This window comes from Lithobates pipiens, unplaced genomic scaffold (assembly GCF_037356315.1).
Source record: "Lithobates pipiens isolate NorthernLeopardFrog02 unplaced genomic scaffold, aLitPip1_a1.2 Scaffold_18, whole genome shotgun sequence".
NCBI lineage: Eukaryota > Metazoa > Chordata > Amphibia > Anura > Ranidae > Lithobates > Lithobates pipiens.
Window position 1 is genome coordinate 311,148,401 of NW_027507758.1, and position 283,564 is coordinate 311,431,964.

Genomic DNA, 283,564 nt, shown 5'->3' on the forward strand with positions numbered 1-283,564 from the left:
AACCCTTTAGAAGCTGCCTACTTATCATTTGGATGCCCCACAGTGGGACTATCAGTATACTACTGACAATAATGTCAATAAATATTAAATTAATTATGGCCTAGTCTCACCATTACAACAAGGATATAATCTATTCTAACAGCCTTGAACAACTGCAATCATAAACTACATTTGTAATGCCATAATAATTGCATTATGGTAACAAATTAAAGAAATAATGAGAGTGCCATAAAAGCCCTATAAGTAAAAAGCAGAAAAATAAAATATGGACACCAGGCTAAGTGACTCAACCATGAATGAAAACAGGAACTGGGATGCATAAAAATGGCAGTAGGTTCTCTGGACTGATGAGTCAATATTTTAAATATTTGGCTGTAGCAGGAGACAGTTTGTGAAGGGCTGGAGAATGGTGTAATAATGAGGTAATTCCATGTGCCAGCCAGGAAGGCACCGAAGATTTTTAAGTGCACTCCTTTTATTGCAATTTTTATTTTTATTTTTTTATAATAAACCATATTACGCTATGGGTTCCCTTGGTTTTTGCTTACTATGATTGGGTATGATGTTCCCATGATACTCCAGAGTGGGACTGGATAAAAGGAGGCTTTGGAGTATATCTATGTGCAGTTTGACTGTCTTATTGATATATGGGGTAAATAATAGTTGGTGAGTGAAACCCCCAGAGGGGTAGTGGTGGTGGCACTGGGCATCTTTGGCTGGAAGACACGCACAGAAGCACACGCCACTTTATGGACTGTTTCTTTACAATTGTTTGCTATTACTGTGGCACTGGATGCACTTTTTAGTTTTGTTTTTTTGTATTTATACACTTTTTTGCACATATGCACTTTAGGATTTAGATTTATATTCAGGGAAGTTTTGTGTGGTATATATGATATGGTAACCACATATGAGCACTTTATTTATAATTGAAAGTTTAAATGTTAGGTATTTGTAAGTGGTTTGGCATTGAATGAATTGTGTTAGCATATGCAATTTGGAAGTTTAAACACTATTAGCACTTTCATACATGGAAAAAAAAATTTTGGTAAAGGGATAAGTGCAGCTCAAAGTAATAATCTGGATAGTTTCATACAGTGTAAAAATACCTTTTTAGAGCAGAAGCTTTTCTAGTATATAAATTTAATTGGATTGCGTGGGCTACTTAATTTTTTTTTTCTTTTTTATGCCTGTATTATCGCTGGAGATTTTATGTGACAGTTGGAGGTTAAATCTAAACGCTTTTGTATGGTAATCTAAATAGGATTTAGATTGAGTTACCAACTGATTGAAGGGTCTCATAAATTAAAAAAATACAAATTTTTTTTTTTTACTTTCCTTGAGTGAGACATACACTCACTGATAGCACAGCCGTGTTAGCGGTATAGCATCGCGTTACCGCTGTCAAAGTGACCCTTTTCGGCTGCTGGCGGGTCGCTTTTAACCCTGCTACCGCTTGAAGAAAGGGTTAAAACCGCCTGCAAAGTGCCGCAGCTGAAGGGCTTTGCAGCCGCTTCAGCAGCGCTGCCCATTGATTTCAATGGCAGGGGTGGTTTAGAAGCAGAGTATACACCATTCCCACACCGCTGCAAAGATGCTGCTTGCTGGATTTTTTTTTTTTGGTCCTGCAAGCACACCGCTCCAGTGTGAAAGCACTCTGGACAGGTATTTTTGAAACTAGGTGATGCAGCATACATTTTTTAAATGGAAAAGCCATAGTTCTTCTTTAAGAGTTTAAGGAGAAAGGTTTAGTAGATAGATAGATAGATAGATAGATAGATAGATAGATAGATAGATAGATAGAATTTTACCAAAAGTATTGTGACACCTGCTTTTACATGCACATGAACTTTAAAGGCATCCCAGTCTTAGTCCACAGGGTTCAATATTTAGTTGGCCCACCCTTATAGTGTATATATATAGAGAGAGAGTTTTTGAGTTATTGCTCAGTTAACCAACATATTCGGTCACAGCTACATTTGCTGTGGGCATGTAGGTATCAATGACCTCTGGGGCCAATCAATTATTTTTAATTTCAAGTATTTTTGTCATTATAAGTTTTATTTAACATAATACTAGCAACTAATAAAGAACAGCTATATACAGTTTTAAGAATGTTAGAGCTCCAAAAAAGAAAATGATTTTCAAAACTTTATAGAGAAAGTTATTCTGTCTTACCTAGAAAAGAAAATTTACAATCATTTTCTATAATACGAGCTGGCTTATTTAGCACTTTTTTCCAGAAGCAATTCTAAGAAGCACTGCTTGTTTTATAATAGCATATATAATAATAGTGTTTCTATAACAGAAGTGCTATTATTACTGAAATGGCATTATAATAGAAGCATTATTATTATTACAGAATATGTGTAAGCCCATTTGTATTATGTAAAATTATCTTCAATTTCATCTTCTTTAGCTATGAAACATTTCTTACTTTACTCATCCAACACATTTTCAGATTCCACAGAGCAACAAACATCCAGGAAATGTTAACATACCCCTTAGGCAAAATCCTGGTAAAGGAGCTTTGCTACTGTGACCCAAGATAAGGTGTAGTAGCTTTGCTAAAGACATAATGGGACATGAAACATAATGGAATGAGAAACTGAAAAGTTAGAGAGACACATTCATTTTCCCATATCTATTAGGGCTAACTTGAGAGGAAATATAGTATGCTTTTTTCTTCTTTTTACCAAATAATAATTTTACTTTTATTGGCAATCCTTCACTACAGAAATCAGTTAAAGTGATGCTAAAAAGAGGAGTGTTAATTGCCATAATTCATTCACGTAAAGCATCTATATCATGCCCCTTTATTTGTCATTTTTTTTCTTTACTAATTCACTAAATACTTTCTTTCTGCAGCACTGTTGTGTTGTGACATAACCTTTCCCAGTTCCTTGGCATCTGCAGGGAAAGGTCCTTGGGAGTAGCTTCTATTATTACTGATGTATGCTCTCTACAGTTTGAGTCAGTGTCTGGCCAGCTTTGATTGGTGCTGTGCCAGTCACTTCGCTATAAAAAAGTTTCAGAAGAGTAATTCAAATGATTATAAACATCAAATAACTGTTTTACAGCTCCCAATAAATATTTATTGAATATCAAAAATGTATTTTTTGTGCATTAATATGGTGTAGGCTGAGTCAAAGATGATTAACACTAGTTTTCGTTTTGTTCAGAGGGCATCTGCATCCCCTTTTTTTACTTTAAAAGTATTAACAATTATATTTTATATACTTAATACTGATTTACTTTAGTGGTGGAGGGAATCAGAGCTGTTTTTCCACGCCATCAAGCGACGAGAAAAGTCGGCAGCATGTTTTTTTTCCTGCGGATTAGTGGTCATTGTTCATCATGATTGATGTGGACCTACATTGCTGGATGACGTGATTGATTATGGATTTACATCAGGGGACTTTTTTTAAGGACTTGTAACCTTGTTAAAGGAAGCTTCCAGATTCTGATAAATCACCTTCACAACCACTGGGACAGCGTTGTTGGGCAGAGGCCCTTGTCCTCATCAACACATCAACTTGGGGGCAAGTATCCTCTCCACAATTGAGGGCATGTTGCCTGGCATGGTTCAGGAGGGGGATGCACACTTATACTCCATCCCCCCTTTCCTGGCCTGGCCTGGCCAGGCTGCATGCTCAGGTAATGGTCTGGTATGAACCAGACCATTTACAAAAATGTACCTAATAATTGTAAAAAAATATTCTGTTTGGCAGGAGGCAGCATTTCAAAAATGTTTTAAGGTCAAAAATAAAATTGAAAAATTAATTGAAATAACTTACCTGGGGAGTGCCTTTAACCTGCCTATGAAGTGGTTATTTAAATTGCCTGCAAGTGAGTGTTTCAGGCAATTTACTTCTGTTTGGAAACAAACAGCTGAGTGTTTCCTTCTTTGCACAAAGAAAAAATGGTGTGGGGTCCCTCCTAAAATTACATAGTGGACCCTTATCCTTGATAAGCTGCTAGAGAACTGTGAAACCAAGGCACTTTTATTATGGCACCAGCAAATTCTTAATAGTCACACCTTACTTTGAGGGATTACAAGTGAAAATGGAATAAGAAGGATGGATGAGGCCAGAGATAGAAAAAGTTTTACTCCACATTTGATATTTGCATAACGAAGCTATCCAGGATGTCAGGCTACCAGGCAGTTCAAGCTGCTTTCTCAGTATAAGAGCTAAAGTGACATGTGCACTGCCGAGAAATGTGTTAGTTTTCGTTTTATTCCTTTTTTGTTTGTTTTTTGTGTCATTCCTTATGATCGTGTCATGAATCTGCAGTAATCCTTTAATTTCCTGTCTGTCTGCTTACCTCTGTGTCAGCCTTAGGGCCTGCACTCTCACACCTGTCTGCTTTAGTAATCTTTCCTCAAGTATGACTCCACCCCAGCCTCTAACTAGAAACACTATCTTAACCTGTGCACTGCAAGACAGCCTTGCTGATCAATATTGTGCAAAAATCCCTGGAGTTAATACAGACAAGAAGAGGCTGCAAAGAGGCTACAGGTGATCAGCAGCACTGATGCAGGAAAGAGTGAGAATATATATTTTTTTAAAAAGGGACAATTGCATACACTGTGCTTTAGCAAACTAAATGTCAATTTGTTTCCATTCCCTACAGCATCCAAAATGAAAAAATAAGTTTTAGCTTTGAATATACTTTAAGCTTCTGTCAGGTATGTGCCTCGCCACACAGTATTTTATCATGTAAAGAAGTAATAAAGTCTCTTCTCTTATAATGAAGAGTATATTAGTGAGCACTACATATTTAAAGTTACTAATGCAGAGAACTTCATATGAAACAGATGGATAAATCCATTTTAGTTTATAAAACTGCTCTTTATTTTTATGAAGGAATTCTAGTGATCCTCACGTGTAGTACCGCAGACAGTAAAGAGTTTAGGATGCAAAGCTATTGACCTTTTTAGCATTAAAATAAAATCCCACATTCTACTTTCCTACTACAATTAGATTATTCCATCTTCTCAGGATATAGTCTGTAAAACAGTTAAGTAAAGAAATTCAATAAACTCATATCCTCTGTAGGCAGTTTTACATTTTTAGACTGTCATGAAGCTCCAGATATATGTTTGTGCAAAATGAACTCATTTCATTATTGATTTGAAGGAAAGAAAAGGTTGTAGTTGAGATACTATTTTATATTGCTTATGACAAAGCAGGGTATGACTTTCGGCTTTAAAACTATGTGTAAAGTGTTATCCACAGTTTTCAGAATGCATGTGACATGATACTGTTTTTCTAACAATAAATTTTTATTGCCATCTATGAAATCAACTTTTGGTAAACTATGGTGCTGTGGCGTAGCTATGTATGCACAATAGCAATCTGTGGTCAATAGGGATAGGTGAACCAGGCCAGGTTAGGGTCGATTTACTGAGTGAAAAGTCCACAAATGGCAAATTTGATGGCAAACCTCAGATAAAGACCATAGGAACTGAATCTTGCTATTTGTCTGGCCTTTTCAAGGCTAAAAGGCAATCTAAGCTTAAACAGATCATAAGCTGAACACTTTGATGGAGACACGTACCAATACAAAAATGAATAATAATACTACAGTTTAGTGAGTAGATGGTCTATTTATGGGGCTTTAAAGGTCACATGAAAATACACATATAATTTAAAAAAAAACATGCGAAGGGCAAACATTTCAACTAGACCCTTGCCCTAGAAAGGAAGTACAACAAGGTGCCCAGGAAAATAAGAATAGCAAGCGTGCACTCTTTCCCTATTTTTGAACTATACTAGGTCACACGCCTTCAATACTGGGGAACAAAAGAAAAGAAAATTGGTAGTCAGGTAAGAATACTGATCTGATCTGAATGTTTGTAATACAAAAATATTTTATTTCAATGAGTAATGGGATTCAAAATCTTTTTTTAACCACTTAAAGTATCCCCATACCTTATGCTGAAGGACCAACACCAAAGACATAACCACAATGGGGGTTATTTACTAAAGGCAAATCCACTTTGCACTAAAGTGAACTGCAAGTGCACTGAAAGTGCACTCACTATAGATCTGAGGGGAAGATCTGAAATTAGGGGAAGCTCCGCTGACTTTATCATCCAATCATGTGCAAGCTAATATGCTGTTTCTTATTTTCCTTGCATGTCCCCCTAGGATCTACAGCGACTGCACTTCCAAGTGTACTTTCAGTCACTCTATAACCTAGGTAGCCAGTATATAATTTCATTAACAGACATCATACTAATGCAACGTAAAATAAATCTAGTATCATCAACATATAATTTTACTTTATAATGAGGAATATATCAGATAATTTTCCAAGTGAACCTAATTGTCCATTTAACCACTTCAGGATGGGTATGTTACACCGCTTTCCTATCCAGGAAACATCAGTCTTCAGTTTTAAGTGATGTGATAGTATGACTGACAATTACTCGCTCATGTAACACTGTAACCAAATGGACTTTCAATCATTTTTTTAGCCATTTAGAGAATTCTTTTGGTGATATTTAATAGCCACTGGATTTTTTACATTTTTGCTGTCTGATGGTGATTCCCCTCCCTGCCAACATGAAGACCTGAAGGAAAATCCAGATTTTCAGCAGCAGAAGAAAATTAGTGCCAGCAAATGCACTTGTGCATTATGCTGCCCACACTTCAGTGCATAATGCCGGGCGTGCATTAGCAAGTCGGGACACACATGCTAGTGTGCACACAACCAAAAATATTGCATCCTCGAAAATATTAGCATGCACGCATTTCCTTCTGTCCTGACCTGCTGATTCTGCCTCACCATGTAGGACCCAGCTGGCTTTCTAGACACTGCTACTGTTTTCTGCTTTTTATCCCGTCTGTATGGCTGTTACTGACTTTGGCTTGTTTTTTGGATTCTGTCTTTGCCTTCTGATTTGATACCACGCTGCCCAAATGTTACTGACCTCTGCTTGTTTCCTGGACTCTATCTTTGCCCCCTTATCTAGTGCCATGTTACTTCTTTGCCTGGATTCTCCCTGGTGATCTTCAGCTTCCAGTTCTACTCATCTGGCTGCAACACAGATTCAGCTCGGTCTGCAAACTCTTCAGTTAATTGCTGAATCCTCTATTGGGATTTTAAAGGCAACCAATAAAATCAATATACTCCTTTTTATAAAAACATTTTACATCTTAAGTTCTAAAATCTTTAAAAAAAACATGTTAGGAACCAATGGAAAATATTCACAATTACAATTTTGGCAAAGCAAGAATAAGTTCACAATGCGTGTTATATATATGCTGGGTGATATTCCCAAGACCATTGCCTATTAAATGGCTATAAAGTTCTCCATTACATCTTGCTAAATGTAATAGGACATTCCATCCCAGACATCAGGATGTCCCATTCCATTTGCCAAGCTGTATAACACTCATCGTAAACTCATTGTAAAATGTTCCCATAACAGAGTGAGCTACCTTTATTTGATGGTCTGCAAACTCTGGCACTCCTGCTATTCTGTGCCTTCATGCTTTCGGCCACCACCTTCAGGAGTGCTGGACAGGAGGTGCAAGAGGATGCTTCACTGCTGCACTACCCTAAATGATTGAAATCCTGGTGCAGCTGAAATGTAAACAACAGTCCTGGGGTTCCTGGGTGACATCAATGAGCAAATATACAGTTTACGGTTTAGTAGTGGGGATTTAGATATGGCAAGTTTTTCTTCCACCGTTTGCAAACAGGCTGGGTTTGGACCAAATCACATTTGACCTGAACCCAGATCTTACTGTTAACGTTTTAGTGTGTATTTTTGAGAAGTCATTAATATTTGCACTTACAAAGTATTTGTTTGTGCTATTTACCAGATTTAAATATTTAGACATTGTAATGACAACCCTTATTTTTCAATTATAGCAGTTGAACAGTCTGTTTAAATGTCTACATGTGACTGTGCAATTCCACAGTCACCAATGTTTGATCAAATTGTGTAGTGCGCCCTTTTTGAACTAGTCAGACACAATTCGCTTTTTTTCCATAGTACAAGCATGCAAGTACACTTGTGATGAGTTGTGTTGCCCTTACTTGGCTATGCCAGCATAAAAGCATAGACAGAGAGCAGGAAGCACATTTTCCTTAAGATAAAAGGGTAATTTAAGGGGGAAAAAAAACAAAAATGTATAACATATTTTGCTACAGGATAAAAAAAAAGAGAAAAAGGGTAAGAATTTAAATGAGCTTAAATGTTTTTGTCATATAAAAGATGAGCCTGTCTTCTTCCTTGAATGATGCAGGATTATTTGGTGTTGTGAGAAAGTCCAGTCTTTACCGGGTCACCCCTCAAGGAGGCCTGGACTATTGATATACCCAAGGAAGCAAACCTCAGGCTTAGACCACTAGAGAAAGTGTGAACCAAAGGCAATCACCATATTGTTAGGCAGATGAAGAGACGGTAACAGGCCAAAGATCATGGTTGGCAGCAGGCATAATCACAAGCAAGCAGGTCATAACCAGGAAGGCAGTCAGTAGGGTAGCAGGAAGGAAGAAAGAAAAAGAAAGGAGTAAGTGGAGCAAGAATATCAGGAACAGGGCATTAGCTAAAAGATACAAGGTACTATCTGTTCAAACATCTTGTTGGAAATGAACAAATGTTATAAGCTAATTGTTCATAGCTGTTTCTGGGTATTTCCAAACTTGTTGGCTAAACTAATACCACTAGATGGTACAGGCACATGCCTGTAGCATACTCAAGGGCAATAGTAACCAAGACACAAAAAAAATATTTTGTACACTATTATACCCTTTAAACAAGCTCAAAATAAAGAATTATTTTTTGATGTGCTAAAAATATAGTGTACTGCTACTTTCCACTTTGACATACCCTGTTTCCCCGAAAATAAGACCTAGCGTGATTGTTGGTGATGGCTGCAATATAAGCCCTACCCCCCAAATAAGCCCTAGTTAAAGCCCTTGTAGGTCTTATTTTCAGGGTAGGTCTTATTTTTGGGGAAACAGGGTAATAACACAATATATTTTTGGCTTTTAATTCCAAAGCATACTGTATGTTTTTAGCCCTGACCACTTCATGTCTGCTGCGTTTCATGAGATACAGAACTCTCCTTCATAACCCATCCTTGTGTACACCATAATATGGGGAGTCCAAGGTCACCAGCTAGTCCCTTGTAAAAGTATAACAGTCTTTGAAGTTTTTTAAAATCAGGCAAACAACCTGATTTTTTTCAGCAAAACGTAAACATAAACAGTCCAAATTCTAGAATAATGAAAAGCTAATGAAGATGGCTCACCACTGATATACCAGTCCCACACCAGGGTTTAGTATTTGCGGCTGCTTCAGAGGCTGTAAAGGTCACAGGAGCTCAGTAAACACTGTCTCAGCCATCGGACAGCCTGTACTCTAACAGTCGTTTTTCGGGCCTCCTCTCCAGGTTGGTTAACCCTTTTAGGACCAAAGTCCCTGTAGACTTTGAGGATCTTTGCCAGCAAAAGTCTCTATGAGCCTCCAAGTTCCAAGTCCTAAATGATGACTTACTGTGCCTACTTTGAGACAACTGTAAAATACTCTTCCCCTCTCTAATTGGACTACCCTGGAACTCCTCACCCTGCATGGGTGAGAACTCCTGAGTACTCACAAATGTGTTTATATTGACACCTTTAAAGGGACCTCAGCTCAAATAGTGGGGACATGTATCGCCCTTCCAGGACCCAACCCTGGTTTCCTATATTACAGGCAGAGAACACAGGAAGTTATTAACTGACAAGATTTCTGGCAAAATCAACAAGTATTTTTTTGCACTTATTAAACAGATAATACTATATATTCATTGACATATTTAGCAGATCAAAAGGAAGCAAATAATAGAAGTTCATTGTTAGGGTTTACGTGCACTTTTGTTTTTCACTAGACAGAGCGTGTCTGTCAAACAATCAAGATTGTAACATCTGAGCACAGGGAGTTTCAGATGAGGATGCAGGATCTGAGGTAGCGAAAACAATGGCCTTCTGTTTGTAGATCCGTACCAATTCTGAGGATTTACTGTGTTCAAAAAAATCAAATTAAATGTCATCCCACTTGTCAAAGTTCACATGGTGTGCATCACCTGCAAGAAGAAAAAAAATATCCAAAAGGCCATGGTAAGCATGCATAATCCACAGTAAGGACACTTTATAAAATGTAACATCAAGGGACCATAATAAATCATGTTTGAGTCAGAGTTTCATTATAGCTTGTAGAATGTACAGTATTTAAAAACATAGCAAAGGTTTCACAACCCATTGTCAGTCAGGATCTTCTGATTCTGAAAAATGAGAGAAGAAATGTTCATGTGCAATAAGCCCAAAAGAAAATGTTCCACCAAGTGAACCTTGCTGACAAATACTGGATTTGGTCTTTGGCTTCACAGGTTTCCATTCTTTACTCTCACAAAGGAACAGTTTACAACATACTGTATTTTTCGCTCCATAAGACGCACCTGACCATAAGATGCACCTAGGTTTTAGAGAAGGAAAACAAGAAAAAAAAATTCTGGAACAAAATGGTGTACTAAAATATTTAATATTATACTACTACTATAGGTGGGTGGTGGAGACACAGCAATACCACCCCCCATCAAATCAGCTCAGCTACACTATACCTGGGTGGTGGTGGTGAACAAAGCAACCTCCCCCCCTTCCCAGATCAGCTTAGGGTGGCAAGGCAGACACAAACACCCCTTCAGCCTCTTCTATCACAACAGCTCAGGTGACTGGGCAGTGGATACTATGCATCCCACACCTTCCACCCCCTTATCACCAGATCACCTCAGACAGCGGAGAACACTGCTATTACAATGCCCACTGGTTGGCTGGCTCTCAGCCTCAGAGACACCCTGGCAGAAGCTAGGAAGGAGGACTGGGGATAAAGTTTGCAGCAGCAGCTGCCGGTGGAAGGAGCAGGAAGTGAGACTGGACCAGACCACAGCGCTGGGGGTGTTAAGTCTGGGAAAAAAACAGCCAGGGCTCTTGTCACTTTCGGGATGTTGTCAGATCTGGCGGGTGTCTCTGCACCTGGGTGCAGAGAGCACCCCCATAGCAACGCCACTGACACCCCCATGTTTTGGCACCCGGGGCAGACCGCCTCCCCCTGCTCCCCCTTGGTATGCCCCTGCAAGGATCGGCCTCACATCCCGTCCTCTCTCCTCCACAGAGAAGCTAAGCGCTGATATTCTGATGCGACGGCGGCAATGGGGGGTGGTGCCCGGTCAGTATTCGCTCCATAAGATGCAGGGACCTTTTCCCCAAAAATTTTGGGGGGTGCGTATTATGGTGCGAAAAATACGGTACTTGCATAAGTGGCATTATGTCATCATGGGGAATGTGTCAGAGGTTACGCTAATCTGACTAAACAGAAGAAATTTTAAGTGAAGATTTTTATTTATTTATATCATGACAATGGTCCTAACAAGGTAAATTATTATATGAATAATCTAAAGCCAGATGTTTAGCATTGAGTAAAATTGAATTACTGTAATAATACTTATATTGTCAGCTATCTTTTATAGTCTGATGCAACCTGATATGTGTCTTTAGTGGGTGTAAAGGTATTCTAGAATGGCAAACCTGGGTGTACTTTAACCATGTCAATACTTTCCCCCTTTCCCCACTGTACCCAAGCTATTTTTTTTATTTTTTCCCCCCCCCAAATAGAGCTTTCTTTGGCTGGTATTTGATCACCACTGGAGTTTTTATTTTTTGTGCTACAAATAAAAAATGACCAAAAAAAACCTCAGAGTTTCTTTGTTTCTGTTACAAAACTTTGTAAATAAGTAAGTTTTCTCCTTCACTGATGGGCACTGATGTGGCAGGACTGATAGGCACTGATGAGGCCGCACTGATAGGTGGCACTGATGGGCACTGAAGGGTGGCACTGATGGGGCACTCATAGAGGGCACTGATAGGTAGCACTGGTAGGCACTTACAGGTGGCACTGATGGATGGCACTGCTAGATGGCACTGTTAGGCAGCACTGATCAGGAGGCACTGACAAGCATCACTTATTGGCACAGAGTGCCATCCCTAATGGGCACTGATTGGCATACCTGGTGGTCATGGGTGGGCATCCATGTTGGTCATGGGTGGGCATCCTCAATGGGTCTGCACTGATAATCAATGCACTGATTATAAGCGCAGACCCCCCTGTCAGGAGAGCAGCCTATCAGCTCTCCTCTACTCGCACCTTGTCAGTGCGAGTGGAGGAAAAGCTGATAAAAATCTTTTCCTATTTACACTGTGATCAGCTGTGATTAGACACAGCTGATCATGTGGTAAAGAGCCTACATCATAGGCTATTTACCAAGATCGGCGATGTGGTGTGTCAGACTGACACACTGCTGATTGCCACGATGCGTGCACACTAGTGGTTTATCATGTTGGATGTCATATGACTCCCAATCAGGATAACAGAACCAGAACACTTTCCAGCCGTCATTCTGAATATAGCAGGCAGGAAGTGGTTAAACAGACTAATCAATTCCCTCTTAAACTGTATAGCTCTTGTATATGGATATAGGTTCTCTGGACTGATGTCGATTATTATTATTATTATAATACAGGATTTATATAGTGCCAACAGTCTGTGCAGCACTTTACAGCATGAGTGCAGACAGTACAGTTACAATACATTTCAATACAGGAGGAATCAGAGAGCCCTGATGGACATAAAGAGATGATGTCTATTCAGATGAAACACATCAGGACTGTCTCCATTCCTGCCATACACATTTCTTAAGCGCTGTTTTCTCTTCTCAAATGTGAGTTTTTTAACCTCATTGAATTTCACATTCTTATATGGAATTACACTATGTGGCCCTTTTTGTTCTCCTTTCCTTGATATATATATGAACATATGGGAGAAACTATCCATTTTTCTGTCTGGAAATACCTTCTATGGAGATTATTACCCCAATGACTTTGTAAGCACTTGGCTTCCGTGTCAAAGGTCTCCAGATCTGATGTTTCCCATCTTGGCATTTGCCAACACAAGCCTGTTTGACTCAAAGGACGTATGTCCTTTTGAGTTCAAACCATCTGGTAAGCCTTCATCCTATCGGTGGTGGACTACATTCACATATTGTTTTAGTATCTATTCACCATTTTTGGATGTCTTAATGATGTTATGAACTCTTGGCAAATGTCCCTCTAAGGGCCATCCTGATTCACTACGTTATCCACTTCATCTATGGACTCAATGTTTATTTAAGGATTTTTTCATACAAAATCACTGAGTATTCATCTCATTAGAGTTTTACATTATTTGTATTAACTATTTGTGATATTCACTCAATCTTCTTTGTTCACTTAAAGTTTAGTGCTGCATTTTTTACTTTATTACCATTATTGCAATTGTCTGTTTGCTGTGTTAGCAGCTTTATCCTAGGCCACAGCACAGTATTATATCTGCACTTTTCATAAAGAGATATTGCCTGCAGATTTGTTTATTCTCAGCATTGATAAGGGCTGACAAAGCTTAGATAATCCATCTACAAAACAATTGCCTGCACCCAAAACAACCCCCAACATATATAAACCAATGACTGGTTTACTGCTCTTTTTTCTAGATTATGGATTAGCGCACAAAAATATTCACCTTATATCAAGGTCTTGCTTCATCATGGATTTTAAAAACAAACTCCAAAAACATATTCTCAGGTTAAAATGTACAGTATATAAAGTCAACACTTTTTTTTATCATTTTGCATAAAGCAGTTAATGGTTAAAGTTTTGCCATCTGTTTCCCATTGATGAGATTTCCCTTTACTTCCCTGTACTATAGACAGAATCTGAAGTTAGAGGAAATATCTTCAAAATAATGGAAATCCCCTCTTAGACAGTGGTTAACAGAACAGAAAATCACCTCAATTCTTGTTTTAGAGACCACTCAAAATTTTTAATTTTACAGTATTTTGTGCCAGTAACAAATACATTGGATGAATTGTCCTCAAAGAGATGCAGTTCGCAATGAAAACTTGAGTTGTTGTATTCCCTAAAAACTATCCAAGAAAAAGGTTTGACTTTTAATACGCTTTGCATGTCTAATGCCCCATACACATGGTCAGACATTCCGACCACAAAATCTGTCTGATTTTTCTGACGGATTTTGGCTCAAACTTGTGTTGCATACACATGGTTGCACAAAGTTGTTGGAAAATCCAATCGTTCTGAATGAGGTGACGTCAAACACGTATGTTGGGACATTAGCCAATAGCCTTTGTCTCTTAGTCTATTCTGAGCATGCGTGCCACATTGTCCATCGGAATTGTTTGCACACGATTGGATTTTGTTGTTTGAAGATTTTAGATCCTGCTCTCAAATTTTGTGTGGCGGAAAATCCAACGGAAAAAGTACAATGGAGCCCACACACGGTCGGATTTTCAGAGAACATGATCTGATCGCACATTTTCCGTCGGAAAATCCAACCGTGTGTATGGGGCATCAGTGTCAGTATCTGCATGATTATGTTGTGGAGATTATATTGCTTCTGTAAGCTTCAGAAACTGTAAACTTCAAAGACTGCTAAAAAAAAGCTAAATACACTGTAAAGTGCAACATATATGTGCTGTGTATATAATGTACTTAAATAAATGTACATTGGTTCAAAAAACAGTAAGGTGCATTAGAAAAAGAAAAAAAAAGTAAGGGGCTGTGAATTCAAAGAACAATTTAAAATACAAAATAGGGTATGTGTTGCAGGTGAAACATCCAATGATTTCCCAAGCACTGTAAAAATGCTCAATAATGCATGTATAATCTATAACATTATGATGGCATGCTTACACATGCCTTTATTTAACAGCTTTCTAGCATATGAAAGCCAAGAGAGAATTTATTTTAAAACACCTTGAAGAATCACATTTCAATCTCTAGAATGAAATATTTCCAGATTTCAAGTTACAAGTACTTGATGTGGAGGTGCTCGAACATAAAGTTCATAAAGGGAGGATAACCTTGCTTGTGAAAAGGAGCTTCTGCTGAAAGAAGTCGAGGAGATATCATGCAGCAGACAAACAATAAGTAGTAGGTCAAAGAATCCAATTAATAAATCCAAATGAGGTGGCAGATTTCAATATATAACAGTGATAATGTGAAGCAGGAAGGAAGATACCAGAATAACAAAAAAGTCGATAATGGAATTCAGCTAAAAGGAGAAGACTAGCAAAACAATTGTAAAATAGAATAAATAAATCCTAAACCTTTTCACCATCACCTAGAATTATCACCTCTTTAGTTTCTATTTTTTTTTTCATTCTAATCCATAATGAGCTCTGACTTATGTGCAGGCACCCTCTACACAAGGTCTTCTCATTAATTCCCCTTTTGCTCTCAGCGTCTTATCTTTTGTAACACAGCAGGAGTCTTTTTAAACGCTAACGATGAACTCAACACCCTGAAGAGCCTTTTTATGTATTTAAGATATATTAGTTTAGGACTCCTTACTATTCTTGATTCAGACTTTGATCCATGAGTAGATTTAGCCAGGGATTAAGATTTACTAGAGATATTTAAGGTAAAACTTAGTAATGGTACATGTCTTCAGTGGTTGCAATTTTTCTGATTTCTCGATGTACCACCCATCAAACTTGGGACTAAAGTAGAAAATCTTGCTAGTTTAATGTAGATGTCCTTCTATACTTATAAAACGACATAGTTGTATTTATAAGAGCCTGGTAATCAGTGTTCATTAATATACACCCCTAAGTACCAAATCAGTCTCTCATCATATTACTATCAGCTTTGTTGAGCTACTGATTCCTATTCGTATATACTTTACCTACCACTTCAATATGGCCAATTGTAATGTAATCATTCATCAGTATCTAGTGTATGGAGTAAATTACCTCAATAAGTACCTCCTTCCTGGGGAAATGCCAAGCACGTGATTGGAAGATTTTATCTGAATCCCCACTGCTTTTTACTGACGAGAGCACAAATCTGTCGGTACAACAGTTTACAGTGTATGCTGAGCTAATTCAATATGCACTGTGTGGTGTAAAAACCTTTCAGTTAAAGACTGCTGCGAGCCAGGCTGACAAAGAACACATGTCCACCAAGTTTAACCAATTAAAAATTAATTAATGAATGAATTAATTAAAAACCTGAATATGCAGAATTCTGAACTCATAGTTCCAGAGGATGGCAAAAACCCTTATAAATTGGGGTCTAATTTGCTCCAACAAGAAAAAAAAAACCTCCGCAATCCTCTAAGGTGATTGGATCAACAATCTGCGATGTTATGATGTAAATATTCAGAGTCAATTATATATTGTACACTTATAAACACACCCAGCTTTAAAAAAAATCCACTGAGATAGCTAGAACTAGCTCTTGTGAAAGCCTATTCCACAGTTACATAGCCTATAGTAAAGGAGCCTTTCCTTAAAGCGGTAGTAAACCCGCTAATGTTTTTTTTTTTTACCACCTGCAAAGCAAAAGGCATAATGAGCTAGTATGCACCGCATACTAGCTCATTATGAAATACTTACCTTAGAACGACATCTGGCCCGATCCACGCCGAGGGAGCTGACATGCTCCCTCTGCGTTTCTTCCGGGTATCGCGGCTCCGGCGCTGTGAGTGGCCGGAGCCGCGATATCGTCACTCCCGCGCATGCGCGCGGGAGATTTCATTCCGGCCGGTCAGCCACTGCCGGACTTTCAGCCGAGAATCCCCTTGTGCGCATGCGCCGCTGCAGTCAGCGGCACATACCGAGGGGAATATCTCCTAAACCGTACAGGTTTAGGAGATATTTTTTTTTTACCTACAGGTAATCCTTATTATAGGCTTTCCTGTAGGTAAAAGTAAAATAAAAGAGTATACAACCACTTTAAGCAGAGGTTAAAGCTGTTTACCTCTAGATACAGCATGCCCTCTTTTCAATTATTTTGAAGTGAACAACTTTTCATCCAGTTTACTATTTGGACCATTTATATATTTATACAAGGTGATTTGTATAAATGGACTCCGTGTCAGACGTGTAAAACCTCCACCTCAGACATTCTATGGCGCTCGGCTCAACGCCAGGACCCCTGAGTTAACAAAAGGTCAAACAAGCTTTCCCATAAAGGGCAAATATCCAGGAGCAGTGATCTTCCTGGTGTGGATCTCACAGAGATGCCAGCTGAATTCATACACGGGAATCCCATCAGGTTAATTATATTGCAGATGAACACCAGTTTTTAGATGCAGTGGCTAAATTAGTTTATTTTTTCAAACTTTTTCTCCCTTATTCTCACCTAGTGATTCTTCCAGTGACACACCGGTCCTCCTTGCTGCAGGGTTCTGCTAGATCTGGGACTCCATTTCATAAGTGGTGTTTGACTTCTCTGTTCACCTTTAAAGCAAGGAGGACTGGTGTGTCACTGGAAGAATCACTAGGTGAGAATAAGGGAGAAAAAGTTTGAAAAAATAAACTAATTGTAGCCACTGCATCTAAAAACTGGTGTTCATCTGCAATATAATTAACCTGATGGGATTCCCGTGTATCAATTCAGCTGGCATCTCTGTGAGATCCACACCAGGAAGATCACTGCTCCTGGATATTTGTCCTTTATGGGAAAGCCTGTTTGACCCTTTATTAACTCTGGGGTCCTGGCGTTGAGATGAGCGGTATAGAATGTCTAAAGTGGAGGTTTTAGACGTCTGACACGGAGTCCATTGTTTACAAGGCACATCATCACTTTATTTGGAATTCTGTGTGCTTTCCTATATGAATTTTTTCCTCCTGAACTTTAATTAGCACTGCACTATTTTTATGTTATACTGATCTGGGGTGTTGTAAATTTACCTGGAGTGTTCAGCTGCTGTTTATATGTGCTTGTGATTTTTGCGCTGTATATTTTATTACTGTGATACGAGGTGATGTACCCTGAAAATGCCTCTTACATAGTTACATAGTCAGGTTGAAATAGTCCATCTAGTTCAACCATAAAAAAAAAAAAAAAAATATATCATACAATCACATATACACATACAGTTGATCCAGAGGAAGGCAAAAAACTGAAAAGCAGGATACAATTTGCTACAGCAGGGGAAAAAATTCCTTCCTGATCCCAGAGAGGCAATCAGATTTTCCCTGGATCAGCTTTACCTATAAATGTTAGTACCCAGTTATATTATGTACATTTAGGAAAGTATCCAGGCCTTTCTTAAAGCAATCAACTGAGCTGGCCAGAACCACCTCTGCAGGGAGTCTATTCCACATTTTCACAGCTCTTACTATGAAGAAACCTTTCCGTATTTGGAGATGAAATCTCTTTTCCTCGTTACATAAAGAGTGCCCCCTTGTCCTCAGTGTTGACCGTAAAGGGAAAATCTCACAAAAGTGAGTACACCCCTCACATTTTTGTAAATATTTTATGATACCTTTTCATATGACAACACTGAAGAAATGACACTTTGCTACAATGTAAAATAATGAATGTACAGCTTGCATAACAGTATAAATTTGCTTTCTCCTCAAAATAACTCAACACAGCCATTAATGTCTAAATTGCTGACAACAAAAGTGAGTACACCCCTAAGTGAAAATGTCCAGATTGGGCCCAATTAGCCTTTTTTCTCTTCATTGTGTCATGTGACTTGTTAGTGTTACAAGGTCTCAGGTGTGAATGAGGAGCAGGTGTGTTAAATTTGGTGTTATGGCTCTCACTCTCTCATACTGGTCACTGGAAGTTCAACTCATCTATGTGGTCTTTTATTAAACTCTCCAGTATCTTCCCGACTATAGAAGAACTAACAGGTCTATAGTTACTTGGTAAAGACTTTATTCCCTTTTTAAATATAGGCACCACATTAGACCTACGCTAATCTAGTGGTACTATTCCTGTCATTAATGAGTCCCTAAAAATTAGATGCAACAGCTTTGAAATTACAGAGCTCAATTCTTTTAGGATCCATGGGTGGATGCCATCTGGTCCAGGTGCTTTATCCACCTTTATTCTGTCTAAATATTTCTGGACCATATGCCTTTTGAGCCATTGTGGATCATTTGGGGCTGTGTCACTACCACCCCCATTATGGACATGAGCTCCCCCATGCTCCTTTGTATGCATAGAGCTGAAGAAAGTATTTCATAAATTTACCTTCTCATTGTCCCCAGTCACTCACTCAAGATTATTTTGTAAAAGGCCTACATGCTCAGACCTGACCTTTTTACTATTAATATATTTGAAGAATGTTTTGGGGTTTGTCCTACTATCTTTTGCAATCTGCCGTTCCTTTTGAGTTTTTGCGTCCTTGATTTCCTTTTTACATATTCTTTTATATTCTTCGTAACATTCCTTCATTTTTATATTTTTTAAGAGCTCTTTTCTTATTGTTTATAGCTTTTTTTTTTTACTTTGGCCGTGAGCCACATAGGCTTTATTTTTAGCCTTTTAAAATTATTGCTCATGGGAATATACTTTGCAGTGACTTCACAAACAGTCATTTTGAAGAATTCCCATATCTGTTCTGTGCCCATTGAGGCCAATATTCCCTCCCAATCCAAGTCCTGGACAGCCCTCAACTTTGGAAAATTTGCTCGCTTGAAGTAAAGTGTTTTTATTTTTCCCATATGTGTTTTTTGCTTTCAGCTAACATCAAATGAAATCATGTTATGGTCACTGCTGCCAAGATGTTCCTTTATATGAACATTAGTAATAAGCTCTGCATGGTTTGAGATTACCAGGACCAACAGAGGATCATTCCTAGTTGGGGCCTCAATAAACTGGACCATAAAATTATCCTGTATTAGGTTTATAAATTTTTGCCCTTTAACTGTCCCAGCAGTGCCATTACTCCAGTCAATTTCTGGGTAGTTAAAATCCCCCATTGTTATCACTGTCCCAGCCCTTGCACCCCTTTCCATGTGTGCTAGGAGCTGAGTCTCCACCTCCCCGTTAACATTGGGTGGTCTATAACAAACTTCAATATTTAACTTTGAACTACACGCATCTATATGCAGTTCCATCCATAATGCTTCAGCCACATCACACTCTCCATCAACCAGGAACTCTCTCACAGATCACTTCTCACATAGAGAAAGACTCTGCCATCTTTCCTTTTTACCGTGTCTGTCCGAAAGAGTGCATAGCCAGGAATATTAATAGCCCAGTCATGTGAGGAATGAAGCCAAGTTTCAGCAATACCGATTACATCATAGCTCTCTTCAATGCACCAGAGCTTCCAACTCACCTATTTTGCTTGGCAGACTTCTCGTATTGTTGAACAAACACTTTAATGCATTATTACATTTTGCTCTGGTGTTTTTCATATCTTGTTTAGTAGTACAAATGGCACTATAATTTCCAACGGTTGTTTTTCTCTTCTGAAGGGAGGATACATTTATTTAATTTAATCTTTCCTAATTAAATGATTTTGACTGTATTGCTTGATATATCCCATATAATTTCATATGACATGAATACTTTATTGTGTTTTTTAAAACTGGAATTTATGGTGAAAATGTTAGTGACTTTTTAACTTTTAGAGGTAAAATTCCTAGGAGTAGATTGGACAAAATACCTACTATTGCTCTTATTAGTCAGAAAACACAGATCTTTATGATTTTCAAGCTAGTTTTGCTCTGTAACTGGGGCCTGACATCTCTTACTTCTCTTCAAGCCCCACTCTCTGGAACCTTTAAGTCCAATAGAGGGCCTCAGTGGCCAATAGGGAAAATTTCAAAGGGCAGTTGGTTGGACTTAACCTATAAGTCAGGAAGTAACATTCCAGTTAAATAGATAAACTAGTTTAATTGAGGCACATAGAAGAGGGTAGTCTGACTGACAAATTTAAAACCAAGCATATTGTGATACCTGCTTGTGGTGTCTGTTCATTGGCAACACTTTTTAATGTAACCCTTGAAAACCTTACGTGTACAAGTCATGCCCAAAAAATATTATCCAAATGCCATGAGCATGCCTAATGCCTCAATTTTTCAAATTTTTATTTTTCTAATTACTTGGCCTACATAAATAATACTGGCACACTTAATTTGAAAATGTACAGGGATACCATAAGTGTATTTAATATAATAAGGGATTTCACAGGCAAATTAATTGTTCTTTAGAAAGCAAAATCCTTTATAATGGTCTGGGCAATATGCCAGCCCAAACTGCCATGTACAGGATAAGGGGAAAAAACAGGAGGGAAGAGCACTCTTCGTAAAAAGAAAGAGACAATAAAAGGTATAAGGGATGGGTGTCCAAAATATACTTCATTGAAACACATGCTATAGAATTAATTAAATGTAAACCTTTATCTAGAAAAATCCTTACAATTAACATTGCGGTTAATTACTAAAGGCAATTAGACTATGTACTTTGCAAGTGCACTTGCTCCAGAGTTTAGTAAATGAGGGGAAGGTCTGCTGACTTCCATCATCCAATCATGAGAAAGCATATATGATGTTTTTTATTTTTCATGTGATTGGGTATTACATGTAAAGTGAATCTTCAACTTATTTACTAAGCTTTGAAGCAACCCCACAGATTCCTCACTACAGGTATATATTAGTTTCCCTTGGAGATTGAGCAAAAAGAACAGAGCATTGTGCCACAGGATACTTGGATTTTTTTCTCAGCAAAAGATAATCATTTTACAGTCAAAGGGTTTATAATGTCTCTAAAACAGCCAAGGCCAGGTCATCTGGCTCTCAAGGTTAAAAGAAAGTGAGGGATTGAATGAAGACATCTGGAGGCCTTTGCAGAGAGATGAAATCTAGCATTACAGTAAAACCATATACCTTTAGTATGACTCATATCAGTCAATAGCTGGGCATTTTGGACACACCAGGCCAGGCCACAACAATGGGATAGTATGAACAGGGGCTATTCAAAGATGTTCAATCTTTGCCCTTTTATTGCATGGATGTAACGTAGACCAGGAAGCAAGCTGCCTATGGTGGGCAGCTAAAAAATACAGTGTTATGCCCTGTGCACACAGTCAGATTTTCCAACAGAAAATGTGCGATCGGATCTTGTTGTCGGAAAGTCCGATCTTGTGTGGGCTCCATCAGACTTTTTCCGTTGAAATTTCCGACACACAAACTTTGAGAGCAGGCTCTAAAATTTTCCAACAGCAAAATCCGATTGTGTGTAGACAATTCCGACTAAAAAAGTGCCACACATGCTCAGAATAAATTACGAGACGAAAGCTATTGGTTACTGCCCTCTTTATAGTCCCATCGTACATGTTCTATGTCACCGCGTTCTGAACGATCGGATTTTCAAACAACTTTGTGCGACTGTGTATATACAAGACAAGTTTGGGCCAAAACCCATCTGAAAAATCTGACGGATTTTGTTGTCGGTATGTCCGACCATGTGTACAGGGCATAAAATCGGGAAAATTTAGGCTACCCTGAGACTTGCATACCAACAATACCTGTATAGAGACCCTATGTCTACTCTTAGCCCTGGAAAAATCCAGAAATGTTTGTTGCAGTTTTTTCCGCAAGAGGGATTTTAATTGGTAAAGTTTCATAGAGCCATTTAGAGTAATTGGTAAAGGTAGAGTAATTTAGGAAGAAGGGATATTTTAGCAGAAGTGAGTCTACCTATCCAAGAAAGCTGGAGATGTTTCCATCTTGGCATAGTGTCGAGTTCCCTGATAATTGGGCAATAATCAACACTGTAAAGTTGGGTTATCCTAGGTGTTAGATAAATCCCAAAATATTAGTATTCATAATTTATTTTTTACAATTTTATTTTTGTTTTTGCATTGTATCAGCACAGACTTTACAAAATATTTTCTGATTTTAGTAACAAGTGTTTTTTATTTAAATATTGTGTCTTTACAGCTCCCTTTGTCTGGAACATGTTTAATTTTAATACTTGATTAAACACGAATTTACTTTTATCAAAATAGTAAAAAGTGACAAACATCAAAATGTAGTTTGAATTCTACCAGCAAAATTCTCCATCTTTAAAATCACTTGAGCCACAACACAAATTAATTGTTCTGAGGCCTCCAAGACTTCATCAAACAAATGTAAATTATATCATGCATGACCGAGCTTCTTTTTACCTATGGGCTTCCTTCAGTGAAGATGTGTAATGACACAGATATTTCCATGGGACTCTCCCAAATTAGCAAAAAGAAGAATTTATATGGTATAACAATACAGAATAAACCAAACAAGTCAGTAATAGTTTAGGCAGTTTGAAAAATAACAATACAAATAAAAATACAGTAGGTCCTTTTAAAACAGAAGGTATTTTGTTCGTAAGTCGTTATTTCCAACACTAATCCAAAAAGTTGTATTTCTCTTTTTGGGACAGTAATCAGAAAGATGCAAATCATTTGTTTATTCCCCCAAAGCTGACAATACATCCAGGAACTCTGGATTCAACCTAAAGTAAGAGTAATTTCTTCCAACTTGCATACAGCTTTTTCAGGCTTTTTGACCCTCGTTAGTGCAATGTCTGGGCCACTAGAATACATTTGTCTATCACAATGATATACAGTACCATATTATTCAAAATCTCCATATACTGCATTATATCCTATAAATAGACTGCAGCATGCTCCATTGTTAAATGTAGTCCACTTGTGTTCCCTTCAAGCATCAAATCATATGCAGGAAAATTTAAAAAACAGAACAAGCCCACTGTATAACTGAATGTTTTATGTTAAAGCAGGTTTCACTGCATATTATCTTTAGTAAACTATTTGAAATGTATGTATTTTTGTGTTTGCATTTCTAATAAAATAATCTACTATTGCTGTATAAAGTTTGCATTTTAGAGAAACTACCCTCTGACATAGTAGGCAAAGGTAATTTCTTACACTCTAATACTACACAACAACGGCATTCGATTTCCTAAACTATCAAGAGTATAGATTTGCCACCAATCACTCAGCATTTAGAAGTACTCGCCAGGAAAGACTGTATTCTGTAGTGAAGGGCCTAAGGTTTGAATGTTAAGATTAAAAACTCTTTTAGATTTTTTTTTGTGCTGACTAGTTTGATTGAATACTCAATCATTTTTGCATTGTTCAATGCTAGTCATAAATCTGCAAATGTTTACTTTGTAAGGCTCCTTCCACATGGGGCAGACTCTGGTTGCCACTGATCCCCGTTGAGCAGGCAGATGGATGGTCTGTGTCTGCTCTGCTTATGCTGAGTGGACACAGACACAGCCTGCTCTCCTCTACCATCTGTCTGTTTAAACCCAACTGTCATTCAGTCCACTAGGTGTATCCCTATCTGTCTGCTTTTAGCATATTGGATCAGATTGGATGTCACATTTCCATTTACACCAGCTGCTCCATAGTGGAGGGCCCGATCGGGTCTGCCTGAAAAACTGACAAGTAGACCTATATGTAATTTTTAGTTTGTTTTCACATAGATTTTCAGTGTTATTACTGTTAATTCAAATTTGTCATGACCCTGATTGTAAAGCATTTCCATATGCTCCTATCTTAGTTCAGATTCTCCTGTCTTATTACTCTTTGCTAGGTTTGATTAACACAGACATAAGGTAAAAAGCTATTATTTTTTTTGACTAATGCATCACAACAGTCCTATTTGAATTGTTATCTTGTACCACTGGGTTTTAAAGAATATTATGGAAAAATACCAGAATTAATTCTGTTCATATTACAGGAAGTCCGACAGCCCTGTAACAGCCATACTCTTAAAATTGTCTACCTGTAAAATCCATTTCTTGGTGCACATCATGGGACACAGAGACAGCATATTAATCCCTATTTACTGAGTTATGCACCACCTGCAGGTGAATAGACACTGGTAAAAAGGAAGGAATCCCTCCCCTATATAACCCCTCCTATAAAGGAAGTGCTTCATTTTGTAACAAGCCAGACATCTAAGAATGAAAGAAGGAATTTCTGTGTCCTATGATATACTCCAATAAATGGATTTTACAGCTTCGTACAAATATCCAGTTTTCTTTTGTTGTACATCACAGGACACAGAGTCAGCATATTAATCCCTACGTATTGGGATGTCCTAAAGCACTGCTATTGAGGGGAGGGAGGCACAGCCACCATTGACAGGCCCTGAAGAACTGCACAGCAGCCTACAAAAACACTGGGATTTAATGTAGTATCCTCAGTGACTCCTAAATTCACCTGACAAAATATTGTAAAGGTGTGAACAGAAGACCAAGTTGGGGCCCTGCAGACCTGAGCCACTAAAGCCTGATGACAGACAGCCCAGAAGGCACCAACACTCCTGGTAGGATGAGCTGTCAACTGAACTGGTGGAGCCTTTACTTTCAAACCAAAGGCTTGAGAAATAAGCTGATGAATCCCACACAAAGCGGTCAATTTTGGTTGCTACATGAACTTTCCTCAGTGCTTCTGGGAGGATAAAACATGAATCTGATTGCGTGACTGTGGCAATAACTTCTTGACAGCCCAAACCACACCAGAATGATGGCTGAGGTCAAAGCATCACCTTGTTATGGTGGAGTATTAGAAATGTCTCCTTGCAAGAAAGAGCCAACAATGCTGACACCCTTCTTGTTAAAGAAATAGTAACAAAGAACACAATCTTCTGAGTCAAAAGAACTAATGGAAGGTCCCTCATCGGCTCAAAAGGTGATCTCTGTAAAACTGATAGCACCAAAGTGAGATCCCATAGGGACAAATGTAACCAGACCAGAGGAATCATTCCCCTGACACCTGGAACAAGGACATGCACTAAGCAAAGAGAAACCATTGGTGTTTGAAACAGGACCGGCAAGGCTGAAATCTGTCCCTAGATCAGGCTCAAGACCAGTCTGATATCAACTCCGCACTGAGGGAAAACAAAAATCTGGCCCATGGCATATTTGTAAAGGATGAAACTTCCTAGCCTCACGCCATGCCACATAGAATTTCCATGTCCTGTGGGAAATCTTTCTTGAAGTAGCCTTCCTGGCTCTTGAGAGTGTGGGGCTGATTGCATCAGACACCTCCCTATCCTTCAAGATTCTGGCTTCAATAGTCAAGCTGTTAAATCGAGTGGCCATAAAGAAGGATGGAAGATGAGTCCTTGTGCAAGAAGATCCGACCATCAGATCCACATCTGATGTGCCCCATAACCAACAGAATGCTCTGAAAACCTCCAGGTGGAGGGACCATGCCAATGGCTGCTATACATCCATTCCTAGAATGTGAACTGCAGACAGAGTAGGAACATGGAGTAATACCCAGGACAGAATGAGATTTACCTCTTACTTGGCTGCACAGCTCCTGGAGCACCCCTGATCATTTCTATATACCAGGGCAGTGGCATTCTGGACCCATACCGGCAGTCCCTACAACTGATTAGACCAAGGAAAAAGAGGCTGGCAAATCGCTTATAGTTTCAGAGTCCAGCTTAACAGTAAGTAGGGATTTGGTATAGTCCAGAAGGGCGGCAGCCCTGGAATCATAATAGTCCAGAGGGGCGGCAGCCCCGGAATCAGCATAGTCCAGAGGGGCAACGGGCACCAGATCAACAGTCTGGGCAGCGGGCACATCAGACTGGGTAGCAGCTCGGGACCCAGCATAGTCAAGCTGGGCAGTGGCAGCCTGGGAACCAGCATAGACCGGCGGGGCAGAGGCAGCCTGGGAACCCGTCCTGGCAAACTTGGCAACAGATGGCAGCATGGAGAAGGAATGTACACCATCAGCAAGCGGCAGCATGGAAGAGGAATGGACCCCATCGGCAGGTGACATCAGCATGGAGGAGGCATGGACCCTATCAGCAGGCGGCAATATGGAGGAGGCATGGACCCCATAAGCAGACGGCAACGTGAAGGAGGCATGGACATCATCAGCAGGTGGAAACATGGAGGAGGCATGGACATCAGCAGCAGCTGGCAACATGGAGGAGGCATGGACATCAGCAGCAGGCGGCAACATTGAGGGGGCATGGACATCAGCAGCAGGCGGCAACATAGAGGAGGACTGGATTGCATCAGCAGCAGTTGTCTGCATGGAGGAGGACTGGATCACATCAGCAGCAGTCGTCTGCATAGAGGAGGACTGTATCACATCAGCAGCAGTCGTCTGCATGGAGGAGGACTGGATCGCATCAGGCACTGGATTGGTGAGAACAGGATCAGCAGGCAACATGGATAGTGGCACAGGTATAAGAGCAGGAGGCGAGTTTTGTTTCTTTGGCTTAGATATTGGAGTCCTGCGCGTAGTTGCCTTGTGCTGACCAAATTATTGCAATGACCGCCATTTTATTCTCTAGGGTGTTAGAAAAAATATATATAATGTTTGGGGGTTCTAAGTAATTTTCTAGCAAAAAAAACTATTTTAAACATGTAAACACCAAAATCTCAAAACAAGCCTAGACCTTAAGTGGTTAAAACTTTCACGCAGACTAAATAATATACACCGATTTGGGTAATTTTTACCAAAGAAATGTAGCAGAATACATTTTGGCCTAAATTTATGAAGAAAGGTTAGTTATTTGCAAGATTTTGTAACAGAAACTAAGAAAAACGTGTTTTCTTTCCAAAAGGCAGGAAGGGGGTAAAAGTGTCCAGTATTAAAGGGGTTAAAGACCTGCTAAACCTGCCATTTTAATCCAGCCTCCATAAAATGTGTAAAAGGAAAAGACGTGTAAAATTTTGTGGAGCCACCCTGTTCTAATTGCATAATCCCTCGGTATGGGAGTTAGGGTTTGTTTTATAGGCCTTAAAATGAAACTATATACAAAATGTAATAATAATAAAAATGACATATACAGGTGCATCTCATAAAATGTGAATATCATCAAAAAATGTTTATTTAATTCACTAATTCAATTCAAAAAGTGAAACGGACTGTACAAAATGTTGCTTTTTTAAGGTCCCAGGGTCTGGAGAAAGAGTGGAGAGGCACAGAATCCAAGTTGCATGAGGCCCAGTGTGAAGTTTCCACAGTCAGTGATGATTTGGGGATCCATGTTATCAGCTGGTGTTGGTCCACTGTGTTTTATTGAGTCCAAAGTCAGCGCAGCCCTCTACCAGTAAATTCTAGAGCACTTCATGCTCCCCCTGCTGACCAGCTTTATGGAGATGCTGTTTAAATTTTCCAGCAGAACTTGCCAGCTGCCCACACTGCCAAAAGTGCCAATACCTGGTTTAACGATTATGGTATCACTGTGCTTGATCGGCCAGCAAACTCGCTTCACTGAAACCCATAGAGAATCTGTGGGGTATTGACAAGCGCAAGATGAGAGATACCAGACCAAACAATGCAGATGTGCTGAAGACCACAACCTGGGCTTCCATAACACCTCAGCAGTAGTGCCACAGGCTGATCGCTTCTATGCCACGCCGCATTGATGCAGTAATTCATGCAAAAAGAGCCCCAACCAAGTATTGAGTGCATACTATACTGTACATGGACATACTTTTCAGTAAGTCAACATTTCTGTATTAAAAATCTTTTTTTTTATTGGTCTTATGTAATATTCTAATTTTCTGAGATACAGAATTTTGGATTTTCACTAGCTGTAAGCCACAATGATCAAAATTAAAAGAAACAAATGCTTGAAATTTATGTGTAGAACGCATCTATGATTTTAATTACTAAAAAATCAACTTTTTAAAGATATTCTCATTTATGAGCTCCACGCCCACCACGAAGCTGACACTTCGCAGCGCTAATCACAGGTAGTGAAACAAATGTCTCATTGACTGTGATTAGCTCTGCAGAGTGTCAGCTTCCTGGCGGGCGTGGGGACATGGCGTTGTGAACATGCCTGAGCTCATCGTTACAGATCAGTAAACACACGAGTGCACATCCCCATCTATTAATAGGACCATTTCTCCACATTACCCATCTTAGATTGTCACCCTCATGACTCATATTTCAATGAAATAATATAAGCTACCAGCAGGCCCATTAGCACCACTTGGTGTTTAACATCGTCAACTACTCTTTGATTTAGAAATATGCTACAGCAAAAAGTCAGTGCACGACTCCAAATTAGAGGGGCAAAGTCTTATAACCACTTGCCGACTGCCCCATAGCCCATTTACTGTTAGCCCCTGTACATACGGTCGGACATTCTGCCAACCAAATCCATCTGAATTTGTCCGACGGATTGTGTCCGACGGATTGTGTCCGAAACTGTTGCATACACACAGTCGAACCAAGTTGTCGGAAAATCCGATCATTCAGAACGTGATGACGTTATTTAGTTACGATGGGACTGCGTTCAGGCTAGTAGCCAATAGCTTTGGTCTAGGAATTTGATCTGAGCATGCGCGGCACTTGGTCTGGTCTGAATTCTCTACACATTATCGGAGTATGTCCGATCGGCCCAGTTGGTCGGAAAATATTTCCAACATGTTGGAAAATTGGGTCCGACGGAATCAGTCCGATGCATACCACACACAGTCGGATTATCCGACAACACGGTCCGATAGGACACATTCCGACGGATTCTCCGACCGTGTGTACAAGGGCTAAGACCTTGTACACACGGTCGGACATTCCGACAACAAAATCCGTCGGATTTTGTCCAACAGATTTCGTCCGAAACTGGTGTTGCACACACACGGTCAGACAAAGTTGTCGGAAAATCCAATCAATCGTAACGTGATGACGTATGTTTGTTGCGACGGGACTATGTTCAGGCTAGTAGGCAATAGCTTTGGTCTAGGAATTTGATCTGAGCATGCGGGGCACTTTGTGCGATTGGAATTCTCTACTGATCACCGCCATTACTAGTAAAATAAATAAAAATTCCCTAAATATATACCATAGTTTGTAGACACTATAACTTTTGCGCAAACCAATCAAAATACGTTTATTGGGATTTTTTTTACCAAAAATATGTAGCAAAATACATATTGGCCTAAAACAAATTGAATTTCTTACATGTTTTTTTATTAGGTGTGTCTTAGAGCAGAAAGTAAAAAATATATATATATATTTTTTTTTTAATTGACGGTCATTTTTTGTTTATAGCATAAAAAGTTTAAAACGCACAGGTGATCAAACCAAAAGAAAGCTCTATTGGTGGTAAAAAAAAAAAAAGACATACATTTTATTTGGGTACAGCATTGCACAACCGCACAGTTGTTACTTAAAATACACAGTACTGTTTTGCAAAAATAGCCTTATAATAGACTATGTAAATATTTTCTGGAGCTGAAGTGGATAAAGGAAAAAAAATGAATAATAGGTCCTAAATAAAGATATTTTATTACACTGTAATCTTAGGCAACATATTTTATTGATTGATTTGGAGACAAGGTACCTTTCAGTCCTGTTCCATACATGCCAGTGTTTTTATGCCGTGTACACACTGTCGGACATTCCGACAACAAAATCCATCAGATTTTTTCAGATGGATTTTGTGCCAAACTTGTCTTGCAAAATCCGATCGTTCAGAACGAGGTGATGTAAACCACGTATGACGGGTCTATAAGCAGGCCAGTAGCCAATAGCTGTGGTCTCTTAATTTATTCTGAGCATGCGTGGCACTTTGTCTGTAGGAATTGTCTACACGCGATCGGAATTTAAACGATCAAATTTTGTTGTCGAAAAAAATTTAAGATCCTGCTCTCAAACTTTGTGAAATTCCGACAGAAAAAGTCTGATGGAGCCCACACATGATCGGATTTACGACAACATGATCCGATCGCATATTTTTCCGTCGGAAAGTCCAACCGCTTGTACAGGGCATTATACTGTAAGTTCACATCTTCATTCTCCAATTTCCATTCTAGATTTGGCAAAACCCTGTTGTGCTATCTTCTACATCCAGGCAAGGTGAACCCCTGAACCAACCACAATGCATTGCGGTGCTGAACAGTGCATTGTAAGCCCTGATTTCCAGAAGCAGCGAAAGCTTCAGCCAATCAGGGCACAGAGCACTGTCAGAGTCATGATTGGACATTGTCATCAAGACTTTATACAATCATGGCTCATTCCCGTCCCACAGTATAAAAGTATTCTTTCAATGGCAGCCATTTTCAGTGTGATTTTGGTGTGGCGAGAGATAGAACAGGGCTCAGTTCAGTGCTGTTAGTTAGTGTGCTATACTGTGTTATTTTGCTTCAATTGTGAGTGTAGAATATTAGTTCAGTGTCAGTCTAGGGCAGTGATGGCAAACCTTGGCACTCCAGATGTTTTGGAACTACATTTCCCATGATGCTCAGCTACACTGCAGAGGGCATGAGCATCATGGGAAATGTAGTTCCAAAACATCTGGGGTGCCAAGGTTCGCCATCACTGGTCTAGGGATAGTGTGAGTGTAGTGAGGAAGACCATCATTCAGCTTTGCATAGTGTGCAGCTATAGTGAACACATGGCAGTGTTTGGTTAGTGGTGCCTCGTGCTTAGGAGTTGCAGCCTCTGGGGCTTTTTTTTAACCAGCACCAACAGCCTTTGTAATTTGCTGGGTAACTGTCTACAGTGCAATAAACTAAGTTTGAATCCAGTCCATGGTTCATATATATATATATATATATATGATGTGATGTGTAAAAAAAGATGTGTATATTTACCTAATTTTAGTTAATTCTGGTCTGGTGACATAATCCCCTATGTCAGTGAGTGGTGGCTGCAGGGAGCCCTCAACAATGGCCTGGAATTCTGGAAGCTGTGACGTCATCATTGGCTCCCATCCAAGCTGTGGTTTGTGCTCCCTCCTCTCCCCTGCAGCCAATGCTCACTGACATGGGGGAGACAGAGCTGTGAATCATGTGACCAGAGCAGAGCAGGCTGAAAATAGGTAAGTATACACATCGTTTTTGCACAGGTTAGTCAGCACAGATAGTAGGAGTTGGGAGGAAACATTTTTAAGTATAGATAGTGTAAAGGCCCGTACACACGGGACGAATGACAGGCAACATCGGCCGGTTCAATCAAAAATGGCCAACATTCGGCCCATGTGTATACCAGCTGATCTGACAGAAGCCGGCCATTTGGCTGAGAGCCAATCACTGAGAGTGCTGACTTGAGTGTTGTGGTGGGGGGGCCGTCCCCCTGTCAGAACACCACGGCTCAGGGAGGAGATCTCCGTACTAACAACCCGCTGTGTAGAAGGGAAAAAAATGTATAGTGTGTACCAGGCTTTAGACTGGAATTCTAGCTTCAATATAACCATATATGTACCATAATAGCTCTAATTGTACCCATTACCTATAACATTTATATGACTCAATAACCAAATGAAATATGTATCTGCTTTGGAGGTTTTAACAGTGCTAGGAGGGCAATGTATGTAAATGTTGCATAAATTAGGGCATTCAGCAGAAAAACAGCGGCCTATTTTGTTTTTACGCTACTAAAGAACATTCCATAAAGATTGATAGCTATTTCTAATATTTGTAAAATAAGATATCAAGCTCAAACCTGGCATTAGGAATACCAATATTTGCCATTTTTACTGATGTCTTTAAATCTAATGTGGTAAAGAAAATGTTTTATTTCAGTCATAAAGCGAACAAAATCTAGTGTGTACATATAAAGCAGGAGAAGACTGTTAGGTCAAGTACTAAATGGCTAGAGGCAGGTGAGACTAATTCAGCATATTTCTTCTCTAAGGAGACAGGGAATTCAAGCAAAAATGTATGCTTTGCTTCAGCTCCGCTGGTAAAAAATCACTGCATAACGCTATTGAAATTTCACACTGCCTCAGCTTCAAATAAATTGCTGCATACTCCTAAACTCATGCATAGAACTGTAAATGACTTCTCCCAGATATGGTTATATAGATATTTTTCTTCTTGTGAGAAAATCTGGCAGCTCTCATTTGGTCTTTGCGCTGCTTAAGTGCTAGGAAAGCCTGCAATCCATGACAACGTAATACACTGCAGGTATATCCAGGCCTGTAGCTGTTGTGAAGAGCTATTCATTCAGTGAATTATACCTTCTGAGTATAGCAGACATTTCTCGGGTTAGTTGTGCATTGACTAGCAAAGTCCCAGTGCACAAAATGTGCTTGAGTAAGTACTAAAGGACCTAAAATCTGGGAGGTCTAAATTTTTCATTCTGCTATGTCACCGAGTGTTAATTCAGCTCTTTCCTTAGACATTTTATAGGTTTCTTTATATGTTGTTGTTTCCTCAGAGAATTGACATTTACTGTAGCTTAACCGCTTACCGACCAGCCGCCGTCATTATTCTGCGTCAAGGTGGCACAATCCAGCGAATCGCCGTAGCTGTACGTCAGCCCAGGAACTGTGGGTGCTCCCATTAGCCAGCGGGGGGAGCCAATCAGCGGGTCCGGCAGACTTAATGTCTGCCGGCCACCCACAATCATTCCCTGCAGTGACAGAATGAGGATCTTCCTGTGTACACAAGACAGATCTCCGTTCTGACAGAGGCAGTCACAGAAATCCTGTCTTTCTGCTACGCAGGAGGATGGATCTGTGTGTTTCCCCAGTCACACAGTCCCCCATACAGTTAAAAAACACCTGCAGGGAACACATTTAAACCCTTGATCGCCCTTGATGTTAACCCCTTCCCTGCCAGTGTCATTAGTACAATAACAGTGCCTATTTTTAGCCATCCATTGACACAGAAAGCAGAACTCAGCCCCTCTCCAACTCCCATATCACTGGATTTAACTGACAGAAGTGGGAGCCAATGGCTCTTGCTGCTATCAATCTATCCAATGAAGACCCAAGACAGCGGCTGGAGCTGCTGGGCTTGCACTGCTCGTTGCTGTGAGGATTGGGTTCAGGTGAGAAAAAGGGGTGCTCTGGGGGGCAGCTGCAGCACAGAAGGTTTTTCACCTTAATGCATAGAATACCACAAAAATAACCAGAACTACCTTTTTTTACTATAAATCTAACTGCAGTACACTGAACAAACATGTTATACTTACCTGCTCTGTGTAGTGGTTTTGCACAGAGCAGCCCCGATCCTCCTCTTCTCAGGTCCCTCGCCGGCGCTCCTGGCTCCTTCCTCCTGTTGAGTGCACCTGAGCTGAGCCGCTGCTCTGTGTGTCCATTCAGATACAAAGCCGTGGCTCGACCCCGCCCCCTCTCTATCCTCATTGGCTCACTGACTGATTGGAAGCAGCGTGAGCCAATGGCACCCGCTGCTGTTTCAGCCAATAAGGAAGGAGAGTCATGGACATACGAAGCGCTCGTGCAACATTGCTAGATCGAGATGGGGCTCTGGTAAGTATAAGGGGGGCTGATGGGGGCCTGTGCACACAAAAGTTTTTTTTTTTATCTTAAAGTGGAGGGCCACCCTGAAAAACAAAAGTACATTAAAATTTTGCAAAAAATCAGAAAAAAATATGAAAAAAAATGTTTTTTTAACTTACCAGAAATGCCTGTTGCTAGGCATATCATCCTAATCTGCCTCTTCCTACTCCACAGTGATCTTCGGTCTTCTCTCGCTCCGTGCGGCGTTTTCTGGGGAATGGGGCGCAGTGTGTTCTGGGAACTGTGCCCCATTCACAAAGCACTGCATGACTCGCGCATGCGCAGTAGTAAACGGGCAGTGAAGCCACAAGTCTCCACTGTCTGTTTCCTTTAGTTGGAATGGCGGCGCCGGGACCTGAGAGCCAAGGGATGGGTCAGCCTCGGGCGGCCGACATTGCGGGCTCCCTGGACAGGTAAATCTGCTTATTAAAAGTCAGCAGCTACAGTGTTTGCAGCTGCTGACTTTAAAAATTTTTTTTTTTAAGCTGGCCCTCCCCTTTAATGTATAGAATGCATTAAGATAAATAAAAACCTTCTGCCTGTACAACCATTTTAATGTTATAATCTAACTAAAATGATATCTAATTTTTGAAGATCTTTGTTAAGACATATCAGGCTATTGGGTCTCTCTCTCAAGGGTAGCTCTCTCCCAAATGTGCTCCTACATTGTCACCAGGGGAGAGATTTGGCAGTCCTTTTGTGCTCAGTTGGGGATTCAGCTTTCCTTCTCCTCGGCATATCATACGCCTACCCGCGCTTTCCTGTCAAGTTGGGGAGAGGGTCTGGTTGTTATCCCGTAACCTCCGACACCACGTTCCCTCACTGAAACTTGCACCGCGGTATACTGGTCCTTTTTGTATTTTCCATAGAATCAACCCAGTGGCCTATGCATTAGACCTTCCTCCCAACATGCGCATTTCTAATGCGTTCCATGTTTCCTTATTAAAACCTTTGGTGTGCAACCCCTTTACCACCTCAGTACCACATCCTCGCCTGGTTCAAGTTGAGAACCATAAGAAGTATGAGATACAATCTATCATTGACTCTCATAGGTTTCATGGGCACATACAGTACCTTATTCATTGGAGTGCTTGCGGTCCAGAGGAATGCTCTTGAGTCTCATCCTCAGATGTACATGCTCCTTCCCTCCTCCGCGCTTTCCCTTCAAACCTGGTGCTCCACTGAGGGAGAGGGGTCATTGAGGAAGGAGTACTGTCAGGGCTAGTCTTTTAGAAGCTCTCTTCTCAGTGCTCAGGCTGCTCAGTTGTCTGATAATTGTCAGCACTCAATGTTTCCACAGTGGCTCGCCTGGTTATCATTACATGCTTGTCAGTCCCACCTACAGCCAGCCCCTTCTGGCTAGTTAAACTGCCTTGTTCATTCCTTTCTTGCCTTTGCCTGGACAATATATTTGGAGTGTGTCTGCTGTGTTCCTGTGAAAGACTTTGCCCGGCTGATGTCCCTTGTGGTTCCTGATCCTGTTCTTCTGCCTCCGACTATGCTGATTTCTGATTTCCTGATTACTAGCTCCTCTGACTCTTTGTTTTGGCTCCTGATCCCTGGCTTATGTTTTGACTATGTTTACTGATCTGTATAATTTTTACCATTACATTAAAAGGTGTGATTTTTACAGCATTTTCTGTCTAAGTCTGATTCATGGCTCTTGACAGCACCACACCAAAATGTCCTATTAGCTACCCATTAAAATCAACGAGCTGCCCTAAGTGTGTCACTGGAAAAATTAGCCATAAAACATGCGCTCTCACTACTCTAGGTGTGCATGGGGCTTGAAAGTAAAAGTGGTGCATTTACACAAGAACTAATGTGCATCATGCTTGTGTTGTCATTACATGTTAAAGGCATCCCAAGTGTGGCAAATACAACAAAAGCTGCGATAGCACATTATGCTCCACTCCAACTCTGAGGAAGTGAATGGCTGTCCTATACATGACAAGTGAAAATGCTCCAAAACACCCAAAACAAACGTATGTTGGAATGTGAGTTTTTGCTACATGGAGATTTGAACAAGGCCTAACAACTAAATGTCTCCATCCACTCCTTTACTCCTTTCCATTTACTTGTTTACAGATGCCCATGCACTATGCAATATGATTGTACAATCTTTGTACAATTTCCTTTATATTTACAAAAACTATGGAATAGGATAATAGACCTGACCAATCCATTCAATTTGTATCAAATCAGACAGGCCGTTGTACTACATAGCTGATAGCAGATCTAGGAGATTGTACAATCAGATTGTATAGGAAGTGAGTGGAAGGTGGTATGTAATGAGGGAGGTATGGTCCAGAGTGGCGAACACACCCTATCACACCCTTTTCTGTGATGCAACAAGGAAGTGAATGCTTCTGGGAGATGACCTACTACAGGAAGTGAATGCTGAGAGACAATCTACAGGAAGTAATGGAATATGAAAATCATTAAAAAAATTCTAATAACCTGACAAGATTTTAAACCTCCTGTGGATAAGGAACTTGAGCGAAAAGCACATTGAGATGGCTGGGCCAGAAATGGCTTTGGAAAATGTTTCTATTTATTATGAAAAGTGAAATTCTGCCGGAAAAGGTGAACTTATCCTTTAACACTGGGGCATAGAAGTGTGCATTGTGATGAGGGTACTTCCTAGTATTTTCTCACCATGTTGGTTTTTGCTGTTTCACCAAAGATCATTATGTGTGTATTTTTCTTATGATAATATATTTTTATTAAACATAAAGCCATATTAATAGTTATTGCACATATTTATCTAATTTCACATTTCATTTTCCAGTTCTATTATATCAAGTAGTATTTTGGTAGTTGTTCAGTCCAAATATGTTCGGTATGCATTGAGTATTTAGATACAAAAGTGAAACATTACAGTCAAATACGTTTTTCAATTAAGAAGATTAGCATTCTGGGTACTTATATTATTAAGGGGAATGAATTAATTACATTGATTTTAGCATTGCTATACAGTAGGGACTGGATGACCTTTTTATGTTGTGTAAGAAGTGAAAATACCAATGGTTTTTACTCCAAAAAACATTGTACTTGTTCTTTTTAAAGCAATAATGCATAAAGAATAAAATAAAAATAAAAAATCTGATTATGTTGAGTTAGCTTTTTATAATACAATTTTTTAAGCTCACAATAAGATATTAGTATAATTTAGTAAAATAGTTAGGATATTGAAGAATGTGTTTTGTGGATGTTGTGAAAATACTGTTAGGTAGGTTTGCACCGATTACATTTTGTTTTTCATTTTATCAGCGAGCACCACTCTTGTGTGAACCCAGACTGTAGTCTCTATGACAAGCCTGGGTTCACACAGGAGCGGTGGAGGAAACTGGATGTGATTCGAACAGGAATCACACTGCATATCTGTTCAAATCACATGCAATTCTTTGAAGTGCAATTTGAGCCGATTCATTTTGTGTGGGCTCAAATTGCACCGCAATGGTATCAGTTTCATGTATTGGAGCATTTGCACAAGAACAAGTACTCCTGCAAATGCATAGTACCAGGACCGATACCGGTATCAATATCAGTGCAACAACTTTACTAGGCCATTAACCTTGATAAATATCAGCAATCCCACCTGATAAAGGAGGAGTGCCTGAGCCCCTCAAATGTGTTATGCCCTGTAAACACGGTCGGAATTTCCGATGGAAAATGTGCGATCAGATCGTGTTGTCGGAAAATCCAATCATTCGTGGGCTCCATCGGACTTCTACTGTCGGAATTTCCAACACACAAAGTTTGAGAGCAGGATCTAAAATTTTCCGACAACAAAATCCGATCGTTTAAATTCCGATCGTGTGCAGACAATTCCAACGGACTAATGCCCTGTACACATGGTCGGACTTTCTGACAACAAAATCCCCTGGATTTTTTCTGATGGATTTTGGCCCCTAACTTGTCTAGCATACACACGGTCACACAAAGTTGTCGGAAAATCCAATCGCTCTGAGCGCGGTGACATAGAATGCGTACGACGGGACTATAAACGGGCCAGTAGCCAATAGCTTTTGTCTCATAATTTATTCTGAGCATGTGTGGTACTTTGTCCGTTGGAGTTGTCTACACACGATCGGAATTTAATCGGATTTTGTGTGCCGGAAATTCCGATGGAAAAAGTCTGATGGAGCCCTCACACAATCAGATTTTCCATCAACACAATTCGATCGCACATTTTCTGTTGGAAAGTCCGACTGTGTGTACAGGGCATGCCATGAATAAATTAAGAGATCACAGCTATTGGCTACTGGTCCGTTTATAGTCCCGACGTACGTGTTGTACGTCACCTCGTTAAGAATGATCGGATTTTCCGAAAACTTTGTCCGACCGCGTGTATGCAAGACAAGTTTGGCACAAAATCAGTCGGAAAAAATCTGATGGATTTTGTTGTTGGAATGTCCAACCGTGTATACAAGATTAGGATTAGTGTTTCCTCTTCTGTTACCCCAATGGTGTGATTGTTGGTGTGGTGCTGTTATTATATTCTTTATTTTTTATTAAAAGAGGTAGGTATCTGCTTAAAAAAATCTAGAGTTAGCATTACAACTCAAGAGAGAGTGATAAGAGAGCCCTGGTTTTGCATGACATTCCACCTGTTGGCAACAAGCAGTAAATACTTAATTTAAACATAATTAAAAAGGTACTGGAAATGAAAATTAAGTAAAGTAAATAAAGTATATTCTATTTAAAGCAGATTACTTTTAATCAATTAGCCATTGCTTCCTGAAAAAAAAAAACATCTAGAGAACTATTCACACTGGGGCGCATTGCAGGTGCAACAGCGCTAAAAATAGCGCCTACAAAGCGCCCTGAAAGAGCCACTCCTCACACTCCGAGGGCTTTCACAGTGGAGTGGTACGCTGGCAGGATGGTAAAAAAAGTCCTGCTAGCAGCATCTTTGGATCAGTGAAGGAGCAGTGTGTATATCGCTCCTTCGCGGCTCCTGCCCATTCAAATGAATGGGGCAGCGTGGCTATACCACCGGCAAAGCGCCGATGCAGCAGCACTTTGGGGTGGTTTTAACTTTCTTGGCCACTAGCAAGGGGGTACAATCACCCTGCTAGTGGCCAAATACTGCCGCTAAAACTACGTTAAAGTGGTGCTAAAAATAGTGCCGGTTTACCGCCGGCGCCCGCACCACCCCAGTGTGAAAGGGGCCTTATTAAACATGTCATACTTAAATTCTCTGGATCACATGTGCTACTGGCCCTGAGCACTGGCCAAAGTCTTTAGAAACTTGTTTTTAGAAACCTAATACTTATTACCAACTTTCACTAATGAGGAAAGTACAAATCAACTGCCACATTAAGGTGGGCAAACTCACCAGCAACAGATTTGTTAGCAGAAATGATATGTGTGAATCATATTACACCAAAATCTTGACTAAAATAAAAATAGCTACCAGTCTTCTCTAGAAGAGGACCCTATTCTTTAAAAAGCTTGTGACACAATAACACCAGTCTATATGGTGGACCATAAGGTGCTTTAAGGGATAGATACAATAAAATGTGTAGGGGGCTCCACTGAATCACTTTATTCTTTTCTCTAACTCAGCCATGTCAAATTGGCATTTTTGGGCCAGATGTAACCATCTTGCTCCTTTCTTTGTGACCCTCTGTGTTTGTAATTGAAAGAGAGTGGTATCCACTTGCCAAAAGCTACACTTCAATATTTTAGTTTGCTGCTCAATACTTCAAGAAATTATTTATGGTCTCTTAAGTTATAAGTGATACTTTTTTCTGAAACTAAATGGGTGTGGCCTTGAAGATTTACTGTTACATATGACTGTGACATACCTGCTCTACCTTCTCTGGGCCATGAAGTACAGAAAATTAAATGCCCCTTAGCATAAGGCCAGTGCTTAGAAAAAAGTCTATCCTCTTAGTACAGGCTTGGTATGAACTTTGCAGGGAAGGAACCTCAAATTACTTTCCAGTGCGGAGTCCTGGAGCAGACTCTTCTTCTGGGCATGTAAATGTTATATAGTTTAAAGAAGGTAGGGTAGCTGTAGAGATAATTGTGTTTCTGCTATAGGTCTCCTTTGCTGCTTTTAAAATGGACTCACATATTAGTAAACAGAGCATACAGAACATTATTATATCTGTGGATAGTAATATACTTAAAACTGGCACAGCTTTAAAGATAATGTAAACGAATGTAAAGGTAATTTTACTAAAAACGCTGAGAAGAAAATCTGCATAAATATTGTTGTTGGTCTCTGAAGCACAGACACTGTAAAATTCCTCCACCTCTGAATATAATGTACAATTGCACAATTTAATGTACCTGTCAGGAGGTTTGAGCTGAAAGAACTATTACCATGAGAAATAAACAGACATCATTTCTTTAAAACACAGGAAGGTGAAAGTTAAATACTGCTTTAAACCAAATTTGTTCCTGATATTAATGCTGTTGAAATATTTATGTATGCAAATCAAAAAAAAAGAAAAAAAGTTTGATATCTATACTTACAAATAGATCACAAGGTACAGTTTCTTACAGAAGTTCTTCACAGTTTGTCTCCTAGAAGAGAGCTAAAGAAAAAGAATTTATAATTATAGCCATTATTTTTGCGTGTCCAAGTTCTTTTAATGCTTTCAGTATCCTTATCCAATATGAATTATATTATATGAATTATCCGCTTGCTGACCACCTTACTATAAATATACATTATGATTTTGATGCTAAATACTGGAGTTATAGCTGCAGCTAGAAGCCATAACCCCAGTATTTGTTTTGCTCGGGCGGTCGGCTTTCCCATAAAAGTGATCCCAGCGACAGATTTGCTGCAAGATCACTTTTAGAAGCAGCGCGAGAGATCACCCCCCCCCCCCCTCCCACTGCTTTCTGGTGGTTCCCTGGGCCAACGTTACTGATTGGTAGCTCCAGAAAACATCTGGCATCAGCAGGGTTTTTCCATAGAGATAAGCAATGGCTAGATGGCCACCACTCATCTCTATGCCCTTGGGGGACCAGAATGACGTCAACGTCATTTCCGGTTCTCTGGCCATTTAAACATGATTTATTTTTCCTAAAGCAAAAGATAAAAAAAAAAAAAAAATTAACTTTTGCTTTTAAGGCTAGAGAAGAGTTTTAGGGTCTTTTAGACCCCAGATCTCTCCATAAAGAGGACCTATATCCACTTAAAGACCAGCGCACGATGATGTACGTCCTATTTTTGAAGAGGGATATCTCGGTAACGGCAGCAGCTGCTGCCACAACCGAGATATCCATCTCTTCAGGCGCCGGTCGGCTGCACGATAACGGTGGTCTCCATGGCAGATTCGCCGCGAGATCACCGCTATCGGAGGCGGGAGAGGTGCCACCCCCCCTCCCGCCGCCCTCCCGCACCTTCTGCCGCTTACCGGAGCCGTCGGTAGCGGCGGAGGCGATCGAGTCCTTTTGCTAGCTGGGTATGGAGACAAGTGAGGATAAGATGGCCCCCACTCGTCTCTATACCATAGGAGGGCGGAAGCGACGTCAAAACGTCACTTCCGCCCATACCTCTTAAAGGTATATATTTTTTTATAAATGTCATTTTTTCTTTTTTTTTTTTGTTGTTGTTGCATTTTAGTCCAAATATGAGATCTGAGGACTTTTTGACCCCAGATCTCATATTTAAGAGGACCTGTCATGCTTTTTTCTATTACAAGGGATGTTTACATTCCTTGTAATAGGAATAAAAGTGATCCATTTTTTTTTTTTTTAAAACAGTGTAAAAATAAATAAAATCAATTAAAATAAATAAGAAAAAAAAAGAGTTTTTAAAAACACCCCGTCACGACGAGCTTGCGCACAGAAGCGAGCGCATACGTGAGTAGCGTCCGCATATGAAAACGGTGGTCAAACCACACATGTGAGGTATCGCCGCGATCGGTAGAGCGAGAGCAATAATTCTAGCCCTAGACCTCCTCTGTAACGCAAAAAATGCAACCTGTAGAATTTTTTAAATGTCGCTTATGGAGATTTTTGAGGCTAAAAGTTTGACGCCATTCCACGAGCGGGCACAATTTTGAAGCGTGACATGTTGGGTATCAATTTACTCGGCGTACTATTATCTTTCACAATATAAAAAAAATTGGGCTAATTCTACTGTTGTCTTATTTTTTTATTCAAAAAAGTGCATTTTTTCCAAAGACCGCTGCGCAAATACGGTGTGAAAAAAAGTATTTCAATGACCGCCATTTTATTCTCTAGGGTATTAGAAAAAAAACAATATAAAATGTTTGGGGGTTCTAAGTAATTTTCTAGCAAAAAAAACTGTTTTAAACATATAAACACCAAATCTGAAAAAGAAGTGGATATTGTTGTCACCAGGGATGTTTACATTCCTTGCCATAGCAATAAAATGATCCAAAAAAAATGTTTTAAGGGACAGTGAAAAAATGAAAAATATATAATTAAATAAATAATAAAAAAATCAATTTAATGCACCCCCGTCACCATGTGCTCACGTGCAGTAGTGAACGCATACATAGGTCATGCCCACATATGTAAACAGTGTTTGCACAACACATGTGAGGTATTGCCACAAACATCAGAGTAAGAGCAATAATTCTAGCACTAGACCTTCTCTGTAACCCTAAACTGGTAATCTTTACAGATTTTTAAAATGTCGCCTATGGAGATTTATAAGTATCGTAGTTTGGCACCATTCCATGAGCATGTGCAATTTTAATGCATGAAGTGTTAGGTATCCATTTACTAAATCAAAAAAATACAAAAAAAAAATGGGGCATATATTATGTTCTGTGTTTTTTTTTTCTATTCATTGAAGTATATTTTTTACAAAAAAAATGCGTTTGAAAACGCAAACAACGTTGGACATAAAACAAATTCAACCACCAAGTAATTGTCTAGGAAAAATATGTATTTTAACAAATGTCAGAAAAAGGCCCAGTCAGCAAGTGATTATAAAGCTGAGACACACAAGCCATTTTGACATTGCTGGCCCTCCTACTGTACATAGATTAAAAATCCATCAATCCTCAATTGCCCTATTTTAATAAACTCAATGAAAGACCACAAAACATAATAAGAACTAAAAATGTCAAAAAAATAAATAGCAAAAACTAAAAACAAAACCAAAAACTGTCTTCAAAGCCAAGCATATATTTTAATGTAAGAACCTAAACAATTATACACACATTTAAAAAAAAAAAACATGAAATAAAAATGTTCACCAGTATGCTGTACAAATATATTATAAAATGTTCCTCAATGAGTATGTGGACATATGAAATAAACACTAGTGATTCTAAAAATCAATTTCATAAAAAAGATCTGGCATCACACTATAAGCGCATTTCATCAAACACACGCGATCTACTTAGTTTGTCATCATTCATCAAAACTCCTTACTGTGATATCTGACCAAGAAATTAAAAGATCCAACAACTATATACAAAAAATATCCCTTTAAGTATGTCAGTCTGCTTGCTGGGATTGGTGGGCACCTTGGCTCACCACCAAGCAACCAAGACCCTTTTAGGACTATTGCTATTCTATGCAAGGAAAACTCAAATGGAAACAACCCAAAGTTCCCTCTCTAAACCTCTGGAAGGCATTGATACATTTTTCTATACCACTATATAAGCCTATGTACCATTCCAGGGGATGTTCAGCCAAATTTGACAAAATATAGAACATTTGGCTAGAATCACACTCAACTAATGCTACTCAATAATTCCTAGGACCCCAGTTGGCTTTGGCATTAAGCCTTTACATTTTCCAGATTTTGTGTACCCTCTATTTTCCTTCAGGGTGTATAGATTCAGTATAATATATCTTTCTACCTCTGATCTCCAGAATGCTGAGTTTGATACATTGTCTTATCTTCTTATCTATCCTAATACCATGTGAACACGAGCAGTCCGAGACTTTATGTTTTTTTTTAGACTTTGTTGGACTATGTTAGTTTCTCTGTTCGAGCCAAGATATGCCCTGAGGCTCTGTTTTGTGAACCACTCTTTAAATTTAAAACTTAATAAAAAAAAACTATATACAAAGAATATACAGTATATGTAAGAACACAAAAAGACAACGTATAGTGATTGCAAGAAAAGAGAGTCCAAAGATGCACCAATAAGTGTCCATACAGGGTGATCCTATTAATGAACAAGCACGGTGTAAGACATTCTCTTCAACCAACTGATCTCCACCAATCGAGAGTGCTAGCAGCTCATCTCATCTGATGGACCCTTCAGCATGGATAGGGTCAAACAAGCAGTCCCTTAATACAGGGTAAATATGGTATTCCACTTTCACCTCTATAGCGCTAGGAATATATTACTAGGCAGTGTAGCTCACATGTATCCAAAAGTAGGCTCCACCGATTTCCAAACGAGCGGACCTTCTATGTTGCAGCTTATGGTATGATGTAAGACATATACATCCTCATTGCTAGCATGGTGGTAAAAAGGTCCATGGGGCAGATAATTAATGAGCCCCCTTTTTTCTAGCTTTAATCTGATTTCCTCAAGTGCAGTCTGTAGCTGAAGCAAGAACACTGGCTTATGTGTAAGAACACAGCTCTAAAAACAATGAAAAAAATGTTATGAATGAAAGCACCCAACAATCCACATATAGTATTTTTCTGGATTTTTTTTGTAGATAAAATCCCTCAAATAAACTTGACATGAGAGTGTGAGAAGATTGTCTCCAAGTAAAGCCTCATACACATGGGCCAAATATTGGAAAAAAATCTGCCGATATAGTAGAAACTGGCCAACACTCTGCCCCATGTGTACAGTTCCTTGTCTGACAGAAGTCGATCTTACAACCAGCTTCTGTTGAACGAACATACTGAAAAATCAACAGCTAATCAGCATCCAATCAGCGTTCTCAGCCAACGGCTGCTAGCGCTGACCAGTATGTTCTGGTAAGGAGGCAGTCCTCCTTTCAGAACACAATAGTATAGCAGGGAGATTGCTGTACTAACATTGCATAGTTAGTACAGAGTCCCCCTCAGTTAAAAAAAAAAAACTTACTGTATGTACCAGGCATATGATTTACTTGTATGGATCCATTACATGTGACAAAGTCATATATTTTACAGTGAGCCTGTAATGTTGCAAGTCTATGTATATTAAAAAGTATGTTCATAGAGGATTCTGCTAATAAATATAAAAATATTACAGCATCATTCAGGCTTATTTGCAAGTATAGTTTTAATGCACAGATCTCTTGCGAGTAACAGCATCATATAGTTCTCCCTAAGCTTCTCATAGAAGCTGCAAACTTATTTCCAGGTGTTATGCCTAGTACACATGATCAGAAAATTGGACAAAAAATACAGCAACAATTTACACAGCACTTTACATACTACACATTAATACCAGTCGCTGTCTGCAAGGAGCTTACAATGTAAGGTACCTATCTCACATGCATATAAGCATACTAGTGCAAACCCGAAAAGAAGCCAATTAACCAGCCAGCATACCTTTGGAGTGTGGGAGAAATCCAGGGGGTGCCCACACAAGCACAGGGAGAACTTAACTTTATGCAGATCGTTTTATGATACTGATCCTGACACTAACCTAGATAAGACCCTGAGCTAGGTTTTTTTTTAATCTTATTTTTTTTTTTACATTCTTCGTTTCTATATTGTTTCTTTTATTTTTTTAAGAAACTATGTATCTTTTTCTCCAGAGGTAGGTTTTACAGCTAGTGATTACTGTGAATGCCAATTACAGTGATCATGTGATTGGGAGCCATTCCCCCAGGATCTTAATTATTAATATGAGACCCCAGGCTGTCCGTTGGTGACAGTGACTAAATGCGCACCCACCTTGGCAAATTGGCCCTTTAGTGAATGGGAACATTATCTATTTGGACTGGATGCCTTGTCAATGTACCTATCCAGAATTTCAGCCTGGTATAGGTTTATTGATGATGCATAGGTTATGTGGATTGGCACAGTGGATACGATAGCTAAATCTGGGAAATGTTTGGGACAAAATTGTTTTAATTTGACATTTACAAGCTCAAATTGATGTACCTGTCTGGACCGAGTACTTATTTCAAGCTGTATTGCACTTAACTTAGGCTGGCCATACATGAGTCGTTTTCTAAAGAAACCCATGACATAATGCATAAGGCGAACCCTGGGTGAACGTGAACTGGAAATTACATTTTTGCATGTGTGAGCAGTGGTATTTCTTAAGCTTTTAAGATGTGCAAGAATTTGCTAATATATAGGATATAAGCTCTAATGAGCAGAACTCTCTGATTCCTACTATGTTAAAATGTCTTGTATTTGTAATGTCTACCCTCAAGTTGTAAAGTGCTGTGTAAACTCTCAGTGCTATATAAATCCTGAACAATAATAATAATGTGAGTGCAGTTTTGTTGAATAAAGTTTGAGTACCTTTTATACCACACCATTGCAGACAGTTTTTTTGCTCTTTTTGGCATGACACAACTAAGTGACACAGCATGACCACATGGGTATTAGGCAGCTTTAAGGGACCTGCATCCAAGTTTCCTGGAAGATAGCTGAGGAGCACAGACAGGCACCCTGATGGATAGGAGGTCCTGGGGAACTTGCTATATATGCACAGAGGGGCACCCATACATCTAGGAGAACCTAGTGGAAACATTACATGTGTTATATGACTTTGCATTCATTGTTGGTCATATTTGCAAGTTGAAAGCATTGTGAGCACTGAGGTGGTACAAGAAAAATGATCCTGTTATGACATTTTTTTTCATTGGTTTCTGGGCAATTTGCACTGGAAGGTATGTATGCACTGTATATGGACCTGTGGCACCTATAGCAAGAACACAAGCTCACAGACTATACACCTACCTTTACACAGGTTACCCCCCTTCAGTCTATTGTGAATGTTGCTGCTAGACTAATACACCTTACTAACCAATCTGTGACTGCTGCTCCTCTCTGCCAATCCCTTCACTGGCTTCCCTTACCCCACCATATAAAATTCAAAATATTAACCACAACATACAAGGCCATTCACAACATTGCCCCTAGCTACCTCACGAACCTCATCTGCAGATATCGCCCAAATCGCCCTCTACGCTCCTTACCAGACCTCCTGCTCTCTAGCATTGTTACTTCCTCCCATGCTCTCCTCCAGGATCTTTCCAGAACCTCTCCTATCCTCTGGAACTCCCTGGCCCAGGATGTCTGGCCAGCCCCTACCCTCTCCGCTTTTAGGCGATCACCGAAAACTCACTTATTCAGGGAAGTCTACCCCACCCCCACCTAAGAACTGTATCAGAGTCACCTCCATCAGATCATCCCCACAGATATTACCTTTTGTACCACCTCCCCCGCTCTTTAGACTGTAAACTCCATGAGCAGGGCGCTCCTATTCCTACTGCACCCCTCTACAATGTAAAGTGGGTTTTTTGCCATGTTATATCAAGTTTATTATTACTGGAGGATCATTGTAGTGCAAAATTGAGTGAAGTTGTGCCCATAGTGATTATTTTTGCAGTGCATATTTTAACCAGCTGATTTGTTTATCAATATTTATCAATTCATGCACATTTGCAATTGTGCAAATTCAGTGCATAACTGTCCAAGAAGTCTGTGCATGATACGCATTCCTGGAAATATGTATACCCGGAAATAGGAACTCACTGAGAACTATTTGATGTTGTTATTGGCAACAGCTTTGTGCACTACAATTGCAGCTATACCATATGCAGGTGCACACGCATTTGATATTTAGCAAGTTTGGTGAGAACTGTACTGTATTTGTTATTAGCAATAGATGTGTACATGACACCTATACCCAGAAAAAAGTTTCTATTAGCTATAAGAAACTTAATGAGACCTGTTTAACACTATTACTAGCAATACATTTGTACATTACAATTATGCTTGCAAACAAGCCTATATCGCTGGTGGAAAGTTTGGTTGAACATAGGTGTGGACATTGAAATGAAAGTAGAGCTGCACAAATAATTGTTAAAAAATCGTGATCTCGATTCTACTCCCCTTATGATCTCTATGCAGAAATTCCCGATTCATTTATTCAACAAGTGTAGAGAGTTCTCTGCTCACTCAGCTGTCAAAAGAAAAAAACCGGGCAGCCTGCCAAGTTTTTCACAACATTGTCCACCCACTTAAAGACTAAACCTTTTTCTGACACTTGTTTCTTACAAAGTTAAAATTAGTATTTTTTGCTAGAAAAATTATTGGAACCCCCAAACATGATAGATAGATAGATAGATAGATAGATAGATAGATAGATAGATAGATAGATAGATAGATAGATAGATAGATAGATCTATCTATGTATATATATATATATATATATATATATATATATATATATGAATTAAAAAAAAAAAAACAGTAAAGTTAGCTTAATTTTCTTGTATAATGTAAAAGATGATGTTACGCCTTGAGAATCATGATAGAATTGTGATCTTTATTCTAAGCAAAAAAATTTGGATTTACATTTTAGCCAGAATCGTGCAGCTCTATATGAAAGTGCTTGCACTTGCAGTGAAATTGTTACTTGTCATAAACAAAACAGTAAGCACTGTATGACGTTGTCGCTAGCAATGGACTTGTGCATCATACTTGCACCTGGAAATAAGTCTGCATAAGCTATGAGAAGACCAGACGAGAACTGTATTTTATTAGCAACAGATCTGTGTATTATAACTGTACTTACAAATACTGTAAGCCTGCATCAACAGTGGAAAGCTTTTCTACTTATTAAAACATCTTCTGAACATATTTTACTACATAAATAGATTTGCAGCATTGCACGTTTACTGTAAATGATATGATGTTGTCACAGCAATGGATCTATATAATTCATTCATACTCATTGTCAAGTTTATTAGAGAGATTTCTATATTTAGGTAAAATATATCCAGAAAAATACATATATGGATTGGTGGCTGCTTACATTCTCACTATTTTTTGTGTTAACCACTTCCCGCCCAAGGACGTCATACGACATTAGTGGGAATATCTGAATGATGCCTGCAGTTACAGGCATCATTCAAATGTCCTTGTTTTCTGTGCACCATAAGAATGATCATTGTGGCAGTTCCACCTCTTTATCGGACCCGGAGAAAGAATTGGCCGTAGCAAGATGGTCACCAGTCATCTCTATGACCGTCAGAGGCTTGGGCACGATGTTCACAGAAGCTTTACATTTAATCTGACAGAGCTTAAGCTATTTTGGAAGAACAATGGGCAAAAATATCATTCTCTAGATGTGCAAAGCTGGAAGAGATATAACCAAATTGACTTGTAGCTGTAAATGCAGTGAAAGGTGGTTCTACAAAGTATTGACTCAGGAGGGCTGAATACAAATGCATGCCACACTTTTCACATATTTATTTGTAAAAAAATTGGAAAACCATTTATCATTTTCCTTCTACTTCATAATTATGTGCCACGTTGTGTTGGTCTATCACATAAAATCCCAAAAAAATACATTTACTGTAATTTTTGGTTATAACACGACGAATTGTACAGAGATTTGCTAAGCGATGATAAAGTAAGCAGATCACGTGTTTGAATGTGTTGATGCGATGCACGTGTGATGCCAGATATTTTAGATGCATAGTTTTTAGAAATACTGATGTTGATTTCATATGAAATACTGATGTTGATTTAATATGAAATACTGATGTTGATTTCATATGCCCCCATGTCATTGAGAACCATTAGCCAATGTATTTTTGTAGAAGATCTGGGTTTTTTACTTGGATTAGTTTCCATTGGTTTTAAATGTGTACAACTATTTAGGTATATGCATTATTAAGCATACCTAATTGTAAAGGCAGTTTATGGTTTTAGATTTTGCCATTTATTTATTTGATGTCTTTGATGATGATTATTATTATTTTTATGTGGTGATCCATTCAGTCTATTTAAACAGGGCTGTTGGGATTTATGGGTTTTGATATGTTTACCAGAGACTTCAAATCAATCTGAGCAATTAAGAGCTACTGGAGTCACTATCAGTTTTGTATTATGATACTTATATATTTAACATTTCTCCAAAGCATGGCTGGAAGGCTCCCATTTAGTGTTGCCTCATGGACAAAATTTTACTGGTTTAATGGGACAATAAAAAACTTGTTCCAATGACAGAAACATGACAAAGACCTAAAAGTCAAAGCCAGAGATGCTGGCCTCTCCAGTTGTCAGTTGTCTGTCTCTAATAGGTTACTACAGAGAGGTCATCTACATTACTTACAGTATCAATGAAAAGCCTTTGACATGCTATATTTTATTGTTAAATAGAATTTCAATTTGCTCTTTAAAGTTGGCAACGTTCTGCAATTCTAAAAGTGGTGGCTTGTCTGTTGGCAGAGCTTGATTCCTTTTTTCTCAAATGCTTACAAAAATTAATGATATAAACAAAACACCAAAATGTTAAGGTTTACCCTTTTACTGTTTTCAAAGGGCATACAGTAACAAGCAGACAAGAGCATTACCAAAATACACACATCAAAATACATTTTTGTTTTAATTTTCCTTTCTAATAAATGGGAAACGTAAAGTAGAACTAAATGAATTTTTTTTCATTATTTTGTATAGGTTATAATCCCTGTCATGTTTTTTTTTGTCATCTGTGTCTCATTGGGGAGATTTCCCTTTACTTTCTGTCATTGTCCAAACAGGAAGTGAGCAGAAACTCCTGCAAAGTGAGGGAATCACAGAATGTCCCCAGGGTCACCAGAACTAGTGTCCTCATTGCATAATTACCCATCTATTATTGTTCTGGTGTCAACCCAAAAATATATTTTTTCTTTTACTTTCACTTTCAATGATACTGGTTGACAGGACAAATAGAGAAGGGGATACTAAAACCTGAAGAGAAACACAGGATGGTGCACAATAATGAGTGAGCACCCCCAAAGGATATATAAAAGTCCAATAATAGTGTCTCCAAAAGATTAATCCAATATCAGTCAATGGCATGAGTAGTGGCTGCTGACCCCAGAGTAGAAGAGGGCTCTGTTGTGTAAAACAATAAAAAAGAGGCAAAGCGCCTTCTAATGCCGAGTACACACGAGTGGAATGTCCGACAGAAAAAGTCAGACAGAAGCTTTTCATCATATGTTCCGATCGTGTGTATGCCTCATCTGACTTTTTTTTTTTTCAAAAATTTTGATGGACCTAGAAAGAGAACCATGTTCTTGACGATCAGACTTTGGTGTGATTGTGTGTACCCAAGACAGTTTCAGCGAAAAACCCTCAGAGTTTATTCCGACGGGAAAACCGGTCATGTGTACAGGGCATAAGGATAGTAAGCAGACTGGGCAACATCGCCACTGTGTAAACCTTTGGAGATGGCTTACTGTACATGCATACTACACAACTGGGACAATAACGACTTGCCTTTTTATGAAGAGCACATCGTTTTTACTTGTATATGTGGGTTGCCAATTACGTTTTAACTGCTTGCCGACTGGCCCATGCCAATTTACTGTGTGTCGGCAGAAGGGCATCTACAGGCCTATTAACGTACCTGTATGTTGCCCTTTAAGAAGCGGGTTGTGGGAGCGCCCACTGTGAGCTCCGTGAGTGTGATCGCCCGTCCTGTGGACTCGATGTCCGCGGGGATACCTGCAACCATCTCACGGAGAGGAAGAATGGGGAAATGCTGATGTAAACAAGCATTTCCTTGTTCTGCCTAGTGACAGGACACTGATCATGGCTCCCTGTAATCAGGAGCGGTGATCAGTGTTGTGTCACACATAGCCCCTCCCTCTCACAGTTAGAATCACTCCCTGGGATACACTTAACCCCTACAGTGCCACTTAGTCTTTAGCCCCTTCACTGCCAGTCACATTTACACAGTAATCAATGCTAGCTATACATGGTTCGAAATGTGTCCAGTTCAACAGAGACCAGATGAATTTCAATCCATGCATGAGCAGGTGGGTTGTACAGAAGTCAATCTACTGATCAACTTCTGTACAACCACCTTGTCTGGTTTTCCTCAATCGATCAGTGCCACAGGCTATAGCTGGCAGTACTGATCAATCTCCTGCTGTCAAAATGCAATAACTCAGTGGGAGTGATTCCACCATTCACCTTAAACGTACGCAGTAGAGCACTAGAATTCTGGCTGGTTTTGAATGCTGACACTTCCTCTCCTAGTCTTAGTGCAGCTGTGCATGGGGTTACAGAAAGCTAATGTCAAGGTATGTTACACATTTAGGCAGGATGTATGTAAGCCCTTTACTTCTAACCATTTACCGAACCTGCACCTTTTTTTGTTTCCATCTGGTTGCACTAAAACACAGGTCCATCATGGTGCATTAGGAATGTGTACTGGAATGCCATTCAAAAGGAATGCAACAAACTCAACAGAAATCTCTCCAGGTTCTGTAATAAGTTTATACAATTAGGTGAGGTGATGGAGTCTGTAGAACAAAACACCCCAAATTAGAAAAAGTAAATATCCATGTAAGAATGGCAACCGCTATACAAGTATATGCCAATGAAAAATGTTGAATATGACATATCTATAATAATTTGTTCCAAATAGACATGTTTAAAAACACAATTGGTCAAGTAATTAAAATGAAATAAACAAACAAAAAATCCTAAACAATCCTGCTCTAAATATCCATATAAGGATAACAGGCAATCCCCTACTACATCCCAACCTGCTCCTTTGGAATCATGGACTATGATAAGTACTGTATATTCACTTCCAGGAATGGGATTAGCCCTCTGTCAGCTTTACTTTGGCTATAGCATTGCACTAGTTTTAGTATGTGAACTTAGATGTGAAATGTGATGTTATACACTTGTCCCCAAGAATTGGAATTCAGCTGCAAATTTTGCTGTAGTGTACACATCCCAGATAGAGGCTCTCTGTGCGTAAAAAACTATTGATGGCTGTAGGTTTTCTGTATAAGTTCAATCTCCAAGTCCAAAAACCTTACCTTGTGTGGATCACAAGTGCCTGTAAGTTTCCAAATATACTTGTTTTGATCTAAACTAGCCATAAAATATGTGGCCTCTGCCTCCTCCTAAAAATTTGGCTGCAGTTTGCACAGATCTTATTTGGAGAATATTGAACTGTATGCGATGCATACAAGGTGGTATTCACCTAACTTGTCTGGAATGTTTACAATGCTGTTTCCACACATGCATGTACAAGAGAGTGGGCTGAAGCCTGCTCTCTGCTGACATCACAGAGTCGGCCCAGATTCTGCATCATCATGGCCATAGAATCAGGATCTCCCAGATCCCTGAACTGACACCCGGTTCAGGCTCTCAGCAAGCCTCTGAGAGCCTGACATGGCTGCTCCAGCCCCTTCCGAAGCCCACTACTCCAATGGGGAGTGGGCAGAGCAGAAAGCTGTGACTGACAGTCTGCAACTCTCAGCTCGGGGGGGGCTGTCCGAACCGAATGCTCTGCGTTATTTATTAGCTCACTTCTCAGTGTTAGAGGCGTCAGGGGACAGATGCAGCATCAGTATGAATATGAAAAAGAAAAAAACCCCATACTTCTCTTTTAAGGTGAATAACTCAACACCAAGTTCACTATATGGACCCATTATGTGTTTGTACATGTTGATCACATCCCTCTTAAAGCGGAGTTCCCCCAAAAGTGGAACATCTGCTCATTTGTCTCTGCCCACTCCGGTGCCACATCTGGCACCTTTCCGGGGGGAGCGGATAACTGTCGTTGACAGGTACCCTGTCCCCACTTCCAAGAGACTGGGCTCTGGCGAATTACATCATTGCTCAACTCCCTCCTCCTCCCCCCACCGCTGGGCCAGTAGAAGAGAGCAGCAGTGCCTTGCACATGCACAGTAGGGACCCGGCATGAAGCTGTAATGCTTCACTACCAGGTTCCCTTTCCGGCGGCAGCACCCAACAGCTGATGGAAACATCAGCTGCGGTGCCGATATCACTGGACTCCAGGACATCTAAGTGTCCTATTATTAAAAGTCAGCAGCTGCAGTATGTGTAGTTCCTGGCTTTTAATTTTTGCAGGGGTGGGTGGACCTCCGCTTCTCCATAGACAATAAATTTAGTTCCTCTAATCTTTCCATTCCTCTTATCAGTTTGGTTGCCCTTCTTTGCACTTTCTCCAGTTCCCCGATATCCTTTATGAGAACTGGTGCCCAAAATTGAACTGCATATTCCAGATGAGGTCTTACTAATGATTTGTACAGGAGCAAAATGACATCTCTCTCTCTGGAGTCCATTCCTCACCTAATATAAAGTTATATAGTTAAAGTATCAATGACCACATAGTGTATGCTCAGCAAAACGTGTTGAAACTGCCCTGATATGATTTGGTTGTGATAGACACGAGAAAGGCGAATATACCTGTTTTATGAATGACAAAAAATGTTTATAGTTGTTTGGCCGCCACAAATTTGGTACGCAGGATCTTGGAGGCAATATTTGTACTTGGAACATTGATCATTGAATTTTTTAAACTTTTTGAATTTTATCAGGATGCATAATAAACATTACAATTTTTAACTGTATACTGTATATGGGTTTTTACAATTTGAGTACTATAGAAAATCCCTTCATAGCAATATTTCTGGTTATAATTATTCAGACTCTTTTTTTCCAACACTGATGTATAGTGTCGAAATATAAAGGGGATATGCTATAGCACCAGAAGCCAGGTTTTATTCCTCTCAGCTAGGAACTATAAGCTATGAAATCTTGATTTCTGCGGTGACATGCAGGAAGGGTCAGAATGTGGTATATACAAGAGCAATCCTTTTTGATGAGCTTGAATGGGAGTCTCTTAGCAAGAATGTGTGGCCAGGAAATCTGCAAAAATTGTGTGATGTCAAGTCAGCATGTACCGAGATTCTAAAGTAGCTTTAATCATCTTGCTGAATTTATGCAGAAGAGAATTTAGGTTATTCTGGTTATTCTTATGACTGCAATGCATTAGTGGCCACAAAGTGAACATCAATTATTTTACTACACTGAGTTACAAATTGTATATGAATTCATATAATTTTTTTTCTTAGTTGTTGACATTAGTGTTATATATAAAAGAGAGACAAACTAGAATAATATATGTATTTTATGCAGATGTCTGAAGACCACATTGGCAGTCACATATACTTTCCTTAGGATGTTTCCACACCTTATAAATGCAGTCATGACACTGAAATAGATTTAAATATTATCTTGGGTACAAGGAAAGCATAATCAAACTGTAAAAGCGTGTTAAAATTATTAGCAATTATGGTGTTATGACAACACTTAGGAAAAAACGTATCTTAATGATGAAAATGCTTAATAATTGTATGATACCAACACAAAGGTTAAAGTTAGATGTCTTCCTTTTCCTTCTTTCTAGCAATTTTTTGTGTTGGAGTTGGCAGTGCGACTCCTAACAAACCACTGCCACCTAGAGGCCAATGACTGTTATACTGAAAATACATAAGAAGTATGTTTTAACATAAAATAAATAAGTAGTTTGTTTTAATTTCAAAATAATTAATATTTAACAATATTGAATTGTATGTTGTAAGCGCCAGATTGCTTTTATGACCAATTCAAAATACCTGCAACGTCATAGAGGAAGCCTTGAAAACGTGGATATAGAGAGGACCTAATAAAGCGTTCTTTCTATATCCACTTCTTTGCAGATGTATCAAATAGAAAAAAAAAAGGATTCATCCTAAGATTGCAGACCTTGCTTGTGTTTGATAAATGGCACTGTTATACCTCCCCCATCCCCCACCTTAGTCCTTCGATGGTTCATACCTCACTGTTGAATATGGAAGAGAATTTTATTAAAGATTTAGCCACGCTGGTGATAGTGACTGGTTCACAGTAATTTTCTTACAAAATAGTTTAATCTATCACACGACAGACAGCACACCTTCTCACCATGTATCATGTCTGTGTATTGAATAAGCGTTATCCAAATCCAATTCCTGTTATTATTTTTTTTTTTAAATCTCTGATGCATATTTAGGATAATTTTTTTTTTGTTTTTTTGTTTTTTTTATAGGGCTTGGCAGATTTAAATAAATTGCTGCATGGCTTGTATATTAAGTGTAACCATAAAACATGGGACTATTACATCGCGTTCATCTGTACTAATAGCATGACAGTCAGGTATGGAGAGTTCATTATTAACTAGTAGGAGACTGTAAATCATGTATGTTGGCATCCTACTAATGTATGTACAAAAATTATGAATCGCAATACTGCACTGTACAGTTTATGAGTAAAAAAATAATAGGCACATACAAAATATGGCAAGTTGGGATTGGTAGGGTCCAAACACATTAAACCAAAGTTCTAGTTTTCATTGACATCCAAATACATATTATAGTGTAGGGAGTTTTAGCAGAGACAGAATCCTGTGCCTCCCACTAACTGGCCACCTGCCATATGATAGCAGTAAATTTAGCAGTATTATTTAAAATCCTGTTATTTCATTTCAAATTTAGTAGTCCAAAGTCATGTAGTCACTGTGAAAATACACAATATCAGTGGCATGACAACAGAGTACTCACCATCAAGTTTCCAAACACTAGCCTATATCTTATGCACTCCACTAGGGTGGATTTATTAAGATATGCCAAGTCATAAGTCAAAGAGTCATTCATTATTTCTTGTCCCTGTCATCTTATTCAGGGTTATCTCCCACCATTTTAGTGACCTGACATGTGTGATGACCGCCCCTTTCCACCCACCTTAAAGTGTAAGGTAGTTTAACCTTTTTTTGTTGCTTTGGATGGAGCAGAAAGGGATTAGAACCCATGTCTTTATTGCTGTCTGTGTCTCATTGAAGAAGATTCACCCTTTGTCCTGTTTATTGTTATCCCAAAAAAGTGAAAATGAAAGATAATCCTAAATTTTAGGTGGTCACCAGAACAGTAGTAGAGGGGAAATCTTTCAAGGGTGACACTAGTTCTGGTGACCCTGGGAACAACTAGGGATTCCCTCACTTTGGAGGCTCCTCACATTCAGCGTCGGTTATAAGACATTGAGTGCATATAAATCTCTCCAAAAGGAACACAGATGTCAAAAATAAGACTGACCGTGGTTTTAACTCTATCCAAAATTAAAAATAAAGTTTTGCATTTAGTTTAATTTTAGGCTCCTTTCAGACGGAGTGTCCAAGCGGATCCACCTGCTTAGCAGGGGATCTGGCCACTGATCCCCGCTGAGCAGGCAAATGAACGGGCTGTGACCGCTCCGCTGTGCAGAGCAGACACGGACACAGCCCGCTCTTCTCAATGGGGCAGTCAGAGGGAAATAGACTGCATGTTCTCTCCATCCAATTGTCATCCGATCCGCAGGACAGATGACGAACCTATTGTGATTTTTAGCGCCCCAGGTTGGATCGCATGCTGGACAGGTGGACCCAATCGGTCTGCTGGTGTGAAAGGGGCCTTAACCACAGAGTCGCCATGTGAAGTCCCAAGCTATGCAGCTACTACCTGTTGCCAAAGAGGTTTCATGCTTATCTACTGTTGCCATTTTTTTGGTTAAATAAAATACCTGTGTTATTATCTCTTCCTTATCAATTATATAAGCAAATCCTATTTTCCCTTTACATGCTGATAAAATATTGGACAGGTGGTAATCCTTTATGTACCTATGGTACTAGTGAAGCAAAGGGAAGCAATGGTCATTTCCTTGTAGTACATTAGACTCATGTCAACTACCATTAAGAAAAAAAGCTCTAGATAATAATAGACTTTTTTTTACTAGAACAGGGTGAAATGATACTAGTATTTGTTATATTTTTTATTTTAAATAATACTACATACTAATAACAATAATTTTGTATTGTATTTATTATACAGAGAAAGAGTAAAGATGGCACATAGTATGGCCTGTATTTTTGTATATTATTGTATAAATATTTAAATACAATTTAATATCACGTTCCTTAAGCTGATGCTAATTAGGCCATGCACACATTTTTTTCAGCGCGTTAAGTGCATGGCTCCTTTATCACCTTAGGAATTGCTTTCTCAGGTGGACACATGTATCAATTAAAAAATCATTACACTTTATTACACAGAACAGCATATATATTAAAATATCTACTGCACTTAAAAATTGGACTTTATCTTTGTCATATGCTAAATGGCATAAAATAGCCACCTCCCATATTTTAATCCCTATGTTATCAGTTATATCTGTATACTTCATCATAATATGTTTTACCTTCATATACAATATCCAATATATAGTGATATACAAACCATCTAGTACCACATACGTATATTCATAACAATCCTAAACCCACATTCCCTTCGGACTTTACAGGTACCACTAGGTGGATAAGCACATGTATATAAAATAGAGTGGCCTGGCGCTTTGGACAATCAGGAAACAGGTCTGACGCCCTGCCTCCTGATTGGCGGGGAGGAAGGTTAGTGTGAAAATAGCGAAAGTGAATTTGCTATCGTCACATAATTGGGTGGGATCAGGGCGCACTCTCCATGCGTTCGGCATCCTGAAAGGGGCCGGGCACATGGATAGGGGGGTGGTGCTGTGCGCCTACAATGCACGGGCCGCCACTGCTCATCAAACCACAGGACATGGTTCCAGTAATCCATGTCCCCAGTCTGCTAGTATTCAGCAAACTGTTTGCAGGCTTTCTTGTGCATCATCTTTAGAAGAGGCTTCCTTCTGGGATGACAGTCATGCAGACCAATTTGATGCAGCGTGTGGCGTATGGTCTGAGCACTAACAGGCTGACCCCCCCCCCCCCCCACCCCTTCAACCTCTGCAGCAATGCTGGCAGCACTCATATGTCTATTTCCCAAATACAACCTCTGGATATGATGCTGAGTATGTGCAATCAACTTCTTTGGTCAACCATGGAGAGGTCTGTTCTGAGTGGGACCTGTCCTGTTAAACCACTGCATGGTCTTGGCCACCATGCTGCAGCTCAGTTTCAGGGTCTTGTGAGAGTGATAACACCACATTTAACACACCTGCTCCCCATTCACACCTGAGACCTTGTAACACTAATGAGTCACATGACACCGGGGAGGGAAAATGGCTTATTGGGCCCAATTTGGACATTTTCCCTTAGGGTGTACTTACTTTTGTTGCTAGTGGTTTAGACATTAATGGCTGTGTGTTTAGTTATTTTGAGGGGACAGCAAATTTACACTGTTATACAAGCTGTACACTCACTACTACTACTCACTACTACATTGTAACAAAGTGTCATTTCTTCAGTGTTCTCACATGAAAAGATATCATAAAATATTTACAAAAATGTCAGGGGTGTACTCACTTTTGTGAGATACTGTATATATACAGTATATATATATATATATATATATATATATAAATATATATATTGTTCAAAAAGGCTAGCATAGCCAAGCAGCCAATTGCATAGACATCCAAAATGTGAGGGGAGTGCTGTGGGGGCCTACCTTGTAGTTCAATAGTTCAAGATAATAGAGTAAATGTTCAAAAGAAGTACACTTGTCTCATAGGAATGCCCTATATCAAACTCAGCATCCACACAGTATAAAAGCCTAACTAAATTTACCAACAGTGCAAGGATTAAATGCTAATTAGGTCTAGAAAAGCTGGTTCCCCAAGCTGTGGGTGGTCCTTCTGCATCATCACATCACATGGAGGAGGGCTTGCAACTGTAGCCAGGAGCACCATAGAAACGAGAGTCCGTGCAAGCAACCACATGAATGTAGGAAACTTATAGAAACGAGGAGTAAGGTAAGTATTGTGCCTTATTCCTGAACCATTAGACCTAACAAGTAGTTCATTCTTGCAGAGTGGTGGCAACTGTGAAGGCAGATTTTACTTAATTTCTGTAGTTGGTCTTTATGAGTAACTAACCCCCAAATACTATAGCCAACTGGTCCCCAAATTACTATCCCTGTGCACCTGTACAGCCCTACCAAATACAAACGGGTATGTCAGCTGACTGATTGTAAACAAACACAAAATATTGCAAAAAATATAGGTATTAAAATTTAAATACTCTGCAAAATTAAAACCCCATTGCCGGGCAAAAACAATGTATCAATCCCTATTCATTTATCCATATTTAATGATCTAAAAATTCCATATTTGGCTACATTGATGTTGGTGATCTTTTTTACTGATGTTTGTATTGGGTAATTTTGCTGTTAAATAAGATATTCACATAATTTCAGTTTAGCCCTATTACATATTTCTTTGAGAGTATTATGACTGTGACCTTTTTCCAACAGTCCTGTAGTAAATCTGATGCTGCTTCTCAAGTCATACCTGATGGTCAGATCTTCACGTACTGAAGAAGGGGGAGTGCTTTGTCCCACCTAAACGTGTTGACTTTGTTCCATCACCTGTACCCTTATTAAAGCGGTTAATTTCTCAATTATTGCATTTTGGGTGATAGAGATAGATAGGTAGAGATAGATAGATAAATAGAGATAGATAGATAGATAGATAGATAGATAGATAGATAGATAGATAGATAGATAGATAGATAGATAGATAGATAGATAGATAGCATATTCATGCTCTGTTGTATAAGAAATAATTTTGAGGATCATAATCAAGTTACGTAAAAGCTAATATTTATTTTCAGTGAGCATATTTTTTTTATTAATTCAGAAATCTTTACCTGAAAAATCTATTTTAATTAAATTTTCATTTTTCACATTAACAAAACTTGCTGTGCCCTATTTCCATTGCAGCATAACATATAGAGATGTATTCGCCCCTCCCCTTTTGTCTCTGTGTAATTTAGTGCACTCATTCAGCCACATAGTCTAGTGTTTTCAATCAGTTGCAAGAATCCGTAAGGCATGGCCACTTAGCAACACTACTAAATAGGATAAGCAGCCTGTTTATGTAATAAGCAAATGTGGCTTTTTTTTTTGTTCATATAAAAAATAGAGTATACACAAAACATGAGTTTTAAAAAAAATATTGTGCAGGGATAAGATTTTGTTTTTTTACATCAAGCTGATTAATTTTACATTGTATTTAAAACATTTAGAAACAGAGTAATTTACCTTGAAGGGTAAAGGGTCTTGGTATTGAAAAGAAACTGTAAGCTATGAGTAAAATATTGTTAGTTCACATACTCTGTTATAATAAAACCTTAATGCACCAAACAGGCAAATAGAGATATATATGCCCATTAGTATTTGCATTACAATCCTGCAAGCAAGCACAAATTAGGTGTCTAATAGCCAATAATAATAATAAATAGCATGTGAAACATAGGTCTTCATATAGTGGTTTGACAAGGTTTTGATGTTAATTTGTTATGGCAAAAACCCCCCCACTAAAATATTGATGGTAAAACTGCAATAAGATCCATGCCCCTGCAACAGTATTACAAAATCCTGGACCCCCACCAATTTGTCTGGAGACTAGTCCAGCCCATTGAAGAGGAAAAGCAGCAAGCACCATGTTCATATCTTGTTTAAGGTGAAGATTCCCAGCTGTATCTAAAGAGACAGCTTACATTTTTTTTAAATGAACTTCTTTATACCCCGGAGAGAAAATACATCTTACACTCACCCTTTTATTGATTAAATGCCTTGACAGATAGATTCCATCTAGTAAAACTGCTAACACCCTAAATGGCCCAACGGATTGAGAAAAAAATTCTATTTCCTCGTTGCAGGCAGGCTGCTGTTTCTACTGTGACTCAACAAATATATGGCATCTGTGCAAAGGATATTGGGTTAGCTTGGCAAACAATCTTTGATTTACTGTCAACTTTTTGCAGTTACATTTTTAGCAAGCTCTTCAATGGCTTTTTCACAATAATAAACCAATATCGGGAGACAGCGGTTTGCTGCAGAATAAAAGCTCATGTAAGCCTTTTTTTTTTTTTATGCCAGTTGTTTTTTTTTGTTGTTTTGTTTTGTTTTTTTGCAGAACTACCTGTAGTTTAAGGCAATATATTTTAATAGCCACAGAGCAGAATTTACCGGAAAATATAGGAAATTAGCATGTTACAGTATATTTGTGGTAATATATTTTGTTTTTAAAAGCAACTAAATAATTACCACACTATGTTTTAAAATACAGTATATAAAAGAAATTAAGAATATGCAAACAATGAAAATGATTACTTGCACAAGGTAGTTGTTTTTCATTTTAGCGTTACCATTTTTTATCATAAGGTGTAATATTGCTTGTAACCTGCAGGTGCCGCTATTTATATTAGAGGCATTGCTGTTTATGCTATACAGGCATACCCCACTTTTAAGTACACAATGGGGTTTATTTACTAAAGCTGGAAAGTGCAAAATCAGGCTCACTTCTGCATAGAAACCAATGAGCTTCTAACCCCAGCTTGTTCAATTAAGCTTTGGTAATAAAACCTGGAAACTCATTGGTTTCTATGCAGAAGTGAGTCTGATTTTGCACTTTCTAACTTTAGTAAATAAACCCCATTGTGTACTTAAAAGTGGGATATGCCTGTATCCATGAAATAAACATGTTGTTGAATTTAAATCTCAAACTTGTTTTTGCAGTTATTTGCCATATTCTTCAAGCTTTTGAACTGTACATGCTGTCAGTTATATGTCTCCTAAGGCACGTTTGCTGTACTGTCCTGGTGAGTGTTAACAAAGATTAAAAGACTATAGCCATTCACTTCTCCCCTTTGACCTATGCCTCCTGAATCTGTAAGACTGAATAATAGGCAGCACAGGGGGAAACAGCAAATTTTTGCCATTCCTGCAGAGTGCCTCCTCTGATGAGCCGTTAATCCATCTATCAGCAGGAACACTGCTACCAAGCCCTCTATACCAGTGCTTCTAAACCACATTCCTTAACTATACCCAGCAGGGGATGCACTCAGAAATTCCTTTGTATTATACAAATAATTTACAACATAATATATTGACCAGTAACTATCACAACTCTTTCCATTTAGGTAAATTTTTAAAACAAGACTAAGTGGAATTATTTGACCACTGTTTTAGTCCAAGCTATCATGTTCTCGGACCATTACATCAATACATTTAAAGTGTAGCAATAGCCAAAAAATTGTCATGTTTATTATGAGTAAAGCGTATAAATGTCATGTTTAGTATAGTAAAGCGTTAAACCCCGGCCAGGTTACACCTTTGCAATCTGTGTACCATTGGGGAAATATTTCTTCACTTCCTGTCCCATGTACACAAAAAGATTTAAGAAAATACCCAACAGTAAGGGCAATTGCCTTCTTAGACAATTGCACCCCTAGAACACATGTCCCCCATTGGAAAATGTTCTCTTAATTCTTGCTACATAGTTACATAGTCAGTCTGGTTGAAAAAAGACACAAGCCCATCTAGTTCACCCAATAAAAAGGGGGAAAAATAAAATTCACAATCCTATGTACACAATTCCATACCCACAGTTATTCCAGAGAAAGGCAAAAAAAACCTGAAAAACATGATCCAATTTGCTCCAGCAGGGAACAAGAGTCCTTCCAGATCCCACAAAAAGCAATAGGATGCTTCCTGGATCAACTGTACCTATAAATGTTAGTAGTCGTTCTGGAGACAACGTTAACATATCGGGTCCCCCTCACTTTCTTTCCTGGTGACAATGGTCCCCAGTACAAATAAAGGGGGTGAATCACCCCAATGGGGTTATTGTCAGCAATAAAAACCCAACAGGGGGCCTGACCTATCCCACTCTGTCCAACAATAAAAAAAAAAAAACGTTTTGCCTAAAGACGCATGTTGATCATTGTACTAAATCACTTGCTCACAAAGCTCAGTTTTTATTCATGTAGGCACACCCCCAGAACCACATCTCCCAAGAGCCCTTTCCCTACACAAAATCAAGGCAGAAACATTGTTTTGTTGGGAAACCAATCATTGTATGCCTGTAGAATGGGACAGTGAGGGGTCCTGGACTGACAGAGGCCTGTTCTGGATTTTAGTGCAGAAAAGGCTCAAACAAGACACAAGGAGCTCACTAAATTTTAGGTGGATCAGGTATTTTTCTTTACTCGCAGCCTATTTCTGGAAATGGAAATCTGGGAAATTTGCATTTATTGCAGAGATGTACAGATTTTTTTTTGTTCTGGTGTACACTGTAAGTGAGCAGCACTTATATTACCTAAAAATCAAGCCTGACTTACAAACCACATTGTTCCATTTTTAGTGCTAAATACAGTATAGTATGCAAAGTATCAACTGTATAAATAGTTGACAGAGGGAGAACACTGTAACCTTTCAAACACATGTATGTAAGATATTTTAGAAGACCCGAGGATGCTTACAGAAAAATGGTTTTGCTGATATTTAAAAGTGAACATTTAAATAGAGAGATGTGTGTTTATATACCCGTTGATGTTACCGGTTTGAACTTTATCTGTCAGTGTGTATGAACATACATTTCATGACAGCAGATACAAGCACTGGAGCAGCGGGAGATGAGGCACATATGACAACAATAGCAGCTGTGTGGGTAGGTTTATTTCTAATGGATCATGCTGTACTTGGTGAAGAAGCAAATTACAATGTAAAAACAAGAATCGTAAGGTCTATAACTCACAAAATGTATTCGTTATTCAAATAGATTGTTTTATCCCTCTCTGTTAACTCAACCTTTTTAAATAGTTACGCCATCTGATGAGTAGGAATCAGATTAGCAGGTAGTACCTGCACATAGAAAAAAAGTAGGTTTGACTAGTTAAAATAAGGGATAACTAATTTGATAAGTAGTATAGTTTTCTAGGAGACTCGCTTCACCAGATAATGCTTGAATCCAAATCTAAAGATTTTTTCATGGAGACAATTTGTGTAATAACATCTCTGAATGTACAAGGCTTACCAAATCCTCTTTGATACAAGATAAATCATCCAGGCTTTATCATCCCTAGCAGCTGCACAGACCAAGTGCTTACCTAGGGAGTGCAGTCCGTACTGGGTACCACCACATAGAAGGTGCCACTGGGGCAGCCACTAGACACTTTCACTGCCAGGCCTGGATGGATTGGCAATACAGGCTGAACATTGATAGCTTATAAAATTGGTCACTCTGATTGTCAGTGGCTTGTGCTATTCAATACAGACATTGCTAGGTGAAGGCATATCCAACTCAAGTGTTCCAGTTCCAAAAACACAGAGACCAGGAAGCCAGGTGGAAGTGGCATGGGACCTGTGCAGTGCCATTCAGGTAAGGGCAAACACTGACCAAAATAAAGGGGACAAATCACAATAAAGGTGATACACACTGACCAAAATAAAAAGGGAACGCACAGAAAAAATAAAGGGGGCACACACTGACCACGATAAAAGGGGCACATGTTGACCACCATGAAAGGGGCACACACTGATCACAATAAAGGGTGCACACACTGACCACTCTAAATGAGCACACATTAATCATCATGTTGTGGGCACACCCTGACTATCATAAAGGGGCACACACTGGCTGCCATAAAGGGGGCAAACTGACCCCCACGAACAGGGTATACTGACAACCATATAGAGGAAGCACACAGACCACCATAATAAAGGGTATGCACTGACCACAATATGCCAAGAGGCACACTCAAAAAGTCTTGACTACTGCATTCTAGAAAGCCCTGACTACTGCACTATTACTAGAGTTTAGTCCTGTTCATTGTTTTTTTTTGTTTTTTTACTATAACACACAGCTAATATATTCATGTGTTGATGCCACTATTAAGCCCATGTGTTTTTTTTTTTATACTTGATATGCTGATATTATCTACATGTCTTGCTGCGGTATATTAAGTCTAGTTTTTTTGCTCATTTATAAAAAAAAAATGTAATTGCATGATTATTACTTAGCATATGGGTGTGTAGGTATGGGATCTTTGGTATTGATCTGCCCTAGGTATCAAGTAGGCTAAGTACGCCACTGCCATAGACACAAGCGGTACCAAACTGATACAACCAGAAACTCTTCAGCAAAAACCCAAACTGTATTAAACCGACACCATTGTAAACACATGCGCAGAAATACAATCAGTACCACACTGACACAACCAGAAACATGTCCACAGAGACATTATCAGTACACATGGTTTATAAGCTGTCATTTACCCATATTCTTCAATACAGGCAGCACAGTGGATGGATAGATGGGCCGTTCTGACACAGTGTGGTTGATTTATTAAAGGAAAATAGACTGTACCCTTTGCAAGTTTTATTTCCCTTGCATGTGATTGAGTACTCTTTGCAAAGTAAAGCTTCAACTCATTTATTAAGCTCTAGAGCAGATGGCCTTGCAGAGTGCAATTGCACTTGCAAAGCAGGGCTCAAGTCCTGCGGGAACGCGTGGGAACGGAGTTCCTGTACTTTTTCCACAACAGGAACTCAGTTCCCATTAGCAGCCGTATCCTGCAAGACTTTGAAGTATGTGAGCTGTGTGGCAGGTGCTACACCAGCAGCCGCCGACACAGCTCGCAATAGTAAGTGCCGCACACCAGGGGTGGACTGACCATTCAGGCATTGCTAGTAGGGGGCCCCATGACAGCTTCCTCTTCGATCTACCTATCAATCACAGCTAGCTGATGGGTAGATCAGGTCCCTGTTGATAAGAGAACATATTTAGTCAGACCTCTCGTGATGCGCTCCTCCCTGCCGTACCCTCCTTTTCTGTCTCCTCATCTTCCCCCCCAGTCTTCGGCATACTTGCTCTGTGTGTCCCGCTGAATCCCATCCTCCTTTATCTTCAGTGCCATATGATAAGAGAACCTAGAGGAGGAGCACAGCTATTCTGCTCACAGGACATGCAAGGAGAGGGGTGAGCTGAGGGAGGAACATCAGTTTGGAGCGATAAGCTGAGCACAATACCTGGCAAAGTTTAATGCCAGGAGGGAAGTTTATGTGGAAATATGTGAAGGGTTGGAATAGCAGCGAGTTTGTGTTGGAGCCCTGCAGAGTTTGCAGCCTCCCAAGCTAACATACATCTCCTAAAGAGGAACACATCACTATCTCCCCAAGCATTCTGTCCAGATAATGTGCTGTTAATTTATGACCTTTCCGTTTAACCCTCAGAACATGATGTTCATTTGCATGGAAGCACAATTGAATGAATGCTGATTATTCAGAGAATTATCGTATTTATGTTTATTGAGGATTGTTTTTTATGTACTAACAGTTAAGCTTCATACACACAATACGAAAATTGGATGAAAAATACCACTTTTGAAGTGTTCGTGCATATGAGCGTATAATTTTTTATTTTTTTTGGTGGGGGAGTGGATCTTGGGTGGGAGTTCCCACACTTTTTTGCCCAGGACTTGACCCCTGTTGCAAAGTACACAGTCTACTTGCCTTTAGTAAATCAACCCCACTGTGTCTCAATGCCTGGCACTACTTCCTGCCAGGGAAGCATATGCAGCCCCATACCCCAGTGACATTACTTACACTGATGTAAAAACATGTGAGGAGTGGCAGTAGAGGCTAGGAAAAATAGGTGTGGCTGCAGACCAGGAGGGCACATCAGAAGTTGGGAATTTAGCCAGTGTCTTGTGCAACCAGCCAAAAATATTTACCCAGATGGCTTGACAGGTCTAAATTGCCCAACAATTTATAACTAACATTTCTGAGGTGCATTGATAAAAATTAAAACTAACAACTCATTTATGGCTAAAGACCTCTGCTTTTTCTATTTTTTGTCTTTAAAGAATATCATTGTGTTTCCGCTTTGCACTCCACGAGTAAGTTTTTATACATTTGTTTGTGAATGAGCCCCTTTACTCCTTATAGTATATATTTCTGTTAAACAAAGAATCAATAATGTAGGACTTACTGCCTTTTTCACTAAAGTAGTGCAAAAGCAAACTCATTAGCAAAATATAGCTAACTCATGGGTGCTGATTTACTAGAGACAAATAGACTATTCCCTTGCAAGGGAATTTGCACTTTGCAAGTGAATTTCCCCCCAGAGCTTAGCGATTAGGGTGAAGCTCCACTGACTTCCATTATCCAATCATGTGCAAGCAAACATGTGGGGGGGGGTTATAAAATTTGTACACACTCACCAATTTATTCATTGGGTGAGATTCCTTTGCATAGTGTAACCTCCCTTGCAAAGTGAACACATATTTGCCCTAAAGTGGTTGTAGACCCTTACATATACTCAGTGAAGGGACTATCCTCAGGTGATACAAAGGGGGTTATTTACTAAAGGCAAATCCACTTTGCACTACAAGTGCACTTGAAAGTGCAGTTGCTGTAGATCTGAGGGTGACATGCAAGGAAGATAAAAAATAGCATTTTAGCTTGCACATGATTGGATGATAAAAATCAGCAGAGCTTCCACTCATTTCAGATCTTCCCCTCAGATCTACATCGACTGCACTTCCAAGTGCATTTTCACTGCACTTTCAAGTGCACTTGTAAAGTGCACTTGTAGCGCAGAGTGGATTTGCCTTTAATAAATCAACCCTGCTATAACATAAGTTGTTTCTGTCTATCTTGTGGGATTGATTTACTAAAGGCAAATCCACTCTGCACTACAAGGGCACTGCAAGTACATTAGAAAGTGCACTTGGAAGTGCAGTCACTGTAGATCTGAGGGGAAGCGCTGAAATGAAGGGAAGCTCTGCTGATTTTATCATCCAAACATGGGCAAGCAAAAATGCTGTTTTTTATTTTACTTGTATGTCCTCCTCAGATCTACAGTGACTGCACTTCCAAGTGCACTTGTAGTGCAAAGTGGATTTGCCTTTAGTAAATAACGCCCACTGTCTTGTCTTCTCTATGTCTTTTCAAAGTCCAGCATTTACAAGCTTGTCTGATGCCTCATACACACGATTGGAATTTCAGCCAGCAAAAGACCGATGAGAGCTTTTCATCGGAAAATGCGACCGTGTGTATGCTCCATCGAAATTTAGCTGGCCGAATTCCCGCAAGCAAAAATTTGAGAGCATGTTCTCAATTTTCCAGACGGAAAAACTTTCTATCGGAAATTCCGATCGTGTGTATGCAATTCCGACGCACAAAAACTCATGCATGAGTCAGATTCAACTAACGGACGGGAGCTATTGGCTACTGGCTATTGAACTTACTTTTTCTAGTCCCGTCGTATGTGTTGTATGTCACCGTGTTCTAAACAATCGGATTTTCGTGTGACTGTGTGTAGGCAATTTCATCGGGAAAACCATGAGTCCTTTTTCTGACCATAATTCTGATTGTGTGTACGCGGCATGAGAGTTCAGAAAAAGGGGGCGGAGGGCTGAAATGACACTCTGCATAGCTCAGTGAGGGGAGCTCTGACAGCTGTTTGGAGGAAAGGGACACACCCCCTTCAAACAGCACACAGGAACAGAGCTGAGGCTGTCAATCAGCTCGGGCTTCCTCCCCTGTCACTATTTTTTTCTTGGTGTCGGGAAAAATTGTCAGAAGTGATTATTGCTTATAGCAGAGGAATGAAGCATCAGACAGAAATTACACTTAATGATTTTAATTGAGAAAATTATACACTATATAGACAGATATGCATTGTTCATATTTCATGTCTGAGATTTACAACCACTTTAAGTAAATCAACCCCCATGGCCTTCTCATTTTTTTACATCATCATAGACGTGTTACTGAAAAGGTCCATTAGTGTTTAGGTTACAACTGTTACCTTTAGTTGAGTCTATCATATACGGTTATTTACTGCAAATATTTAAATCACTCCCTGGTTTCCTTCATTTACATTCAATACACGGTATGATACATTGCATTTGATCATTTTGCTTATCTGGTATCAGTAATTTTAGCAATACACATTTTCAGAGAGAGGAATATCAGTCGTGTTATTTTGAAAAAAGAAACAGGTTTAGTAAAAAATAAAATACAGATGCAAGTAAATTCAACAGACTGCATACTCCAGTGCAGTCAAATCACCATTTAGCAAGCAGAGCTTTTTTTATAGCAGAATGAACAAAGACACAATAAAGCACTCCACTGAGGGAGAGACAACTAGTACACAGTGATAGAGAAAATTCCATTGACTTGCTGGAAAATGAAGAGCAGCAGAGGCTCAGCAATGGATGGATGCTCAGGATTGAGAAGTTGGAACTTAATAGATAGTAGAAAGATTCCAGTCAAGCATGCCATCTAATTGCTGTGTGCAGCCAAACAGGGAAGAGGTTTAAAAGAAAGAAAAAAAAAGGTTTTATAGCATGTTCTCTTGAAAGCATGTTCTATGCACGAAAATTGTAGTGGAGGAGTCAGCATGGAGAGCAAAGGATTTCCCCCTTTCCACTACACTAATATATTCAGTCTAAAGCCAAGCTCACCTAATTCTACCACAGGGGATTTTGAAGCATAAACAATCACCAGTCTTACTGCTAGCCGAGGTCTTTTTTTTTTTTTTTTTTTTTTTACTGAAAGATTTTTTTTTTCCATTTCATATGCAATTTTATTATCTACGAAGATGGAGCAAACATTCTTCACTGCCACAAGGCATCTCACTCTGCATTAAACAAATAAAAGGAAACGTTTTCTTGGCATCCAAGGGCAACAGATATCACTAAACTTATTGCGGAAATAATTGAGGTAGAATTGAGCTTTACTATAACAAATAACAAGTAAACATATTTCAAAAACAACTTTGTAGTTATTGATGTCACTAACATTGAAGAAACATGATTAGCGTTGGAATGGTTTGGGAGAAGTTTCTAGTCCTCACTGGATTATACTTACATTTAGCCGAGTGAGCTGACAATTTGAAAAATGGAAGCCATGACTTGCATTGTGATTAATATTCACATAAGTCAATGCACTTCGTCTTCACTGCTTCCTTTTAGATGGTCACCAAACCAATCAACAGAAGTCATTAAAGAACGTTGGAGGATCAAGAAATAACAAGAGACAAACCCAGTGCAGTTAAAGTGGTATTAAAGTGACTGTAAAGGTAAATAAAAAAAATAAAATAATAACAAACATATCATACTTACCTCCACCGTGCAGCTCGTTTTGCACAGAGTGGCCCCGAACCTGCTCTTCTGGGGTCCCCCGAAGGCTCTTATGGCTCCTCCCCACATCTGATAACCCCCTCGGAGTAGCGCTTCCCCAAGGGGGTTACCATTCGGTTTCCATAGAGGCCGAATGCAGGACTCGGCCCCCCCCTAGCCCTCGCATCATTGGATTTGATTGACAGCAGCGGGGGCCAATGGCTGCATTTCTATCAATCTATCCAATCAAGAGCCAAGAGCCCCGGGCAGAGAGACAGTGCATCCCCGCTGGGCCAAGTTTGAGGTTTAGGTAAGTAAAATGGGGGGGAGGGGCTGGGGGCCAGTCACTGACAGGTGTTTTTCTACCTTCATGCATTGGATGCATGAAGGTGAAAAAAACATGAAAGTTTAAACCCCCTTTAACCCAAAACTAAAAAAGTAATATATACTCACAGGCCACTTTATTAGGTACACCTTTTAAATTGCTTGGTAACACAAATTGCTAATCAGACAATCATATGTTAGAAACTCAATGCATTTAGGCATCTAGACATGATAAAGACAATTTGCTGAAGTTCAAACCGAGCATCAGAATGGGGAAGAAAGAGGATTTAACTGAATTTGAACGCGGCATGGTTGTTGGTGCTAGATGGGCTGGTCTGAGTATTTTAATAACTGCTGATCTACTGGGATGTTCATGCACAACCATCTCTAGGGTTTACAGAGAATGGTCAGAAAAAGGAAGTGGTGTGGCCTTTGTTGGGGACATCAGAGCAGCGGGCGAATGGCTGGTGTTATCTATTAAATCTTCCAGACACCATGCTTGATATGGTGTCAGGATGATCAAATGACATTTCTATTGTAATATATAAGCCTGCCACCAGATGCAGCATGTCACTTGCCACCGTTGCCTGCCACTAGATGCAGCATGTCACTTGCCACCCATAACCTGCCCCAGATGCAGCGTGTCACTTGCCACCGTCGCCTGTCACTAGATGCAGCATGTCACTTGTCACCCATAGCCTGCCACCTGATGCAGCATGTCACTTGTCACCCATAGCCTGCCACCTGATGCAGCGTGTCCCTTGCCACCTTTGCTTGCCACCAGATACCACATGTTATTTGCAACCCTCACCTGCCGCCAGATGCAGAGTGTCACTTGCCACCTATATCCTGGCTCTCTCTCCCTCCCCTTCAGCTGGGCATGCTGGGGGCTGCAGTTTCCCTCTTAGTATTGCTGGGGCTTGCCAGTCCTCGGGACTACATATCCCATGATCCACTTTTGTGCTGCTTTTTTTCTGCCCAGTAGGAAGGAGAGGGTGCCACTCCCCACACCTGAGTACAGCAGGATGAGGAAGAGAGGGAGGGGGAAAGAAGAGCCCGCAGCTGTTCTCGCCACACAGAGACACAGCCACTCCCCCCAGCTGCTGACTGATGGAAGGATGGAGAATGGATAGAAAACAGAGAGCCCTGTCCTTAGTGTTAACACGAGGAGGGGGAGCACAGTTTCTCCTCCACTCGCCAATGCTTTCATTTGCCGGCAGGGAGAGCATGTGGGACGGGGCCCCCTCTGCCTTAGCTCCTGGTGCATTGGCACGGGGCACCCAGTGCACCTGCCCAGGATTGTCCCTGCTTATCTTGGTGGATGCAGCAGCAGTGTGATGCTGCATCTGTCCCGCTTCTTCACTGAGAAACTGAGCCACCAAACAATGCTAATGGCTCGGTTCTCTCACCTCCCTGAGTGGAGAGCTGCTGCCTGTCAATCAGCAGCTCTCCTGCTCTGCTCATCTACACTCATTTGAGCACTGAGCTGTGGAAGGAGTGGCCATCTCAGTGGCTCGCTGAGGGGCTGAGATGGCTATCAGTCCAGGCAGCTGGTGGATCCAGACTTCCAGAGTTGCTTGGACTGATCTTGGTGACGTCAGCAGAGAGTGGACTTCAGACCGCTCTCTGCTGAAAACAGGTCACAAGAGTGCAAAATGAATAGGAGAAGCTCAGCCATATGAGCTCAGGCTGGAGTTCTCCTTTAAGGCAGTTCCGAAGGCAAAAGGGGGCCAACCCAGTACTAGCAAGATGTAATAAAGTGGCCAGTGAGTGTATATTGCAGCTTTACTATTTATTGCCCTTGGTGATCTGTCTCGTAACACACATCCTATATTAGAGGGCCCCCACTCCTTTGGACAACAGCATTGTCAGTGTGGGGAGGGGAAGTTGTCAGTCTGGGGGGGAGGTGGGTGTTAGATGGGCACTAACAAATTGAAGACAAACATAAGCTACTACTTTATAAAAAGTTACAGCAGTTGTGTTCCTTTTATTTGGATAAAGGTTTTACATAAATAAAAGCTGTTCCTTGTAATGAGTAAATTATTTTTTTTCAACCTTCTAACTGCTACATCTGCAAGAAAGATTGTTCTTTTGAAAAACAGACTTACTACCTAGATCACCAGGTGAAATAAGTGAAAGAAAGCTAAAAAAAGAAAACAAATGCAACCACTAAATCTTTGAATTAATAGGTTGCAATATAATAAAATGTTTGCTTTGGGTTTAATACTGCCTAAATACTTCAGTCTAGAACAAAGCTTAAAGTGCATCTAAAGCCAATTTTGTTGATTTGATTTGGATAGAACAGGGAAGGGTTAGAACAATGTTTTGAGATTGTATTGCTGTCTATTTGCACGCTGGGGCAGATCACCATCTTAATTTGCCATCAGAACTGAACATGAGGAAAAATATGAAATTGTGATTTGTAACTTGGTTGGAAATAGAGGGGACACATGTTGCAGTGACACCAGTCGTAGAGAGGATTCCTTCCTGTTGTACCTCAAAAGAGCAATTTAAAGCGGAACTAGCCCCTCCTATCCTTTACAGCCAATAAAGCTGCCAGACAGAAAAAAAAAAGTTTTTACCATTTCCTAAATAAATATTAATTCGATACTTAGATATTCTGTATGTTGCAAGTGCAATAAAATAGTCAAAAATGAATACAGAAATAAACTAGGACAACCTAAGATAGTAGCTATACAGACTACAAAAACATTTTAGCCTGAAGATTTCCAAAACCCCCAAAATATTATATATTCTCTGAAAGCAGACATCCGAGAGAATAAAATAGTGTTAGTTTTTTTTTTATGTCGAACGATATTGACAAATAGTAGTGACAAATACACTAAAGTTAATTTTAGGGCACACAAATGCAATAAATGGCCCAATTTATCAGTAAAGTATAAAAGATAAGCTTGCACCAACTAAATAGAAACCCAACATGTCAAACCTTAAATATGCATGCACCCGTGAAATGGTGGCAAACTTCAGTACCCTATAGTTTCCATAGGTGACATTTTAAAAGCTCCCTATGGAACATCAGTTTAGTGTTACAGAGGAAGTCTGGTTCTAGAAATCTTGCTATTGCATGTGTCCACTCTGCTCTCTCCCCTCTACCCAGTGGTACCCTCTATGTTGGTCCCGGGTCTGCAGATAGATTGCGGGGGGAGGCACCGTTACTGGGGGTGTGTGGAAGCAAGCGGGTGGCAACACAGCTGCCCGAATGGTTCCATCTGACAAGAGTCTGTTGTCAATTTACACACGGCTTGTAAATTACACGATTTACATTTGCACACGTTCCACTGGGAAAAGCCAAATGTTTCTGCATGTAGATGTGTAATTCATCTCCGGGGTGAGCAGGAAAGGGTGGCTGGCCACATACATAAGGGGAACATACACAAGGGCGGCATGGAGAATGAGCATAGTCTCTGTAGAGCAGGAAGTCAAAGGATAACAAACAAAAAGCTTGCTTCTGATAGATAAAACAAAGGAAAAGAGAGATAGAAAGTTAATTGTACATATATTTTAACATATTGCATTTTTTAGTTTTAAAAAAATGAGTAAGCTGGCTGGTGCCTACCTTTTTTTCAGTGATACCTCTTTTGCATGCAGTGCTTGAAATCAATGCAAAGTTTAGATAAGACCAAGTGCCCAACTATAATCACAAGGTAAGTTACAGAGATGGTCCAATGTATGATTTTAGACTTTAATGTCAATGAAAAATTAAACACATTGACATCAAAGTTAAGAGGACATATTCTTTACCTAGTGGCTCCTATTACAAAAGTAAGGATATAATAATTTCCGCATAAATTGAAAATGTATATTTACACAATACTTCAAGTTTCCCTCCATAAACATATTAATGGCTTTTACTGTTCTTCATTGCAGGGCTAAACAACGCTTGTGCTGTTTGGCTTGATTGCCTCTAGCATTTATATGAGTGATGTAATTATATTTGTGTATACATGCTTGCCATTAACGTTAATGTAATGTTAAACCCTCCATATTTTAAGTACAAAAGTGGTTTGTGGGAATGATAGGCTTCACATGTAGAATAGTAGACTCTTTAGCAATAGACCGGAATTCCGCAAGACTTACTCATAAGACCATGCCTACTTTTCTGTCAAAAGTGTCTGCCATAATCAATTCAAAACCTCCTGTTTACAGATCTACAGATCCAGAGTCCTCATATGCTTAGAACTGTTTCTGTTCCACCTGAAAACTTTATATCAGGAAATTTTAACCACACTCAATGGAAGGGTATACAACACCTGGCCAATTGCTTCTGGAATCAGTGGAAGCAGGAATATCTTACCCTTCTACAAGGACACAGACTATGGCAATGTCTGAACCCAAATTTTTATCTCTTCCTGCTGAAAGACCAATACTCTGAAAGAATTAACTAGCCCAAGGGACTCAACAATAAGTGCATTTCTAGAGACAATGGCAAAGTACATGAGGTAGATGTGAAGGTTGCAATACAAGTTACTGTAAAGACTTTCATCAGATTAATTTGTATTGCTTTTGCCTTTTGCAGACTGAACTTTGCTTTTTTCTGTAGTTGAACAAGACATTTTACTGAAACCCCCAGAGAACCAAGAACATTCAGCTGACCCTATGAGTTGAACTATAAACCACTCCCTTGGCTTAAATTGTGTCCTAAAGTCATTGTTTGTTGCATTACATGCTGATTTTCTTATTTTAACTTTCAGATTTTAAATCCATTCACAGCAAACTGCACTGTTGTTTATCTACTTTACATAACATATATTATGTTATCAATAATATAGTAATAATCGACAATACTAGATGGGAAGTTGTCTTTCTTAAGCTGAATGGACAATGTAATTGCATTTCTGTATACAGGTATGACCAGGTTCCATTCCAACGACCAGGTCATTAAATGAGGAGCCACGAGTAATCAATATTTTAAGCATTCTTAACTACTGTATTGTAAAACAAAGGTCTAAACACAAAACTCCACCTCAAGCTGTTTTAATTTGCATGAGTACAGAATAAAAACAAAAATTCTGTACTGTACTGTACAATACAATGATGTAAAGCACGTCATTCATGTGGGGAGAGCTAGTCGTAAGTCCGAGCAGTCGTTAAACAGGTAAGGCATTAAACGAGGAGTATCTGTACTTCCTATGCCTTTGTTATGCATCACCTTGTGGTTACTGTTTTAACTGCACTCAAATTTTCTGTTTTTGTCTATTTGTATGATGCTTCCTCGTGAGTTTCTGCTATTTTTCCTGCAAGACACGCATGGAGGTTCATGTTTTTTGACCACCACCACATTATATTGTTTGCCTAAACCTTCTGCATATAATAAAGATATTTGTGGATGCAAAGTATTTGGTGAGTTTAGATGAAGACTGTCTGCAGTGATTGCCTCTGCTGCATTTAAAGGTCTAATGCCCCATACACACGATCAGAAATTCTGCCAGCAAAAGTCAGATGTGAGATTTTGGGCAGAAATTCTGACCGTGTGTATGCTCCATCTGACTTTTGCTGGTAGAATTCCAGCCTGCAAAAGATTGAGAGCAAGTTCTCTATTTTTCGGTCGGAATAAGTTCCTATCCGAAAATGCATTAGTCTGTATGCAATTCAGATGCGCAAAAAATCACGCATCCTCGGAAACAATTCGACACATGCTCGGAAACATTGAACTTATATTTCTCGGCTCATCGTAGTGTTGTATGTCACCATGCTCTTGATGGTCGAAAGTTCAGAGAACTTTTGTGTGACCATGTGTATGCAAGCCAAGCTTGAGCGGAATTCCGTCGGAAAAACCATCCAAGATTTTTGTGATGGAAATTCCGCTCGTCTGTACGTGGCATTAGGAAAAGATGATTCACTATTACAATAAATTAAGTCAGATTATGGCTCTTTCTCACAACATAAAATTATAGACTCTATTTAATAAAGCAAATTAACAAGAGGAGGGATAAATTGCTATGGTACACTTGCTTTGAGGGCTGCTTGTGTGCCCCCTGTTTATTTTAACTAGAGACAAAACATAGCTGATATCTATTTGGACCCTGCAGCACATACTCCTTAGCAAACTATATTTGTCACTAAGTTCACTAAAGTCACTATGCTGTAGCCTGTGTGCACCTATAAAAACACTTTGCATAGTTAATATTGATACCACAAGGATGTCATTTGGTTGTCCATACACAATTAATGCAGCCAAGCTATAGTAAATTATAGTGTGCCAGTGGACCTAAAAACATGCACTTTCTATGTACTAGATTTCACACCTCAACAGTTATTAATAGAGACACAGAGTCAATGAAAGCAGCTGTAGGGAAAGAATAGGGAAAGCCAACAAAATGCCAACAAAATGCATAAGAAAAGATACGACTCAGTTAGGAAACTTTAGAGCTGATTGGTAGCTCTTTGGGCAATAAACCCCTTTGCTGTCTTTTTTTGTTCACAGCACACAGCTGCATTGTTTGAAAGCAAAAAAAAAACAGAAGCAAGAACAGTTTTCCCCAAAACACCTTACATTATTTCACTCAAATTCACCACAACCCCCATCCCCATACAATAATAAAAGTTGGGCATACAATGGTTAGGCCTATTATTCCGGATTATCATTTTCCAGTTATTAGACAGTTATACACTGCCGTATCCTCTGAAGTGTCTTATTAAAACTATTAGTAAAACTCATGTTCTTTGTCTCTAATAAATATGGACACAACCTTGCTTTCTAATTAAAATTGTCCTGTTGCTGGCAATTTTTACATTGTTGTGTCATCTATGGTCTCTTGCAGCTTATAGTAAAACATATGCCTGTACCCTTTACTTGTCCCTAGTACATTTATTTTAATTCTCCCTCATTGAAAATGTCCTGCTGCTGTCCAATTTTACATTGCTGTATCATTGGCAGTCTCTTAATCATCAATGTGAGTTTAATAGAAAGTAGCTAATGGCAGAACCGTTTTGTATCAGCAAGAACAGGGGCAGAGTCAGCAAACTAATGGCCAATACCCATGGCTGCTGTTATAAAACAAAACAATATTAGAATAAAAATAATTATTAGCGGACACAAACATAAACATAACTTACAAAATTCCTGCTAAATCTAAAAATTACAACTGCATTGAGTTACTAAATAAAGTCTTATGTGTAAATGAGGTCTTGGGGCCAGTGGCGTAACTAGAACCTTCAGGGCCCCGATGCAAGAAACTATGAAGGGCCCCCCTGAACCCCAGCCAGGGCTCTTCCCTCCGAGTCCGGCGGTGGAACTCCAGGGCGTGGTCACAGGTATGACCTTTGTTAGCCCTGTAGTTCCACCACTGGAATCAGTAGTTTTTTTTATTACATTTTTTTTAATTTTTAGGTGCTCCATTGGGGGATTGTCCCTAGGCAGGATGGGGCCCCCGTCCCCAGAAGAGATGAAGGCCTTTTCTCCAGGGCACATGAAGTAACTGCCCCCAGGTGAGAAGGGGTCCCTGTCCCCAGGGGAGGTGGGGGTCCCTGTCCCCACGTGAGACGGGGTCCCTGTCCCCAGGGGGAGATGGAGGGGTATGTAATGGTGTGTGGGGGATGGGGTCCTCTCACTCACCATGACCAAGCTGCAGGCCACGCACTCATCCATGTTGGCCTGGGCTCCATCCAGTGTGCTGGACGGGCGATCAGCATATCTCCCAGAAAGAACTTTCATCATCTGTGTATGACGGGGAGGACGGGGGCTGGCAGAAAAGCCTGCATTGTGTCCTCCGGGGAGCCGTCTCTCATAGGGCTGCACTGCATCTGTGTGCTTAAAGTTTGTTTACCCGGGAGAAGTATGCAGTGCAGTGTGGGCCGGATTCAGGGGGGCGGGACTCTGGCTGGGGAGAACAGACATCGGACTGAGCGGCAATTCATGGAGCAGGAGAGGGGTACTCTGAGGAGCCGGCCGAGGACACAGGTCATGCAGGGAATGCACAACTAAAGAGCAGCCATTGCGATAGTCGAGCATGGAGCTCTGCTAGTCACCCTCCACCTCCAGCCACCCGTGTGCATGGTGCACTGGTACCCCTAGCTGCCTATGCTGCTGCCGGCCATATGTAGAGGGGGCTGCATGGGCCCCCTGCATCACAGGGCCCAGTTGCAGTCGCGACTGCTGCACCCCCTATAGTTACGCCCCTGCTTGGGGCTCAATCACATGGGTGATGTGGCCTGTAAAGTGTGGTTACGTGTTTTTTCTTTTGTTTTTTATGTGGCTGGAGCTGTGTGCAGGTAGCCTGTGCTATGCTATGGGGACACAGCAGCTATACAAACATACAGACAGGCATGTGAATGCAGGTGAATGGCCAAAAATAGATACTGTGCATTTGAGGCCACTCACCCGCATCTGGCTGTGTTCAGGCATAGTACAGGAGTCCATCAGAGACTGCAGGCATACTACAGGAGATGGTTAGAGACTGCAGATATACTACAGGGGATGGTCAGAGACTGCAGACATGATACAGGAGATGGTTAGAGACTGCAGACAAACTACAGGAGATGGTCAGAGACTGCAGGCATGATACAGGAGATGGTCAGAGACTGCAGACATACTACAGAAGATGGCCAGAGACGGCAGACATGAACAGGAGATGGTCAGTGACTGCAGACATACTACAGGAGATGGTCAGAGACTGCAGACATGATACAGGAGATGGTCAGAGACTGCAGATATGATACAGGAGATGGTCAGAGACTGTAGACATGATACAGGAGATGGTCAGAGACTGCAGACATAGTACAAGCAGTCCTAGCAGTGACCAGTGTTGAAAACATTGATCACTGCACTATGTGTAAACAGGTGTTTACAAGATATAACAAAAAAAACTTTACTAGCAGTCAGTTGCTCAAGCTCAAATGGTCAATAGGTCCACGAAGCCCATAGCCAGCTTAATTGTTCCAAAGATAACATAAGGACTCTGGTACAAATAGCTCTAAAGAAACAGCTGAAGTTTATAACTAACAACATGACACATACTCATATCTAATGCTGGCTGCAGCATCTTCCAGAAGTTTAATCATCATCATTATCAGTGTGCTTACCATAAAAACAAAGATAACAAGTGTGAGAAGAGCAGGGGAAGTCATCCCTCGATCAGTGTGTTGAGTGAATAATCTGCACACAGGACAGTAGAACACACTGATGATGATGACTTCTGCAGCCAGCATTACATGTGACATGTAACGATGATCAGCTGTTTCTATAGCGCTAGTTATGTAGAGTCCAGTGTGGGCACTGAGTGATCTGTTTGATGTTAATGTGATCATACCTTCTTCATACCCGGGTATGTTGGAGCCTCTTCATCCAACCCTGCTTTAGCCACTAGCATCTTCTGATCAAATATGGCAGGTTGGGTAAGGGGAGGGATACAGAAGAAAGCTGATTGGCTAAAGAGGTGGTGGGAGGTAGAGCAATTTATCAGCAGCCACTCCCTCCCACGAAGATGAGCAGTGCTATTGGTTTGTTACACTGGTGTGTGCCTCTCCCTCCACCATCTGAAAGCCAGTGGGAGGGAAAGGGAGAGAGCCGTGCACTGCTCTGCAATTGCTATCACCCGCCCGCTGCCCCCCCCCCCTATTGTCTGGGTCCTCTGTGTCCACGGGCTCCCTACAGGAGGACTGGTGGCCCCCCTATCAGCGGCCCTGCCAATAACTGTTGATTAAGAAGCATGCGTCACTGCTAAAACTACCTGAACAAAAACCTTGACTAAGATTGGAGTGTTGCTACTCCATGTAAGCCAAGCTAACTACAATATATTAGAAATAAAATCAATTCCCCAGCCAAATATGCACCGGCTGCGTACACTGTCACTAAGACTATCTGTGAAAGTCGTATTGTTCTTTAACACAGCTTTAAGGCATCCTCCCAGAGATGTTGCTTAAAGGATTTGTGTATTTTCAATGTTGCCCTCAAAACCTCAAAAAACACTCTACTATGCAGTATTTTTTATATTTTGAAATTGGTACATGTCCTCTATAGCAGTACCCAGAATCCTAAGCCTTTTTCCTATGGTTTGCCTATTAACGCTAATAATGTTCAGAACTTACTAACAAAACATTAGCCTTCCATAGATGTCAAATGGGATTCACAGAAAAGCTTGGGTTTACAAAATTTCAAACAGGATTCATCCAAATGAACCCACACAAATGTGCAGTGCAAAACTGCGCCTGTCGCCCATCCATGCAAATGCAAAAAAAAAAAAAAAAACTGTCACTTAAGCCATAGATGGTTTGTCTCTTGTTCTGTTCAGTAGGGACTGTCCGAGATTGGAACCATCGATGGGAAAGCTGAGAATGTGGTCATGTTGGACTGATACATGTAATCAATAATTGTCAGCGGTTATAGCCACTAGAAATACTGTGTTCTTACGGCAGGGATGGCTCCCCCCCGCCAACAACCCCCCCCCCCCCCCCATGCTGGGAATACACAATGGCTCTGCAGAATGGAAGAATCAAGCAATTTTCGTTTGCATGGAACAAAATTGCTTTATCTATGGCCTATCTTAGTCTGTGCTACATTAGACAATCTGGTTTGCATTTAATTTTGTCACAGATTTGATTGCAAAACGTTTGTTAAGGTTTTGTAAAGTTATTCAGCTTTCTCTCAGGGTTGCCAACCGTAAGTAAATTTACTGACAGATTGTAAAAATCTGTGATTTTTTTTACAACTGTCAGTAAATATCAGGGGCTGATAATTTGTCACGATGTGTTGACTCATTAAGTATACATCAGGCAAAATTACTTGTTATAGGTATTGTCAGTGTTTACATATTGTGTTTATACTGTTTAAATATTGATGGTGTTCGTTTTCAATAGGAGTTCTGTTATTTTTCAGATTATCAGTAAAAAAATGTGCTTCGCCAGTAAAGTTTTCATGTTTTATCAGTAAAAAATGCTGCAGGTGGTTGGCAACCCTGCTTCCTCTGCATTGGTGTTAAATATAAACATTAGATAGATAGATAGATAGATAGATAGATAGATAGATAGATAGATAGATAGATAGATAGATAGATAGATAGATATTACTAAAAGGACACCTGACTTTACACACAAATTAACTTTAACGGTATCCTGGTCTTAGTCCGTAGGGTTCAATATTGAGTTGGCACCTACGGACCATAAAGATAAGGTCCATAAAGACATGGATGAGTGAGTGTGCACAGAGTCCTGATCCCAACCTGATAGAACACCTTTGGGATGAATTAAGCCCCATACACAGATTTTCTGCTGATTTTTGTCTTCAGATTTACCAAAACCATGTAGTACAAGGGCCCGCCAGATTGCATACACATTGAAACTCCAAAGGTTTGTCCTCATTTTATAGGGCTTTGGTAAATCTGAGGGAAAATATTAGCAGAAAACCTGATAGTGTGTATGGGGCTTTAGAGTGGAAACTACGAACCAGGCCTTCTTATCAACATCAGTGCCTGAAGTCACAAATAGTCAAACATTCCCATAGACAAACTCCTGATCCTTGTGGACAGCCTTTCCAGAAGAGTTGAAGCTTTTATAGCTGCAAAGGGTGGGCCGACTCAATATTGAACCCTACAGGGCTAAGACTGGGATGTCATTATATTTCATGTGCGTTTAAAGACAGGCATCCCAATACTTTTGGTAATATAGTGTACGTAGATAGATAGATAGATAGATAGATAGATAGATACTATAGAATTTTTGTTTCCACCTTTTTCTCCTCTCCTTTCAGATATGCATTGTTTAACATGAGTTAAATCCTCAGCACTTCTTTTTCAGACTATTGTGTAAATCTTTCTATTTTATTTATACAAAGCTGTGCAGCGGCATAAATTGCCAAGGGGTATAGCAGAATCCGCCTACTATCGAGGGACAGTACACGTATTTCTTACTGTGTGTTTGAGATTCCCGATAGACGGCGTGTTTCTGACTGTTCAGAACATCAGTACGAAGTTGCACACAAGGGATCTAAAGCTGATGACTCCCAAGAGATAATAAAAAAATAACAAGAAAATACACTTCAGTTTTCATTTGTTTTTTTTCTTATTTTCTTGCTAGTGTTAGGTCTACGGTTTATCAAGAGACGTAATTGATCAGTGTTCTGTATCTTTTTAAAAACACTGTTGTGTATGAAAAACAAAAGCTATAAGAGGAAAAGGGGATGTTACATGCAAAGTAACTCAGAAAACGTGGAGAAATTAGATAGGGCTGCATAATATAACCATGTAGTACCTCAGGCATATATTATATCGTTCTATCAGAATTTTGCAATGGAGAACTCAGGATTTTGGTCAGTCACATGTAGCGAAGGAACATAGCTGGCATTTTTATTTTTATTTAATTTTTTATGTACACACATATTTAAAAAAAATAGCATTATAAATGACTTAGAAGCTTACATTCTCAGTGGATTTGATTCTGATTTTGACATTCATGTCTTGCTCCCTGCTACCTGACTACCTAAATCCCTGTAGCTGCCTGCATTCCTGTGTCCTGTAGGACCTTAATGATGGCTGGGTATTTGCACATATTTTATTTGCCATATATCAGTCTGTACATCTGTCTGATCTATGGATAATCATACAATTTATGACTCCAGACAGCTGTGATTCATGAATTCTATGATCATCTGTACATTGGACAAATCTGAATTTGTGTGTTAACCACTTGACCTACCTCCCTTCATGATCAGGCTATTTTTTGCGATACGGCACTGCGTTACTTTAACTGACAATTGCACGGTCATGCAATGCCATACCCAAATAAAATTTGATATCATGTTTTTTTTGCTTTCTTTTGATGGTATTTGATCACTGCATTTTAATAATTTTTTTTGCACTATTAAAAAAAAACAAAAAAATCAATTTTTTTATTTTCTGCTCTAAACATATCCAATAAAAAAAAGTCTTCATACATTTAGGCCAATCTGTATTCTGCTACATGTTTTTGGTAAAAAAAAATCCCAATAAGTATACATTGATTGGTTTACGCAAACGTTATAGCGTCTACAAACTATGCAATATATTTATGGGATTTTTATATTTTGTATACTAGCAGCGATCAGTGACTTATAGTAGGGCTGCGATTTTGTGGTGGACAATTGGACACTAATTGACACTTTTGACCTTTCTTCAGGAACCAGTGACAATGATACAGTGATCATTGCTAAAAATATGCACGGTCACTGTACTAATGACACTGGCTGGGAAGGGGTTAAACATCTAGGGTGATTAAAGCAGGGGTTGACAAATTTGCTTGGAATCTAGGAGCCAGCTAAAAAAGTTAGGAGCCAGGTCCGTGACGGCGATCTGGACCTGTCCCTGGCCTGACATGGAGACGAGTGAGGGGAAGATAGCCCCCAGCCCCCCACATATGAGATCACCTCTCATTGGACACACCGCTTGAGTGCTAAATGGCCGCTGTGATTGGTCATTTAGCATGATCTGTGATTGGCTGTATCCAAGGGACACGGCCAACACAGAACTTCCCCAATGCTCGCCCATGGCGGCGTGCAGAGGGGAAGTAAACAGGAGGATGTCTAGGGATGCCCTCCCGGCAATTGGTGTCCGCGCTGTAGAAATCTTTCGTCTATAGCGCGGGCACGAAGTGGTTAACAAAAGAATGTGACTATTATTTCCGACATATTCCCGCTCATTTACTGCCATTTCCCTGCTAAGGGTTCGAGCAGGTCCGCCTGAAAAACTGACAGGTGAACCTGATCAGACAGCCCTTGTGAAAGGGGTCAAGCAGGGAGGATTACAAATAATATTTTTTTTTTCCTTAATTAAAAAAAAAAAAAAAATTACAAAAAAAAAATAAAAAAAATATATGTATATATATATATATATATATATATATATATATATATATATATATATATATATATATATATATATATATATATATATATATATATATATATATATATATATATATAATTAAATTAATAAATAAATTAATAAATTTAATAATATATATATAATATAATGAGAAGCCATTTACCAGCCACCACACTCACCGTTGGGCAAAAAACAGGCAGGGGAGCTTCACTCCATTAGGAATTAGCATTATTGGAATAGGGTGTAATTTCTACATCCACCACAAGATGGCGCCAGGCTACCGAAAGATTTTAGAAGGCCGCAAAGCCGCGGCCTCAATTACTGGCCGGCGCGGCCCGATGGAATTGCGCGGCGGAGTTGGGGTCCAAATGGAGACAGGATACCCCAGCAGCGTTGCCCCAGTCGCCAGGACACGAAATCTAGGCGCAAATGCGACCTGGCGACCGGGGTTTGTCGAGCCCTGGATTAAAGGGTTAACTGTGTGTCTAGCCAATGTTTTTGTGTACTGTGTTAGATGCTTTCACTAATTTTGCTTTTCAGGAACACAAAATCCATCCCCCCCCCCCTGTCAGAACTGAGATCTGCCTTGTTTAGATAGGTGTGCGCAGCCTATTGCATTAGGGTGTGCACCCCAAAGCTCAAACACAAATACCTTTCTCTGCTGCCTCAGCTGCATTGGACAGTAAATGAATGGGAAGAACTCCTTGCCAAATGGCTTCCTGTTCACTTACAAATTGAAGCACAGTGAACACTGTTTACTATGGTTCAGTTATGGATGAACACAGTGAGCAAGTGTGTTCACTGTGTTCATTTAGAAAAGAAAGAGGCTGGTGAATAATATATTGACTAGCCCCGTGCACCACTCTTCATCCTAAAAGATCCCCCACAGCAGCATCCGGGGGGAGAGGAGAGGAGGGAATCCAGCAGCACTGCATGGGGCGGGGGCACAACATGGGGGAAGCCCAGGCAGTAGGGGGAATTGGGACCACATTTATCAATTAGGGTATGCCCAGTCACACCCCATGTGCACGCCTGTGTTTGTTTACATAGGCAGATCTCAGTTCTGTGTGCATTATTGACGATCGGCAGGTGCCAGCGGACATCCAGTGCCTGGCACCCGCAGATCAGCTTCTGCGCTGAATTATACTGTAAATTCCCCCTGCAGGCAGAAGTGCAGAATCATGTGATTCTGCACAGAAGAGCCACCCTTGCGGCTTCACTGCCGATTTCCCTTACAGGCAAAGCGGCATAAGCACTCGAGAGCTAACAGAAACATCAGCCGGGGTGCTGACATCGCTAAATTCTAGGACAGCTAGGTGTTCTAATATTAAAAGTCAGCAGCTGCAGTATGTGTAGCTGCTGACTTTTAGTTTTTTGCTGGGGGGAGGCAGAACATCGCTTTAAATTAACCTAAAAAGCAAAGGGGTTTTGGGACTTTAACCACTAGCCGACCAGCCGCCGCAGTTATACTGCGGCAAGTTGGCACTGCTGTGCCAATCACCATAGCTATACGTTGGCTCTTTTAGATGCTATAGCAGGCACACAGAGCCAATGTGCGTACCCAGTGGGTGTGATGCCAGCCGGGCACCCACGATTGCTCCTGACAGAGCGGGGATCACACACAAATCCCGGTTCTGTCAGGGGTGTAGAGACAGATCGCGTGTTCCTTCTAAGTTAGAACAATGATATGTCTCCTCTCTTAGTCAGTCCCACCCCCCACAGTTAGAAACACACCTAGGGAACACAGTTAACCCCTTGATCCCCTCCTAGTGTTAACCCCTTCCCTTCCAGTGAAATGTATACAGTAATCAATGGCTATTTTTAGCTCTGATCTCTGTATAAATGTCAATGATCCCAAAAAAGTGTCAAAAGTGTCCAATCTGTCCGCCGCAATGTCATGGTCCTGATAAAAATCGCAGGTTGCCACCATTAATAGTAAAAAATTATAAATAAATAATAAAAATGACAAATCTATTTTGTAGATGCTATAACTTTTGCGCAAACCGATCAATATACGCTTACAGGAAGGGGGCAAATCCTTTCCAGGGCTGAAGTGGCTAAATGAAGTGCATAATAACATGGACCTCCATCCCTAAATCAGAAATAAGAAAAGGGTTTTTGGGGCTTTGAGTCAGGCACAAGACACGTGGTAGGAGAAATTGAAAAATTGTTTAATTTGCATATAAACAAAGCATACCTCCATAAACATGTGATACATGGTTGAACATGAGTATTTTTCTATATACAAGGCGATGGCATACAAAAAAGAGGAATTCATATATAAACATGCACGCATCTGGAATCGCATAGTATCCCATGGAAGTAACTAGTATAAAAAGCCAAATGCTTATTGAGTAATAGATACAAATGGGTTATAGGATACAAATGAATCACAGTTGAGGTCAAGCTATGTGTTGGGAACATGATGACATTAATAGGCTCGACGTGTTTCGTGGCCAGTTGCCACTCATCAGGAGAAAATGCATAGCATATATATATAAATTGTTCTAAATAAGCAGTGTTGCAAGTCAGGGTCTGTGAGGCAAGTCTATCCCGAGAGCTGAGGGAATGAACCCAAGGAAGAAATGAGCGCACGACACACCCCAGGAGCACCCTCCAAACGTAATAGGCAAGGGTGAGAAAATTCTGTAGAGTAAATGATATTGGACTAATATATGTGAATAGTACCAGTATATACATGGAGTATTCATGAACTATAAACCAACACCCATTATTGCCTAAAAAGGTGAAAAGTGTAGTAGATACGAAGTGAAGGGAATCATACATCACATAAAGAGCAGTGTCTTGTGCCTCACTGAAAGTCCCAAAAAACCCTTTCTTATTTTTTAACTTAACCTAAACTTAAAAAATAAAAAATGACTCACTAAACAATAAAGTACGTGTGTTCCAAGGTAGATGGCATAATCAAAACACTATTCTGTCATTGGAAAAATGCATATTGCATTATGTACATCAGCTAGTGCTTGGTAGACACAAGTGCAGTTTAATTACCATATGCATATGGTTCACTGAGGCTTTTTTCTTTTTTTTTAACAAACAAAGGTGCACTTGTATTTTAACAGCAATTAGGTAGACATAAAAGCATTAGAGAAATTAACATTTTTTATATTAGGCACACCACAGCTTAGTTGGCATCAGTTCAGGCACTGAAACATACATTGCATAGTAAATCAAACTAATCAGTAAATTCTACAAATACAAAGTGTAGCTTGTGCGCAGATTCGCATGCACTGTGAACACATAGCAAATACATGACATAGTAAATATACAGTTTACTTGTTCATGAACAAAAGTAGAAGTTACTATAAGATGAACCCTGACTAAATAGGTGTAGACCAGAGGTTTTGCATGAAACTGCAAAATGCTGTGGTAGGCCTTTTGTTCGGGGTGGCAGTTGCTCTGTGCAAGTCACTTGACTCTTGATTCAGCAAAAGAGCCCATGACCATTTACTCCTCATCTCCTCCAGGTGTGACAGCTGGTAGCACACACTAAGTACCGATCCATTTGCCTACTCAATTTCTTAAAAAACCATAGCTGATAAAACAAAGATTTCTAATTTTGATTCATTGGCCCATAAAGCCTGCTTTTAGTCTTCAGTAGTCCACTTTGGATAGCTCTGGACCAGACAAGCCTATATTTCCTATGTTTGCCATTTTAGCCATGGTTTTCTTGCAGCTTTGAAGTATTCTCTTTACAGTTAAAAGTAAGCATGTGATCTGATTTTACTGAGGCTTCGGGGTTGATTTAATAAGAGAAAATAGGATGTTCATTTTGGAGAGGTTGTCCCAGAGCTTAGTGAATGTTGTGAAGTTTCATTTTACAAAGAATATACAATCTTATGTAAGGCAATTAAAAAAACAGCATTTTTGCTTGCACCTGATTCAATGATTGATGTCAGCAGAGCTTTGTTTCATTCACTAAGCTCTGGGCTAATTCCCTTGCATAGTGCAACTTCCTTAGCAAACTGAACAGGCTATTTGCCTTTAGCATGTCAACCCCATTTGGTCTGCCAGACCTGTTCCTGTGTCCAAGTACCTTTTTATGGTGTGGAAAACTGTGCTTACTGACACTTTTTGCAAAGGAAGAAAAGACTTACAATTTTAGGAGTTTTAAATATATGTTATTTTACAGTTCTTGTTAGCTATTTCTTGTGTGTCAGTTTATTGCTTACATTTGTATATTTTCAGGTTATTCACTGAACTAGGCTGCTTATACTTTCATCAATATTTTAAACACATTTTGTATTTTAAAACATTTGAGTAGGAGAACAGTAGAAATTCACTAATTGAAAACTGTATACATTTTTTTCTTACAGGGTGCAGCAACATCACAGGAAACCTTGTTAAAGTTTTACCTTATAAAACCAGGGACAGATTTTGAAAGACAAAATTATTATCTATTGACACGAAGAAAGTACTTGGGAAGTACTTGGGAATTCCAACACTAAAGACCAAGCAGAAAGGCTCAGAAATCAATTCAGGAAAAAAAATATTTTCAGGGGAAGGGTCAACACTAGAAAAAAACAGCTACCTTTTTGGGTAATTCCACTAAATATTAGGTCTTACAAGTTCTAACATTGTCAAACAAGCATGAAACGTCTTAGGCAACATTTCTGCAGACTGTGGTTTTGTTTATGCTAATTCCTTACTTTATCTTTCTTCTTTTGTAATAAAAGCTAAGTTCACTTTGTTGATATCTTTTTTTTTATAAAGTACAACTTACCTATTGCTCCAATATATTCATAAAGTACCTACCTTGCAGAAATAAAAAAATGTTTCCTATGTTCTAGGGCAGGTGCCAGCTCAGCCTCCTTCATGACTTTCTGGTATACATCCTGCAGGACTTCAAAACCGCAGGTAGAGTGAGGAAGTTCTCTGCGTCCTCAGTTCCTGTGTTCAAACACACACTCCCTCCCGCTGACTTCTCTCCTGCTCCAAAAAAAAAACACCCACATCTCCAGATGATAGCTCTTGCCCACCTCTACAGTATCCACCCAGTGCGTAATTGGTGAAGAATTTTACTCTATGCTCCCGACTGAATGAAAACAAGCCTAACACTTTCAGTGTGTATAGAATTCCAGTAATGCTGAAGGATATGTGTCCCTCCCACTGCTCCATAACATGGCTCTTTCCTGATGCTTTTCAGTCAGTATCTGTTCCCATCCAACAATCCTGCGAGCAGTGGAGGAAATTCTGCCAGAGCTGTCAAGTTGTTCTAACCCCAATCTCTGCTGTATACTCACAAGCTATGTTCTGATCGTACAATCATTAGATCTACCAACAACTATGTAATGCAATGTACTGCCTGGTTGGATAGAAATTGATTGGTTAGACTAAGTGGGTCTTCATATTACATAGTTTTAGTAAATTTAAACTTGATTGTACAGAGACTATAACATGTATAGTAAGCCTAAGGCCATCCAGTAAAATAGGGGAGTGGACCTAGACTAGGGGCAACTACACATGTTCTTTTCTAAAATGTATACATACATTAGGAAGTAGAACAGTGCGCCAAAATAAAAAAAAGGCAGTTCAGAAATGAGGGGGTGTGGTCCAGAGAGGTAAAACACACCCTATTCTATGATGCAGTAGGGCAGTGCATGATGGGAAGTGAAGTTTCCTGGATGGTCACATGATGTTACAGCAAATGATGGACCAAGAAGCATCTTTTGAAATTTTGAGAGGGGCAGAGTAAAGGCTGCCATGGACTTGGTAAATGTGAGATGAGCACAGCAGAGTGGCTTGGGCAGAATGGACATTAGAAAATGCTTCTTTTGAAAAGTGATATTCTGACTGAAAAGGTGAATTTAGCCTTTAAATCCCAAATCATGTACAGATTGTTACCACCTTTCATCAGGTCAATCTTCAGTTCTCATCACTAATGAAATATAGTTTGAGCTTTAGAGTCTTTGCAGCTTTGTACTCTACTGAATGTGGCACTGGTAACACAAACCAGTTCATCCTATGCAAGTTAAAGGATACAGTGCAATGCCTGTGGTAGTTTTCACCAATGACAAATGTGGTCTGAGGTTGAGAGATTTTTAAGCTGGTTACTAGGTTGTATTCAGCAAATGCATTCTTATCCTACATATCCCATATTAAAAAGCTGCAGCAGTTTTCCCTAATTGTGCATATAGGCTAAATTTAGGAGTATTTGCAGTTTGTTACCCTTCATTAGGCAAGAAAACCTCTTCCGTTTCATTTATCATACGTTGGGGTCAAAGGCTCCCTGATTTGCCTGGGTAGTCCACGTTCACGGCCATACTTTGCTGTTACAGGAGGTCAAGTATAAAGGGTGGAATTCAATTGCATGCAAACAGAGTAATTTGTGAATGCAAAGGTCTTTCTGTCTTTGCTAAGAAAATTTAGCTTTTTTTTTAATGAAATATCTAAGCACAGATTAATTTTAATAACAGTAGCCACTGCCATCTAAGGGTGAGCTTATCAGTCTGTAGATGCATCTTGTTTTTTTTTTTTTAGAAACCAGTAGAACTCTAGTAGAACCCAATGGCATCCTTCCCTGACACTTTTGTTTTTATTACAAGGCAAGAAATGTTTTAGCATCTACCTGTACCTGCTGTTTTTTTCTGGAGAATGTGAAATTATTTATTTTCAGCAAAACTGTAATTTTTGTTTAATACATTTGCAAGTGAAGAAATTTGGTTATTTTTGTAAACAATATATATATATATATATATATATATATATATATATATATATATATATATATATATATATATATATATATATATATATATATATATTTTTTTTTTTTTATTAAAGCAGATTTATACTTTTGGGTTGTATCTTATGTGTATATTCTTCCCACATTGAGAGAATGTATGGCGATGGAGTTGAAGTGATAGATAATACAGAATGTATTGGCTATTCCTATCCATATGTTTTTTGTTATTTTTCCTATAAAACATCTGTAGATAATGGTAAAAATGCACATCTGCCTATTATGATTTGAGGTCCATCCCAACTGTTGCGTGAGCCTTTCTGAAGGTGGTGGTGGATGATACAGTTGGAGTACACTGAATGTGGATTTCAGAACATATACAAAACTGTGAATAATTTACCTGGTTAATAGTGGTGGATCTATTTGCAAGAACATTTTTGTATGGTGAATAAAACACACTTATACAGAAATATTACTTATTATTATATTATTATCCTTTTTTTTTAATCTCATTGAGAGAAGGTATGGAGAATATTCTCTCTCTCTCTCTCTCTCTCTCTCTCTCTCATAAATCAAACACTTCTAAAGCAACCGATATAAAAATCAGTAATATATCACTCACAAGTCTATATCCAAGGTATAAGTTAAATATCAAGTTCTCAATATCTTGCCTTCGCCTTAGCATATCACTCCCCCCCCCCTCCCTCTTTACCTATTTAATTTCTTTACACATGATCAGAAGAGCATTCCAATATGTATACTGTACTTAAACGTCACTGGACAAACTGTTAAATTGTTAACCAATGTTAATTTCAAATATTGCTTCATAATCAGATAATGTCAATGTAAACCATTTTATTTTCTTTAATAAAATCCTTGATTGAGGAAAAAAAAAAAAAAAAAAACAATAAAAAAAAAAAAAAAAAAAAAAAAAATATATATATATATATATATATATATATATATATATATATATATATATATATATATATAAAATTGTTGTTACATTACATAAGTGCACTGAACCTTATAATAAACTGCATGAAAGTTTGAAAAGACTGTCATAGGGTCCTAGCACACACAAAAGCAAGTACCATGAATCTGTGCAATGACTTCAGCTACGTAAACCAAATCGGATAAGTAATTCACAAATTAAATGGTTTTATTATCTATAACTCAAAAATGTCCAACATAAGACAAACTATTTTTTTGAAACAATTTATATGCAGTACATCTCTGCAAAAAAACATATATGCATATTTCCCCCCTTGAAAGTGTTACTAAACCCTGCATTCACTATAACTGTTACTCCACAGTACAAAGAACATGGATATACAATTATTTTAGTAAATATAAACTACTAAATACCTTGTCTCATCTGCAGTATATGGCAGTCTTATGACTTAAATCAGTGTATGGTTAAAGCTTGTAGAAGGAGTTTTCATTCTCCTCTGACTGTCCTATGAGGCTGCAGGTCCCCTGACCCTCTGTCTGTACAGTACTGATTGGCCCTGTGCTGATCACATGCACCCTCCCTAGAAAAAAAACAAAAAACTCTAGCAATATACACCAAACTGAGCATGTGCAGCGTTACTGCAAAGGCTCTGTACTATCGGGAGATAGATGGGGGACAGTGGAAGAAGGGAAGGATCAGAGAAGACAGGATCCAACGTCTTTACAGAATGTGTAGGATTAACCCCTTAGGTTCCACAGAGAGTATAACAAGTATGCTTTACTGCATATACAAACTGATTTTATGGTTTGTCGATTTAGTAACACTTTAAATACCCAAATACAGATAAATTCCCGTTGACCTGCCAGAAATATATTCACCTCCTAATTTCCTATTCTGGGCTGAGAACACGCATAATGTAGACTGAGTGGTGCCAGCTCTGTCCAGCTTTCTTTTGTTAAATTACTCAATCACTGACAGAATTATCCTTAAAGCTTAGTAAATGTGGTGTAGGTCTGCTGACACCCATCATCCAATCATGTGTAAACACATTTTGTAAAATCTTTCCTTGCACATGAATGGGTTTTCTTTGCAAAGTGAAGTTGTAGCACATTCACTGAGCTCTAGGAAACATTCTCTTCAACAGTGTAACTTCTCTTGCAAAGTGAACAGCCTATTTACCCAGGAAACGAACACAGGACACAGAACAGCTTTGCATTTCTAACAAGGTCAACAGATTTTCTACTTTTAAAAAATAGCTTTCAGTGGTATATTTAACAGACCAAAAAGGTAGCAAATAAGAGTAACCGGTTGCCCTCCAAAGTTTAAAACATTTTGATAGTAAAGGGCAGTGGCAGCCCATCCATCAGGGGAGCCTGGGCACCGCCCCCTCTCTCCACTCCAACCCCCTATATGCAATGGATAGATTTATGCATAGCATGAATCCATCCATGGCCCTGCGGCCACCCCCTATTCATGCGTCGGACCAGGTGCATGAATTAAAGCGGCGGGGTATTTTTTTAAGCACCTGATTATAGCTCTAATAGGCTTCAAAATCAGGTGGGATCGGGTCACGGAGGATGCACCCTGATCCCACCCAGGTGTGTTACAACAGCAAATGAATATTCGCTGTTGAATCACCTGTTTTCTGTTTGGCTGAAAAGAGAAGACTCCCTATTGGCCGCCGTGGAGGAGAGAGGGAATGGAAGCTGCCGCCACCGTGATGTCCCGGAGAATGGGTGGCTGCAGGAGAAAAGAAGAAGGAAACTGGGAGGCCGCCGAGCAGGGGAAGCCACTGCCAAGCATGGGAAGCCACTGTCGAGCAGCGGAAGCTGCCGATGGGGTAAGTGCTACCGACCGACTCAGGGGGGTGGCATACTGTTAGCCGCCCCCCCAAAAAAGTCCTATTGAGAAATGTTAAAAGACTCATAAAGACGCAGCATTGAATGAAGTACACATTTCCAACAGAACAAAATAACCAGTTCTAGAATTTCCACAGTCTATAAACATCCTGAAGAATGTTACCTTAGTCCCAGAGACGCTTATATCACTTGATTCATTTTTTCTCTTGAAATTAACATATAACTGTTGGAAGGCTTATTCTTTCATAAATATTTTATGTCACAAATTGTTATTTCATAACCACCTCAGACAGCTCCCTTTTCTGCTTCCCTCAGCAGACACCCATTGAAACTCACATATTTCATCAACCTGAAACTAGAGTTATTTTAAGGAGTGATAACTTGTAAGCTCATTTTTATGTATTGACTTTTAAATTGATTTTTATCATAACAACTCCTAAAATAACACAGTGTCAGTGTCAGTGTTATAACAGCATCAGTAGTGGTAAAAGATCACTACCTACAGAACAAGCTCAATAAAATGTGCAATCACCTTTGCAAGCTTAGCCTTTAAAGATATTGTATATTTTTACGGTAAGGCACGGTATCAGAAAAATAACGACCAAGCAAGAGAAACATAGCTTTGTGAACTGATCCTGTTCTGAAACCAATAACCCCCTGCACAACCTGCTTCCTGCAGCCCCTTCAATATGAAGACGTAAGGTTTTTCATCCACCAAAGTTATAGCAAAAAACACTTCTTATCTAACCTATTCTTTTTTTTTTTTTTTTTTCAGAACCAAAATTGGCTGCTCTGAAAAAGAAAACCTTAGTAACACACTTCAAAACACCTGGAAGAAAAAATGCAGGCACTTCTTTCTTTCTTCCTATTGGCATAAAATCCAGATAAACACCTTTTTTGGTTTTATTTAAACCACAAAAAAATACATATGTTCTCTTAAAAAAAAAAAAAAAAAAACACTAGGTTATTTAATCGGTTAAAATGTTGTAATAGCAATAAAAACTGACTGCAATTTATTTTAGTCTACACTGACCTCTTCTGGAAAAAGATCAGAAATATTTCAACAATATACTGAAACAAGAACAATACAAGGTTCATTTAATAAGTCAAACGGCATTGTGAATGTCACACTACCATATAGTGAATAATTTGCAAACATCTTCCATTGTTCTAACTGCTCTTCCATTATATTTGTTTCAATGAAAAAATAAATATATACTTTCAAAGCTATACTAGTGTGTCAGATATGTGTAATTGGCTGGGTGATGTATTGTTTATAAATGAAATATGTAACAGTACTTAGTTATATCATTTTAAGTCAAATTATAGATGTGCCCATAATTTGTAAATGTATACACTTTAATAACCCAACATATAAAAAAATTTTTTGCTTTGTGAATAAATGTTACAAATGTATAATGCATACAGTGTTTTCATTTATCATGGTAAATACACTTCTTGCAGTTAGACCATTTATATATAAATTGATGTTCAATTAGATTCCTTTTAAAGTGATGTTTGGAAAGAAAAAAACTGATTTAATTGAAAGACAATTATCTTCAAGTTTAACATATGAAGAATTTTGCTCATGAATAATAAACTAATATAAATGATATACAGTATATTGTCCATATAAACACAGAGCACTACTTTAAGCCCCAATATATCAGCCGGGTGACTCCAAACACTACCAAGTGCCAATTTTCAGCAAGCCCATCCAGCCGATTCAAGAAATCTGTAAAAAAAGAAACATGGAAGAGCACACTGGAAGACCGCCAGTCTACCGCTACATGGCACAATTATAAGGAGCAATCTTCTGCATTGGTCTCAGTGCCAAATTAAAACTATCATTTGCTCTTATTTGGTTCTCAAGTCATGTGCCCCTAGTCTGGTGGTTGTCTGTATCAGATCACCAAGTATAGTCCTTATTCATGTACAAAGTATTCTCAGTAAAATATAATAATATATAACACCAACATCTTTACAAACTTGCCTTAATATGCTTCAATTCCTTCACCATAAACTGGTATAGAATGTAAAAGGGAGACACAACTGTAACTAAAATTACTAAATTATAAACCATTACTGAGGTGGTTTACCAGAGGTGCTTCTGATAGTGTATTGTGTTTATGGTGGTATTAAAGAATAAACGTATCCTCTTTTTTTGGCATATATAACCAATGTTAACATTTTTTGTGCACACTATGTAGGAATAGAACAGTATCGTGCGTGCATACATACAATAAGTGGGGACTGCAAAAAATATAATTTATACAAAGCCTTAGTGGGCTGTCCATGGAATTGTATTGTACTGTACACATGCATATGTTGGGTGCAGGCCTTCAAGCACTTGCATACATACAGTATATATTCTATACCTACACATATGCTGCCATTACATTTAACTTGGTACATGTGCTTTTTATTGCTTAGCTATCTGATTCTATTTTAGTTTTATTTAAATTTTTAGTATTGTCATTTTTTGGAGAAAAGAGTTGATGTGTGCTTTCCCTAGTGTGTATCGTATAGGGAAAGAGGACACAAAAGCACATGATGTGTTTGTTCAATGAACATGACAAACTAATGCCTCGTACACACGATCAAACAATCCGGTGGAAAAGTCCGCCGGACAATCCCCCCATGTGCAGCCTCCGGCGGACTTTTTTTACCCAAAAGTACGGCGGACTTAGAAAGTAGTTTTGCACACCAATCTTTCCACGGACTCGCATTTCGGCGGACAATCCGGCCGTTGGTTTTGAAATGAACGGACTTTTCCCGCTCATTTTTCTTCTTCGCCGCTGCCCTCTTCTTCCAACTTTGGGGGTCTTGTCCCCCTCTTCGGTTCTTCTTGCCGGGCCACCACGCCTTCCTCTAGCTCTTTTACAGGAGGTGGCCCGGTCTTCTGTCGCCACTATCGCTGCTGTCGCCGTCTTCTGTTCTTCTCTTCTTCTCTTCAGATGTTGCCTTGTCACTCTCTCTGCTCACAATGACGGGGACACGGCACGCAGCGACTTATATAAGGACATCAGCGGATGATGTCCCCGCCCAGTATGATGTCACAGTCCCAGAGGATGCTGAGACTGTGACATCATACTGGGCGGGGACATCATTCGGTGATGTCCCTATATAAGTCGGTGCGCGCCGTGTCCCCGTCATTGTGAGCAGAGAGAGCGACGAGGCAACATCTGAAGAGAAGAACAGAAGACGGCGACAGCAGCGACAGCAGTGACAGCGGCGACAGAAGACCGGGCCACCTCCTGTAAAAGAGCTAGAGGAAGGCGCGGTGGCCCGGCAAGAAGAACCGAAGAGGGGGACAAGACCCCCGAAGTCGGAAGAAGAGGGCGGTGGCGAAGAAGAAAGCCAGGCTCCCCCGCTAGCAAAAGAGCTAGCAGAAGATAGCGGAGGAGTCCGGCGAGAAGACCCCCGAAGACGGAAGACCCCCGGAGCTGTGTAATAAACAATTTTAACCCTTGTGTGTTGTGTTTTTTTTTACTTTTTTTTTTACAGGTGAATGGGTAGGGGTACATTGTACCCCATACTCATTCACATAGGGTGGGGGGCCGGTATCCGGGGGCCCCCTTATTAAAGGGGGCTCCCGGATTCCAATAAGCCCCCCGCCCACAGACCCCAGCAACCAACGGCCAGGGATGTCGAGAAGAGGCCCTTGTCCTCATCAACATGGGGACAAGGTGCTTTGGGGTGGGGGGCTGCGCGGTCCCCCCTTCCCCAAGGCACCCCCCATGTTGAGGGCACACGGCCTGTTACGGCTCAGGAGGGGGGGGGGCGCTCGCTCGTCCCTCCCTTTCCTGGCTGGCCGGGTAGCTTGCTCGGACAAGGGTCTGATGTGGACCTGGGGGGGACCCCCACGCCAATTTTTTCGCCGTTGGGGTTCCCCTTTAAGTCCATACCAGGTGACGGGGCCAGCGACGCCTCCTTCGCTGGCCCCGTCTACCTGGAGACACGCTCAAAATGAGCGGACTTTCCTCCGCGTGTGTGGACGAGTCTGTTCATTTCAAAAGTACGGCGGATAGTCCGGCGGACTTAGTACGCCGTATTAGTCCACTGAAAAAGTGCCGTATGTGGGCAAGTAGCCCATTCGGAAAGTCCGGCGGGAAGTCCGCCGGACTAAGTCCGCCGGATAGTCCGCTACGTGTGTACGCGGCATTAGGTCTGAGATTTACCCATCCTCCTGAGAAGCCTATTTTTGACATTTGGTGTTTACAAGTTAAAATCCGTATTTTTTGCTAGAAAATTACTTAGAACCCCCAATATTTTTTAGCAGAGAATCTAGAGAATAAAATGGTGATTGTTGCAATATTTTATGTCACACTGTACTTGTGCAGCAGTGTTTTAAACACAACTTTTTGGGAAAAGGGACACTTTCATTAATTTAAAAAAAATTAAACAGTAAAGTTAGCCCAATTTTTTTTTTGTATAATGTGAAAGATGATGTTACGCCAAGTAAATAGATACCAAACATGTCACGCTTTATAATTGCACGCACTGGAATGACGACAATCTACGGTACCTAAAAATCTCCATAGGCGTCGCTTTAAAAATGTTTTACGGTTACCGGGTTAGAGTTACAGAGAAGGTCTAGTGCTAGAATTATTGCTCTCGCTCTGAAAATCATGGTGATCACTTTTATTGCTGTCACAAGGAATGTAAACACCTCTTGTGACAGTAATAGGTGGTGACAGGTACTCATTATGGAGGGATCAGAGGTCTAAAAGACCTCCAATCCCTCCTTTGCAATTCAAAGTATTCAGATCGCTATTTTCGGCGATTCCGAATACCGTATGTTTTTTTTAAACTGGCGCCATTGGCAGCCGAGTAAACGGGAAGTGACGTCATGACGTCACTTCCGTGTTTACAATCAGGAGACTGGAATGAAGCCACTTACTGCTTCATTCCAGTCTGTCCCTAGCTGCCGGAGGCATCGGATTGTTGATTGGGGCTTCCAGTGGAACGGGAGGCCCGGTAAAAGCGGTGGGAGGCAGCGGGAGGGGAGTCCCCTCCCGCTCCTCTGGTATAACAGCTGAATGGCTTTTAGCCGCATCGGTTGTTATCGCTGGAAAGCCGATCGTCGGCTCTAAAAAACAGTACCGGGATGACGCCTGCAGCTGCGGGCATCATCCCAGTATAACCCCCCAAAAGCCGAGTACGCACATCTGCGTACGCTCGGCGGCAAGGCGTTAAACCAGTTGGTGGGGTATGGCATATATGCATAAGTCCATAAAGTGTGGGTTAGCCCCAGATGGGCAGAGTAGGGTGGGCTCTTGACTTCAGGTTGGAAAGGTGATAGGTCTAGTGTCAACTGTTGATCTTAGATCCAGAGGTCATATTCAGAAGTTAATAGGCTGCACCTGTGTTATTTTTTATTTTTTCAATAAACTCCTTTTATGTTACAGATATCATGAAGCAATCTTTAAAGTTCTCAGGGGTCTTTTTTGTACCAACCTAAATAGCACAATTTTACTGGAAAAAGTCCACAGTATTATTAACCAGCAAAGTGGAACAACTCCCCATCGCAGGAACAAAGCTGTGAATAAATTAACTAGAAAAAATAGAAATGTATCATGAATGAATGGAGGACGGCCCAGGAGTAGACATTAGATGAACCTTCTCTGTGTACTGGAAGAGTATAACTGGGCATTGACACATAGAGAGGATCCATAGGTTTCCCCTAATTGAGGACATGCAGTTACAGGAGTGGCTCAATCCCAGAGAAAGATCAAAGCTATAACCAGAACACATTGATATTCTGCACGTCTTCATATGGACTTTACATTTTGCATGTTTTATCATGGACTTTATCACTGTTATTAGTCATATTTTTATGTGTCTACATTGACTGTTTTTGCTTTGTTTCCCCCTTCATTGGGATAAACATGCATACAGTCCCCAATTAATTGGTAACATATAGGTTACCATATATATTATCATTTTCTTTTTCTTATTAATTGTTTGAATATACTATTATCTGTCCCCATCTCTTTTTGGGGTCACTTCACACACATTTTTTTCACACAGGTGTACACACACGTTTATGATACTTTCAAAGAGTCACATATATATGAGTTGGGCACTTACACTTTATTTTTTGACATAACCAGAACACATGAAAGTGCTAATTATGAGCGATGGTATACTGTACTTCAGAATAATGATCTCTCATTATTCCTCAATAACCTGTCAGGTCTTTGTCAAAGATCTGGGCCCTGGCTGTGTCATGCAGAGTCCACATGAATGTGGAACACTAGGATATCCACAAAACATTCACCTGGAAACAGGACATGTGTGGGGGTCTATACCAGGTGTTTGAGCAAGTTTGCTGACACTGCATAGTTTGTTTAGTGTAGAAGGGGGCTGTGGCCCAGATTCCACCTATGATTTGGCATATCTACCCAATGAAAAGTACTGATCATTGAATGTCTTACACTTAAAGTGGTTGTAAACCTAGTTTAGCCAGTTGTACCTACAGGCAAGCCTATAATAAGGCTTAACTGTAGGTACTGTAAATATTCCCCAAACCTGCACAATTTATGAGATATTTACCATATACGCTTGCGCCGACATCATCAGCGCATGCACTGTAAAGAAACAGCCCTCTGTGCCGTTTCTTCACTAGCAAGTGCCATGACTGATGGCTCCCACGCGCATGTGCGGGAGTGATGTCATGTGACTCCGGCCAGTCATAGAGCTGGAGTCCACAATCCCGGAAGTAAGAGGGGTGAAGATGGATGCGGCCACCAGCAGGGACAGCGCAGGCTTTGATTGCAGGTAAGTGGCACATAATGGACTAGTATGTGATGCATACTAGCCCATTATGCTTTTACTTTGCAAGGAAAAGCAGGGGGAAAAGAGGAAGTAAAACCAATCAGAGTTTACTTCCACTTTAACATGTCAGAAGACAGATAATATCCAGTTCTAGTTATAGGGCGCCACTTTAACAAGTTTGCAGTGACAGTACCGATCAGGGACCAGAAGTCCAAAGCCTCCACTAAGTTGGCGTGGAAGCACTTTTGCTTTCCTTATGGCTGTCTGCAGAAGATACATTCAGACCAAAAGCCTAGTTTTGAAAGTGAATTTTTCCAAGAATGGTCCCATAAACTAGACATTAAGAAATTACACACTACCACCCACAAATCAAGGGCACATTAGGGAGGTTCAATTGCACCATGATATGACTCCTGAGATGCTTAGCTCATGAGAAATTAAGGAATTATCGCTACTTGGCAAAGGCAGTCTGCAATTACAACCATAAAATACATTTCATGACAGGCCAGTTACTCTTTTAGACCATTATCCCCACAGACAAACTACATATGACCAGTTTGGCCACAGGAAAAGACTGCACATCTTGTCTCCCACAACCATCTCCCTGTGGATTAGGATGGAGCAGCCACTGGACTGCACCTTGTGCCCACAGCACAGATGAGCCTGATTTTGTTCACCTTCCTGTAAGTGCATTTATTGCTGTGTCATTAAAATCTTACTTAACTTATTGCACTTAGTTGGCACTTCCTCTTTGTTCCCTTGCCCACAGACAAACTAGAGCACTTTCTGACTTTCTGGATTTGGGAATAGAGGCAACACCTCTCTGAAGTTTGTTAAAGACCAGCCATAGGTGGAGCAAAGAATATCAGAGGCACCAGACCATTAACCGGACCTTTAACCTTGGGTCAGAGTGTTAGTCTGAAGAAAAGACGTACCAGCAAGGAAAATTGCGAACACAATGGGAAGAAGTCCTTGGATTGTCCTACAACAGTCTATTCTGGGTGTGCAAATCTATGATATCCAGAGAGAAGGAAATCAAGAAAAACTGAATCCCTATTCACTGACATGCCAGAAGGCTGATATGTGGCATCTCCTCTCCAAAAAAATGGAGCCGAGACCCAATTCCTGAGGCACTCCTAAAGACCTACATTTTTGAGACCCCCGGGATAACTTTGTCTGCTCTGCAAACTTGCCAGGAACAGCAAGATCAAGTGGGGTGGAGTGTAGTGAAGTGCCCCTTGACTCAACATGTTCAAATGCAGCACTAGCTCTTTTAAATCCTTTTCCTCCACAATCCTCTAAATTCCCATAAGCCTCTGTGCTTCTGGACACCCCAGGGAATATGTTTACCCATCTTTCTCCTGCTACAGAAAGACCACACCCGATGAGGCAGAGGGTACTGGACATGAGTGTACAGTAAATAGTCTTTGTCATTCTGAGCTTGTTGGCATTGTTAATCCTACCCTCTGTCTATTAGTGTTATATGTGTAAATTTAAAATTAAAAATGTAAATTGGCAGTGCTTAAAATTGGACTATAGGCAAAACTTTTATTTTCATTTTGGATAGAGCAATGGAGGGTTATAACCCCTATCAGATTTTTTTTTTTGCACCATCTGTGACCCATTGGGGAGATTTCCCTTCACTTCCTGTCCCATAGCCAAACAGGAAGTGAGAGAAAATCCCTGCAAATTAAAGAGATTTCTTGGGGACCTGCAGGTCACCAGAACTAGTGTCACCATTGAAAGATTTCACCTCTATTACTATTCTGGGAATAACCAAATATTTGGGCAATTATCTTTTACTTTTAATGATACCGGTGAACAGGACAAATCGAGAGTATGATTCTCCTTAACGTGTGCACAGACAGCAATAAAAAAACCTTACTGGTGTTCTAATCCCTCTCCACTCTATCCAAAATTTAAAAAAAGTTTTGGCTTTAGTTATACTTTAAATATACCAAAAAATATATATAATATCATAATAAAACAATAAATTAAAGCGTAATATCAAAAACAATCAAATCTATGTACCAATCAATGTGCTAAAAACAACTGTGCATATAATTCCAATCAATTCGCTATAGCAATCAACTCTTAATATTGTGCCAAAAATAAAAGTGCTCTTAGAAAATATACGCGAGTCCTTTACTTTTATCTTCTGTGAATTACTATTCCACAAAGTGCCACAGTGCTTCAGCCAATTAAAAAATAAAGTGCCTCAGTGCTCACACCCTAGTGGTTTGGATAACTCACCAGAAACAAATAAGCCCTACCATGTTTCCCCCAAAAATATGTCCTACCCTGAAAATAAGACCTACAAGGATTTTAAATAGGGCTTATTTTGGGGGTAGGGCTTATATTGCAGCTATTACCGACAATCACGCTAGGTCTTATTTTTGGGGAAACAGGGTAGTAAAAGAATATCCTGCTATCCTTGAAGCTGGTGTGTGTTCCACAGAAGCCGAAAATGGAAGTAATCATGCAGGTTTCATGCAGCAACCACGCCTCCACAGAAGATAAAAGAAAAGGACTTATTGTTACGATTTTACATGTTAACTTGTGCAAAAATCCATGGGAGGCTTTCCTTCACCAGCCAGTCCCAAACATTGCCTGTTGGGAGGACACACTAATAACCTACATCTTTATGGTCAACAACAAACAATACTAAGAGCATGGAAAACACTGACACTAAGCTTTGACAAGGTTAAACATTTTATACAAGACACGCTCATTAACTAAAAGCTTACGGCGGTCCTTCACCACTTAAGGACCGAGCCTCTTTCTGAGATTTGTTGTTTACAAGTTAAAAACTGTTTTTTTTTGGTAGAAAATTACTTAGAACCCCCAAACATTATAATTTTTTTTCTAACACCTTAGTGAATAAAATGTCAGTTGTTGCAATACTTTTTGTCTCACAGTATTTGCGCAGTGGTCTTACAAGCGCACTTTTTTGGGAAAAAATACACTTGAATAAATAAATAAGACAACAGTAAAGTTAGCCCAATTTTATATATTGTGAAAGATAATGTTAAGCTGAGTAAATTGATACCCAACATGTCATACTTCAAAAACAAACTTTTACCTTTAAAAATCTTCATAGGCGACATTTAAAAAATTCTATAGGTTCCACATTTTAAGTTACAGAGGAAGTCTAGGGCTAGAATTATTGTTCTCGCACTAATGATTGCGGCAATACCTCACATGTGTGGTTTGAACACCGTTTTCATATGCGGGTGCTACTCACGTATGTTTTCACTTCTGCACACGAGCTCGTCAGGACAGGGCCTGTTTACATTTTTTTTAATTATTATATATTTTACCTTTTATTTTTACACTGTTTTTTTTTTTTTAAATGTCACTTTTATTCCTATTACAAGGAATATAAACATCCCTTGTAATAGAAAAAACCATGACAGGACCTCTTAAATATGATATCTGGGGTCAAAAAAGACATCAGATCTCATATGTACACTAAAGTGCAATAAAAAATAATAATTTAAATGGCCCTTTCAAGAGCTATGGGTGGAAGTGACGTTTTGACGTCACTTCCACCCTGCAATGATATGGAGATGGGTGGGGGCCATCTTCCCCTCACTCGTCTCCATGTTAGGCCCCAGGAAGGATCCGATCACCTCCGCAGCTGCCGATCGCTCCGGTAAGCCATAGAGGGCACCGGATCGCGGTGGGAGGGGGGCCCCTCTTCCGCCGCCGATAAAAGTGATCTCGCGGGGAATCCACCACAGAGACCACTTTTAACTTAAAACTGACTGATCACTGAAGAAGAGGCTAGCTGCTGCCATAACAACGATATCCTCCTTCTGACGTATAACGACTGTGGGTGGTCCAAAAGTGTTTAACAATACATATGACAAGTTTCTGCATAGTCTTGGTTGAATTATTATATACCCCCCTGATTAACACCTCGTCTTTTGGATTTATAACCAGGTGCAGTTAATTCCTGGAATATTGGGGTACCCAATTTTCAGTAGATGCTGGGAAGTTTTTTGAGATACACTTAGCAGTTTAATTAGGCGCAGCTGTTTCTATTTCATAATCTTGGTGAATTTTAATTTGTCTGTTTTATTATTTAAAGTAAAATTAAAGGCTTTTTTTTTTCATTTTGGTTAAAGTGGAGAGGGTTTAGAACACCTGTCAGGTATTTATTGCTGTCTGTGCCACGTTAAGGAGATTCACCTTCTCTATTTGTCATTTCCTGTTATCACTGGAGGTGAAAGAAAATCACAAAATGATGTTATTGAAGGTGAAAGAGTGCTGGTGATAACCAGGAATTCCATCACTTTGAAGGGATTTCCTCTCACTTTTTGTTGTGGCTATGGGACAAGAAGTGAAAGGAAATCTCCCCAATTGGACCCCAAACCTGACAGGGGTTATAACCCATTCTTTATCTATCCAAAATGGAAAAAAGTTCTGCCTTTCTGCTTCTACGTTAAATAATAATAATAGCTCATTAGAAAACCAGGTAGCTACAAACATAGTAAGTGATAGAATCCATCATACAACTTTGTCTTTAAAAGTCACAAACGTATTTCCCAAAATGGATCCATGGGGACAAATGTCATATCCAAAGTTCTAATGCATTGCTGGAGGCTCCCATTGTCTGACTACAGAAGCAGCGCTAGTTCAAGGGCAGGCATTTCTTTGTGACTGATTGCAGAATGGTGCTCTACACTGATAATTAGCACCAGTCAGGCAGTGTCAGCCTACAGTGTTGTATTGGGTGCCTATGTTGCGATAACAACTGAAACAGATTTTCTATAAAACATAACTGTAATGTCATATCCTGTGCTCAAAATGAAAATGTCAGAAAGCAAAATGCTTCTGTAACTGATTTGTTTTGGAAGTCCTCAAACCAGTATGCAGTCAAGCACTGGAAGTTCCATGTGGGTCTCATCATGCAAGTATATGGCATTTGTTTTGCAGCATTTTCTTTCTTTCAAGTGATATTGTCAGCAAAGGGTCAATTTATGTAAAAAAAAAAAAAAGCTTCTTAAAGTAGAGGTAATATACTTATCTTCCCAGCAGTCACTTTGCTACAGCTAGGCCACTGCCACCAACAGTGCCACCCACAGTGCCCACAATCTTCCTTAAAGGTGCTGCACCCCAGTGCCGCCCATCAGTGCCCAGCAGTGCCGCCCATCAGTGCCCAGCAGTGCCACCTATCAGAGCCACCTATCAGTGCCACCTATCAGTGCCCATCAGTCCCATCTATCAGTGGTACATATCAGTGCCCATCCGTGCCACCCATCCGTGCCACTTATACGTGCCACCCATCCATGCCATCTTATCTGTGCCCATCTTTGCCCATCAGTGCCGCCTTATCTGTGCCGATCGGTGCCGCCTTATCTGTGCCTATTAGTGCCGCCTTAACTATGCCTATCAGTGCCCACCAGTGCAGCCTATCAGTGCCCACCAATGCAGCCTATCAGTGCCCACCAATGCAGCCCATCAGTGCCCACCAATGCAGCCATCAGTGCCGCCTAATCAGCGCACTTCAATGAAGGAGAAAAATGACCCGTTTGCAAAATTGTATAACAAACTATTAAAACATGATTTTTTTTTTTTTTTTTGCATCTTTTTTTGTTTGTTTAGCAAAAAATAAAACTCTGAGCTGTAACTAAATACCACCAAAAGAAAGCTCTATTTGTGGGAAAAAAATGATAAAAATTTCATTTGGGTACAGTGTTGTATGACCGCGCAATTGTCATTCAAAGTGCATCAGCGCTGAAAGCTGAAAATTGGTCTGGGACTGAGGGGGGTTTAAGTGCCCAGTAAGCAAGTGGTTAAGAAACCCAACTTTTTTTAAGAGTATTTGCTTATTTTCTTGTTGTATCACCTGGCTGTTCCTTATACAATTTACTAAATACCAATGACTCTCATTAGGGTGAGTTATTCTTTATACAAAAACTCTCCAAAGAATCAGGCAGAGTAAGTTAATCCCTTACATTTTTGAATCTTCATATCAAGATTATGAAGCTTTTAAATGTAATGTTTTCTTACAATATATGTGACATGTTTCAGGTTCCGTTTACATGCAGGCAAATGGGCTCATTTGGTCTTGTACATAACTTTCTTTATGAAAAAAAGAACTTGAAAATATTAAAAACATAGTCTTTACATTATGCATGGACATTTTTTTTTTTTGATAAGTTGAACTAGATGGACATTTAACCTTTTAAAGTCTAACAATGCAGCTTTTAAGGTAGCTTTACTTTTCTTAGTAGAATGCAACAGCATATTCACTTTACAGACAATTAAAACTACTGTAATACATGAATGAATGGGACTTTAGACAGCACATTAATACATTAAAAGACATGATAATAATAGCAATAAATCATAAAGAGCATTGTCCTTTCAAACACTATTCTAGTAATAGATATGTTTTGGAAAAGAATCTGCTAAAATCATCTCAAGCCATTAATTCCTTCTTACAACAATTACAATAGCAAGTAAAGTAATAATAATAGATATTTTCATTTCTTTCAAATATCTCTTTTTTTTTTTTTAACTTTGCACAAGTCATTGCTTTTGTGTACAACATAATTCATTTTAGAAGTGTAGAATTTGTCAATGACATTAAGTGGCAGCCTAAGGGAATGGATAGAATTAGCTAGTTAGCAACTTAACCTGCAAAAAAAAAAGAGTGGGATGAACAATTTTCTGTTATTAAAGCATATCACTAACACTGAACAGGTATCTTTATCTCTCAGACTGTCCTCTCTCAAAATCAGGCTAACGTTTTTTCAGGGTCCTAAATCTCCCTCATGGTGTATTTCTTAATAGTTTCAAGTAAATGACTATCCAGAGGATAATTAGCCAGTGTGCTGTCGTATCGTGTCAGGTCACAGCTGGATTTAGTCAGCATTAACCTTTGGGGAGAATTGGAATATCAGTATCATTTAAAATTAAAGACGCGTAAGCAGGCATTTCTAGAGATGTGAGAAAAGTAATTGTCTGTAAATTGTTTGACCTTGAGATTTAATTGCATGCACAACACACGTTCCAGCAAGAACCCTGGACTGTCTTCTTTCTCTCATTTCCAAGTGCCAACTCAGCTGCAGAACCTATTAAGCTACCTGTGGCTTTTTCAGTAAAATATTAAAGATTGCTCTTGATACAAAACAAAATGCTTTAGAGGGAAGCTTCCTCTGGTGAAATGAGGCTCCTTTGAAATCGACAGACTTGTGGAATTTAAGCTGTGTAAAATGAAAACCACATATTCAGAAAAAAAACATTTCAGCATTGAAGCTTACCTTTTTTCTATAGCTAACATGTTTGCATATTTTGCCTTATTCCTTTTTTCCCTAATGAGACAGCTTATGCTTTTCAAAGTCCCCAGAAGCTAAGTGCATCTCTTAGCTGCCTGCTCTCTTAATAATGAAACTTCATAATTCACCAATTTCAAAATGGCCAATCAGATTTCCAGGCACAGCCTTCAGGTATCCTTTATAATAAATTATTTATGTGACATCAAGCCAAGGAATTCACTTGACTATATTAGAAGTCTAATTAATATTTAATTACTGTAGAGAGGGTAAATTTAACAATATAGAATTGGTCAATAGATCCGATTTATTCACAGTAACATGTGTGCTTAGAAATGCAGATGGTGTTTTTATTCAAATTTAGGAGCTTTGACAATGAATATTAGTATGTTTGTGTGGAAATCAACATATTGAGTATAAGTTTTTCATAGGAGTGTACTACTGCTTTATCTTGTATTTGGAGATGAGCCTTGCTGACTACTGTGCCCTGTTTTCTCACTACCGTATTTGTATTTTTATTTGTATTGTTTATTTAAAACAGATTTTTATATATATATATATTTATATATTATTTTTTCAGTACTCCTGGGTGCAGCTACATGATGTAGTGGCTTTGGCAACGCGTATGCTAGGCATCTGTTTAATGATTTAACATATACAGTACAATCTGATGAAATGAAGAACTTTGGCATTGTTGTGCAGGAATACTGCTCCAATATAATGTAAAATGTAGATAGATCAGTGCATACCAAATCAAATGGCATACTTGTGATGTAATGTTAGAGACTAAGGTATTTGTGTGTTTTCATGTGGTAGACAGCTTGCTTTTCTCTCTCTTTTAATTTTTTTTTGAGACAGTAGACATTTGAGGACCTAAGCAGAAAGGTTGCTACTAGCAGAAAATGAAAAAAGAAAATGATAGTATTTTTTTGGGTGTAGGCAGCAGATAACTGAACAGAAATATATTAAAAAGCTTTATCCAAGGCATCACTAAAGATGGACTTTGACTCATGAGGTGGGTTGCACTTCAGAAAAATATAGTAGACCAAATTTTTTTTTCTCTACGTCAGAGAAATGATTAACTCTTGGCAATTTTTTTCTTTCCTTGTCAAGGTCCCCCAGGTGTTGAAAAAAAAAAAAAAATACAATAGCAACCCTGGCTGCTGAGTATTGCAAAATCTAGAGCTGTCCCCACAGTACCCCTTTTTACCAGAAATTGTGCTCAGGTTGAATTATATCCAGCATCTTTCAACCAGGAAGACAAAAGATAATATTGAAAATGCAGGGCATTATGTGCCCTCCCCACTGTGGGGACATCACCAATTCACACTTTATTCACAGTATATTTACTGCGGAAAACAGCACTGATGCCATCAGTAAGTACTGATCCCTTCATGTGGGGACTGTATATTTAAAAAAAAAAAAAAGCTGGTTTTTACTTCTCTCTGGTTGAACCCTTTGCAAAGTCAATCAAGGAGGCCAAAGGTTGGGAGAAATCTGAGGAAGCATCTCAAAAAACCCGAAAATATTTTCCAAATTTAAAAAGGGATCCAAAAACCTTCCCCTTCATTGAAGAACTAGAAGACCTAATTTAGGACGAATGGGAAAGATCCGACAAAAGGCACAGCCTTAATAGACTAGCAAAGATGTATCCCTTGAAAGGGCTTAGGGTTAACCCCTTAATTAATGCTCCTATTGTCAATGCTTCCTTTATGCGGTTCGCAAGACAGTTCACTCTACCCATTGAGGATGCAGTCTCCTTTTGGGACGTTTTAGATCAGAAAATTGATCTAGAACTAAAGAAAGCATACTCCACGGCAAGAGGCACCTGTAGACCAGCAGTCACCACGGCGGCAGTTGGTAGAGCCATTTCGGATTGGGCTTCTAATATCAAAAGAGGATGGAGCAGACCAAGAGAAAATAATTACTTCTCTGCAAGAACTCAAGTTGGCAGGCGATTTTGTCACAGAAGCCTCAGTGGATATTATCAGATGCTCGGCCCGGGCATTGTTAGCCCCGGTGATGGCAAGAAGAGCTTTGTGGCTAAAGCCTTGGATAGCTGACGCTACATCAAAATCAGATTGGTGAAAAATTCCCTATGACGGCTCTAATCTCTTCGGCTCCAAATTGGATGCAGCCATTTCCAAGGTTACAGGGGGCAAGTCTGGCCTCATTCCCTCTGACAGGAGACCTAGGACACCAAGAGTATCTGCCTACAAACGCAACCTTCCTGTAAGATACAGGGAAGCCAAGACCTGTAGACCAGGTAAAGAATTTAAGCGAAACTGGAGGAACACACAGTCATCTTTCCTGAAACTGTGAAAAACCAAGACTACACCATCTGGCGAACAGCAGAAGTCTTTTTGAGGATACGCCTGCCCATCCTCCAAAGGTTGGTGCCAGACTCAAGAGATTCACACAAATATGGACGAATCCCATCAAAGACCCTTGGACCATTTCCACAATCAAGTTCGGTCACAAGTGGAGGTTCTTAAACAGAATTCCCAGAAACCACTTTTACCCAACCAGACTCCCATCTTCTCCAGTCAAGAGAAAGATCCTACTAAATTATATAACAGAGTTAAAACAAAAGGAGGCTGTGTCAAAGGGGCAGAGGATTCTACTCCCCCCTATTTTGTGTAAAAAAAAAAAACAGGGGATTTCATCTGAGTCCTACAAGATGGAAAGCCTCCAGTCCATACAATTAGCAGTGAATCTAAAAGATTGGATGCTGTCCGTAGATGTGTCGGTTTTTCAGTCAACCACTATCACTTCCGGTTCCAGTGCCTATCATTCGGCATCTCGTCGGCTCCCAGGACCTTCACCAAAGTTCTTCTATCCATCATTGCATATCTCAGAGAGAGAGGTCTAAGAATACACTATTATCTTGATGACATACTACTAAGTCGCCAGGTCTTGATGTAGCATCGGGAGATCTTACAAACAACACTGCGAGATTTTGGTTGGCTAGTCAACTGGCAGAAGAGAAAACTGCAGCCTACACAGAATATGGTATTCCTGGGGATGGAATTGGACACCATTCTAAACAGAATACAGCTTCCTCAGGAGAAGGTAATGCCTCTAATTCATAAGATACAGAGGCTAATCTTAGCAACACGTTTACCAGAGAGAGTTTGTATGAGTGTCCTCGGGTCCATGTCTGCAACTCTGCCCATGATCCAGTGGTCCCTGTGGCACACGAGAGTGTTGCAGAATTCCTTTCTGAAGCAGTGGAATGGAGCATCAATGCTTCAATCAATCTACATCCACAGATACGAGAAACAATCAATGTGGTGGTGGATATAGGCGGAAGTTGTTACTTCAGATGCCAGTCAGAAGGGATGGGGAGCCCATTACCAAAACCTAGCAGTCCAACGACAGTGGCAGTTTCAAGCTCACGGTATAGAATTGAATATACTGGAACTCAGAGCCTTTCAGGTGCTTTTGGCCTTTGCTCCATACCTGACTGGGAAAAGCATCCTGGTTCAAATGGACAACAGAGTTGCAGTGGCATATATTCAGAGGCTAGGAGGTATGAAGATTTGCCCACTAATGGAACAAGTATACCTGGTAGACCTGAGGGCAGTGTATGTCCCGGCAGCACAGAACATGCTGGATGACTATCTAAGCAGGGAACTTCTCTTTAACAACAAGTGGTCATTGAGCCAGCAGGCCTTTTCTCTCCTTTCAGAAACTTGGGGAATACAGGAGATCGACTTGGCGGCTACTAATGTGAACACCAAATGTCAGAGATTTCTGTCGAGAGCAGCCTTCCCATCGGCCAAGGGAATAGACTGCCTGATCCACCAGTGGAAATTCAAGCTGGGATACATTTTTCCACCAATTCCCTTAATCGCAAGATTCCTATCCAGGCTTCGGAGATCATTAGCAACGGTGATAGCAGTAATTCCTTTTTGGCCGAGGAGACCTTGGTTCATAACTCTGCTACAGCTCAACCTGCAACAACCACTGCCTCTACCGGTAACATCAGACCTCCTATCCCAGGGTCAATTCCTGCATCCAGCACAGGAGTAGTTACATTTGACAGCATGGAAATTGAGAGGACTTGGCTGCTAGAACAGGGATGCTCATAAGAAGTAATTTCAACTCTTCTACAGACCATAAAAAACACCACCAACCAAACATACACACAAGTTTTGAGTAGGTTTTGTTCGCTGGCCCAACAAAGGAACTGGAACCCAATATCACTAGAACCGTTGCAAGTTCTAGAGTGCCTTCAATTGGGTATTAATAAAGGACTGAGTTCAAGTACCCTTAAAGTTTACATTTCCACCCTATCGGCTAAAACCAGCATTAGATGGGCATTACACCCCCTGGTAATACAGTTCATGAAGGCCTGCCTAAAATCAGACCTAAAAAAAAAACAGCATTCGCGACATGGGATCTCTTAATAGTACTTGACCCACTGTAAACCCCTCCTTTTTTTCCAGAGTCAACCTCTCTCTGGAACCTGACCTTGAAGTTAACTTTCCTGCCATTACATCTGTGAGAAGAGTTTCTGAACTAAAAGCATTATTGATAACGGGACCATATCTAATCCTCTATCCTGATAGAGTGGCACTGAGCCCCTTGGACCATTTCATCCCAAAAGTATCATCCTCTTTTCATTACAATCAAGATATCATCCTTCCATCCTTTACTAACAACCAAGGCAAACCCCATGCATTGGATGTGGAAACAGGCATAACTATCTGGAAGCCACAGCTTCCTTCAGGAAGTTGGATACTCTCCTCATAATTCCACATGGACCTAGGAAGGGTCACCCAGCAACGTCTTGAACGATTGCATCCTGGTTGGTTAACTCTATAAAGAAGGCATAAGCCATTCGTCAACTGGCTATTCCGGAGGGCATCAGGGCACACTCAACCAGGGCAGTGGCGACTTCATGGGCAGCATAATGCAGAGTTTCACCAGTAATAATCTGTAAAGCAGCGACCTGGTCGTCTAGAAATACATCTATTTCTCACTATAAGATAGACTCTGCTCAGCTAATAATGCCAGACTTTGGCAGATCCATTATTAGAGCCAATTCTACAGCTCTTTAAGAAATAAAACTTGAATTTTTTTGTACCCATCTGACTGGCAAGTTATTTCCCAGTGTGTGCTACCATAAAGACATCAGGAGAATAGAAAATTGTATACTCACCTTTCCGTAATTTTCCTTTCCTGACGCATCTTCATGGCAGCACACAGAAACCCACCCTGTTCCTAGATGATATATACAGAGATGTTGGGGGGCGGGGATCTCTCTTCAACTATTATAGCTTGATCAATCCTGTCAGGTTGTGGAGGCGGAGTCACAACCCAGTGTGTACTGCCATGAAGTTGTGTCAGCAAAGGAAAATTACAAAAAGGTGAGTATACAATTTTCCGGTTTCTTTTACAAAGAGGTATTTTAAGGCCTGTTAGCAACATTAAAGCTTAGCGCCACCAATGCAGTAGTCAGAGAAAAAGAAGACCTCATTTTAAAAAAAGATATTCAGAGAATATTATTGAAGTCAGAGAAAGAGGGGACATTTTTGGCTTGCCAAATTTCCATTTACCATTGGACCATTTAACATTGTCATGCCGTTATCCTAATGGAATGCCATTCCAGGAGAACAACTGAAAACCGAATGGAGCACTAGCAAAGTCGCAAAGGGTCTAGACATACTTGTCCATACAATCTCAGGTGAATTGTGCCTTGAGTTTGTGCCTAAAGAATAGAATATAGCATTCCATAGCATCTGTACAAGCCACTTAAAGGTTACATGCAGACCTTTAAAGAGCACACATAGAGATTTTCTAAATCTCTCTCCAAATCTCTATTCATTCCAAAACATCCTTAAATACATATGGTTATATTCAGGTAAAGGTGAAATGTTGCATAATAATATTTTGCTAAACATGTACAGGACATAGGACTTGTCTCCTTTACATGTTTAGCTTTGCTGATACAATGGGGAGAAGTTATCTGTTTACAGAACGCATTTTAATTAATTTAATAAAGGAAAAGGTGCTCTTCACAGCAATGTGAATGTTTGTTTTGGAAGATGAATGCTCATTCAGCTTAGTAAATAAGGTAAAGCTGTGTTTGCTTCAATAAATTAATCATATGCAGGCAAGTTTATTTAATGACTATTGTATATGATCGAGTATACAGAGAAAACACAGTTTAATGTTATTTACTATGATTCACTTTGCTAGTTTAACAGCCACTACTTATTTGGTGAATCAACCCAAATAATTCATCAGAGCAGTAACTCACCCCTTATCAGTCAGTATGAGGTGTCAATATGAAAAAGGTAGATGCAAAACAAGCTTATCTGCTGTGTTATTTTGTTAGCTAATTTGTGGGGATCCTTTGTCATGTATTAAATGTTTTTTGGTAAAAGAAAGGAAAAAACTAAAAGAAAGAAAGAAAACGAAATAAAAAAAATAAACCAATAGTTTAAAAAAATTACTAAAATTAACCCCAAATTATTTCATTTTCTGCTTTAGGTGGGTCTAAGAATGCAACCCTTACTTTTAACAGCCACAGTTTTAGTCTGCTGTCTGAACACAAAAGTGACTTTCAGTTGGAGTCTGTCTGATGTGGGTTTAGCCACTTTTAGTGTTGAATTACTATATTAGATAATGCTCTTTAAAATTAGGCAACATCTAAAATGTACAAAATTGCATTAACAAAACCTAAAATACACTGAGACTAAAGAATTTGGGGACGTTCACACAATAAATTGTATGAATATTCACTTCAATTATCAAGCCATACGAATATGAAATAAGTACACTGGGATTTTCTTTTTACATTTATGGCTAATTGAAGTGAAACACTATAGATGAGTATATAGGTGTTTGTTAATAGACATATTTTAACTTGTCTTAACAGTTGCACCATTTACTACTTGCAACTCAGATTTAGTAATAAAACCACCACTCATTAACCACTTACGGACTGCCCGCCGCAGTTTTGCGGTGGCTGTTTGAAGGAGGATATCATTGTTATGGCAGCAGCTAGTGAGATCACTTTTATCCGTGGCGGGAGAGGGCCCCCCCTCCTGCCTCGATTCAGTGCCCTCTTACCAGAGCCATCAGCAGCGGTGGAGGCGATAGCGTCCTGTCTCCTGTCAGGTATGGAGATGAGTGAGGGGAAGATGGCCCCCACCTGCCTCCATACAATTGCTGGGCAGAAGTGACGTCAAAACGTCACTTCTGCCCACAGCTATTAAAGAGCCAATTAATTTTTTTAAATTACAATTTTTTTTCTATTATTGCATTTTAGTCTAAATATGAGATCTGGGGACTTTTTCACCCCAGATCTCATATTTAAGAGGCCCTGTCATGCTTTTTTCTATTGCAAGGGACAATTTTTATTTTTTTTTAAACAGTGAGTAGTGCCTGTATATGAAAGCGTGTTCAAACCACACATTTGAGGTATCGCCCTGATCGGTAGAGCGAGAGCAATAATTCTAGCCCTAGACCTCCTCTGTAACTTCAAACATGCAACTTGTAGAATTTTTTAAACGTCGCCTATGGAGATTTTTTTTGGTAAAAGTTTGTCACCATTCCACGAGCGTGCGCAATTTTGAAGCGTGACATGTTGGTATCAGTTTACTCGGTGTAACATTATCTTTCACGATATAAAAAAAAAATTGGGCTAATTTTACTGTTGTCTTTTTTCTTTTTATTAAAAAAAGTGATTTTTTTCCAAAAAAGTGTGCTTGTAAGACCACTGCGTAAATATGGTGTGAAAAAAGTATTGCAATGACTGCCATTTTATTCTCTAGGGTGTTAGCAAAAAAATATATATAATGTTTGGGGGTTCTAAGTAATTTTCTAGCAAAAAAACTGTTTTAAACATGTAAACACCAAAATCTCAAAACGAGGCTGGTCCTTGTTTAACCCCCCTGACGGTATTCCCGAGTCTGGCTCGGGGTGGAATTTTTATACCAAGAGCGATATCCCCGAGCCAGACTCGGGACTGCATCGCTGGATCCAGGAGGTTTACTTACCTTCTCCCTCGGAACCAGCGTTGTCTCCCCGCTGTATGAGCGAGCCGTGTCTCGCTCGATCTATCACAGACCCGATCTCCGTTCCCTGCGAGCGTTGCGACGCACGGGGATGGAGATCGGCGCCAAATTCAAAAAGTGAAACACACAGTATACATACAGTATAATGTAATCTTACAGATTACATTGCTGTATGTAAATATTTCACCTCCCCTTTGTCCCTAGTGGTCTGCCCAGTGTCCTGCATGCAGTTTTATATAATAAAAACTGTTCTTTCTGCCTGGAAACTGGAGATTGTCCATAGCAACCAAACTGTCACTTTAGACCAGCTAGAAAACAGCGATAATAAATTGGAATCACTCGCAGAATTGAGCGATAGCGATTTGTGGGGAGATCCGTCATCAAATACTGAAAAGTAATGACAGTGACAATTCTGCAACTGAGCAAATTTCAGTGTTTTTGATTTGCTTACATTATTGAATAATTTTTATTATTGTTATATTATTATTTGGTACAATTATTTATAGTTGTTTATTATATTATAATTTATGATTTCATTTTTCAAACTTTATCATACCCTGGATGTCTGCTAGACTCTGGTTTGGACAGATTTAAGAGAGTTATTCCTAAGAATTACAGGACTACAATATAAAACGCCAAATTTTCATGCAAAATAATGGTACCGCTTTTAGCACCTAAAATCCGAAATAATCGTACCGCCAGGGAGGTTAAAAAGGGTTGTCTCTTTATCAGGCCACACTTCTTCATTCACTTAAATATTGTATCTGGGTGTCAGGGCTGGACTCAGCCCTTCTTTCTCAAAGCTGGCCGCTCAGCTGTCGGCTAATTGCCAGCTTCTATCTCTCCACAGTGACTCACCTGTTGATGATAACCTGCTTGTCAGTCCTGCCTACGCAAGCCATCCAGTCGATCTCTGCCTTCACCTTGGTCACATCTCTAGAGACGCTCTCCTGTGTTCCTGTTAAAGACTTGCTTGGCTGACATTCCTTCTGGCTCCAGATCCTGCTTGCTGTTCTACTACGCTCATCTCTGGCTCCATGATGTTTTGGCTTATCTGACTATTCGTTCCGTTTCCTGAACTCTATATATGTTTTGACTATGTTTACTCGGTTTATCTTTTTTTATTATTATTATTAACAAGTGTGATTTAACTGTACTTCTGTCTCAATCTGATTCATGGTTTGTGACACTGGATGTGCTTGGAGGGAAGGTTGTGCTGTCTTGTGCTGAGTAATTGACTGCCACTTCCCACAGTTTTGAAATGGGAAGCTATAGTGTACAGTGTTTACCTAGAACCTTCACCCCTATTATAGAAAAATTACTGAAAAGTAAGTGCAAGTTTACTTGACCTCTCCTCCACACTACCTTAGCAATGTCACCTGTTCATATAAAACTTGGATGTACAGTCATTCACTTCACATGTGATGCACTTCCTAAATTAATCTGAAGTCAGAGACTTTAAATCAATACTAAATCCCAGCACTTGCATGTCAAAGTCTTCCAACTGTATAATGATTTCCTTTGTGTATTCTATTGCTTTTAGTACTTTATTGTTTTGTATTACATTTCTCTATAGATTTCTAATAAACATAGATGATATAAAAACCTTTAAAACTGCACTTCCAATTTGTGATTAATAGAGAGTTAACATGCAGATTATGTTTTAGTTGCAATAATTGTTATAATAAGCACTAAACAGCCATTGGATGTCAGTATTTCTAAACTAACAGTAAGTACTTATGTACTGTATGTATCCTGGCTTAGCTACCCTTATTACCGAATGCTGAAATATGGTAAGAGTTAATGGTACGATAAAACTCTGTGAAGTGTCTACAGGATGTCAAACTGTACAAGTTACTTAAGCAAATGGATGCAATCAGCCCACTTCTTATATAAAATTACTCATGATGCTATGTCACTTCCTTACAAATTTCCTATCACTTTATTCTAAATTTGACTGACTGCTATGCAGTGTTTGTATAAACTGTCAGATGAACAGAACAAGAGAAAATAATTTATTCAAAGCAATAAACATAAAAAACTAATGTGAATGGTGAAAGCATACATTAATCGGAGATCCAACATTTAGGGAAAAACATCTGTCAGTTACTAAACCAAAAATATTTTAAGACCAAAGCTGAGTCTTTAACCACTTCAATACAGGGCACTTTCGCTCCTTTCTGCCCAGGCCAATTTTCAGCTTTCAGCGCTGTCACTTTTTAAATCACAATTGTGCAGTCATGCTACACTGTACCCAAATTAAATTTTTATCATTGTGTTCCCACAAATAGAGCTTTCTTTTTGTGGTATTTGATTCCCTCTGTGGTTTTTATTTTTTGCTAAACGAATGAAAAAATGAAAATTTTTAGAAAAAAAAAGTTCTTCTTTGTTTTTTGTTATAACATTTTTTAAATAAGTAAGTTTTCTCCTTCACTGATGGGCACTGATAAGCTACACTGATGGGCACCAATGAGGCGGCACTGATGAGGTGCCACTGATAGGCGGCACTGATAGGCAGCACTGATATGCAGCACTGATGGGCATTGATAGGCGGCACTGATGGGCACTCATAGGTGGCACTGGTGGGCACTCATAGGTGACACTGATGAGCACTGAAAGGCTGTACTGATGGGTACTTATGGGTTGCACTGATAGATGCCACTGATGAGCACTGATAGGTGGCACTGATGGGTATTTATGGGCACTGATGGCTGGCACTAATATATTTAACTGATGAGCATCACTGGTGGCACTGGCAGGCATTTTTCTTTGGCACTGATTGGCAGCTGCCTGGGCACTGATTGGCATTTCCCTGGTGGTATAGGTTGGCATACCTGGTTGTCCAGTATGGTGGCCATCCCTGGTGGTCCTGGCTGCTTCCTGGTGTTCCTGGGTGGGCATCCGAGGGGGGCTGTGCTGATAATCAATCAGCACAGACCCCCCCCCCGGTCAGGAGAGCACCTGATCGGCTCTCTTCTACTCATGTCTGTCAGACACGAATGAGGAAAAGCCGATCAAAGGCTCTTCCTGTTTACATTGTGATCAGCTGTAATTGGACACAGCTGATCATGTGGTAAGGAGTCTCTCTCAGAGAATCCTTACCTAGATCGGAGTTGTGGTGTGTCAGACTGACACGCCGCAACAAAGATTGCTGAGATGCACACACCCGGGGGCACGCAGCGGCTTGATATCCTGAAAGACATCATATGACGTCTGGTCAGGATATAGCAAACACTTTGCCGATGTCATTTCGTTATATGGCGGGCGGCAAATGGTTAAGGATTAAAGGCACAAAGCAGAGCAAAGTGATGTCATCTCTATTGCATTGGCAGCCACTTTCAATGTACAGTTTTAGTATGGGATAATATATTCAGAAATCCATTATTCAGAAAGTACAAGACTTCTAAAATGACAAAACATACATTTATGCTTTTGTAAAAATGATATACACATAGATGTGGTCACTATGTAACAACCTGCTAAGCAGTTTAAACCTTAATATGAAATAATTATTAGAGAAGCTGATGAAAAAAAAGTAAATATAAAATTTTATTATCTGTTGTATTTATTTTATTACAAAGTCAAGTGCATCCTCTAGTACAATGGTATTATCCATCATGAGCTAAAGGGCTTTACTGGTATTTCTTGCTCTACAATGCTAATGAGAGCAGCTACTAACCATGATCGTTTGTAATTGAAAGTTGTATTGCGTGGTACACAAATACATTGATTTTGTAATCAAATTAAGTATTGCTTGGTATGCAAATACATTATATAAGTTGTATATGTACAAATCTATCAATGAGAGAGAACATGTTGTTTTACAAGTAAACTTTAAGGCTGGGTTCACACTATTCCCACATGTTGCTCACAGCAGGGATCTGATGCATCACCATTCATTGATTCAGGCCTGATTTCAGCACGAATTTTGAGCTGAATTTGGACCTGAAATGGACCAAAAGGCCCCTGTCCAAATTTGCACCAGAGCCGCAGCAGAGATATGTGAACCAGCTCCATAGGGAGCTGGTCACAATCTCCTACCATGCAAATTGGATGCGGGGAAGCCTGCATCCAATTTGCATAGGTGTGAACCCAGCCTAAATGTTTGATAAAAGATTCCCAAAGCACTAAAAGGCAGCACAGAAGATGAAGTTTACCTTGAGGCCCTGTTTGTCTAATTAAACCAATAAACAAAGTAGTCTGCTAAGAGATGAGTTACTGCCTTGATAACTGATTGGGGTTGGTTTACTAGAGGAATTGATAATCTTCACTTAAGTTGTTGCTGTTTTCATCATTTTGTGCAGATTAAATAGAAGTGAATCTTCACTCTCAGTCTACTGAGTAAAGATTGTCAACTCCATTTGTAAATTAGTCGTATTGTGTTTTGTAAGCCACATGCTTCTTTCAGCTTAGCTAAAAATAAAACAAGGCCAACTGCTGGCACAGGCTCACATTTTAGAAAATACCTTCAGTTTGGTGGGCTTGTATTTTTTAACTGCCATCTTTATTACCTGTTTGCACAAGCCTTTATATCACTGGATGCACTTGAGCACGGCTGCTGGCTTCCCCTTTACTACACTTGTATGCATTATGTATAGCTATATGGTCAGTCCTGTGGGTACAGGCCCTGGACAAATACAACTTTTTTTTTTTTAGAGACTGCGATACTGTGCAGAAAAACAAAGTTCAAGAACACACCAAAAAGTGCACTAGGGTGTGTCATATGGTCCCCTGCTGAAGAGAAAGGACCTTTCCCCAAAGTTCTAGGGCACAAGAATGCAGCTGAACCAGAACAATGAGAACTCGGTGAGGGGCTCTCCTGAAGAAAAAGTCCTCCAAGACAGGGGAGGAAGGAACCTAAGGCCTACACATCCTCCCCGGAGGCTTGAAGACCCACACCCTACAATCCTTGATCGAAAAGAAAAAAAAAAAACATACAGCGGATCTAAAAAGTCTACACACCCCAGTTAAAATGTCAGGATTCTGTGATGTAAAAAAAATTAGACAAAGATAAATTATTTCAGAACTTTTTCCATCTTTAATGTGTCCTATAAACTGTACAACTCGGTTGAACAACAAACTGAAATCTTTTAGGTGGAGGCAAGTAAAAATAAAAAACTGAAATAATATGGTTGCATAAGTGTGCACACCCTTAAACTAATACTTTGTTAAAGCACTAGTTGATTTTATTACAGCACTCAGTCTTTTTGGGTATGAGTCTATGAGCAGGGCATATCTTGACTTGGCAATATTTTCCCACTTTTCCTTGTGAAAACACTCCAAAATAAAAAATAAAGATAAAAGGTGCCAGTGCATGTACAGTAGTTAGGCCTTGCATACTGGGAACAAAAATTGAAAGGAAAAGGGAAAAAAAAAAAAGAGAGGCACCAGGCCAATCCTAGTGCAGCATTATTTTAATATAGAATTGTAAAAAGTTTCCAGTAAAAGATGCACTTACATAGTGCTCAGTAGGTGGAAGCTTTTCACGTCCAGCAAGGAACAACACTGCTGCTTGATCCCTGTGATCTGTAGGCCACAAGCGCCATCTAACAGTGGGGAACTGTAGCCTCGAGGAAACTCAGGAGCACACCGGCCAGGTGATTCAGCAAGGACGTGATCCAAGGTGTCATACAAGAAATCCGCATAGCGTTGTGGTGGGCCAATCTGTATTTTTCAAGGTATTTTTGAAAGGCAAAGTTAATATCGTCTTCATGATGGCTTTTCCACAAAAAAAAATTTAACCAAGATCTGACTTTGTGCTTTGTAGTTCTTAATGGAGCTACAATTGCGTTCTAAGAGGCAAAATTTACTGTATGTAATGTTGCTTATCCATTTTTTATGATGACAGCTTTTCCTATGTAGATGTGGGTTTAGAATGAGTCCGTGAGCATATTTTAGAATCTTGTTGATGGTATAATTCGAGGTCAAGGAATATGAGCTCATTAGGATCTGTGACAAATGTAAAATGAATAGCGAATGTATTGTTGTTGCAGAAACTTTTGGATTAAGTTGGTATCTCCTTTTCAGATGACGATGATGCCATCAATATATCTGCCATAATAGACCAAATGGCACAAAAAGGGGTTCTCAGTCCAGATGTTGAGGTCCTCCCAGTATGCCATGAAAAGATTTGTAGCCCTTAATACAGATACAAATGGAGCATTTTAAGCAGCAGAATTGACTGTATAGAATGTTGCTAACCCAGACCTAAATCTCCAATACTCATCATTTCAACCAAATGTACCCCAGAATGGCTGAATGTCATCAAAGAATCAGGATGCTTCAAAAGAACCAGCAAGAAATAGATGAGCTGCAGAAAAATTTGCAATAAAACAAGGAGAATATAATACAGAAAAAAAACTCAAGCTTCAAAGAGACATCCTAGACTTCCAAACTGGTAATAGTCTACCATGGCCTAAATCCGGGTATTTCAACTTTTTAACCAGGAGCAGCCCATACTGAAGATAAAAAGAAGGAGAATGCAGCCTCCCCCCTGCAAAAGCACCCCCACACCAGACACACTGAAAGAAAGAGGGGTTGCTCACCCCCCCACCAACCAACATCCCAAGAAATCAAGAACAAATAACAGATCAGATTGTTCCCATTCTGATCACACTCTCCCCCATCCTAGAACATCCAGAGGCCTACCTGGATCGAAAGACCACCAGCTGCAGCCCCCCAGCATCATACAACAAGACAACCCATACCTAATCAACCTCAACAAGACACAACTAAGTCACACCATGGAAAGTGCAAGGACCTTGTACCTCTTAAAGAGTCAGATGACATGAACAATTACATTGCATAAGGAGCCCACCCTAAAGATCATTCATCAAGGGTTTTTTGTTTAGGAATGACCCCCCCTCTCACTAGCCAGAAAAATCAGATGAGGTTGCAGAGGAAACAACAAAAAGAAGCAGACACAACATCTCCCCTCCTCCCGATCTACTAACAGAATTTGAAATAAGCTTATGACAGAAGGGACTCAACTTAGCTCCCTCATCTCCCCCTAATTTGTTTAACCTATTCAAGGACTTGAACAGATTTGTTTGCTCTCTTTCCATCATTAGGTTCTATCACAACCGCAACAATAACTCACAAAAATCCGCCCTCATCCCCAAGGAAGAACAAGTCATCATTGGTACTCAAGAACTCTGGACAGGAAAAGATCAAGGAGATCTATCCATCCTAGAATATCTGGGCGTAAATGAACCAAGGAAAGTCATCCATACAGGTTTCAGACCTGTCTCAAAGTTTTTTTCCTTACCAAGACACATGCCCTTATGTGGAAATATTCTATTCATTGGTCTACAATGAATTAAAGTCCATCTATGCGCCAAAAAAACATACACAACAATCTCTCAAAACAAGAACAGCAAGCACTCCGGAAACTACAATCCAATTCAAACATTGTTATTCCACGAACGGATAAAGGAGGAGGAACAGTCATCTTCAACAAAGAGGATTATATAACTGAAGCACAGAAACTTCTATCAGATCAAAGGACATACACCAAGCTTGGACAAAAAACAATTCAAACCTTCAGAAGAGAACTTCTTTGTATTATAGATACAGCCTGTGAAAAAGGTGTTCTCAATCCTAGCGAAAGATCTTTTCTGTGCTGTACTTGGTTCCTGCCAAGGCCCAGCCGGTGCCACCTGCTACATCGACCCTTGTGCCACTCTGTGTCCTTCACTCCCTGTCATCTCTACCAGGGGCATGAATCAGGAATCACTAGGTCCCTCGGAAATCCTCCACACTAGGGGGAAAATACAGACCCCTGCCTAACCCAAGGGGTACTTGATTCCATTCATTGCCATGGGGAGGCCCCTCAGGACCCCTATCATACCAGCAGTGACACTATACAGCCAGCCCTTCCCAGTCAAAAGGCCAGAATGATGGCATAGCACCCGTATTGGACACTGATAAAAACAGATAGAATACTTGATCTTAGCCAAATGGATGAGAAGTGAAAACTCTAATGCAATCCAGTAAAGCTTTGATATGATTCTAACAGATTTTACTTACACAGACTCAAGTTTGTTATAAAGAATGTATCCTTTATTATCTCCCACGTATAGAAAATAAGTCTAACTCATTCTGCTGTCCATCCATAGAGTCTACTCTCTGTTTTACTCACCACAACAGACAATTTTGATGCACTGATACATAGTTTAGATTATTTGCTTTTATTTTTGGTTGAGTATTTAAGGCTCGGTTCACACAGTGGGCGGCACGACTTGCAGCGCCGCGACCTGCACACGATCAGCGGCGACTTGCAAAACGACTTCTGTATAGAAGTCAATGCAAGTCGCTCGAAGTCGCCGCAAAAGTAGTACAGGAACCTTTTTTCTAAGTCGGAGCGACTTGAGTCGCTCCTATTAGAACGGTTCCATAGTACAGAACGGAGCGTGACTTGTCAGGTGGCGAAGTCGCCTGGACAAGTCGCCCCTGTGTGAACCGAGCCTAAAAAGGATGTTTTTGTATAGAAATGAAATCCATGTATGTTCTCCACCCCGATTTTTGCACCAATGAGGTAAAACATTACATTATTATGCAAAATGCTTAACAATGTTATTAACTATATTGGCACATTCAACATAGATGTTTGTATTTTCAGTCACCTTATTTTCTTCCTTCTTGTTTAAAAAAAAAACTTGTCAAAAAAATAACCTTTTTCAGCTTGGTTGCCATATAATAAAGTCATCATTCTCAAATTTGTTTTACATTTTGTAAAGAGATCTCCTTAAAATGTTATAAAGCATCATTTTGGGAAGTAAATGTAATCTGTAAATTACTTAAGCCCCATACACACTATCAGTTTTTCTACTGAGCTTTTCCTTCAGATTTACCAAAACCATATAATATGAGGTCAAAGCTCAGAAGTTTCAATGTCTATGCAATCAGGCAGGCCCTTGCACTACATGGTTTTGGTAAACCTGAAGGAAAAACTCAGCAGAAAAATGGATAGTGTGTATGGGGACAGAGGATCCTATTCTTTAAATACAGCTACAAAAACCTTCCTTTCTCTACACTGTATAAGCTAAATGCAAGCGTCCAGTTCTGAAGCTATTGTTTGAACTGAAGATGTCTATGGGGCCCTCTATTTCAGTGCAAATTAGGTAGAGCATGTAACCTGCCCCTTCTGCCTTAGAGGACAGCTGAAAAGTTAATTTTAGCAAGCTGTGTTTAGGTTGGGTTCACACATGTGCGGTTCGAATTGAAACTCTATTTTTACAGCTAATTGACAAAGTAATTGTTCAGCGTTTCAGGTCAGTTTTTGATCAGGTTTTCCTCAGGATAAGTTCAGGATTTTATCCTATTCACAACTGAATGACATGTGCAATTCATAAACGTCCCCGTAGAAGTCAATGGGCCTGAATTCGCACCTGTGTCAGACCGAACTGCTCAGAAAACAGAGGACTCAAAACACATCCAACTTGCATACATGTGAACCTAGCCTTACAGCCATTATCCTAGGTTTTCTTCACTAGACATCATGATGTAGTAGGTGCTGTGGACTCTAAAGTAAAGCTGGCCATGCACTAGTAGATTTTCAAATTAATGTTCGAACATTCATACAAAAATTCTAGGTACATTTGATGACTTGACAAATGTTGTTCAAAAAATTTAATTTGCTTTCAAAATTCGATTTTGAAACAAATTGACTTTACTGAATGAAAAACCCTAACGCTTTTAGAAATGTGTTCTTTCAAGAAAAAAAATTCTGTCTTACGCTATCCTGAAAAATATGTTGATTTGTTCACATTAACATTTAGAAATCAAACAACTGTTTAAAACAAAAAATTTAAATGAAATTCTACTAGTTGATGGCCAACTTAAGTGAAAATCTTACAGGTTTTCTTTATTAGACTCATTACCAGCAAAACCTGTTATCACCAAAAATATGCAGTTATTTAGGCATAAAGAGCAGCAGATTCTCCTGTCACTTCCCCACTGCAAATATGCAGTAGTAGATTGATACACTGCAAGATAAGAAAGGAATAAAAAAGAAAAGTATATTTGAAAATGAAATCCCACCTATATACCCATTATTAGATTATTTTTTTATTTTTTTATTAATGTCTCTGTTAAAGAGTATCTTCGATCAGGATAAAAAAGTTGGAAACTTTATGGAACATCCTTTTACTCTAAACAAAGGATTCAAATCCTTGGATTCGGAATCTGGGGATTTGCAGAGTTTTCTTTTCATTAGCTTGGACCAAATGACAGTTACAGACTTACAACACTTTCCATATTGCTTGGCCATACTAAATATAGATTTTACTGTTGTTTTAACACTCACTGTATGAATCATTTGGATCTCATTGCAGGACTGTAAGGTTGAGGTGTTGATACTTTTGGTAAGTACACATGCTTAGAGAAGAACTCCAGTCATAAAGTTGTTTTCCAAATTATTGCATAGTTGAAGGTTTGGCACTTCTCTTGTGTTTCATTGTTGACTTTGTTCCCTTTGGGGAGATTCACCCTTAAGCTGGTCATACATGGTTCAAATTTTGTCTGGTTAGTGTTATCCTATTCATCCAAAATTCAAGCTGTGGATGGCCCTGTTGGCACCACTCTGTGAGTGGCCCTGCAAATCAGCTGCAGTCACTGTTCAGGTTTTCTTGAAGTTAATGGTGTTGGCTGTGAGAATAAGCAGTGAAAGATTCATTGATCCACTTTGTTTAGCATGAATGAGGGAATCTTTAAATTGTTACTCATATGTCCAGCTTTACTTCTGCCTCAAAAAAAAAAAAACAAGCACAAACAGAAAATACATGGATATAGTAATTAAAAAAAAAAACCCTCTTGTGTTTATCCTAAAAAAAAAACTATCCTTTACCATAAAGAAAAGTCAACCCCCTGAGGAAGTCATGTGCCCCAGTGACGGAGCGCATAGGGGCAGGGCTTATTAGATGAAGTCATCACACATGGCCGAACCCAGAAGTGCAGTATCCATACAGCCAGCCATGGCTAAAAATGGCATATGTGATACAAATTGGGGCTTTTTCATGGATGTAGTATGTGCACCATAGGAATGTGAGTGGATTACTTTTACTGTGAGAGAATAAAAAGAGATTTTTTTAAGTGAAGCACTATGAGTTTTTTTTTTTTTGATGCCATCATCTGGGGGAGAGGTGGAGTCAACTGAGGAGAGAGCAGTCCATTTAGGAGTAACTTACGCTTGTATTGACCTTACATTATTTGTGAGTCAAAGATACCAGTTTAAAGCACTGAAGGTGTAAAAGGTTAGGATTGAGCGCATTGAGCCAGAGATCATGGATGTATTTATATAGGCATGTACTAGCATGTTCAGAAACACCAAGGAGGAAGCCCAAAGGACATTTCACACTGGGGATGTTATATGATTTGTATGTGGTTTTGGTTGACTTGTTTTTACATGTTACGTTTTTTTTTTTTTAAGATAAACACAAGAGGGTTTATATAATGTATATTGAATTTTAGTGTTACACCATTTATCTGCTTTACAAGTAATTGAAACACATGAGAGAGTGTTAGAATGTGTTGGGTACTATATTTGTACGTTATTAATTGCTTTATCTAGCAGCTCAAGGGTTTATTGGTTTCACACCTGTTTGCTTATTGGGACAGAAATTATACCTCTTCCCCACTCTATACAAAACTTTAAAAGACTTCAGATGCCTTTCGGTCTGCATTTACACTACTGGCATTAACATTAAATTTTTCCACCACTGCTTGAGTTCCAATGCGCAAACACAACTACACATTCTATATGCATGAAACAGAGAGCCTAACTTGTTCACCCACTATAAATTGTGTAGTCACAGGTGATGGGATGAAAAGTTAAAGGATAAATTCACATTTAAAAAAAATGCACACCTTTTTGTAGGTAAAAAAAAATGATGGCAGGTGCAATGCAAGGCTCCTGCAGACTGTCACTGTAGCTGTTTGTCCATACCTCGTAAAGGGCAGTTGCTGAATGACAGGAAGAATCAATGAACTACCTAGAGCGTTTATCAGCACCCTGGTAGTTAATTTAGAACTACAAGTCATCAGTTCCCAATGGCTGATGGTAGTTGGAGCTCTCTCTTTCACAGAACTCTGTGAATGAATGACAAGGCTGGATGGGCGAAGCCCCGCATGCACATGTTTTTTTTTTACCACTTTCAGACCGGACCAATTTGCTGGTCAAAGACCAGACCCCTTTTTGCGATTCGGCGATTCGGCACTGCGTCGCTTTAACTGACAATTGCGTGGTCGTGCGACGTGGCTCCCAAACAAAATTGGCGTCCTTTTTTTCCCACAAATAGAGCTTTCTTTTGGTGGTATTTGATCACCCCTGCGGTTTTTATTTTCTGCGCTATAAACAAAAATAGAGCGACAATTTTGAAAAAAACGCATTATTTTTTACTTTTTGTTATAATAAATAACCCCCAAAAATATATAAAAAAACATTTTTTTCCCTCAGTTTAGGCCGATACGTATTCTTCTACATATTTTTGGTTAAAAAAAAATCGCAGTAAGCGATTATTGATTGGTTTGCGCAAAAGTTATAGCGTTTACAAAATAGGAATAGTTTTATAGCATTTTTATTAATAATTTTTTATTATTTTTTTTTACTAGTAATGGCGACGATCACCGATTTTTATTGTGACTGCGACATTGTGGGGGACCCATCGGACATTTTTGACACATTTTTGGGACCATTGTCATTTATACAATAATCACTGCTATATAAATGCAGTGATTCCTGTGTAAATGACACTGGCAGTGAAGGGGTTAACCAGTGGGTGGCAGTGTAGGTGTTAAGTGTTCCTAGGGGTGTGTTACTAACTGTGGGGGGGTTGGGCTTTCATTTAGTGAACACTGATCTCTGCTCCAATCACATGGAGCAGAGATCAGCATCACTAGTTGCTAGGCAGAATGGAGAAATGTTGTTTACAACGGCATTTCTTCATTCGGCCTCTCCGTGAGACGATCGCGGGGATGCCCGTGGCGATCGAGTCGATGTCCCGCTGTCCCGCGACCGGACTCACGGAGGTCCCGACCAGCGGCAGGGCGGCAAATTTAAAGGGACGTACATGTACGCCCATTTGCCTGCCCGTGCCATTCTGTCGACGTACATCGTCGTGCGCTGGTCGGCAAGTGGTTAAATTGTTACAACGGGTGCGGGGAGAAGATCCCCCAGCCCGCTGTCACAAGGAGGGGTGTGGGAACTGCTCGTTTAGTAACATGTTACATATTACACACTGGATAAGGGTGTAACATGTTATGGAAGGTGAACTTAGCCTTTAATCTAACACCTAAAATATAATATACTGTAGATTTTGTACAATTGTATCACTGCAGAAAACCATGCACAGAAAACAACGGCAACAATAGTAACCTCCCACTGCCTGCAGGATAATTCCTAGAATTAGAAAAGTGTTTTGTTTTTTTCATAAACTCATTCAAATTATTTATTCTGGATATATGCTATCCTAAAAATATGCTTTTCTCTAAATAACTACAACCATACCTAAGCTGTTTTATGAAAACCATAAATTCAGCCTAATTAAAAAAAGAATGAGTGAAAAAAAAGTGAATGAATAAAAACAACTGGTGGGAGCACATTTTTATCATTTTATATGAGTAAATAGTCCAACAGGATACAAAAGTCCCATGTGTAGATGAGACAGACTGTGAATTTCTGTTTCGATCACACAAGAAATATTTTCAAACACCGCATCTGTAATTTGATAAGAGATCTGATATCTCTAAATGAAAATAGAATTCAGCATTTTCATTTCTCTGTCCACAAAAGGATGCCGGGGTAAACTGATTCCATGAAATGAAAATCTCAGACATAAAGGGTGCCAATAATGAAGCAGATATAAATATGTGCTGACCTTTGGAAAGAACTGCAATCCTTGTTGTTTGGCCAGGGATCTTGCCTGTTCTGTTGTCACCATCAATTTGCAGGCTTAAAAAGATGCAGCTGTTGGAGCTGCCCTGCCCTCTCGTGGATCCTGACAGATATTGATAAATATAATTGTAAAATCATAAACTGCACACAAAACTGTTTAGAAGTTTATCGTTATAAAAATGTTTGACTTAAATGGATTTTATAAAAAAAAAAAAAAAAACATGATTCTTTGTCTAGGTTCATACTAGTGCTGCTGCTTAATAAAGCGTTTTTACAGTGCTTTTTTTTGTAGCATGTTTTTGGGCTTTTTTATGCATATATTTGATGTGTTTCATACTTCATGTGTTTTTTTTTTTTTTGTAGATGAGACTGGGTACTCCCCTTTATGTCTATGAGGCCAAAAACACACCAAGCTTTTCAAAAATCGCACTGCACTATGTGGCATTGATGTAAACAGGCACCATTAAGAATAATGCGATTTCCATAGTTGTGCATTGCATGAAGGATGAAGGAGAAATCGCACTAATGTCCTAAATTGAAAGCAAACAATGTATCCCACATGTTAGAAATTTCTCTTGAATGTCAAAATTTTTTTATTTTTTTATCAATGCAATGGTGAAGTCCACTAGTTGTTCTCCATCTTGTCTTTTTTTTTTATGTAGTTAAATCCTTGCTTTGTGTAAAGTGTTATTGTGCATACAAGTCATTAAATATATATTAAATGTCGCAGTTGCAATAAAAATCTCATTACGAATAAAAAATAAAAAAAATTAATAAAAATGCCAAAAATCGATCACCTATTTTGTAGACGCGATAACGATAACAATATATGCTTATTGCGTTTGTTTTTTACCAACAATATGTAGAAAAATACATATTGGCCTAAACTGTGGAAGAAATAAAAAATTTTTACATATTTTTGGGAGATATTTATTTTAGCAAAAAGTAAAAAATATTGCTTTTTTTTAAATTGTCGCTCTTTTTTATATAGTGTTTATAGCGCAAAAAATAAAAACCACAGAAGTGATTAAATACCACCAAAAGAAAGCTCTATTTGTGGGAAAAAATGTAAATTTTGTTTGGGTACAACGTTGCACAACTGCACAATTGTCAGTTAAAGAGACGCAGTGCCGCATCGCAAAAAAGGGCTTGGTCAGGAAGGGGATAAATCCTTCCGGGACTGAGGGGGTTAACATCTTTAATGTCATATTTGTTTGAGGCAGAACTTGATGACCACACATATTTTTTACCTTAGTTTACAGTGTATGGCATTATTCTTTCCTATTTGTGAGTCTCCCAAATTCAGATTTTTACTCAGTCCTACCCTAATGTATTTTTGTTTCATTTGTTGCTAACAAAGAATTCAAGATAAAAAATGTTTTACCCCACCAGTAATCAATGTGCCTTTTATATTGCCACTCAGCAACCACCATTTTTGATTTATAAGGCACTAAATCTAAATCTGAATTTGCATAACTTCCCTTAAAGGTTTGTAGTGGTGACATCACATAATGATATGGTCACTTCTGGGGCTACCACAGCTTTGAATGTGCACTGGGAATGGGCAGCAGTGACATCAGCACCCTTTGCTCTGCCCATACAGACTCATAACATGGTAATTCCTTTTATTATTCCTATTAAATATTTTACAGAACGAGTCGCCCTTGTATATCACATAATACATCAAATGTACCTAATGCATCATGCCTGTTTTGATATAGCAAGCATGTTTAATACATGTATTAGGAATATCCCACTGACCTACGTCCTTATTTTGAGGTATTAACTTCCACTGTCAAGGAAAATCAAAAAGGAGAAGTAAGGAGACACCAAAGTGGCCTGGTAATGGACTGTGGGGGAATCCAATGCTTTTTTTCAATGACTTTTATGTGTATTGCCGGGACCGACAATTCATTATAGCTGCGAGTACTTTTAAATGACTTTTTTTCCCCCTTTAGAAATGTCATTTTGCTCTCAGACTGTTCTAAACAGGGGAAAAATGTGCCACTTTACAGGCAAACTATAGACACCCCCCAGGTACGAAATGTAAAGGAATATTTCACTTTTATTGTTTCACTTTAAGCATTATTAAAATCACTGCTTCCGAAAAAACTGCTGTTTTTAAAACTTTTTTTCCATTGATACATGTCCCCTGGGGCAGGACCCGGGTCCCCAAACACTTTTTATGACAATAACTTGCATATAAGCCTTTAAAATGAGCGCTTTTGATTATTCATGTTCATGTCCCATAGACTTTAACAGTGTTTGCACCAATTTTTTTGCCTGTTCAGTATGTTCTGGTGCGAACCGAACCAGGGGGTGTTCGGCCCTTCCCTATCTACAACCATTAGGCATGAAATTTTCAGTAAGATGAGAGGCCATTCAAAGCACAAAGCCATAGCTAGTTAGTAGGGCTTCAGGATTTACACTTGTTCCCAGCACCAAGAACTGCACATTGAAAACTAATTTAAAATTAAACCCACTTATTCTTCTTATATTAAAAACGAAACCTGCACTTTGCCTATATTAGCAAATAATATTTACAGGTTTAATTTAACCACTTGCTGACCGCCCAATAGAACCTTTACTGCTACAGAGCAGCAGCTGTGTGATGGATCCCATATATATGTGATTCCGGACTTCCGCCAGCAGATGGTGTGTGCGCGCGCTGCCAGCGGGCCACTTCTCCTGTGATAATTCATAGCCAAAGCTGATCTGCGGGTGTCGGCACTCGATGTCCTCTGGTGCCTACTGATCGGTGGCAATACACAGAAAACTGCCAGTTCTGACAGGGGGAAGAGTTCGATCCTGTGTTCCTGCAAAACAGGGACTAGAATCAATCTCTTCCTCTAGTGAAAGCAGCACACAGTGTTCACAATAACACTGGCTAGGCACACGGTTAACCCTTAGATGTTTAATCCGTTCCCAGCCAGTGTCATTAGTACAGTGACAGTGCTTATTTTTAGGATTGATCACTGTATTAGTGTCACTGGTTCCCACAGTGTCAAAAGTGTAGGTTAGTGTCCAATTTCCCACTGCAATATCGCAGTCCCACTATAAGTTGCCGATCGCCGCCATTACTAGTTTAAAATTAAATAAATAAAAATTCCATTAATCTTTTCCATTAATCTTTCACACTATAATATTCACGTGCACCAATCAATATACGCCTATTGGAATTTTTTACCAAAAACATGTAGCAGAATACATATTGGCCTAAATGTATGAAAAATGTGATGTATTAATTTTTTTTTTTAATTGGATATGTTTTATAGCAAAAAGTAAAAAAAATATATATATATATATATTTTATTTAGATTTTTTTGTTTATAGCACAAAGAATAAAAAACGCAGTGGTATTCAAATACCACCAAAAGAAAGCTCTATTTGTGGGGAAACTTATTAACATTTATTGTGATACAGTGTCTCATGACCGTACAATTGTCAGTTAAAGTAACGCAGTGCTGTATTGCAACAAATGACCTGGTCATGAAGGCCAGAGGTCAAGTGGTTAAAGAAGGGATCATAAAGAGTCAGTACTTGACACTCTCCCTACCTCCCCACAATGCAGTCTTCTGTGCCTTAATCAGCCAATCACCATGCCCACGAGCTGTCAAGTGGAAAAGAGATCTGCATTGTCCTGGGCTTAGCATTAGGTGGTCTGATTGCATGGCAGGGGAGCATAAGAAGATTGTACCATTTGCTTATGGTTTTTCCTGTAAAATTAAAATATTAGTTTAACCACTTCAGCCCCGGAAGATTTGGCTGCTCAGTGACCAGGCCATTTTTTGCGATACGGCATTGCGTCGCTTTAACTGACAATTGCGCGGTCGTGCAACGCTGCACCCAAACAAAATTTACATCCTTTTTTTCCCACAAATAGAGCTTGGGTGGTATTTGATCATCTCTACCGTTTTTATTTTTTGCGCTATAAAGAAAAAAAGAGCGACAATTTTGAAAAAAAAACACAATATTTTGTACTTTTTGCTGTAATAAATATCCCAAAAAAAAAACTAATTTTTTTCCTCAGTTTAGGCCAATATGTAATCTTCTACATATTTTTCATAATAAAAACCGCAATAAGTGTATATTGATTGGTTTGCGCAAAAGTTATAGCGTCTACAAAACAGGGGAAAAGATTTATGGCATTTTAATTATCAGCGATTTGTATCAGGACTGCGACATTGCGGCAGACACATCGGACACTTTTGACACATTTTTGGGACCATTGACAATTATACAGCGATCAGTGCTATAAAAATGCGCTATAAAAATGCACTTATTACTGTGTAAACATTACTGGCAGGGAAGAGGTTAACACTAGGGGGCTACCAAGGGGTTAACTGTGTTCCCTAGTGTGTGTTCTAACTGTGGGGGGATGGGGGTGACTGAAGGAAATGACAGATCGTTGTTCCTAGCTAGTAGGAACTCACGATCTGTCTCTCCTCTCCTCACAGAACAGAGATTTGTGTGTTTACACATACACGTCCCTGTTCTAGCTCTTGTACCCGTGATCATGACCGCCAGCCACATGCATCAGCACCCCAGCAGTGCGTGTGCCTGCTATCCCGTTTAAAGGGACCGATGTACAGCTAAGACGGTTCGTGGGATCGTGGGAACGTGCTGACATGCCGCAGTATAATAATGGCAGCTGGCCGGCAAGCTGTTAAAGAAGAATTTTGAAAGTTGTGCTCAAAAAAGGCAAGTAAGGACTAATCAACAATATTGGCTGTAGACTCCCTGTAGCTCATCTTTTCCCTATTACTGACTTACTATGCCTCTTTCTGCACTGTGTCTCTATGACTATGGATATCTTGCTGGAGGCAGTGCTTTGCTTCCTCGTGTCAGATCCTCCAAACAAGTGACCAGCAAAGTATAGACATCAGTAAAATCTCCTGGGACTAGCAGTCAGAAGCAGAAGTGCCCTAGATCTCCCACTGCAGATATACAGCTATTGGGCTGTAGGCACAGGTATGCCTAGGCACACTCACCTACCCGGAAGCACACTATTTTCTTTTCAGAATGAATTCAGGGTAGGTTTTTTCAGGGTGTCGTGTAGGAACAATTAAAATGTATAAATGTTCCCTATAATATAGCAAAGCTTCACATTTGAGTTCACTTCCACTTTAACTAGGATGAACATAATGCAGGGTCACTATAAATCTTGCTCTCAATAATCATGTGTTAATAGGTTCTGGGATTTTCACTTTTTAATTTTTTTCAATTACGGCATGTAATATATATTTTCATTACATTTATAGGGATCTTTTCTTTATCTAGTTAGTAATAGATACAAGCTGTCATGAAATAAAATCCTTGATTGACTGGCTGGGAATATGATTAAGCCCTAAAGGATGCAGTTATTGGAAAAGCATTTTCTTGTAGATTTTCTGGGATGTGAAGATTTCTGTGGAAGTAAATAACATGTTCGGTAAAAGTAGCGCTGTGTTGCTACAGTGGAATCAGAAATCGATTGAAGCCCATGTAAACAATGTTGAAATCCTTTACCACATAAGGGGCCGAGTGTACTGAGGGATCATAGCTGTAGGGTCTTTTGAGTACTAACCATGTGAAGTACATTTTATGTTTAATAAATTGGTGCAATGCAGATAATCAAGTACAGTTCCTGTCCTCCGGGCTTCACTTATAACTCTCAGTAGAAACTAATTTGTTGTTCAGAACACAATACTACAACTACATTTTTTTTATGGTAAATAGAATTTGGTGTGTACAGTAGCTTTACATATGTTACATGTATGTTTGTTGAGAGAAATACAGGCCTATTTAATAGGGCAAAGAGCAAATAAAATTTAGCCATAGAAACCGATCAAGATTCATATAACAGTAGCAAAATCTGACCAATGCTAACTAAAATCTATAGATTTTACATATTCATTGCTAAGGAATTTTGAGACTGGGTGGGAGGAGCTTGATAGAGCGGTTAAGACATTAGTTCCCTGTCAGGTCCACACCCCTTATGATTGACAGCAGAAAGTGGGAGGGTTCATAGTCAATAAACAGCCTGTAATTGTTAACAAATATTTTTTGCACTATAAACAAAAAAAGAGCCACAATTTTGAAAAAAACACATTTGTTACTTTTTGCTATAATAAATATCCCATTTAAAAAATATATATTTTTTCCTCAGTTTAGGCCAATATATTCGTTTAAAAAAAAAATAATAATCGCAATAGCGCATATTGATTGGTTTGCACAAAAATTATAGTGTATACAAAATAGGGGATATATTTATGACATTTTTGTTGTTATTGTTTTTTTACTAGTAAGGCAGTGAGATGCAATTTTTATCACTACTGCGATATTGCAGCGGACACTTCTGACACTTTTGACATTATTTTGGGACCATTCACATTTATGCAGCGTGTGTAAATGTGACTGGCAGGGAAGGGTTTAACACCAGGGGGTGGTCGAGAGGTTTATTATGTTTCCTAGGGAGTGAATCTAACTGTAGGGGGAGGGGATTCATAAGGGGAGGAGACCGATCGGTGTTCCTCTGTACTGGGAACACATGCTTGGTCACCTCTCACCTGACAGGACGTGGATCTGTGTGTTTACACACACAGATCCACGGTCCTGCTGTGTCCAGGGGCAATCGCCCGGAGGACATCACGGCCGCCGGGCACACGCATCGGGTGCCTAGTGACGTGGCGGGCACGTGCCCCCTAGAGGCTCAGGGAGAACAGACATCATATGACGGCAGCCCAGAAGGACAAAGGGTTCCTGCCACCGTCGTATGACTATGCATGGTAGGGAAGTGGTTAACCCCTTGATGCTTGCAGTACGCAGATATGTGGTCTCACTGGACTGGGCTTTTCTTCTGTGGGTCTGCATATCTGGGTATCTGTCTTTGCACTGCTTACTCTAAGCACAGAGCCTGGGATCTCAGGAGAGCCCTGCATCCCGTACTAGCAATCGGAACCCGGAAATCTCAGTTCCAGGTCACCAGGTCATTGATGTGATAGGTGATAGCCTCTAATTGGATATCACAGTGATCAGTCACTGTGAAGCTCGCCCTTGTGTTTCTCTTTCTGTAAATGGAGAGGAAAGATACATTGTATTTTTCTCTCTCCTTGCAGAGAGAAAAAAAAAAGTGTGTATAAAAAAATAAAAATGACATAAAATTCATAACAATTAAAAATAAAACATACCTAGATCAATGTTTGATCTAGGTCAGTGCCAGGGTTAGTGGTCAAGTAAGGGTCAAAAGGTCAGGGTCATTATATTTTAGACATTGTTTTTTAATTAATATCAGTGTCAGTGTTTTTTAGATAGGATAAAAAAAAAAAAAGCAAAATGTGCAATATTGTCTCTGGGCTGTACTACAGGTACAAACAACAAATATGATACACATATGTGGTATCACTGTGATCTTTGGTAGTAAGTTATGGAAGTAACAAAAAATATACAGCTATATATTATTTTAAATGATAATTTTTTTACTATTTTGGGCCAGTTTTCCTTTGATAATAAAAAAAAAATCAGGAGATATTCATTACCATTTACCACCAAATTAAAGCAAATTTTTTCCTGAATAAAAAAAGGTATAATTCACCTGGATGCACAAAGTAGTTGTGATATGTAGGGTTTTACTAACACATGCCAAAGTTGCAAAATTGTGCTTAGGCATTAAGATTTGTTTTACCCTTAGGCGCAAAAGGGTTAATATCCATATTTTGAAGTCGTGCTCAAAGACTTATACGTCACTACCTTATCACATTATGGTAGGCGTGGCATTATCCTTTGTAAATAAGTAAGGCAATTGCATGACTCTTCTTCATAAAAAATTTCAAGGGTTTGTGGCCTGATTTTTTCCCCCTATATGCATTCAAACAAATATTCATTACCAAATAAAAATGCATACAATTTCTCTGTTTGTGTACAGCTGATCTGTGTCTCATTCAGTGAAAGAGACAAAATAACATGCCTCTCTCTTGTAACAACATATTACCAAATGGTCTATTTACATATCATGTGCACAAATGTAGCCAATATAACCCATAATGTTTGTAACATGTATAATGTCAGTTTCCATTTGATGCCTTACGCTGGGTGAATGCAACATCCCCTAACAGTCAATCCTAAGAATAAAATAGCTATTAGAACATTTAACCATAAGAGTTAAAGAACATTCAGCAATAGAGAAAATAGTCTAACACTACAGTCTAAAAACATTAGACCAGCTGAGCAAGTAATATGAGCACTCAACACTGTGTACACAGTCTATAGTGATTCCCAAGTGAATGGCTAAACATATGAGGATTCGGCAAAGTGAACTTTCAGCTGTAGTGTGAAGTGAAACTTTTAGCAGTGGCAGTACCACTGGTAAATGTGACAAACATCCTGCTCATTGCTCCTGGCTGTTGGGGAGCCAGTACCTGCTGTGTTAATGAGGTCAAGGGGCTCTTTTCCACAATCTTGGCCTGGTGGTTGTGGGGGTCTGCAGGCTTATCAGAATCTGGAATTTAGTGTTCAGATTAGTGATGGACGAACTTCCGACGGGACGTTTCGCAAACACGGAACGCGAACTCGGCCGATAGTTCGCAAACCGTAACGTTCGCGGCGGGCCCCTTTGACTTCAATGGGAGGCGAACTTTGCAAACCTACAGGTCAAATTTGCAGCCACAAAATAATTACTAGCTGTGCAAACATAGTCCCACCACATGGCCAATGATATAACCCATGTATGAGGTGAATCTGGGATCGACAACTACAAGCATTCTTTTTTTATATGTGAAATTGTTGTGACAATTCAGGACTGTGGAGCGCATGAAGGCAATGGAGGAGAGGGAAGGTCAGGGTAGGCAAAGAAGAGGGAGGAGGAGATGATCACCAGCAGCGTGACATACAGCAATGACACCAGCACCGTGATAGAGAGCACTGACATCAGCAGAGTGACATAAAGCACTGACACCAGCACCATGATATACAGCACTGACACCAGCACCGTGATAGAGAGCACTGACATCAGCAGCGTGACATACAGCAATGACACCTGCACCGTGATCTGACACCAGCACCGTGATAGAGAGCACTGACATCAGCAGCGTGACATAAAGCACTGACACCAGCACCATGATATACAGCACTGACACCAGCACCGTGATAGAGAGCACTGACATCAGCAGTGTGATATACAGCACTGACACCTGCACCGTAAGCAGCCCCAGGAGGAAGTCAGCATAGCACAGGGATGGTGGGAGCACCTCATAATGAGCATAGCACAGGGATGGTGGGAGCCCCTCATAATATGCACAGCAGAGGTACAGCCCCAGGAGGAAGTCAGCACAGTACAGGGATGGTGGGAGCCCCTCATAATAAGCAGCCCCAGGAGGATGTCAGCATAGCACAGGGATGGTGGGAGCCCCTCATAATGAGCATAGCACAGGGATGGTGGGAGCCCCTCAATAAGCAGCACCAGTAGAAATATGACACCGCTCAACCTCTTCAAACAGGAGGGTACGGGCATATAGTACGGTGTGCTTTTTTTGGACAAGGAAGTGAGCCAAATGAAGAAAGAAGGTCTGTGTGCTCGATTAAAAAAATCGTTTCTAGACATATACATGGTCTACTGGTCACATGTGTTGAATTCCTCCGAGATCCATGCCTCATTCATTTTTAGAAATGTGAGGTAGTTAACACTGTCGTGAGCTAGGCGAGTGCGGTTATCGGTCATGATCCCCCCTGCTGCGCTGAACGTCCTTTCTGACAGGACACTGGACGAGGGGCAAGCCAACAGTTCGATTGCAAATTGGGCAAGCTCTGGCCAGAGGTCAAGCCTGCCCACCCAGTAGTCCAGGGGTTCATCACTCCTCAGAGCGTCCACATCGGCCGGTAACCCGATGTAGTCGGACACCTGGCGGTCTAGGCGCTCCCTGATGCTGGATCCGGATGACACCTGTCGATGGGTCGGCTGAAAGAATGACCTCATATCAGAAGTCACTAACACATCTTCAAACCGGCCTCTTCTTGCAGGCGCTGTTGGATTGGTCCCCGCAACTCCTTCTCTGGGAGTGGGAATTGCTCCTCTGCCAGCGCACGCAAAAGCAGAATGCAGCATTTCGTGAAGCAAGGCCTGGAAGTGCTCCATTCTGACAGCCCTCTGTGACGGCGGTAACATTTCCGCCATTTTGTGTTTGTACCGGGGGTCTAAGTACGTTGCCACCCAGTACTGGTCCTTGACCCTTATGGTTTTTATACGGGGGTCCCTGTTAAAACACTGGAGCATGAAGGCCCCCATTTGCACTAAACTGGAAGCGGTGTGGTGGCCTGGTTCCTGCTCATCATCCAGGATAATGTCGTCCTCTTCATTCTCTTCTCCCTATCCACGCACAACAACAGGGATCCCAGAAAGGTTTAAAGCATGCTCTTCTTGCTCCTCCTCATCCGCCCCGGCACCATCCTTCTCTGACTCCTTTTCAGACTCCTGTTGTTCACTTGTCTCAGGTAGAGTAGCCCCCCTGGGAATTCATCCAGCATTGTGACTTCCTCATCTTCCCGCTCCTGCTCCTCCACAGCTTGATCAATGACACGACACATTGCACACTCCATAAAGAAGGCATAAGGTACCATGTCACTGATGGCGCCATGGCTGCGACTGACCAGTTTGGTGATCTCCTCAAATGGCCGCAGAAGTCTGCATGCGTCGCGCATGAGCAGCCACTGGCGCAGTGAAAAAAACCCAGCTCCCCAGAACCTGTTCTGCCGCAGAGTTCATACAGGTAGACGTTAACTGCACGTTTCTGCTGGAGCAGCCTATCAAGCATATAGAAGGTTGAGTTCCATCGTGTCGGGCAATCGCAAATACAGTGGTGTGAAAAAGTGTTTGCCCCCTTCCTCATTTCCTGTTCCTTTGCATGTTTGTCACACTTAAGTGTTTTGGAACATCAAACCAATTTAAACAATAGTCAAGGACAACACAAGTAAACACAAAATGCAATTTGTAAATGAAGGTGTTTATTATTAAAGGTGAAAAAAAATCCAAACCATCATGGCCCTGTGTGAAAAAGTGATTGCCCCCTAAAACTAATAACTGGTTGGGCCACCCTTAGCAGCAACAACTGCAACCAAGCATTTGCGATAACGTGCAATGAGGCTTTTACAGCGTCCTGGAGGAATTTTGGCCCACTCATCTTTGCAGAATTGTCCTAATTCAGTTACATTAGAGGGTTTTCGAGCATGAACGGCCTTTTTAAGGTCATACCACAACATCTCAATAGGATTCAGGTCAGGACTTTGGCTAGGCCACTCCAAAGTCTTCATTTTGTTTTTCTTCAGCCATTCAGTGGTGGACTTGCTGGTGTGTTTAGGATCATTGTCCTGCTGCAGAACCCAAGTTAGTTTCAGCTTGAGTACACGAACAGATGGTCGGACATTCTCCTTCAGGATCTCTTGGTAGACAGCAGAATTCATAGTTCCTTTTATCACGGCAAGTCTTCCAGGTCCTGAAGCAGCAAAACAGCCCCAGACCATCACACTACCACCACCATATTTTACTGTTGGTATAATGTTCTTTTTATGAAATGCAGTGTTCCTTCTACGCCAGATATACTTGGACACACACCTTCCAAAGAGTTCCACTTTTGTCTCATCGGTCCACAGAATGTTGTCCCAAAAGTCTTGGGGATCATCAAGATGTGTTGTGGAGAAATTGAGAAGAGCTTTGATGTTCTTTTTGCTCAGCAGTGGTTTTCTCCTTGGAACTCTGCCATGCAGGCCATTTTTGCCCAGTCTTTTCCTGATGGTGGAGGCATGAACGCTGACCTTAACTGAGGCAAGTGAGGCCTGCAGTTCCTTGGACGTTGTTGTGGGGTCTTTTGTGACCTCTTGGATGAGTCGTCGCTGCGCTCTTGGGGTAATTTTGGGCGGCCGGCCACTCCTGGGAAGGTTCACCACTGTTCCATGTCTTCGCCATTTGTGGATAATGGCTCTCACTGTGGTTCGCTGGATTCCCAAAGCTTTGGAAATGGCTTTATAACCCTTTCCAGACTGATAGATCTCAATTACTTTCTTTCTCAATTGTTCCTGAATTTCTTTGGGTCTCGGCATGATGTGTAGCTTTTAAGGATCTTCTGGTGGACCTTACTGTGTCAAGCAGCTCCTATTTAAGTGATGCCTTGATTGTGAACAGGTGTGGCAATAATCAGGCCTGGGTGTGGCTAGAGAAATTGAACTCAGGTGTGGACAACCACAGTTATAGTATGTTTTAACAAGGGGGGCAATCACTTTTTCACACAGGGCCATGATGGTTTGGATTTTTTTTCACCTTTAATAATAAACACCTTCATTTACAAATTGCATTTTGTGTTTACTTGTGTTGTCCTTGACTATTGTTTAAATTGGTTTGATGTTCCGAAACACTTAAGTGTGACAAACATGCAAAGGAACAGGAAATGAGGAAGGGGGCAAACACTTTTTCACACCACTGTAAGACGTCTGACCGGCAGATTGTGTCGCCGCTGAATGTCAGCAAGGCGAGCCATGGCCGTGTAAGATCTTCTGAAATGGGCCGAGATTTTCCTTGCCTGCCGCAAGATGTCCTGGACCCCAGGGTATTTGACAACGAATCGCTGCACGACCAAGTTTAAGACGTGTGCCATGCATGGCACGTGCGTGATTTTGCCCTGTTTCAATGCGCTAAGCAGATTGGCACCGTTGTCACACACCACTTTACCAACTGTCAAATTGAGCGGTGTTAGCCACTGAACGCAAAGCTGAAAGGAGTGCCGGGCCAGTGTGGCTCTTGGCTTCCAGGCACAACAGACGCAGCACGGCATGGCAACGTCTCACCTGGCATGTCGAATAGGTTCTGGGGAGCTTGGGCGGCGCAGCGAAAGAGACGCTAGCAGCGGAAAAGGAGGAGTCAGCCGAGGAGGAGAGGGAGGAGGATGGAGTAGGAGGAGGAGAAGAAGAGCCAGGCCTGCATGCAATCCATGGCGGTAAAACCAAATCTACACGGGTGCCACGGGTTACATGCTTGACGGCCGTCAGAAGGTTCACCCAGTGGGCAGTAAAAGTGATATACCTTCCCTGCCCGTGTTTGCTAGACCACGTGTCTGTGGTCAGATGTATCTTGGTACCGACACTGTGTGCCAGAGATACATTCACTTTCCACTGAACATGGCCATATAGCTCTGGGATGCCCTTCTGTGAGAAATACTTCCTTCCTGGGACCTTCCATTGTGGTGTTCCAATGGCCACAAATTTGTGAAAGGCCTCCGAGTCCACCAGTTTATATGGCAGTAGTTGGCGGGCTATGAGTTCTGACAAGCCAGCCGTCAACCGTTGGGCAAGAGGGTTATCGGGCATCATCATTTTTTTACGCTCGAACATTAGGCCCACGGAAGCCTGCCTTTTTGCAGAAAACGTGAGCTTGGTGTAAAGGAAGGTGGAGTGGAGGACAATTGTGAGGAGAGAGGAGAAGGAGAAGTAGAAGACGAGGCTGGATGGTGAGAGCCTGGAGTGTGGCTTTGTGTGTTCCGTTGCTCCCACTGGGCTCGGTGATGGCTGCTCATGTGCCTTCTTAAGGCGGTCATCCCTAGGTGAGTGTTGGGCTTACTGCGACTAATGCGTTGACTGCAAAGATTGCAGATGGCAATGCTATTGTCAGCAGTGGACACTGAGGAGCCATGTGCCGGTGTCCTGGGAGTGCCAGATGTGACCATACATGGTCGATGACTCGCTCCTGATACATTTGCAGTCTGCTTTGTCCCTCCTGTGCAATGTAAGTTATTCCTGCTTCTCCTCCCTATCTGCTGGTCCATATCTCCCTCTGAACTCCCCTCCTCTTCCTCTCTTGTGGGCACCCACCTGACATCACTAGACACGTCATCATCGACGTCACCTTCCCCACCACTATAAGTAGAGATCTCGGAGTAGGCAGCAACACCGGGGACCAACCTCCTCCTTGGGCTGATCTGGGTACTGTCGTCAGACTGCTGAGTGGCGGTTGTTGCTACCTCCTCTTCCTGATCCAATACCAAGAGTGGCTGCGCATCAGAAATGTCTTGATATGGATCGGAAAATAATTCCTGTGACTCAAGCGGAAGGTATGTGATGGTGGTGGTGTTGTTGGTGGTAGTGTCTTTGGGGGTGCACATAGCAGAGAGTGAAGAAGAGGGTGCAGATCGAGAGGATGAGGAGGGTGCAGAAGAGTAAGGCTGAGTGAGCCACTCAACCAAGTCTGGTGCGTCCTTTAAATGAATTGAACGCACCTTCTGCAACTTCCCACTTTGGTTCAAGCCTGTTGCTCCTGCCCTACCCCTACCATCCTCTGCCTGTCATTTTTTAAATGACCCTGTGACAAAACTCTCAGTCCCTATACTGATAAAGGACTACTGCAGCAGAAGGGCAGCAGTCAGCAGTAGTGCACCTCAACCCTATGTATTGTGGACCTATACCAGTCCTTAAGGAATAGCAGACTGTACCTCACTCAACCCTATGTACTGTAGTACCCTATACCTTACCAGTCCTTATAAGGACCCTTGTGGAACTAGTAGGTTGTGAATGATTAGCAGACTGTACCTCAGTCCCTATACTGATAAAGGACTACTGCAGCAGAAGGGAACATTCTGCTCAGGCTCCCAAGAATTTTCTTCTGGCCCATATCCTTCCCATTGAACCAGATATTGCAATTTGTTCCTATAGATCCTGGTATCAAGAATTTTCTCCACCACATATTCTTCTTCCCCCTGTACCTTAACAGGTGGAGGGGGTGGAAGAATTCTTCCCAAAAAAGTATTTCCGTGAAAAGGTTTGAGTAGCAATATGTGAAACACAGGGTGAATCTTCATACTGGCTGGAAGTTTTAGGCGAAAGGCGACTGGGTTGATCTGGGCCGAGATCTGGAAAGGTCCCACAAACTTTTGTCCCAACTTTGCAGATGGAACATGAACCTTCAGATTTTTAGTAGATAACCAAACTTGATCGCCCAAATGAAAGGCAGCCTTTTTGTAACTTTCCTGAGCTTCCCTCAAAGTCTCGATCAATTTATCCTGGATCTCCTGTAAAGCAGTTAATCCATTGGTAACAGCAGGAATCGGAGTTGAGATAGGGAGATCAGGGATAAAAGCTGGATGATGCCCGGTATTTAGGAAAAAAGGGGTCTGAGAGGTGGAGCTATGTTTAGAATTGTTATAAGCAAACTCCGCTGTAGGAAGATAGTCCATCCAGTCATCCTGAAGATAATTGACAAAACATCGCAGGTACTGCTCTAACGTTTGATTGGTCCGCTCGGTCTGACCATTAGACTAAAAGCAGAGGATAGATTAAGAGGATAGATTAATTGTTACTCCTAGAGCTGAGCAAAAGCTTTTCCAAAATTTTGAAGTGAATTGTACTCCTCTGTCAGAAACTACATCTTCTGGAATTCCATGTACTCTAAAGTTTGTTCTGCAGAGGGTACCCCCATGACTGGTATAAAGTGAGCCATCTTCGCGAGGCGGTCAATAACAACCAAGATAGTGGTAATTTCTTTAGAGAGGGGGTAAATCGACTACAAAGTCCATAGAAATTGATCCCCATGGTCTTGATGGGACAGGGAGTGGCTGGAGCAACCCTAAAAGGAGAAGCTCGGGGTGTCTTATTGCGACCAGGCACGAGGCTACATAACCTTTGACATCTCTTTTGTACCCAGGCCACCAAAAGGAACGGGATAAAAGTTCCTCTGTCTTAGAAACTCCAAAATGTCCAGCAAGTTTGGAGTCATGAACCAACTTGAGGACTTCAACCCGAGCAACTTCAGGTACATAGAGGCGATGTGCTTGAGTTCAGAAGCCATTTTTGTACTCAAGGATGATGTCCATAGGAGGATTTTTGAGGAGTGGGTCATTCTCATACCCTTCCTTGAGGAGACTCAAGAGTGCTTTAGAACTTGCGGCACCTAGAAAGTTCTTTTGAGGCAGGACTGTGTATTCAGAGTTGTTTTCCTGGAGAGATCCAGACAACATTCGTTATAAGGTATCAGCCTTACCATTCCTTGACCCAGGTCGATATGAGATAATAAAATTTAACCTGAAAAGAACAATGACCAACGTGCTTGTCTAGAAGACAATCTCTTGGCAGAACGAATGAATTCCAGATTCTTATGATATGCGAGAACGGTCACAGGATGCTTAGCGCCTTCCAGCAAATGCCTCCATTCAGAATATGCATCCTTAATTGCCAGTAACTCCTTATTCCCAATATCATAATTTCTTTCGGCTGAAGACATTAAACGAGAGAAGTAAGTGCAAGGATGAAGCTGCATCTTTTCCCCACGTCGTTGAGAGAGGATATCTCCCACGGCAGAATCTGAAGCATCCACTTCAACTATAAAAGGTAATTCAGGATTGGGATGTACCAATACTAGTGAAGAAGTAAAAAGAGTTTTTAACTTTCCAAAAGCAGCCTGTGCCTCAGATGACCACACAAAGGGCATCCCTTTCTTTGTTAGTTGGGTAATTGGAGTGATCACCTTAGAGAAGTTCCTTATGAATTTTCTGTAAAAGTTGGCAAACCCGACAAATCGTTGGATTTCCTTAATGTTTCCAGGGGCAGGCCAATCTACCACTGCTTTAATCTTCTCGGAATCCATGCTCACTCCATCTGGAGAAATATACCCTAAGAACTGGATTTGGGCTTGTTCAAACTCACACTTCTCCAGTTTGATGTAAAGTCGATTTTCCCTTAATCTTTCAAAAGACAGTGCAAACATGCCTGCTGTGCTCTTCCAGGTTATTGGAAAAGATATGGATGTCATCCAGATAAGCAATGACAAATTGGTCCAACAGATCTCGAAAAACATCATTTATGAAGTGTTGAAAGGTCGCAGGGGCATTGCAGAGACCAAAAGGCATGACCAGGTGCTCAAAATGTCCATATCTGGTTCTAAAGGCGGTTTTCCATTCATCTTCTGTACAAATACAGACCAGGTTATATGCCCCACGTAGGTCAAGTTTTGTAAACACTTTGACAGACCGAAGCCTTTCCAACATTTCCAAGATCAAGGGGAGTGGATAACGGTTTTTAATAGTGACCTTATTTATGTGCCTGTAATCAATGCATGGACGCAAGGTGGAGTCTCTCTTCAACAAAGAATAGGGCTGCCCCTGTAGGAGATGTTGAGTGTCTAATAAAACCCTTCTCTAAATTTTCATCAGGCCACTCCCTGAGCACTTTTAATTCAGGTTCTGACAGATTAAAAAGGTGGCCGAAAAGTATTTCAGCCCCTGGGAGCAGCTCAATTGGGCAATCGTATGGGCGGTGAGGAGGTAATTTATATGCATTTTCTTATCACAGACATCCAGGAACGCATGGTATTGTGGAGGCAAGTTGTGATATGACTGGGTAGTTACCACACCAACTTGCAGTTCCTTGACCAGCGGAGAACTTGTTTGGTAAGATTCCCTACAGTGTTCCTTGCAGTGGGAAGATGTGAAATCTATGGTCCGTGTTCCCCAGTTGATAGAGGGATTGTGAGTGGAGAACCAAGGAATGCCCAAAATGACGGGAAATTTGGGTGATGTGATCAACTGAAAGCTGAAGGTCTCACGATGGTCAGCCTCAAACTGGGTTACCAGAGGAACTGTTTTATGGGTAACAGGTCCTGAGGATAAGGGTGAACCATCAACCGTCTCCATCTCAATAGGAGCAGATGTATTTCTGGCTTGAATGTTATTGCGGTGGGCAAACTCTATGTCCATAATGTTTCCTCCAGCCCCAGAGTCCAGCATAGCAGAGCAGGGGATTTCACGGCCCTCAGAAATAAGCTTAATAGGGATGACAAAATGAGACAGTGGAGAATTTACTTTATTTTCTTCGAGAATCAATGGGGAGATAGACTGGGTAATAGAGTTGATTTGTTCAGGCAGGATCACATCAGTCGCCGCAATTGTTCTTCTAACGTTGTTAGGACAGTTAACTGCGTAATGCCCAGAGTCTCCACAATATAGACAGAGGTTCTCCGAACGTCTTCTTTCTTTCTCCTGAAAAGAAATGGATCTCTTAATTGCATCAACCTGCATAGGTTCAGCTGTGTCAGAATCTGGAGAAGCTCTTGGATCCTTCTGAACAAATTGACTAGTAGGGAAACGCATGTCACCATTACTTCCAAACATTCCCAGCCTCTCCTTCCTCCTTTCTGTAAGCCTCTGATCAACTTGGATACATAATTCGATGAAGGCTTCAAGATCATTAGGAGTCTCTATTCTGGCAAGCTCCTCTTTTACCTGTTCAGAAAGCCCTTGGCGGAACTGACTCTTTTGCGCTGCTGGGTTCCAAGTGGTATCTGCCATCCAGCGTCTGAATTCAGCTGTGTATTCAGCAACAGAGCGTTTACCCTGCCGTAAACTATGCAACTTTGCTTCAGCCGTAGCGCAGCGGTTGGGATCATCAAAAACTTGATTCATTGCATCCTCGAAAGTCTGGAAATTATTCAGCATGGCACTGTCTTGTTCGATATAGGGGGAAGCTCAGGCTAGAGCTTTCCCAGTCAGGAGGTTGATAACAAACATTACCTTCTGTGTTTCAGAAACGAATGCAGTGGGTCGCATTTGGAAATAGATGCGACACTGGTTAAGAAAACCTCTGTAATGGTGGCGGTTAAACTTGGGTGGGTGAGGCATATGTGCGTTAGTATCATCTCAGGAACATAGATCCAGCAACTGTTTTGTCAGAGCACGGATCTCTTCGTGCTGCTCCTTCACCACACCTTCCAGTATGGAGAATTTTTCTTGGTAAGTGACAACGAACTCCTGCAGCCCTGCAATTTGCTGCCTGAACGGAGCCACAGCATTTGCTATAGCGGCCTCCATGTTTTGGGCCAGAATATTCTGTCACGATCAAGGGTCAGGCCCGAAGACCAATTGCTATAGCTGTTGCAGGACTACCACTAACCAGCAGGATAGGAACACAGGCAGTCACCTGGGCAGATGACACAGGCTCACCTGAGGTGCGGAGTCTAAGTACTAACCGGTTTTCACCAGAGCTCCAGATGGTAGAGATGGATTTAGCTGCGTGTTAGTCGCGGTCCTCAGGATCGCCCTACCAGGAGGTGAGCCAGCCGGGGGTTCAGTAGCGGATGAGCAGGTAAGGGTCAAACAGAAGCGTGGTCAGTAAGCAAGCCAAAAGGTCGGTAACGAGTTGTTGCAGGTTGGGATCAGGCAGAAACATAGTCGTGGAACAAGCCAAGGGTCGATAACGAGCAGTAGCAAATATAAACGGCAGCAGGGAAGATAGTAGCGAGATACAGGCTGGAGATAGCACAATATTCTGGCAAGGAGGAAGTACAGAGACATGGCTTATATCAGGAAGTTCATGGGAGGAGCAAAGAGTTCAAGGGTCAGCTGAAATCAAGGTACAAGGCAGGGTTGTCTAAAGGATTTGACAGGGCACTGTTGAGCATCTCAGATAGCTCAGAGAGAAGATTCATTGCCAGACACAGCTGAGGTTCTGGATTCAAGTCCAGGTCCTGGCAGTACCAGTACTTTTCTATATTCTATTGTATGGTTTTAGAACCTTAATAAAAATGATTGGAAAAAGAAGCTTATTGGCTGGCTACCATGTACAGCTGCCCCAGATTTTGTGCTCTCCAGTTTTAGTAAATTTCCCCCTCTGTGTCCATGTTGAATGTCATCAGCACTTTCTTTGTATGTTAAATGTTGTATGCACTGAACTGTCCTTGTCTCTCTTTTCTTGCAATATTCTCACCTGGCATCCAGAACACTTTTTTGTAGCACAAAGGTGTTATGCAGCAGTTGGCTTGCAGCCTATGTCTTCCAGTGGAGACATGTGATAGTGTTTTATTGCCTTTACAGGCTATGCTCTCCTCAGCTTTTACAATTACACCAAGTTTTTTTCACACTGTAACTGTAGTTACATTGCAAATCTTTCTTTCAAGACCCCAGAACAATGTGAAGAGCATGCAGGATTTGGCTATTTTTTGTATCCACATAGATTTTGTGGATTGACATAGTCTAAATAAAGACACCTCTGTACTCAAGGAGCACACAAGACTTTTAACAGACTGTGCATTTTTCACAGAGCTGTACAGAAAATATTATCTTTATTTGTTTTATTGTGTAAAAGTGCAGAGCCCCAGGATAGCTTAGCCATAGGGTTTACCATTTAAACCTTTTGGTTTTTTGCTTTCACAGGTGCTACTCAGTACATTCCTTTTACATATATTGCTCTCCATAATATTAATAAAGCTGAACTCCGGGATAATAACTATTGTCTAAATACTATAGGCCTGTGTGTGCTTTGTGTATTGCTTAAAGTTCTATGCAGTTAAGGCCCATACACACGATCAGAAAATCGGATGAAAAATACCACTTTCGAATCGTACGATAGTACACAGCTTTCATCCCAAATTATCCGAAAGGACAAACATAAAAAAATTTCTTGCACGATACCAGATCGTAAGATTTTTGTTTAATCAGTACAGTTTTTGCTTGAAAATACAATAGAAATGTAATACAACACATTACATTACTTCCGAATTTTTATTCTGTCATACGAGAATTTTTACAAGACTAGCATGCAAAAAAACGGATGATCATCATTAGCCTGATAATCTCATCATGTGTAGCAGGCTTTAGCCACTGTGAAACTTTGTCTCTGTACAGAAGCTTTGTGTACCAGTCAATGCTGCTCTCTCTCTTTGTGCAGAGTGACTGGTCTTGTATTTGCCCACTACTGTAGTTTTCTGCAGGCAACCTGTAGTGGATGGATGTGTCGGGTCCCTCCCACCATTCTGCTCTCTGCACAGATTATGTACAGCGCAATGATGATGGCATTACTGATTTTACAGGGTGACATCTGGGTTTTCAAAAGCATTTGATACACTCAAAGTAGATTCATATAATTTTAGGCTGTTAAAGATTATATATAAAGAAGTGCCATAAGAACAGAAAAGATCATACATGGTACCTTCGTCCCATCAGGATATAAACAGAAGGGAAGGAGAGGCTGTGTTTGGACTTTGATGGTACTATATAATTAGCTGGTATTAAACAGTCAAAAATAAAATTATTCAGGAAATTATGTTACAAAACACAATATGATAGTTAATTTTACAAAAATAGATAAAAACAGATCATGACAATCAGGGAAATTGCATCCTATCTTTAACAGCTAGAGTATCAAAACTATCTATATACTAGTTACTCTAGACTTCTTCAGGAGCTTTGTATAGCTATGTTCCTATAACTATAGAATGTTAAATGTTAAATGATAAATGTTGAATTTAGAAGTATTCGTGTGATCTCTCTTACACTCTCTTACACATATGCACATAGCGAAAAAAATCCTAAATGAACTTAAACTATCACATGAACGTGATACACCAGAGAAACATAAAAACTCCATAGGGCTTTATCATTTTAAAAATATTTATTAAAACCAATTTAAAACATTTATCCAGTCATATGTATCAGTGGACTTTAACTCACACCAAAGATGTCAAGCACCATTAAAACAGATTTTGCAGGGTCATCAGGAATCAGTATACATACACTCGTGTTTCGTTACCAGCAAGGTGACTTTTTTAGGGTGTATACAATATGTGGCACAGCACTGTTTTTCACATGTTTAGATATAAAGATGTATGTTGGTGTTGGAGTGACACAAAGTGATTGCAGCAACTCTGTAGCTGAGAGGGAGTAAAAAGAGTTTGTTCAAACGTTAACTGTTTGCTTTGCCTTAGGGATGATAAATAAGATAATACAATTATAATAACGTACCTTATCCCTCGCTCCTACAGGCTGTCTCCTGTGACCAGACCCCTGATGCCCCTTTCCTGCTTTACTACCTAACTAGTCACAGCTCTCAGTTGTCATCACAGTGGTTTTGAATTGTATGGGAGGACGCCGAGAGCCTCCAACAGCCCAGCATTGGATAGTGGAGGAGAGCATCACTTGTTTTGAGAGTGAGGAATAAGGTAAGTCTATCATCTTATTCATCATCCCCTAAGCAAAGCAAGCAGGTAAAAATAAAGATTTTTTAGCACCTGGAGTTCAGCTTTAGCTGTTAAAGCCCCATACACACTATCAGATTTTCTGCTGATTTTTGTCTTCAGAACCATTACCAAAACCATGTAGTGCAAGGGCCTGCCTGATTGCATACACATTGAAACTCCTAAGGTTTGACCTCATATTATATGGTTTTGGTAAATCTGAAGGAAAAAATCAGCAGAATATCTGATAGTGTGTATGGGGCTTTACAAGTTTAAAGGCGGTTTCCTTTATCATTAGTGACTCATTTCCCTGCTAAAATGGATAACATGATATTCAAGAATGTAACCCCATTCTCCAAATTAAGTAAAAAAAAAAGGCAAATTAACCACTTTTCGGACCACCCCCCATCGCTATATGTCAGTACTTTGACGTTGAATACCATTGTTACGGCAGCAGATAGCTGACATAACCCCAGTATTTTTAAAACTGGCGGGTGGTCCGCTTTCAGATAAAAGTGGTCTCTGTGGCAGATTTGCCGCAAGATCATTGGTGGTGGGAGAGTTGCCCACCCCCCTCCTGGCGCGTCCCGGTCATCTTCGTTGCTTGCCAGTAGTGAAGGAGACGACCCAATCAAAGTCTGTCGCTATTCCACGAGCAGGTGCAATTTTGAAGCATGACATGTTGGGTATCAATTTACTCAGCATAACATTATATTTCACAATATAAAAAAGGTGGGCTAACTTTACTGTTTTCTTAATTTTTAATTAAAAAAAAGTGCATTTTTTTCTGAAAAAATTGCATTTGTAAGATGGCTGCGCAAACGCGGTGTGACATAAACTATTGCAACAACCACCATTTTATTCTCTAGGGTGTCTGAAAAAGATTATATATATATATATATATATATATATATATATATATATATATATGTATATATATATATATATATATATATATATATATATAATGTTTGGAAGTTCTAAGTATATTTCTAGCAAAAAAAAACCTGATTTCAACTTGTAAACACCAAGTGTAAAAAAAAATAGGCCTGGTCCTTTAGTGGTTAAGTATCTACAGGTGTAAAGAATAAAATATAATAAAAACATGTAAACTCAAGTAGGAAAACTTTATACAGTCTAATTATAAAAAAAAATCACTGTGTGAATGTCTCAGCATGTCGTTGTGAATAATCCATGTAATGTGTGTAAAATGTTTATTTCCTATGATCATCAGCTCCATCCAGTGGCCATAATGTGGTATTCACCTGAGATATCTCAATCAGAAAAATGCTGCATTGTGGCCACTAGATAACGCCGAGGATCATAGGAAATAAACATTAGACACATTTTTTTTTCATAAATAGAACCCTATGTGTCAGTGAGCAGCTATGGTCATAAGCTTAATGGGTCCCACTACTGTACAGCAAACCCCAGCAAAACAAAATAAGAAAACAGCAAGGAAATCACTCTTGCATTGAGACACCATTTGCATGTTTATCCCGGCCTCTTTAAAGAATAATTCCAGGCATCAGTATGTTATACATATGTAGCTATGTATATACCATACCTTTTCGATGCCCCTGGACAATGGAAATCACTAAAGTAGACAGCACTTCTTCAGAGACCTCCACTTGCTGCTTGGTCCTAAGCTGATCTCCTGCTTTGTAAACACAGGGGGCCAGCCACTCAGCACAGACATCATTTAGAGAATATTTTGCATTCACTGAATGACTGCAATGTCTTCTCTGATTGGATGAGGGGGTGAATGTGATATCACTGCCCCACCTCAACACCTCATCCAATCAGAGAAAGCTTTGTATTAATTCAGAAAATGCAAAACAATCTGTAAATGGTGTCCATGCTGAGCGGCTGACCTTCTGTATGCACAATGGATCAGGCCAGACGCTCTTCACAAGACTCAAAAACAAGCAAACATCACTGAAGTAGTGGTGTCTACTTCAATGATTTCCAGCTTTCAGAGGTATCAGCCATGTAAGGTATATACATAGTTACAAGCTGGAACAATGTAACTATGTATAACATATTGATCTCTGTGTAGTGGTACCCCAGGAGAAGCTTATTGGTAAATTGGGTTTTCTGTTCTTCGCTCTGACTCGATGAACAACCTCAGCCACTCTTACACACCAGATTAAGCAAATGAGATATTGCACCACTATTACTAGCACAAGTATATTGTAAATATTGTGCACACACTACAGTTCAATATGAGGAAACAAACACTACACTGGTTAGGAATAAAGAAATGTGTTACATTGAAACAGATTACAGGAAATGGCAATATATACATATAGGAACAAGTAGAGTGTAAGGCAAACACAAATGTCTAGAAAAAGGTATTACTATTTTGTAGTAGTTTACAATAAGAATAAGATTAATCTATACCTGGAAATCTGCAAATTAGCATTAGGCAATGGCACAGATAACATAAACTGAAATGGTAATCAGAGCCGTTTACTTTTTACAACCACTATACTATACTGCTTAGATTGTACTTTACACAAATGACTCTGCTAAGACCCAGACCTTACTGCAGAGGTACCCCTTTCTGTTGGCAGCAAGTGAAATCCCTGTAAAGCAGCCCTCAAAAATTCCACTCGCCTGCTCGCCTTTTGTGAGTGGATTTTAGTGCAGGGTGAGTGAGGAGCATGGGCAGACCAGGCTGACAGTTTCCTGGCTGATCGCTTCTGGCAGAAGTGGTGCAGCCATCAGAGCGGCATGGAAAGGGGGGTTCCTTCCCCCCCCCGCCGGTCTGATTTCCTGAAAAAAGCCTCACCGCCTCTGCAGAAGCAATCAGTTAGGAAACTTTCAGCCGGAGGACACAGAGCGGCGGGGCCAGACTGTCCTGGGGCCCCTTTGAGCTGAGGCTGCAGTGCTCCCCTCTCTCTCCTCCTCCTCTTGTGTATCACAGAGATGCCTGGTGTGTGTCACAGAACTGGGTCTGTGTTCGGGAGTGCTGTAACAAGGTCCCACCCCCCAAGGGCAGTGAGGCTGTATATATGGGCACAGTGAAGCTGTGTTTATGGGCACAGTGAGGCTGCATTTATGGGCACAGTGAGCTGCATTGATGGGCAGTGAGGCTGCATTTATGGGCACAGTAAGGTGCATTCATGGGCAGTGAGGTTGCATTCATAGGCAGTGAGGCTACATTCAAGGGCAGTGAGGCTGCATTCATGGGCACAGTGAGGCTGAATTCACGGGCAGTGAGGCTGCATTTATGGGCACAGTGAGGCTGAATTTATGGCACAGTGAGGCTGCATTCATGGGCACAGTAAGGCTGCATTCATGGGCACAGTGAGGCTGCATTCATGGGCACAGTGAAGCTGCATTTAATGGGCACAGTAAGGCTGCAATAATGGGCACAGTGAGGCTGCATTCATGGGCAGTGAGGGTGCAATGATGGGCACAGAGAGGCTTCATTCATGGGCACAGTGGGACTTCATTGATGGGCACAGTGAACCTGCATGAATGGGCACCGTAAAACTGCATTTGATGGGCACAGTGAGGCTGCATTCGTGGGCAGTGAGACTGCAATAATGGGCACAGTGAGGCTGCAATGATAGGCCAAGTGAGACTGCATTCATGGGCAGTGAGGCTGCATTTATGGGCAAAGTGAGCTGCATTGATGGGCATTGAGGCTGCATTTATGGGCACAGTGAGTCTGCATTCATGGGCACAGTGATCTGCATTCATGAGCAGTGAGGCTTCATTCACAAGCAGTGGGGCTGAATTCATGGGCACAGTGAGGCTGCATTCATGGGCAGTGAGGTTGTATTCATGGACACAGTGAGTTGCACTGACAGACAGCGAGGCTGCATTTATGGGCATAGTGAGGCTGAATTCATGGGCACAGTGAGCTGCATTCATGAGCACAGTGAGGCTACGTTCATGGGCACAGTGAGCTGCATTCATGGGCAGTGAGGCTGCATTCATGGGCACAGTAAAGCTTCATTGATGGGCACAGTGAGGCTGCATTAATGGGCACAACGAGGCTGCATTCATGGGCAGTGAAGCTGCATTCATGGGCATAATGAGTCTGCATTTCCCGGGCACTGTAAAACTGCATTTGATGGGCACAGTAAGGCTGCATTGATGGTCACAGTGAGGCTGCATTGATGGGCACAATGAGAGTGCATTGATGGGCACAATGAGGCTGCATTCATGAGCACCGTAAAGCTGCATTTGATGGGCACAGTGAGGCTACAATAGTGGGCACAGTGAGGCTGTGATGATAGGCCAAGTGAGCTGCATTGATGGGCAGTGAGGCTGCATTTATGGGCACAGTGAGCTGCATTGATGGGCACAGTGAGGCTGCATTTATGGGAACATTGAGGCTGCATTTATGGGCACAGTGTGGCTGCATTGATGGGCAATGAGGCTGCATTTATTGGCACAGTGAGCTTCATTGATGGGCAGTGGGGCTGCATTTATGGGCACAGTGAGGCTGCATTCATGGGCACAGTGAGGCTGCATTCATGGGCAGTGAGGCTGCATTTATGGGAAAACTGAGCTACATTGATGGGCATTGAGGCTGCATTTATGGGTACAGTGAGTCTGCATTCATGGGCACAGTGATCTGCAATCATGAGCAGTGAGGCTTCATTCACAAGCAGTGGGGCTGAATTCATGGGCACAGTGAGGCTGCATTCATGGGCAGTGAGGTTGTATTCATGGACACAGTGAGTTGCACTGATGGGCAGCGAGGCTGCATTTATGGGCATAGTGAGGCTGAATTCATGGGCACAGTGAGCTGCATTCATGGGCACAGTGAGGCTACATTCACTGGAGTGAGGCTGCATTCATGGGCACAATTAGGCTGCATTCATGGGCACAGTGAGCTGCATTCATGGGCAGTGAGGCTGCATTTATGGGCAAAGGGAGGCTGCATTCATGGGTACATTGAGGCGGCATTTATGGGCAAAGGGAGGCTGCATTCATGGGTACAGTGAGGCTGCATTCATGGGCAGTGAGGCTGCATTCATGGGCACAGTAAAGCTTCATTGATGGGCACAGTGAGGCTGCATTCATGGGCACAGTGAGGTTGCATTCATGAGCAGTTAGCTGCATTCATGGGCATAGTGAGTCTGCATTTCCCAGGCACTGTAAAACTGCATTTGATGGGCACAGTGAGGCTGCAATGATGGGCACAGTGAGGCTGCATTGATGGTCACAGTGAGGCTGCATTGATGGTCACAGTGAGGCTGCACTGATGGGCACAATGAGAGTGCATTGATGGGCACAATGAGGCTACATTCATGAGCACCGTAAAGCTGCATTTGATGGGCACAGTGAGGCTACAATAGTGGGCACAGTGAGGGTGTTATGATAGGCCAAGTGAGCTGCATTGATGGGCAGTGAGGCTGCATTTATAGGTACAGTGAGCTGCATTGATGGGCACAATGAGGCTGCATTTATGGGAACATTGAGGCTGCATTTATGGGCAGTGTGGCTGCATTTATGGGCAGAGTGAGGCTGCATTTATGGGCACAGTCAGCTGCATTGATGGGCAATGAGGTTGCATTTATTGGCACAGTGAGCTTCATTGATGGGCAGTGAGGCTGCATTTATGGGCACAGTGAGGCTGCATTCATGGGCACAGTGAGGCTGCATTGATGGGCAGTGAGGCTGCATTTATGGGCACAGTGAGCTGCATTGGCGGGAAGTGAGGCTGCATTTATGGGCACAGTGAGGCTGCATTCATGAGCACAGTGAGCTGCATTCATGGGCACAGTGAGGCTGCATTCACGGGCAGTGAGGCTGCATTCATGGGCACAGTGAGGCTGCATTCATGGGCAGTGAGTCTGCAGTTATGGGCACAGTGAGGCTGCATTCATGGGCAGTGAGGCTGCATTGATGGGCACAGTAAAGCTTCATTGATGGGCACAGTGAGGCTGCATTTATGGGCAGAGTGAGGCTGCATTTATGGGCACAGTGAGCTGCATTGATGGGCAATGAGGCTGCATTTATTGGCACAGTGAGCTTCATTGATGGGCAGTGAGGCTGCATTTATGGGCACAGTGAGGCTGCATTCATGGGCACAGTGAGGCTTCATTCATGCGCAGTGAGGCTGCATTGATGGGCACAGTAAAGCTTCATTGATGGGCACAGTGAGGCTGCATTCATGGGCAAAGAGGTTGTATTCAGGGGCAGTGAGCCTGCATTCATGGGCACAGTGAGGCTGCATTCATGAGCAGTGAGGCTGCATTCATGGGCACAGTGAGGCTGCATTCATAGGCACCATAAAGCTGCATTTGATGGGCACAGTGAGGCTGCAATAATGGGCACAGTGAGGCTGCGATAATTGGCACAGTGAGGCTGCATTGATGGGCACAGTGAGAGTGCATTTATGGGCAAAGTGAGGTTGCATTCATGGGCACCATAAAGCTGCATTGGAGGGGCACAGTGAGGCTGCACTGATGAGCACTGATGAGGCTGCACTGATGGGTACTGATATGCTCCATGTTAATTTTGTGAAAGTTGTTGTTAATATTTATTTTTGGAACTTCATTCTGCATAAAACATGCTGTAGAGCAACTATCTGAAGAGGCAGTCCTAGCTAGCGTTGGGGCCCAGTCTTTATGGTGGTGCAGTCCCAGTAAAATCTGCATGCAGTGGTAAAGGCTGTCAGTCAAATGTCCAGTTCCTATGTGCTCAGTCTCTGTTAGAAGTGATACTGTAGATCAATGGCAGCAATGCTCTCTCACGAATCCCAGTGATACAGCAAATTTGGTCCCACTGTTCAGATGTCAGCTCACATTTGGCTCAGCCTAGAGCAACTCCAGTCCTCAGCACACAGGTTAACTGCACCCCAGTTTCTGTCTCAGGCTGCAGGCTTGTAGCAGGTTAATAGGTACTCAGGGATAGCGATGTGCATACTTCGATCTCCTCACAGCAGGGGAAGTTCTCTCTCTCAAGTTCAGGAGAAAAACTGTTCTTTTCCCCTAAGCTGGAACAATGTAACTATGTATAACATATTGATCTCTGTGTAGTGGTACCCCAGGAGAAGCTTATTGGTAAATTGGGTTTTCTGTTCTTCGCTCTGACTCGATGAACAACCTCAGCCACTCTTACACACCAGATTAAGCAAATGAGATATTGCACCACTATTACCATTTGGCTCAGCCTAGAGCAACTCCAGTCCTCAGCACACAGGTTAACTGCACCCCAGTTTCTGTCTCAGGCTGCAGGCTTGTAGCAGGTTAATAGGTACTCAGGGATAGCGATGTGCATACTTCGATCTCCTCACAGCAGGGGAAGTTCTCTCTCTCAAGTTCAAACTGTTCTTTTCCCCTCCTGTTAAGCATATATATCTGGGAGTTGCACTCCATCACTCTATCCACTTTTATGCAAGATCCTCTTAACACACTACATTTCCCAAAGTTAGTGCAACCTGCATCAAAGTCTCTCAAGTACTTCATGCCCATTGCTCCCTCTTCTGGATAGATGCTGATTGTCACTGAAAGCCAACATAAGAGTATTCTATAGGCACACAAAGCAGCTGCAGCAGAGAGGGGTTATTTACTAAAGGAAAATCTGCTTTGCACTGCAAGTGCACTTGAAAGTGCACCAAAAGTGCACGTGAAAGTAAAGTCACTGTAGATCCAAGGGGGACATGCAAGGAAAATAAAAAAGCATTTTAGCTTGCACATGATTGGTTGATAAAATCAGCAGAGCTTCCAGTCATTTCAGATCTACCCCTTAGATTGTGTTTATAGGGGCTCTTTCTAGCCAAGGCTACGCCTGGGATTTGTATTTAAAGTGGTGTTGCCACCAAAAAATAAAAAATAAATTGCGTAAAATTCATAAAAAAAATAAAAAATAAATTGGAAAAAATGGTTTACTTACCTCTAAATGCCTGTTGCTAGGGGGTCCCTTGTAGTCTGCCTTCTTCAATACCCGGGCTGGTGACAACACTTCCCCTCGCGCCGCACAGTCATCTGGGACCTGTCACGTGTCCCAGATGACTGTGTGGCGTATCACGGCACCCTGTGCCGTTCGCGCATGCGCAGTGGGTGCCCGGCTGTGCCCGGGTGCCCACAGTAAGAATGCTGGCGCCGCGAGCGGAGCGGGGAACGAGGGGGGCTTCATTCCCCCGCATCGCTGGACCCTGGGACAGGTAAGTGTCCGATTATTAAAAGTCAGCAGCTGCAGTATTTGTAGCTGCTGACTTTTAATTTTAGGGGGGACCCCACTTTAAAGTGTATCTAAAAAAAAGGTACATATTGCAGCTTGTTCCTTTACTTTCTCTGGTGCTCCTGCCAGTAACAAACCGTAGGTTTGATTTACTAGAGGGAAAGAGGCTGTGCACTTTGCAAGTGCAATTGCTTCGGTGCTTAGTAAATTATATGAACCATCACTCTGCAAAGAATACCCAATCACATGCAAGGAAAAAATTTTTAAAGCATTTTGCTTGCACGTGATTGGATGATGGAATTCAGCAGAGCTCCCCCTCATTTACTAAGCTCTGTAGCAAATGCCCTTGCAGAGTGCAACTGCTCAGTGACAGCACTCACTCAGAGTACTATATTCATGGAGAAGCAGCATTGTCAACCAAAGACAGTAAGTGTATTAAATCTACAGAACACCTCCATAACAAAGGATTCATTTTTCTGTAGATCAAAAAGTACATTATTAAACACAGCTGTTTGTTGCCTCAGTATTTTTGTGAAGTTCCTCAGAAAAATTGAATAAATTATTTTAAATAGGATGAAGGACAGTGGTGTAGTGGTTAGCACTCTCACCTAGCAGTAAGAAGGGTCGCTGGTTCAAATCCCAACCACGACACTACCTGCCTGGAGTTTGCATGTTCTCCCTGTGCCTGCGTGGGTTTCCTCCGGGTGCTCCGGTTTCCTCACACAATCCAAAGACATGCAGGTAGGTTAATTGGCTTCTGTCCAAAATTGGCCCTAGTATATGAATTGGGACCTAGGATAGTGGGCTCCTTGAGGGTAGGGACTGACGTGAGTGTGCAATGTACAGGGATAGGGACAATTGTAGACACTTACTCAGGTTGAACTGGATGGACTGGTGTCTTTATTCAACCTTACTAACTATGAAACTATGAAACTATGAAGGACAATGTATGCAATAAATTACCTTATACTTTAATTCTTTTGACACAGGGGAGGACTGAGCTTCCCTGGGCCAGAACTAATAAGATATGTTGTGATGGTGGCCTTGAATGGAGATGCATCAGCATTCAGACACTGATCAGTGAAGGACCCAAAGTCAGTGACACATGCTAATCATTATAAAGCAGCCTTATTCCAACCTGTGATCAGGTCTGACAGAGGGAAATCTTCTAGCACCAACTTCCTTTACTGCTCATGTGAGCAAATGTTGAGGACCACAAGGAAGCTGATGCCGGAAGAAGTTAAATAGTGTGTCACAGTATAAAAAAATCTCCTCGTCCATCAATGAATGTCATCATGGCACACTTTTCATGATATACTTTCTTTAACCCATGAAAATCTTAAAGGGTTACTTGATTTGTGTTTGGCCCCCAGGTCAAAGGTGACTGCTTCTTTAATATTTTGGCATGCCTTAACTCCTTAAATATATATATATATATATATATATATATATATATATATATATATATATATATATATATATATATAGTGTAAATGAAATCAAACTTTTGACCATTTTGCTTATGTTTGCTATCCCCTGCAGGCTCTACTGAACATTTTAATAACTCTGATGGTCCACATTTCCTGTTAACAGAAAAAGCAGTCTGCAGAAACAAGATATTCTGCTTACGGAATTATGTCAAACCGTTCCCAGTATCTCTTCAGATATGTATGTGCATTGCTCACAATATGTTCCCATCCAACTACATTAAATCTCAGGTTATTAAATTACACAATTGCCTCTTTATACTGTAATTAAGTGCATGCAGCCTGCTCATGTTTCTCCTCACTTCTACTCGTGAATTTTCTTTGGTTGTACATGTTCCCAACTACCGCTGTCTCCAGGGATGTTCTGGGCTATACTGGTGATTATTTTTGGGCTGTAAGCTGCTAACCATGGGTCAACTAAATAAAGAGGTAAAATACTGCATAAAATGGAACTCAGCTATAAAAAAAAAAAAAACTGTATCGCCCTTTGCTCTCCTGATTAAATATGTTATTGATATGTAGTCTTTTGTACCTTTTCTATGGCAGAGCCTGCCAACTATGGCTCATATTTGAGGACTTCAGAATACGGACTTAAACATGCAGACTTCCAAAGCATTCAAACACTAAGCTGGACTGAACAGGCTCTGACATTTAAAAGATACAGAAGTCAAAGTCTGCATCTGAAATCTGCTTTTGCATTTACAGATGTGATTAACAGAAGTGGGCAAGCTTAAGACTTTATAATTGCAGTTCCATTTTCAAAGTTGTACTTATTCTTTCTTTGAACTCTCACATACAAGGGTATACCTGTACAGGGCTAAATATTTTACACCTAACCTACCATTCTCAAAATGTTGAACCCCTCTGCTCAATTCCTCCTACCTGACTCCCATCCACTCACAAATAAGAAAATATTCAAATTCCTTTTTAAATGTACCTCAGTACGTTACCATGTGAGCCTTTATGGTGCCTCTTTTGGATGATTGATGATCCACCACTGCAACTTGTCTTATTGCCATCACCCCTTAGACCCCTTTCACACTGAGTTGCTTTACAGGCATTTGTGCACTAAAAATTGCACCTTTAAAGCGCCTGTAAACTGTCTCTTGTGCAGCCCCAGCGTGAAAGCCTGAGTGCTTTCACACTGGAGCGGTGCGCTTGCAGGACAGGAAAAAAAAGTCCTGGGGGAGCTGTGAATACACCACTCCTCCACCACTCCTGCCCACTGAAATCAATGGGCAGCGATTTGGAAACGCCATAAAAGCAATTTGAAAGCAGCGCTAAGTGGGCGCTTTTAACCAATTTTTAACCACTTGGGTTAAAAGCGCCCCACTAGTGGTGCCAAGGTGCTAACGCTTTACGGCTAACGCCCCCACTATCCCAGTGTGAAAAAGGTCTTATTGTGACATCATCACAATGCCACTAAAGTCTTGGGACCCTGTGAGGATCTCACTGATGGACACATCACCAGATAAAGACCTATACACATAAAGAAGGCCCCTACCACTCACCACTACAGAAGAGAGATGGCTTAGGTCCCAGCGAGTCAGTTGAACACAAATGCAGGTAAATATTTAGGTCATTTAGTTTAGTTCAACTTGTTTTTTTTATTACTGGGGAGATTAACTATTTGTCTATCAGCTTTTATGAATGGTGGCTGGTAAAACAGCATTATAAAAGCACTGCAGGCTGCTTTAAATTTTTTCAACTGGTGATGGGCTTTATGGTGAAAGCGATTCAGCCACCCTATCACTTCAACACACCATCAAAGGTATTGAACGCCCACCCAACTGCCCTGGCCATGTATCCAAGGCTGCACATTTGAAAATCGAAAAGGCGCATGGTATGTGCTCCATTAGTTGCAGTGAAGAGCAGGGAAGACATCAGGGGTCTAATAGACCCCTGGTGTCTCATTAAAAAGAACCTGACATTACAGTATGCTACAGTATCACATAGGAAGCTATTGACTCCTTATGTGAAAGCAAGAAAGCTAAATGTAAAACATATCTACCACATCAAATATAGATTACTATCAGACATCGAGTTTTAGAAACCCAAAGCGATGTATGTGCCAAGTCAACTAGAGATATATTGTACAATATATGAGGGTGAAATATGAAGGCTATTTCCTAGTCATATGCTTTACATGCTATAGAAATGAAACTTTGTTGATTATGTATGTTCGCTGTCAGTTTAACATGTATCAGCAGTAACCTTCAAGAGAAACAAAAATATTTACAGAAATAAGAGGGAAGAATGAGAAAAACTCTCAGAGATTTAAGCAATTGTACAAATATATGTGAAATATTTATATAATTAATGGGTAAGAAATTTGTAAATATGGTGGAATAACGTTATAAGTTTTCAGTGGTATATATTATTTGTTGGTACACCAGTTAAAAAATATTGCTTTAAAAAGGGTTATTTTATTGTATGTTTTTTATTCAGTATGCAAATCTGTTATATAATTAATACCCCTGCTAGCAACTGCTTATTATTATGCAAGTGGCACCTCATCTATAAAAGCTTAGCATAGATAGAAGATGCCTAGGAAAACCTGTGATGCTTTATAAAAAAAAAGGCAACACAATTTAAATGTGACTTGATTATGACAGGAGGTCACGTACTGTGCCGTTATTGTGTGATATGAAATATCTCTCTTCTACTGTAATTCACTCAGGACAGTGTGCTGAGGATTTACAGCCCATATGAGTCACCGACCTAAAGTGTTTTTAATGGATTTGTTTGTGATGAAACACTGAAAAGTAACTGCTGGGATAAGCATATTGCACAGAGCCTAATTAAGTGATCTGACAAAGAAAATAAAGCTCCTTTATCAAAATAAAATAGAAAATGATTAAATAAGAATAAATTGAAGAGACATGCCCTTAAGCAAAGAAAAACAGCATGGATGACCAGCAATAATGAAAAGATAGGAGCATCACAAAGCATTTCCAAAGTAACATCTTTATGAACAAAAAACTGCTGGAACAGCTGACAGGGGAATAATGTCAAGAGTGGATGCTATTTCCTTGTAAGTAAAACCTGGCATGCAAAATATTAAGCTGGTATGCCTGCCAAATGACATAAGAATGTATTCATTTATTTATTTGGCTTTTTTAATAAGAATATTTTACCTTCTTATTACCTAGATCAGAATTAAAATATGAAATGAAAAAATATTTTTTAACAAGGTTACAATGAGCAGTGTTAATATTCAGTGGTGAGGATTCAGTCGTGAAAGGAACAGTCAATCTCTAGAACAGCGTCATAGCGGTTGCAATAGCATCCAGTCCTCCTGCACAGGTGTCCACAATATATTCTCCTATATTGCCTAACACTGCAGATGGAGATTGGTTTCATAAACACCCATACAGCTTTCATTTATTGAACAATCATAAAAGTGGGAAGCATGGCGCCGATTTTGTAAATATATTCTCATGGATAGTTTCTATACCAAGAAAGGGAGGAAAAAAATGCTATCAAATGTAATCATTTTTTCTAAAGTTCTGAGGAGCCTTGCTCATTCTCCTATAATGTTTGTTTTGATCTCCCTGCAATCCACAGTGCAACGCCCCCCTCCCTGCTGGCCTAGGGGGTTGGTTGTCAGGCAACAAGCCTTGTTCTGACAGCAATGCCCCCTCAATTCTCATTAGCTGGCAGAGGCTCTCCCCTTGGATTGTGTCTCCGTAGCTAGGTAGCAGGTTGATTCTGTCTGCCTAAGCTCCTCTGCTATGATTGGTCAGTGATGCTATGGTGCTCTATTTAAAGATTACAGATCCTGGGATCTGAACTTGTGATAGGTCCTAACACACTGGCACTGCACTCTTTTCTAACCCTGCTAGCCTCTAGATTACAATTATTGTCTGTAACCCACCCTGACCTTTCTTGTTTCTGGATTGCGGTCACTATCTGCCACCTGCCATAAACTTTGCCTGTTTCTGGATTGCACTTAATGTCTGTCACCTGCCTTGACCACTGCCTGTTTTTGGATTGCACTTAGTGTCTGCTGCCTCTGCCTGTTTCTGGATTGCATCCACTGTCTGCCACAAGCCCTGACATATGCCTTTCCCTGAGTTACACTACTGTCTGAAACTTGCCCTGACCTCTGCCTGCCTCTAGATTTTGCTATTGGTATACAATTGCTGAAGCAACATCATCAGGAATTGTAGACTTCTTGGACCATCAGTTCCACAGTGGGTATCGTTTTAGCTGGTATAAAGTAAGACATGTTAGTGAGATGGTTGACGACCATCAAAATAGTGGTCATTTCTTTTAAGAAGACAAGGTTCATAGAAATTGACCCTATGGTCTTATTCGTGGACCCTAGGACATTCTTTTGAGGCAGAATAGTATATTGAGAATTGCTTTCCTTAAGAAGCCCAGACAGCATTTGTGATAAAGCATTTGCCTTGCCATTCCTTGACCCTGGGTAGTATGAAATAACAAATTTGAAACTGGAAAAGAATAGGGTCCAACGTTTGTCTAGAAAAAAATATTTTAGCAGAACCAACGAACTGCTTATTTCTAATGTCAAAATTATTTTCGACTGAAGGCATCAACCCAGAGAAATAAGCATAAAAGATAATGGTGCTACTTTTCCAATTCACTGAGAAAGGATAGCTTCCACAGCAGAATCTGAAGCATTAACTTCTGCAAACAAAGATAGATCAGGGTCAGGATGTACCAGTATTCGTGCAGAAGTGAAGAGTCTTTTGTTTACTAAATGTAGCCTGTGCATCAGGTGATCATAAAAAGGGTGTCCCTTTCTTCATCAGCTGCGTATTTGGTGCAATTACTGTACCTTAGAGAAATTCCTTATGAATCTTCTGTAAAAATTGGCAAATCTAACAAATCATATTTCCTTAATGTCCCTAGGGGCAGGCCAAACAACAACTGCTTTGATCTTATCAGAATCCATGCTCACTCCTTCTGGAGAAAATATGTATCCCAATAACTGGATCTGGGTTTGTTCAAACTCACAATTTGCCAGTTTGATGTAAAGTTGATTCTTCCTTAGTCTTTCAAAGACAGTGCAAACAGGCTTGCGACGCTTTTTCAAGTTTTCAGAAAAGATGAGAATATCATCCAGATATGCATTCAAAAAGTGGTGCAACAAATCTTGCAAAACATTATTGATAAAAATGTATAAAAGTTGCGGGAGCATTGCAAATGCCAAAATGCATGATCAAAGACAAAAAAAACCCCATATCTGGTTCTAAAAGCAGTTTTCAATAAATCTAGTTTGGTAAATGCTTTTCAGCGCAGTCTTTCCAGCATTTCAGGAATCAGAGGGGAGTGGATAGTGTTTTTTTAATCAAATCCCTGTAGTCAATGTAGTCAAGATGGAGTCAATCTTTTCGACAAATAACAAGGTTGCCCCAGCAGGAAAGCTTGATTGTCTGATGAAGAGCTTCTTTAAATTCTCATCAAGCATTTCAGTTTGTGTTCAGATAGAGAATAAATTTGACCAAAACAAAATTTCTGCCCCTGAAAGCAGTTTGATGGGACAGTCATATGTGCGATAAGGAGGTAACTAATGTTACAGATGTCCCAGAACTTAAGAATACCCGATTGGTGAAAGGCTTGATTGATAAGACACTTTATTATGTTCTTTGAGGTAAAATTTATAGTCCATGTCCCCCAAATGATGGAGGGATTATGTATAAAAAACCAAGGAATGCCCAGGATGATAGGGAATATGGATGATGTAAACAATTGAAAAATGATAGTCTCATTATAGTCAGCCTCAATTTGAAATTTGAGAGGAATGGTCAAGTGGGTAATAGGTTCTGAACATAAAAGTAAACCATCCACCACCTCCATATCAAGAGGGGTAGGATTTTTTTTTCTCAGTTGAATGTTATTGCCTTGGGAAAATTCAATGTCCACACAGTTCCTCTCATCCCCAAAATCCAGCATAGCAGAGCAAAGTGTTTCACAGCTCTCAACGATAAGTTTAATAGGGATGAAAACATTAAAATGTTAAAGAATTAACTTTGTTTACTTTGTGAATCAATTCTGCTTCAGCAGCAGCGCAGTTGTTGAGATAATTGAAAACATGATTTATAGCAGTCACAAAAGAATTTAAATTATCCGAGATAGCATAGCTTTTGTTCTACATAAGGGGAGGCCCAGGCTAAGGCTTCCTTAGTCATTAAAGTGTCATTAAACCCAGACTATGAAAAACTCTCATTACATGCTGTTTAACAGAGTGTTCATACTCACAAAGCCACTAAAAACATTTGTTTTGTGTAGAGTGAAAAAATACCAGGTTGATCCTGTCTTTAGCTGTCCCTCCCATATTCTCTGTGACCCCACTGCAGGTTGAGATTGCATAGACAAGCTGGTATCTTCTACGGAGCATGTTCAATTTAATTTCCCATTTAAGCTCTTAATTTGCTCCTTTTTCTTATCTGTGCTGTCCACATGACTATAGAGTCACACACGTGGGCATATACCAGTGGTAAATGACATTTCGCCTCCTCCTGCATGTCCTGCATATATTGCTAAACACTATAGGGGCAGGATGCTGATTGATTACATTCACTAAGAAACTCAAAAACACTTTGTAATATAATTGCTAATACCTGTAAAGTAAAAAAGAGCCTTGGATGCAGATATCATCTGAACAAAATGAAAGCTAGTGTCAATCATCTTTGACTCCACCTACACCATATTATTGCACAAAAAATATACATTTGATGTTCAATAAAGCTTTATAGGGAGCTGTAAAACAGTTTTTTTTTATATTCATAATCTAATTTGAATCGCTTTTCTGAAAGTTTTTTTTTTTGTCATTTTACTGGCACAGCAGCAATCAGGGCTGGCCAGACACAGACTCATGTTGTAGAGAGCATACATCAGCAGAGTAATAGAAACTCCTGAAAGTCATATGAAAATATATGCGATATTGGATAAGGAAACCTCTCCACTGAACTTGAGCGGTAGTGACATATGTATGTTCAAATGCAAGTCCAGCAATTTGTTCTGCACAGCATAGTTTTCCTCTTTTCACCACACTTTCCAGTTCAGAAATGTTTTTGGTAGGTAACACCAAACTCTCGCAGCTCTACAATTTGCTGCCTGAAAGGAGCCACAACAGCTACTACAATAGCCTCTATATTTGTGGCCAGGTTATTCTGTCACTAGTTCTAGTCTGCGATTAGGCTCAGAAGTCAATGGCTATAACAACAGAGAGGTTCATACAGTAGACAACTCAATAAATACACAAGCAGATCCCCCTAGCGAATGATGCAGGCTCACCCGAGGCATGGGCTCAGGATTGGAAGAGAGCAAGCATGGATCAGGTAGGGGATAAAAACAGGGAACATATAGAAGCGTAGTCGATGAACAAGCCAAAAGGCTGATAACACATAGTGCATAAGTAGGAAGGCCACAAGTACTGAGAAAATGGCAGAACTCAGTCCCTTAAAATAGTGTTTGTCAACCTTTTTTCAGTCAAGGCACCCTTTAAAATTCAGCACAGTCTCGTGGCACACCATTCTAAAATGTAAAAGCTCAACTAATAGTTTACATATCGCAGCAACATTCACAGACATAGGACACCCAATGTTAGAGATGATTTATTTTTCCAAAGAAAATACGCCTTTGCACACTGATACTGACTAGTACTCAAATGTTTCCCTTCTCCCTCAGTTTCACTCCCTAACTCTAAGCTAATGTGACCCCCAAGTTGATGGAGAGGGACAGGGGTGGAGCAAACAAGGATACTAAACCCAACACCAACACAGGAAATTTCCCCAGAGGTTTTTTTTAGCAGCAGAGAGTTGGTGTGAAAATAGTTGATGTAAAAAAAAATTATCTATTTAACAGACAATAGTAATTCCAAATGAACAATAATGCATCATCCATATAGGTAGTGCGACAAATACAAACATGGAACATCACTCATAGCAAAAAAACTCTATGTACAGGCATGGTTTGCCAATTGTATTCGTAACATATGTATCCACATGAAAAACCCTGATGCATTTCGACCCTTGCGATTTCCGGTCTCTTCAGGGGGATTTATATTCTAGGGAAATGTCAAAATATCTAATTAAAGACTTTGGACAATATAAAAAAATATATATAGGTATAGTATTTCAAATTAAGCAAAATTATGTCTCCATGCATATAGAGATATAGTTACCAATGGGTGTATGAGGACATGAGGACGTGTCGCATGAACCGGCATTGCAGGATTATAGCCATCCAGTGATCCCATCGCTGCCACATGTTCCCCCCGCGCCCTCTGGGTGGGTGCATAGTCTACTGAGCTTACAGGGGGCCACATTTTGGGACCCAGAGAGGAGGATGGGGGGTAAAACACCTGCAGATGGACATGCAAAAAAACTTTTTGTAAGTCATCATTAAATAATATTAGAGGGAGTATATAGAAGTGCTTGGCAGCTGTAGGCTTATTATTACTTGGTAATTAATGGATTCATATTGTAAAAGAATCAAACTAGTTATACATAGCATGGCGTTGTTTATTCGTTAGTTATATTGATTATAAGAGGGATTAGCCCATAGTAAAAAAAAGGTGGGTGAGGGATAGGGTGTGGTGATGTGATAGGTGAAGTGAAAATGCATGATGTGAGGTAGACTGATGACGGGGCAAGAGGGGTGTGAAAGTGAAAACAAAACAAAACAAAACAAACTACTGAAAAAGAAAACTGAAACAAAATATTGAAAGTGTGAAGTGACAGATGAGGGCAACTAGATGAGTGTGAAGAGAATAATGCATGCGTGTATGTGTGTATGAGGAAAAAAGAAAAGAAAAAGGGGGATAATTGAATAAGATGGTGAAAGTGGAATGGATCAAGGTGCCAAACACGAGTGATATGACACTGAATGCTATATGCATAAAGTGAGGGAGTGGGATTAAGGTTATATTACTAAAGAATAATATTGTGTGGGTTAAAGCGGGATTCCACCCTAAAGTGGAACCTCCGCTGATCGGAACCCCCCCCCCCCCCTCCGGTGTCACAATTGACACCTTTCAGGGGGGAGGGGGGGTGGAGATACCTGTCAAAGACAGGTATTTTCACCCACTTCCGGGTATAGACTCCCACGGGAGTCTACGCCATTTCCTGCCCTGCCGCGCTGTCTGCTGGGACACACACGGGTCCCAGTGACAGCGCGGAGATTTCCTATTGCGCGGCGCGGCTCACGCATGCGCAGTAGGGAACCGGGAAGTGAAGCCGATTCGCTTCACTTCCTGATTCCCTCACCTAGAATGGCGGCAGCAGCAGCCGAGGCCCGAGCGGTCGATCAGCCTCGGCTGCCGGCATTGCTGGAACCCGGGACAGGTGAGTGTCCATTTATTAAAAGTCAGCAGCTGTAGTATTTATAGCTGCTGGCTTTTAATATTTTTTTTTTGGCGGAATCCCTCTTTAAGTAGTAATGTTAGTAAATGAATGGGTGTCACATAAGTACAAGGATTACCCAGTCAATTTGTTTGGAATATTGTATACAACTAATGTACATCAACATATGTATACTGTGTCTGTTTCATTATGACACATGTAGTGTCTAATATGTATGATTTTAATTTTAATATGGAACACATTTTGTATTTTTTTGTAAATATTGCTATTAACTTTATTTGCCACAACTTATAAAAGTCCCATGGGCAAACATCTAATCTAGCAAACAGGAAGTGCAAGGACATATATTATTTGGGACATTCATGGGAGGAGCAAAAAGTTCAAGGTTCAACAGAGACAAGATATAGCGTGGAATGGACCAGACAGGGAGCTGTCCAGCATTTCAGGTGGCACAAGAAGAGCCACAGCCAGACATTACAGATGTCCCGGATTCTGATCCTAACAACCACTGTGGTCATCTTTATATTCTTTATTTAATGACATAGAAAGATAATAGAAGTGATTTTTTTGACCACACATGGCAGAGTGATAACTTTTCTCAACTACTAATGTAGCAATGTGGTAGCGGAGACATTATGATCTTCACATTGAGGAATCCCATTATTTACACCTTCTGGGTAACTAATTATTCTGTGCTTCAATGGGGATGTTTCCTTTTTTTCTTGGGCAGGACATTCACTAGTTGACCAGTTTATTTCTGCTCTATTACCAGCGTCTCTCTAGATGTGCATCCCCAGTTATCCAAGTCATCACAGCATCACTCTCACATATTTTTTGGGGGGAGTCAGGCTTCACTAATTGCTCTCACAATACGCTTTCATTTTCTTGCACGCCTTATATTACTTGCCATAGAGGGGTTTTTTTTGAACAAAATCAAACTTTCTATTCTAAGATAACTAACATTAAATTATGGATAGAACAGGATATGCAGAAAATAAACTTTAACTTTTTTCAGGCAAGTCTTTTACATATTTAACAGCAGTATAATTATGAGATTCAATAAAATGATTTTCATATCCATGGCAGACAAAAGTTGCACTCTCTCTGAGATAATAGGTTACATCTGGCTCACCGGGGATGCGTTTTTCCTCTCATTCTCCATACAGATGCTGACTCTGAAACCCTCAGGGGAACACAGTAAGAGGCACTATGCTCCCCTGATTACCCATTAAATTGTGATGGTTTTTCTCCCTCACTTGAGAGCACAAAATGTCTGCTCCTGCTTCAACCCCTCACAGAACCTTCCTTCTGTCAAATATATCCTCCCACAATTGGGAGCAATTTTTACCAGCTATCAGTGACAGCAGCTGTTGCTAAAGGCTCCCTACAACAATATAATGGTATCCCTAACACTATTAGGCAGTTATATTTTAGTGACTTTAAAGAGGAGCCTTTAGAATGGGTAGAGGTGAAATGTTGTATTGGGTCGGGAAAGTGGGGGATAAAGAGGGTTTAACAAAAAGGCAAGAGAGGGGGGAAACAGAATGGGACAGAGAGGCGGTTAGAGCCGAAAGACAGGAGTTTATTGTAGGTATACTCAATCTGCTCTATTTAATAAATGTCATCTATTTGGTACAGGGGTTGCGTGTATTCCTCTACTTATCTTCTGTCTATAACACCTGTTTGGGGGTCATCTGAATTAAACATTTGGCCAAGAGTAAAATCCTCTCTGCTCGGTCTTTAAAAAAAAAAAAAACATTTCTCTCCTTTATTTTTCTCATTTCCAGCTTATACCTGTTAAAGATTTCCAAAGGTGGTTTCTGCCCCCATTGCCTTTAGTTTATTTATCACTGTAGCATATTCCAACTCTGATGTTTGTTAGCCAGGCTTTACCAAATCTAGAATTGGACCCGAATTGGAACATGTCTATACAAGTTGATTCTAAGATACACAATTTCACCACCCTAATGTTGTTTACCTCTTTTTCTAAGATATGGTACAACCAATCTATAGTTAGTTTGCTGTTCAATAAAGCATAATGTGTTGCTTTTTGGCATAGTAATAGCTAGTCTGATCAAATATAGTCTGTACACAGGAAAAGCACTGTTTAATTCTTAGGAGATAGTAATAAAATGTAAGTCAATGAAATGAATGTCATACAATTCGAAATGTGAAGCAGAGAAAATTCCAGACCCTTAAAACCAAGGACAATTTGAATTTTTAAACTGATCAAAAAAGTGGAAAATACTGTGTTTCCCCAGGTTACAAGATCAACCAGTGTATGGGCCAGCAACCTGAAAGAGGGGTATCAAAAACAATTAAAGATTTTCTTGTGTAGGATAAAAATACAGTAATGGTAATATGAAACAAAGGTTTGCAAAGGTCTTACAGTACAGATGTTTTGTATATGGAAAAAAGGATTAAGCAATATGCAATAAAACTTACAACCAGGAGTACAGTCTTACAAATAAGAATTTCCACCCAATTCATTCATGTTAAAAAAAAAAAAGCAATTCCAGTAGGTCAGTTTTTAAGATTTGTCAGAGTTTGAAGTCTCAGGTGATAAAAACTACACAAGTTTTAAAGAGAAAAAAAATAATTTCATGCTGTTCCCATTTTGTGTTATATGTACATGAGGTCCATAAGGTAGGATCGGATTTCTAAAGATGTAATCGGCTTGGATAACAAGAGTAAACATGAAAGGGGTGGAGACAAGAATCAGTTACTCTCACAGAGAGATGCTAAGTGGATATCATGAAACACAAATAATAACCCCTCTTGGATATAATGAAAGAAATAAGCTTACAGCATTCTTCCTACCCAGCTAGGATGCATATAGGTTCTTCTAATCTAACATACAAAATAAATAGTTTTGCTGCATGAGATTTTGGTGACTTAACATGTATGCGATAGAAAAAAGGTAGAGTAAGGAAAAATAAGATCAACTATAATGTTTTTATTTCTCCCTGTGTAACCACTACAAACAGTATCTCTTTATATTTGTCCCAGTGGTAGGATATTACATATTTTACAGATGTCACCAGAACAAGAGGTTGTCCTAAATTTTCTATAATCAATTTTGGTGACACCTCTCCATAAAAAGATGAATTCTCTTCAGTTTGCAGAGATTTCCTCTCAATTCCTGTTGTAACTTTGGGACAGGAATTCAAGAGAAACTTCCCCAAACTGACAGCAGTTTTAACCCTTCCTCACGTTAACCAAAACTAAAAAAAACACTTTTGGCTATTGTGACATTATGAGGCTGTGTCACTTTGGAATTGGTCACTTAAAGGACACAGTGTTTACACTTTGATGGAGTGAAGAACCACGGAGCATAGACGTTGAGTGAAGAAAACTGCTTTCACAGCTTTCTCTGCATTTTTGGAATTTCTGGATTTTGGTATTTTTGGATGGGGCTCTAAAGTTTGGGTATTCCAAAGAGTCTTGGGTGGGACAGAATCTGGACAATCCAGTGTTTTGTGAAAGACCAGAAGGGTGTTTGCCCAGAGGCACACAGCCCTTATAAGGAAGGTTAAGGAATACTTCAGGGCTCTACCCAAGAGAGACAGGAAGTCTCCGGGAGTCAGAGAGGCTGCATGAGCAGCCAGAGCATGATTGTCTGCATAAGACAGATAATAGCCTAAGGACAAAGGCCAGAGGAGCTGTGTGCATTTGAGTGAAGCTGTCTGCATAGAAGAACCTGCGCTCTAAGAGTCCAGTGGACCGAGGAGAGCTACTGCTAGAGTAGCCAGGTGGACTAGCATTTTCATTTTTTTTTTTTGCTGAAGAAGAATCTTTGTGTTTTTATTTATACGTTAACTACTTCAGATCCGCACTATAGCCGAATGACGGCTACAGTGCGGATCTGCTTTGCTGGGAGGGCGTCAATAGACCTCCTCCCCTTTGCAAGCTGGCCACTCCACCTGCAGGGCACGCGTATGCTGTGATCACCCGAGTCAATGAGACTCGGGTGATCAGAGATCGGAGTAAGGGGTCGATCTCGACCCCTTACCACATAATCAACTGTCAGTCAATGACAGCTGATCACACTGACAGCATGAGGAGAAAAAAAGTCAATCACTGTCTTCTGTTGAAGAGACATCTGTTCCAAGCAGGGAGAGGCAAAGCTGCCTCATATGTGCACACAGGGCCCACCAATCAGTGCCCACAGTGCCCACCAATCAGTGCCCACCAGCACATCAGTGCCACCTATCAATGCCCACGAGTGCCACCTATTAATTCCCATCAGTGGTGCCAATCAATGCCTCATCAGTGCCACCTAGCAGTGCTGCCTATCAGTGTCATCTAGCAGTGTCGATCAGTGCCCATCAGTGCCACCCATCAGTGCCCATCAGTGCCACCCATCAGTACCATATCTCAATGCCCACCACTGCCACCTTATGAGTGCCCACCAGTGCCACCTATTAGTGCCCATCAGTGCCACCTTATCAGTGCCCTTCAATGCAGCCTATCAGGGCCCATCAGTGTATCCTCATCAGCCCACATCAATGAAGGAGAAAAATCACTTGTTTGCAAAATTTATTAACAAAATGGTTTTGTATTTTTTTTTTTATTCTGTATTTTTTTACTTTTTTTTAAACAAAAAATAAAAAACCCAGAGGTGATCAAATGCCACCAAAATAAAGCTCTATTTGTGGGAGAAAATTATAAAAATATCATTTGGGTACAGTGTTATATGACCGTGCAATTGTCATTCAAAGAGTGACAGCGCTGAAAGCTGAAAATTGTTCTGGGCAGGAGGGGGGTTTAGGTGCCCAGTAAGCAAGTGGTTAAGGTAACTACATAACAGAATTAGATACATTATTGAAGTAGCCGGGGCTACAATAGTATACTGCATATAGTATCACAAATAACTTGATATGGCTATTATAACACTAATTAGAACTACAATACTGAGCTAGATGTTTAAAGGCTAACCAGTTTTAAAGAAAGTACAGTTATCCTTTTGGCCTACCCCACCCAACCTAAAGTGCCCACCTCAGCCAGTCTATATGCATGCCTGCCTGCCTGGATAAAACAGCTGCTGCCTGCATAGTTCTTCAGAATTGTATTTTATATTCAAAGTCTTCTTTTCTCCTGGTAGCACCTGAGTATTTGAACCCTATTAATGGCTGTGGGGCCCTCTCCCAGGTGTCTCCAGTATGGTACAATAACAGTCTATAGGGATTGACTAGAAAGTTATGCCCAATCAAGAGAAGATTACGGACATAGGTTCTGAAGATTCCCTTTTGCGGCTAATCGGTTCAGGTAAGGCTGAGGTGGGGGGGAGAGGCATTACTTTAGGTCAGGTGGTAGACCAAAATGATAATTGTAATTACTCCCTTTCTCATGGTGTGGGAACCCACCCTTGTGATCCCTGGCCAGACCCCAGAACCCCAAACTAACAGTTTCCTGTTAAAACTACAGTCTTCCTCTGGAGTCTATTTTAACAAAAATAAAATAACTTTGCACAGACAAGGAGTTTTAATCCCTAAAAAGTCCCATAGGAAAAGGTTCCGGCACACACTTGAAACCTCTAGAAATACTTTACTTTTTTCAGCCAGAAAGAGCCTTAGGTACGACCAAGGCAGGACATAGATGATACGATCTTTTGGTTGCAGGAAAAAAAATTGCTTGATTTCCCCTTCAACACAGTAAAGTGTTGATAGGGGAATCCCTCCTGTGGAGCTATTGTGTTCTCCTGGCTAGGGGGCAAATGCAGCCATAACTGCTGGGAGAACACAGTGATTATTGCTAGGGGCTATAGCAATATATAGCTATATGGCAATAACGGAATCTTAAAAATCTGACATGCTGGTTGTATCTAAGTTGATTTATGATCAACTTGGGTACAATCAGCCTGCCCATACATGGTTCAAATCTCAGCCGATCCCTGCTAAACTTGCCAAGGTTCGAACTGTCTATGGCTTTCTTTTGGCCCTTCAAAATGAAATACCCAAGCAGTGGTTGGTTTATTTTTTTTTTTTATTGGAGGAAGATCAGCAATACACACACACACACACACACACACAAACACAGAGAAAAATATATAGGTAAACGAAATGGCATATACATACTAATGTAAAATCATGCTGTGCTTGTTTTTATGTGTCACTCATAAGCCTAAATCAGAAATATTGTGGTGTATGGAAGTATGCATTGACACCTTTTATTTTTTCCCAGGCTTTCTGGAGCTGTATAGAGAAATGTAAGTGTGGGCTGCTATAATTGCTCAGTACAGTTGTGCATCTTAATCAATACAAATTAAAATGAAGATTCTTATATGGCTACCCCATATTAATATCTGCAGTTTTCAGTGATCAGACTGACCACAGAGAAAGCAACTAGAGTATGAAACAACAAAAGTTGTAAAAAATGAGAACCAGCAAAGATTGTAAAATGTGTGCAATATTACTGTCATATCCTTATACCGAAACAATAATTTCTGTTGATAAAAAAAATTAAGGAAATTTCCCTAAATAAAGATTCTCTAACCAGATTTTAATGTTTGTCTAAAGCCAAAGCTTTTTTTTTAGTTTTACAGTGAGTGGCAAAGGGGTTATAGCCCCTGTCAGATTTGTATTGCTGACTGTGTCATCGCTGATGGGATTCGCCTTCTGACATTCTAGTTTTCATTCCTCTATTCTATCCAAAACTAAAAAAAAAGCTTTTAGATATGCTTATAAATATTCAGCTAAGTTGGATCTGAGAGAAATCTGTTGCGTGCTACCAGGATTTTTCTTTTGGACTGGAAAATAAAAAATTATAACAATTATTGTTTCAACAGGAAAATGTTTTTTTTTCTTACAGCACACTTTTCAAAAGTCAACATTTAAGTGGTATAAATTTTAAATGGTGCCATGCATAAATGTTTTCAATTGCAGAATTGGTCTTGCACCTATAAAGGTTTAAGTAATTCTTGCAACAGAAAAAAAATATCGGTTTTGTGTTTAAAATCAAACGCAAAATGACCAATAAACCAACAGATATCAAACAAGCTGATTTTCCAAAAGGATAGAAAATAATTCTTGCTAACAGATTAAAGTTATAAAAGAGAAACTAAAGTTCTGCTCTAAAATATATATAAACCCAATCAATAAAATCGAATATGATCTTTAACATGGTATTGTAATTTAAAAAGTCACGTTAGATGTTTTAAAGTTGCATGATTTGCCTATTTCATTAAAGTAATTGTAAACCCGCTTCTTGTAAAACAACCCATTCAGTTTCAAATAGAATTTAAAGGCAAAACATTTGTTTATAAATATAAAAAAATTATAAATACCTTTTTTTTTTGCCCTGTTTTATAAGTGATCACATTCCCCCTGTTCTCAGCTGCATAGGAGCTGGGGGGAGAAGAAACAGTAGCAGACTTTTCTCCCCAGTGAAAGGCTGCACAGGAAGGGATGTGTCAGGACAGGTCTGATCATTGGAAGAGAGCAGGCTGAGTTTCTAGCACAGCTAAAGAACTGACCGTTCTTCTGCTTAGTGTGGCCAGTTTTTTTATTAGAAAAGCAGAAGGACTGACAGGAACACCAGGGATTTCACACAAAGGAAGCAATACAAAGAGAACAGTATTAGTGGGAGGGTGTCCCGTGCTGATTGAAAAGGGTATATCATTTTATAGAAATAGCTGCTGCCTTCACCATGACACCTACCTAAGTAGAGTCTAAGTTTGTGAAAAAAATTAAGTGTGGTGGTGATGGCGCTGCTCCGCGGTAATGTAAAGCACAAACCAGCGTGTAAAGTGACGCGTGCTGTTATACTTTGATGATGGTAATCTTCAATCCCAAGTGTCTTGTTAAAAAGTTCTAGTGTGACAGGTTTTATGACCAAATGATTCAGTGTATAGAATGACTCATGCTAATACATATCAGTGAATAATATAAAACATTCAATTTATCAATTTAAAGTGACACGTGCTATTTAAAAAAATCATAGGTGGAACACTAGACATTGGCGAGTTAATATTCAAATCCTAATCCATAACAAAACAAAAAAAACAACAAAAATTGTAAAAAAAAAAAAACAAAAAAAAAAAACAATTTGATTTTGGTTGCTATGGGCAACAGCATGTAACAAAGTCAGTTTAAAGGCAAACACACAGTCCTTTTCCTCAGTATATCCCAAACTTGGCAAAACAAGAAAAAGTCTCCCCCCGGTTTTTAGCGGGTGCTAGGGGCGACGGCCAGCAGGTTAACCGTGAAGGCGGATCTCGGTGGGACCTCCAAATGTAGTGGTTGGTTATCACTAGTTACTAACATCCACCAAATCACCCTGCTGCCACACCCCCATCTATCACCTCTGAGACAATGAGCAGTCATTTGCGTAGTTTTGTTGCGTTTATTGCGGGATACAACTTGGTTGCAGTAAAGGAAGGTATGAGATGCCCATAGCACTTATTGAATTGTCATCACATTTGTAGAACAATGATTAGCAGCTTTAGACCTGAAAATGATGCACTTCTAACATTCACAGTCTATTTCCTCTGCATATCTCCACTGCAGACTATTGCTCCTCTTCCTCTGCACTCACTCCTGCACATTATCACTCCGCCACCCCCCACGTGGGGACGCCCTGCAGCAGCTACCTAAAACTCAATTTTCCTTTTCTTCTGCACCATCAGAACCTTCCGGCCAGCATGTGACCCCGACTTATATGGGAGGCCTTCCCCCCGCCAATACCGAATGGTAATTGGTCAGAGCTCCTCACATGAGCTGCCTGCCACTCCAACCTCAGGTCCAACCTCTGTTCCAGAACAATCTTTCTGAAAGCAGGGGAGGCGCTTCTGAGTAAGAACACAGGTGGTCACACCCACCACTACACTAAACACCCCCAATCTCAAATCAAAACAAACAGGCCTAAACCCAAAGCACAGGCCTGTCAAAATGTACCTACACTGACACCTTAGAACCAGAAAATCCTATTCTAGCACCTACATAAAGGTAGAGGGTGCTACATATGTGTTTCATGTTATGTCAATAAAGTCCATGTAGTTTTTGGTGGCAGAGGATGTAGTACACTTTCTCTGCTCCATTTATCTTCTGTTTTAAGACTAGTTAGGTTTAGCCTGGAATTCTCAGGGCCAGATTAAAAGCATCATAGGATTGATGCTAAGGATTTTGGTGGGCCTTTTTGTGGAAATAAATAAAGTGAAAATGCAAATATTTTTGTTAAAACCAATTAAAATGATACTAAAGTCTAGTTTTTTTGTTAGTTTAAAATAACAAACATGTTATACTTACCTGCTCTGTGCAGTGGTTTTGCACAGAGCTGCACAGATCCTCCTCTTCTCTGGTCCCTCTTCGGTGCTTGTGGCCCCTCCCATCTGTTGAGTTCCCTCACAGCAATCAACTTGCTATGGGGCGCCCGAGCTGAGCCACAGCTCCATGTGTCCATTCAGACATGGAGCTGTTGCCCCCCTTCCTCATTGGCTGACTGACTTTGATTGACAGCAGCCAATGGCGTCTTGCTGTTGTCAATCAAAGTCCTGCAACATCGCTGGATCTAGATGGGGCTCGGGTAAGTATTAGGGGGGCTGAATGCATTAAGACAAAAAAAACTTCTGCCTTTACAACCACAAGTATTTAAACAAATTCTATTAAATAGAGAGTGGAGGCTGAGAGAGAGAGAGAGAGAGAGAGAGAGAGAGAGATGGATGGGGGTGAGAGAGGGAAAGTGGAATGTGAGAAAGAGGAGTGAGAGAAAGAGGAAGGGTGACAGAGGAAGGGCAAGAGAGAGAGGAAGGGTGAGAGAGAGGGGGTGAGAGGGGGGATGAGGGGGGTGAGAGAAAGAGAGGAAGGGTGAAAGAAAGGGTGGGTGGGACGAGAGAGAGAGGGCTGATAGAGAGGGTGAGAGAGAGTGGGGGGGTGTGAAAGAGAAGGAGGGGGTGAGAGAGAGGTGATAGTGGACCAGGGCTCAGGGCATTTGACATACCTATGATTGCACCACTGGGCACCACTGGGTTGAACCTATCTTAAGGAAGGGGCCTGGAGCTGCAGCTCCAATAGCCCCTATGTTAATCCAGCCCTGGGATTTCAACTGTAAACATAAAAGCAACCCTGTCATCTCTGTAAAACCCACAGGACAACAGAACCCTGTAAAGCAATAATTTAAATACTTACCTCTCTTGTGGGTGAAATGATAAAATGTTGCTTTCTTGACGAGCTCTGGGTAGAAGCAGATTTCCTCACCGGACTTGCCTCCAGTTAACCGGTATAAGACACATACTTAGTCTCTTTTTTTCAGCAACAGTCTTACCACTTCACTTAGCAAGTGTTGCACTTTGCATGCATTGTTTCAGGAACCATTCCTCTGTGGCACTTTCACTGGCACATATCCCTATGTTATTATAGGGTGAAACAACAGATGCCCTCCTAGGCATCACAGACTCTTGGGTATCCCAGCCCTCTTTGTGGGAATGGTGATGGTGCAGCTCCACCATCCAGAAAACACTTCCTCTCTTGTTGACAAGGGAGACCACACTCTCCCAGCAAAACTTTCCAGCACTCCCTAACTGGCTGTAACGGCTCCTCTTAAGCCCACCATCCATTACTCTCATCAGGAACACTCCACCATCCACCACAGGTCTCATGACTGACCTTGACTTCATTGCTATGGGCAACAACACTCATCTTTGCAGTTATGGACACACAGTTCTCCAGAATTTTTTTTTTAGGTGTACTGTACTTTAAAGCGGAGCTCCACCCTAAAGTGGAACTTCCGCTCATTGGAACCCTCCCCCCCTCCGGCGCCACAATTGGCACCTTTCAGGGGGGAGGGGGGTGCAGGTACCTGTACAGTACAGGTATCTTTACCCACTTCCGGCGTAGATTCTGCAGAAGCTACGCCCCTTTCCGCAGAATCTACGCCCCTTTCCGAAGGTCCCCCGCTGTCTCCTGGGAAACACATGGATCCCAGAGACAGCGGGAACCATCCTTATTGCGCAGCACGACTCACGCATGCGCAGTAGGGAACCGGGAAATGAAGCCGCAAGGCTCCACTTCCTGATTCCCATACCCAAGATGGCGGCGGCAGCACCGGAGAGACGATCGAGAGATCGGCTTCGGATGCCGACATCGCGGGCGCGCTGGGCGGGTAAGTGTCATTATTTTAAAAGTCAGCAGCTGCAGTATTTGTAGCTGCTGGCTTTTAAAAAAAAAAAACGGCGGACTCCCGCTTTAAGGATGCGAGAGAATACACACCTAGCTTCTCATACAGCAATAGCAACACAGACAGTCTCTGGAACTCACTGTTTCTGGCATGTGGGGGTCTGGAGCCATCTGTGCCCATGGCATTCCTCCACCAGCTGTTAAGATTTGGGATATTTTCGCTCATTGGTAGCGCCAAACAGTGAGTCTACTCCACAAAGTTCGTTTTAGAGCTTTTTCTGCACACTTTTATTGAAAAGAAAGTAAAAGCTCACATCAGAATAATTTCCTCACAGGGGTTTTCATCATCAATGTGACTGACCCCCCTCGGGAGGGTGGGGCCACTAACCTTTAATCCCAGCTATAACATAAGCCCAGAAGACTCCTGTCTCATTAGTGTGCCTGTTTTCCGCAGAGCCTGGCCTAAACTGCCAAAATAAACAGTGGCTCGGGCTCGCCTCCCTATAACCTATAAAAAATAATGGAATGATAGAAAAAAAAAAAACAACAAAATCGGTCATTCATCTGCTTATGTTTATACATATTTGCAGCTTTGGTGAAAAAGTGACGAATCTAATGTCACAGTAACATACCTCCCAGCTTTTTGACATGGCAACAAAGAACACCTATTAACAAAAGTATGTAGGCATAGGAAACAACCCCCTCACATTTATTTTGTCCCTATTGCTTTGTCCAGTGTCCTGCATGTAGTTTTATATTATATATACCGTTCTTTCTACATGGAAACTGGAGATTGTCCATAGTAACCAAAAAGTGTCCCTTTACATCAAAAGCGGTTTTAGACCAGCTAGAAAACAGCGATACTAAATTAGAATCACTTGCAGAATTGATCGATAGTGATTTGTGTGGAAATTCGTCATCAAACACTGAGGCCGCGTACACACGCGGGGACTGTTCGCCCAACTTTGTCCGTCAAACAGTTTCGGCAAACAGTCCGCTCAAAATTAGCATGGACGGACATGGCCACACACGACGTACGAACAGTTTGCTGAAACCGTGCGCGATGACGTGAACGGCACGTACGACGGGACGAAAAATACGACGTCCTATACACTGCATTATAACTTTCGGCGTGAAAATCCTTTCTGAGCATGCGCGCAACTTTGTTTGACGAACAAGCCTACACACACGGGGACTGTCCGCTGAAACAAGGTTTCAGCGGACAGTTTTTCGGAATTTCCGAAAAACCTTGTTCAGCGGACTGTTCGCTGAAACTGTCCGCTGAAAGCCCACACACGAGCGGACTGTCCGCTGAAACTTGGTTTCAGCGGACAGTTTCAGCGAACAGTCCCCGCGTGTGTACGCGGCCTGAAAGTAACAACAGCGACAATTCTGCAACTGAGCAAATTTCAGTGTTTTTGATTTGATTACATTATTGAATACATTTTATTATTATTATATTATTATTTGTTACAATTATTTGTAGTTATTTATTATATTATAATTTCTGATTTTGTGTTTCAAGCTTTATCATACCGGGGATGTCTACTAGACTCTGGTTTGGACATATTTAAGTGTGTTACTCATAATGCCGCGTACACACGATCAAACAAGCGGGTGGAAAAGTCCGGCAAACTGAAGTCCGCCGGACAATCCCCCCGTGTGTAGCCTCCGGCATACTTTTTTGACCCGAAAGTACGGCGGACTTAGAAAGTCGTTTTACACTCCAATCTTCCCGCCGGACTCGCATTTCGACGGACAATCCGGCCGTGTGTATGCCAGTCCGCTGTACTTTTGAAATGAGCGGACTTTTCCCGCCCGGAGAAAAGTCCGCTCATTTCGAGCGGGTCTCCAGGTAGGCGGGGCCCGCGAAGGAGACATCGCTGGCCCCGCCACCTAGTATGGACTTAAAGGGGAACCCAAACCCCTTATTAAAGGGGGCTCCCGGATTCCGATAAGCCCCCCGCCCGCAGACCCCGACAACCAACGGCCAGGGTTGTCGGGAAGAGGCCCTTGTCCTCATCAACATGGGGACAAGGTGCTTTGGGGTGGGGGGGCGCGCGGCCCCCCTTCCCCAAGGCACCCCCCATGTTGAGGTCACGCGGCCTGGTACGGCTCAGGAGGGGAGGCCGCTCACTCGTCCCCCCCTTTCCTGGCAGGCCGGGTAGCGTGCTCGGACAAGGGTCTGATGTGGACCTGGGGGGACCCCCACGCCGATGTTTTTCGGCGTTGGGGTTCCCCTTTAAGTCCATACCAGGTGGTGGGGCCAGCGACGTCTCCTTTGCGGGCCCTGCCTACCTGGAGACGCGCTCGAAATGAGCGGACTTTCCTCCGCGTGTGTGGGCAAGTCCGTTCATTTCAAAAGTACGGCGGATAGTACGGCGGACCTAGTACGCCATATTAGTCCACTGAAAAAGTGCCGTGTGTGGGCAAGTAGCTCGTTCGGAAAGTTCGACAGACAGTCTGGCGGGAAGTCCACCAGACTAAGTCCGTCGGCTAGTCCGTTACATGTGTACGCGGCATAAGAATTACAGACCTATAATATAAAACACCAAATTTCCATGCAAAACATTGTACTGCTTTGAGCATCAAAAACCTGATATAATCATACCGCCAGGGAGGTTAAAGAAGAACTATAAAAAAAAAAGATTAGTTAAACCCACAAATGCTTTTTTTACCACTACTATTTCTATTACTGGGTTTTGACATCTAGGCTGGGTTTACACTGGCCCAACACTCGCCCTACTTTGGATCCGACTTTGCCCTGCAACTTGAAGTCAGAGACGCTTCTGACTTCAATGAACGGGGATCCGGCTTGGAACCCGCCAATACCAGGCACTGTGTTTGGTATGGATCATGAGGGGGAACTCCATGCCAAATTTAAACGGCATGGGTTCCCCCTTTCAAGAGCATACCAGGCCCTTCGGTCTGATATGGATGTTAAGGGGAAGCAACTATGCCATAGAAACGGCGTGGGGGTCCGCCCAAAATCCATACTAGACCCTTATCTGAGCATGCAGCCTGCCCTGTCAGGAAAGGGGATGGGGAGGAGCGATCACCCCCCTTCTGAACCGTCCACATGCCCTCAATATGGGGGTGCTTTGGGGCAGGGAGGCACACTGCGGCCCCCCCACCCCAAAGCCCCTTGTCCCCATGTTGAGTGCCCCCCTGCCCCAAAGCACCCACCCTCCATGTTAAGGGCATGTAGCCTGGTACGTTTCAGAAGGGGGGGGGCTCGCTTGTCCCCACCCCCTTTCCTGACCGGCCAGGCTGCATTCTCAGGTCTAGTATGGATTTTGGGGGGACCCCCACGCCGTTTCTATGGCATAGTTGCTTCCTCTTAACATCCATATCAGACCGAAGGGCCTGGTATGCTCTTGGGCTGAAGTAGGATCAAAGTCGGACCAAAGTAGTACATGGAGCATTTTCAAAGTCAGACCGACTTGTGTCGGACCCGTTAAGATGGCTCCCATAGGGAAACATTGATTTTCACACGTCATGCAGCATGAGCGCCCAATGTTTGTTGCACCAGTGTAAACCCGGCCTAACAAATGCAGCAATTTAGAAATTGGATGCAAGGTTTAGCACTGGGAAACACTTTTTGAAAGATAAATAGTGCATTTTATATACAACTATATAGATCAGACCAACATGAGGGGACAAATGAGGAGGAAAGAGGAACAGAGAGACTTTGTTTGAAGTCAGGGGCAGTCCCTCAATTTGAGAGCTATACAATAACATGCTTTTGTTTAGTATCAAAATGAAACCAAAATAGTGAAGATGGTTTTCTAACTGATCCCTCCCTCCTCCAATCAATATAGAAACATAGAAAAACAGAACTCAGTTCAGAATGGGGTATGCTCCCCTCTGTATCCTAGCCAGAGCTTTATAGCAATCTTTTTTTTTTTGGCTGGTTGAAGTTCAGCTACATCAAATATAATGGGACAGCTGTAGAGCTCACAATGTTAATAAATTACCATGGGTTACTCTAGTCTGATTTTGATTGAGCTGCTTATTGAATAAAGCTGTAAATGCCACTGCACAATTTTTTGGATGTAATAGAATATAGTCATGAAAGGCTAATGGAATTGGAGGCACATTTGTCATTTGGCACTAGAATTAATACAAAACTTGCTTCATCAAACATTCTAGAGTTACCATGGCCTAAGTGGTTTTGAGTTTGAGTTATACTAACTGCATATCCTGAATCCTGCACTTGAAAGATTTTGAATACGCACATGTAGAGCTGAGCTGTATTATGTATTATGACAAAACACCTCCTTTTCTCACATGCTATTTTCATCAAGTATTGGAGAGTGACCTGATTGGTCCCCCATTTTAAGTATATTACTTTATATGTTATGTAGGTGGTGTGTTGTTCATGCTCCGAGGCATTTTTGTGAATAGCCAATACATTTTAATGCAATTGTCTTGTGTGTTTTTGTAATAAATTAATTTTTCATTTATACCTGTGTTATTAGTATGTGAAGGAAGGGAAAACACTGTACTATCTTACAAGTGTAAGTGAAAAAAGAAATAAATAAATAAATGTAGGTAATAAATGAATAAATAAACAAAATCTGTGAATGAACACAGCCAAGCTGCTAGCACACAAACAAACCAAGTTCAAAAGTACAATATATCAAAATACACCTATATATAAAAATTTGTGTATCTGAAAACAAAACAAAAAATGTATAGAAAATAAAGGAAAATCAATCCAAATATATAAAAAACAGTGACTAGAGTCCCAATAATGATGGTTATATAGATGTCCGCTGATATCAATTAGACTCTTGGGATTTAAACAACCCTGAACACAGCAGATCTTACAACCGACTAATGGATTATCACTGGAAGAGGTGGGTACTCTTACCGGATAGGTTGGACACATCTACCATATAGTAATGTGTCATAAAGGCTCAGAGGGGCTGTGATGGCCCAAACAGAAGGATTTCCAACCAGATGATGTATCTCCTCTGCTGTGTTCTATATATATTTGGATTGATTTTCCTTTATTTTATATACATTTTTTCTTTTGTTTTCACTTACACTCATTTTTATGTATAGGTGTATTTTAGCGCTGCACTTTTTGATATATTATAATTATGTTATGCCTATAAAGTCCATCATCTGCAAATCTATTTTTTAAAATCCAATTTATCGGGACGTGGCACTATATACTTAATTCTCGTATCCACAGTACCACTCTGTGGTGATACGATCCCCAATCATCTGCACTTGAAAGAGTATTTTAAGCAAAATTATAAAGTCCTTTATGAATGATCATGTGTGCCATAATCCCATGTATTATGAATCATCGCAAATTAGCCTTTGGCTAGCTTTCTAGCAATTACTTAATCAGTTTTAAAACCAAAGCAATAAACATCAAAATAGCACAGTTTTACCATACATTACAAAATAAGTTTGGTTGTCACCTCCTTATGATGAGCTCAACATTTTTCAAACAGGGTTGGAGTGCTGTCAAAGATACCAGAGATTCGTAACTTGCGGTAATGTCTGAAATGTTCTTTCAAAGCCTACTTAAAACAAACGGGCCAGAGAATGTTAAAAATTTACTTTTAACTGAATATAACCAAATGTAATTTTTTTTTTTTATTTATGTTGTTTTATTTGTGCTTGATAGATAATCCTTTTGTATTTTTATAATAGGTATACATTATCAGTAAGACCTATTTACAGTTTTTTTTTTGTAACTACCAAGAATTTAATGAAACCCTTTACCTACATATGTGATACTAGCAGCACTAGTAATCTGCCCAGGTTCAATGTGCCAAGGTTCCAGTAAATTTTGCTTACAATTTGGTAAATCTGAACTTAGAGAGAAGGGAGTGAATCATGTTGTTAAATTCTCACTGGACTAATAAGCAAATTACTGTCAAAAAAGGAATAGATAGCTGAACACTGCCATTGGGGACATGTACAGTGCCTTGCGAAAGTATTCGGCCCCCTTGAACTTTTCAACCTTTTGCCACATTTCAGGCTTCAAACATAAAGATATAAAATTTTAATTTTTTGTGAAGAATCACCAACAAGTGGGACACAATTGTGAAGTGGAACGAAATCTATTGGATTTTTTAAACTTTTTTAACTAATAAAAAAATGAAAAGTGGGGTGTGCAAAATTATTCGGCCCCCTTGCGTTAATACTTTGTAGAGCCACCTTTTGCTGCGATTACAGCTGCAAGTCGCTTGGGGTATGTCTCTATCAGTTTTGCACATCGAGAGACTGAAATTCTTGCCCATGCAACATTGAAAATACAAAAAATCCTATAAAGAAGAAATACAGTCAAAGCCTGTTTGTCTGCACTTCTTCCTGTGGATCACAGGTTTGCAGTTCGTCTTACACTCCTATCACCCGTTTTCAGGAGACAGTGGACTTAAGCCCACTGTCAGTTGATGCCACAGAGCCGCTCCAAGCTCAGTCAAGATCACTACCCTATGGTAGGTATTCGCCCACATGCCTTGACCAGCTGCACCTGCCCCCTCCACAGCCCAGTGCTTCAGTAAGCACGGGGTGGCAGAGCAGAGAGCCGGTGACTGACAGTCAGAGAGCTGTGAGAACCAGGCGATCGGCGGTGTTTGATTCCTCGGTTCTCAGTGTTAGGGCTTGTTCACACTTAACTAAGTTTCTAGCGCATAACAAACACACCAATAGCATTAGTGTGGGTGCTAGACTCGCGTTAATGAGCTTTAGTGTAAGCGCTAGACTGGCATTTTACAAGCGTTAATGACAAGTTAAAAATGTTCCCCAAATGCCCTATGGGTAGTTTTGAAGTGTTTGATGAGCATTAAGGTGCGTTAAAGCCACTCCACAAACGCTAATTCCATTATAGGAAATAAGCAAATCTTAACTCCCCGCAACCACACTGCAACTGCCTGCCAGAGGGTTTGCAAAGCGCTACCATAGACATGAATGGGAGGCGTTGAAAGGCTTAAAACGCCTCCTGACTCGACAAGAGGCTTCAATTTTGATGCAACACAATGCTATCACTTCATGTTTTGATAGTATGAACAGCACTATGTGCCATCCATTACATCATTTGCACAGGTGGGGCACAGATGCAGCATCGGACCGATGCTGCATCCCCCTAGGTGAGTGTGATTAAAAAAAAGTAATTATATACTTCTCTTTTAATTAAACCCCCCCCCATGACTGGCAGTTGTAGGTAAAAGGCTGTTTGGAGCATGTGTTCTTCCGAGAAGGTATTTTAAAATGTCATTGTTTCTACCCTGCACTGAGCGCTTAAAATGTGTTCATGTTGTCATGAGACCGTGTAGATTATAGGGAAAACCCGGCGTATAAGATGACCCCTGCTTTTTGGCCAGTTTGCAGGTGCTTTATACAAAAATTAAGAGACCACAGATGACACAGCAGTGTAAAACTGGCCAGTAGAAAGACAATTTTTAATAGCAAGGCTAGGTCCAAATTAACTAGAGATTAAAGAGCACAGGCTGGGGCTTTAGTGCAAACAATTCTGCAGAAGATATAACAGCATAAAAATGTCCAGGAGCCGAACAGCTTTAATTAGGCATGATGATCTAAATGTTCTAGATAAAAAAAGTACAAGCAATTGTTCTACTAAGGAAATTGAGAGTCCACAGATGATACAGTTTGATTAGGCCCAACTTTACTAGAGACTCCATGCACACTGGCTTAAAAATCTCTGCTTGTACAGCAGTTTTGTGTTCCGCCTGTAGAAGCAGCTCAATGTTATCCTTAGTGTCCATGTACACTAGGTCGATTACAGGCATACTTTGAGCTCAACGTTTAGGCCCCTTTCCCACTGGGGCGTTTTTCAGGTGCTACATCGCTAAAATTAGCGCCTGTATAGTGCCTGAAAAAATCGGGCCCCTTTCATTCCAGTGGAGCGGTGCGCTGGCAGGACGGTGAAAAAAGTCCTGCTAGCCACATCTTTGGAGTGGTGAAGGAGCGGTGTATGCTCTACAGGCCATATAGACATGAAGTAAACATACCCACAAAAGAAATAAAAGCCGGGAAATACCACCTGTTACAATGCTGGCCAACTTTTTTAAAGGGAAATCTTCCAGCAAAAACAAAAAACTAAACTAAAATAAAGGCCCTATCAACGTGAAAAATATACAGCACTTCCAATATAAAGCTTCATTCTCACAGCCATAAAAAGTTTACTAATGTTAGTACACATGTGTTTTCTAGGTGAAAAGTTCCTGCAAAATGATCAGTAAAATACTTGTGTATAGATGTGTTTAAACGCGTAAAGCCATGCATGAGTACATAATGGTCATTGATTTCCCCCCTTTGTTTAGACTGAACAACAAAATAAAATGTGAAAATGACCAATATATATGGTCTTGGGTGACAAAGTAATATGTATTTGTTTGTCCGGATAAACAGTGCTCAATAAGTAAATTATACTTTGTCTACGTGACCAAATATCTTTGTTTGTTTTACCAAAAATGATTTAATTTTATTGTAATTGCTCAGTATCTACTGACTTTGTCACTTGCGTTAAGTGCCAAACATCTCATACATGTTCATTTCTTGTCTGTTTGAGATAAACCTTTTAATTGGACTCCAGGAAATGTATTCCATTAATAAATAGTTCATATATTACCTTCACTCATAGTTCAACAGTTCATATATTACCTTAATATCTTAACGTTAGGCAATGCAGTCATTCAGCCAAGTAGAACTATAGGAAAAAAATATTTTTTCATTTTAGATGAGGCAAGGGAGGGTTATAACCCCCTGTCAGATTTTTTTTTCGCCATCTGTGTCCCATTGTGATGATTTCCCCATGATCAAACAGGAAGTAAATGGAAATCCCTGCAAATTAAGGGCATTCTTTGAGGACCCCCAGATCACCAGAACTAATGTCCCCTTTGGAAGTTTCCCCTTCTATTAATTTTTTGGGGACAACCCAAAATATGGGATTTTCTTTTACTTTTAATGATAATGTTAAACAGTAGAAATAGAGAGAGTGAATCTCCCTTAATGGGGGCACAGACAGCAATAAAAAATAACAAGAGTTCCAATCACTCTCCACTCTATCTAAAACAAAACAAAAAAGTTTTGCCTTTAGTTATACTTTATTCCCCACAAAAATTCAGCATAGCAAGTGGTCATTCTCCTCGGCTGTGATACCTGCTTTTTCTACAGCCATTGATCTTTTAACATGCCTGGTGTAGTCCTTTGTAAGCAAATGGCAATGTAGTTACGATCCTGCTTGTTGTAGTGGAAGAACCCAGGAGTCTCATACTCCTGGTCTGACATGCCCACTAACGTCATTTGCATTTCACTGTATCATTGCATGGACAGGCCAGGAGATTCCTGGTCTGTCCTGCACAGCAAAGTTTAGATTGGCAAACATACAGAGCACAATGCCCATTCCCCACTACTATTCCCATTGATGGGAACTGTTGTTCCTTCTAGCGGTGCCACACGTACAGCAGTACTGACCTTGCCACTTGCTAGATATCTGCTCTGCAGTGGCAGCTGATAAAATTTGAGGATGGGGCGCCAGATCCCATCCTCCCGTTTGACCCCTCCCACTTGGTGAAATCGGGTGTGGTTTCAGTGAAATAGTGGGCGTTACTCTAAGGTGGTGTGGTTAGCGTCTGAGATGAACGAGGGATGGAGGGAGAGGGAGAGAGGGATGGAGGGACCGCAGGCCCAGATCCTACACAACAATAGAAATATGTGTATTTTAGAAAGTTTAACAATCAGCAGATAAAGATATTCCAAACACCTGGTGTTAGCACTTCAATCATCCCGGCACCATGGTTGTTATGGTGTCAGGATGATTGAAGCACATTATTTCTACTATTACATTGTAATACAAAATTAAATCATTCAACTCACCATAATGCAGAATCAGTGGGAGCCCTGAGCATGTCACTTGCCACGTCGCCTGCCACCAGATGCCATCAGGTGTCCTCAGTGGAGTCTGTACTTATATGCAGCCGGTGTCCCATAAAATGCAGACTGTGTCACACAAAATGCAGCCTGTGTCACACCACATGCAGCCTGTGTCCCACCAAATGCAGCCTGTGTCCCACCAAATGCAGCCTGTGTCCACCAAATGCAGCCTGTGTCTCATCAAATGCAGCCTGTGTCCCATCAAATGCAGCCTGTGTCCCACCACATGCATCCTGTGTCCACCAAATGCAGCCTTTGTCCCACCAAATGAAGCCTGTGTCCACCAAATGCAGCCTTGCCTGTGTCACATTGAATCCCCCCCCCCGTTCTCCACGGGAGAACATCGGTACTTACCTTGCTGTGTGTTGTCCTCTCCTGCAGTGTCTCCTTGTACAGCGGTGATGGAGGGCTCCGCTCCTCTCATACTTCCTGTTTCCTCTCTGGCAGGCACATTGGGAGAGAGAAAACAGGAAGTGACATAAAACTGAGATGTCAATCAAACAGCCTGGTCGTAGTAATAGATACTACAAGCGCCGGGAGGAAGCTAATCAGCGTTTTGGAAAGCGCCGCAAGGCGGGATAAAAGCCTGTAAATGAAGCGGCGCGTCTGCAATCTCATGATTGCATAGACGTGGCGCTTCCCATAAGTGCACTGTGTCTGGCGTCACACTGTGTCCAACGTCCGAACACATCGCATTTAAGGACCTTTTTTGTATTTTTTTTTAAGGGCCAGTATTTAAAAAAAAGAATTTTGACTTTTTTTGTGACTGCCTGTAAGGGGGCGGTGCCCATGCGCCCCCTATGGATGGGCCACCACTGCTCCTCTGCCTGGCCATAGATGCACTTAATGAACTGTCATTCTTTTTGAATCTATTGATTAGGGATGAGCCGAACACCCCCCGGTTCGGTTCGCACCAGAACTTTCGAACGGACCCCAAATTCGAACGAACTTTAGAACCCCATTGAAGTCTATGGGACTCGAACGTTCGAAATTAAAAGTGCTAATTTTAACGGCTAATATGCAAGATACTGTCCTAAAAAGGGTTTGGGGACCTGGCTCCTGCCCCAGGGGACATGGGTCAATGCCTAAAATGTTTTTAAAAATGGCCGTTTTGGCGGGAGCACTGATTTTAATGACGATTAAAGTGAAAAAAAAAAGTGAAATATTCCTTTAAATATGGTGCCTGGGTGGTGTCTGTAGTATGCCTGTGAAGTGCCACGTGTTTCCCGTGTTTAGAACAGTCCCTGCACAAAATGACATTAAACGGAAATAACACCATTTAAAACTGCTTGCGGTTTTAATGTTATATCTGGTTCCTGCAACATGTTTGAAAATCATTGAGAAAAATGGCATGGGTAGCCCTCCCTGCCCATTACCAGCCTATTTGGGTCTTGTACGCATATTAAGGGGAACCCTGTACCCATATTAAAAAAAGGAAATGCGTGTGGCCCCCAGGCCCTATATACTCAGAACAGCAGTAAACAGGCGGTGCAAACAAGACAGGGACTGTGTAGGTTTGTTGTGTTAAGTTGAATCTGTTTGTAATTTTCAACTGGTACATTTTTAAAGTGTAGCTCCAGTCAAAAAAACTATTTTTAAGCTTTTTGGAAAACATAGGGAAGGGTTATCACCCCTGTATAATTTGTTTTGTCGTCCATCTTTTTTCATCTCACTTGTTGTTGTCTCCTTCCATTTGCAAGTAGGAGATGTTTGTAAATTGGATGATTGAAAGTAGGGGCCTGCCCTATATGTTCTGCAGAAATGGCGGAACAAGGTGTTGGTTTTGCCACAACATTGTAAGCCCTCAAAGTGACTCTTGGTGGGCGCTGGAGCGCCCTGCTGTGAACGATTATATCAAGAATTGTAATTACATGCCATTGTTGAACAGTGGTAGAAGAATTGACCTTTGGTGGTTGTGGTGCTGGTGCCACAACACTATAAGTCCTCACCGTTACTCTGGGTGGGCACAGGAAGGGGCCCTCCTGTGAAATATTATATCAAGAATTGTAATTACATGTCCCCGTTAAACAGGGGCAGAAAAATTTGGCCTTAGGCACTGCTGCTGGTGCCACCACACTGCAACCTCTCCCATATACTCTAGTTTTATTGCAGGAATTAGCCCTGCTGCAAAGCATTGCATCAAAAATTGTAATTAAACGCCCCTGTTAAACAGGGGCAGAAAAATTGGGCCTTAGGCACTGGTGCTGGTGCCACCACACTGCAACCTCTGCCATATACTCTAGTTTTTTTGCAGGAATTAGCCCTGCTGCAAAGCATTGCATCAAAAATTGTAATTAAACTCCCCTGTTAAACAGGGGCAGAAAAATTGGGCCTTAGGCACTCGTGCTGGTGCCACCACACTGCAACCTCTCCCATATACTCTACTTTTATTGCAGGAATTAGCCCTGCTGCAAAGCATTGCATCAAAAATTGTACTTAAACGCCCCTGTTAAACAGGGGCAGAAAAATTGGGCCTTAGGCACTGGTGCTGGTGCCACCACACTGCAACCTCTGCCATATACTCTAGTTTTTTGCAGGAATTAGCCCTGCTGCAAAGCATTGCATCAAAAATTGTACTTAAATACCCCTGTTAAACAGGGGCAGAAAAATTGGGCCTTAGGCACTGGTGCTGGTGCCACCACACTGCAACCTCTCCCATATACTCTTGTTTGATTGCAGGAATTAGCCCTGCTGCAAAGCATTGCATCAAAAATTGTACTTAAACGCCCCTGTTAAACAGGGGCAGAAAAATTGGGCTGATGGCATCACCCAGAACCAGAAACGTTCTTCCAACATATCAGCGGAGGAGGAAGAGGATAGACAATCAACATAACAGGACAGTCACTCGGCATCAGCATAGGCAATCTTGAAGGGATGTGATATTTCAAAAAAAATGATTCGGTTACATCAGCTTCAGGTGCTTGGTAGCTGTGGGTGATCCAAGACTGATTCATCTTGATGAAGGTCAGTCGATCAACTGATTCGGTGGACAGGCGCACCCTGTGATCGGTAACAAAGCCACCAGCAGCACTGAAGGTGCGTTCCGAAAGAACGCTGGATGCAGGACAGGCCAGTAGCTCAATTGCATACTGTGCAAGCTCTGGCCAGTGATCCATCCTCAAGACCCAGTAAGCCAGAGGATTTTCGGTGGGAAAGGTGTCCAAGTCTGACCTTGCCCCTAGGTATTCCTGCACCATGTAAATCAGACGCTGGCTGGTGCTGGAACCGATCATACCTTGGGGCTGCAGACTAAAAAATTGTCTGAAAGCATCAGTCAGACGGCCACCTTCTCCCCCGCTCCTTCTGACCGATGCCTCAGCAACACGTTGTCCAGGACCAGGAGTTTGTAACCTCCCAGTCTCTGGGAACGCGTTGCACAGACCTTTCTGCAAGGCCTCCCGGAGATGTCTCATCCTCTGCTCCCTCTGCGATGGCAAGATAAGATCAGCAACCTTACCCTTGTACCGTGGATCAAGGAGAGTGGCCAGCCAGTAATGGTCCCTCTCCTTGATCCGAAGAATACGAGGATCCTTCCGCAGGCTTTGCAGGATCAGGGATGCCATGCAGCGTAGGTTAGCTGAGGCATTCGGTCCGGAGTCCTCTGGGTCACTAAGGACAACATGATCCGCAGCTACCTCCTCCCAGCCACGTACAAGTCCACGTGTTTCTTGGGACTGTAAATCATCCCTACAAGACTGCTGCTGCTGCTGCTGCTGCTGATGCTGAGTGCCAGCCTCCACCTCCATGCTGACACAATCATCCTCCTCCTCCTCTTCCTCCTCCTCATCCTCTTCCTGTGTGATGGGTGGCACAGCAGGAACACTGTCTGGATAAAGGGGGCCTTGAGAGGCAAGGAAGTCCTCCTCTTCCTGCCTCTGTTCTGCCTCAAGTGCCCTGTCCATTATTCCACGCAGCGTATGCTCCAAGAGGTGGACAAGAGGTACAGTGTCACTGATGCATGCACTGTCACTGCTCACCATCCTTGTGGCCTCCTCAAACGGTGACAGGACAGTGCATGCATCCCTGATCATGCCCCACTGGCGTGGTGAGAAAAAACCGAGCTCCCCTGACCCTGTCCTGGTGCCGTAGTCGCACAGGTACTCATTGATGGCCCTCTGCTGCATGTGCAGCCGCTGCAGCATGGCCAACGTTGAGTTCCACCTGGTGGGCATGTCACATATAAGGCGGTTCTTGGGCAGGTTCAACTCCTTTTGGAGCTCAGCCAGCCAAGCACAGGCATTAAATGATCGGCGGAAATGCACACAGACTTTCCTGGCCTGCTTCAGGACATCCTGTAAGCCGGGGTACCTGCCCAAGAACCGCTGCACCACCAGGTTAAGGACGTGAGCTACACAGGGCACATGGGTCAGTTGTCCCTGTCGGAGGGCGGAGAGGAGGTTGGTGCCATTGTCACAAACCACCAGTCCTGGCTTAAGCTGGCGTGGCGTCAACCACCTCTCGGCCTGCCCCTGCAGAGCTGACAAAACATCCACCCCAGTGTGGCTCCTGTCCCCCAAACAAACCAGCGCAAGCACGGCATGGCATTGTTTTGCCTGCGTACTTGCGTAGCCCCTGGAACGCCTACGAAGCACCGCTGGTTCTGAGGACAGAGCACTGGAAGAGGCCATGGAGGAAGAAGAAGAGGAGGGGGTGGAGGAGAGAGGTGTGTCACAACCAATAGTAGCATTTTGGAGGCGTGGTGGCGGAACAACCTCCAACACTACTGCACCTTGTCCTGCATCCTTCCCAGCTGCCAGAAGAGTGACCCAATGGGCCGTGAAAGACAGGTAACGTCCCTGTCCATGCCTGCTGGACCATGAGTCAGTGGTAATATGCACCTTACCGCTGACCGCCCTGTCCAGCGAGGCAAGGACATTGCCTTCCACATGCCGGTAGAGAGCCGGAATCGCCTTCCGTTAGAAAAAGTGGCGTTTGGGGACCTGCCACTGAGGAACCGCACATTGTACAAACTCACAGAAGGGGGCCGAGTCTACCAACTGAAAAGGCAGCAGTTGAAGTGCTAGCAATTTAGCCAAGCTAGCATTCAACCGCTGGGCATGTGGATGGCTGGGAGTGAACTTCTTTCGCCGGTCCAGAAGCTGGGGCAGGGACATTTGCCTGCTATAATCGGACGTGGGTGTACCGCTAGCAGAGTTCCCGGAAGCACTTGGCTGTGACACACCTAATTCTACACCTTCATTCCTCTCAGAGCAGGTTTCAGAGAGGACTGAAGGTCTAGTGGGGTTGGAGATGCCAGCTGATGAGGAGCAAGGAGAGGTCCGCTTTGTTCTTTGGTGTGGGTCTTTGAGGTACGCTTGCCAATGAGCTGCATGGCAGGTCAACATATGTCTGGTCAAGCATGTGGTGCCCAAGCGGCTGATGTTTTGGCCACGCGAGATACACTTGAGACATATGTTGCAAATAGCAGCGGTGCGATCTGATGCACTCGTCTCAAAAAAGGCCCACACCAAAGAACTTTTAGAATAACGCGCAGAGGCAGCGCCCTGCACAGGCGGAGCTCTGCGGTGTGATTCAGTCAGTGTGCTGCCCCTAAGCTGGCCCCCGGAGGGCATCCTGCCTCGTTGGACATGTGCCTCTTCCTCCTCCTCTCTCCTTCCAGGCACCCACGTGGAGTCAGTGCCCTCATCATCCCCTCCCTCTTCATCGCTGTAGCAAACCTGGCAGTATGCTGCAGCTTGTGGAACATGACTGCCAGATTTCTGTCCTTCTTGAGCATCCCCTCTCTCTGCGCTCACGCTACTGCCTTCCTCTAGCTGAGTGTCATCATCAGAGCCCACAAAACACTGGGCATCCTCCTGGAGCATGTACCCAACACTGTGCTCAAAGAGTTCAGGAGACTCCTCAGGAGGACGTGGTGGGTCTAGGGAAGGAGTCACTGATGATGACATTGAGAGGAGGGAAGACGATGCGTTGGCAGCTGCTTTGCTAGTACCCTGAGACTGGGTGAGAGAGGATGAGGAGGATGAAGAGGGCTTGGTCATCCACTCTACCAAGTCGTTGGCATGTTGCGGCTCAACATGTCCAGCTGCCGAAAAGAAGGACAAGCGTGTCCCATGGCCACGTGCTGATGACAATGCACCGCGTCCACGACCAGCACTGGTGTCTCTAGACACAGAGCCTGCTTGCCCTCTTTTATCGGCTCGCGCCTGTCTGCCTCTCCTTGCTGGCCTTCCAGACATGGTAATGGCCTGAAGGGAGTTGGGTAAAAAAGCAGTTGGGTAGTGTATATTGTGCTAGAGGCACACAACACCCACTAACTCCTGCAGATGCCTTTATTATAGAACACCAGAGATAAAGGGGTATATACAGATGTATACTGTGCTGTGTTGGAGGCACACACAACTTCCAATAACTCCTGCAGATGGCAAGTGGTCTCTAATAGAGAAGAGCTATGTAGGTGGATATAGCGGTATGTACTGGGTACAGAGCACACAGACAGCACGCACAAGCTCCTAACACTACTGACTGCAAGCTCTATTATAAAAGATAGATCACTAGCTATATAGGTGAGGTGAATATAGCGGTGTATACTGCGGTCAGGGCACGCAAACAACAACCACTACACAACAGCAAGATCGAAAATCGTCCGAAAACGATCGGTGTGTACTGTGTTGAAGGTACACAGAACACCCACTAACTCCTGCAGATGCCTTTATTTTAGAACACCAGAGATAAAGGGGTATATACAGATGTATACTGTGCTGTGCTGGAGGCACACACAACTTCCAATAACTCCTGCAGATGGCAAGTGGGCTCAAATAGAGAACAGCTATGTAGGTGGATATAGCGGTATGTACTGGGTACAGAGCACACAGACAGCACGCACAAGCTCCTAACACTACTGACTGCAAGCTCTATTATAAAAGATAGATCACTAGCTATATAGGTAAGGTGAATATAGCGGTGTATACTGCGGTCAGGGCACGCAGACAACAACCACTACACAACAGCAAGATCGAAAATCGGCCGAAAACGATCGGTGTGTACTGTGTTGAAGGTACACAGAACACCCACTGCTTCAAACGCCAACACACTACACAAGGCCGCCGCGCTGGCGGCCTTACATAGTGTGGGGCGTGCACTACACAGCCTGAGCTATGATTGGCCCCAGGCATCCTGCCTGTGGCCAATCATGGCTCTCCTCGCTGCTGGCGCTGCGATTGGCCAAGCATTCGGGGTCACAGTGCATGCTTGGCCAATCATGAGCCAGCAATGCACTGCGCCATCGCAGTGCATTGTGGGCCGTGAGCGCCACACGAATTTGGCGCGAACGGACCAAAATGTTCAGACTTCGCCGAACGGACGAACAGCCGATGTTCGAGTCGAACGTATGTTCAACTCGAACACGAAGCTCATCCCTACTATTGATATAAACAATTTGAATGTTTATTATGTACTGTATATAGTATACTATATCCTAAATTAAGTTTTGTTTCACTTTAAGACAGTTGTCATGAATTTCTCCAACAATACAAACAATTTCTTATTTTTCAGTAAACCACAGAGCTATATTATTAATAGTTATTTTTTAGATATTTGCCATTAGGAATATACTAAATCAGCAGAAGCTTGTATGCATATAGTGATAGATAAGGGCCAGCAATTTAACTAATGTAAATTGAAGGAACAGGGGCTTGCACATGGACTAGAGGTTTGTGCTGATGAATTGGTTCTCATCTACCTTTATTTGTCATGAGCTGATTTAACTATCACTACGGGATATATTTCATAGCATTACTTCTGACTATTTCAAGTAATTCAGACCTGAGTATTCTTCACACAGTGGAGGCCTAATTAAATACTGTTGCACAGGGAGTTTAGTTTAACAGAGCATGAAATCTTTTTACTTGAAAAAGTGCTGACATTATTAACTAAAAATGTTGTAAACCCGATCTTAAAATTTCAGCAGGGCTAGTATCGATATACAAACATACATTACAAGATGACAATTAGAAAATGTACTCTAATGCTGCGTGCACAGGATCTGAAATTTGGTCGCAAAAAACTGGTGGTTTTTCCGACGGAATTCCGATGGGATTCCGCTCAAGCTGTCTTGCATACACACGATCACACAAAAGTTCTCGGAACTTTCGACCGCCAAGAACGTGGTGACGTACAACACTATGACAAGCCGAGAAAATTAAGTTCAATGCTTCTGAGCATGGGTTGAATTGTTTCCGAGCATGCGTAGGAATTTTGCACATCAGAATTTGTACAGGCGATCATAACTTTTTCCAACCGAAAAATTGAGAACCTGCTCTCAATCTTTTGTTGGCTGAAATTCCGCCAGCAAAAGTCAGATGGAGCATACACACGATCGCATTTTCCAACCAAAGCTTTTAAAGAAGTGACATATCTTTTGATATATTTCATCTTAAACCATATAGGCGCTTTTAAAAATATATATATATATTTTTTTAAATCTTGTTATTTGGAACTGGTACCTACCCTGGCAGCCTGGATAGCCTTGGTGAATAGCGCTTTCCTCTTCTACAAAGCCACATTTTCAAAAAGAGGTGTACCCTTCAAGTTTGACAAGGTTTGGGGTGGGTAGAATATTCCACCTTTACTGACACTGATTGAAAACCTTGAACCATATTCTGTCTTTATTACTGTATTATACATTATAATGAGTTTGACTTGATTGTTTATATATGCTTTAGTGTACTGAATGTGCCCTTCTGCATACTTTTTTTCTTTTCACTACCTGGATATGGCATTTGGACTCTATCTATGGGACTATTTATGTTTTTTAATCAGTTTCTGTATGTAGTATACTAATTCAAACTTACAATAAGGAGTATGCTGTACTAGTCGAAGATGACAGTTTCTTACATGCCTGGTTTGTTGTTTATGTTTCTGTAAATTATATTTAAAATCTTTTGCATAAAAAGAATTTTCCAAAGGAATAATCCTGTTTTACATATTTTTGATCTTGAATTCTTTGGACGATCTTGTGACATCATAGGTCCTTCTTTTCCTCATCCATCAATGGCAGTGAGCAGACCTTACTACAGCATATAACATTTTCAAGTAATGACTTTCAGTGCTGCAGTACTCTGAAGAGACGTGTCCACTACAATGGACTCAACGGAAGGGGGTTGAATGAAGCTGGCCATCATTCAGCCTGGAAAGGGTGCATCATCTAGTGGAGAAGAGGACTTTCTTCTGGGGACAGCACTAGATTAAAGATGAGTATTGCAGTAAAAGTGCAAAGCAATTTATGTTTCAATTTTGTTTAAAATGTGGATTTCTGCTTCAAATTAAACTTAAATTAAACAGGCAATATAAAACTTGCATATGCCCTTTCTGGGTCACTGTCAGGATCACTAATGCCCCGTACACACGAGCGGACTTTTCGACATCCAAACTCCGACGGACTGAGTCCGGCGGACTATCCGCTCGTGTGTGGGCTGCAACGGACTTTAGCTTCGCAAAAGTCTGACGGACTTTAGAAATGAAGCATGCTTCAAATTTTCCCGACGGAACTCCGCCGGACCCGGTCCCCTTCGAAAAATTCGCTCGTGTGTGTGCTACTCCGACGGACTAAAACCGACGCTAGGGCAGCTATTGGCTACTGTCTATGAACTTCCTACGTCGAATCCAGTCGTACGTCATCACGTTCGACTCCATCGGAGTTTGGTGTGATGGTGTGTGGTCAAGTCCGTTCGGTCGAAAAGTCCGCCAGAACTCCGGCGGAACTCCGCTAGAACTCCGTCGGAAGTCTGTCAGACTTAATCCCTCTCGTGTGTACGGGGCATTAGTGTTCCCACTCCTCATTCCAGCATCCGGGTGTTGGCTGTGGCATTTCCCCTGTCTGTATTCACCTGCAAGGTGATTGATCTGGTGAGTCACCTGATATAAGCAGACCAAACATTCTATTTCTTGCTTGTGATAGAGAAAGAGTTACCTGCCTTGTTCTTGATCAAGCCTCCCATTTGTCTGCCCTGCTTTGCTGTTGGATTTCCCTGGCTATGACCTGGATCTGATATTGGACTATTCCCTGAACTCAGCCTGCCTTTTACCTAGATTGTCATTGGATTGGATATAGGACTATTCCTTGAGCTCGGCCTGCCTTTTACCTAGACTGTCATTGTATTGGATATTGGACTATTCCCTGAACTCAGCCTGCCTTTTACCTGGACTGTCATAGAACCATGCTGTCTGTCTGCTAAACTGCAAGTAGTCCTTTGTTTTCTATGTTCACATCTGCCCTGGTGTGGTAGCATTGCGTATGAGTCCTGAGGGCAACCAAGTACCCGTAGGCCTGCTTGCCTTAAGGGAAAGGGGGCTGCTAGAGGTGAAGCACACAGCAGCTAGCTATAGTGTCTGACCATCTGCATTGGGGTAGATGTGGCATTCGTGACATTATCACAAGCCTTTAACAAATTTTTTCTGTCAAGAAGGAAACTACACAGGCCCGTTTGTTTGCTGAGGAAATTTCCTCAGCAAATGAGGTAACCCCCATGTGTTTTCTAACGTTAAAACTAGTTGTATGCTATACTTTAAATTTAAGCCACACTCCTCTGGTTCTAAAGCACAGCAGGTCAGCCTGATTATTACATGGTTGCAGGAGGATCCCCAGTCTTTAGTCTCTCCGCAGATGACCCAGTCAGAGGCTGGGTCAAGGCTTTAGGTTTACTGTATGATGATCAGGGCCATCTTTAATATTGATTGGACCCTGGGAAAAACTTTTCTTGCCCCCCCCCCCCCCATGCAGTTTATGCTCTCTACCTGCTCTGAGACATACAATAAATAGCAGCTAGACTCAAAATCAGTTTACAGAATCCGATCAGGCAGCTATTGCGATTGGTTGCCAGAAGTTACAGTGTATCATTACCACTCACTGGCTGGTTGCTAGAGGTTACAGCACACATTACGGCTCACTGATTAGTTGCTAGAGGTTACAGCACATGATTTCTGCTTTTGATTGGTTGCTAGAGATTATTGTGGATATGACCTAAGGGGGGCATGATATTCATATCAATGCCGATGGCTGTCCCTATTTACATATAAATGCCTGTCGCTATTTACAAATGAATGTCGGTAATTTACATGTAAACATAGAGTCTGCAGATGAGTCATCTTTACACAAAAATAGGGCAGAGCTGGGCAACATTTGTAGCAGCACTTCACACTGCGATATTGGGACACAGCACAAGACTAAAAACTCAAGGGACGAGGGAATTTAAACCAGGATAGTTGGCAAGTATGAGGCAGCTGCTTTGGGCCCCACAACAATGACAGGGCCCAGGGCAGCTGCCCCTTTTGCCCTGCCTTAAAAACGGCCCTGATGATGATCCTGACCATGCGCATTCAGCTGCAGCTAACCTTAGGTCACTACGTCAGGATAAAAGCACCACTGAACATTAGTGTTCTGATTTCTGCCACTGGGCACCTGACTCAGGGTGGAAAAACCTAGCCCTAAGAAGTCAGTTCAGCTTATCAAAATCTATCAAAGACTATACCCTGAACCAAAGTCATTGAATGAAGTCGTTAAAGTGGCCATCCATATTGAGAGGCATTTATGGGAAAGGCGTACAGAGAGGTTTGTTTCTTTGCCCATCAGTAGGCTGCCCAACCCTTCTTCTTTTCCTGAGCCCTCTCAACCTCTCCGGAGAGGATGAGCCCATGCAAATTGATGTTACCCATTTATCCCCTGGGGAAAAGGCTATAAGGAGATTTCAGGGACTCTGTTTATATTGTGGCAACCATGGCCACTTTGTTGCTGACTGTCCTAATAAGCCGAGAAATGCCAAGAGTCTAGTGAGGATGGGGTCCACTTTTATAGATCATACTATGTTTGTTTCCCTCAGAGATAAATTATTTGTTAGCTTTGCCAAGTATTCTCATCACCTCTCAACTTTGATTGATTCTGGTGCCGCTAGTAATTTCATTGATAGGGACCTAGCACACCGTCTACAAATTCGGGTGACTAAAGTGCACAGACCCTTCTCAGTCTTAGCCATTGATAACTCTCCCTTGTCCATGGACCTGGTGACGTCGTGCATTGTACTTATTGCCCTGACCATTGGTGAATTTCATAAGGAAACAATCAGCTTCTACTTGATCTCATCTCCTGCTTATCCCCTTATCTTAGGGTATTCCTGGTTTAAACTTCACAATCTGCACATACACTGGGCTGCAGAGGAGATTGGGTCCTGGTCCCAGACCTCTATCCAGAATTGCAATAAAGTGGATGTAAACCCAATGTCATCCTTTCTAAACTAATGCCATAGGGGTTATCTATAAAGATATGCATGCCTCCTGCATGTATTCCTACCTGTCAAATGTCTCCCCTCTGTCTGTTATGAGACCCAAAAAACTGCATATTCTGTGGGTGAGTCTGTTGTCTGGAGCTCGGTGGGTGGAGTTGTGATATCAGTAGACTCCCCGCCCACCTCTATACTCCCCTTGTCAATATGCATATTCTCCTGTGTATTTCTTACACTGAACTTCGGCTATGATCTCTAACATCCAGTGAAAAGACAGGAAAGTAACCACATGACTTCAGCATGCCAAATCATACTGAGGTGGGGAACATCCAATTCTGGCAGAGCAGCAGAAGAAAGGAGTGGGAGGGAAATAAAAAAAAATGCATGTCTCTTAGGTTAGCACACAAGATATGTAAATCACCTGTCACTCACAGCAAGGGGGAGGATTTGACAAAATATTTCTCTGTTTGTTGAGATTTAAATCCCTGAATAATAAAATAAGATTGCTCAGAGATGGAATAACTCTTTGTGGCAAGACTGGGCTCAAATGATAGGAAATCTTATACTGTACATTATGACATAAAAAAAAAAAAAAAATGTTCGGGTTTACATCCACTTTAAACCTGCTGACCAGTTGCCCATGTATAACTCTTGTGTGGCCAGTAGGGATGAGCCGAACACCCCCTGATTTGGTTTGCATCCAGAACATGCGAACAAACCGAAATTTCACGTGAACTCTCGAACTCCGTTAAAGTCTATGGGACTCGAAAGTGAGAAATCAAAAGTGTGAATTTTAAAGGCTAATATGCAAGTTATTGTCCTAAAAAGGGTTTGGGGACAGGGATCCTGCCCCAGGGGACATGTATCAATGCAAAAAAAAGTTTTAAAAATGGCCTTTTTAATTAATGATGCTTAAAGGGAAAAAATAAAAGTGAAATATTCCTTTAAATATCGTACCCAGGGGGTGTCTATAGTATGCCTCTAAAGTGGCGCATATTTCCCGTGTTCAGAACAGTCCCTGCACAAAATTAAATTTCTGAAGGAATAAAAGTCATTTAAAACTGCTTGCGGCTGTAATGTAATGTCGGGTCCTGGCAATATGGGCCTATATACTCTGAACAGCAGTATACAGGTGGTCCCAAGAAAGACAGGGATTGTAGGTTTGTTCTTAAGTTGAATCTGTTTGTAATTTGGAACAGGTACATTTTGTAAGTGTAGCTCCAGCCACAAAATCTATTTTTAAGCTTTTTGGAAAACATCACCCCTGTAAATTTGTTTTGCTGTCTGTGCTCACATTCAGAAGATTTCACCTCACATTCTGTCCCAGTGACAATTGGATTTAGAAAAGTTGGTGTTTTTAGGGAAACAAGGATTGGTGATAAAGCATCAGTGGAGGAGAAATCTTTTTCCTATATTAACTCTTACAGGAGAGAATTTCCCTTCCTAGGGGTAGATTTATTCTCACTTCCTGTTGTCTCCCTCCGTTTGTAAGTAGGAATCATTTGTAAGTCAGATGTTTGAAAGTAGGGACCTGCCCTATATACTCTGCAGAAATTTGGGCCTTAGGTGTTGGTGGTACAAGAACACTGTTAGCCCTTGTACACACGGTCAGAGATGGATGTCCAGCATGTCTTTGAGGGTTCCGGGGGCCCCTCCCCAGAGGGGGGGGTATGTCAGGATCACTTAGTGCTCCTGCTCCTCATTGCAGCATCCGGGTATTGGCTGTTGCATTCCCCCTGTCTGTGATCACCTGCAAGGTGATTGATCTGGTCAGTCACCTGATATAAGCAGACCGAACACTCTATCCCTTGCCTGTAATAGAAACAGAGTTATCTGCATTGTTCCTGATCAAACCTCCCATTTGTCTTCCCTGCTTTGCTGTTGAATTTCCCTGTGTATGACCTGGATCCGATATTGGACTATTCCCTAAACTCAGCCTGCCTTTTACCTATACTGTCATTGGATTGGATATTGGACTATTCCCTGAACTGAGCCTACCTTTTACTTTGATTGTCATAGAACCATGCTATCGGTCTGTTAAACTGCAAGTAGTCTGCTGTTTGCTCTGTTCGTGTCTGCCCTGGTGTGGTGGCCAGGCACTATAGCATTGTGTATACGTCCTGGGGCCAACCAAGTACTGGCAGGACTGCTTGCCATGAAGCGGAGTTCCACCCAAAAATGGAACTTCTGCTTTAAGTGTTGGTGACCCGCTGACATGCCACATTTGACAAAGCTTTGTGTTTTTTCCAAAAAGCCAAAATAGTTTCTATTTCTTATAAAAAGGCACTAAAGGCAAACAATCTATATTTGGATTTTATTCATCAATATTCTGGAAGGATATATGTAAGGCATTATAGCTGAGTTCCTATTATTTTTCATGATTGCTACTATCTTTATTAAATATAGAACATGATAAGATATTTTTCAGCCAAGAAAGAGGTGGCTAACTATATGAAAAAGATAGCTGGGTTCTTTTCTATAATCTTCATAGGATCAAATTTGTTTCATGTGAACTTTAAATATTCTGAGAAATTATAATGAATAAAAACTCAACTTGAAGTGTCTAATTTATCTAATACATCAGTGGCCATAGCAAAATGGCAGCTCTGTTGGTTAAAGTTCATCGACTTTCTCCTCAACACTAATTCAAACATATTGCAATGTATATTTTTATATACTGTACATTTTAAATCCGTTAACTCTAGCATGTATATAAGAATACTCACCATTATTGTTGTGCTTTTTTTAGCTCAGCAGTTTTTATTCTCATCTATTTTCACCAAAATGAAAGTTGATTTATTTAATCTTATGGGTTGCCACCATTTGCTGTTATTAGATAATTATTAGGTAATTAGATTAGGTAAGACCTTCCGGTTATATTCAAATCTCCAGGACTTCTTATCATAGGACATATCTGTGGTACTCAAACAGAAGTCTATGATATTGTTTACTATGTTAGGAAGAGTCATGGTCTCTTTATATAATTAAAAATATAATTATAATTATATATCTATAATTGTAAGATACAGTAGTGTGTGCAAATATCCCCTATAACTGACAGGATTTGATTTTCACTCAACTTGATATGTGTTTTTAAAATGATTTTACTGAAAGTGGAAACATTTCATTTAGAACAAAGTAGGGCAACCCAAATGGTCCCTTCTCTTGTAGACCAAACTCACAGACTTGAAGCTTTACAAAAACAATCCCTATTCCACAGTGTAGCTACCAAGTTGCAGATCCTCAGGGACCAATTTAACTCAATCCTTTTCCAAAAAGTGAAAACTAGGTAAGTCAAAATAGACAGAAACATGTATGAATTCACTAATAAGTCTAAAAAAGATTTTGGCTTCAACTTAGGAAAGGACAGGCTGAGATCATATGTGCTACGAATAGAACCAAGTCCAGGGAAGAAGGTTTATAGATTCCAGAAATTTATAACATGTTATAATTTAAAAAGCTTCACAATATTATTGACTCTTCTGAATCAAAAATGCTTCATCATCAGTATAGAGAAAATTCTCACATCATCTCACTTATTTGGGCATGCCTTTACTTATCTGAGGTAAGCAAGGCCATGGACGCATCACTTTCTCGGACTAAAACTGGATATACACGTATTGAAATTCATGTGAACCCCACTCTGTTCAACAGAAGCTGACCATTAGACCAGCTTCTGTTAAATGATCCTGCTAGAAAACCAGCAATTGATCAGCAGCTGCAGCCAATGACTGCAACACTGATCAGTGTATTCTGACAGGTAGTCTCCATTGTCAGAATACAATAGCCCAGCAGGGGAGATCCCTGCATTCACTTGACTTTTTTTTGTCCAACCCATTGGTTGAATGAAAAAAAAAAAACTCCTATTGTATACCCAGCTTTACGCAACAGAAAAGTGGAATCGGTGCCACAGAACTACATGGACAATTGTGGATCCCAATTGAGAATGCTGCTGCTCAGTTCTAGTAAAATACTAATAGATAATGCAATAAATAAGTTTGCAGCGCAAAGCTCTGGAATATCCACAATTGTGTTAGCCCTTGAAACAATCTACCCCTCCTCTTATATGTGGAATAACTTAAATAATATTCATAATATGTGAAATCAAGTGAAACTAAAAATTCTCTATAAACAGTAATAATCTAATCTCACTTTATTTAGATTATTATATAGAGAATTTTTTGTTTCACTTGATTTCACATATTATGAATATTATTTAAGTTATTCCACATATAAGAGGAGGGGTAGATTGTTTCAAGGGCTGAGATTTTTGAATCATATAAAGTCTTTTTTAGAATTAATATATATTTCGTACAAATTGTTAACACAATTGTGGATATTCCAGAGCTTTGCGCTGCAAACTTATTTATTGCATTATCTATTACAGGGATATGCAATTAGCGGACCTCCAGCTGCTGCAGACCTACAATTCCCATGACTCTTAGAGCCACAAGCATGACAGCCAGAGGCTGAGGCATGATGGGACTTGTAGTTTAGCAACAGCTGGAGGTCCGCTAATTGCATATCCCTGATCTATTAGTATTTTACTAGAACTAAGCAGCAGCATTCTCAATTGGGATCCACAATTGTCCATGTAGTTCTGTGGCGCCGATTCCACTTTTCTGTTGCGTAAAGCTGGGTATACTCTGGCGCTGTAGGTGGAGATCTTTGACACATCTTGTCTTGTCACACATCCTCTTGCCACAGTCTGACTATAGGTCAAAGTGCCCAGCAGGTTATCTGGTTCAGTCCAGTTCTCTCCTTCTCACTGTACAAGTCTAGCTGGGGGCTGTAATCCATAATCAAAGTCAATAGTCACAGTGTTCCTCTTCCAGCTTTGGCTCTAACCAAACTTCTCTTCTGATGATGCCAATTGATGACGAAACACATAAGACATAAGACGGGTATGTGAGATACTCAATGGCCATCCTTTCATACATACTGTATGTGAGTGTAATCTATTATTTTATTAAAGCAGAGTTCCAGGCAAATATAGAACTCAGGATTTTTGTGCCCTCCTCCTCCCCCCCTGTTGCCTTCTGAGACCAGTGTGTGTCCCAGAAGATGACGGGACCATTCAGAAAGTGCCACACGACTCGTGTATGTACAGTAGCAAACAGGCTGTGGAGCCCCATGGCTTCAATTCCTGTTTCCCCTAGTAAGGATGCCAGCGCCTACACACAGAGCCAATGGACAGGTTGGCTTCGGGTGCCAACATCGCGGGCTCTCAGTACAGGTAAGTGTCCTTTTATTAAAAGTCAGCAGCTACTGTATTTGTAGCTGCTGACTTTAAAAAAATTTCATCCAGGCTGGAACTCCTCATTAAAGTGGTTTTAAATTTACTACACTCTGGAGGTCTGTTTGTACACTTGTAAGGTTTGAGCCTGACCCTACTGAGGCACGTGTTTGGAGCATGTGTGGTGACCGAGAGGTGTGGTTAGTTGGAAGGACCTCCTAAAGACACAACATAGTACATCAGGATCAGGATGCTTTCACCCCTAGTGACCGAAAGAGAAGTTTGATTACAGCCAAAGCTGAAAAGGGGAAACCTGGAGTGTGACATCTAATAGGTGCTTTCTGACTGCTTAAGGCCGCGTACACACGCGGGGACTGTTCGCCCAACTTTGTCCGTCAAACAGTTTCGGCAAACAGTCCGCTCAAAATTAGCATGGACGGACATGGCCACACACGACGGACGAACAGTTTGCTGAAACCGTGCGCGATGACGTGAACGGCACGTACGACGGGACGAAAAATACGACGTCCTATACACTGCATTATAACTTTCGGCGTGTAAATCCTTTCTGAGCATGCGCGGAACTTAGTTTGACGAACAAGCCTACACACGAGGGGACTGTTCGCTGAAACAAGGTTTCAGCGGACAGTTTTTCGGAATTTCCGAAAAACCTTGTTCAGCGGACTGTTCGCTGAAACTGTCCGCTGAAAGCCCACACACGAGCGGACTGTTTGCCGAAACACTGTTCAGCGGACAAAGTTGGGCGAACAGTCCCCGCGTGTGTACGCGGCCTAATAAATTGTGAGTAATGGCAGTCTGGTAATCAGATTGGTTCTCTCACAGTGGTGATGTGTGGATCTTTCCTGACACTTTGGAGCTTGAATACTTTTATGTACTCTACTGGGACTCTCTGCTTCATATTTTGGTGCTGCATAAAGTCATTCTATTACAGTGCTCCTCTTACCACCCAATCTCTCTACTCAATGTAGACTTGAAGCTCTTCACCACAATTTTAGCCAATAGACTTCTACCACACCTTCAACGATGTGACCCCCAGCCAACTCTGACACGTCTCGTATATATGTTAAAATCAGCATTTTGTTTACAAAATAATTATTGGCTGGTTGTTGCAATTTTTTATGACGCACAATATTTGTGTAGCAGTTTTTCAAACGCAACTTTTTGGGAAAAATATATACTTTAATATATTTTAGTGTACACAAACACAATATAATTCCCCATTGTCTGGTAAAATATAAAATATGATGTTATGCCAAGTAAATAAGTAAATAGATATCCAACATGGCACACTTTAAAATTGTGCACGCCCATGGAATGGTAACAAACTACTATACATAAAAATCTACATAGGCAACACTTTAAGAGCCTTTACAGGTTACCAGTTTAGAGATTCTCAGGTGATCTGGTTCTAGAATCATTGCGCTGACTCTGACCTTCACAGTGATACCACATGCATATATGCATGCGAGACCGACATGTGCATTCGCATGTGCAATTTAAGCCATGACCTAATCCTCAATGACATTGCCTATCTAAGTCCCATCAAATGTTAACTTGTCCACTAATTCACTACGCCCCATCTTACCTTAGGAAAGGGACTTAGGGACCTCCTTCACAGCTGAGCAAGTGCTTAGGGGGAGGCAGCCATCTTAGGCACTCTCAACTGAGCCACTAAACCTACAAACATGTCTTTAGTGTGTGGGAGGAATCCGGAGTAGCAGGAAACACCATGCTAGTAGTGTCCTGGCTGGGATACAAACTGAGGACCCTAGTGCTCTAGTGCTGCAAGGCAGGAATGCTAACCACTAAGCCAGGACCCTGAATTTAAATACTATTCCCCCAGTCCTTCCAGCTTTGTTGGGGATGCCAACAGACACTAGCACCAGCACATATTCTGGGATTGCCCACTGCAAAACTAAAATGTTTAGAGATGGAATCTATACATTAACAAAAAACTTTCAGATCCTGACCTTGGGATTAATCCAGCTGCATATCTTTCCACTTGCGCCCCTACCTAAACAATGTTATTAGCATTTCCTCTTACTTCACCTCATTAATGTTTCTTGAATTAGCATCTCCCTGTTGTAGAAGCAAAACACTCTCCTTTCCATGATGGCATTATAGTGCTCAAAAAAATGAAAGCCATGGGGGTTCATTGATTGGAATTCACCAGTACTTGGGAGCAGCCCACCTCCTTCCACACCTTTACCGACCTGTTTCTCCATCCCTGCCCCCACTTTTCTCCCTTCATCTTATCCTCTAGCAACCTAACAATACCATACAGTCCTCTAGCTGTTTCCAACCCTTTCATTCCCACCCCCCTCCCCTTTTTGCTCTATCACATGCACAGACATGTAAGAACTTTTTAGTGTGATTAAGTAGAAATTGCACATGATGCACATACTGTAGGATTTATTAACACCTGAACTTAGCCCGCTGTTGGCTCAAAAAGGGTCACAGAAGTACAGGAAGCTTTGGCGGCACTTCTTTAAAAAATAGGTTAAAATATAACACACTGGATGCTTCTGAACGCCTTTTCACCTGGCAGGAGAAAATCAGCGTTAAAAGTCTGCCTAAAGTGCTTGGCCATTCGTTCATTAAATTGGCCAGAATATTAATTTACTGTATTTACTCAGGACCCTAGACCACTGGAGCATATGGAAGAAATGGTTGTGGGGACCGTTCTAGTTGCAGAGCAGAGCAGAGGATTGGTAAGTAAATCTTCTTTTTTTTCTAGACCAAAGCCCCACTGCTAGTGATCATTCTTTAAGTGGAGGTCCTTCCCACTTCGTTGCCACATTTGGCCTTTTCAGGGGGGATTGATACCTGTTTTTGACAGGTACCCACTGCCAGAAGTTCGGCCCCCCACCTCCTTCCCACACCGCCAGGCCATTGACAAAGCGCATACGCAATAGCGAACCTCAAGGCTTCACTGCCGGTTTCCCTTACAAGAAATGGTGGTGGCGAAAAAAAAAATCTGGTGAGATGCCGACACCGTGGGATCCCTGGACAGTATTTGTAGCTGCTGACTTTTTTTTTTTGGCGAGGGGCTGGAGTGAGGAGTGAGCAAAAAAGTCTTCATAATTTTAAAGAAACAATGCACAATAAAAAAAACAGTGTTCCAGTAATATGAATCTTTTCCCTTGAATGATTGCAGAAATTCATAATGCCTGGAACTTTTCTTCTTGATCAATTACTATCATCCATGATAATTACATTATGCCATTTTTTAGCATGTGGCATGTGAGGCCAAAACTTGATGCATTACACCAATTAGTGTTCTACTCTCTCAATGCAAGTCTACCAGCCCGGTCTGTTTAATTCAAAATGTTCCACGTTAGTGTTCATTTATAAAAAGCATTGCATTAGTATGGCCCTATATGATATATGTATATGCACATGTTGTGATTTACAAATATGCTCTGCTTTTTCATTTCAATGTATATAAAATAAAATAAAAAAGGTTTTGGAGGAGGAGAAATAGTCACATGACCTGTTGAAGTCATGTGACTGGAATTTCCTTCTATCCTTATAAATATTTCCTGCAGCAGCATTATTCAGGAGAACACACACGGTATGAAACTGCAGGCTCTACACTGCAGTTTGCATATTATGAATTATTCATAAAATGCAGACGTAGTGTAGATTAAACATTGGGATGTTCAGCTCTCTGTTATAAATGGGTCTCTGTTTGTCAGAGCATTCCGTTATCAGAAGGCAATTGTAGATAATACATGGGATGTTCATAAGCATTTTAGTCCGATAGCCCAAAAGGATTCTTAGGGAAAAGATCAAACCACACAGGAGTACGCAAATATTGGAAACCGTCGTTATCAAGTATCAACGTTTATAGTGGAGGGTTTTAATTATGCATGTGCCCCTTAAGTTTGTTGCGTGAATTTCACAGTTAAAGCGTTTGTAACCCTAAAAAAAATACTCCTGTTCCTTTAAAGCATGAACAACAGCATAGTGCTGTTGCATTGTACTTTTTCCCCTTCTATGTTGTAAAATACCTGGTTGATCCTGCCTGTTCCTGTGTCCCTCTATGTGAACTAACCATGGTAATCACGGTGCTGATCCATACTACTACTGATACTGTAGTCAGTTTACGTGCCTCTATCATCTCGCTGTGTTCTGAGTGTCGCCCCCTCTCCCCCTCCCTCCCTGCCTGTCAGCTCCAGTCTGTGTGTGTGAGCCTATCTGCTCCCACCCCTCCCCTCTCCCTCTGCCTCTTTTCTGCTGCAATACATATACCCGATACGCTCTGTTTTAAATAGCTATAAAGTACAGTGTATCTGTTTTTGTTTTTTTAAATCTTAATCCCAAATACCTTCTTTCACAAATTCGCTCTGCGGTCACATAACCTTCCTCTGCTGCCAAGCTGATGTCAGTGGGTAATCTCAGCCCCACAGAGAGAGGTCACGTGACCGCAGCACAGCGCTGTGAAAGAAGGTATTTTGGATTCAATTTTTTTTTAAATGGACACACACTACTTTATAGCTAAATAAAACAAAGATCATTCAAGTATCGGATATATGTGACTTTACAATCACTTTAACTCTGGTAGGTCCTGGTTCAACAAATGATGTTCAGGTGCCTATCTACCGACTAATTTCCACTGCAAAGATCCCATAAAATTTTCATTTATGATGGTTGCCTATCTCCTGTCTCTTAGGGCTTATTCACACCGGTCGCTGTGATACAACGAGCAGCTGGTGTGTAGTGCAATCCAGTGGGATTACCGCAATGCCGATCTCAAATTTGTAAAAATTGAATTGTCACAGAGAAATTTTATTAAGTACAATTGCCGACCGCGCTATTGGAGGCAGTAAATCGCCTCACACTGCACATCACCGGAAAAAATTACTGCACACAGTACTTTTTTTCAGCTTTGGGACTGGCACCAGGGTTGCCAACCATTATGAAATTCAAGGACAGTTTGTAAAATCTATGATTTTACATCTGTCCACGAATGTCCATTTGGGGCATGCAGTATGCATGTCTGCAACAGACATTCATAGACAGATGTAAAAATTCGGTTCGCACCAGAACTTTCGAACGGACCCTAAATTTGTACAAATGTTAGAACCCCATTGAAGTCTATGGGACTCGAACGTTCGAAATTAAAAGTGCTAATTTTAACGGCTAATATGCAAGATGCTGTCCTAAAAAGGGTTTGGGGACCTGGCTCCTGCCCCAGGGGACATGGGTCAATGGCTAAAATGTTTTTAAAAATGGCCGTTTTGGCGGGAGCACTGATTTTAATGAGGATTAAAGTGGAAAAAGTGAAATATTCCTTTAAATATCGTGCCTGGGGGGTGTCTATAGTATGCCTGTGAAGTGCCACGTGTTTCCCGTGTTTAGAACAGTCCCTGCACAAAATTACATTTAACGGAAATAACGTCATTTGCGGTTTTAATGTTATATCTGGTTCCTGCAATATGGTTGAAAATCATTGAGAAAAATGGCATGGGTAGCCCTCCCTGCCCATTACCAGCCCCTTTGGGTCTTGTACGGATATTAAGGGGAACCCCGTATCCATATTAAAAAAAGGAAATACGTGTGGCCCCCAGGCCCTATATACTCAGAACAGCAGTATACAGGCGGTGCAAACAAGACAGGGACTGTGTAGATTTGTTGTGTTAAGTTGAATCTGTTTGTAATTTTCAACTGGTACATTTTTAAAGTGTAGCTCCAGTCAAAAAAACTATTTTTAAGCTTTTTGGAAAACATAGGGAATGGTTATCACCCCTGTATAATTTGTTTTGCCGTCCGTCTTTTTTCATCTCACTTGATGTTGTCTCCTTCCGTTTGCAGTAGAAGATGTTTGTAAGTTAGATGTTTGAAAGTAGGGGCCTGCCCTATATGCTCTGTAGAAATGGTGGAACAAGGTGTTGGTTTTGCCACAACATTGTAAGCCCTGAAAGTGACTCTTGGAGGGCGCTGGAGCGCCCTGCTGTGAATGATTATATCAAGAATTTTAATTACATGCCATTGTTGAACAGTGGTAGAAAAATTGACCTTTGGTGGTTGTGGTGCTGGTGCCACAACACTATAAGTCCTCACAGTTACTCTGGGTGGGCACAGGAACGGGCCCTCCTGTGAAATATTATATCAAGAATTGTAATTACATGTCCCTGTTAAACAGAGGCAGAAAAATTGGGCCTTAGGCACTGGTGCTGGTGCCACGACACTGCAACCTCTCCCATATACTCTAGTTTTAGTGCAGGAATTAGCCCTGCCGCAAAGCATTGCATCAAAAATTGTAATTAAACGCCCTGTTAATTAACTGTGACAGGACAGTGCATGCATCCCTGATCATGCCCCACTGGCGTGGTGAGAAAAAACCGAGCTCCCATGACCCTGTCCTGGTGCCGTAGTCGCACAGGTACTCATTGATGGCCCTCTGCTGCGTGTGCAGCCGCTGCAGCATGGCCAACGTTGAGTTCCACCTGGTGGGCATGTCACATGTAAGGCGGTTCTTGGGCAGGTTCAACTCCTTTTGGAGCTCAGCCAGCCGAGCACAGGCATTAAATGATCGGCGGAAATGCACACAGACTTTCCTGGCCTGCTTTAGGATATCCTGTAAGCCCGGGTACCTGCCCAAGAACCGCTGCACCACCAGGTTAAGGACGTGAGCCACACAGGGCACATGGGTCAGTTGTCCCTGTCGGAGGGCGCAGAGGAGGTTGGTGCCATTGTCGCAAACCACCATTCCTGGCTTAAGCTGGCGTGGCTTCAACCACCTCTCGGCCTGCCCCTGCAGAGCTGACAAAACATCCGCCCCAGTGTGGCTCCTGTCCCCCAAACAAACCAGCGCAAGCACGGCATGGCATTGTTTTGCCTGCGTACTTGCGTAGCCCCTGGAACGCCTACGGAGCACCACTGGTTCTGAGGACAGAGCACTGGAAGAGGCCATGGAGGAAGAAGAAGAGAAGGGGGTGGAGGAGAGAGGTGTGTCACAACCAATAGTAGCATTTTGGAGGCGTGGTGGCGGAACAACCTCCAACACTACTGCACCTTGTCCTGCATCCTTCCCAGCTGCCAGAAGAGTGACCCAATGGGCCGTGAAAGACAGGTAACGTCCCTGTCCATGCCTGCTGGACCATGAGTCAGCGGTAATATGCACCTTACTGCTGACCGCCCTATCCAGCGATACATTGCCTTCCACATGCCAGTAGAGAGCCGGAATCGCCTTCCGTGAGAAAAAGTGGCGTTTGGGGACCTGCCACTGAGGAACCGCACATTATACAAACTCACGGAAGGGGGCCGAGTCTACCAACTGAAAAGGCAGCAGTTGAAGTGCTAGCAAGTTAGCCAAGCTAGCATTCAACAGCTGGGCATGTGGATGGCTGGGAGCGAACTTCTTTCGCCGGTCCATCAGCTGGGGCAGAGACATTTGCCTGCTATAATCGGACGTGGGTGTACTGCTAGCAGAGTGCCCGGAAGCACTTGGCTGTGACACACCTAATTGTACACCTTCATTCCTCTCAGAGCAGGTTTCAGAGAGGAGTGAAGGTCTAGTGGGGTTGGAGATCCCAGCTGATGAGGAGCAAGGAGAGGTCCGCTTTGTTCTTTGGTGTGGGTCTTTGAGGTACGCTTGCCAACGAGCTGCAAGGCAGGTCAACATATGTCTGGTCAAGCATGTGGTGCCCAAGCGGCTGATGTTTTGGCCACGCGAGATACGCTTGAGACATATGTTGCAAATAGCAGCGGTGCGATCTGATGCACTCATCTCAAAAAAGGCCCACAGATTCAGTCGGTGTGCTGCCCCTAAGCTGGCCCCCGGAAGGCATCCTGCCTCATTGGACATGTGCCTCCTCCTGCTCCCCTCTCCTACCAGGCACCCACGTGGAGTCAGTGCCCTCATCATCCCCTCCCTCTTCATCGCTGGAGCAAACCTGGCAGTATGCTGCAGCTTGTGGAACATGACTGCCAGATTGCTGTCCTTCTTGAGCATCCCCTCTCTCTGCATTCACGCTACTGCCTTCCTCTAGCTGAGTATCATCATCAGAGCCTACAAAACACTGGGCATCCTCCTGGAGCATGTACCCAGCACTGTGCTCAAAGAGTTCAGGAAACTCCTCAGGAGGACGTGGTGGGTCTAGGGAAGGAGTCACTGATGATGACATTGAGAGGAGGGAAGACGATACGTTGGCAGCTGCTTTGCTAGTACCCTGAGCCTGGGTGAGAGAGGATGAGGAGGATGAAGAGGGCTTGGTCATCCACTCTACCAAGTCGTTGGCATGTTGCGGCTCAACATGTCCAGCTGACGAAAAGAAGGACAAGCGTGTCCCATGGCCACGTGCTGATGATGACGATGCACCGCGTCCACGACCAGCACTGTTGTCTCTAGACACAGAGCCTGCTTGCCCTCTTTTATCGGCTCGCGTCTGTCTGCCTCTCCTTGCTGGCCTTCCAGACATGGTAATGGCCTGAAGGGAGTTGGGAAAACTAGCAATTGGGTAGTGTATATTGTGCTGGAAGCACACACAACTTCCACTAACTCCTGCAGATGGCAGATGGCTCAAATAGAGAAGAGCTATGTAGGTGGATATAGCTGTGTATACTGGGTTCAGAGCACGTAGACAGCACGCACAATCTCCTACCACTGACTGCAAGCTCTATTTAAAACGAGCAAGATAGCTAGCTATATAGATGGATATAGCGGTGTATACTGGGTTCAGAGCACGCAGACAGTACGCACAATCTCCTACCACTGACTGCAAGCTCTATTTAAAATGAGCAAGATAGTTAGCTATATAGGTGGATATAGCGGTGTATACTGGGTTCAGAGCACGCAGACAGCACGCACAATCTCCTACCACTGACTGCAAGCTCTATTTAAAACGATCAAGATAGTTAGCTATATAGGTGGATATAGCGGTGTATACTGGGTTCAGAGCACGCAGACAGCACGCACAATCTCCTACCACTGACTGCAAGCTCTATTTAAAATGAGCAAGATAGTTAGCTATATAGGTGGGTATAGCGGTGTATACTGGGTTCAGAGCATGCAGACAGCACGCACAATCTCCTACCACTGACTGCAAGCTCTATTTAAAATGAGCAAGATAGTTAGCTATATAGGTGGGTATAGCGGTGTATACTGGGTTCAGAGCATGCAGACAGCACGCACAATCTCCTACCACTGACTGCAAGCTCTATTAAAAAAGAGAAATATAGCTAACTATATAGGTAAATTTAGCGGTGTATACTGCGGTCAGGGCACGCAGACAACAACCACTACAGAAGAGCAAGAACGAAAAATCGTCCGATAACGATCGGTGTATACTGTGTTGAAGGTATACAGAACACCCACTAACTCCTACAGACGCCAACACACTACACAAGGCCGCCACGCTGGCGTACTTATATAGTGTGGGGCGTGTACTACACAGCCTGAGCTATGATTGGCCACAGGCATCCTGCCTGTGGCCAATCATGGCTCTCCTCGCTGCAGGGGGTTTGATTGGCCAAGCATGCGGGGTCACAGTGCATGCTTGGCCAATCATGAGCCAGCACTGCACTGCGATGGCGCAGTGCATTGTGGGCCGTGAGAGCCACATGAATTTGGTGCGAACGGGCCATAACGTTTGGAATTCGCCGGGCGAACAGCCGATGTTCGAGTCGAACGTATGTTCGACTCGAACACGAAGCTCATCCCTAGTGGTGGCTGGCGCTCAATATTTTGGGAGGACGGCAAACAAACATGCCCCCCTCACTCGCACATACCACAACTGCCAAACCCACCACGGTACACAGGCCGGCATCGTAGGTAATCGCACTGCTCACCACTCTCCACACCAGCTCCCCGCTCTCTGTACCGGCCCCTGCTCTTCCGCACCAGCTCCCTGCTCTCCGCACCGTCTGCCACTCGTCCTCTCCGCCTCTTCCCTCCTGGACTGCCCTCCCAGCTGAACAGGAAGTGGGTCCTGAGACCCGATTGGCCTAAAACTCCCTGACCAACTGGATCTCAGGACCTGCTTCCTAATTGGCCAGGAGGAGAATCAGGAAGACAATAGCGAATATAAATTCCCTATTGTCACACAACTGGGTTGCCTCAGGGCGCAGTGCTATTCCCCCCCAAGCCTGCTATTTTTTGAAGCCAATTAGAGCCTCTGCTAAAAAAAAAACAAAAAAACATTGTAATCCATGCGTCCGATGCCCCGCATGTAGATTGGGGCCAGGCACATGGATTAAGTGGACGGCACCTCTGCACTTCTAATGGAGTGGCCATCACTGGTTTGGACTAAGGAGTCTGCTACCCCAGGCCCACTGTTTTGGTACTGTGTGCCCTCAGCTTGATTTCCATGCCTCAGTTCTGAAAAGTTTTTGATTTGTGTTTTTCCCTATTGGTTGAAGATAAATTTGACTTTCTGCAGTGTTGTACCTGTTTCTCCCTGTTAACCCTTAGTGTATCAGTTTGTATTTTCCCATAGTTTTATTCTTCCTCATCAATGTTTCCCCTGGATGCTTCCCTACCTGAATTAAAGATTCTGTTTTGTCTTTTTTCTGTCACCAACAAGGCAATCTCAAGAGTTACAGTGTGGTCCTGCATATAGATTCATCCCCACCATCAGGGGCTCCTATACCTTTTTCCTAAGCAAGCCTCTTTTGTCTGCTAGATAAATAACGTTCTACTACTGTCTGCCATATTTCAGATGACTTTGATTACTCGCTTTTTTTTAATTTCTAGCTTATAACTGGTCTCTATGCCACAGGCACTTGGCTCTTTCCAGAAATATTGCCCTTATTATTCGTTTAAGATACATATAGTTCCTTTGTTGCAGCACTGAAAAAGTCCCTCAACTGTAGCCAGCAAACTCCAGTTGGTTATGATAGTCAGTAGTAGGAAAATCTAGAACTAATGGTTGGTTGATTACATGCTGTGAAGAATTGAAATTGTGGTGCACAGTTGAGAAGGCTGCTTTCCAAAAAATTTACCAAGACAAAGGATCATAAGATTCCTTATAGGCAAAGACTATACAGATAAGTGTGCTTAAAGAATAAAGCTCATGTGATGTTCTAAGGAAACTTACTGACAGAGGCTTTTGTTTACAGGCCTATTTTGTACAGAATGGTGTACCAGAAGCCATCTGCCTTAGCTTTACTATTTGTACATATCAGTAATATAGTGTACTACAATATTTTCTGGTGCACCTGAAATGCTGACCAGAACCAGAATTCCTATATTGCTGATGAGCAGTAGGGGAAAGTATAATGCCGCGTACACACGATCAAACAATCCGGTGGAAAAGTCCGGCAAACTCAAGTCCGCCAAACAATCCCCCCGTGTGTAGCCTCCGGCATACTTTTTTGACCCGACAGTACGGCGGACTTAGAATTTCGGTTTGCACAACAATCTGCACGCCGTACTCGCATTTTGGCGGACAATCCGGCCGTGTGTATGCCAGTCCGCCGTACTTTTGAAATGAGCGGACTTTTCCCGCCCGGAGAAAAGTCCGCTCATTTCGAGCAGGTCTCCAGGTAGGCGGGGCCCGCGAAGGAGATGTCGCTGGCCTCGCCGCCTGGTATGGACTTAAAGGGGAACCCCAACGCCGAAAAAATCGGCGTGGGGGTCCCCCCAAGTCCACAACAGACCCTTGTCCGAGCACGCTACCCGGCCGGCCAGGAAAGGGGGGCGAGCAAGCGCCCCCCCCCCCTTAGCCGTACCAGGCCACGTTCCCTCAACATGGGGGGTGCCTTGGGGAAGGGAGGGGCGCGCGGCCCCCCCACCCCAAAGCACCTTGTCCCCATGTTGATGAGGACAAGGGCCTCTTCCCGACAACCCTGGCCGTTGGTTGTCGGGGTCTGCGGGCGGGGGGCTTATCGGAATACGGGAGCCCCCTTTAAAAAGGGGGCCCCCGGATACCGGCCCCCCACCCTATGTGAATGAGTATGGGGTACAATGTACCCCTACCCATTCACCTGTAAAATAAAAGTACAAAAAAAAAAACACACCACACGAGATAAAATACTTTATTGCACAGCTCCGGGGGTCTTCCGTCTTCGGGGGTCTTCTCGCCGGACTCCTCCGCTATCTTCTTGTAGCTCTTTTGCTAGCGGAGGAGTCCGGCTTTCTTCCTCACCGCCGGCCTCTTCTCCCGACTTCGGGGGTCTTGTCCCCCTCTTCGGTTCTTCTGCCGGGCCACCGCGCCTTCTTATAGCTCTTTTACAGGCGGTGGCCCGGTCTTCTGTCGCCGCTGCCGCCTTCCGTTCTTCTTCTTCTTCTTCTTCTTCATTGTACCCCATACTCATTCACATAGGGTGGGGGGCCGGTATCCGGGGGCCCCCTTATTAAAGGGGGCTCCCGGATTCCGATAAGCTCCCCGCCCGCAGACCCCGACAACCAACGGCCAGGGTTGTCGGGAAGAGGCCCTTGTCCTCATCAACATGGGGACAAGGTGCTTTGGGGTGGGTGGGCCGCGCGGCCCCCCCTTCCCCAAGGCACCCCCCATGTTGAGGGCACGCGGCCTGGTACGGCTCAGGAGGGGGGGGGCGCTCGCTCGCCCCCCTTTCCTGGCTGGCCGGGTAGCGTGCTCGGACAAGGGTCTGTTGTGGACTTGGGGGGGACCCCCCACGCCGATTTTTTTCGGCGTTGGGGGTTCCCCTTTAAGTCCATACCAGGCGGTGGGGCCAGCGAAGTCTCCTTCGCGGGCCCCGCCTACCTGGAGACACGCTCGAAATGAGCGGACTTTCCTCCGCGTGTGTGGGCGAGTCCGTTCATTTCGAAAGTACAGCGGACTTAGTACGGCGGACTTAGTGCGCCGTATTAGTCCGCTGAAAAAGTGCCGTGTGTGTGGGCAAGTAGCCCGTTCGAAAATTCCGACGGACAGTTTGGCGGACGTCCGCCAGACTAAGTACGTCGGACAGACGGCTACGTGTGTACGCGGCTTTACTGTCCCAAACGGGTATACTTGGTAAAAGGCTATGTGATGCTTTAAAAAGAGTGCATGCGGTTTTGTACATTTTTTTTATTTTTTATTTATGTTTAGTACTAAAATATTGCCATTTTTAAGTTTAGGGTCCTTTCACACCTGTTTTCTTCATCAATGCCGTCACTTTTTTTGTTAGAAAGTCCGATTTTATAGGTTTTTACATCTGTTGTTTACATCCATTTTTTACATCCGTTTTCTAACAAATTTCAAATTTTTGGGTTCCCCGCTGACAGCTGAATGTAAAAATGTAAAAATGTAAAAAATGCAAAAATGTAAAAGAAAAAAAAAAAACTGCCAGCAATAAAAAAAATTGTGTAAAAAAAACAGTGTGGGCCCCCCCAATCCATACCAGGCCCTAATCCGAGCATGAAGCCCAGCAGGCCACCAGGTAAGAGGGGGGAAGGGAGCTCTGCCCCTCCACCCCAAAGCACCTTGTCCCTATGTTGATGGGGACAAGGACCTTTTCCCCACAAACCTGGGCATTGGTTTTAGGGGTCTGTGGGGGGAAACCTCCAGATTCCGCTCCCCCATTAACCTAAAAAGTATAAAAAGTGAATAAAGACACAACACAAGTTTAATTTAAAAAAAATAAAAAAAATAAAAAAAATGTCCCCCCGATGTAGATCCATCCCCATCACGCTGCCCACTGCACCGCTGGACCCAAAAAAAGAAAACGAAAAACCCTCCGGTCTCGTCTAAGGCTCCTGCGGAATGCCTGCTCCTCTGTCTGACGTTTCTTAAATAGGTAAGGGGCGGCGTCATCCAATGATGTCAGCAGGTGACCCCTGTGACATACCAACCAGGTTGCAAGAGAGAGATGCCACCAGGTGATGTCGCCATGTGGCCCCTCCCCTTACCTATTTACCTAATATTAAGAAGTACATCACATGTCAGAGAAGGCAGTCGACAGGAAGCCTTTGCCACTTTTTTTGGGGGGTCCAGTGGTGTGGTGGGCATCGTGACTGAAGCTGGACATTTTTTTATTTTTAATAATTAGGAATTGTCAAAAACTGTCTCTGTGTTTTTATTTCTTTTTGACACTTTTTTTTAATGGGTAGGGGTACACTGTACCCCATACTCATTCACATGGGGGGCCGGAATATGGGGACCCCTTATTAAAGGGCACTTCCAGATTCTGATAAGCCCCATGCACCCCCACAACCACTGCTTAGGATAGTGGGGAAGAGGCCCTTGACCCCATCAACATGGGGACAAGGTGCTTTGGAGTGGAGGGGCAGAGATCCCCGCCCCAAAGCAACCCCCCCATGTTGAGGCCATGTGGCATGGTATGGTTCAGGATGGGGGGCGCTCGCTAGTTCCTCCCCTTTCCTGGCCTGCCGGGCTGCATGCTCGGATAAGGGTCTGGTAATAAGCAAAAAGGGGGAGAATTTTGGGACTTTAAATGAAGCAAAACATAATGCTTCCATCCCGATAATCGATAGAAATTGAAGGGGGGTTGGGACTTTAAATGAAGCAATTGTATAGAGAAAATGAACAATAAATAAGTAATAATTAAATATTTAATTGATGACATTCATCTACAATCATAAAGAGTATAAATTTATTTCATATATATATATATATATACATAATGCACATAAAGCATAGACATAAGTAGAATAATACAGTCAAAACGGCACATGATCAATGTCAAATAAATAAATATATAAAAAGGAGAGACTGATTTAATAATAAAAAATGAAATAAATAAAAATAATAATAATGGGAATAAAAAATAAAAAAATGGGAAAAAGGATATAAATGCTATGGCACTGAAATGCCACAGCGACAGACCCAAGACTGGCACGTGTACCCACAAGATATATATATAAGTCTATTGGCTAATATAAAAACAATATCATAGAGTATTGATAATAATTAGGTAGGGATCAATCCATATGGAATACAACTGTGTCATTTAGTATAGCTCAACGCGTTTCGTGGATTATTCCACTCATCAGGAGCAGATGTACCAGAGATTCCTGTAAAGGTATATAAAATATATCAATATTTAAAATAAAATTATATATAATGTTGTATGCCAATAGAGGGCTCACTGAGCAAACTCACCAACCCAGATAGCGCATGCCGCGCATGGTGACCGGCGCAGGATGAGCCACGGAAATAGACCCCACCACGGGAGCTGGGGCGGCATAATATGAAGGTGCAGCATCTAACGAACAGAGGATGTGTACAAAGAGAACGTCCAATTTCAGTGTGACCTGACGTGATGATGGTGTAATGAGTGAAGGAGGTATGTCTAGGGAAAAAAATAAAAAAAATAAAAAAATTATAGGGATTAGGGATGGAAGCAATTGTATAAAAGGGATTGGCAGTGTTCCCCTGCCGTCCCTGGGTCTAGCTTTTTTTGTTCTTATTCTTTGGAAATTCTTTGTTAAGCCGCTTATTTTTTATTTTTATTCTTTCTATATATTTGTATTAACATAAATTGGCCGTGTATATGGCATATATAATCTTGACAGACAGTATTCCTGACGCTGGCCCATTGTTCCCACAGGTTAGGCTCCCTTTTGGACATCTTATGCAGGCTCACCGCCTGACTGGTGACATGCTTCGTGTGGTTACTTTGACGCAGGGATTTAGCTTTGGTTCTGTTCCCCGTCGCGGGAGTTGCGATGCGATCAGTGGGTCCTCCCTCTTCTCCTATGTTTGGGAGATCTGGGCGGACACCCCTCCTCGCATCGGCGCCACGCCCGTCAAGCTATTCAGCTGTGGCGGTGGGTACGCCGCGTGTGTGATGCCTGGGACGACGTCACACGCCGGCGCCCAGCTGTAATATCCGGTTGTCTCCACGGGGGAGTTTCAGTGCCGGCTACGGACTGATTACTCAGTCCTGGTTAGGTCTCGCCCCCCCATTGGTTCACCGTGTGGCGCTGGCGGCATATATAGATATCCCCCACTCAGAGCTGGCCGTCCATCGGACCGGTCCCTGTCTGGGGGTACTGCACACCTGGTGTATTTTTATGCCGGTGTTGCTTTGGTGCAGCATCATGGTATGTTTTTTCCTTTTTTCTTTAGGTTGGAGCCTTGTCTCTCTTTTTTCTATGGTTCACATTTTGATTTTTTCTGCTTGTTCCATTCTTGACTGGTGGGTTTTTTTCATGCTGTCATAATCATACACTCTCACTATTCATTTGTCCCATTCATATAATTCCTCACTTATTATTCATTCACTTAATCACACACATCATTAATATTTTTTCTTTTTCAATTCCTATATCATGATAATCACCCTTTTATAATCATATTATGCTCACAACACAATATAATTTAAATATCACACACTTCTTTATGCTAACACACATACTCAACATAAATAATCTGCTCCTGATGAGTGGAATAATCCACGAAACGCGCCGAGCGATACTAAATGACACAGTTGTATTCCATATGGATTGATCCCTACCTAATTATTATCAATACTCTATGATATTGTTTTTATATTAGCCAATAGACTTATATATATATCTTGTGGGTACACGTGCCAGTCTTGGGTCTGTCGCTGTGGCATTTCAGTGCCATAGCATTTATATCCTTTTTCCCATTTTTTTTTTTTTTTTATTCCCATTATTATTATTTTTATTTATTTAATTTTTTATTATTAAATCAGTCTCTCCTTTTTATATATTTATTTATTTGACATTGATCATGCGCCATTTTGACTGTATTATTCTACTTATGTCTATGCTTTATGTGCATTATGTATATATATATATATATATATATGAAATAAATTTATACTCTTTATGATTGTAGATGAATGTCATCAATTAAATATTTAATTATTACTTATTTATTGTTCATTTTCTCTATACAATTGCTTCATTTAAAGTCCCAACCCCCCTTCAATTTCTAAGGGTCTGGTAATGATTTTGGTGGGGACCCTACGCAGTTTTTTTCACAATTTTCTTATTGTTGGAAATGTTTTTTATTACATTCAGCTGTCATTGGGGAAGCTCGCTGGCTGCTGTTGACTCATTGGTTGTTAACCACTTAAGGACCGCCGTATTGCCATTCTACGTCATCAGAATGGCACAGGCAGGCACAAGCACGTAGATGTACGTGCCTGCCTTCCAGCGGGTGGAGGGTCCGATCGGACCCCCTCCCGCTGGCTACGGCGGTCCGTTTCCCTCCGGGAGCGATCCGTGATGAGGGGATGGCCGTTGGTTTCTGGCCACCCCCTCTCGATCGCTCCTGGCCAATGACGAACTTCCTCCCACTGTGTATTGTTTACACAGGAAGGAGGAAGTGATGTCATTCTCCTCGGGGCGGTCTTTTTGACCGGACTACGAGGAGAAGACACAAAGTAAGTGCACCAAAACACTACACTGACACATAGGTACACGTAGGTACACAAACCCCCCGCCCCCCCTCCCCCCCCCCAGTCACAGTGTCACTGATTGCATTGATCATTTCTTTACTGATCAATGCATTCAGTGTCAGTTGTAAAAGTAAAAACTGTCAGGGCAGTTAGTGTTAGGTCCAGGGTAGCCCCCTATCACCCCCCAATAAAGATTTAACCCCCTGATTGCCCCTAGAGTTAACCCTTTCACCCCCTTTTGCCAGTGATAATGCTAAGCGATAATTTTTCTGATCGCTGCATCAGAGTCGCTAGTGTCGCTAGGTAGCTAGTTATTTTTTTAGGTTCACCGCCAGGTTTTTATATCGCTAGGTACCCCGATATACTACCCAATAATGGTTTTAACATCCTGATTGCCCTTAGTTAACCCTTTCGTCCCCTTTTGCCACTGTCACTAAGCGATCATTTTTCTGATTGCTGCATCAGTGTCGCTACTGTTGCTAGGTAGCTAGCTATTTTTTTAGGTTCACCGCCAGGTTTTTATAGCGCTAGGTACCCCGATATACTACCCAATAATGGTTTTAACATCCTGATTGCCCCTAGTTAACCCTTTCACCCCCTTTTGCCAGTGTCACTAAGCGATCATTTTTCTGATCGCTGCATCGGTGTCGCTAGGTAGCTAGTTATTTTTTTAGGTTCACCGCCAGGTTTTTATATCGCTAGGTACCCCGATATACTACCCAATAATGGTTTTAAAATCCTGATTGCCCCTAGTTAACCCTTTCACCCCCTTTTGCCAGTGTCACTAAGCGATAATTTTTCTGATCGCTGCATCAGTGTCGCTACTGTCGCTAGGTAGCTAGTTATTTTTTTAGGTTCACCGCCAGGTTTTTATAGCGCTAGGTACCCCGATATACTACCCAATAATGGTTTTAACCCCCTGATTGCCCCTAGTTAACCCCTTCACCAGCGATCACAGTATAAGTGTCACTGGTGACGCTGGTTAGCCAGTTAGTTATTTAGGTTCCCCGTCAGGTTTTTATATAGCGCCAGGGACCCCCATATACTACCTAATAAAAATTTGAACCCCCAGATTGCCCCTAGTTAACCCTTTCACCACTGATCACCGTATAAGTGTTACGGGGGACTCTGGTTAGTTTGCTTTTTATAGCATCAGGGCACCCACCATTTATTACCCAATAAAGGTTTAACCCCCTGATCACCCGGCGGGTGATATCAATTAGGTTTTAGGGTCAGGGTCTGTGTCGCCCCAGGCAGCGCTAGGTTAGTGCCAGTACCGCTAACACCCACGCGCAAAGCATACACCTCCCGTAGTGGTATAGAATCTGAACAGATCAATATCTGATCTGATCAGATCTATACTAGCATCCCCAGCAGTTTAGGGTTCCAAAAAAACGCATTGTTAGCGGGATCAGCCCAGATACCTGCTAGCACCTGCGTTTTGCCCCTCTGCCCAGCCCACCCAAGTGCAGTATCGATCGATCACTGTCACTTACAAAACACTAAACACATAACTGCAGCGATCGCAGAGTCAGGCCTGATCCCTGCGATCGCTAACAGTTTTTTTGGTAGCATTTTATATTTAAATCCGGAAGGCGGTGCTTGGATTTCGGGGTCCCGTACGCGGCTAGGCTCCCAAAAAGTCCCCCACATGTGGTATCCCCGTACTCGGGAGAAGCAGCAGAATTTATTTTGGGGTGTAATTTGACTTCTGCCCATAGCATGTGTGAGCAATATATCATTTAGTGACAACTTTGTGCAAAAAAAAAAAAGTTTGTAATATTCCCGCAACTTGTGGCAAAATATAAAATATTCCATGGACTCAACATGCCTCTCAGTAAATAGCTTGGGGTGTCTTCTTTCCAAAATGGGATCATTTTGGGGGGTTTTGTGCTATTTTGGCATTTTATGGCCTTTCGAAACTGTGATAGGTAGTGAGGAGTTAAATCAAAAATTTGCACCCTTAGAAATCCTGAAGGTGGTGATTGGTTTTCGGGGTGCCGTGCGCGACTAGACTCCCAAAAAGTCCCACACATGTGGTATCCCCATACTCGGGAGAAGTAGCGGAATATATTTTGGGGTGCAATTCCACATATAACCATGGCATGTGTGAGCAATATATCATTTAGTGACAACTTTTTGTAAAATTTTTTTATTTTTTTTTGTCATTATTCAATCCCTTAGCACAAAAAAAATAAATATTCAATGGGCTCAATATACCCATCAGCAATTTCCTTGGGGTGTCTACTTTTCAAAATGGGGTCATTTGGGGGGGGTTTGTACTGCCCTGCCATTTTAGCACCTCAAGAAATGAGATAGGCAGTCATAAATTAAAAGCAGTGTAAATTCCAGAAAATGTACTCTAGTTTGTAGACGCTATAACTTTTGCGCAAACCAAAAAATACACGCTTATTGACATTTCTTTTACTAAAGACATGTGGCTGAATAAATTTTGCCCTCAATGTATGACTAAAATTTAGTTTATTCGATTTTTCTTATAACAAAAAGAAGAAAATATCTTTTTTTTTCAAAATTTTCGCTCTTTTTCCATTTTTATTGCAAAAAAAAAAAATCGCAGAGGCAATCAAATACCATCAAAAGAAAGCTCTATTTGTGGGAAGAAAAGGACGCAAATTTCGTTTGGGTGCAATATTGCATGACCGCGCAATTACCAGTTAAAGCAGCACAGTGCGAAATTGGAAAAAGACCTCTGGTCCTTAAGGTGTTTATTGGTCCGGAGCTGAAGTGGTTAAGGACGCAGCAGCTGGCTTCCTGCTCCTTAGCAACCAACTGATCTTACATTCAGCTGTCAGCAGGGAACCCTGCTAACAGCTGATGAGGTGATGGCGGGTGCTGGCTCCTGAAAGCAGAGGCAAAAACTGACCATTTGTCGGTTGACATCTGTTTAGATCTGCTTCTGTTTTTTAAATGGAAGAAAAAATAGAGCTTCGCCCGTGCAAAATTACCCTAAGGAAATAAGAAATATTGAAAGAAAGGGCCAAAAGTAAACAGTCTTATTAGAAAAATAGAAAACCCACAACATAATAATGCGTTGTTTTCAAAATTGTCGCTCTTTTTTTTGTTTATAGCGCAAAAAATAAAAACTACAGGGGTGATCAAATGCCACCAAAAGAAAGCTCTATTTGTGGGAAAAAAGGACTTCAATTTTGTTTGGGAGCCACGTCGCACGACCACACAATTGTCAGTTAAAGCGACGCAGTGCCGAATCGCAAAAAGTGGTCTAGTCTTTGGCCAGCAAAATGGTCCAGTCTGAAAGTGGTTAATAAGTTTATAAATTTAGAAAAATTGAAAAAAATAAACAAAAGTGGACATTTCAGTAGCCCCCCTTTCACCTGGAGCAGACTCCCTGCTGATCAGAGCCGGACGAGATGGATGTCACATCCGTGCCCGTCCTGTTTCTTCAGAGCGGACAGGGCAGACCTATGGGTGGCCAGGTGAAAATAGACTTCGTTCATCCTCTTACATCAGGTTGCTTCTGACCTGGTCTGCAAAAACAGAAAGAGACACTGTCCTCTTCTATTTTGTTTTTGGAGCACAATGGACCCGGAGGTAGGTGGCTATACACCCACCTGTCAATAGGGCTGCATAGACCTTATGACCAGGCCCACCTGAAACATGGACAGGTGGGGTTGATCGGAACAGCCATGTAAAAGGTGCATACTGTAACTGTACAAGTCTTCGGTAATAAATATTTACTTAAAGTGTTACCAAACTCAACTTTTTTTTTTAAATTAAAATAATAAATATGTTATGCCCCGTACACACGGTCGCAATTTCCAGCAGAAAAAGTCAGACAGGAGCTTTTCATTGTATATTCCGACCGTGTGTATGCCCCCATCAGACTTTTTACGTCGAAAATTCTGATGGACCTAGAAAGAGAACATGTTCTACATTTTTCAGACGGAACAAATTCCTATCAGGAAAACCACTCGTCTGTATGCTGTTCCGACGTACCAAAAACAACGTATGCTCTGAAGCAAGTGCGAGATGGAAGTTATTGGCTACTGGCTATTGAACTTCCTTTTTCTAGTCCCATCGTACATGTTGATGGTCGGAATTTGGTGTGATCGTGTGTACGCAAGACAGCTTCAGCGGAATTCCATCGGAATTCTGTCTGAAATACCTTCAGAGTTTATTCCGACGGGAAAACCGGTCGTGTGTATAGGGCATAATACTTACCTGCTCTGTGCAGAGATATTGCTCAGAGCAGCCCCGATCCTTCTCTTCTCGGGTCCCTAGCGGCGATCTCAGCTCCTCCTCTTCTTCGGTGGGACTACCATAGCCAGCTGCTGGCTATGGGGAGAGGTAGTCCCGGCACTCCTAATCTGTGTGTCTACAGAGTCTCATGTTTTTAGCTAAAGTAACAATTTAAGTATTTGCTTCTTTTCTGCAAATACTAAGGCCATTGCAGTAACGTCCTCAAACTGAGCACTAAGAGAGGTTCTGTCTGCTATAATCATATAATTAGTCCTTGTGTCTTAATAGGACAAACATGCCATGCCCAGTGCACCTATATGTTATCTGTATCAAAAAATAAGTTAGGGTCCCTGCAGTAATCCTACAGCATCTGTGCAGACTTACAGAAAAAAAATGAAAAAACAGCCATTCACATAAACATGGAACATTTCTGGAGAATTCTGTACTCCTGCCACTACTTTCATGGTTGCTATAAATAAAAAATAATTTCCAGTTTAAAAAAAATCAAAGCAGGTGGTAGATTGAAACAGAAAGTTAAACTCAACATTAAATTACAGTGGGCAAAGTACATTTCTGGTGAGTAAAAAAACAATCAGAATACTTTATTTTTATTTTACCTCTGGACTACATAAATGACCACTCAAAGCAGATTTGTTGCTAGAGGAATTTTTCTTCTTGATATACATAAGCCCCAAATGGTTCATGTGGTGACTGTATCAGCGGAGCTTGCCTTTAAAGCATATCTACTGTGCATCTGGAAAGTTTTCACAGCACTTCACTTTTTCCAAATTTTCTTATGTTACAGCCTTATTCCAAAATTGATTAAATTCATTATTTTACTCAAAATTCCAGAAGCAATACCCTATAATGACAACGTGAAAAAAGTTTGTTTGAAATTGGAGTTTGCCAAAAGGCACCTAAACAACTCTCAGACCATGAGAAACAAAATTCTCTGGTCTGATGAAGCAAAGATTGAACTCTTTGGCCTGAATGACAAGCGTCAAATCTGATGGAAACCAGGCCAATACCATCCCTAAAGTCAAGCATGGTGGTGGCAGCAACATGTGTGGCGATGTTTTTCAGTGCCAGGAACTGGGAGACTAGTCAGGATTGTGGGATCGATGAATGCCGCAATGTACAGAGACATCCTTATCGAAAACCTGCTTCAGAGTGCTCTGGATCTCAGACTGGGGTGAAGGGTCATCTTCCAACAGGACAACAACCATAAGCACACAGCCAAGACAAAAAAGGAGTGGCTACGGGACAACTCTGTGAATGTCCTTGAGTGGCCCAGCCAGAGCTCAGACTTGAACCTGATTGAACATCTCTGGAGAAATCTGAAAAAGGCTGTGCACCGACGCTCCCCATCCAACCTGGAGCTTGAGTGCTCCTGCCAAGAAGAATGGGAGAAACTGCCCAAAAATAGGTGTGCCAAGCTTGTAACATCATAATAAAAAAAACTTGAGGCTGTAATTGGTGCCAAAGGTGCTTCAACAAAGTATTGAGCAAAACCTGTGAATACTTATATACAGTATTTCACAAATATGGGTACACCCCTCACCCCTACTTTTGTAAATATTTTAGTTTTTTTTTTCATATGACAACACTGAAGAAATGACACTTTGCTACAATGTAAAGTAATGAGTGTACAGCTTGTATAACAGTGTAAATATGCTGTCCCCTCAAAATTACTCAACACACAGTCATTAATGTTTAAACCACTTGCAACAAAAGCGAGTACACCCCTAAGTGAAAATGTCCAAATTGTGCCCAAAATATCAATATTTTGTGTGGACACCATTATTTTCCAGCACTGCCTCAGGAGTTCACCTGAGTTTCCCAGGTTGTCACTGGAGTCCTCTTCCACTCCTCCGTGATGACATCACTGAGCTGGTGGATGTTAGAGACCTTGCTCTCCTCATCCTTCTAATTGAGGATGCCCCACAGATGCTCAATAGGGTTTAGGTCCAGAGACATGCTTGGCCAGTCCATCCCCTTTACCCTCAGCTTCTTTAGCAAGGCAGTGGTCGTCTCGGAGGTGTGTTTGGGGTTGTTATCATGTTGGAATACTGACCTGTGGCCCAGTCTCCGAAAGGAGGGGGATCATGCTTTGCTTCAGTATGTCACAGTACATGTTGGCATTTATGGTTCCCTCAATGAACTGTAGCTCCCCAGTGCCAGCAGCACTCGTGCAGCCCCAGACCATGACACTCCCACCACCATGCTTGACTGTAGACAAAACACACTTGTCCGTGTACTCCTCACCTGGTTGCCGTCCCATACGCTTAACACCATCTGAACCAAATCCGTTTATTTTGGTCTCATCAGACCGCAGGACATGGTTTCAGTAATCCATATCCTTAGTCTGCTTGTCTTCAGCAGACTGTTTGCAGGCTTTCTTGTGTATCATCTTTAGAAGAGGCTTCCTTCTGGGATGACAACCATGCAGACCAATGTGATGCAGTGTGTGGTGTATGGTCTGAGCACTGAAAGGCTGACCCCCCCAACCCTTCAACCTCTGCAGCAATGCTGGCAGCACTCATACGTCTATTTCCCAAAGACAACCTCTAAGATATGATGCTGAGCATGTGCACTCAACTTCTTTGGTCGACCTGTTCTGAGCGGAACCTGTCCTGTTAAACCACTGTATTGTCTTGGTCACCATGCTGCAGCTCAGTTTCAGGGTCTTGGAAAGCTTCTTATAGCCTAGGCCATCTTTATGTAGAGCAACAATTTTTTTTTTTAGATCCTCAGAGAGTTCTTTGCCATGAGGTGCCATGGTGAACTTCCAGTTACCAATATGAGAGAGTGAGAGCGTTATCACCAAATTGAACACACCTGCTCCCCATTCACACCTGAGACCTTGTAACATTAATGAGTCACGTGACACTGGGGAGGAAACCTGGCTAATTGGGCCTAATTTGGACATTTTCACTTAGGAGTGTACTCACGTTTGTTGCCAGCGGTTTAGATATTAATGGCTGTGTGTTGAGTTATTTTGAGGGGACAGCAAATTTACACTGTTATACAAGCTATACACTCACTACTTAACATTGTAGCAAAGTGTCATTTCTTCAGTGTTGTCACATGAAAAGATATAATAAAACATTTACAAAAATGTGAGGGGTGTACATATGATTTTTTTTCCATTTCTTAGTTTTAGTTTTAATACATCTGCAAACATTTCAAACAAACTTCTTTCACATTGTCATTATGGGGTATTGTTTGTAGAATGTTGATGAAAATAATGAATTGAATCCATTTTGGAATAAGCCTGTAACATAACAAAATGTGGAAAAAGGGAAGCGCTGTGAATACTTTGCGAATGCACTGTAATCCCAAAAACAAAAATGTAATATATTGCAGCTTACCGGTCCTTAAATGTGATGGCTGCATTTATTTTTATTTATTTGTCTTTTTTCTTTTATTTTCATCTGGTGATCTTGCCATCTGGTAATCTTCCTGTATTATGGTGGCTACACTCTATGGAGGAGCAACAAGAGCCACCGTTGTACAGCAGCATTGTCAACCCATGGGAAGGTTAGTGTTAGTGTGCCTCCTCTCCTCCCTCCTCCTCCTTGGCCAATAAGATCGCTTCTCGTTTCACTATTGTCACACAACTGGGTGGGCTCAGGGCGCAGTGCTCTGTGTTCCCCGAGCCCATCCTTTTTTTAAGCCTATTAGAGCCTCTGGCTCTAATCAAGTGCTTAGAAAAAAAATCACCCATTGAAATCCATGCACCTGGCGCCCTGCATGTAGATCAGGGGGCCGGACGCATGGATAGGGGGGCTGTGCCCATGCGCCCTCTGTGGATGGGTCGCCATTGCATGCACAGAAGTGATGTCATTCCACAGTGGTCAATCAGGACACCCAAAAGAAGACCCAAAAGAAGAAGAAGGTGAGAAGACTCCGGTGAGGGGCCTTGCGGGCGTCAAACAATTGGAGAATAGGTGAGTATTAGTTCCTTTTGTGCCACTTTAATGCAAGTTGGAAAATAACCGATTTACAGGTCAGATCACCAGGTGAACCTAAAAAAAAAAAAAAAAAACTAATGCAAGATTAGTAAAATGCAATTTCTTGATCATACATCACGGGACACAGGAGCTCATTACATAGTGGGTTATATAGGTCACCTCTGGTGATTGGACACTGGTTAACCCCAATTAAGGAGAATTCCTCCCCTATATAACCCCTCCCATATGGGAGGCACCTCAGTTTTTTCACCAGTGTCTGTGGTGATTGGTCACGTAAAACATGTGCTCTGCGCAGGTTCCTGTGGGGGCCTAAGGGCTACAACAAACCGGATCCATATCTCGGGCCGATATTTGACTCCCAAGATGGTATGGTACCCGGGCCTCGTCAGCCGAAGAAACGAGGTTTGGCCTGTAAGTCCTCTCCTGTTGGAAGACTGGGCTCTGGGAAAACCAGACTTGGTGTACTGTTTACACAGAGCGCACAAAAGTTTCTGGCAGAGTCTTTTACAAGGTCCAGGTAGGAGGCTCTTCTGAGAAAGAGCCCCAGATAAACCTGAAGGTTGGCTAACACTGCTCGCCGTGATGGGTGAAGGCTGGAATTGGTCTGTTTCAGCAATTCCTGTGGCGAGGACAGGTAAGGGAAGTTAATCCTATATATATAAGTATATGATGGATTTCTTCATTGTGAGTAGTTGTATGTCTTACCTGGTTTCCACCACTAGAGGGAGTAAGAGCAGCCTGATGCATACTTACATGCCTTTCAGTACACACGCTCAGTGAAGTCTGGTTCTCCAGAGGTCTCACGTCTCCACTGCAGTCCCTGCCACAACAAGGTAATACAGGGGTCCCTCGTAGTCTGGGGGTTCCACGCAGCTCTGATGAGACTCCTTTTCTCCCCCTGGATTCCGGCGGTCCTCGTGCACACGCGCGCTCCCGGGCTAATGGAGGAGGGGGGAGTGTGGTTGTGAGCCGTGCACGTTGGTGTGCACGGCGCTGTACTGCGCAGGCGCCAGGCGGCAGTTTTAAAAGCCCAGAGCGTCAGGGGACTGTAAGTGAGAGACACAGGAGCTGTGGGCAGTAAGCATCCCGGGGGATTGGATCCAGGCAAACCTTAGACACCTACTCAGCATCAGGTTGTGCAGTATTAAGCATATATATGTTATTGTGAGACTTTTAGCACAACAGTGATTACACTTTGTACTAGTACCTCTGCTTTGTAGCTTAGGACTATGTCTCCTCGTAAGAGGGTCTCAGGGGGAGGTAACAAAGGCACTGGTAAATCACCGCCTAGGTCCAGGGGTTCTAAAAATGCCTGTAAGTTACCATCCCCCCCTGTAAGACTGGAGCCAGCCTCACAGGACGAGTCAGTGCCCCTGTCAGGTTTTGCAGCCTCTCCTAATGTCCCAGCCCCGGTATACGTCACTGAGGACTCCCTTAGGGCTACATTGGAGGGTTTTGAAGGGAAAATAATGGATTTTATTTCTGCTTCCCTGAAAGATAGCAGGAAAAGGGGTAGATCCCCTCCCTCTGCTGAGATTCCTCTCTCAGATGATTCTTCTGACAATGAGGAGAGATCCCTATCTTGGGACAGGGATCTTGAGCAGTCGGAGGAATCAGAGGAAGAGGAGAGAGTCCCCTCCTCCCAGGCGCTCAGAAAACAGGTGCAGTATTATACTGAATTGGTACGTACCACATTCAGAATGCCTGCTGCTGAAGTCGCTCTGTTTCCTCCCTATCAGTCAGGAAAATCCCACAGACTGCTTTTTCCTTCCCAATTCATCCCTTAATGGATAAATTGATGTATGAGGATTGGGGACATCCCGATAAACTGTTTACTCCTCCTAAAAGGTTTTCTATGCTTTATCCTCTGGAGGAAAGTTTCACCAAGAAATGGGGGCTCCCATCTGTCGATGCGGCTGTTTCTTGTGTGAATAAAAACCTGACCTGTCCATTGGATACTGCTCAGGTGTTTAATGATCCAACTGATAAGAGGTTGGAAACATTATTAAAAGCCTGCTTTTCCATGACTGGCGCTGTAGTGCAACCCACAGTCGCAGCCGTGGGGTTGTGTCAGTTCCTCAAGGAACAGGTTAAGTGGATGCTTGGCCTCCTTCCCAGTGAGGAAGTGGAGAATTATGCAGAAATACCTCAAATTCTGTGTTTCATGATTGATGCGATTTTGGATTCTGTCCAACAAGCATCTCGTTTATCTCTCCTGTTGGTACACATGCAATGGGCCCTATGGCTAAAAAATTGGCCAGCTGAGCTATCATGCAAGAAGCATTTGATTGGGTTCCCGTTTAAAGGGGAACGTCTGTTTGGAGAAGAATTCCACAAATTCGTCCAAAAAATTTCAGGGGGTAAATCTGCTCTCCTTCCAGTCAAAAAGAGCAAACGTCCGTCATTTAGGCGTTCTCTCTCTCCCAGAGCATCAAGCTCTAAACAGTGGCGACGGCCTTCTCAACCCTCCTCTACAGGAAAGGCTCAAGGCCGGGCCTAAGGGCAGAAAAAGACTTGGGGGCGGAAGCCTGCCAAGCAGAGCCCGAAAGCTTCCTTGTGAAGGGGCGTCCCCGCTCGGCTGAGTGGGGGGAAGGCTTCGGCAGTTTGCGGAAGCCTGGCGGGAAGAGATCCGGGACAAGTGGGTGATCTCTTCGGTGTCTCTGGGCTACAAGCTAGAGTTTCAGGAGATTCCACCTTCTATCTTTCTATGGTCAAGGATCCCCAGGGATCCAGTAAAGCAAAAACCGCTATTTCTGGCCTTGGATCACTTACTATCCCAAGGGGTGATAGTAGAAGTGGTCTGAACCGGTTTTTACACATCCGGTCCTTCTGAATGCAGTCAATTCGCACTGTGGTCTCCTCCCTGCAAGGGGGAGAGTTTATGGCATCAATAGACATCAAGGATGCATATCTCCATGTGGCAACCTAAGGTATCTAAGGTTTGCGGTAGAGTGGCGCCATTTTCAATTTGTCTTTGCCATTCGGGCTCGCTACGGCCCCTCGAGTCTTCACAAAGATTCTGGACCCTCTCTTGGCAAACCTAAGAGCTCAGGGTATAGCCGTCATGGCTTATCTAGACGACTTGCTTCTCATGGAAAAAACAGTAGCGTTCCTGAACCACAGTGTTTCCAGAACACTAGAACACCTGGAACATCTAGGTTGGATTATAAACCTAGAAAAGTCGTCCCTACAGCCTGCTACCAGGTTGGAATACCTGGGTATGTTTATCGACACCGCTCAGGGCAAGGTGTTTCTTCCAAGGCCAAAAGCCTTGGCCATTGGGGATCTGGTGCGCCTAATTCTGGGCAGGAAATCTTCCCCCATTCGGTTATGCATGAGACTGTTAGGGAAAATAGTCGCCTCCTTCGAGGCCGTTCCATTTGCCCAGTTCCACTCAAGGCCTCTGCAAAGAGGCATCCTTGCGGTCTGGAACAGGAATCCCCAATCCTTGGATCTTCCTATGCGTCTATCCCCAGGGACACGCAGGAGTCTCGTCTGGTGGTTACAAACCGAGAATTTGCTGAAAGGCAAAACCTTTCTTCCACTTCCATGGAAGGTTATTACGACAGATGCCAGCCTGATAGGCTGGGGAGCAGTGTTAGAGGAGACATGCTCGCAGGGGAAATGGTCTGCGATCGAAAGGCTATTGCCCATAAATGTCTTGGAGATTCGGGCAGTTTATATGGCTCTCATAAGGTGGTCTTCCAGACTACGGGGTCTCCCTGTTCGGGTTCAGTCCGACAATGCCACAGCAGGGGCCTATATCAATCACCAGGGCGGTACCAGGAGTCTGGTAGCGCAAAAAGAGGTGAATCGCATACTTGTCTGGGCAGAAAGGCATGTTCCATGCCTTTCTGCAGTCTTCATTCCAGGAGTGGAAAATTGGCAGGCGGATTTTCTGAGCCACCAGCAGTTGTGCCCAGGAGAATGGGCTCTGCACCCCGATGTGTTTTTGGACATATGTCGCAGGTGGGGTACTCCAGACGTAGATCTGTTTGCGTCCAGGTACAACAGAAAACTGGACAAATTCGTGTCAAGAACAAGAGATACACTTGCTCAGGGGTCAGATGCTCTGACAGTTCCCTGGGATCAGTACAATCTAATTTATGCTTTCCCCCCGTGCCCGCTTCTGTCGCGGTTCCTGGGAAGATTCAAGAGGGAAACGAAGTCGGTCCTTTTGGTAGCCCCGTCTTGGCCCAGGAAACCGTGGTACGCAGAGATCATGAAGTTGGCCGTAGGCAGGCCATGGATCCTCCCTCTCCGGCCAGATCTGCTCTCACAGGGTCCAATCTACCATCCTGCTTTACACAGTCTGAATTTGACGGTTTGGCTGCTTAGACCCACATTCTGAGAGACCGTGGGCTTTCGGGGCCAGTCCTTTCTACTCTGGTTAATGCCAGAAAGCCGGCCTCCAGGCTTATTTACTACAAAATCGGGAGGGCATATGTTTCCTGGTGTGAACTCAGGGGATGGCATCCTAGAAAGTATGTCATTAGCAGGATCTTGGCCTTTCTCCAGTCAGGCCTAGAAATGAATTTGGCCGTAAGCACTATCAAGGTGCAGATTTCGGCCTTGTCAGTATTTTTTCAGAAGCCACTTGCATCACATTCCCTGGTGGTGGGCTTTCATCCAGGGGGCTATGCGGATAAGGCCGCCAGTCAAACCTCCGGTATGCCCATGGTATCTAAATTTGGTTCTCTCAGCTTTGCAGGGGCAACCTTTTGAACCTTTGCATCTGGCTTCATTAGTTCTTTTGACCAAAAAATTGGTTTTCTTGGTAGCCATTTCCACGGCTAGAAGAGTGTCAGAACTAGCAGCTCTCTCCAGTAAAGAGCCGTATCTAATTATTCATAAGGACCGGGTGGTCATGCGCCCCAACAGGTCCTTTCTACCCAAGGTGGTTTCGGGATTCTATTTGAATCAAGATGTAATCCTACCATCCTTTTTTCCGGACCCACAGTCCGCAGAAGAAGAATCCTTGCACACTTTGGATGTGGTTAGGGCAATCAGTATCTATCTTCAAGCAACGGCTCAGATAAGGAAAACTGATCGCTTATTCATTTTGCCGGAAGGCCCTAGGAAGGGCCAGGTGGCATCAAAATCCACTCTCTCAAGGTGGTTTAGACAGATTATTTCTCAAGCATAGTGTTAGAGGAAAAATCCCTCCTTTTCAAGTGAAAGCGCACTCTACTAGGGCTGTAAGTGCTTCTTGGGCAGTGCATCACCAGGCCTCCGGGCTCAGATCTGTAAGGCTGCAACTTGGTCATCAGTCCACACATTCACCAGATTCTATCAGGTGGATGTCAGAGGGCAAGAGGATATCGCCTTTGGGCGCAGTGTACTGCAGGCTGCAGTTTAGGTCCTCCGGCCCATGGCGGTCTATAATTATGATCTGTGTCTCCCTCCCCTCAATCTGAGAATTGCTTTGGGACATCCCACTATGTAATGAGCTCCTGTGCCCCGTGATGTATGATCAAGAAAATAGGATTTTTATATACAGCTTACCTGTAAAATCCTTTTCTTGAGAGTACATCACGGGACACACGACTCCCGCCCCTCTTGGGTTTTACATGGTTTCCTATTGCTTTGCTACAAAACTGAGGTGCCTCCCATATGGGAGGGGTTATATAGGGGAGGAATTCTCCTTAATTGGGGTTAACCAGTGTCCAATCACCAGAGGTGACCTATATAACCCACTATGTAATGAGCTCCTGTGTCCCGTGATGTACTCTCAAGAAAAGGATTTTACAGGTAAGCTGTATATAAAAATCCTATTATATACAGTAAATAAATATATAAATATGATATATATATATATATATATATATATATATATATATATATATATCATTTTTTTTCTTTCTTTTTTTTTTTTTTTTTTTTGCTATAGATATGCTTTTAGAGGGTAGAAAATGTTTTTTTTTTTATACTGAGGTTGATAAATTACAGCACTAATTGATTTAGAACAGTTTTAAGTTTTCTGCCCAGAGTCTGTCAGAGACTCTGGTAAGTCCATCATAAATGATGTCATTGTTGGCATATACCAGAAACCAATTCTGATATCTATCCAGAATTCCAGCAGGTAGCTATGATAAGTTTACCATGCTACGTCACAGTGAGTCGGGACTTGAATTAAAACATTAATGTACAGCAAGTATTTTGACTCATTACAACAGCAAATTTGAAATCCATGCGAAAAGGGTGGGATTTGGGACTTGAAGCACAGTTAAGTGCCTCCATCCCGATAATAGGTACGTATAGCTACCTATACCTACGTATAGGTACGTATTTGATATATAATAATAGGTATAATAGGTACGTATTTGAAATCCATGGCCCATGCTATTTGTATGGTTAGGTCAAGTATTAGTGCCAGATGCTGAAAAACTGTTGCACTATACAGTATATACGGTAATAAAGCATAAACTTTCAAGAGGCCACTCGCACAGTTCAGATTTATTCTAAGATAATTCTCAATTATTACTATTATTACACAGGATTTATATAGCGTCATCTGCACAGCACAATGCAGTTACAATAAAATTCGATATAAGAAGGATCAGATATGTTCAAATATCTTAGAAACCTAGAAAGATTGTTTGTGTTTCACTGTGCAGAAAAGCATTATAAAGAAATAAAAAAAGAAAAGCGATTTTAAGGTCTTGTGTTAGGACATTAAGGCAAGAATAAAAACATGTAAAATAAAAATGTAACCAACTTCATATTTTTCCAACACACCATGTTATACTTGTCTTTATTTTCTAGGATCCACAAGTGCTTCTTTAGAAAAAATATTGGAACAAGGCTGTCTTGGGATAAAACATCATTAGTTACAGCGTGCAGTTTGTTTGAAATATGCGTTCCAGTACTTTAATATCTAAGTACCGCCTTGTGGAAAACTAATTACCTAACCACTGAGAGCTTCATAATGTCCTGCATTTAAGTCCTGAGCGTCATACATAATGCATGGGAAGCAGGCTCTGCTCTCTGATTACAGAACGCTGTCATTAAGTGAGCAAATTAAAGATGTGAATAATTCACAGGCTGAGCGTATTGTCAGCGCTGCATTGTGAAATTAGAATTTCTAATAAGTGCTGCAATTTTTTTAACCCAATTAACACAGAGAACGTCTTGAGACTGAATAGTACAATAAAAATTATTACCTTATTCTTTTGCTTTACAGCAGACAAATTAAATACAGTACTTAATTTTGCAACATTCATTACTTTATTGCAGGAAACTACTGTTTTAATCAAAGTTCAAATATTTACATGAAAGTAAAAATACACAAGAAGCTTTAATGCATTTGTCTGAAAATGTTGCTCTACAGAGCTGAGATGAAATCCAAACGGAAAATGTTTTTAACGCTTCTAGCGCACAAAGCAAGACCTAATCGTCGGTGACCTTTCTAACGCATAAGCTTGCAACATGCATACGCTTCTTTTTTTATTAGTCTTGTTTAATCAGTGGAAAAAATAATATTGTTCTAATATTTTATTACTAACCCAAAGATATTAGAGACAAATACTATTTGAAATGCTTTAGATTATCAATGATACAAGAAAATATATCTATTGAAAAATTATTACCTTGGCTTTCATTGTTCCAATAGGTGTTTTTGGTGAGATTTTCAGGTCCATTAGAACTCCTGAGTTATGAAGATGTTGATCCCTTGGAAAAAAAACTCTTCACTGCCATGTCAAATAAAAAAGGTATTTTTCTTTAGAGCGTGAGTTTTCCCTTTTTGTACAGTGTTAAATCACAGGCAGCTGCTGGTCGCTGCCTGATATTTTGCTTTAATATCCACGGCCGGCTGGATCCACAGGCTGGAGAAGTTAGAAAAGAAGAGAGGGGAAAAAAAAACAGGAGCATGCAGCGTTTCTTTCGTCTGGCACAGCAATTCCCTATTTTCTTACTATGTAGATGATATGATAGTGTGCATGTATGTGGATATTGGGAACGTAGGTATCAGAGGCACTCTCAATGCAGAACCCAAAGATATGGGGAGAGACTGGGAGAGAGAGAGATGGAGAGGAAAGAGAGGACTGTCAGTGCAGATAAATCTGCATATGGAAATTAGGGTAATCCTGGGTACAGTTTTATTTAACAATGATGTGGTGCTTTTTAATTAGGCTGAGACCTTAGCCATAGAGAACGAGACAGGGGAGGAGAAAGAAAGCATGCATTCAAAACTTTAGTAGGATTAGCAGCTACAAATTAACTTCTTATATTTAAGCGTCCAAACTACGTAATAAAATCTATGGATTCCAGCAGTGCATTGCAGTATTTACCTATTTATCCTAATGTGAGCGTTTGTTTCAGAGGTAAGATTAAAGTGAAGCTGTCACTTGTGGAGTGAGATTACAGTGCTGCAAAGCAAAGTGAGGAACTGTAAAATTTACTGTTACTAATTACGTTCTAGATTATATTGCTCAATACTTAACAGTGGAAAACAAATGGCTGGAATCTTTCATTTAAATCTCAAAAACGTATAACAATATTTATACGGTCTGCATGTAGTCAGAGCTCTCAGTGCTTCTGCGTAATTTATAATTATAGGATGTGGTTACACCCACAGTAAATCATTTTGATATTGGCACGCTAATATCACAGGAGCAGCAAAATCAATTTGTGATTTCTTTGCACACATGAGGATGACACACCACGGTCTCCCAGTACTTACCGACACACCTTGAGGTTTTTGCAAAAATGTATTAGGCCAAGCATATCCTAAAAGAAGAGAGGTTTAACAAGTGTACATGTGCAATCAATAAGACAATGATATTACTCTGAGAGATAAGGTTAAACACCTGCAGTTGGCCGGCAAAGTTGGGGCCCTTGTAAAAAGCACAAGTTCCCAGCAGACAACAGATTAACCGCCCTCCGACCGCCACACGAACATTTACATCGGCAGAATGGCACGAACAGGCAAATGAGCACGTCAAAACAGGTACGTCCCTTTAAATTTGCTACCGTGGGGTCGCGTGCACGCCACCGCCGCCGCACGACCCTGCCGTGAGCTCCGTGAGTGTGATTGCGGGTCCCGCGGACTCGATGTCCGTGGGGATACCCACGATCATCTCACGGAGAGGAAGAACAGGGAAATGCTGATGTAAACAAGCATTTCCCTGTCCTGCAGCGCCCCCTCCTAGTTAACCCCTTCACTGCCAGTCACATTTAAACAGTAATCAATGCATTTTTAATCGTACTGATCGCTGCATAAATGTAAATGGTACCAAAATAGCGCCAAAGGTGTCCGATCTGTCCGCCATAATGTCGCAGTCATGATAAAAATCACAGATCGTCGCTATTAGTAAACTAATCAATAAACGCGTATTGCGATTTTTCTTTTTACCAAAAATATGAAGAAGAATACGTATCGGCCTAAACTGAAGGGAAAACATTTTTTTTGCGATTCCACAAAATTTTTTTTTATATATTTTTTGGGGATATTTATTATGGCAAAAAGTAAGCAATAATGCATTTTTTTCAAAATTGGTGCTCTTTTTTTGTTTATAGCGCAAAAAATAAAAACCACAGAGGTGGTCAAATCCCATCAAAAGAAAGCCCTATTTGTGGGGAAAAAAGGACATCAATTTTGTTTGGGAGCCACGTTGCAAGACCGCGCAATTGTCAGTTAAAACGACACAGTGTGGAATCGCAAAAAGTGCTCTGGTCTTTGGCCAGCCACATGGTCTGGGGTTTAAGTGGTTAACTTGTATGATTTTTAGTCTCTTACCAGACCCAGGTAGAGATATAAAATTTCTGGAAGTTTTGAAGCCATGAGAAAAAAACATTGTCTTTTCTGTTTTTTTCCAGAAAAAAAATGGAAATTGACAGAAACATTAAAAAAATATTCAGTGTGGAGTAGTTTTATAAATTGAATTGGATTGCAGCACTTCCTTACCTGCAGATGCTGCAGATGAAGGAACACTTTGTGATGATCCAGAAGCAGCAGAAAGAGTGTTTCTGGAATGAGAGCTCTTGAGGCAAAAGCTGCTTGCACTTTCATTATAGTCCTCATCGATTCATTCTGGGAACCTCTGGCGTGTAAGAATGTGTTTTTTCCTCCTTGTAGCATTTGGGAAAGAATATTTCTTTGCACAATATTTGCAAATTGCAGCTTTGCTCTCAGCAGAAATTGCACTGTGAAAATGTTTCCATACTCTAGATGTTGGTCACCACCATTTACTGAGCAAACTATAGGTAAAAATTATGTTGTGATGGTGGAGAACATTGATTGGGATCAAGTCCAATCAAATTTAAGAAATATAAGTGCCACATTCCCAACTATAAACTAACAACACAATTACACTATGGTATGGGACTTTAGAGGCACAGCATTAATTTTACTGTTAAAAGCATGTTATTGGTTCATATTTGTTAAAAAGAAAAAAAATGTGTACATCAGTATAAAAACTGGTATTGTACAGCAATTTCAAGTACATCATAATAAAATACAGAATGTGAAAAATAATCCAACACTGGTAAATTGTTTGCATATAATCCTTTTTACGGTTCAACGCATTTTCTGGACATTGTCCTCTTCATTAGGAGCCACCAATACAGAGTTTCAATATAATGCAATCTAGATGAGATAACAATTGTCAAAAACAATACACCCCATTAAGGACCTCATCCCCACATGCTAAATAAAAGAAGAGGGGGGGGAACAAAAGGGTAAGGGTGGAAAGGAGGGAGATAGAAAAAGCTACGGCACACATCAGGGTCATGGGGGTACCCCCACACACACATACGGATGCTAGTGAATCCTGCTCGCCCCTCCCTCCCCCTCTCCCCTCCTAAGCCCCTCCCTGTTAGGAAACTAAGGTGGAATCTGGGCCAGGTTCTCCGGGCCACTTTGGCAGTGTTGTGGTCCACTAGTGACTCCCAGTAGATGGTATAAATTATGAAGGACTGGAGCAAGAGGTTGCTTATGGCGTGCAACTCAGGAAGCCAAACATGAGAGATCTATCGATGTGGAGATTACTTTGTGAGAGAAAGAAAAAGGTTTGCATTATGTTTGTTTTGTTGGTAACTGGGAGAAACCCTTCACCTGTGAGTCAGGAACCTGAACTGTTTAGTTAGTGCCTGGGTGGCAAGGATTTATTTTCTGTTTTTGTTTTGTTTGATTGTCATGCAACCTTTTAAATAAAACTGGCTCCAAGTGAGATTTTAAGAATTAGCTGCCATCTGGACTACTTTTTTCCCAGGGAAGGTGAGGCCCATTTGAGCTACCCATGTACCTTCCTGTGCACTGACCTGAAATATCAAACAGTGTTATTAGTTTTTTTCAGTTTTCCTCTGTGACTTATAGAACACTCCCCCTATATTATGAAGACAAGGAGATGTTCTGAAGACCAAATCAGGAGTGCAACTTAGGGTGACAACACTACTCCTCCATAGATACAGCATAGAGAGTGAACTTTGTCACCCTAGGACAGGAAAATAGTCACAGGCAGGATCAACAGGTAAAAGTCTGCAAAAAAAAAATTAAAATCAATGCAGTCACCACATCTAAGCACATGTAAGCTGAAATGTATAGCATTTTGAACTTAGGTTTAAATACACCTGATATGTATTTTTTTTATTTTCAAGCAGTGTATGTACCTGAATTTGTATCAACTTCTTGCAGTTCCCATACAGCAGAACTTAGACTGGATGCAGCAAAAGGATCCAAACAGTTGTGTCACAAGGCAAATAGCATGCTAAAAGAAGAGATCTGAGTGATGGAATAAGAGGGAGGTGAAGCCTCCATCAATCTACATGTAATATCCCACCCCCATTGTGTTTAGCTGGTTAGTGGGCATGGCGGAGGAGGGATGGAGTGGGCTGTCATTTACCACTGTGTATATGCCTACATGTGTGACTCTATAGTCACATGGGCTGCTCAGTTTTGATAGGGAGGAAATGATCAGCATAGATATTAACTGAAAACTGAGCATGTGTAGAGTTGCCAACACTGCTCTGCAAAATCCCCAACTGAATTGGGTACTTGGACAGAAGGGGGAGACAGAGAATAGCAGGATTAACCAGGTTTTTGCATAATGCAGAAAACGTTTCCGAGTGAGTATGAGCAGCATGTAATACACTATGGGGTTTATTTACTAAAGGCAAATCCACTTTGCACTGCACTTCCAAGTACACTTTCAAGTACACTTGCAGTGCAAAGTGGATTTACCTTTCGTAAATAACCCCCCATGTATTGATAGTTTTTTATGATTTGGGTTTAGGGACACTTTGTGAAGAGTAGAGGCCTGGAAGCCCAAGAAAGAGCATGCATGCTTTATGTTGTGAGTGACATCAGCATTGAGCTCTCAGAGGCTGACTGCATTTCCTCCAGAAAAAAAGGTAGGAAGGGTTGAAAATGAAGCCTAATGACTGAGGTCTACAGTATGTGGCAATTCCTGCTGTGCTGCAACACAACTCTGGATAAGAGGCTGTTGTGTAATACAATACTTTAGTACTTAGCAGTATCCAGGTAATAACGGTCACATATTAAAATGTGTAACAATAACAGGAATCTAGTGATAATTCAGAGATTTGGACACACAGGAACTGTGCCACAAGGTTTGGAAACAGCGCTCTGCCACCACAGGCACAGTGTTATTACTGGGTGACACCATGGCAGAACTGAATGTCCAAAAAAACATAACAAAATTTGTGTCCTGCAATGCAAGTTATTAACAGAGGCTGAGTATACCAGAAGATGTACCTCTGCTCCAAATAACAAGATTGCTCCTATAGCTAATGAATGCAACACACACAGGTCTGAGTAGCACTACAATGTTAAGCTCAGCATATGGGAATAATATGTTAAGATGCATTTGTTATTTCCTCAGGTATTTTTTCACAGGAAAATAGCGGAGAATTGGTTACACTAAAGGTTGTACCACTACTCTAAATTTTGGTTAGCACTCCACAAAAAAATGACTACTAGACACAGGTCTAGAAAGTGCCCAATGCCTGGTGATGTAGAGGGGTGAGGGGGAACTGTGACCTAAAGGGGGGAAACTGTAATGTGAGTATGATTTGAGGAAACTGTTTGATATAAGGGGGCTGGGATATAAATGTAAGAGAACTTGAGGGTTCAAACTGAATTTGCCCTTCAGTTTGAATGCTCAGGTTCTCTTTCAGCTAGCCAGTCTACTGACTGAACAAGAGAAATGCAATAGATTACTCCATATACACTATAGTAAATGTCTGGGACGAAGGAATCTCCTTTGCTGGCTATGACCCAAGGCCGTCAAACACCCAAACAGTGATTGCATCTAATTGGATCAGGGGCAGACAATTTTGGCAGACAATTTTCCAGAGGCCCAACATTGATTGGGCCCACCAAAGCTCCACTTTAGTTTATTTCAACAAGAATTGGCCAAAAGTCGAGCAACATATGACCAGATTAGGTTTCAAAAAGAATTTAAGGAAAAAATGTATCCAATTTAGTTTATTTCAGCAAGAATTGACCAAAAGTCAAGCAATGTATGACCAGATTAGGTTTCAAGAAGAATTTAAGGAAAAAAACAAACCAATGCTAAATAAGAGGGTAAGGATTTAAACTGATGGTTAATGGCTTCAAAATCTCCAGTTCACATGAGAGAATACTTTGTAGAACCACCTTTCACTTCAATTACAGCTGCAAGTGTTTTGGGGTAGGTCTGCAGCTTTGCACATCTAGAGAGAGACATTTTGCCCATTCTTCTTTGCAAAATAGCTCAAACTCTGTCAGATTGGATGTAGAGTGGATGTAATTTTCAAGTCTTGCCACAGATATTCAATTGGATTTAGGTCTGGACTTTGACTGGGCCATTCTATCACATGAATATGTTTTGATCTAAACCATTCTATTGTAGCTCTGGCTGTATGTTTAAGGTTGTTGTCCTGCTGAAAGGTGAACCCCACCCCAGTCTCAAGTCTTTTGCAGACTCTATCAAGAAGAAAAGATTGATCGCACACTTGAATCCAAAAGATGCTGTAGAAATGTATTTATTGTCATGAGCCAGACAAAATTGCAATGATGATCAGTTGATGCGCTTCACACAAAAAGAACCGTGCTTGTTCACAACCTTTGCAGACGCTAACAGGTTTTCTTCTAAGATTGCCCTGTATTTGGTTCCATCCATCTTCCCATCAACTCTGACCAGCTTCCCTGTCCCCGCTGAAGAAAAGCATCTCCATGTCATGATGCTGCCCCCACCATGTTTCACGGCAAGCAGAGGCGGCTCTAGGCTTTGCGAGGCCTTAGGCAAATCTGAGACATGAGGCCCCATTCACATCCATAATGGGAAAAATAATTCAAGCGATAAAAATTAACTGTATAAATTGCATATATTAAGAGTTTTAAATTCTATGAACTATGAATTCACCATTTATAGAATTTTCTCTAACCAATTCTTCTTTAATCAAATATATATTACATATATATTATATATAACATGCATATTTTTCCTTTGACATGAAGGTCAGGTTAATATAACCCAGTCAGCACAGAGTTCCCCCATATATCAGAGTCTGTAGGATTCCCCCTTGCAGTGCAAGGGAACTCTGATATAAAGGGGAATGCTGCAGAACATGATCTAAGGGGCAACCTGAAGACTTTGGTGTAAAGGGGAACTCTAATGTAAGAGAGGGGGGGGGGGCTCTGGTGACCAAAGTTTACCTTTATATCAGAGTCCACTGCATTCCCCTTTACATCACAGAGTTCCAACTTGCATTTAAATTGCAAACTCTAATGTGGAGGGGGCTCTGGGGTTCCTTCCGCAGAGTGAGAGAGTCGCAGACATGATGCAAGAGACGATCAGAGACTGCAGACATGATACAGGAGACGATCAGAGACTGCAGACATGATGCAGGAGATGATCAGAGACTGCAGACATGATACAGGAGATGGTCAGAGGCTTTAGACATGATACAAGAGATCAGTGGCGGCTGGTGCTCACAATTTTTTTGGGGGGGGGTGCAAACAAACTGAAAAAACAAAACAAAAAACAAAACATCAAACACAGCCACTGTGCCCATCAAATACAGCCACTGTGCCCATCAAGTGCAGCCACTGTGCCCATCAAGTGCAGCCACTGTGCCCATCAAGTGCAGCCACTGTGCCCATCAAATGCAGCCACTGTGCCCATCAAATGCAGCCACTGTGCCCATCAAGTGCAGCCACTGTGCCCATAAAATGCAGCCACTGTGCCCATCAAATGCAGCTACTGTGCCCATCAAATGCATGGCAACCCCTTTGTGGCAGACAGCATCTGTTTGATTGGGGGTAGGATATGTGCTAGGGGGGCTTGGGAGGGGAGAAGATATGTGCTGGGGGGGGGGGTGGATTTCATATCCAAGCCCCCTGGTAGCAAAAGTCCTAAAGTCCCCCCAGCACACAGTGGGGCCACTAGGGTTGGTGTCACCTGGTGCGGTAGAACATGGTGTCACCCCCCTGCACTTAGCAGGCTAGTGTACTGGTGTGGCTCTCCCTCCTTAACCTGTCACAATGGATGGAGCAGGGATGGGATGGGGGGGAATAGAGCTGAAATGGCATCTGGGGAATGGATGGAGCCAGAATGGGAAATGGATAGAGCTAGGATGGGATCGGGGTGGTGGATGGAGACGGGAGGGGATCAGGGTGATGGAGGGAGCTAGGATGGGATTGGGGGGGGGGGGGGTGGATAGATCTAGGATGGGATCGGGGTGGTAGATGGAGCCGGGAGGGGATCAGGGTAATGGAGGGAGCCGAGATGGGATTGGGGGGGGGTGGAGGGAGCCGAGATGGGATTGGGGGGGATGCATGCAGCTGGGATGGGATCAGGGAATGGATGGAGCCGGGATGAGATCGGGGGAATGGATGGAGCTGGGATTGGGGTGGGGTGGATGGAGCTGGGATGGGATGGAAATTGGATTGGATCAGGGGGGTGGATGGAACCGGGATGGGATTGGGGTGGATGAGCTGGGATATTACAGGGGATGGATGGAGCCGTGATGGGATGGAGCCGGTATGGTATGGGGGGATGGATGGAGCCAGGATGGGATTGGGGTGGGGTGGATGGAGCCGGGATAGTATGGGGGGGGTGGATGGAGCCGGGATGGTATGGGGGGGATGGATGGAGCTGGGATTGGGGGATGGATGGTGCCGGGATTGGATCGGGGTGGGGTGGATGGAGCTGGAGATGGTATGGGGGGAGGGATGGAGCTGGGATTGGATCGGGGGGAGGGATGGAGCCGGGATGGGATTGGGGTGGGGTGGATGGAGCTGGGGATGGTTGGAGCCGGGATTGGGGTGGGGTGAATGGAGCTGGGATGGTATGGGGGGGGGGGTGGATGGATATCCTCTCCCCCAAATAGCTCCAAGTTCACTCTGCTTGTCCCCCCTCCCTCGTCCTCTTCTTTATGCCCCCCTCCCCTCCAAGGCTAATGTTTAGATTACACAGACCTCAGACCAGCACGGCTCTCGGGGAATGCTGTGACTCGTTCCCGCCTCCTCCACTGTGTACAGGAAAACATCACAGCACAGGAGGAGGAGGAGGGGCGGGTTCAGTTCGCTCTGCTCCGCAGTGCACGATGTGTCAGGCAGCTGGGGAGAGATCCCGGCTGCAATGCACAGCAGAGTGGAGTGGAGCTTGCGGCGTGCGGGAACGGAGACACCCCGCACAAGCCGCGGGAATCTGATTCGCCGGGACTTCAGGCCAAGAATGCAAGGCCGTCCCAGCGAATCATGGAGCTTGCGGTATGGGCAAATTAGGCGGTCGCAATTTGTGAGGCCCCTGCGGGGGGCGAGGCCTAAGGCGACCGCCTAATTTGCCTGATTGGAGAGCCGCCTCTGACGGCAAGGATGGTGTGTTCAGGGTGATGTGCAGTGGTAACTTTCCGCCACACATAGAGTTTTGCTTTTAGGCCAAAAAGTTAAATTTTGGTCTCATCTGACCAGAGCACTTTCTTCCACATGTTTGCTGTGTCCCCCACATGGCTTCTCTCAAACTGAAAATGTGACTTCTTATGGCTTTCTTTCAACAATGGCTTTCTTATTGCCACTCTTCCATAAAGGCCAAATTTGTAGAGTGTAAGACTAATGCCGCGTACACGTGATCAAAAATTTGGCCAGCAAAAGACAGATGAGACATTTTCATTGGAAAATGCGACCGCGTCTATGCTCCATCGGAATTTTGCTGGCCGAATTCCCGCAGGTTCTCAATTTGTCTGACGGAAAAAGTTTTGATCGGAAAATTCCGATCATCTGTAGCAATTCCGATGCGCAAAATTCCTACGCATGCTCGGAAACAATTCAACGCATGCTCAGAAGCTTTGAACTTCATTTGCTCGGCTCGTCGTAGTGTTGTATGTCACCGCGTTCTTGGTGGTCGAAAGTTCAGCAAACTTTTGTGTGACCGTGTGTATGCAAACCAAGTTTGAGTGGAATTCTGTCTGAAAAACCATCATAGCTTTTTCCAACGAGAATTCCGAGTGTGTTTGCGGTATAATAGTTGTTCTGTGGATAGATTCTCCCACCTGAGCTGTGAATCTCGGCAGCTCCTCCATAGTCACCATGGGCCTCCTGCTAGTTTAGGTGGACGGCCATGTCTTGGTAGGTGTGCAGCTGTGCCATACCCTTTCCATTTTTGGATGATGGATTGAACAGTGCCCCCTGAGATGTTCAATGCTTGGAATATTTTTTTTATAACCTAACCCTGCTTTAAACTTCTCCACAACTTTATCCCTGACCTGTCTGGTGTGTTCCTTGGCCTTCATAATGCTGTGTGTTCATTAAGGTTCTCTAACAAACCTCTGAGGGCTTCACAGAAAAGCTGTATTTATACTGAGATTAAATTACACACAGGTGGACTCAATTTACTAATTAGGTGACTTCTGAAGGAAATTGGTTTCACTAGATTTTAGTTAGGGGCATTAAAGTAGAGAAAAGGGGGCTGAATATAAATGCATGCCACACTTTTCAGATATTTATATGTAAAAAAAATTGGAAAACCATTTATAATTTTCCTTCCACTTCACAATTATATGCCACTTTGTGTTGTCTATTACATAAAATCCCAATAAAATACATTTATATTTTTGGTTGTAACATGACAAAATGTAGAAAATTTTAAGCGGTATGAATACTTTTTCAAGGCACTGTAAATGGTTGGGGTATGAGGGGCATGATTAAGGGGTATGAATACGTTTGCAAGGTACTGTAAATGGTTGAGATGAAGGAATCTCCTCTACTGGCTGAGGCCATCAAATATCCAAACAACGACGGCATCTAATTGGATTAAGTCACTTTTTGGCAGACAATTTTCCACCTGGTTCTTTCAACAAACATTGACTGGGCTCCAATTTAGTTTATTTCAGCCAAACGTCTAGCAGTGTATGGGCAGATTAGGTTTCCAAATGAATTTAAGGAAAAAAACTACCCAATGGTAAATAAGAGGGTAAGGATTTAAACTGACAATTAATACAAAATTTCCAGTTCGCGTGAGAGGAAGATTTCGATCACCTACAAAGTAATGTAGTGGCACCAGCTGTAGGTTGATATCCTTCAAAGTTATAAACAGATATACTAAGCAGAAGTGGGCACCCAGAACAAGAACCAGGATGTTTAGGCATTCCACTGTTAGCCCTTGTACACGCGGTCGGATATTCCGATGGACAATGTCCGAAAGGACCATGTTGTCAGATAATCCGACAGTGTGTGGGCTCCATCGGACTGTTTCCATCGGAGTATGCGACGGACCAAGTTAGTCTATAAAATTTTCTGACAACATGCTCCGATTGGACTTTGTCCGATCATGTGTAGAGAATTCCAATCGGACAAAGTACCATGCATGCTCAGATCAAATTCCTAGACCAAAGCTATTGGCTACTAGCCTGAACGTAGTCCCGTCGTAACAAAATAACGCCATCACGTTAAGTACGATCGGATTTTATGACAACTTTGTCCGACGGATTTGGTTGTCGAAATGTCCGATCGTGTGTACAAGGGCTTAGGAGTATCACTAAACAGATGCTTTTGTTGAAAAGGCAAGTCAACAAGACATAGTTTAAATGCATCATCTAAGTACCAAGTACATAGCCACCTAGCCCTGTACATTTAGACGTAGCTGCCATGCAAGACACTAACCTAGAGGCTTCCACGAGACCGGCACAGTTGTGAAGAGCAGTAGTGAAGAGCTTATGCTCTGTACACACCGTCTGACTTTCCGACGGAAAATGTGCGATCGGACTGTGTTGCTGGGAATTCCGATCGTGTGTGGGCATCAGACTTTTTCCATTGGAATTCACGACACACAAAGTTTAAAATCTTGTTCTAAAATTTTCGGACAACAAAAAACGATCATTTAAATTCCGATCGCGTGTAGACAATTCCGACGCACAAAGTGCCACGCATGCTCAGAATAAATTACGAGACGAATGCTATTGGCTACTGACCTTATTATAGTCCCGTCGTACGTGTTGTACATCAACTCGTTCTGAACGATCGGATTTTCCGACAACTTTGTGCAACCGTGTGTATGCAAGACAAGTTTGAGCCAAAATCCGTCTGAAAAAATGATGGATTTTGTCGCCGGAATGTCCGACCGTGTGTACAGGGCATACTTGTGATTCATTGAGACATGGTTTCAGAAATTAAAGTCACAGAAGAAGGCAGAGTGGTTCCAACTAGCTCACACTGGACTTTAATGAGGGCCGTGCATGAGTGAAGTCCCTAACTGTAAAGATATTATCCACCAAGGTGAGAAGATGTCCGATGAGGTGAAAGGTTGGAGAATCCAGAGAAGATAGGGATCAGTTATCCAGGAATTCCTTATCCAAGGGAATAAACTGGGGAGTCATTATAGTATAGAACACTTCCATTCTTTACACAGGACATTTTCCAGAAAGGAAGGTGCAGGAAATTTTTTTGTGGCAGTGTCATGGTTATGCAGTGATCTTCCTGTTTGCTTACCTCCCCTCATGTGTTCAGGCTTAGAGGCCAGCCACTTCCACCTGGTGGTTTTTATAACCTCTCCTCTAAGCATGGCTCCACCCCAGGCCCTATCAGGGAACCCTATATTAACCTGTGCACTGCATGCCAACAGTGCTGATCAACCATTGTGTATTCCTTTGTGTGTTTGGCTTCCTGATACCTGCCGTGTGCTCTTCTGTTGTTCCGTTACCAACTTTGGCGTGTCTTTGCCTATCCCTGTTTGCCTGTGATCCTGACCTTTTGGCGTGTCCCTGACTTTTCCAGTCTGCTTGTAGCCCCGACCTTGGCCTTGTCCCTCACCATCCCTATCCTCCTGTTGCCTACTGTGGGTGTGAGCTGGGGTCTCTGGGGGCCGCGACCTGGAGCCAGTTGCAGTCAAGTCCATCCTCACCACTCGAGGCTTTGGTGAACACCTGCTGGCTCTTAGACTCTGCGCCCCAGGGAATCTTACGCTCTAACCCCGGTGGGACCTGTCTCCCGTTCGCTGCAGTCAGCCGTAGGGTCCAGAACCTTGCGGTGCACTCCTGATCCCTACGGTGTGCATCTGTCACCTCGCCTCAAGGTGACCTGACAGGCAGTTATAAGGCATAGCAGTGTCCGTATCTAGTTTAGCATATTGAACTCTTATAAGCGTGGCTGAGTTTACATCATCCAGATTAGAAATATCATTGAGCATGTCAGACTTACTAATGCCCTGGTTAAAAACATATACCACAAGAGTAAGCTGTGAAGGTCCTGAATCAGAGTCAGAAATATCCTATCGTGAGCTTCAGGGATACTTAAAGGTAGAATGCCAAAAGGGTCACAAGTATAAGTTGAAGAAATTGTGGACAGTTCTGTATGTCTGCAAAACAACTGATTAAAGTGATACTAAACACACACTGTTTAATTTAAATCGTCCCTTCTATTTCTATATATGGATTATGACACTGTAATTATTATAATAAAAAAAAATCTAAGTACCCTTTTCCTAATCCATATACAGTTGTCACATGACCCAACTCTTTCCCAGCCTGTCTGCACAGAAACATAAGCAGGAGGAGCTTCTAGTCCTCTGCAGCTGGTCACATATTCAAAATAAAAAACAGCCTTTGGAATACAGAATAAAAATAAAAAAACAAATATCAATAAACTGTTTTAAATCATCATACAGATATATATTTGAAATCAAATATTTATCATTTTTTGGCAATAACAGTGTGGGCGGAATTCTGACAGACACAGGCCAGTGTCACGCCCCTCCAGCCGATGTCTTAGAATACCAGGGAGGTGAAGCCTCCATCAATCTACATGTAATATCCCACCCCCATTGCATTTAGCTGGTTAGTGGAAATAGAGGAGGAGGGATGGAGTGGGCTGTTATTTACCACTGTGTATATGCCCACATGTGTGACTCTATAGTCACCTGGGCTGCTCAGATGTGATAGGGAGGAAATGATCAGCTTAGAAACTTCCTGAAAACTGAGCATGTGTAGAGTTGCCAACACTGCTCTGCAAAATCACCAACTGAATTGGAGACTTGGACAGAAGGGGGAGACAGAGAACGGCAGGATTAATCAGTTTTTTTGCAGAATACAGGAAACGGACCCTATAGAGTGAGTATGAACAGCATGTAATACACCATGCATTGGATAGTTTTTATAAACCAATTCCATTGTAGTTTTGGCTGTATGTTTGTTAGGGTCATAGTCCTGCTGGGAGGTGAACCTCCGACCGTGTCTAGTTTTTTGCAGACTCTAATGCCCTGTACATACAATAGGATTTTCCGGCAACAAATGTTGGATGTGAGCTTGTTGTCGGAAAGTCAAACCGTGTGTATTCTCCATAGAACATTTGTCGTCAGAATTTCCACCAACAAATGTTTGAGAGCAGGTTCTCAGATTTTCCAACAACAAAACTTTTGTCGGAAATTCTGATCGTGTGTACATAAGTCTGACGCACAAAAGTCCACGCATGCTTGGAATTAAGCAGAAGAGCCGCATTGGCTATTGAACCTGATTTTTCTCGGCTTGTCGTACGTGTTGTATGTCACCGCGTTCTTGACGTTCGGAATTTCCGACAACATTTGTGTGACCGTGTGTATGCAAGACAAGTTTGAGCTAACATCCTTTGGAAAAAAAAGACGGTGTTGTTGTCAGAAAATCCTATCGTGTGTACAGGGCATAACAGTTTTTCTTGTAAGATTGCCCTGTATTTGGCTCCATCCATCTTCCCATTAACTCTGACCAGCTTCCCTGCTGCCGCTGAAGAAAAGCACCACAGCCACAATATAATGCTGTCACCACCATGTTTTACAGTGGGGATGTTGTGTGCATTGTTTGTTTTCTGCCACACATAGCGTTTTGCTTTTAGGCAAAAAAGTTCAGTTTTGCTCTCATCTGACCAGAGCACCTTCTTCCACATGTTTGCCGTGTCCCCCAGATGGCTTCTCGCAAACTGTAAATGGGACTTCTTATGGCTTTCTTTCAACAATGGCTTTCTTCTTGCCACTCTTCCATAAAGGCCAGATTTGTGGAATGCACAACTAATAGTTGTCCTGTGGACAGATTCTCCCACCTGAGCTGTGGATCTCTGCAGCTCCTCCACAGTTACCATGGGCCTCTTGGCTGTTTCTCTGATTAATGCTCTCCTTGCCCGGCCTGTCAGTTTTGAGGGATGGCCATATCATGGTAGGTTTGCACTTGTGCCATACTCTTTCCATTTTCAGATGATGGATTAAACAGTGCTGTGAGATGTTCAAAGCTTTGGATAATTTTTTTAGAACCTAACCCTGCTTTAAACTTCTCCGCAACTTTATCCTTGACCTGCCTGGTCTGTTCCTTGGCCTTCATGATGCTTTTTGTTCACCAAGGTTCTCTAACAAACTTCTGAGGGCTTCACAGATCAGCTGTATTTATTTACTAATTAGGTAACTTCTGAAGGCAACTGGTTGCACTAGATTTTAGCAAGGGGTATCAGAGTAAAGGGGGCTGAATACAAATGCACGCCACACTTTTCACATATTTATTTGTTACAAATTTTGAAAACCATTTATCATTTACTTCCACTTGACAATTATGTGCCACTTTTGTGTTGGTCTATTACATAAAATCCCAATGAAATACATTTACATTTTTGATTGTAACATGACAAAATGTGGAAAATTTCAAGAGGTATGAATACTTTTTAAAGGCACTGTAAATACAGCATGAGATACAGAGACTTGTGCATGCTTTATAATGATTGGTGCACTGCTTTTCACCTTCACATTCCACCCTCTGAAGAATGTAATGGAGTCAATTGGGAAGGATGCAGTAGCCCCAAAGCCACAAGCTTTTCCTAGTAAGTAAGCATGATCAACTTTCTATTCAGACACTTGACAGCTATGCTGAGCTTTAGGGTTGTCAGAGAACAGACAATAGATAAACTGGCAGATATATAGAGAAACAAGCTGGGGTCAAAGATAGCTGAGCGCAGAAAGCGCTAAAGGAGCATAGTACATAGTACGGTGTATGGTCAGGGATCATTGCCAGAAGTAACCATAGTAAAAGGACATGAACTCAAATATTAAAGCAAAGTCAGAGCAAGCAGTGTTTATTCAAGATCTGGGTGGGTAAGGTAGGCAACAAAGGCCACTTAAGGGAAAATTTAAGCTCCCACATGCTATCAAACTTTTGTGTAAAACAAGTTGCCCTTAAAAAGGGAGCCTAGCCAATCAGGAAATGCTCCAACATCCACTGTGAATAACACAACCAAGGGCCTAAAGGGAATGCTTGTGTGTAGATAAAGGAAGAAAATCTTAATTGTATAAGGGTCCGAAAGGGGGAGCCAAAGAGCAGTAGGTCCCAGAGAAAGAACCAGGTAGCTCATCAGAATAAACCAGCACCATGGAAGCAGGACAAATATCAGAAAGATAAGCCAGTGATGATAAACCTGCAGTTGACTGATTGGCTGGCTTTGCTTCAGAAGGCCAACACATATGACAATCTAGATTGATGAATGTGCTGCAAGTAACCTTACCATCTTATACTTTCTGTGGCTTTACTTTATTTGTTTGGTGTGTTATACATAGTACACCTCATATGTCTTTGATGTCTTTGTGATTTACACCACACAAGTATTCATTATTTTACCTTTTTGTTTGCTAATGTGTGTATGCAAGAAAACTTTACCAATAATTAAAACATGGAATTTGAAATGTTTTTATTACCCATTCTCTGTTTTGGATTGACACCATTCTGCACATACTAATATGGGTTTTCTTCCTCTAAAGTTACAATCATGGTGCCAGGGCAAACAAGCCCTAGAGGTTTCTGCATTTCAGCAACTTATGGACTGTCCTCCATAATCTCTTCATAGCTACTTCTAAAGAACACAGCACATTAGCACTGTAAAGGGGCCCATATAGAAGCTTCTAGTCTTGCTATGAAATTGTTTGCAAAGAAAAACGAATCCATGTGGTGGATGCTTTGTTCCTGGTATTATAGTACTAAAAAGTTGGCAATAATGGCTTAATTTTATAAAAGGTGTAGTCACATCTTCTTGAGCCTCATGTCAGGACTACTGTAGGGTATAGTACATGCCCGCGGTCATAGATGCCAAGCACTGAAATTGAAGAAAGTGCTCCTCGGCTGTCCAGAAGACTTACCCGGAGTAAAGTATTTTATTTTCATATGTAACTAATTTAATAAATGTATGTCCCAATTCTTTTTTGTCTGAGTATTTTCCTAAAACTATAACTGAGCACACCTAAAAGCATGACTCCTGGAAAGATTGAGCGAGGCAAGCCTTCTGAAATCTTCCTACTCACAAATAGGTTAATGGCTTTTCATGAAACAATGCAGCAATATTTCAAGATGAAAGACAGTACATGCAGGTACTTTGCGGTTTCTTCTTTTAGACTCTGAGTTTTGTTTCACTGGCTTATTTTGATAACAGGTTTACGTCTTCCATTGTTATATGACTCACATCAATATGTACAATATACTATAGTATCTACATTTGTTATTGGATTTTACTTATTTATTGATTATTCATATGAGACAGAGATACAGCGAAACAATTGCAGGTTTTATGTCTCTTTTCTTTTATTATACTAAACATTTTCATTCTTTTGCCTATCCTTTCAGTCGGGGAATTGGATCCATTAAAATTATATGATAAAATTTGATTAAGTGAATGCCAGATAAGGCAACAGGATTAAAATATCGCAGGGATTTTTTGATGATATACATTTATAAAAAATGAATATATATGTTGATATATATATATATATATATATATATATATGTTGATATATATATATATATATATATATATATATATATATATATATATGTTGATATATATATATATATACGATATATATATATATATATATATATATATATATATATATATATGCGCCTGATGTTTTCATTAAATAAATCAGAATTTAGGACACTCACAATAATTATTGATTTGTATTAATACAAGTCAAAAGATTTAGTTTAAACTCTTTAATAAAACATTTAATTTCCTCCACTAATCCTTCAAATTGAATTCCTTCACTTAAAAGATGACACTGGCATTGCATAAATCAATATTTATTGATCCTATTTAAAGTAAGCATATGTACACTGAGTCACATAAATCTTTCCATTCTGTATATATTTTCTTGCAGACTTTATTTCTAACTCATATGCTTTATGACCTAGCAACAGTCAGTTTTAAAAAAAATGTTTTTGTTCAGATTAATATTTTGTAAAAAAAATAAATTAACATTTAAGTTATATTTAAAGTTAAGTAAACCTGTCGCAAACATGGGAAATTCAAGCAGATCATGTTATGAATAATGCATAAGCAGTGGCTATCTTCAGTAAAGAGCATGTCAAAGTAAAAACAGACTTATTATTAATACAATATTAAAATAATCCTCTGCTACAAAATTTTATGATGAATCACTCATTTCTCATATAATAGAGTAAATGCTAGTCCTGCAGACTTATTGCACAGTTTGTTAAAGTGGTTGTGTGTACTTGTCTCTGTCCAGGGCACTAAGTGTCATTTCTGTCCGATTCCACGCTCCTCTGCTATCAGCATTGAATCATTTCTGACAAGTTTTCCTAACACCAAGAGAAAGAAGGTGACAGGAGGGATCTCCAGCCGATTGACAGCTTCAGCGTTGTTGCTGTGTACTGTGTGGAGGGGGGGGGGGGGGGGGTGTCCTGTCCCTCCAATCAGTTCTCAGTGCGCTCCTTACTGAGCTCTGCAGAGTGTAATTTTAGCTTTCTGCCCCCTGTTTTATAACAATTAAGACAAGCTTTATACATTTTGCACTTTGTTTGAATATAGAAAAGAGAAGTCTGCATAAAGAAAGGGACAACTTATATAGGAGGATTTATTTCATCTCTGTGTATCACCTAAGGCCAGTCACTTAACTGGGTATATGTAAGGCTCGGTTCACACAGGGGCGGCATGACTTGCAGCGCGACTCACAGATGCGACCTGCAAACGACTTCAGCGGCGACTTGCAAAATGACTTCTGTATAGAAGTCAATGCAAGTCGCCTGAAGTCGCCCCCAAAAATAGTACAGGAACCTTTTTTCTAAGTCGGAGCGACTTGAGTCGCTCCTATTAGAACGGTTCCATAGTACAGAACGGAGCGCGACTTGTCAGGCGGCTAAGTCGCCTGGACAAGTCGCCCCTGTGTGAACCGAGCCTAAGGGTTTACAAACACTTTAAACAGTAAAAGTAGCCACCTTGCATATGCAGACATAAATAAATGTTAATTCACACAATTACACCTCTAGTGCAATGCTCAAAAATAAAAATGATTGAAGCCTAATAAGCCTCACCTGATTTCTATAGGAGGCCGTATGTGGCAGAAATGGGGTTCAACTCTCCAAATGACATTGCTTCCAAGCTGAGTACATCAGTCAGATGTGTCCCTCCTTCATAAGTGCTCAGCTGGGTGCAGTGGTTCCACATAAATAGTTCTGTTTGCCATTAAACTAGTAAATCATTAGTGTGTCACATCCCAGGTGTCACTGTCCCCAGCCAGCAAAGTGCTTTATTACATCACAGGTGTCACTATCCCCAGCCAGCGGAGTGCTTCCTTACATCTCAGGTGTCAGGCGACATTACTGAAGGCCGAGGGGGGAACAAAATAGAGACGGAGATAGCCAGTTACAATATAAATTGAGCTGCGGCACCAGGGCTCTATTTCTATTGCAGCCACTCGGCAGGCTCCCTTCTCGTGTCTAACTTGTTTGGTTTTCTGGAAAATGGCGGCCGGCGGAGACATTATATCCGCTGGCTGTGGACCTCTAATGGCGGCGGCGGGCATGGAAAAAAAGGCTATATCTATTGGCAACTATGACAGGGCCCCACTCGACTGCAGGCCTCACTCGGCTGCGGGCTCCATAGTGGCTGCATGGGTCGCTATGGCGATAGTTTCGCCACTGTGATACTGATTAAAGTGACACTAAAGGTATACTTACCTGCTCTGTTGAAGAATATTGCACAGAGCAGTCCCTTACCTCCTCTTTGGCAGTCCCCTGCCAGTGTTGACTGGTCCTCCTTCCTCTCGGTGCCTCCTTAGCAAGCTGGGTGCTATGGGGGCACCCATGTGGGAACGCTCCTGATCCAGGCTTTGTGCATTAATTCATGCACACAGCACTGTTAAGCTATGCTCCCGCCCCCTTCTCACAGTTTTTACAGACAGCAGCAGAAGATTATGACTCCCTGCCCTTAGTGTAGTGCAGCTGGGACAGTGGTGGATTGGTGAGAGGGGTCAGATAAGCTTTTATGGATGGGGAAGGGGGGGGGGGTTAGACCAAGGTTTTTCTTTTACCCTAAAGTGGTTGTAAACCCTTACATACACCAAGTAATGTGACTGGCCTCAGGTGATACACAGAGAGCTGTACCTGTTTATCTGCAGTTTCCTCTTCACTACATCTGTTCAAAGTCCAGAATTAAAAAGCTTGTCTGAGAGTTTAGAAAAAGGGGGCAGAGAGCTGAAATTGTAAACTTCAGAGCTCAGTGAGCTTCCCTATGAGTGGAGGGAAGGGACACCTCCCTTTTACACAGGAATAGAGCTGAGGCTGTAAATCAGCTGGCAGTCCCTCCCCTGTCCATAGAACGCCCTAACACATAGCATAACGGAAGATTCGGGAAGGGGAACACCCCGGGATCCCACAGATGTCATCTCTGAATGCCAGGAGGGATCTATCAGGCCGTATGATGGCCAAAAGCGGCCCCATCAGTTATGCCAAGATGGCGGCGGCGACACGAGGCCTCCCAGCCGCAGCGCCACAGGTCGCATCCATAGCGGACCAGGATCAAGCCCAGCTGCCTTTTCAAGGTACAGATTGTGCTCCATTACAAACAGCTAACTCTCCCTCTTCCACTGAGTCACTACTGGGTGGGCTGAGCACGGGATATCCTTCTACCCCTATGAGGGATCCCCATACAGGCCTGCTGCTGGCAGTTAGTGAGGCACATAAAGATATCCCTACCCCCACAGACTTTCCTTCCATGATGACTGCATTCTCACACATGCTGTCCAAAAGCCTAGCATTACAAGCAGCACAGATCACCACTTCTCTGCAGGCGGATCTGCAGCAAATAGGGATGCGGATGGACACTATAGAATGGAAAACTGACCAGGCAGTAGCCCGGATAAATCAGAACTCTGCTAGATTAGAGGAGGTTCAGGATCAACTAGAGACTGCGTTTGCAAAAATCGATGACCTTGAAAATAGGTAGAGAAGATATAACTTTAGGGTACGGGGGATTCTGGAATCTGAAAAGGAGGTGCATAAGGTGGTGCGGTCTCTTATAAGGAATCTAGTACCGGACATTCCCGACCACCATTTGGAATTGGACAGAGCCCATAGAGCGCTCCAGGCTCCCCGCTCTGACGGTTTAGCTAGGGACATTATTGTCAAGCCTCATTATTATTCAGTGAAAGAAGAGGTCATGCGTAAATCCAGATACGCAGAGAATCTCTCATTTCAGGGTCACAAGATCCAAATCTTTACAGACCTCTCCCCATACACTGTTCAGAAGAGGCGCTCCTTTAAACCCCTGCTGCAGGTCTTACTGGACAAGGAAATTGCTTATTGTTGGTCGTTCCCTTTACGGCTGAATTTCTCCTACAAGAACAAAAGTTTTGGTTTCTCCTCATTTCTGGAAGGCAAAAAACTCCTAACCCGACTTGGTCTGATACAAGTGGAACCCACAGCGGATCACTCTAACAGAGGTACCCCTGCTTCGGCCAAGAGACCACCCCCAGCTAGCCCGCTGCAACAGGTCTGGATGAAGCAAAGCTCCAAACGCTCCAAAGAAAATCTACCGCCATGAGACTTCGCCTGTTCTCCCTTATTGGGATGGACTTCCTCTTTTTTATCTCCCCTGCTTGTGCCTTAGGTTCCGGGATACAGGGGAATCTAGGGGCTCCCCTTGCCCCCTCTTCCCAATAGAGGGAGGCGAAGGGGAGGAATCCCCCCATCCCGAGCTGCCTACTTGAGCCCCCCTTTTGATATTGTTTTTTTTTTTTAATCGAAAAAACTAACTTTATTGATAAAAGAAGGAAACAGAGAAGATGACATACATAGTAGGCATACATACGGTACATCTAGTAACAAGGGCCGTTCTGGCCAAAACAGCATTGCATACATGAGTGCTTTGGGTTAGCTGTGCTGTATAGAGTTCAGACACCCATCTTAGGTATAGTCAGCATAGAGCTAATTTGTGTCAACCAGGGGAGGGGGAGCAGACAGAGAAAAAAAAAAAGGAAGGGGGAAGGGGACATAGTGCAAGTAGGCCCATGAGGTGGAGGAAGCACAGAAAGGGGAAAGCAGAGGGGGGAGGGAGGCAAGGGATCAATATATCAACATTTCAAGTACATGTCTCCCCATCCCCCAACCATCTACCCCAGACCCGCTCGTATTTAAGTGGACATCCTCTATGCGTATAGATCAGTTTCTTATACGGGAGGGTATCGTTAACCTCTTTCTTCCAGCATTGGATCGTGGGGGGGAGGGCCTGCATCCAGCCACGAGCAATCACTTTTCTCGCCAGGAACAGCGTTTCATGCAAAAAGGTGCGAAAGGATTTGTCAGCGTCTAATTCTGGCAATAGACCAAGCAGGCACAGCTTTGGGTCAAGGCTAGCAGGAGAGCCCATCTGGTCATGGAGAAAGCAAATTACCTGCATCCAGTATGTTTGGATAACCGGACAGGACCATATGAGGTGATAGAAAGAGCCTGGAGCATGGTCGCATAAGCGGCATCCTGGATTATATGAGAGTTTGAACCGTGCTATCTTCTGGGGGGTCAGGTATGTCCTATGGATAATATACAGCTGTGTGAGGCGGTCCGACAGCCTGGGGGAGACTCTCTTCACATCCCCCAAGACTTCATCCCACTCCTCATCCTCAATTATTCCAACATCCACCTCCCATCTGGCTTTAGCAGCATAGGCCAATGCCCCGGTGCCTGGTAGACGGATGGTGGAGTAAAGGGTGGAGATCAACTTGGTTGGCTCAGCACCCGTGACTATATCCACTATAGGGGGGACTGTCAGGGTGGGGTTGGAATCGGCAAATTGAGTCTGTATCGCGTGTCGGAGCTGTAAATATCTGAAGAAGAGGTGGTTAGGGAGTGTGAATTCTTCCTTTAGCGTTTGAAAGGATTTAAGCCCAGTGTTAGTCATAATTTGGTGCATGTATAGGATGCCATAGCGTGTCCAAGCTGCGGGGTCCGGAACGGACAGCAGTTCGGGCAACTGAGTGTTAAACCAGAGAGGAGTGTAACAATGAAACTGTGGGGTCCCAAGTTTTTTTAGGGCCGTCCGCCATACCCTCCGGTGGTGCGTCAACATGTCTTCTTTGTGATGGGGGGAACGTCGTGGCAATGGGGCCCTAAGGACTGACTGAAGTGGGGTGTGGGCAGGGTCGTCAGGGCGTTTACAAAGTAATGTCTGGTATCTTGGCAGCTCGCTCTTGTCAAAGTGATAAAAATGGGACAACTGGGAGGCAAGATAATAATCCTGGAGATCTGGAAGAGCAGCCCCTCCCATTGTCACCGGGTTCTTCAGAATTCTCCAAGACAATTTGTGTCTGCTGTGACCCCATATAAATGAATTAAGAATTGATTCAATCGTCTTGAAAAAAATTTGTGGTATATACAGGGGTGCATGCCACACCAAATAAAGTATCTTGGGCAGGAGTATCATTTTGACCAGACTGATGCGTCCCATAACACCCAGAGGTAGTCTGGCCCAGGTTTGTGTCTTGTTCTTAATCAGGGTGTGGAGGGGTTCAATGTTAAGGGGTACATAGTCTGTCAGCAATCTGGTGACCTGCACTCCTAAATACTTGACCACTGAAACCCTAGGGAGATTTAGAGGAGGGGACGTGGGTACAGAGGGGAAATGATCAAGCGGAAGGATCTGGGATTTAGACCAGTTGACACTCAGACCCGAATGACTACCAAGACAGTCTATGGTGTGAAGGGCTGCAAGAAGGGAGGGACCCGAGTCGGCTAAGTAGAGGAATGTATCGCCAGCATACAGCCCGATCTTTTCTTCCAAATTCCCTATCCTAAGGCCACAAATACTGGAGTCTGTGCGAACCATAATAGCCAGTGGCTCCACAGCCAACGCATACAGCATGGGAGAAAGGGGGCAACCTTGTCGAGTCCCTCTCTCCAGCGGGAACTGATCGGAGAGCCAACCGTTCACAAACACCTTGGCTCTCGGGGATTGATATAGGAGTTGGACCCATCGAATAAAGTTGGGGCCAAGTCCAAATCCCGAGAGGCACTCTCACAGGTAGTTCCACTCCACGGAGTCGAAGGCCTTGGCAGCATCCAAGGCCACCACGACCCACGAGCCGACTTCGTCATGGGATCCCTGGATGTTCATAAGTAGGCGGCGGATATTCATGGCAGTGTTTTTCCCTGGCATAAAGCCGGTCTGGTCAGGGTGGATCAGTGAGAGGATGACCTGATTAAGGCGGGAGGCAAGAATCTTGGCCAGTATTTTAATGTCGACCTGTAATAGGGAGATGGGTCTATATGATTCCGGATAGTTTGGGTCCTTCCCTGGCTTGGGAATTACAACTATTTGCGCTTCTCTCATGGAGGGGGGTAGGATTCCCGTGTCAAATATGGATTCATATAGGTCATGGAGTTTAGGGGTCAAAATTTCAGAGTAGGTGGCATAGAATTCAAGTGGTAGGCCGTCCAGTCCAGGTGCCTTGGAAGTGGCCAGAGAGGAGATAGCCTCGGAAATATCCTCCTTAGTAATAGGGGCCTCTAAAAGGTCGCGTTGGGCGTCTGTCAATTTGGGAAATGTAATTCTCGCTAGGTAGTCTCTGGTGTCTTGGGGAGTATGAGTGACCCGGGTGGTGTAGAGTGCTCGATAGAACCTTGCAAATTCCTCTGCCACCTGTTGTGGATCAGTAATACCATTCCCCTGGGTGTCTATCAGTGATACCACAACTGGGGGACGGGAATCTAAGTGGGCGAGGTAAGCAAGTAGTTTGCCCGATCTTTCTCCATACTCAAATATCCTTTGCCTACAGAAAAAGATGCGCTGCTTGGCCTTTTCCGTATGCAGTTGGGAGACCTGTCGCAGCTGAAGCTTAAGAGCAGCAGCTGCGTCAGGCGAGGGGTCTCTGTGAAACTCCTCCTCCAGTCTTTGTAGGAGGTCTGTAGCCTGTTGGACAACAAGGTTTGACGACCGCTTGAGTCTGTTAATACGTGTGGTGAGCAGGGAGCGGGCGTACAGCTTAAATGTGTCCCACACTATGTCATGTGTAGCGGAGTCCCTGTTAACTGTAAAGTAGTGTTGCAATTCCGCAGGGATGTCTTCTTGCTCCTGCAGGGCGGTTAGCCAAAATGGGTTCAGCCGCCAAGTAGGAGAGGGAGAGGCCTTCAGGAGCCGCATCGTAATCCAGTAGGGGGCGTGATCCGAGAGAATTCTCGGAGCGAAGCCCACATCTCCCAGTCTGGGTGTCAGGGTCTGTGAGATAAGGATAAAGTCAATTCGGGACATTGTGTTGTGGCTGGCTGAGAAGCACGAATATGCTTTAGCCCGTGGATGCTTATGGCGCCATGTATCCACAAGAGCAAAGTCGGTCAATATACGATGTAGTCTGGTATGGGCTGGTGGGACACCAGGGGAGTCCGGTGTGCCCATTCGGTCCAGAGCGGGAGTGAGGGTCATGTTAAAGTCCCCCATCCACACTGCCGGCACCGAGGGGTAATGTGCCATAAATGCAAGGCCCTCCTTAAGTACAACTGAGTTATAGGGAGGGGGGACATAGCAGGCTATTATCAAAATAGGGGATCCATTGATGGTGGCATGCAGGAATACATATCTGCCCTGCCGGTCTGTCTGGAGCAACACTAGATCAAACGGCACCCTTTTAGCAATTAAGACCGAAACCCCCCTGGAGTATGAGGTGTGGGTAGCATGATACGCCCAACCTATCCATGGCTTCTTGAGTGAGGACTGGAGATGGCCAGTAACATGGGTCTCAACAAGCGCGATGATGTCAGCACGCTGGGACTTAAGGAACGTCAGGGCGGCAGTGCGTTTTATCTTATTCCGCATGCCTCTGACATTCCACGTGAGGAACTTTAGAGAGCTCATGGTGGGAGCAGAGCGTATACAATAAACCATAGGCGGGCCAGAAGCAGCAGAGCAGTCATGGCCAATTCAGTTCGCACAAAACACAATAGCAGCCAATTCCAATAATGCATGTATGACATTAACATTACAAACTTTAGTAAACACAGTGATGTAAGAAAAACAAAAACCACAACATCCCACCCCCCACCCAGTCCAGCGCCACCCCAACATGGCTTGGACATCATACCCCAGAACTGGGTACCAACAGGGAACATCCAATGCTTAGGACCCATTGGAGGCAAGGAACTTAATTGCAGAGGAGCATAGATACCCAAAGTAACAAAGAAAAAAACTAAGGGGGAGAAAAAAAAGTCAAACAAATGGGGGAGGAAAAAGTACACTAAAGTCCTAAAAATCCTAAAAGTCCTAGGGGGGGCGACTTCTTTTCTGGAAGGTGCATGGGGAGTAGGAGCCAAAAAGGTGTGAAACCATCATGGCTGCGCATGGGGGAGCCCCGCCCGCCATGTGGATGACGAATAAGGTATAATAGAAAAGTCCTGGATGTCGTGCAGTCCACAGGTACAGGGGAGGCAGGGATCTCAAAGCAGTGAGGACGCCGGGAGAGGATGGTCATGCCGTGGGATCCAGTGCGAGGTGCAAAAGAAGGGGGGGTAATTATTCTGGGTTAGTCCCCTGGCCCTGCAAAAGGCATTCATATATAATGTGCCCATCGCAACGACTGAATCATCAGAGTAGCAGCAGGAGAGAGCACGGGCACCCATGGGAGCGGAAGAAAGAAAGAAAAGCGTCCACAGCTTACAGGTAGGGTAACATGGTCAGTCTCAGCGTTCTCTCTGGTCAATCCAGGTGGAAGCCAATGCAGGGTCTTCGAAAAAGTGGGTTTGGCCCTCGTATTCCACGCGAAGCCTCGCAGGATACAGCATTGCGTATTTGAGGTGTAGAACCCGGAGGCGTCGCTTAACATGCTGGAACCTGGATCGCTGCCGTTGCACCTCGCTGGAAAAGTCTGGGAAGACTACCACATGAGTATTGGTATGGGGGATATTACCCCTCTCTCTAGTCAGGCGGAGGATTTTGTCACGATCTCTGAAGTTAAGAAATTTCGCTATCAGGGTGCGCGGTGGGGCCCCCTGGGGAGGAGGACAGGCCGGAATTCGATGAGCTCTCTCCACTGCGAACATCACCGAAAATGCCTCCCTGCCAAAGGTGGAGGTCAGGAGATTTTCAAGAAAACCCGCCGGATCGTTGCCCTCAGCTGTCTCAGGGAGGCCGATAAAGCGGAGACTGCATCTCCGGAGACGATTTTCCATGTCGTCCTGTTTCGTGCTAAGCTGTTGCAGCTGACGACGTACCTCATCGGTAGTGTGTTGCAGGGGGTGTATGATGTCTTCAGCCCTACTGATACGGGTCTCCGTCTCCGCCACGCGATCCCGGAGGGTAGAGAGATCTTGCCGGATGAGAGACACATCAATTTTGACCTCCTCAATTTTGCAGGTGAGCGTGCTCTGACATAGGGCTATTGCGTCCAGGACCTGGTTAGTAGCCGATGTAGAGTGGTCTGTGTCAGAGGGAGCACCAGCGCCATCTTTGGCCCGGTGTTCCTCTTCATGACGGCGGTACCTGGCGAGCTTGTCAGCGGCCTCGGTGGACTTTTTTTTCGGTGGGGACATGGTCCAGAAATGGTCCGGGGTGTTCCAAGATGGCCGCTATGTATCGGGCCAATTCTTCAATCTCCCCGCTCGCAACAGCCGTGAAGTGCCGCAGTTAAGGTTAAGTAGACAGGGGCTTGGTACCTGCGAAAATCAGCAGCTGCAGCAGGGGAGAAACGGGCACAGGGTTGGCAGGTGAGTACAGAGTACCTGGCAAAGGATCACAGTGGGTGCAGCAATATGGCCCCTGCTCCAGGGCCCAGGCCGGCCTCACAGGCTATCCAACCGGCTGCTGCAGGAAATATAGGGACTGCACAGGAGGCAGGGAGTGAGGTGGCTGCCACAGGCAGGCAGATACATGGAGGTATACAGTCAATGAGGCCTATAGGGGCTGCCGCGGGTGGAGCAAGATGGCCGCCGGCTCGTGGACCAGGCCGGCACCGCGGACCTCTCCACCAGCAGCTATAAATAGGAGAGCCACCACATCCGCGGCCGAGGGCGATCCGATAGCTGGGGGTGCTGTGGAACGGCTTCGGTGTGGCTCGGGGGGGCCGAGGAGGCCCGAGGAAGCTGCCGCCGGGTGGAGCAAGATGGCCGCCGCTCCGGCGTCTAGGCCGAAGCCGCGGTCTGTCCTAAAGGCAGCCCCCAGGAACGGGTATCTTACCGGAGCGGCTCCGCGCGGCGGCCAAATCGGGCAGATGGCTCCAGGGGAAGAGAGAGGAGGAAGGCAGGGTCGTCCAGGTGCTGTTCCAGGGAAGGATGGTGCAGGATTCTGTTAGCAGAAGTACGGACGAGCGGAGCTCTCACCACAAACGTCCTACTCCATTGCACCGCAGGCCACGCCCCCCCTTTTGATATTGTTTCAGTGGAAGACTGATCGCATCCTGCCAGTTATGTTTGGCACATTGTTCTCCCGGAAGAGGGTTGTTTTTTTGTACTATTTTTATGCCCTTGCTTTTCCTTTTTGGTACATTTTTTTTACCTTGATCCTGGCTTGTTTCACTTGTAATTTGACTGAGGTGTAATACCTTCCTAGCATGTGCACGATCTGTCAGCTCCACGGCCTAAATCCGCGGCGGGGCTGACAGATACGTGACAATATTTATCTATAATAGAGTTGGGGTGGTTGCCAGTGGCTGATAGGGCTGCTCCAGGGGACGCGCTTTCCTCTTTGCACTGGTTTTCTGGAATGGCTTATAAGCGGACATGTCCATCCACTGCCTTCCCTATCTTGGGGGGGGGCGGGGGGATGGTAGGGTTTGAGCGAGCTACTGGGGACTGCCCATTTGATACAAGCCTTTATTAGATGTTCCCCTGCTGTTCTAGTTAGTAATGGGCACCTCGTCAGCAGATGGATATGGGCCCTTGTTGGCTCCTTAGTTTACATAGTTAAAAGGTGGCGGGGCTGCGGTGGATTCAGTGCGCTCCCCCTGGTTCAGAGGCTCTTGCAGCGCTTCTGGACCACTTACGGGGTACCCTTCTCCAAGGTTGCCCCAATTTTCTAAGGATGAGGGCTGGTTGGCTGGGTTCCAACCGCTCTGGGGGGAGGGAGGGGTCAGGGGACCCCTGTATGTACTTGATTGTCCACATAGTGGTAATGCGATATGTACTTGCTCATGTTGCTGTCCTTTCTCTCTACGACTCTCTATCCCTCTTAATGTTCATCTCTTTTCCTCTCATTTCTCCTCATGTATTTTGCAGAAATTTAGACTTCCGCCTCGGCATCCAGCCAGCACTCTCAGACTCATGTGAGGCATCTTGGTGGCTTTTGAATCGTCTACAGTGAGGACCTCTTCATAGGAGCGGTGAGTTTCTGATCAATTGTGTAGATCACCCCCCTCTGGTTCATGCCTGATACACCCGCTAAAGTGCCCACCCTTAAAATTATCTCACACAACACGCAAGGCCTTAACTCCCCACTCAAACGCAGGAAGCTTCTGGAACACTACCGTTCCGTGCACACAGACATCCTCCTACTACAAGAAACGCACTTCCCTTCTACATTCAAACCCACCTATTTACATCAACACAATCCTCTTTTTTTTTTTTAAGCGTCCGCAGAGAACAACACTAGAGGGGTGGCAGTGTGTCTCTCCAAGCATATCAACTTGTCGCAACCCGAGATTGTTACAGACCCTCAGGGTCGCTACATTTTGGTATCGGGACACATAGATGGTGAATGCTACACTTTTGTCTCCTATTATGCGCCTAACAAGGGTCAAAGCTCCTTTTTTGCGTCTATGTTGGAGAAGCTGCAGAACCGCCTTCAGGGCATGGTATTCATAGGGGGAGACTCGAATGTAGCATTTGATTTCTCTCTTGATAAATCTGCAAATGGTGTATCCAAACCCAAGCGTCCGTCGAAGCAGAGTGTTAAAATAGCCCACGCGATCCACACGGTAGGTCTAATTGATACTTGGTGGGAAATGAACCCACGTACGAAAGACTACACACATTTTTCGGCACCACACCTACGCCAGAATAGACCACATCTTTACGAGAGCTAAGACGATCCCTTTGATTGTTAACGCTAGGATTTTGGACTCGTCCTTGTCAGATCACTCCATGGTGGCTCTAGTAACTAGGAGACATATGGGGTCTGGGAGTTCCCATGTTGGCGCCTCCGGGAATCCCTGTTGAGCGACCCTGCACATTGCGCAGCTATGGAGGCATCCATGCGAGAATACTTTGAGCTAAAAGATACAGGGGAAGTATCACCGGTCACTCTTTGGGCAGCCCATGGATCTGTAGTAAGAGGGAAATTGATACAGTTGGCCTCAAACCTCAAAGCACAACATCAGGCCGACACGCTTAAAATGACGGAGGAGTTCCGTTCCTTGGCTAAAAAACATAAACAGCACCCCACGGCGGACTCACTCGCCAAGCTAGATACGGCCAGGGCCAGATTGAACATGTCTTTGACTACAGCGGCAGCGCAGCATCTTAGTTGGACAGGGGCCAGATTCTACTCACAGAAAGACAGAATAGGTTCATGGCTAGCAGTAAAACTGACTCCCAAGCCACGCTCACACTCATTCCCCAAAATTAAGGTACTCTCTGGAGATTGTTCTCAGAACCCTACTAAAGTAATGGAAACTCTCTTGCGGTTTTATTCAGAATTATATAAACAGGGGCCCATGCCCCCCCGAAAATGTGCACGAAACACTACTGAACGCCCTCCCATTGCCCACTCTGGCCAAGGAACACAGTGATCTTTTGGAGGACCCGTTCACCCAAGCAGAAGTCCTTGCCACTATTAAATCTCTCACTTTGGGTTCTGCACCGGGCCCGGACGGATTCTCCAATGGGTACTATAAAAAGTTTGGTCCTTGCCTTACTCCCTATCTGGTGAGACTGTTCAACTCTCTGTTCAACTCTCTCAGGGATGGAGCCCCCATGCACGCGGATATGAACTCGGCATATATTTCAGTTATTCCGAATCCCGGAAAAGATAGCAGTGAGGTAGGCAACTACTGGCCCATTTCACTCATCAACAACGACATTAAGATCATGACAAAAATAATGGCGAACAGACTTTCGAGCTTTATCTCTCGGTATATTCACAAAGATCAGGTGGGCTTCATCCCTGGGAGACAAGATCCTGACCAGATCAGGCGAGCGGTTGACATTATCTCACTTCTCAAGACACAATGGGATGGGGGTCCACCACAAAAGGGGTTCCTGTTATCAATTGACCTGCATAAGGCTTTTGATTCCATTGATTGGACATACCTAACAGATATCCTGGGGAGATGGGGATGTGGACAGAATTTTCTTAATCTCATCTCATCACTCTATTCTAACCCTACTGCTCAGGTGCATCTGATGGGCAGATCCTTCCACATTTGTAGGGGGACTAGGCAGGGATGCCCCCTTTCACCACTTCTTTTTGTCATGGCCATAGAGACCTTAGCCATTGCCTTACGTTCCAACCCTGACATTAGGGGGGTCTTGTGCGGGTCATGCGAACACAAATGGCCTTTATATGCGGATGACCTCCTCCTCTTTGTTACTTCGCCCTTAACCTCCATGCCCATAATTAACCGGACTCTGTTGGACTTTAGTAGGATCTCGGGACTTCGGGTTAAAATGGATAAATATTTAGCTCTGAATGTTACGATCCCCACGGATACGCTCTCACAACTTTCGAATAACTTTACCTTCTCGTGGGCGCACTCTCAGCTTCCATACCTAGGAATCAAACTCACTTCGGACATACACACACTTTTCCATGCCAACTACCCCAACATGGTGAACAAATGTAGAACGAATATGGATCGCTGGTCTGGTTGCGGCATTTCCTGGCTGGGTAGGATTAATGCGGTGAAAATGACACTCTTACCACGGTTGTTATATTTATTCCGTTCACTACCAATTCCGGTCCCCAAAACTTTTCTGAACAAAATGCAATCAGACATTTTGCGGTTCGTGTGGGGGAAAAAAGGTTACAGATGCTCCTCAGACACACTTTATCGTCTGAGATCACAAGGTGGGTTGGGCCTACCCAATCTGTGGGGATATTATCAAGCGGCGCAACTGGCCCAAATCTCAGTGGCTTTCTCAGGGATGGTGAAACCAGATTGGTTGTTAATGGAAAGGCAGTCGATTCCCCAGCATACAATAGATTTCCTGATGGGATGCGAACCAAAACGCAGACCTGCGATTATGGCTCCCACCCTTTCACACTCAATGGTGCTAAGCTCCACCCTTTTTAAACGGAGCTCGCTGATCTCCCCACTTTGGCCTCTAAAACATATTTTCCATAATAAGGATTTCCCCCGGGGGAAAATATAGAAGCCTTTAAATGGTGGACGGACAAGGGGTTATATAGAATTGGACACTTCTTTTCCCTTACCGGCCCCCTTTCTTTGACACACTGCAGGAAGAAACTAGATATGCCCGACTCAGAGTTTTACAGATTTACACAAATTTCTCACTATTTAAATTCCATCTGGACCTCTAAACCACTTCCCCCTTTTATAACGCAATACGAACAGTGGTGTGTGAATGCAACGGACCAGAGGGGGGGCATCTCATTGATCTATACAGCTCTTATGAAGACGGATATCAAGCCCCCTTACGCCCGAGCTTGGGAAGCTGACTTGGACTGCACTTGGGACTCTACACTATGGTATAGAGCCTCGTTGAGAGCCCATAAAGGTATTCTTAATGTCTCTCTGATCGAGGCTGGCCTCAAGGTTCTATTTAGGTGGTATTATGTTCCTTCCAGGCTTTTCCCGGGCTCCTCGCCATTATGTTTCAGAGGTTGTGGACTAGAGGGTGACATGTTCCATATCTGGTGGTCATGTCCTCGCATCTGATCTTTTTGGCGGAAAGTATTTCGCACGGCTAGTTCCCTGACGGGGGTCATCATTGGGCCACACCCCAGTGCGGCCTTACTCAACTATACCATCCCGGCACTACCCAAACTTTCTCAGAAACTGGCGTTTTTTTTTTTTCTTGGGGCCAAAATTACAATAGCCAAGGCTTGGAAGAAACATACTGTTTCCTTTAAGATGTTTAAATCGAAGGTATCATGGATTATGGTGCAAGAACAAGTGGTGGCCAAATGGAATGACAAAACTCAGAGATTTCAGGCGGTTTGGGAAACTTGGGCCACGATGTGTAATATTTCTCTTATACCTGGGGTGCAACCTGGTAGTCTGCCCTTCAGGGGCCATCAGTACTGGCGTAACATATTCTTCTCTTCCTCTTCCCCCCTCACACGTTTTCCTTCTTTCCTCCCCTGGCACCTCCCTTGGTGCAATGTGACGATACCCTATTGGGTTACATAGCGAGACAGCAGCCAAGATATGGGCAATTTGATCACTCAAGTTATTTATCAACATCTCAGGCTGTGTGACCCTAGTAGGATGGAGTGAACGTTCCCTGGTTGGAGTGGGCGGGCCCAACCCTTGGACAGCAGCGTGATCCCATTTGGGGCGCCAGGGGTCTGGGGGCCCATGTACTTCAGCCGGACGTAACCCGATTAGAGGAATAGACCGGTTGATATGGGCTCACAGCAGTTCATTTGGTTTACCGACCTAGTTGTCGTTTGTTTTAATAATATGCTCTGAGATGTCATTGACTAGGTCTATGTTTGCCTTTCCTGCCTATATGTACAGAAAGGTGGATGATCTTTCTTTGTTTAATGGAATGTTCATATTATTTGTTATGATGAAAATCTTCTAATAAAAATTATTGAAAATAATTATAACGCACATACAGATCTTACTACTTTTAGCTGATCTCCTTGCATTGCAACTCTGCATTAGTCAGTGGTAAATGTGGTATACACTATATACAATCACCCGACACTAGTTAGTTTCCACAATGCATGACTTAACTTCACAATTCACACAAATAAGTTTTAAATTCAAACTGTAGCACTGATGTAAGTAATTTTTTTTTCCCACAGTAGCATGACAATCCCTCCACCTCCGGTCTAACTAATCACTCTCACCTTATGGCATGGACCCCTGTGCAAACAGGTGGTCACGCAAGCACGTATCAAAAGGGTTAACACGGACCATAAACTTCTTTCACGTCTCCTTAGATCTCAGCAAGGACACCAGGTCATGGTTAGAAAGAAAAGATCTAAGTGCTCACCGCTTAAGTATAAGATTTAATTTTTGTGTTTAAACACAAACTACTCACATAAAGATGATTAAAAACACAGCATGTAAAGCCGACAATCGTGTTAGTTCCGTAGGGCAGCAGCGGGTGACGTCATGTGTAGCTCCTCTCCCGTACGCGTTACGTTCAATCAGAACTTCGACGTCACGATGTCCGTGACGTCCCCACATCTCCGACGGAACTCCCTGAAGACCTGGAAGCCGGCAGAGAGGTAAGTACTGATCAAAATAATGAATCAATTAATTGAGGAATTAATCTTTAATTTCCACAGCCCTAAATTTAAATTGATTTTCCCAGCAAGCTTCCTTTATTTTGTAAACAACGGTTTGGGGAACTGTATGATGAGACCACAATTTAGTGCACTCGGAACAAGATTAGAGATTTTTTGGATACATTCTGGTGTCTCTTTGGCAGACTTTAGAAGGAAATCAAAATTACAATAGTGAGCAAGCCTTATGTGAAGAAACCAAATTATAGTACACTCAAGATTAGCTATTTTTTTTTTAGATAGTCAGTGACCTCATTATCATCCCCTCCTTCCTCATTATCACTGGAGCCAATTTGGAAATACACTGCGGCTTGGGGAGCATGACTGCCAATTTGTTGTTTATCAGTGTTCTCCCCTTTCTGAGACTCATGCTACTCCTTCCTCAACCTCAGAATCAACAATGCCTATGCATCGTCAAGGAGCAAGTGGCTGACGCTGTGTTCAAATAACTCAGCTGACTCCTCCATTCATGAGGCTGGGCTATGGTAGGAGTAGCTGTGGACAAGGAGGCAGAATAAGCTGCTCTAGCGGCTGCGGTGGACTGCACACTAGTCTCAGTTGGGTGATAGAGGATAAGGAGGATGAGGAGGGTTTAGTAAGCCAGTCCACCACTTCCTCTGCATCCTGTGGCTGGATAGCACGGGCAACATCACTAAACAGAGATAAATGTGCCCAGCCTGAGATCGGACCACGTCCACCTTTGCCTGCGAACTCATACGCTGCTGGTCCCCATCTCCTTTTTGGCTTCCCAGACATGATGGGGGGGGGGTGCTTATTACCCTAATTTAACAGAAATTGGGAAATGTGTGATTGGATGCACTTTATTGAATGAAAAGTTGTGTTTGGTGCACCTTAAAATGAGGACTGACACTGACAGAAATATAAAATCTATAAAATAATCTACTCCCGGATTGCAAAACCTGATTGGGTGCATATGGAAAGGGAAGCAGTACCACAATTCACACTAGATTTCTTACTGTGGAGTCACCCTAGTAAACGACCAGCAATTCTCGCCCCAACATTATCTCATTCGATGTCAATATGGGACAAACTCAAAATTAATCCGGAGTTAATATCCCCGTTTAAGCCACTGGTTCATTTATTCCACAATCCCCAATTCCCCCCAGGCATGAACATTAGAGCTTTTCAATGTTGGCTGAACAAGAGGCTATACAGAATAGGCCATTATTTTAACTCATCGGGTCCACTCACCCTCAATCACTGGATCAATATCCTTGAAATGCCCCCAACTGAAACTTACAGACACCAACAAATCTCTCACTTCCTACACTCCATTTGGGAATCCAAACCCTTACCACCTAGCATAACGCCATATGAACATTGGTGTGGCCAGCTTACAGAGAGGGGGGGGGGGGATCTCGGTGATATATGAGTCACTATCTGTAGAGCACTCTAAAACAACCTGTATGTTGGCCTGGGAAAGTAAGCTCAAACAGGAATGGGAGCTGGACGAATGGCACAGAGTGATCACATGGTCGAATCGAGGTATACTCAATGTATCTCTGATGGCGACAGACCTAAAAGTTCTAACTAGATGGTACTTGGTTCCTGCTAGACTGGCAAAATTATATCCTTCAACTTCCCCCCTTTGTTTTAGAGGTTGCAATCACACAGGCACCATAATTCATGTTTGGTGGGAATGTCCAAAACTAAGCCCCTGTACACACGGTCGGAGATTTTGACAACCAAATCCGTCGGATTTTATCCGTCGGATCTTGTCCGAAACTGTTGCATACACACGGTTGTACAAAGTTGTTGAAAAATCCGATCTTTCAGAACGTGATGACGTAATTTCGTTATGATGGGACTACATTCAGGCTAGTAGCCAATAGCTTTGTTGTAGGAATTTGATCTGAGCATGCGTGGCACTTGGTCCGATCAAAATTCTCTACACATGAACGGAGTATGTCCGATCGGCCCAGTTGGTCGGGAAATATTTCCAACAAGTTGGAAAGTTGGGTCCGACGGATATTCCGACGGAATCAGTCCGATGCATACCACACACAGTCGGATTATCCGACAACACGGTCCGATAGGACACATTCCGACGGATTCTCCGACCGTGTGTACAAGGGCTAAGAGGGTTCTGGAGTAGGATCTTTGCAATCATCAGAAAGACAACGGATTTGTCTGTCCCTATGTCCCCCCACATAGAACTTCCCTATAGAAAAAGCCTCTAAAAGTAAAAGGAGCCTCATTCACTTTATCCTTCTAGGAGATAAAATTACGGTAGCAAAAGCATGGAAGCAGTCCACGGTTTCCAGTGACCAGGCCAAATGAAAAATATCTTGGATCATGGCTCAGGAAAAAATGATTAGTATCCTACAAGATACTGTTCAAAAATTTGAGGCCATTTGGGAACCTTGGGCAGATTACATGCACATACCCTTAACATCTTCGTAGGAATTGGATAAAACAATCTTGGTAGAACATTCCAGAAGGACATCTCATTCCTCCTTCTATACATCTTCTTTCTTTTCTAACCCCTTTTTCCTTTCTCTCTCTCTCTCTTTATTTTTTATTCCTTAATACCACCTTTACTAAAATATTACCTGGTTAGGTGAGTAGCAGGCTTTAGAAGGTAACATCCCCACTAGTTGAAATAGCATTTGATCTGTGGGTTGGATGTGCCGCTCCCCTTTCCATGAGACAACTTATACCTATTTGGGGTGTCCGGAGAGGGGCGGCTTTCCCCCTTATATTTGATTGATGTACCTGTGCCCACTAGCCTCAGTTGTTTCTAAATATATCTATTTGAAATGTGTTCTTTTATACGTTGAATTACTATGGATTTATTATTCCACTGCTCAGAGCAGACCTAAGGGGTAATGTGATCACTCGGTTCTTGGTGTAGAGCTGACTGGAGACAGCTGCAGCATTGGATCAATGCTGCATCTACATAGGTGGGTATGTGTGTTTATTTTTTGAAATCCCACACCTCTATTTTTAAAGTGATAGTAAACCGCTAAAAAATAAAAAAAAACCTGCAAGGCAATGGCATAATGCAAGGCAATGGCATAATGTGCTAGTATACACCGCATACTAGCACATTATGAAATACTTGCCTTAGAATGAAGCCCTCCCAGCAGCACCTGGTCACTGCTGAGAAGGCTGACATGTCCCCCCGGCCTTTCTTATGGGTTTGTGGGCTCCGGCGCTGTGAGTGGCTGGAACTGTGATGACGTCACTTCCGTGTCAGAACCATCAGTTCTGGCAAGAAGCTCTTAAGATCTGGCACAGTATGCCAAACCTTCAGAGCGTATGTGCCATTGATGTCACTGGCTGCACCCAGGGTGAATATTTCCTAAATGGTGCAAGTTCAGGAGGTATTCATTTTACCTACAAGTAAGCTTTATTATAGGCTTACCTGTAGGTAGAAATTACAAAGTGGGCTTTACAACCGCTTTAAAGGAGTTGTAAAGTCTCATGGTTTTTCACCGTAATGCAGTCTATGCATTAAGGTGAACAACCTTCTGTGCTGCAGCTGCCCCTCAGAGCACCCCTGTTTTCTTACTTGAACCCGATCGTTCCAGCGACGAGAACAAGCCCAGCAGCTCCAGCCGCTGTCTCGGGTCCTCACTGGATTGACTGACAGCAGCAGGAGCCATTGGTTGCTGTCAATCAAATCCAGTGACACAGGAGCGGGGAATGGGGCCGAGTCCTGCTGTCTGTGTCAATGAACGCAGCAGCGGAACTTGTGAGCGCACCTGCACAAGTGCCTCCCATAGAAAGATGCTCTCCCTTGGGGCCCCTGATGAAGAGGAGGGGCCAGGAGCAATGCCGGGGGACCCCAGAAAAACTCTTGCTCAGAGCAGGTAAGTAACAGGCTTATTATTTTTATTTTTTTTAAAAGGAACCTTTACAAACACTTTAAGGCAGAGAAAGCTTAGGATTGGAAATTAGGGAAACAAATGTCTCTGGGAGAGGAAGACATTGAAATAAAAAAAACTGCTAGCATTTCAAACCTTTCTCCACTTTAGTAACAAACTGGTTTTTTTTTCGTTATTTGGGGTTCCAGTTATAGAAACGGAAGTTAACGCAGAGTTCCACCCAAAAATGGAACTTCCGCTTTAAGGGAAGGTGACCCCCTGACATTTGGCATGTCATTTTTTTTGGGGGGGGGGGAGCGGAGAGGGTTCCAGCTCCCACTTCCCCCCGGGGCGCCACGGCGCTGGAAGTAAGTTCACCTCTCCCCCCTCCCTTTTGTCAAACGTCACAGGTCCCAGATGATTGCCCGGCCAGTCACAGTGCGCAGCGCGGCTTGCACATGTGCAGTGCGTGCCCGGCTGTGAAGCCACAGCCAGGCGCCCACAGTGACAATGCTGGTGCTGCAGAGAGGAGGGGGAGACAAGCGGGGCTTTGTTCCCCCACATCGCTGGACCCTGGGACAGGTAAGTGTCCGATTAATGAAGGTCAGCAGCTGGAGTATTTGTAGCTGCTGACTTTTATTTATTTTTTCTTTGTAGGAACTCCGCTTTAAAGTGGAAGTAAACCCTGATGGATTTAACTTCCTCTTTTTTCCCCTGTAAAGTAAAAGCATAATGTGATGCATACTAGCCCATTATGTGCTACTAACCTGCAACTGAAGCCTGCGATGTCCCCGTTGCAGGCTGCATCCATCTTCACCTCTCTTCCTTTCGGTGACGTGGACTCCGGCTCTGTGACTGGCTGGAGTCGCGTGATGTCGCTCATGCGTGCGGGAGCAGCCAGTCACGGCATGATCCCCTTAAAAAACGGCACAATTGTGCCCTTTCATCAGTGCGCATGCGCCGATGACATTGGCGCCGGTGTATATGGTAAATATCTCTCAAACAGTACAGGTTTAGGAGAAGGGTTGCCACTTCATCCCTTTAAACCCGAACACATATTAATTACACAGGTTATGTGGCTGATTAAGTTGGAAACTAAACTCACTTAGTGACTTACCTGCATTCATTTAGCCTCAGAACCTGTGTAATTAATATGTGTTTGGGTTTAAAGGGATGAGGTGGCAACTCTATAACCTCCCAACTGTTCCTGATTTGGAGCAATGTCCCTCTGTTCCTCTTTCCCCCCTCATTTTGGTCTGATCTATATAGTTGTATATAAAATGCACTTTTTAGCTTTCAAAAAGTGTTTCCCAATGCTAAACCTTTCATCCAATTTCTAAATTGCTGCATTTGTACATTTTAAAAGCCAATATAAATGAATACTTGTGGTAAAAAAAAAAAAAGCCCTTGTGGATTTAAAGTGGTTGTAAAGGTTTGCATTTTTTCACCTTAATGCATCCTATAACATCCAACAATACCAGCCCCCACAGCCCCCCCATTTTACTTGCCTGACCCCAGGGGCCAGCTGCGCTCACCCCCGATGTCCTCTTCGCCGCTCAGCCTGGCCGTTAATTTGCTAGAGTGGATGGATTGAAAGCAGCGCAGCCATTGGCTCGCGCTGTTGTCAATCACATCCAATGATGCGGTGCGCTGGGGGGCGGGCCCAAGTGATATAGCCGCCAGCCGTATCACGGAAGCGTGGCTGCAAGAACTAACCACCATGCGAGAGAGCTCACATGAAGGTGGTAAGTTCTTGCGGGGAAAAGCTGAGACAGCCGCTGAGGGACCCCAGAAGACCAGGTTCAGGCCACTGTGCAAAACGAGCTGCACAGGGGAGGTAAGTATACCCTGTTTCCCCGAAAATAAGACCTAGCGTGATTGTCAGTGATGGCTGCAATATAAGCCCTACCCCCCAAATAAGCCCTACCCTGTTTCCCCGAAAATAAGCCCTGCAAGGACTTTAACCAGGACTTATTTGGGGGGTAGGGCTTATATTGCAGCCATCACCGACAATGACGCTAGGTCTTATTTTCGGGGAAACAGGGTAACACGTTTGTTATTTAAAAAATAAAATAAAAAATTG

At 42.0% G+C, this 283,564-nt stretch overlaps 1 long non-coding RNA gene across 1 annotated transcript; it reads right to left on the reverse strand.

The window, feature by feature from the left end:
* Nucleotides 1-5,591: 5,591 nt before the first annotated feature.
* LOC143987994 (uncharacterized) lies at nt 5,592-243,576 on the reverse strand. Its single transcript, XR_013276732.1, has 3 exons — nt 243,114-243,576; nt 40,599-40,660; nt 5,592-10,088 (listed from the first exon to the last, which is right to left on the reverse strand). It is a non-coding gene; the product is annotated as an uncharacterized LOC143987994 (long non-coding RNA).
* Between the last annotated feature and the right edge of the window lie 39,988 nt (nt 243,577-283,564).